This window comes from Geotrypetes seraphini, chromosome 1 (genome assembly GCF_902459505.1).
Source record: "Geotrypetes seraphini chromosome 1, aGeoSer1.1, whole genome shotgun sequence".
NCBI classification, from domain to species: Eukaryota; Metazoa; Chordata; class Amphibia; order Gymnophiona; family Dermophiidae; genus Geotrypetes; species Geotrypetes seraphini.
In genome coordinates this window covers 347,380,928-347,612,782 of record NC_047084.1, presented here as the reverse complement: position 1 = coordinate 347,612,782, position 231,855 = coordinate 347,380,928, and the positions used below count along the sequence as shown (strand labels likewise).

Genomic DNA, 231,855 nt, shown 5'->3' with positions numbered 1-231,855 from the left:
GGAATCCAGAAAAGGAATGATGGTATACAGAGGAGCCGAAGGAGGGGGCAGAAACTGGCAGCTCGGGCTGTGCGGTCGGCAAGGGCATTGCCATGAGAGACAAGGTCCGTCACGTGTCTGTAAGCATGGCAGTGCATAACAGAAACACGTGAGGGTAGTTGTACGACCTCAAGAAGGTCAAGAATGAGGGGAGCATGATGGATCAGGCGGCCGGAGGCTGTAATTAAACCTCGATATTTCCAGATGGCCCTATGGGAATGCAAGGTAAAGAAAGCATACTTGGAGTCAGTGTAGATGTTGCAAGACTAAAGAAGCAGAATATCGCAGGGCAGAAGTAAGGGCATACAGCTCAGCTTCTTGGGCAGAAGGGCCAGAGGGCAGGGGCCTGAGTCAGAAGTTTTTGAGGCATCATACAGAGGGTGGGCAATAGTAGAGAAATCAGGGATCCAGATGGGACAGTATCCTGCAATACTAAGAAAGGTGCTCAGAGCCTTGCAGTTATCAGGGACAGGGAGACTACAGACAGCCTGGACACGGGTGTAGGAAGGGACCTGGTACCCTGGGAGATTTGAAAGCCAAGGTAGGTTACACAAGGAAGGCATACTTGGAATCAGTGTAAATATGGCCACAGGAAAATTGAAAAGGCAGACCCACTATCTGAAAGACTCAGATAAATAATAATAATAACAGTTTATATACCACAATACCGTGAAGTGTCATGTGGTTTACAAAAGATTAGAGAAGGTACAAAATAATTAAACTTAAGATGTCTACTAACACATAAGAATTGTTCTCAATCCCTATTCTATATCAGGTTCCTACTCCAAAGAGCTGACTTATAAAATTAAGCTAAATGCAGTTCTGGATCCACCCACTAAGCAGGGTAGTCTGACACAAGCGCTCTCTAAAGCAGCAGTCCCTTCACTATCAGCTGACTGGCAAAAATATTTACTTCCATATAAAAGCATTCCTAAAAATTACATTCTTATTCCTAAAAGTTACATTTTTATACTAAGCTTGCATGATTTATAAAAAGAAATACAAAACAAAGATTGGAATATACAGTAAAACTTTGGATTGCAAATAACTTGGTTTGGAAGTGTTCTATAAGACAAGCAATGATTAAATTTTAACTTGCTATACCAGCAACGTCTTGCAATACACATACATACTTCACAACTGAGCCAATGGTTCCTCTCTATATGACGCTGCAGGAATGCAGTGACTGTTCCAAACGAGCAAGGGCTTGCAATACAAGTATGTATATTTTTGTACACGAGTGCCCTGGACTACAAGCAAGCTTCTGGAACAAATTATGCTCCCAAACCAAAGTTTTACTGTACTCACAAGTTTAAACATTGTTCATTTTTTTCTTTTTACAATCAACATGGGTCTCAGTAGAGACTTACTCCCCCTTCCTACAGAATTTCACAAAGGAGAGAGAGTTGCTTAAAGATCAAAGAGATCAAATAACAGATGTAGTCCTTTTCAGAATTTTTAAATTTAACTTCTAGATTTGGACAAAGAACTTCTTTTTAGCATGGAATATAAGTTCCAGAAATCATATTTTTTGTTTACATGCATTTCTGAATATACATAAAAATTTTATAACATAGCCAAAAACTTTAAATCTAAAACTACTTATCTGTTTCAGGAGAAACCGCATTTGAAGTGCTAAACACTTCATGGCCCTTATCACAAAAGGAGGAGGAGGGGTACTCCCCTCTCCTGCTTTAAACAACTGACAGTTTAAACTTCACTAATACATTTGGACAGACAGAACTCATAAAAAACCCGGGATACTGCAGGACTTGGGAATCAGATGAAGGGAAGAAATTGGCAAGGTCTGAAGCAAGGGCAGTGCTGAATAGAGTGGGGCTATTTTTAAAGCCCTGGGGTAGACGAGTCCAAGTTACTTGGGAGGTTTGTCCAGTGGAAGGGTTTTCCCATTGGAATGCAAAAATTGGCTGACTGGAAGAGGAACTGACAGCAAACGAATGCATAAAAACCTGACGGGTTATGTCCTCTTCCAGGGAGCCAGAGGGGGGCCAGCCCACACCAAATATCGGCCATTCTAACTGGCACAGACAAATAAGGGTTGATTTGTTAAGTGTAATCAGAGATAAATCCCTTTTTAAAATTAGCTAACATATCAAGGGATCCCCACAGGTAGACAGACATCCCCCATTGTGCAATGGAGGACAAAAACACTTCCCTGAATTCCTGGCCCTGCCCGTCTCTGGACTAGGGAAATGCAGTACTAACAGGTCCACACTCGCTTCGTCCTCAAGGACGACTCAGACACTCTCAAACACACAAAAAACAACAGATTTCAGTTCAGTTACTCAACCAGAAAATAACAGTTCCTAGAATCCCTTCCCCACGACTTCAGCGACAGATCACGAGGCTTACTAGGCAGGAGACGAGAGACAGGATAGGAATGATCAATCCCCACTTACCAGATGGTGGCCACTCCAGGACAGAATTAAACTGATACAGATTCTTGTACTTTAAACTGAGACTAGATAAGTCAGTTGAAGCGGTCCAACGTCCTGAGGTCTCCCAACCCCCCCAAAAGGAAGGCAGCCGGCTAAGCAGACACGTCAGCCGTAGGACCAGAAACAAGTGACCAATCGAGTAACCAGTGGTCAAGAGACCTTCAAGTCCCTGTTCAGGCGCCAAATGAAAGGTCACTTGGACACACAATGTCAGAGGTGTGAAGAAAGTACAAGAAATTTTATTCACAGCATGCCGGGACTCTAGTGCAGTTAATAGCCTGCCTACTAGAGTGTCAGAAACAGGAAATACACGGACTTTTATGCCCTTTTTGCAAACTAATATATGCAAAAACTACAATTTTCATTTGTTACTTCTATAACTTTCTACAATTATTATTGGTCCTAAGCCAGCACTTATGATAGGTTCAGGGGTACAACTTATAGTCCTATAGGAAACTAGCTCATTTCTCTGCTTATCTAAATCTTACAGGTCTAAATGCTACATGTACAGAAGGGCAGGGCACATCATGGCTCAAACTCTTATCTATTCAGCTTACAATGTGGTAAGGTAGGGACATACATTTTAGGCAGATGAAGTCAATAGATTGTAAACTTTCTTCAGCTATGTAGACCAGAGCAATATTTTAAACAACAGTTAACCATTTCATGACCCTACAATATCACTGGCTTGTTCTTAACAGTCAATAAAACCAGAACTGTAAAAAAAACAAACCAAAAACTCCTTTAAGAGGATAGGAAAAATACTAGATCTAGAATTAATCTGGAATGAATTATTTTCCCAGTTTATCCCTTAGTGCAACTCATCATTAGCAAACTTATTATTATCTAATGCAAAATTGTTGGAGACTTTAATTGTAACCATTTATAGAATTTAGAATATGGAAATGCTCCCACTTATGAAGGAGGGAGACTATAGTGATAGCTAGAGAAAGTGGAGGTTAAGCTAGTTAGGCAAGAGTGCCAGCATAAGACCACACCTATGCCCAAAAGAGCAACGTTATTGGTCACTTTTAAAACAGATAGAAAAGCAAGACATCCTTTATATTTTATAAATAAGAATGCCTTGTTTTGTGGTCAACAGATAAGCATCTTTCCAGATGTCTCTAAGCAAACACAACACAGGAGTAAACAGTTCCTACAACTCAAGACTCGAGTCTTGGGTGTGGGGGCATCTTTTTTCCTTAAATTCCCATGCAAATGCTTGGTGACGTATCAAAATGTTAGATATATTTTTGTTGAACCAGTTCATTTGGAAAATTTTCTTCAAGATAAAATTAAAGTAGACATTTTGCCTGTAACTAATACAGAGGTTGAGGTTGAACGAAAATAGAAGTTTTTTTTACCTGACTTGAAGTTTATTGAATAACTGTTTTCCTGTTACTTTTCTTAACTCTTTGGTGACTCCATCAGGCTAAGCAGCCCTCATATAATGTGGAGTTTGAAGTATTTTCCTTGAATTGTTTTTTTTTTCATGAAATTGTTATATATTGTAACAAATGAATAAAATATATATATATATATATATAAAGGCTGTATAAAGGAAGGAGGTTAGTGCAGCAGCAGTTAAGAAAACAAATAGCTGGTTAGCCATATAGACATGAACTGCTCTGAAAAACATCTGTAAATGTGTGTGTCTACTCCACACGTATACTTGTGCGTTTTATAAAGTATGCATGTACATTGCAACTCCAACTTTATTCCACCCAAGATTGTGCAAAAGTAGGTGCACATTTTCCATACATTTACATTTTATGCATGCATATAGTTGTGCAATTTTATTAAAAGAAATGTTTCTATATGAAGTCTGACAATTAAGTTTGCAAACTCATCCTATAAAAAGTGCTACATACCTCATTGCTGAATACTACTACAGTCACCTTCAAAGTGCTCCCCTTGGGAAACTATGCACCAACTCCAGCACCTAGTCCATCCTTCTAAGCAATTTTGGAACTCTTTTTCTGGAATGCCCATCAAAGTTGTCGTCGTATTACCCTTGATGTCCTGAATGTCATCAAAATGTCTTCCTTTCAATATTTCCTTTATCTTCAGGTAAAGATTAATGTCATTGGGAGCCAAATCAGGTGAGTAGGGAGGGTATCCCGATATAGTTATTTGTTTTCTGGCTAAAAACTCCCTCACAGACAGTGCCGTGTGAGCTGGTACATTGTTGTGATGAAAGCCATGAGTTGGCAAAAAGTTCAGGTAATTTTTGTCTAATTTTGTCACGCAGTTTTTTCAGCACTTCTAAATAGTAAACTTTGTTAACTATTTGTCCAATTGGTACAAATTCATAATGAACAATCCCTCTGATATCAAAAAAAGGTTAGCAACATTGTTTTGACTCTGGATTTAGACTGGCAAACATTTTTGGTTGTGGAGAATTGGCTGACTTCCATTGTAAATGCTTTGTTTCAGGGTTGATATAACTGAAGTCTACAAAATCCTGGGTGATTTAGAATGGGTAAAAGTGAACACATTTTGTACTCCAGGAGGCAGTTAATGAAATTACTTGGAAATATTTTTTTCACTCAAAGAATAGTTAAGCTCTGGAACTCATTGTCAGAGGATGTGGTATCAGCAGTTAGCATAGCTGAGTTTAAAAAAATATTTGGACAGGTTCCTTTAAGTAAAGTCCAAAGTCTGCTATTGAGATAGACATGGGGGAACATAAGAACATAAGCAGTGCCTCCGCCGGGTCAGACCATAGGTCCATCATGCCCAGCAGTCCGCTCCCGCGGCGGCCCAAACCTGTCTGAATCACCAGAAGGGGCCCCCTTGCCACCTTGGTGCACCTTTTCCATTGAAGTCCTATCTTCCCATCGAAGTCCTAACCCTCCGGTCTTGCACATGCACGACCTGGTCGGGTTTCTATACTTATTTCCTGGATATTTCTCTCAGTATCCCACGATCCCTTTATCCCTCAGGAATCCGTCCAATCCCTGTTTGAATCCCTGTACCGTACTCTGCCTGACCACTTCCTCCGGTAGCGCATTCCAAGTGTCCACGACCCTTTGGGTGAAAAAAAACTTCCTTGCATTTGTCTTGAACCTGTCTCCCTTCAGTTTCTCCGAATGCCCCCTCGTACCTGTTGTCCCCTTCAGTCTGAAGAATCTGTCCCTATCCACCCTCTCTATGCCACTGCTTGCTCTGGGATTGGAAGCATGGCATGTTGCTACTAATTTATTTTCTGCCAGATACTTGTGACCTGAAAACAGGATATTGGGCTATATGGACCATTGGTCTGACCCATTATGGCTATTCTTATGATGTAGTTCAGGAGGCAAGAACTCCTTTGTACACAGTAGATTTCTTCTGAGCTCAGCCATGTCTCTTGGCTTTGTGGAGACCTGTGACAAAATGGCTGCCATATACCCTGGGTTCCCTAGGAAATATGGAGGTCTGTCTTTCCCCGCAAAAGGTTATTTTTTAGATGTGGAGGGATTCCCTCAATCTCTCAATGCAGAGCTGGCATGATGCACTCTGGCAGCCCCATAGTGGACACAGCACTTAATGTATTCAGCTGGCACCTCCATAAACAGTCCTGACTAAAATTGATCCCAGGGATATGAACTAGTTGTAGCTGGAAACCAACCGAAGAATTGTACAGAACCAACATAGAAAAGCCAGGTTTTCAAAGGCTGGGTGTCCCTAGGAGCTCTTTCAAGAACCACCCAGCCAGAAGTTGCTTATCCTTGCAGTGCTGGTGAAGAGATAACCGCCTCAGATGATTTTTCTTTTTGCCTCATTCCTGTCTTACACACATTCCTCAGCATCTACCTTTTGACTTCTCCTCCTTTGCATTTCCTGATCCACAGCGGGAACAGAAATGGCCAGAACTTGTCACAATAACAACACCTCAAATTGTCATCGGTCTTTGGGTGCTATCGGTCTGTGTGTGAAAGCTAAATACACAGAGCAGCACCGCCGAAGTCTATGAGCGATTCACTATTGTTATTGTGGAATTTATAGCTGATACAGACCTTAAGCAAATATTGAAAACTATAGTGGGCAAGTCACTTAATCCCCCATTGCCCCAGGTACATTAGATAGAGTGTGAGCCCACCAGGACAGATAAGGAAAAATGCTTGAGTACCTGAATGTAAAACACTTAGACCAGGGATAGGGAACTCCGGTCCTCGAGAGCTGTATTCCAGTCGGGTTTTCAGGATTTCCCCAGTGAATATGCATGAGATCTATTTGCATGCACTGCTTTCAATGCATATTCATTGGGGAAATCCTGAAAACCCGACTGGAATACGGCTCTCAAGGACTGGAGTGCCCTACCCTTGACTTAGACTATAAGTGGTATATAAATGCTTAAATAAATAAATAAAATGCTGTAAAGGTGTGCAGAACTTGTCACACCACTGCGTGCATAGTGTGCTTGTCTCTTGGCACAGCAAAGTAGAGAATGACACGGTGACAAAATTCATCACCGTTCCCGTCCCCGCGGATAACCGTGGGAAACCATCTTCATGTCATTCTTTAAGGAGAGAGGGAAGAATCAGAGTATGAATGGCCACAACCACTGACCCGCAAGCTTTGCTTTGAAGAATGCTGGTGTAGAAGGACCGAGATTGAAATAGACACTAAAAAATGACATGGGATTATTTCCCGCGGTTATCCGCGGGGACGGGGACGGTGATGAATTTTGTCACCGTGTCATTCTCTAAAAGTGGTGAAAGCTCATGGCTTGAATCTCCTTTCTGCTAATCTTGTGTCACTCAGGAGACCTATATACACAGTTTTAGTGTTGTCATAACCATTAGCAACTTGGGTAGGGTTACCAGATTTCTCTGGTCATGTCCTCCTTTTAGAAGACATGTCTGGGCGTCCGGATGGCTTTTCTAAACCCACCACTTTGTCCAGCGCGCTAAATTGCCCCGCGCGCTAGACGCTAATGCCAGCATTGAGCTGGCGTTAGTTTTAGCCATGCGGCGCGGGTTTAGCGTGTGCTATAATTATGTGCGTGCTAAAAACGCTATCACAGCTTAGTAAAAGGAGCCCATAGTGTTTATATCATTTGACTGAAAACAAATGCATATCCTTATGAGTCAATATTCCAAGGACACAATTATAAACTGTACACACTGGATTAACATGCTGATCCAGAAAAGACTCTTACAGCTTTCCTGTATGAATTTGTAATTTTAAAGAAAAATAGTTTTGTTTTTTCTTTGATGACATGCAGTGTAATGGGCTCCATGGAGAGCTGTGATATAGCCAACCTATATGCTAGCCATTTTGAATTCTTGCCCTTCCTTTCTTTTTGAAGACCAGATGATTCCTTGGCACTAGTAGATAGCTGACATCTTACTGCCATGGAGAGGCTCTGTGGAAGATTTAACATCTTTTTTTGTAATTGGTCAAATAATTGTCATCCACATCTTAAAATTTTCCATTTTTGGACATAAATAAATAATGTGACTTGACCATTTATTTATTTATTCAGTTTTCTATACCATTCTCCCAGTGGAGAATTTATTCAGGTACTCAAGCATTTTTCCCTGTCTGCCCTGGTGGGCTCACAATCTATCTAGTGTACCTGGGGCAATGGGAGGATTAAATGAATTGCCCAGGGTCACAAAGAGCAGCATGGGTTTGAACCCACAACCAGTAGCGTAGTAAGGGTGAGAAGTGGCACCCCTCCCCCACCCTCTTACCCCTCCTCCCTGCTGCACACACGGCCCCTTCCCTTTCCCTGTACCTTTTTAACTTCTCTGGCATGAGCAGCATGCTCACATCGGTGTCCGCTCGCCCTTTGACATCACTTCCTAGGTGGAGGTCTTGGAAGTGATGTCAGAGAGAGCAGCGATGCTGACGTGGGCAGCAACCTCATACAGGGGAAGTACAAAGAGGTATGGGGGAAAGGAGCGGGGGGAGAGGAGGAGGGATGCATGTCCTTAGGAAGGCCGCGCCTGGGGTAGACCGCTCACCTCTTACTACGCCACTGCCCAAAACCTCGGGGTGCTGTGGTTGTAATTCAATGGAGCTTGGAGAACCTCCTTACCGCTCTACTCTTTTTTTAAAAAATTGTTTTGCATCTACCTGACTGAGAGGAGAAAATCTCCTGCTCTGGACACAAGTGTTTTTCAAACCTTTTATCAGATGTGTCGCTCTCCTCTGAACCCTCTCGAGTATCGCCATGTCTTTCTTAAGGTACGGTGACCAATATTGGACGCAGTACTCCAGATGCGGACACACCATCACCCGATACAACGTCAGGATAATTTCTTTTGTTCTGGTTGTAATACCCTTCTTGATTATACCTAGCATTCTATTCGCTCTCTTAGCGGCCGCTGCGCACTGTGCCGTCAGCTTCATTGTCGTATCCACCATTACCCCCGAAGTCCCTTTCTTGGGTACTCTCATTCAATAACATCCTTCCAATTTGTTCTTTTCATATCATTTATTATTTGTGACTTATGTGTAAAGCACAGGAGCAAACAATTTACCTTGAAGAAGCCTCCTTTGGTGAAACAGGTCCTGTCGGATGATTAGTATACACACAGCATTAGCAAAACTAACACTTGGCATGGCTTCGCTCCTCTGTAGAGTTTTATGAAGGAGCTTGTGATGGTTTTCTCGTTCAGAGCTAAGTAGTTCTCTTTACTATTGCCTTGTGATTTTTTTTTTTGCTATATGAAAGTTTATTGAAAGACTTTAAGTTGCATTGTTCAAGGGGCATTCTGCTTTCAGTATTTTGTTTCATCATTATGCCTGCCACTTGATTTACTGTATAGCCAATTTTTTTTTTTTGCCACACATAAACCAACTGCTATAGCTTTTGTCTTACCAGTTTGAAAATTTGATTTATTATTTTGAAAATCAATGCGAGAGGTGAACATCGGTTGCACAGGTTGGTGCCGGCCAATCAGTATGCTACCACGGAGCAACTCATCATCCAAACCAACCAGGGGGCTTCCAGATGTGTGTCCACAATGACTTGTGCAATGAACCCTGTTATGAATGGGGCTCTGGAGCAGACTTTTGGTTCATTGCAAAAAAACGACTGCAATTTGCACACGAATACCAACATTGGACTTGCACTGACTGGAATAGAGTTGCCTTATCTGATGAGTCACATTCTGAGCTCCATCAAATGGATGGACATTGGCATGTCAGGTGTGAAACGGTCAAGAACAAACACCCAGCAACCATTGTTGGACATACACAAGCTGGTGATGGCAACGTTATAGTATGGGAATGTTTGCTTGGTATGGTCTGGGCCCCCTGATACCTCTGGAAGGCACACTCAATCGATATCGGCATCTCTCCATTCTTGCCAACCAAATGCACCTGTACATATTGACGGTCTTCCCTATGGCTGATGGAATCTTTTAACAGGAGAATACGACATATTATACTACCAGAATTGTTCACGAGTGGTTCACAGAGCATGACCAAGGCTTCCAGTTACTTCACTGGCCTCTGAATCCCCCAGATCTTAATCCAATTGAATGCATTTGGAACCACCTCAATTAACATGTTTGATGACTGGATCCATCACCATACACCCGTCATCAACTGTCAGGCGCACTGCAGTCTGCATGGCTCCAGATATTTCTAGCACGGAATGGGATGATTCATTGTGGAATGTTTCAACACAGCCATGATGAAACGGCCACAATGAATTTTCCTCTCTACGATGAATCTTGATGAATCCTGCCCTGCTGCATCTTAGAGCTTCCCCTCTTCTCCGCCCACCAGTGCATCTCCTCCTCTTCACCCCCTCCCCCTCCACCAGTGCCTTTCCTCCTCCCCTCCCATCGATGCTTCTTCTCCTCTCTGACTCCCCTCCCACCAGCCCGCCAGTGCCTCTCTTCCTCTGTTCCCCATACCTCTTGAAAAGTTCAGCGGCGCATCTTCCACCCCCTGCTCAGATGGCCTTGGCTCCCTTCTGACATCGCTTCCTAGTCGCAGGACCAGGACATGACATCAGAGGGGAGATGAGGCCGGTGCGAGCAGGGGGTCGAAGATGATGCTCACGTTGGTGAACTTTTCAAGAGGTATGCAGGCTGGTGGGGTGCTTCTATATTGGGGGCTGGAGGCATAGCCCTCCTACAAGAGATCAGGTATGTAGGGGGTACAGGAGTGGTGTGCTCCTACCTTGGGGACTTATAGCCCCCACAGTACAGCAATCCTCACTCCTCCGGATCAAATATAGGATGGCAAAGGGCTCACAGAGCCATTTACATCAATACAAAACCCAAATATAGATGTTCGGTTTAGCTCTACACTTGGTTTTTGTATTGATGTAAATGCTCTGTGAGCCCTTTGCCATCCTATATTTGATCCGGTTGAGTGTGGATTGCTATGGTTTCCATTTTAGCCTCACCTCTTCATCTTCTATACCTCATTAGAGTTATAATAATAATTTTATTTTTATATACCGCCAAAGCCATAGTAGTTCGAGGCAGTTTACAGTAAGAAGAGCTGGACAGTCAGCGAAAAAAATAACAATGAAGTCTTTGAGTACATGAATATTTGTAGGGTGGGAGAGAGACAGAGTAAAAGTTACAATGCAGGGACTTTGAGTACATGTAAGTAGTAGTCAGTGATTCCCAACCCTGTCCTGGAGGAACACCAGGCCAATCGGGTTTTCAGGCTAGCCCTAATGAATATGCATGAGAGAGATTTGCATATGATGGAAGTGATAGGCATGCAAATTTGCTTCATGCATATTCATTAGGGCTAGCCTGAAAACCCAATTGGCCTGGTGTTCCTCCAGGACAGGGTTGGGAACCACTGGTATACAGGGATAAGGCTTTAAGAGTTCTTGGTTACAAATCGGTTAAACAGGTTGGTTTTAATTAGTTTTCTGAAGTTGAGGTAGGATGAGGAGTGCTTGATGATGTTGCCTAGCCAGCTGTTCTGTTGGCCTGCTTGGAAAGCAAGAGTTCTGTCGAGGAATCTTTTATATCGGCAGGTTTTTATTGTAGGGTGACTAAACATATATATTTTGCATGTAGTCCTGGTGGAACGATCCAATTTAAAATAGGAGACCAGGTATAGGGGGGGCCATACCAAGAATAGATTTGAAACATAGAAAGGCAAATTTGAACAACACTCTTGCTTCTAGAGGCAGCCAATGAAGTTTTTGGTAGTAAGGGGTTATGCGATCCCATTTCCGAAAATCAGTCGCACTGCCGAATTTTGTATGATTCGGAGTCTTTGAATGGTTTTCTTGAGAGACCCCAGATAAATGATGTTGTAGTAGTCGAGCAGGCTTAAAATGGAGGATTGCACCAGTAAGTGGAATGATGCTGTGTCAAAGTACTTTCTGATGGTTCTTAGTTTCCATAGTGTTGAGAAGCCTTTTTTGATCAGTAACTCTGTGTGAATATCTAGGGTGAGGTAGCGGTCCAGAGTCACTCCCAGAATTTTTATGGACTCGACAATAGGGAAGTTCTGACTATTCAGGGAAATTGAAGTATCTTTGATTTTGTCATTCGGGCTCGCCAGGAAGAATTTGTTTTTGTCAGCGTTGAGTTTCAGTTTGAACTCAGTCATCCAAGATTCAATTTGCTTTAAAGTTGATGCCAGATGATTCTTGATCTCAGGGGTCAGGTTTGTTAGGGGAAGGACTAAGGCATAGATGTAAAATTAGATTTTTAATTTTTGCAGTAGATTCGCCAATGAGGCTAGGTAGATGTTGAAAAGAGTGGGGGATAGGGGGAACCCTGTGGTACTTCACATGAGTTTATCCAGCTGGAGGATTGGTTATTATTGCTTTAGACTCGGTACGACCGTTTGGTCAAGAAACCTTGGAACCATTTTAATACATTCCCGGAGAGTCCAATTGTCTCCAAACAGTCAATTAGGATAGCATGATCGACTAAATCGAAGGCACTACTTAAGTCTAACTGAAGGATTAGTGCACTAGAACCCTGGCTGAATAAATTTAGGAGGGAATCCAGCAATGAAGCAATAACTGTTTCCGTGCTAAACCCGGAACGAAAACCTGATTGGTTGTCATGAAGTATGCTGAGTTTATCCAGGTATGTTACTAAATCTTGGTTTACCAAGCCTTCCATCAGCTTTACAAAAAAGGGAATGTTCGCAATGGGTCTGTAATTCGATGTCAACTTGATAGATTCCTTGGGATTTTTTACAATCGGTGTGATTAGTATCTGACCTAACTCCTCGGGAAATGTACCAGACAGTAATAGAGAGGAGAGCCAATTGTGTAACTTGGCTTTGAAGGTGACTGGGGCAGCTTTCATGATGTTTGGTAGGCAACTGTCTAATCTACAGTAAGAATCAGCATATTTCGAGTAGAATTTGCAGAATTGTTGCCAGGTAGAGATAGAAAAATTATTCCAGTACATATCTACCCTGGGTTCGTCAATGTGTTGGGTGAGTTGGTTGTGGAGATTGATAGGTTGAATCTTAGGTTATTGATTTTGTTGGTAAAAAATTCAGCCAGAGCATCGGCCGATGGTGGGGAGTCTGTAGTGGGGCGGGAAAAGGCCTGTATATCGTAAAGATTGTTAACTAGTTTAAATAGATTCTTAGTGTTGGTGTTGGGAAAGTCTGTTTTATTTGCATAAAAATTTGTGCGTTTTGTAGTTGTAAGTTTTTTTGTATTCTTTTAATTTTTGTCTCCAATTTGTTCTTCCTTTGCTATCTCCTGATTTCAGCTATTGTCTTTCTAGTTTTCTTAATTCTCGTTTCGCTGTTCCTAGCTCGGTGTCAAACCAGCCATCCAAGTTTTTATTTCTCGTTTCTTAATTTGATGGGGGCAGTCTTGCTTAGAATCTGCGTGCTCATATTGGTCCAAGAGTCTGAGGTGATATCGTAGTGTGACCAGAATTGCACTGGGTTTACCAAGCCTCTGGTGGATGCCATTTTCCTAATCCATTTTGCCTCCTTGGGCTTGGTTGGGGAGCATTTAGCGTTCCAGTTAAATTGGAAATTGCATAAACGGTGGTCCGACCATAGAGTATCAGTCCAAGAGGTTTGGTGCCAGAGTATTTTGGGGTAGATTAGATTTTTGGAAGAAAAGGTGACTAGATCGAGTTGATGTCCTTTCTGATGGGTTCTTTCTGGGGGTGGCACAAGGAAATCTAGGGAAGCGATAAAGGATAGTAATTATAGCCCCCCTCCCCCCCACACATGAGATCAGGTGCTGCCATGGATGATTCATCGTGGCTGATTCAGCAATGAAACATCTATGCTGACTCAGCCGCACTGAATCGTCCTAGATCCCCTGTAGCAACCATCCAGCATCTTACTGAATCACTTCCACGGTGTCTGGCTGCCATCTGTGCTTCCAGAGGTGGTTATTCTGGATATTAGCAGGTGGTCGTAATAATGTGACTCGACCGTAAATTTCTAGCATATTTATGCAGTTTGTGTTCTCCATAGATTGCAAATCAACAGCAAGCAATAACTTCTTACACTATTCCAGCTGTCATCCTGGGTATTTCAAATGCAATTTTTGTTTCTTACCATCTGTTTGATTAGATGTTAAACTTCAAAAAGCAGGGATTGTCTATATTATATATGACTGTAAAGTGCAGCATACTGCATACACCTGTTAGAGGTATACAAATAATTTACTAGCTGGGCAATTTTTATAGTTTAGTTGCCTTTTTCTTATTCAACTTTTGCAATACAAAACAGCATTTGCAAACAAAAAAGAACATTGCTTGAGCATCAAGAGAACAGATCCCTCTTCTTTCTCAACCCCACCAACACTTTCCATCCATTCATCTTACTCATAATGAACTGCTTTGATTGTTTTGGAAAGATTTTCCTGCCCATTTAAACTCCTTTGAAACCAGATTTCCTTTGAAAGTCTGCCTTTCACATTCTAAAATCTTTCTTTCTTTTTATCTGCCCAGCGCAGCTTTTATACTCAAATTTTTATTGAGCCAAAAAAATACAAAGATACAGCTTATACAGATGAAAGAATCAAAGCTCAGAGTTATCAAATATGAAAGCTGACAATCCACAGAGTCCAACTTTCACCCCCCCCTTCCAATCAGGAGTCCCCATTCTCAATAAAAGTAACAATGACAATAGACTGGAAAATTAAAAACACTAAAGCATAAAGATCAATGCAAGGAAACCACAATTAACAATTCAATAGGCGACTGCGCGCCAATAGAATCATTGCATTCCAAAAAGGCTTCCAAGTCTGCTCCAAAATCTTTTATACAGTCTATTCTTCATACATCTGACCATGTTTCCCAAGGGTCGAAAAAGCACCACTGACTCCCTGTTGAGTATTGCTTCAGGTTTAAACTTCTCTTATTCTAGCATTTAAAGTGTTCCATCTTTATGCCCCATCATACCTTTCTACATTTACTGGTCCTTATTCCCCGGCCTGTATGCTCTGATCTAAATGACCACAGGATGGTTTTGCTTGGTCCCCGTCTTGCTCAGTTGAGACTGCAAGAAACTATGCATTTTATTTTATGGCTCCTCACTTGTGGAATCTTTTATCACTTCAGATTCAAAGGGAGTTATCTTTTAAACATTTTAAAGCAACTTTGAAAACCTGGCTCTTTTGGCAGGCTTTTAACATTCCAGAACCCAGCTGAGAGGATCGATGGTTGGCAGTAACCTGGTATGCGTCATTAGCTATGGATGAATGGTTCTGTCCTCTTCTGAATTGCACTTATTTCCCACTTCTTGTATTATTTTTGTACACAGCTTTGTCCTGCTCTGTCAGTTAATGGTGATATAGCAAATAATAAATAAATAATTATTTTAGATGAATCAATCAGGTTTTCCAATTTCTTACCAACTCACACCAAACCTCTGTAATTAGGGCTGGTAATATTTGTAGAAGGAATACCCGCATAGCTGCAATTTCAATGAGCACATGCTTGCAGTTTTCTCAAAAAGGCTTGACCTTGAGACAGTCCCACCAAATCTGTTGCAATGTGCCTCTGTCATGACCACACTAGCACCCATCCACAATCTGTGGATAAATGTTGTGAATCCTTGGTGATACAGTAATTTTAGCCTATTTTCTATCAGGTTAGTTAAAACTGATGTTTTATGTGTGGTCTGGAAGGCCTTACTGCAGTCTTTAGTATCTGATGTGATCCCACATTGAACCATGGGGGCAATTCCATAACCGGGCACTCTTTTTGGGCATCCCTAGGACATGGGGTGGGAGCCTATTCTGTAATGGCTCCTAGGTGCCTAGATTCTATTAAAGAATACTAGCATGGCCTGGTATCAGCATACCTTACATTTTCATATCCACAAGTTACAGCAGCCGTAGACGTGAAACACCTGAAGGAACATAAATGCAGCAGGGACATGTGTAACTTACAGTATTCTGTAGGTAAAGCACAGTTACTTACCTGTAGCTTGTGTTATCCAGGTACAGCAGGCATATATTCTTACAACCTGCCCACCTCCTGTTCTTGACTTCTTAGCTTTGTTACTGAACTGATGGTCCCTGGCAGTGGGCGGGAAGGCACCTGTGTATGGGCAGTCTTTCAATTTTGTAAAGTGACAGTTCACGACAGTCCTTGCTGGGTTCCGTGGATGACATCATTCGCATGTGGGAATATGCTGCCTGCTTGTCCTGGGATAATGCATGTAAGTGGGAGCCCCATCCACGTGTGTACTCCCCTGCATTTACTTGCTATGACACGTGTGCCATGGTAGAATAGTGTGCAGGCATCCTACTGGCACTTTTGCAGCTCAATGTACACTTATAAAAGTGAGTGCTCTCACACAGCACTAGTCACTCCAGCCGCTCCCATGGGAGACGGCTTGTTCTTGCTCTTGGATATCCCTGTGTTTTATTGTTGGACTTGTATTTTTCTCAATGGATGCTATTTTATTTTACCCATGTATTTCGCTTCTTTCCCTTGACTCCTTAATAAAAATGATTTAAAAAAAAAAAAAAAGTGAGTGCTGGTGTTTTATACATTTACACATGTAAGGAGTGCATAAATGCATACACCTAGATCAGTGGCGTAGTAAAGGGGGGGGGCGATGGGGACGGTCCACCCCAGGCACAGTCTTGCTCGGGGCGCCGGCACCCTTCTTCCTCTCCACCCCCTTCCCATGCCACGCAATGTGCCCCTTCTGTTCCCCTCTACCTTTTTAACTTCGGCATGAGCAGCCACTAACTTACTGCCCGCATCGGCTTCGGCGCTCTCTCCGACGTCACTTCCGGGACCTGTGCCTAGGACGTGATGTCAGAGAGAGCGCCGAAGCCAACGCGGACAGTAAGTTAGTGGCTGCCCATGCCGAAGTTATCCAGGTACAGCAGGCATATATTCTTACAAGGTACGGGGAAGGGGTGCGTATGTACAGCAGGGGGGGGAGCCACCGCCCCGGGCACCGCTCACCCTTGCTATGCCACTGACCTAGATTTTAGCATTGCCTTTCACATGTCTCGGCTTATTCCAGCTCGTTAATGTGGATGTCTGATAAATTTTGGCAACTAGCCCCCTTTGTCTTGTCCCTCCTTTTATGGGATATTCTTCTGCTCTATATTACCCTGTGGTGGCTGGTTAAAAACAAAGCATTCAATATTCAAGGCAATTTAACTGGCCAGAAATGGCTCCTGGCTGGTTAAGACAATAATAAGAAAAGACAAGGGGGATGTCTGAATCAACCAAAGCAAGTCTTTATTAAGAATAATAAGTTTATGTAAAATGAGTCCCGGCTGGTTAAATCATCTGTTTAGAGCTATTCATTGATTTTCAGTGGCACTTAACCAGCTATTGAGTCCAGCAACCTCTAAGAGAAGACACATTTTAATACACTTCTCCCTCCGTATCTGCGGATTCGCTTATTTGTGATTTTTCGTCTGCTGACTCCGCCCCCCAATTACATCATGATTAAAGTTCCTACCCAGAAACAGCGCATCATCTCCTCCACCAGCCGCTCTCGCCTCTCACAACACAGAAGAAGACAGCGCAGGAAACGCAAGTGCCGAGCGCTATGAAAACGGACGCGTCCTTCACGCATGCCCCCGTCCCCTCTTGTTGAGATGCGGAGCGGAAGCAGAGCCTGCATGAAGCCCAGCCAGCCCAACCAGCGAGATCATGAGAGATAGAGAGAGCTGCTCACATACTTGGTATCTGGCACACTCCCAGGCACTATCCGCTCTAGTTATTCGCGGTTTCAGTTGCAAAAACGCTGGCTGTTACAAAAAAACAGTGAATAACATATAAAAAGTTATTTGCGGTTTTATCATATTCGCAACCATGGTCCGCACGCATCCCCCGCGAATACGGAGGGAGACGTGTACAATCATAAACAAACCAAACATATCAAAGTCGAGTAAGAGACAATGGAACAGCTTCAATAGCAGAGAGAACAGTCATCATCAGGTTTTATATACATAATGCAAAATCACCTAACAAACTATTCCACACTAACAGACTTAGGTCCAGGAGCAAAAGCAAAGCACACCAGGGCCCTGGACTCTTATGGGCCTTGGAGCAGATCATCCATCCTCCTCCTCTCCCCCCCCCCCCCCACTCCAACCAGGTAACTGTTATATCAGAGGCATAAGTTATTAAAAAAGAACATCCCCCTCCCCACCCAAAAAAGCGCAGTCTCATAGCCAAATGCAAATGGACTACCATCCCCCAAAACCACCCCCTCCCCCCAAGAAGACAAATTTTAAAAGGTACACCAGGAAATGGGATATTAAGAGACAGGGAGATGCTGATTGGCTGTGAAGAAGACAGAAAGGAGAGATGCTGGACCATGGCAGAGGGATGAAGGACAGCAGAGAAGAAAACAGAGGCAAGAGAAGGGAATACAGTGGGAATCTGGATATGAACTGTGAAAGAGAGAGGGGAAAAATTGACCCTTACCATGGGGAGGAAGAGAGGCGAACTGGAGAAAGAGGGGGAGTGAAGATTCTGACTAGTGGGGAGGAGATAGATTGGAGGAGATGGCAGATGATGACTGTGGGAAAAGGAGTGGAAAGAGAGGGGGGAAATGTTGACTATGGGGGAAAGGAGAGGGGAGTGCTATGTACAGAGAAGGAGAGTAAGAAGCTGCACTGCTGGGAAAAGGAAGAAGCTGCATTGTTGGGGGAAGGCAAGAAAGATGGGACAGGGAGATAGGTTACAAATATGGTGGGGGAAAGTTGAGCTACAAGACTGGATGTTCATGCTATTGCCAAGGTCTCTTTGTCCACTTGGCATTTCTTCTTTCTTCACATCTACCATCCATTTTTTTTCTGTGATGCTATCCACCTGGTCCCTGCCCCATCCTCCCACCATGTTGAGCATCCCCATTCTGGACATTCTTGTCCTGTCCAGCATCACCTTCTGTATCCTATCCCCCCTCACATTTCTATCATCATCCCTCTATATCTGTATCCCCCCATGTGTCCAGCATTGTCCTTCTGGGGTTTCTTTCCCCTCCCCCAATATTTCTGGCTGTGCCCCTCTTTATTCCTATCCCTCCCCATGTCCAGCATCTCTCCCACTTTCTTTCCTCCCTCCTGAGGGTACATCTCTACCTTTCTTTTCCTTTCCTCCTGCCCTCCTCTCTTGGAATTCAGCAAATGTTCCTCTCTCTCTCTCTCTCCTGCTGTTCCCCCCCACCCCCACATATAGATCCAGTATCTCTCCCTCTTCCTCCATCTCCCGGATAGGTCCTGGCATCCTTTCCTCCTCCGCTCACCCCCATGCCATGGGGTCCAGTATTTTTTCCTCTTCCTCCTCAGATCCCAACATTATTTAGCTCCCTCCCCTTCTGGTATGGCAGCTCTCTTCTTTCTGTTGACAACCCTTCCTTCCTCTCCCCTCATGGTATAGCATCTCGGTCCTGTCCTTTCTCTCCCTTCCCTATACTGTTTATTGCTTATTGTAATTGATATACCACTCTATCTACATGCAGGTCAGAACAGTTTATAATAAAAAGATACATATAAAAGGAAAGGAACTCTGATTCTAAAGGAAAGTATACAAACAGGCAAGCACATTCAAACATACCTAAAACAACAGTAGCTGGGCATGCATCTAACCTGGCAGCTGAGACCCAAAGGCTTACTGGAAGAAATAGGTTTTCGGTAAACTCTTTAATTTGTAGATAGAGTCACTATCACTCCAATCACCTCAGAGAGAAAGCTGCATAGAGAAGCCCTATGCGAAACCCTGCTGGATAGTGGCTCTTCCCAGTAGGCCAAGCGAAACAAGCTCATTGGCATTTTTGGAGATCTCACAACAAGAGAAATAGGAGCTTGTAGACAAGATCCGGAGCACAGAAAGACAAGTGAGGGGAGTTCTTAGCAATAGGAATTCCTAAGAACAACCTTTGGGGGGGTTCCATGCTGGCACCCACCTATCTCCCAGTAAGCTTAAAACCGAATTGACAGGTGACTAGAGGATCTGCGGGGACTAAGGTACTGAGAGACCCAAGTAACTGGAGGTGACAGTGGTGATCAGAAGAGACCTAAGTGACTGGAAGTGATTGTAAAAGACCAGCGAGAGAGACCAGAGTAGCCATTCAGCAGTCTCTGCCAACAGCAACAAAGTGACTACTCGACATGTTACCAAAAACAAAAACAGATGGTCTTGTTGATTTATAATGGGCTTGTTTTAGACAAGATGGTGGAAGTCACGGGATCTCAAGTGTCTAGAAGTAGTATAGGGAATTGTGAGAATGGAAAAAAATGGAGCACTTTGGTAATAGGCCTTGTGTATCGGGTATAAGATCTTAAACTGAATTTGAAATGGGATGTGGGGCCAATGAAGGTGGATAGAGGAGCAATACAGTAGAAACATAGAAACATGATGGCAGATAAAGACCAAATGGCCCATCTAGTCTGTACATCCATAGTAACCATTATCTCTTTCTTTCTCTGAAAGATCCCACGTGTCTATCCCAGGCCCTCTTGAATACAGACACAGTCTCTGTCTTCACCACCTCTTCCGGGAGACTGTTCCACACATCTACCACCCTTTTTGTAAAAAAGTATTTCCTTAGATTACTCCGGAGCTTATCACCTCTTAACTTCATCCTATGCCCTCTCACTGCAGTTTCCTTTCAAATGAAAGAGACTTGATTCATGCACATTTACATTAAGTAGGTATTTTAACATCTCTATCATATCTCCCCTTTCCCGCCTTTCCTCCAAAGTATACAAAATGTTGGGTATCATTAAGAAGGGTATCACGACCAGGACGAAGGAAGTCATCCTGCCACTGTAGCGTGCAATGGTGCGCCCGCATCTGGAATACTGTGTCCAGTACTGGTCGCCGTACCTCAAGAAGGACATGGCGGTACTTGAGGGAGTCCAGAGAAGAGCAACTAAACTGATAAAGGGTATGGAAAACCTCTCATATACTGACAGACTGAAAAAGCTAGGGCTGTTCTCCCTGGAAAAGCGGAGACTTAGAGGAGACATGATAGAAACCTTCAAGATCCTGAAGGGTATAGAAAAGGTAGACAGGGACAGATTTTTCAGATTATGGGGAACCACAAGTACAAGGGGGCACTCGGAGAGATTAAAAGGGGACAGGTTTAGAACAAATGCCAGAAAGTTCTTTTTCACCCAGAGGGTGGTGGATACATGGAACGCGCTTCCAGAGGCTGTAGTAGGCCGGAGCACGTTACAAGGCTTCAAAGAAGGTTTGGATAGGTTCCTAGAGGATAAAGGAATTGAGGGGTACAGACAGGAGTAGAGGTAGATCATAGGGATAGTCTGGGACCACTGCTCAGGCAATGGGCCTGATGGGCCGCCGCGGGAGCGGACCGCTGGGCAAGATGGACCTCTGGTCTGCCTCAGCGAAGGCAACTTCTTATGTTCTTATGTTTAAGTCTCTCCCCATACACTTCATGACGAAGACCACGCGCCATTTTAGTAGCCTTCCTCTGGACCGACTTCATCCTTTTTATATCTTTTTGAAAGTGCAGCCTCCAGAATTGTACACAATATTCTAAATGAGGTCTCACCAAAGTCTTATACAGGGGCATCAATACCTCCTTTTTCCTACTAGCCATACCTCTCCTTATGCAGCCTAGCATCTTTCTAGCTTTTGTTGTCACCTTTTCAACCTGTTAGGCCACCTTAAGATCATCACATACAATCACACCCAAGTCCCACTCTTCTGTCGTGCACATAAGTTCTTCACCCCCTAAACTGTACTGTTCCCTCGGATTTTTGCAGCCCAAATGCATGATCAAATTTTTAGAACTACAAAGGAGCCTAGCTGTTGGGTTAAAGTTTGAAGGCAACTAAGTAAATGTCTTGTAATGTCTGCATAAGCGGTATTGTAGTAGTCATGCCAAGGGAGAGCATGGATAAGTATATACAGTTTTGTAGAACCAAGGTAACTGTGGAGATAACATTTGTCAGCTCAGTACTATTCTCTTTCCTCACCTTTCTCATTGTGGTATGGCAGCTCTCTTCCTTTTTCTTGCCCCCTTCCTCCCCTCATGGTATAGTAGTGCTCTCCCTTCCCTTGTGCCTCTTCTCCCTGGTTCAGAAACTCTTTTTTACACTCTCATTCCCTCCCCTGGCCTTTAAGTATCTCACCCTGGTATCCAGCAAAAGCTCCATCTTTTGTTGAAGTTTATCCACATTAAGGCGATATAATTGGGAAGTCAACATAGTCATTACTGTCCCCAAGTACACAAACTGCCCTTGCGCCCAAATCAACGGAAACTCTGTCCCCCATAAGGCCTGAACCGCCAAAGAGGATGCCAATGCCTCTGATTTATCTAAATTTAAACGATGTACTTTAAGGGCGACACCTGGGGTGACCCCATGTGCATGGTTAAGAGAAACGTATTATAGGGTGATCTAACGTGCCTATTACACTCGTACACAGTTGTATTATAGTGGAGGTCTTTCTACACCACTGTGTCATAAATGTGGGATGAGAGGGGTCACACTTTGGGACATGCATTTTGGTTTGTCCCATTATCCAGCACTTTTGGAAGCGAATAATATTTTATATGTCAGAGATAATTGGAAGATCCTTGCGCTGTTCTCCATCCCATTTTGTTTTGGATTTGCCAGTGGCTTTTGGTCATTTGCCTAGGGGGCATAGGGCGCTGTTTAGGAAGGTGAGTCTATTGGCCAAAAAATGTATTCTTCAATATTGGACGATCCCTGACCCTCTGAAGTTTTGGCATTGGCAGAACCAGTTACATCAGTTGGCCATCTGGGAGGCAGAGATGCTGGAGGGGCTAGGAAGTGAAATATGTTGTTTATACAAATCTGGAATCCATATTTGCAGGCCTAACATCCTAAAGGCCGTAGTGCGATCTTAAGATGGGTGTCCCAATTGGGCTCTCATTTTGTAGGACTGAGATTGTAATGGTATGTCCTGATTAGGTGAGGTAGAGAGTACCATTGGGAGTGGAGGAGAAGGGGGGGGGCTTGGGGAGTAGAGGTAGAGAGTATTGAAAGGTTCAAACACATAGTCATGTATAGATTAAGTGGGGTTTGGTGGGGGTTGAAATGCATTCTCTAGGTTCATAAGAGTCAAGAGCCTGGGTGCCTTCTCTCCCTTACTCGCCATATGTAGTGTAGAAGGGGAGAGAGTTAGTTTGCTGTTATGTTTTATTTGTAAATGTCTATTATATTATTGTATTTGATGCTTCATTATTGTACTATGCACCTTGGGGTGCCCTTATGTTGTATTTGATGTTGTTTGCATCTATAAAAATGGTTTGAACCTAAGTATCTCACCCTTGATCACCAGCAGTGGCAGTAGTGCTGGAAACAGTAAGTAGAATCATAGGAGGTGGGACTGGTAGAGGGAAGGTTCCACAGGCTGGCCTATGCAGTCCATTGTCAATGCTGTTGCCAGTGATGGTGATCTAGAGTGAGAAGATTTAGGTGTGTTTATTTTTTTTGGGGGGGAGGAGGAAATAAGGAAGAAAGAATTGCTGAACCAGGGAGGAGAGGCACAAGGAAAGCGAGAGCATTGCTTTAACATGAGGGGAGAGAAGAAACAAGGTGCCAATGCTGGAGAAAAGGGCATGTGAGATGGAGGAGGCCAAATGCAATTCATATGATTTGGCATGTCTGTAGCAGGACTGTATTTATAAATAACTGAAAATGTTATAGCATTACAATACTTCATTGCTCCCTCCTGGCTACTTCTTTTTTTTAAATATTCTTTATTCATTTTTAAAACTTACAATAAGTGCAACAGCATATAACATCAATTTATATTTAAATATATCACTTAATAACCTATTAAAATTTAATTCAGAGCCCATAACCCTTCCTCCCTCATATACAATGACTTTCATCAAACATAAGACATATAATAACCTTTCCCTCTCCACATTATTTGCACTCATAAGAAAACCAAAATTCCCCCCACTCTTCTCCCCCCACCTTGGATGTGCATATTTAAGGGAAAAAATGATATTCATTCATTACAATATTTTGTTAATGGCTCCCAAATATTCTGAAATTTCCTAAAATTCCCCTGCTGCATGGCAATTACTCTTTCCATTTTAAATATATGACATAGGGAGTTCCACCAAAAGCTATAATTCAATCGATCCCAATTTTCCAATTTCTCATGATCTGTTGTATGGCAACCCCTGTCATGATGAGTAATAGCTTGTTATTGTTCGAAGATAATTGACTCGTGGCCCTCATTGATGTGTCAGATAACACAGTATCATAAGTTAATGCAACCAGATTTTCCAGCAAATTATTTATTTGCCCCCAAATTAACTTCCAAAAAGAAAGAATCAATGGACAATAGAATCGTAAACGATCTAATGTCAGTGCCAGCATCTATTAGATTTAGAGCTATCTAACTTCTGTAAACGAACTGGGGTTCAAAAAGTTACTTTTTTATGCCACCTGGCTGGCATACATTTCCGGGGAAAACACTGTGTGGTATCAAATATGTAAATGTTTGATTTTTTTCATAATGTTGCAAATTTGTACTACTGTTAATACTTTTAAAAACATTTTTATTAAATATATTAATTTTCCAAATAATGTACATACCAGTTTCTTTTTTTTTCCCCCAACAAATTAACTACTGTATGTGTAGGAATAAATTCACTTCTGGCCCTGCCTCCGCTCCTTTTTTGTCTACAAATCAAGCTCTACTTCAAACAGTGAGCTTACGAGAGGAAACTGAATGGTTAAAGCAATATCCACTCATATAGAGCTTACTGGAAAAAAATAAAAGAAACGGTCAAAGTATATTCCAACCAATGTGCAAGTTAGTAAAACAAATTATCCAAAAACCATTAATGAAAACTTAGACAATCAATGCCTGAACTTTTTATTTGATGGACCCTTAGTAACCAATGGACTTGTCTGGCAGTATTCTTACCTTGAATTAAAAGTGCATTCACATCTTTGACATTAACATTAGCTATTCGGTAGTCATAAGGTATATTCTTTATATGGATATATATTTTATAAAGTCCTTTGCAAAATATGTACAGAAATAGATACAGTGGTGCCTCACACAACGAACTTAATCCGTTCCAGGAGCAAGTTTGTTATGTGAAACGTTCGTTGTGTGAAACGCGTTTTCCCATAACAATACATGTTAAAAAAAATAATTCGTTCTGTAGCATAAAATATGCTAAGATGACATAAAAAAAGATAAATTTTTGGTTATTATTTTTATTTAGATACATCTAAAAACATAATTGTTTTTTAAAACAACACACATTTTTTAAATTTAAAGACAGACTAAGTAGAGTCTAATTTTACAGTGAGAGGGCAGAGTCTCAGCGGCAAAAACTGGGACTTAACTGTTCATTTTTTTTTTTTTTCTACCGTGTTTCCCCGATGATAAGGCAGGGCCATCAAATAAGACAGCCCCCCCTTTTTAGAAAAAAATGTAAAATAAGGCACCCCCCCCGCAAATAAGCCACCCACCGATACCTGCGCTTACCCGAATCGGGTGGTACGGTGGGTGACTCCGTGTGGTCCCTGGCACCCCCGACACGATCGGGGCAAGAGGGAGCTCAAGCCCTCTTGCCCCCCCGACTCCCCGACACGATCGGGGCAAGAGGGAGCTCAAGCCCTCTTGCCCCCCCCGACTCCCCGACACGATCGGGGCAAGAGGGAGCTCAAGCCCTCTTGCCCCCCCCCGACTCCCCGACACGATCGGGGCAAGAGGGAGCTCAAGCCCTCTTGCCCCCCTGACTCCCCGACACGATCGGGGCAAAAGGGAGCTCAAGCCCTCTTGCCCCCCCGACTCCCCGACACGATCGGGGCAAAAGGGAGCCCAAGCCCTCTTGCCCCGCCGATTCCCCAACTCCCCGACAATATCGGGCCAGGAGGGAGCCCAAGTCCTCCTGGCCACGGCGACCACCTAACCCCACCCTGCACTACATTACGGGCAGGAGGGATCCCAGGCCCTCCTGCCCTCGACGCAAACCCCCCCTCCCCCCAACGACCGCCCCCCCCAAGAACCTCCGACCGCCCCCCCAGCCGACCCGCGACCCCCCTGGCCGACCCCCACGACACCCCCAACCCCCTTCCCCGTACCTTTCTGTAGTTGGCCGGACAGACGGGAGCCAAACCCGCCTGTCCGGCAGGCAGCCATCGATGGAATGAGGCCGGATTGGCCCATCCGTCCCAAAGCTCCGCCTACTGGTGGGGCCTAAGGCGCCTGGGCCAATCAGAATAGGCCCGGGAGCCTTAGGTCCCTCCTGGGGGCAGGGCCTGAGGCACATGGTCGGGTTGGGCCCATGTGCCTCAGGCCCCGCCCCCAGGAGGGACCTAAGGCTCCCGGGCCTATTCTGATTGGCCCAGGCGCCTTAGGCCCCACCAGTAGGCGGAGTTTTGGGACGGATGGGCCAATCCGGCCTCATTCCGTCGTTGGCTGCCTGCCGGACAGGCGGGTTTGGCTCCCGTCTGTCCGGCCAACTACAGAAAGGTACGGGGAAGGGGGTTGGGGATGTCGTGGGGGTCGGCCAGGGGGGTCGCGGGTCGGCTGGGGGGGCGGTCGGAGGTTCTTGGGGGGGGGGGCGGTCGTTGGGGGGAGGGGGGGTTTGCGTCGAGGGCAGGAGGGCCTGGGATCCCTCCTGCCCGTAATGTAGTGCAGGGTGGGGTTAGGGGGTCGCCGTGGCCAGGAGGACTTGGGCTCCCTCCTGGCCCGATATTGTGTGGGGAGTTGGGGAATCGGCGGGGCAAGAGGGCTTGGGCTCCTTTTTGCCCCGATCGTGTCGGGGAGTCGGGGGGGGGGGGGCAAGAGGGAACCAGGCGGAGAGAGGGCAGTTAAGCGCAGTGCCTGCGCGGAAGGATGCAGCTCGGGCGACTTCGTTGTGTGAAACGAAGTTCGTTGTACGGATCAAGACATAAAGTTCGTTGTGCGCAGCGTTCGCTGTGCGAGGCGTCCGTTATGCGAGGCACCACTGTATATCCTAAACACTTAACCTTCCATTGCCCCAAGGTACAAAAAAAAACTTAGGCCCCTCTTTTATCAAACCATGTTAGATTTTTATTTATTGTCGGCTGCTGTGGCAAAAGCTCTAACACTCATAGAATTCCTAAGAGCATCAGAGCTTTTACCGTAGAGGCCAGTAATAAAAAACCCTAACATGGTTGGATAAAAGGGGGACTTAGATTATGAGCCCATTAGGGACAATAGAAAGTACCAGCATATAGTATATTTAAACTGATTTGGATTGTACCCACAGAAAGGCAGTATATCATGTACTTGACCCTTTATATTGTTCTTCAGTGATTTTTTTTTTATATATATATTTTTACTAGCATTTTCTATATACCAATACAGAAATCAATCAAAAACATAGTATCAGTCAGAAAAATACAGACAACTCATTCTACAAGGAGGTGCTGGAAAGTTCTCAGCCCAACTTCCTAAATTCTGAGTGTTATTTTGCCACTGTAGCTGAAAAGAGTGTTATCTTATTTTAAGTGCCAATTTGCAGAAACAAAATTCTCTGTTTTGACATTGTTTCAGATCATAGATTGAACCATATTGACATCATTCTCTTCTTGGTTGGGCTGAGAACTTTTCAGCACCCCCTTGTAAGTTTAGTCCACATTCAGGAAGAAAACATCCAGGGTTACTAACACTCCATAAAGGTAAATTAAAGGCATTTTCACAGCCGAATTTTAAAAAAGATCAAATATTAACCCTAAAGACCTGCAATACAATATTTATATAGAAACTGATGACTTAGCAGTCAGAAAATTCTGTAAATGTGATGGATCCAATAAAATATATGAATTTTCTGCATATGTGACCAAACACTTGAAGGGAAACTTATGGATAAATGACATAAATTCCGCCTCCCCCCAACACACACACTTGCCAAAATCTTGGGTTTAAGCATTTGGAAGGCTTTCCACTGTAACTGGGTTGGTCTGGACACATCAGGAAAAGAATAGGTTGACCATAAAAAGGTACATCTTCTTTTCTACCTTAATGGAAGAGACTAGCAATGAATTCTCTTGAGAGGATTCCAAAAACTTGGTAAAGTCTAACTATCTGGAGAATTCAAATTATCCAGTTCACCCTCCTAATTTTCCTGTCTTAACTCTTCTAGAGAGGAAAAATACATTAGAGATTTCTTCATCATTAATTATCAATTGCAAAAACTCCCACAGATAAATTTTTAAAAATTTCATAGGTGACAAAAGGTAAATAACTGAAAAATTCATTAATCTTATATTGAAGATTCTGGAAACATTTTCTAATGATTCTATTTGCAAATGGATCATCAAACTATCCTTAGCACAAGTAGCTAAGGCAGATTGGCAAGCTCCCAGTTAAGAACATAAGCAGTGCCTCTGTCGGGTCAGACCACAGGTCCATCCTGCCCAGCAGTCCGCTCCTGCGGCGGCCCAAAAACAGGTCAAGACCTGTCTGAATCATCAGAAGGGGCTCCCCTGCCACCTTGGTTTCCCATTTAAGTCCTGCCTTCTTATCAAAGTCCTAGCCCTCCGGTCTACACATGCACGACCAGGTTGGTTTACTCATTTCCTGGCTAACTTCCTACACCCGTGTTACATCCCAGGTCCTCCCTCAGTATCCCACGATCCCTCTATCTCTCAGGAATCCATCCAATCCCTGCTTGAATCCCTGTACCGTGCTCTGCCTGATCACCTCCTCCGGTAGCGCATTCCAAGTGTCCACGACTCTTTGGGTGAAAAAAAACTTCCTTGCATTTGTTTTGAACCTGTCTCCCTTCAGTTTCTCAGAATGCCCCCTCGTATTTGCTGTCCCCTTCAGCCTGAAGAATCTGTCCCTATCCACCCTCTCTATGCCCCTCATGATCTTGAAGGTCTCTATCATATCTCCCCTGAGTCTCCTTTTCTCCAGAGAGAAGAGCCCCAGCCTATCCAGCCTCTCAGCGTATGAGCAGTGTTCCAACCCTTTTACCATTTTCGTTGCTCTCCTTTGGACTCTCTCAAGTACCGCCATGTCCTTCTTGAGGTGCGGCGACCAATACTGAACGCAGTATTCCAGATGTGGACGTACCATCGCTCGATATAATGGCATGATGACTTCCCGTGTTCTGGTTGCTATGCCCTTCTTTATGATGCCCAGCATCCTGTTGGCTTTTTTCGAGGCTGCTGCGCACTGTGCAGATGGCTTCAGTGATGCATCCACCAGCACACCCAAGTCTCTCTCGAGTCTGCTGTCTCCCAACAATACCCCCCCTAATTTGTAGCTGAACAACGGGTTCTTTTTCCCTATATGCATGACCTTGCATTTGTCCACGTTGAAGCGCATTTGCCATTTGTTTGCCCAGTCTTCCAGCTTGTCCAGGTCCCTTTGTAGGTCCTCACACTCCTCCCTGGTCCTAACTCTGCCGCACAGTTTGGTATCGTCTGCGAATTTTATAACCTCACACTTTGCCTCCTTTTCCAGGTCATTGATGAATATGTTAAAGAGTAAAGGCCCCAGCACCGATCCCTGTGGCACACCGCTCGTGACTCCCCGCCATTCAGAATATTGACCCTTTACTCCAACCCTCTGCAGTCTACCCGACAGCCAGTGCTTGATCCATCTGTGCACATCTCCTCCCACCCCGTGGTTCCACAGTTTCTTAAGTAGCCTTTCATGTGGCACCTTGTCGAAAGCCTTTTGAAAGTCGAGGTAAATGATGTCTATGGGCTCCCCATTGTCCATCCGACTGCTTATTCCCTCAAAGAAGTACAGAAGGTTTGTTAGGCACGACCTTCCCTTACAGAATCCGTGCTGGCTTGTTCTCAGTAGGCCATTCCTCTCGATGTGCTCGCTAATGCCTTCCTTGATCATAGTTTCCACCATCTTCCCTATTATTGAAGTCAGGCTCACCGGCCTGTAGTTCCCGGGGTCACCCCTCGATCCCTTTTTGAAGATCGGTGTGACATTTGCCAATTTCCAGTCCTCTGGAAGTTGAGTATGAACTTTCTCCAACATTCTCTATAGATTCAATTCTGGAGTCCTGCTCTTTAAATGTAGTTAATGCTATCAATCCCCATGGGTGCCAGTTAACTAAAAGTCTACTGTACTTGGATATCTTGGTCACCAGAACATCTAGACCAGTGTTTCCCAACCCTGTCCTGGAGGACCACTAGCCAGTCGGGTTTTTGGGATAACTCTAATGAATATGCATGAGAGAGATTTGCATATACTAGAGGTGACAGGCATGCAAATCTGCACCATGCATATTCATTAGTGCTATCCTGAAAACCTGACTGGCTGGTGGTCCTCCAGGACAAGGTTGAGAACCACTGATCTAGACCACCAGAATGTTTCACTTTATGCCCCATTTTCAACCATAAAACTATCCATGTCAGAAATGTCTAAATCACCTTCATTTAAATATGGAAGGGGCCAGCATTGCAATGGGATGGCCACCCAGATGTACAATAACAGAGCAGTGGTGCACCTTAGAGGAAACTGCTATGAACTTAATTGAAAGGGTGCCAGATATATATCTCACCATATACACCTTATAATTTATGATAAGCCCTCCAAAACGCCCCAAAACCTACTATACCCACCTGTATACTACCCCAATAGCCCTTATGGCTGCAGGTGGCACCTATATGGCAGTACAGTAGGGTTTTGGTGACTTCTGGAGGATTCAGGCCCAAATTCTGTAACCAGCGCCCAAAGTTAGGCACTTATTTCGAAGGCACCCAACTAGATAGGCGCCTATCTAAATTGAAGAACAAGCTCAATTAAGCTTTTTAATCAGCACTGATTGAAACATAGGCGCCTATCAAGAAAGCGGGATTCTGTAAGAAGGTGCCTCTAAAAATTTAGGCGGCCTTCAAAAAAATAAGCGCTGTGCATGTTAGTCTTGGGCGTGGCTACGTGTTAGGTGCCTTCTTACAGAATCGCTGCTTTTAAGCGTGCTTAAGCGCTCGCATGGACGCCTTTTAGTTTTACTTAGACCTGGCCTATTTATTGGGCGCCTCCAAAATAGGTGCCGTTCAGCGCGATTCACTAAACAGCACCCAATTTTACTTGAATCACGGTGAATAGTGCCTAATTAGGCGCCTAACTTTTGGGCGCTTCTTATAGAATTTGCCCTTCAATGTTTCCACCATAAATATAGTGGCTAGAGTGTGTTATGAGCCTGGATCCTCCACTCTACGGTTCACTAGCTCACATGCCTAGCTACTTAAGACACCTGTGTAATAAGAACATAAGAATTGCCGCTGCTAGGTTAGACCAGTGGTCCATCATGCCCAGCAGCCCGCTCACGTGGCAGCCCTTAGGTCAAAGACCAGTCCCCTCATTAAGTCTAGTCTTACCTGCATATGTTCCGGTTCAGTAGGAACTTGTCTAACCATGTCTTGAATCCCTGGAGGGTGATTTCCCCTATAACAGCTTCCAGAAGAGCGTTCCAGATTTCTACCTCTCTGGGTGAAGAAAAACTTCCGTACGTTTGTATGGAATCTATCCCCATTTAACTTTAGAGAGTGCCCTCTCGTTCTCTCTACCTTGGAGAGGGTGAACAACCTGTCTTCATCTACTAAGTCTATTCCCTTCATTATCTTGAATGTTTCGATCATGTCCCCTCTCAGTCTCCTCTTTTCAAGGGAGAAGATGCCCAGTTTCTCTAAACTCTCACCGTACAGCAACTCCTCCAGCCCCTTAACCATTTTAGTCAATCTCCTCTGGACCCTTCCGAGTAGTACAATGTCCTTCTTCATGTACGGCGACCAATGCTGGACGCAGTATTCCAGGTGGGAGCGTACCATGGCCTGGTACAACGGCATGATAACCTTCTCCAATCTGTTTGTGATCCCTTCTTAATCATTCCTAGCATTCTGTTCGCCGTTTTTGCTGCCGCACATTGCGCAGATGGCTTCATTAACTTGTTTACCAGTACCCCCAAGTCTCTTTCCTGAGGGGTCTCTCTGAGTATTGCACTGAACATCCTGTATTCGTGTATACAATTTTTGTTACTGACATGCATCACCTTGCACTTATCCACGTTAAACCTCATTTGCCATGTCGCGGCCCATTCCTCGTTGCAGGTCTTCGCATTCCTTCTGCATCTTCACTCTGAATAACTCTGTATCGTCTGCAAATTTAAACCTCGCTCTTTGTAACAATTTCCAGGTCGTTTATAAATATGTTGAAGAGCACTGAACCCTGTGGCACTCCACTCGTGACGCTTTTCGAGTCCGAGTATTGTCCATTTACCCCCACTCTGTTTTCTATCTGCTAACCAGTTTTTAATCCATGTGAGTATTTCACCTTCGATTCCATGGCTTGCAATTTTTCAAAGCAATCGTTCATGCGGGACCTTGTTGAATGCCTTTTGGAACTCCAGATATACAATGTCAACCGGATCACTTTGTCTATCTGCCTGTTTACTCCCTCGAAGTGCTGTATTTGACTTCCTTCTACTAGATGCTGATTCTAGACACAGGTATATACTGTTTAATTTGGATGCCTGGGGGTTGGAGGGGGTCTATGACCACTGGGGAATGTGTGGGGTCATTACTTAATCCATCCAGTGGTCATATGTTCAGGATGTCTTACAAAAGATTTGATTATAGCTGAAAGATGTCCAAGTATACACCACCCAAATTGAACCCAAAATATGCCTCTAACATGCCCCTTTACTAGTTAGATGTTCTGGAGGGAAAACATTCTACAAAATATCTAATGTTTATGTTTCAAAAATCAGCACTTGGATATTTTGGTGAGAAAAACTGCCAAGTGAAAACTTAGTTTTTGAACATTTTTTAGTTTTGAAAATGCCTCTAATAGAAGTATATAAGACACTATTAGCAGTAGTGGGCTTATGGGTGCCGGCAGCAGGAGGGAGTGGGCATCCCCCCTGCCAATTACCGATAGGCTGTATTGGTAGATTGAGGGGGCTGGTGGCAAGAGGGAGTCAGCATCCCTCCTGCCAATCGCCGGTGTGTGTGTATGTGTTGGGGAGGGGCGGGGTTAGGCAGGAGAGTTGGCATCCCTCCAGCCAATTCCCTCCAATTTTGGAGACTTGACTCATGCGCATTTACACCACATAGGTATTTAAATGTATATATCATAACTCCCTTCTCCCACCTTTCCTCTCAAGTATACATACTGAGATATTTAAGTCTGTCCCCATACGCCTTATCACGAAGACAACACACCATTTTAGTAGCCATCCTCTGGACTGACTCCATCCTTTTAAATCTTTTTGAAGGTGCGGTCTCCAGAATTGCACACAATATTCTAAATGAGGTCTCACCAGTCTTATACAGGGGCATCAATACCTCTTTTTTACTACTGGTCATATCTCTTGCTATGTATCCTAGCATCCTTCTAGCTTTCGCCATAACTTTTTAAACCTGTTTGACCACCTTAAGATCATCACATACAATCACACCCAAGTCCCGCTCTTCTGTCGTGCACATAAGTTCTTCACCCCGTAAACTGTACCGTTCCCTTGTGTTTTTGCAGCCCAAATGCATGACCTTGCATTTCTTAGCAATAAATTTTAGTTGCCATTCTTCAAGCTTCGCTAGGTCTTTCTTCATGTTATTCACACCATCCGGGGTGTCTACTCTATTGCAGATTTTGGTATAATCCACAAAGAGGCAAATCTTATCCGATAGCCCTGAAGCAATATCACTTATAAAAATGTTTAAAAAAATAGGCCCAAGAACAGAACCTTGAGGCACACAACTGGTAACATCCCTTTCTCAGAGCGATCTCCATGAACCACTACCCTCTGTCGTCTTCCACTCAACCAGTTCTTGACCAGCCCGTCTCTTTGGGGCCCATCCCAAGGGCACTCAGTTTATTTATTAAACGTCTGTGTGGAACACTGTCAAAGGCTTTGCTAAATGCACCACATCTAGCACACTCCCTCTACCCAATTCTCTGGTCACCCAAAGAAATTGATCAGATTTGTCTGACAAGACCTACCTCTAATGAATCCATGTAGCCTCTGGTCCTGTAATCCACCAAATTCCATAAACTTCACCACTCTCTGCTTTAAAAGTGTTTCCATTAATTTGCTTACCACAGAAGCCAGACTTACTGGCCTGTAATTCCCTACTTCTTCCTTACTTCCACTTTTCTCCAGTCCTCTGGTACCACCCTCAGACTCTAGAGAAACATTGAAAAGGTCAGTCAGCGGAGCCTCCAGAACTTCCCTAAGTTCCTTCAGCACCCTCAGATGTACACTATCGGCCTCATCACTTTGTCTACTGGTAATTTAGCTAGCTCCTTACGAACACAACCTTTTCATAATCTATCAGGGTCTACCACTCATCCATCCCTATTCGCATTTGTCTTCTGCGGTCCTGCTCCAGGTGCTTGTCGTGAACATAGAACAGAAATATTTGTTAAGCAATTCAGCCTTTTATCAGCTTCTAGATATTCTTCCCCTTCACTTTTGTGTTTCACAATGCCACTTTTGCACTCCTATCACTGATATATCTAAAAAATGTCTTGTCTCCCCATTTTACCCTGTTAGGTATTTTTTTTCCCATTTGTATGTTTGCTTTCCCGACTACTTGACTCTCTTAACTTTTCCAGATATTTTTGCTCGTCTTCCTCTTTCTATGATCTTTTGTAGATTATGAAAAGTAACCTCTTATTCCTTACCTTTTCAATTACTTCTTTTGAGAACCAAAGCAGCTTTCTTTTCCTCTTACTTACTTGTCTCACAGAAAAGTTTGTCGCCCTTGCAATAACTCCTTTCAGTTTTGACCACTGCATTTCCACTCTATCCAGACAATTCCCTTGTTAATGGATGGATTTATTATTAGGATAAATCTCGAAGACAAAAAAGGTGATTTAGCTTCGCACAGAATTGGAGGAAATATACAGCAAGGAGATACATCGCTAGAGCCTCTGTGCAAAGCTAAATCACCTTTTTTGTCTTGAACATATGCAGTGCTGGTGCTTGTACTGACAGCACATTTTTGATTATTATTTCAGCTAAGCTATATTTCTACCTTTACTGAGATCATGGTCATGTGATTTTGATGCCGTGACACTTTTTTTTTTATTTAGACTAGGGTGTTAGCACTTATTGGAGTTTTTTAGGGCCCATGAAGCCTTTCAACTGAGGTTCCTTTTTTCTCCAATTTTTTATTGGTCCTCCTCTAATTTGATATTTTTGTGGTTTTGAATGTAGCAAGGCTGAAATAAGCGTCGAGCAGATATATTTTTTATATATTGTGATTGAAGATATTTTCCTCTCAATTGATTATAGTAATTTCAATTACCCCAGTATTGACTTGTTAAATGTTAAAATGGGGAGTGCTAGGGAAGTAAAATTCCTAGATGTCATAAATGACTGCTTTTCGGAGCAACTAGTCCGGGAACCGATATGAGGGGGTGCTATTTTATATTTGGTCCTTAGTGGAATGCAAGCCATAGTACAGAAGTTAACTGTGTTGGGTCCGCTGGGAAACAGTGATCATAACATGATCAAATTTGAGCTGATACCAGGAGTAATGTCACAAAAGAAATCTACTGTAGGAGCATTTAATTTTTGAAAGAGCGACTATGATAAAATGAGGAAAATGGTTAAAAAGAAGCTAAAAGGATCAATTGCAAAGGTTAGGACTGTAAACCAGGCGTGGATGTTATTTAAAAATACCATCTTGGAAGCCCAGACCAGATGTATTCCATGTATCAGCAAAGGTAGAAAAAAGAGGAAACTAGAGCTGGCGTGGTTAAAAGGTGAAGTGAAAGAGGCTATTAAAGCCAAAAAAAAATCTTTTAAAGAATGGAAAGGATCCGAATGAAGAAAATAAGAAGAAACACAAGCACTGGCAAGTTAGACCGGTAAGCCTGACTTCAGTAATGGGCAAAATGGTGGAAACGATTATAAAAACTAAAATTGTGGAACACGTAGTCAAACATGATTTAATGAGACGGAGTCAGCATGGGTTCAGCTGAGGAAAATCTTGCCTCACCAATCTGCTTGACTTCTTTGAAGGTGTGCATAAACATGTGGATAAAGGTGAGCCGGTTGATATAGTTTATCTAGATTTTCAGAAAGCTTTTGATAAAAGTTCCTCACGAGAGGCTCCTGAGAAATTAAAGTGTCATGGTATAGGTGGCAAAGTTCAGTTGTGGATTAGGAGGAGAGTAAACAGTGGAGTGCCGCAGGGGTCTGTACTGGGACCAACTTGTTTATAAATGATCTGGAAATTGGAATGACGAGTGAGGTGATTAAATTTGTAGATGACAGACTGCAGGCGGCCCTTAGGAAATTGGAAGACTGGGCATCCAAATAGCAGATGAAATTTAATGTGGACAAATGCAAAGTATACACATTGGGAAGAATAACCTGAATCACAGTTACTGGATGCTAGGGTCCACCTTGGAGATTAGCACCCAAGAAAAGGATCTGGGTGTCATTGTAGACAATACGATGAAATCTTCCGCCTAATGTGCGGCGGAGGCCAAAAAAGCAAACAGGATGTTAGGAATTATTTAAAAAAAGGGATGGTTAACAAGACTAAGAATGTTATAATGCCCCTGTATCACTCCATGGTGCAACCTCATCTGAAGTATTGCAATCAATTCTGGTCTCCTTATCTCAAGAAAGATATAGAGGCGCTAGAAAAGATTCAAAGAAGAACAACCAAGATGGTAAAAGGGATGGAATTCCTCTCGAATGAGGAAATTCTAAAACGGTTTGGGCTTTTCAGCTTGGAAAAGAGACTGCTGAGGGGAGATATGATTGAAGTCTACAAAATCCTGAGTGGAGAATAGGTACAAGTGGATCAATTTTTCATGCTGTCAAAAATTACAAAGACTAGGGGACACTCGAAGTTACAGGGAAATACTTTTAAAACCAATAGGAGGAAATTTTTATTCACTGAGAATAGTTAAGCTCTGGAACGCGTTGCCAGAGGATGTGGTAAGAGCGGATAGCGTAGCTGGTTTTAAGAAAGGTTTGGACAAATTCCTGGAGAAAAAGTCAATAGTCTGTTTTTGAGAAAGACATGGGGGAAGCCACTGCTTGCCATGGATAGGTACCATGGAATATTGCTACTCCTTGGGTTTTGACCAGGTACTAATGACCTGGATTTGCCACTGTGAGAACAGACTACTGGGCTTTGATGGACCATTGGTCTGACCCAGTAAGGCTATTCTTATGTTCTTTTTTAGTCTTGAAACATTGGGACGTAACAAAGCAGTCCCTCGAATCTAGGGTGGGAAAGATGAGCCTGACAGCACTGAAGCTCTGAAAGTGGAATCCAATCTTGTCGCTAGATCCACCCTGCAAAATTCTGTAAAAGTATGGACCAAGTGGCCACTCTACAAATCTCTTCCATGGACACTGCCTTGAACTCTGCCCTCGAGAAAGCAATGCTCCTAGTGGAGTGGGTCTTCAGGGAAGCAGAGGTTTCTAACTGCTCCCAATATAAGCCAACAAAATGGTCTTTCGAATCCATCTGGACATGGCTGACTCCAGTGGCTAGTGCCTTCTAACATAGAGATAATCTGACAGCCGAAACTCAGTCACTTCTAGATAGTGCAGCAACACACTGCGCACGTCTAACAATTTCATGATCCTGTTCATACTAAGGATGTACACGCAGGCAATCAGACCTCCTGGTTGACATGAAAGCCGGACTCTACCTTCAGCAAGAAGAACTGTACTGTACTTAGTATTATTTCTTTCTCCGATATTCTGAGGAAAGGTCCCTTCAGGATAGAGCCTGTAGTTCCAATTCTCGCCATTCAGATGCGATAGCTACCAAAAATACTGCTTTCATAGTTACGTCGATTATTAATGCCTTCTCTAGCTCATATAGAGTTCTGCCAAGGGCTCACAGGACAAGATTCCAATCCAGGAAAGGGTGCCGTAACTCTGACTGCTTTTTCTGGTCTTCCCAAGGAGACTATAAACAACTCTGGGAGGGGATGGAAGAACTCGAGCTTGTACCCCTCTTGAATAATGTCCAGAGCCCAACAGTCTGTGGTGACTTTTGCCCATTCCTCCCAATAAACCATTAACCTCCTTCTTATCCTGGAGGTTACAACTGCCATTTTGGTTGTCAAAACTGCTTTTTGGGGCCCCAGAAACACAGGCTTCCGAAGATTGCAGACGCTTATGTCCTCCAAATCTCTTCCTCAAGCTTTGGAAGGATCCCACTAAGTACTGACAAACGCTGAGTCACAAAAATCATCTTGAGCAGACCACCTAGGTTTGCTATTTAGTAGAGACTTGCCAAGTGGTCCAGAGCTCCTCACTCCACCATATCAGAAATGGACCTCTAATAATGACCTCTGTTTTCGGGTATGTTCTTAAATAGGTCGAGTTAGGAGCCCTTTATTTGGCCACATTTTTGTATCCACGGAAGATGTCAAGTGGGGACCCTCCTTGAATTGGACCAGTTGACATGGAATTACCCATTTGCAATCCAGTACACTAGTCATTAGATTGTCAGGCACTTTATCAAACAGCAATTGACCCTTGAAAGGCAATTTGCTCAGAGTTGTTTTAGAGGCAGAATCTCCTGCCCACTGTCTAATTCTACAGCATTGATAGCATATGTAGAGACCTTGCTGAGAACAGATCATACAGTGCATCTGCCACATTATACACTCTAACAGGAATTGAGTGTCAGTGTCATTCTCCCCTGCCGGACTCCGCCATAACTTTGAGTAGGATGCCGCTGCCTTTAATCAACACTGCAACTTTAAATTACCTCCTATGGACAAAGTCCAGCCTACGATCCTGCGTGTCCTTTAACAAGACTCTCCCTTCACTGGGGAAGGAGGAACGCTTGTTAACTTGCGCAACCAGGGAATCCACTTTAGGTGAGATGAAAAGTTGTTGGAATTCAGTTTCCATGGGATACAGCTTTGACACAGTTATTACTACCCGGAAGGTCCCTCTGGAGTACTCCTATAGTCCGTTAGCATCTTAGTAATGTCCAGGTGTGAGGGAAAGCACTGAGTTATAGAAAATTGGGGCTGTTCAATCTTTAATTCTGAGAGACTCAGTGATTATCTCTAATAGCGCCAAGGGCTTAAAAATTTATACATTGCCAGATCCTCTCCCAGATCCAGGGCCGTTATCTGGTCAACCTCTGGAATCTTCAAGTGGGAAGCCATATCACATGCTAATGAGGATCCCCACTGGTACAGTAACGGCATAGAAACCAAATTCTCTTCCTCCCAATCTTCATCAGTGATCCTGTCACTGGAGCATGGTTTTGCTACAGGGCACAGGTACTCTGAGTGGGAGAAAACCCTGGCGCTACAGTTGCCAAAATTCTGGCTGCTGAAATTCAAGTACGCTTCATAAATCATACCAATAAGTTCTGGAGCAGAACCCTGACCAGTATGCCTTGAGGGCCCCTGTGTCCTCCTGGCATTTCCCTGGCACAGCCTATCACTCCAATCTTCAGCCGTGTCTTCTTCTGTACTCTCTCCATGTTTGATTGTGCTCATATGTAATTGTAAATTGTCTTTAACCACAAATCCTAGATTAGATTAGACCAGGATTTCTGACCTGAAACTTGAACTATCTAGAAACTCAAACCATCAGAGAGATTAGGGGCTCCTGCCCCCCCTCGCCCTCATGTGGAACATGGACAGTCTTTGGTCAGCCATCCACCACAAATATGGCATGAATCCAGAGTATCCTTGCCTGAGGCATCCATCTAACCTGATTTTGAGCAAAAATGAGGTATTAGGAGGCAGATAGCTTTATTTAAAATTAAAAAAACTCAAATAAATCAGGAAATCCAAACGGCTGTGGTGGCAACAATTTTGGTGCTAAAAATGGCCTGTGGGAGCTACACAGGGGTGTGTGTGTGTCAACAACTAGTGATTTTAGGATTGGGAGAACCCTGGCTCTGTTTGTGCTGGGAGATGCATGCTTTGTTTGTGCTGGGAGCAAGCTGCATAGGCTGAAGGGGAGAACCTCTGCTTCGGGCAAGCCTAGAAACTGAACTGCTTGCTTCTTCCAGCAGGACCAAGACCTCAACCCCTCAATGAGCACACACACACTGGGGGGAGAAAACACAGTGAGCCCTAATCCTGGAGAACCATCACAGAGCTGTTTAGCCTGCGTATGGCCCACTGCAAACAGAAACTAGGGCGAGCATAGCTTCCAAGTGGACCGGTCCCCATGCTCCCAAACTATTACTGCAGGCTGGCCAAGTGGGTGTTCTGAAATGAAGGCAGCCCCTTGACTACAGACTTCTAACCTCCAGCAGCCAAAGATGTCCTGAGACCAGGAGCCTCTACAAGATCAAAAATGCCTCTGGACCAGATGACAAAAAAATCAAACAAGCAGGAGACTCCTTTCATCTTGCATGTAGAGAAAATAACTGAGGAGTACAGGACAACCCAGGGAGGCAGAGCAGAAAAGGGCAAATGAGGGTCTCTACACGGGTGAAGGTGCATAAACCTAGTGGTTCAAGACTGACGTTCTCGTTGAACTAGAAAAAGCTATTCCCATATGTAGGAACATGACTCAGACACAGAAAATGCTTTAATAAATTATATTCAAAGTGGTTAGGGTAAATCCTTTTTCTAAATTGCAACAACGGTAAAATAAAGCTACAGAGTATAGAAAAAAAAGTCTTGCTTTTACATATTCGAAGGCAGTATGTGCGAGAACATACAGTGCAAGTCAGGGCATCTGTAAACTTGAGTGCAATGCAGGAGTCTTCTGGCACACACAAGGCCTACGGCAAATTGCGGTTCAGGACAAGGGAAATCTCTCTTTAAGAATTTCTAGAACAGGCTTCGCGCTTTTCCTCTAGGAACACAATGAGGTCGACGCCGGCCCGAAGTATCAATGTAAGAGGCAAACCGGAAGAAGCAGGCAGACAATAGCTCACACACCATCCCCATCGGGAATCGCGCTCCCTCAAAGCCAAACTCCCAGCCCCCCAGCTCAGTATCTCTCCCTCGATCTCCAGGTCCGTATCCCGCAGCTTTCCACCGCCGACTTCTCTCACCCTCCTCCGAGGCAACCTTTTCCCCTTTTCCAGCGGCCCGCCCCTCCCCCCTCCACCGCAGCTTCCGGTTTCCGGCAGGGCGGAACGCGGTCGAGGGAGAGAAGTTGCGTCAGAGGGGGCGGGGCGCCGGAGGAGGAAATCGGCGGGGTCTGTGGCGGGCGACCTCAGGTATGAGTTTGAAGGTAGGCGAAGTGGAGGGGGAGCTTGAGGGAGGGGTGCCGATGATCGGGGTGGGGGGGGGAGACGTGCTGGACCTTGGGGAGCCGAAGACGGAGGGGAGAGATGGCAGACCATGGGGGAGGGAGGAGACGGGGTGCTCAGTTCCAGAATGAGTGTGGAGAGGGGTGCGAGGGTAGGCGAATGCCGTGCGATTTGGTATCTCTTGATTTCGGTCTCGCTTCTTGGGTGGCGTAACACTCGGCTAACTTTAGATTTGGCGAGATCTTGTCCTGGAGGTGTTTTGTTTACCTCTTCCTCGGGCTGATTTATATTTCTCGCATCCGTCGCTTTGTTTCTTTAGTCCTGGTACTTGGACCCCGCTGCTCAGTTTATTGATCGATAGAGGGTTTAAGAAAACTAGTGCAGTTACTTAATGTTGACTTGTGTTTTTTGACATTTAAAAAAAAAAAAAAAAAGTTTGTGTAGCTTAAAAAGGACCTTGTGCATTGAGGTGTTTTTGGATGAGCTTCCTCAGTATGCCAACTGTTGCTGGCGCCTTTCTTCAGGAAATAAAACTTGTTTGCAACCATCTGGCTCTGTGACACTGCTGTTGCAACTTTTTTTTTTTTTTTTTGTAAGACCCTCTACATTTAGGATGCTGTAAATAAATGCCACTAGTCATCTGTTTTCAAAGGATGTTACAGGGATTGCCTAGAAAAGCTCTTAAAGTTTGAGTTCTTTTGCTATTTCTCTTTTCTGATTGTGTTTATAAACTTCTGAAAATAATGATTTCTATCCTAGATGGTTTTCCTGTAGGGTTTAGGGGTGCAGGCATATGAACTCAGGGGAAGAAAGGGTGGGCTCTATGTTTTATTTATTTATTTGGTTTTATCATTATTTTTTTTCTCTCCTAAAGGCATACTTTTACCAAACTGATAAAAAGTGGCCTTAGTTTGTCGTTACATGGGTCATTCCCGTGCATTAAGGCCATTTTTACCATAGGGGTAAAATGGCCAGTTATTCTATCTTCTGTATTAATGGCCAAGTGCTAATTTTAACATTAATGTTTGAGCCCCTACCACCAATCTATTTTGTAGTAAGAGCTAATCAGTTAGTGTGTGGCAATGTAGTTGCGCTAATGATTAGCACAGAGCACACCCACTCTCCATCCCCAGACCTGCGTTGATGATAGCACATGCTGATCCTAAAATTACTGTAACATAGTAAATGACGGCAGATAAAGACCCAAATGGTCCATCTAATCTGCCCAACCATACATGCTCCATAAATTAATCATTTAATTTAAATGGTCCTTTTTCTGTGCACACTGCGGTATGATATTTCAGCTTAGTAAAAGGGCCCCAAAGTGAGATGAAAGAGAATTATTTTTCTCTCGAACAACTTATCTTATTAGAAAACATGTACAGTGATACCTTGGAATCCAAACTTAATCCGTTCCAGAACCTTGTTCGAGTTCCAAGACAATTTTTCCCATTGAAAATATTAGAAACTGGATTAATCCGTTCCTGGGTCCCATGAACTCAAATTTTAACAGGAAATACACTGGATTTTAAGGTAAAATATTAACAAATATTCCAAAGCAGCATTCAGATTCTGGGGCACAAATACAAATACAATGTGCAGGCGTTCGGATTCCAAAGCAGAGTTCGAATTCCAAGACAAAATTTACTACAAAAAAAAGTTTGGATTCCAAGTCGTTCGAGTTCTGGGCGTTTGGATTCCGAGGTACCACTGTATATATCATTGGTAAGAAATCCCCCCTCTCAACAACAACAGGTTAGGCAAGTGAAGCATGCAGAGATAGAAATATGAGTAAATAGAAAGATTACCGGTACATATCTGGATGACTTGTAGACATGCTAAGTGACTTAGAAGAACAGTTTAGAACAGTATTTTCCTGACTGCCTATCCCTAGACTGGTAGCGATCCACAAAAGTTTTGTTGGTTGGTGTGAAACAAGCTGATTATAGTGGTAGCTGTCAGTGAACCCAAGCCCTGCTAGCTGAAGACTTCCCCCTGATAGCACTGAAAATGCTGCTCTGCACCTCAAAAGTCTGTGCCATCTCTCTGTGCTGCCAACACTGACTCCTGTGCATGCTCAGTTTTGAGCGCATTCTTGTGTTGGCGGTTCAGGGAGTTGCCACAGGCTGCAAAGGTGGAGAGTAGTGTCCTTGGCACCATTGGAAACATTTTCTTCAGCTGGAGGGACCTGGAATCCCCATCATCTCAGGTACGGTATTTAAAGTTGAGTGCAAAAAGGTTGGGGAACATTAGTTTAGATTAGAATACAGATGCTTGTGAGGTGTTGAGGGGGCAACAGAAGGACAAAGAACCTTTGGTTTTAGATTGACTTCTTGCTTCCCTGCTCTCTAGTTTTCTTTAAAGGGGTTTTGCTTCTTATAGATAAGCCATTAAAGGGCCCTGACGCTGTTTAAGGTCCTAAAATAGATGGTGCTTATATTAAGGTAGGTAGTTCTTCATAGCTACAATACTGGAGACTTTTTTTATTAATTTATTTTATGTTACCTGAGTCTGATAGTTATGAAAATATTTACTTAGGATTAATAACTTTTTTTTTCCTTTGTATTTTTGCTTTTCATCTGGTTGATGAGTAGTAGTAGGTTCTGAGGAACAAAAAAAAAAAAGATTTGGTCTGTAGAGAGAGCAAGCTTATTGATACTCCATATTTGACAGCTAAATCCTTGTTGCAGAAGGAAAGACAACAGTTGTGTGTGTGTGTTTTCCTTCCTTTCCCTTGCCCTTCCCCCTTAAAAAAGTTGACAAATGGGTGGGCTTGAAATAACCAACTCCTGTTATGTCCCTGTCTCAGTCTTCCATATAAGTCAGTTTGTGGGGTTTTATTTTTGTGATAGGCAGCTTGTATAGAAAAGGTGCAGAAGTAGTGCCCTTTATTGTAATCCAGTATACATTCTGATATTTTTTACTTTGTGGCCAGCTAAATATTCTATGTTAAATCAAGACAAATATAGGGAGAGACCAGAGCAAATCAGCATGTGGAGATTAAATAAAGTCCTGTCTAAAAATAAAGAATTTTTTGTCTCCTTGGCTTATTGTGAAAAAATTTAAAGTTTTACTTAAATTTCCAGTGCATAAAACATATACAAAGCAAAAGCATTACAAAATGATATAAAACTAACCAGCCATCATTTTAACACCCACAAATACAATACAGCCTCCTAATATATATATATATTCATATAAGCCTAAAAATGAGAAAATCTCCTGGACGCACTTAAATAAAAATTCCTTAACTTCATCCCGCTCACAAAAATGAGAAAACACCATTAGAATCACACCCTAAGGGCTGCTAGATTCACTAAACCTACCGATCCTGTAATGACGATCACAAAACCAGTTTTACTGGTTTTATGATCGTTCCCCGACCCGATTCACTAAACTGCTGCCCGATCAATGTCCTACCTGATCCGATCCACCTATCAAATGAGTAAAACCCCATGCAAAATAGCCAAGCGATTGATTCACTAACAATTGCTTGGCTATATTGCATTGGGTTTTTACTATTGTCAAACCTGACTGCCCTTGAGAGGGGCCTAAGACATCTCATCGGGGACTTCCTTAGGGAGGAGCCTAAGGAAGTCCCTGATTGGGGCGAGAAGCTTTTTTTTAATTGGCAAGATATTTTGCGTGTGTAATACATGCAAAATATCTGTGCCATTAAAAAAAAAACAACCCTCCAGCAGAGCGATTGAGTCGGGAGTTTGCATGCAAAAAAGATAGTGAATCAATTGTTGTTTTAAAATTGGCCAGGAATCGGTCAACAGCGATTGAATCGCTATCTTTAGTGAATCTGGGCCTAAGAGTTAGTTAAAACCTAAGACAGAATTGTAAATGTGCTTCACATCTACTCAAGAAATTACAAACTTCAGGAAGATGTCCTGAAGCTGCCAGTTTTTCTTTCAATTTTTTGTTTTACTATACCAAAAACTATGCTGCATAAATATCCAATAGCACTGTAAATTGTTTTCATTCCAAAATCTACCCCTTTGCAGACTGCCCCATGAGTGCTATCCCCAAAATCCAAATCTTCCCTACCCCACACATACTCTTCTTATACCTACAGTACATGTATATGCAGAGGAGTTGGAAAGAATTGTTTGAGCCATGCTGTGGATGCTTTTCTCTACCTGTTTAGTAGCATGGTGGAGAAATTGTAAATCAGGCTTGTCCAAGTTCAGTCCTCAAGGGTTGCAAGCAGACTACATTTTCAGGATACCTCTAATATGCATGAAGAGGTTTGCATACAATGGATGAAGTGGGCATGCAAAATTTTCTCATGCATATTCATGAAAGATATACTGAAAACCTGGCCTGTTGCAGCCCTCAAGGACTGAACTTGGACAAGCCTGTTGTAAATTATGTCTTTAGTGTTATAGGCAAGAGCATTTTTCCCTCCACCCCATTTCTATACACAAACAAACAATAAAATAAACATTGGAATTTCAGTAGCCACATTTAATTAGGCAGTAGTCTAAAAGAGGTTACATTAAACATAAAAAAACATGATGGCAGATAAAGGGCCAAATGGCCCATCTAGTCTGACCATCCACAGTAACCATTATCTCTTTCTCTCTCTGAGAGACCCCACATGCCCATAGAAACATGATCTCTCATCAATGTTCAAAACCAAATCCCGAAGAGGTAATAAACACTTTAATATTCATGAAGGCCTCAGCCCCACCACTTCACCGCTATATGTAACTTGATAATGGGAAGAATTACGTGGTACTCATCACCGACCTACGAATATAACTTTTGTGCTTTCATTTTTTATTATTTTTAATACACTTTTATACTTAAAACTGTATTAGCCTGATTTAATAATTAAAGCCACTTATCTTTGAAGCTGACATGACTCAGAAGAGACGACCCGACATGTTTCGCACTCACGTGCTTTATCAAGGGTCTCCCTAAAAATAGAAGGAGCATGTTAAAAACTTATACAACAATACCCCTCTATCATACCTAACTCATCCATAGACTCAAATAAACTCTTACCGCAGCCTTCCCTGTCATCCAACTCAGTGTAAGTTATGTGAATAAGATGGCGGCGACATGCTGGTTCAGTATTTAAATATCTACTGCTAACAAATACCTCCCCCTGTATCCTATTGGGCCTTAGTCAACCAATCAGAGACGCCCATTCAAGTTCCCCATTCAACCCATTCGATTCCACCGTATCAAGTTGGAAAATATACCTCTGTTCTCTCTCATTTAGAATCTTATCAATATTCCCACCGTCCCTCACTATAATCTTATCAATGATACGTCAGCGTAGATCATCTGGTGCTGTACCAAGGGGGCCTGTAGGTGCCCATTCACTTATGTTCTGTGAGGCGTATCTTAACAGACCTACTTGTCCATCCTATGTATATTAAATCGCACGGACATATTATGGCATACACTACTTCTGTAGAATTACAATCAGTTTTAGTTTTGGACCTAAAAGTGACCCCTCTCCCTGGAACCTTCCAAACAGCTCCCTCTATAGTTGTAGGGCACCATTGGCATCTCCCACATTTCATATGTAGACCCCTTTCCATCCTTTGTCTCATCCCATATTTCTGGAAGTCAAATCTTTGTCCCAATGTGATCCCTCTAGAAAATGCTACCCTCGGGAATTCATGGAGGGCCTGATGCATCTGTACCACATGCCAATAGTGTTTCATAATTCCAACCATCATATTAACTGCTTGGAAAAAGGGGAGAATGCATGTTAAACTCTCACCCTCGGCTGTGGTATCGGAGTCCTCTATTAGGAGCTTTCTCTGGGCATACGTCGCTCGTAGGAAAGCCTGCTTAATAGCCTACCTGGGTTTCCCCTTTCGAGGAATCTCTCAGTTAAAGCTTTTGCCTGGATTTTAAATTCCTCCATAGAGGAACACACTTTACGGACTCTAAGGAACTGACCAATCAGTAAGTTAAACCGCAATTTATAGGGGTGAAAACTTTCAAAATGGAGAAAGGCATTCCGTGTCACTGGTTTCCTAAATAAAGATGTACATATCTCCCCGGTCACTATCGACATGGTTATGTCTAAAAAATCAATCTTAGATTGCTGGCATACCATCGTGAATTGTATGTACTCAGCCACAGAATTTAAGTATGTCAAAAACTGATCCAGCTGCTCATGCGTCCCTTGCCATAATAGGAACACATCGTCCATAAAAACGGACCCAAAATGGAATTAAAGAAAAATGAATGGCAGCATAGACAAAACAGTCTTCAAATCTAGCCATATAAAGGGTGGCATCACCATCCCCTGGATTTGTTGGAAAAAATCCCCCTGATACTGAAAGTAATTATATTGAATAACCCATGCTGCTAGTTTCATCAAAAATTCAGTGGGAATACGTTGGGGAGGAATCCTACGATCTAATACTTCCTCAATGATTTCCAACGCCTGGGTCTCTGGTATCTGGGTATAAGGGACGTCACATCAAGAGTCACCATCCAAGTATATTGCATGTCAATGTTAAGTTGTGACAATTTTCTCAAAAAATGAGATGAATCTTTAATAAACAATCTAATCTTCAGCACCTCACCTCTTAAAAAATAGTCAATAAACTTAGACAAAGGTTCTAATATTGACTGCTGCTTGTTAAACATGATGGAACAATGGATGACAAACTTTAGGCTCAAACTTAATTCAGATAAAACGACTTTTTTCATTGCTTCACCACATCCACTTGACATTAAATCACCCCTCTGTATCAATAACCTTCGTTACCCTATCCAGCCCTCCATAAAGATACTAGGTGTAACTCTGGATCAATGCCTAACCATGAAAGACCAAGTAGATTCCTTAATCAGAAAGGGATTTTTCACTCTCTAGAAACTCAGATCCCTTAAAGCTTATTTTGTTACATTGGTTTTTAGAATCCTAGTCCAATCCCTCGTACTAAGCCTGCTTGACTACTGTAACATCGCCTATTTGGCAATTTCCCAAAAAAATATGCGACGCCTACAACTGTTGCAGAATGCGGCAGTCAGACTAATCTTTGGACTAAAAAAATTTGACCACGTGACACCCTACTACCGGCAGCTACATTGGCTGCCAATGAAGGCACGCGTAAAGTTCAAATTTGCCTGTTTCTGCTTTAAAGCATTACACAGACTTGCCCCCAAATACATTACTGACCTTTTCTCCTTCTCAACCAACAGACACAAGAGAAGTTCACATTCCAACTTCGTTTCCCCCCCCCAATGAGAGGTTGCAAACTGAAAAAACACCATGAATTCCTTCTCTCACACCAAACAGCATCATGGGGTAAAGACCTAGAACAATTACTTTCGCCCTCTACTTATGAGGAATTTAGGAAACGTCTAAAAACACACCTGTTCCTAAAACATCTTGACAACTGATCCACTTATCTCTTTCCTCTCAATAGCGACCTACTGTCCTTTTGATCACTTTTCTCCTCAACAATGAATTTCCTGTCTAATTACTTCTCTTTCTTCTTCCCCTCTTGAAGTCAGTCAATTTGTACCTTTGCTTAATCTTTTGTAAACCGCATAGAACTTCACGGTATTGCGGTATATAAGCTGTTATTATTATTATTAACAATCGGGCGGCCAGGTGGATTGTCCAGTGTTTTATGAATTTTTGGAACAAAGGAAATACGTGGGGTCCTAGGATATTTCTCAAAAAGAAAACGATACTCTTTCATGGTGAGGACTCCCCTTTTATAATATATTAAGCTAATCTAATATCTCCCCTGCCAAATCCTCAGTCGGATTACGGTGAAGTCTTTTATATGCCTTATGATCACTCAACTGTCTTCTTGCTTCTTCCTCATAATGGCTCCTACTCATCACCACTGTCGCCCCTCTTTTATCCGCCTTTAATATGATGATGTTATCATTTGAAAGTAACTGTTGTAACCCCTGATGTTCCTTCTTGGTGATATTGTAACTGCATTCATTCCACCATTGGTGTTGTATCTCAAGTAGCGCTGTAGATTCTAATTCCCTAAAAGCATGGTTCAAAGGGTCCATAGGGCCAGGGGGAACCCACCTAGAGAGAGAAAGAGATAATAGTTATTGTGGATGGACAGACTAGATGGGCCATTTGGGCCCATAAACTAAAAGTACTACTATGTACAAACGAAACCCTAAGATTCAAGACTCTGCATGCAATACAACCCCAGAGAAGTAGAAACAAATGCATTTCTTCCTGAACAATGCAAAATATAGACAGCAGATATAAATTCTTAAAATTGACACAATTCAATCACTAAATTGAAAAAAAAATCATTCCCTCCTACCTTTGTTGTTTCCCTCCCTCCATGCTGTGCCTCAACTAGGTGCCTCCCTCTGGCAGGTGTCTTACCTTCTGGCTGGCTCCCGCCAGGCCGTTTTATGCAGCCTGCGGTGTGATGCAGCATTTTCATTGCTGCCTCAGGTGTTATCTACTAGCCAGCTTCCTCCTCTTCACTGCCGCATTGTGCACAAAGTCGTGGGCGGTGGCAGCTCCTCACGCGTCCTGCGCCTCATCCGGAAGCATTCCTTCTGATGTTGTGATGTCAGAGAGAAAACTTCCAGTTCAGGTGCAGGATGCACGTAGGAGCTGCCACCCGCGGCTTTGTGCACACTGCTGCAGTGAGGAGAAGGGAGCAGGCCAGAAGATAACATCAGGACCGTGGGTTGCATAAAACAGCCAGGTAAGCCAGATTTGGCCAGGCGGGCCTTGGGTTTGACACCTGTGACTTAGCGAATAGTTAAGCTCTGGAACGCGTTGCCAGAGAATGTGTTAACAGTGGGTAATGTAGATGTGTTTAAAAAAGGTTTGGACAAGTTCTTGGAGGAAAAGTCCATAGTCTGCTATTGAGACAGACATGGGGAAAGCCAATGCATGCCCTGGGATTGGTAGCTTGAAATGTTGTTGCTATTTGGGGTTTTGCCAGGTACTTGTTGTAAGGATTATTAGTGGTCCCCACAATATATGGTTGGTGGGGTCACTTGAGAGGCGCCCTTACACACGCCAGGTCCCAGGTTCAGTTCCCTCACTGAAGATTCATCAGGAAGTAGAATCAAAGAGGCACAGCCAGAGGTGATTGCATAAAGAATATATTATAGAAATAGGCTTACAGAAAAGCAATATTTATAAGCATTACAATTAAGCATTACAATTAATGAGAGAGCAACGCAGTTTCCCTGCCTTACAGAGTTCAGAGGAAAAGAGAGACATAGAAGCCTGAAGTTCCAGGGAAAGGCAGAGAGAGAGAAAAGGGGGATAGGGTGATGCTTCGTGTTCCATAGATAAAGAGAAAGATAGACAGAGAGATAGAGAAAGAGAGAGCTCAAGAGATAGATTTTTGTGTGTTGCAGAGAGGAGGCTTTTATAGCTTGGAATCTTATTCTGAATATAGAAAACTATTGAGCTTCAATAGAAGTTAAATCTCCCCCTCCTTAGTAAACTTGTGCTAGACAGCCGAAGAATAGGCTATGGCCAAATGTAATTTCCAGTATGCCTCTGACAATAGTTCTGATTAACTTTAGTTATCTGTGCACCTGGACCCATTGTCCTAAGCACCCTCTTAATCAGACATTAACACATTAACACCTTTTAGCTAATCATGATTCAATCAGGGCTACTTAAAACTGTCTTTTTGGGTTATATGAAACAGTCTACCTACACTCAGGGTCCATCTGCATTCACATGCCAAAGTCAAATTGATATAATTTCCCATAGGCCTTTGCTTAAATTAATTATGCCAACTGAAAATGCTGAATGCTAGCAATAGCTATGCTGACACTTGTGACCTGGATTAGCCATTGTGGAAACAGGATACTGGACTAGACGGACCATTGGTCTGACCTAGTATGGCTATTCTTATGTAAGCTAGATAGTACAGATTGATCCTGCATGGTCAGTGCTAACAGAAAACCATGTCTTATTCTTATACACAGTACACCCTCGTCCAGTAAGTAATCACAAACTAAAAATAGAAATATGTAGACAAAGTTAAACTGAACTATCAAGAAGCCAGATTCTACACACAATGCAACATGACAGAAACCTTGATACAAGTCTCTTCATACTGTGCAAAATATAAATATGTTAGATGCAAATTTGAAAAAAAACACCAAATCTCTGGTAAATACCAATCACAATTTTACAAATTAACAAATAGAAATAGCACAAAAATGGAAAATAAGATAAAGCCATTTTATTGGACTAACTAGTGTTTTAGCCCGTTACATTCATTACAGTAACGGGTGCTAGAATAGCCTCACCTATACCCTGACCCTGACTCTGAGCCCACCCATGCCCTGCCTCTGTCATGCCTGGACCCTACCTCCCACTGATCCCAGTCCCACCACCTCATCTTTCACCATTTCCTTTGTACCCTTTTGGCCCTCATAGATCCTCCATTGCATTTATCACCTGACAGGCTGCAGCAGCAGTTCTGATGTACCAACCTTTCCTCCCTCAGTGTCCCAAAGCAGCAGTTGTCCTACCATTTCCATCTCTCCCTTTCCCCCTTTCACACCCTCTTATCATCTCTTTCTGACCCTGTTTCACCCCTTTTGCCATCTTTCCCGTCCCCCTCTGTCCTTCCCCAAGACCATCTCTCTCTCCTGCCCCCTCCACACTTCCTGAAGTCTATCTCTCCCTATCCCCTACCATCTCTTCTGGTCCCCCTAGTAGCCCCTCTATCCTTCTCATCCATCTGTCTCTGTCTCTCCTTTCCTCACTTGAGTCCAACATCTCTCCCTTCTCCCACTCTCTCCCCCGAATACATCACCTCCTGCCTCTGCGGAGCTCTCGCAGCTCCTCCTCGTCCTTCTCCAGCCAAGCTTCAGCCATCTACACTGGCTCCGGGCTCGGCCGCCGCGGCCTACAGCTGCCGCAGCTGACATCTGCCTCGGGAGAGAGAGAGATTCTTGTGTGCACAGGGGAGGGGGCCACGACGGCTGTGAACGACGGCGGCAAAGTTACAGTGAGGGAGGGAGGGAGTAGAAGCGCGCATGCGCACTCTTGCCCATGGGGCCCTACAGCTCATGGAAAACGGAACACGCAGGTGGGAGTGCGCATGCGCGCTTAGAGTTTTATTATCTTAGATACATTTTTCAATTAGCTTTCAGAGGCCCACACCTCCTTTCTCAGGTCAGTACAGTATACTGTTGTGGTATCCTGAGGCAGGAGGTTCTGGTCTCCAAAGATTAGTCAAAAATGTATTAAAATTAGCCAAATTAAAGAGGTCACCTTTATTATCCCAGGACAAGCAGGCATGATATTCTCACATGTGGGTGACGTCATCTACGGAGCCCCGATGCGGAAGCATTTTCAAGCAAACTTGATTGAAGATTTAAATTTGCTCTGCTGCTCCACGCATGCGTGCCTTCCTGCTCCACTAGGGGGCGCATCCCCTCGTGGTCTCCAGTTCAAAATTTTCCGCTGAGCCTAGAAGTCGTGTTTTTTCAGGCTCTGCCCCAACTGCCTTCTAGCACCGCGAATTTTCTTGTTTTTCCTCGTTTAAGTCGCTGTGCGCGAAATTCTTCTTCTTCAACTTGATTCCTGCTTCGTTTTGACCGACCCGGAGGCTTCCGGGTCCCCGTGGCCGCGTGGCTACTCGAGCCGCGGCCACTTTCGATTCTATGTCCCGGCTTTAAAAAGTGCACCCGGTGCGAGCGGCTTCTTTCCATCACAGACCCGCATCGCCGGTGCATCCTTTGCCTGGGGGCCGCTCATCCAACCGACTCCTGCCCCCAGTGCGCTACTTTCCAGAATCGGGCCCTCCGTCGAAGGAAAGCCCGCATGGCGGATCTTTTCGCCCCAGACCAACCCTCTACCTCGGCCTCGAGGTCGGCCCCGGCCTTGACCTCGGCCCCGAATACCTCGGCATCGCCTCGAGACTCGACTCCGAAGTTCTCGGGACAACAGAAAGCCTCGGCTCCGGGTAAGTCCCCTCTTCCCTCTTCAGGTTCTGTACCAGCGAAGAAACCAACCTCGGGGACACCAGCGACGCATGGCGGAAGTCCAATGCTTACAGCCCCGGCGAATCCCTCCAAGCCTTCGGGCCGTGCCTCCACCACACGGGAATACTCTGATACGAGGTCGCCCCCGGTGGAGTGCACCGAGGCAGGGGACATGCCTTCGATGCTGTCCGTGCCCGTCTTCCAGGACCTACTCCGAGCAATGATCTCGTCGGAGCTGTCCGCTGCAATGGCCCATCTACAACCGGCCTCAACCTCGACCTCGACCCCGCATGTGCCAGACCAGCCTGAGCCTCGCGTCGAGCCACCTCGGGGAAAAGTGCGCAAACTTCGCCGCATATCATCCTCCTCGGACTCCTCGCCGAGGCACCCGAGGCGCTCTCCCCCCAAAGACCGCCACAGGGCAAAACGTCGTGCTAAACCGACAGAAACCTCGAACCGCCGTACCTCCAAGAAGGCCCGGGGTTCCCCCACTCTACGAGGCCGTTCCCCTACACCTCGTACGGGACCGCTCAGGGTGGCGGAGTTATCACTCTCCAACCCGCGCATCCTCCGAACTCCCCCTCGGACCGGGGCTCCGGTCCGAGGTGCCAGGCTTTTACCGAGGGAGTCCGGGTCGAGGTCACCGATTCGACATCGATCGGTACCCCGAACCCCGGCATCGTCTACGAGGGGCTCCTCGAGACGTCGGAGATCCCCGACCCTGGAACACTTCCACAGTGCTTCCCCGGTCTCGGAACGTGGATCGGAGCAGGAACCTCGATACTCGAGGGAAGCCTCCCCGTCCTTCTCCACCCGACGGATGTCTCGTTCACCGACCCCACACGGGGCCTCGGGAACATCCCGCCCATCCTTCACTCGCTTTATCCAGGACATGGGCCACGCTCTGGACTTAGACCTCCAGTCCGACTCCAGATACTCAAAAGAGTACCTAGCAGAGCTGGACATGCCATCACTGCCCAGAGAGTCCCTTCGTTTACCACCTAATCCGGTACTCCAACAGGCTTTCTTTAGGAACCTGGAGACCCCCTATATGGTCACAGCCGTCCCCTCCAAAATGGAGGCCAAGTACCGTACGGTACCCTACCCGGGGTTTGAACAACCGCAGCTCTCCCACCAGTCGCTGCTGGTAGAATCGTCCCTGAAAAAGGCTCACCCCTCCCGGGTCTCAGCCACGGTCCCCCCAGGTCGGGAAGGCCGAACCCTGGACAAGTTCGGCAGGAGACTATATCAAAATGCGATGATGGCCTCTAGGGCAGTGTTTTTCAACCTTTTTTGGGCAAAGGCACACTTGTTTCATGAAAAAAATCACGAGGCACACCACCATTAGAAAATGTTAAAAAATTTAACTCTGTGCCTATATTGACTATATATAAAGTAATTCTCTTGAATAGGAATCAAATAAACACAAAGAAAGTATTTTATAATTACTTTATTATGAAATATTAAGTAAACAGAATAATGAAAAATTATAAAATACTTTATTCAGTGCGAAACCTGGGCCTGTTTGGCTGAACACAAAGCTGATATTCTGGCTGGAATCGAAGAAAGACACACACGTAGCTCTTCGTCAACAGCCGTTCCCTTCACCGCCCCGTCACCGTCACCGCCATACCTTTCACTGCCCCGTCACCGCCACTGCCATCCCATTCACCGCCCTGTCACCGTCCCCGCTGCATCCATATAAGCCTTAGTACTGTAATATTTAGCTTATTCCTTTCTTATAAATCAAAGTTCCTGCTGCTGAACTAGAGAAAGAGATGTTCAGCTGGCAGGGCTTTGTTTATAAATTTTTATCAACACAACTAATATACTATTTTATCCTAAAGCAAAAAATAAATAAATAAATATAATTTTTTTTTCTACCTTTGTTGTCTGGTTTCTGCTTTCCACATCTTCTCATTCAATTCCTTCCATCCACTGTGTGTCTTCTCTCTACGTCTTCCATTTGCTGTTACTGTGCCTCTCCCTTCACCCCCCCCCCAATTGGTCTAGCACCCATCTTCTTCCCTCCGCTCCCCCATAGTCTGGCATCTGTCTTCTTCCCACTCTGTCTTCCACATTTCCCTTCGGGGTCTGTTCCTCTCCACCCTCCTTCAATGTCTGTCCTATTCCTTTCCACCACCACCCTTCCCTCCCTCCTTTACCATCTGTTCCTTTCTACTACCCTTCAGCTCCTCTCACGTGGCTTATCTATTTACCTTCCTCCCTCTTATTTTCATGGCACGTTACAATGTAATTTGTGCAAGCCACTGGAGCCTGCGAGCTCGGTCCCTGTCCCATCCCCACAAACCATCTCGCTTCTGTGCTCCTATTTTCTCCATTTCTAATATCTCCCCTATGTATCTGTCATTGCCCCCCCCCCTGTGTCCATATACCATCCCCATGGCATGTCCCCTTTATGTCTCTGTCCCTATGCCCCATGCACATAATTTCCCCTCTTTCTGTTACCTTCCTGTGTCCAGATTTCCCCTATCTTCCTCTTCCATACCAGTGTGTCTCTTCTTTTCAACCCCATCTAGCTTTTTTCCCTCTTTCTTCCCCCCCCCCTGCTTCTAGCATCTGGCTCACCTGCCTGTCCTTCCCTTTCTTTCCTGCTGTGGGTTTTTCTTTCCTTCTTCATCCCCTTGGCCCAGAATCCTTTTCCCTTTCACTCCCTCCTTCCAATTTGAGCCGGGAACACGAGCGATCGCACGGTCCCCGCAGCCACCACTCGCCTGCCCAATCGATCCTACTGTTTAGCCAGCTCTCTCCCTTCGCCTCACCTTAGTTTGTAGGTTTTGTTTTTCGGCGATATGCACGCTTTCCCAAAGAGCCGCGCATGCGCGGCTGCTCAGTGTTCAATCTTCTGCTCTGCTGCAACTTCCTGTTTCCGGTTGCGTCAGAGCAGAAGATCGAAACTGAACAGCAGCGGGGACCGGGGGAGTCTCATGGGAGTGCGTGCGGGACCCGGCCTGAGGCCTAATCAGTGTCTGCACCGTACGGCACACCAGGCAACATCTCGCGGCACACTAGTGTGCCACGGAACAGCGGTTGAAAAACACTGCTCTAGGGTGCAAAGCTACACTTTCACCTTCACATCCTACCTCAAACACCTCATCGGACTACTGAGAGCCTTTGAGACTGACTTACCAGCCTCTCGCCAAGGAGCATTTAGCCTGCTTGTAGAGTCCCTCTCCAATCTACGCCTCCATCTATTCCACGCGGCCTACGATGGCTTCGAACTCTCCTCCAGAGAGGCAGCCTTTGCTGTCGCCATGCGCCGATTAGCTTGGCTGCACCTGGTCGACATGGACCCCAACTTACAGGACCGGTTGGCTAACCTCCCCTGCGTATGAAAAGAGCTATTTGACGACACTATAGAGGCGGCTACAAAACGCCTCTCTGAACACGAACGCTCATTTGCCTCCCTCGTCCGGCAAAAGCCAAAACCGCCCGCGTCCAGGCCGTTCAGGGCCCCTCTGCGCCGCTACCCGCAAAAATCCACTCCCGCCTACTCCCGGCCTCCGCCAAGGCGTCCGCATGCCCACCATCGGGCCCCACCCAAATCCCAACCACCTGCAACTACCAAACCATCCCCGTCCTTTTGACAGAGTCCCAGGCTCCCTGCCCATCGGGGGCCGCCTCAGAGCTTTTTACTCTCACTGGGAACAACTCACGTCGGACGCATGGGTCCTTGGCGTGATCTCATCAGGATACTCTCTCAACTTTCGAGCCATTCCTCCGGACAGCCCCCCAGGGAAGTGCCCTCCCAACCGCACGCTGCTAACCCTACTCCTCTCAGAAGCTCGAGATCTGCTTCGCCTGCGAGCAGTGGAGGAGGTTACCCCCGACCAACGGGGGAAGGGCTTCTACTCCCGTTACTTCCTGGTACCGAAGAAAACGGGAGACCTACGCCCAATATTAGACTTAAGACGACTCAACAAATTTCTGGTATGAGAAAAATTTCGGATGCTTTCCCTACTGATCCTCTACCCCCTGATCGAAAAAGGCGATTGGCTCTGCTCCCTCGATCTGAAGGAGGCGTACACACATGTTCCAGTGCACCCCGCTCACCGAAAGTTCTTGCGTTTCCAAGTAGGGGACCTGCACCTACAATACCGAGTCCTCCCCTTCGGCCTAGCATCGTCACCCCGGGTCTTCACCAAGTGCCTCGTGGTGGTCGCAGCTGCCTTACGCTCCCAGGGTCTTCAGGTATTCCCCTACCTGGACGACTGGCTGATCAAAGCACCGTCCAGGGAAGGGGTTATCTCAGCGACCCAACAGACTATTATCTACCTACAGAGTCTGGGGTTCGAGGTAAACTTCCCAAAATCCCAACTGAGCCCCTCGCAGTCCCTGCAGTTCATCGGGGCCACGCTGGACACGGTTCGCCTCCGTTCCTTCCTCCCCCCTCCGCGTCTAGAGGCGTTAGTAAATCTGAGTCGAAGGATCTCACTGTTACCCTCGGTATCAGCTCGACAGATGATGACTCTACTAGGCCACATGGCCTCCACCGTCGACGTCACACCATTCGCCCGTCTCCACCTGAGAATCCCTCAATGGACCCTAGCGCCTCAATGGCGTCAAGATCGGGACTCGATCGATCGCCCCGTGACAGTGACTCCTTCCTTGCAACGATCGCTCCGCTGGTGGGCCGACTCTTCAAATCTTTCCAAAGGTTTGCTCTTCCTTGCCCCCCCACACAACAAGGTACTCACCACGGACTCATCGGAGTACGCTTGGGGAGCCCATCTGGATGGCCTACGCACTCAAGGGATGTGGTCAGCAGAGGACCGTCGCTGCCACATCAACATGCTAGAGCTTCAGGCCATCTATCTCGCAGCTGTAGCTTTTCAACATCTGCTCCACGACCGGGTGGTTCTCATCCGAACCGACAACCAGGTAGCAATGTACTACGTAAACAAACAAGGGGGAACAGGGTCTTGGCCCCTCTGTCGGGAAGCCCTGTGCCTCTGGAAATGGGCAATCTCCAACAACACCTTCCTTCGAGCGGTGTACATACAAGGAGAACAAAATTGTCTGGCGGACAGACTCAGCCGCCTCCTCCAGCCACACGAGTGGTCACTGCACTCTCAGACCCTACGACAGGTGTTCGAACAGTGGGGGGACTCCTCAAATAGATCTGTTCGCATCCCCCCACAATCACAAACTGCCTCTCTTCTGCTCCCGGATATACTCCCCGGACCGGCTCGAGGCCGACGCCTTCCTCCTCGACTGGGAGGGAAGGTTCCTGTACGCGTTTCCGCCGTTTCCCCTGATCCTGCGGACGCTTGTCCACCTGAAAACAGTACAAGCCACCCTGATCCTGATTGCTCCTCGCTGGCCACGCCAGCCTTGGTTTTCCCTTCTACTTCAACTCAGTGTCAGAGATCCACTGCCTCTGCCTCTGTTTCCCTCTCTACTGTCACAGGGTCAGGGTTCACTGTTACATCCCAATCTTCAATCTCTTCATCTGAATGCTTGGTTTCTTTCCCCCTGACTTCTCTCCCCGTGTCTCAATCAGTCAAGGAGATATTGGAGGCCTCTAGAAAGACCTCGACGAGAACCTGCTACTCCCAAAAATGGACCAGATTCTCAACCTGGTGCTCCTCCCACAGCCAGGACCCGGTGTCGGTCCCCGTCCCTCTGGTCCTTGACTATTTACTTCAATTATCTCATTCCGGCCTAAAGACCAACTCCATTCGAGTACACCTCAGTGCGATTGCGGCCTTTCATCAGCCCCTGGAAGGGAAAGCCCTCTCGCTCCATCCCTTAGTCTCTCGCTTCATGAAGGGTCTTCTGAATGTCCACCCTCCTCTCAAACCCCCTCCGGTGGTTTGGGACCTCAACGTGGTTCTGGCTCAACTAATGAAACCTCCATTTGAGTCCCTAGACAAATGCCATCCAAAATTCCTCACTTGGAAGGTAATTTTCCTGCTTGCGCTCACTTCCGCTCGGCGGGTTAGTGAGTTACAGGCTCTAGTAGCGGACCCACCCTTCACGGTATTCCATCACGACAAGGTGGTACTCCGCACCCATCCAAAGTTCTTGCCTAAAGTAGTGTCTGATTTTCACCTCAATCAGTCCATTGTCTTACCTGTGTTTTTTCCCAAGCCCCACTCTCACCCCGGAGAGGTGGCGCTCCATACTCTTGACTGTAAGAGAGCGTTGGCCTTCTACCTCCAACGCACTCAGCCACACCGGAAAGTCCCACAATTGTTTTTGTCCTTCGACCCAAACCGGTTAGGTCACCCAGTCTCCAAGCGCACCTTGTCCAACTGGTTGGCCGATTGCATCTCCTTCTGCTACGCTCAGGCTGGTCTCACACTGCATGGTCGAGTAACGGGACACAAGGTCCGAGCGATGGCAGCCTCCGTAGTGTTCCTCAGGTCCACACCTATTGAGGAAATCTGCAAGGCTGCCACGTGGTCTTTGGGACATTTATCACTTTGACTTTTTTTGGAGCACTAATTTTTTCGGCCAAGTTTACTGTAATTCAGCCATTCACTCAGTGCTCGACAAAAATTATTATTGGTAGCACTGAATAGAGCTCCAAAAGTTGTGCAGGGTAGCTAAGTTTCAGTTTTTTTGGAAACATAGCTCGTGAGATATTGTGTCTCAAAGTTGTCAGAATGTCACTGTCGTACTGTATGTCATTGCAGTATGGGGTCAAACAAATGGCTATATCTCCACGAATATTCCACAGGCGAAACTAAAACTTTACCAAAGTTCGTTTGATACATGTGGGACTTTGTGCATAAAGTTTTATCAAAATCCGTGATGGTCATGCAGGGAGCCCTTGATCACTTGACATGGAATAACCCTTAACCTAAAGGAAAAAAAAAATTTCTACTATTGTCATCTCTGGTTTCTACTTTCCTCATCTTCTCTTTCCTCTCTTCCTTCAATCCAGCATCTACCCTCTCTTTCCCATCCAGCATCTGCCTTTTTTCTCTGCCCCTTTCATTCAGCATCTACTCTACCCTCTTTCTTTCTTCCTTCTATCCAACGTCGGCCCTCTTTCTCTACCTCTTTCATCCAGGAAACCAGTATATCAAAACTGTGAAGATATATGAAAATTAGCCATCTTTTCCTCCTTCCACCCCTCACCAAGGTCTGATATCTCACACCTCTCATTCCCTTCCCTTCCCATCCCATCCATGGTCTGGCATCTGTCTCCTCCTCTCTCCCATACTCTGGCATCTCTTCCCCCTTCCCCCATGGTCTGAAATCCTTTGTCTCATTTCCCTTCCTTTTTCTTCTCTTCCTTTCCCTAACTCTTCTTTCATCTCTCTCCTCTGATTGAGTACAGCATTTCTCTCTTCCTCTGCGGGATCTGCTACCTCTCTCTCTCTTCTACTCCTTGCAGGCAATTCAGCTTAAAATCTTTGTCCTCCAGCAGTGTCAGTAAGTTAAACCACTGCCTTTGGTGGCCCCAGAAACTTTCCCTCTGCTTCAATTTCCTGCCCTCAAAGAGGGAAAGCTTCTGGGCTGCCAAAGGCAGTGGTTTAACTTACTGACACTGCTGGATGTTTAGCTCACTGATGCTGCCGGTGGTCGAAGATTTTAAGTTGCAGTGTGGCAGATTCATCAGATTCAGCTTTTACACTGGTTAACCCCGGGTGCCAAATTGGAGCACCCCCTTATGGATTGCCCTTTGCGAACCGCCTCCCTCTTCCCACCCTTGGTACGCTACTGGTATAGCAGAAAAGTTACTAATCTTAAGTGACATAGTAGAAATAGCAGATGCTAGTATTTTGAACTTAACAATGCTTTGCGGCCTTCTCGCTGGGCCTTCTGTGTGCTGTGTTACTGATGATGTCATCAGTACACAGAAGGCCCCAGTGAGAAGGCCTTGAAGCAGCCTGTGAGTGCTGCTAGCCCGACACTCCTCTGCTGGAAGGTATTTATGGTTGCGGTCGGTGGGAATCGATTGGGAGGAAAGGATGGAGGGTCAGTGGGGGTTCGGCGGCGGTTGCTCAAGGGTTCTGCTGCACGAGGGAGGGAAGGATGGAAGCTGGGCAAGGGTTCTGCTGCACAGGGGGATGGGAGGGATGGAGGGATAGAAAGATGCTGCAGAGGGAAGGTACAAGGGGATGGTGAGATGGGAGGAAAGATGTTGCACATGTGGGGGAAAGGAAAGAGGAAGAATTGGGGTGAAGGAGAGGATGGGAAAGATGATCATGTACATGAAAAAATAAGCCCTACCCGAAAATAAGACCTAGTGCCTTTTTTGGGCCCCAAATGAATATAAGACATTGTCTTATTTTCGGGGAAACATGGTACTTGCTACCATTTTAACTGCTACCACTAGGGTAGCAACTAGAGAATGTTTATATCATTTATCCAGACTCTCAGGGATAACTCCTAACAGACAATTTAGGGGTTCATGCCCCCACTGCTCACTAGTCTATTAATATATACAATCCCATACCTTAGTCCAAAATTTTCAAATAACAAGACAGTCCCACCAAATGTGCATGCAACAATCTAGAACAGCTGTTATAGTGGAGTGCTATGGGGTCTAGCATAATTTTATCTTTATTGAAATTTTATATTACATTCCCAAAAAAAAATTCTTAAAAAAAACATGGATTACAGAAGAAATAAATTATTTAAAAAAGAGGGGGGGGGACAAATCAGGTAATATTGTCTCTCCTACAGTCCATACTTACTCCACAATTAATGGAGAAATCCATATAGAAGAGCTCAAGTAACATCTTTCAAATGAAAGAAAAAAGGCATACTTAATATTATTTTCAGCGATATCCTAAAATGAGGAATAAAGGCTTCTGAGGAGTTTATTTCTCATAACATAAGAACATTAGAATTGCCATACTGAGATAGACTGAAGGTCCATCAAGCCCAGTATCCTGTTTCCAACAGTGGCCAACCCTGGTCCCAAGTATCTATCAAGATCCTAAGTAGTAAAACAGATTTTATGCTGCTTATTCTAGAAATAAGCAGTGGATCTTCCAAGCCATCTCAATAATGGCCTATGGACTGCTCTTAGGAAATTATCCAGACCTTTTTTTAAACCCTGCTAAGCTTACTGATTTCACCACATTCTCCGGCAACGAATTCCGGAGTTTAATTACACGTTGTGTGAAGAAATATTTTCTCTGGTTTGTTTTAAATCTACGACTTTGTAGCTTCATTGCATGCCTCCTAGTCCTAGTATTTTTGGAAAGAGTGGACAAGCGATTCACATCTATCCTTTCTACTCCACTCAATATTTTATAGACCTCTATCATATCACCTCTGAGCCGTTTCTTCTCCAAGCTGAAGAGCCCTAGCCACTTTAGCCTTTCCTCATAGGGAAGTTGCCCCATTCCTTTTATCATTTTCGTTGCCCTTCTCTGTACCTTTTCTAATTCTGCTATATTTTTTTGAGATATGGCGACCTGAATTGCACACAATATTCGAGGTGTGGCTGTACCATAAAGTTATACAAGGGCATTATAACATTTTCATCTTTTGTTTTCTATTCCTTTCCTGATAATTACTAACATTCTGCTTGCTTTCTTAGCCACTGCTGCACTGAGGGTTGAGTTTCTCTGATTCATCAGAATTGAATACCATTTATGGCACTGGTAGCTCCCCCACATCTTCCTCAGTGAAGACCGAGGCAAAGAATTAATTTAATGTCTCTGCTGTAGCCTTGTTTTTCCCTGAGAGCTCCTTTTATCCCTCGTCGTCTAGCGCAGTGATTCCCAACCCTGTCCTGGAGGAACACCAGGCCAATCGGGTTTTCAGGCTAGCCCTAATGAATATGCATGAGAGAGATTTGCATATGATGGAAGTGATAGGCATGCAAATTTGCTTCATGCATATTCATTAGGGCTAGCCTGAAAACCCAATTGGCCTGGTGTTCCTCCAGGACAGGGTTGGGAATCACTGGTCTAGCGGTCCAATTGATTCTCTTCCCAGCTTCTTGCATTTAATATACTTTAAAAAAATTTTTATGTGTTTTTGCTTCCAGCACAATCTTCTTTTCAGGGTCTCTCTTCACCTTCCTTATTAGCACCTTGCATTTGACTTGACATTCCTTGTGTTGTTTACAATTATTTTCAATCGGATCCTTCTTCCACTTTCTGAAGAATTCTCCTTTAGCTCTAAAATTTAACTTCCTTCACCTTACTCATTAACCATGCTGGCTGCCATGTTGTTTTCCTTCCTCCTTTTTTAATACATGGAATATATCTAGTCTGGGCTTCCAGGATGGTATTTTTGAATAACATCTATACCTGATGTATATTTTTGACCTTTGCAGCTGCACCTCTAAGTTTCTTTTTTACCATTCTCCTCACGTTATCATAATTTTCTTTTTTTTAAAGTTAAGTGCTGTTGGATTTCCTGTGTGAACTTATTCCAGGGATTATATCAAATCTGATCATGTTATGATCATTGTTATCAATGGCCCCAGAACCATTATCTCTCACACCAGTTCATATGTTCCACTGAGAGCTAGATGTAGAATTGCTTCACCTCTTGTTGGTTCCTGAACCAGCTGCTCCTGTAACAGAATTTATTTTGGCCCATTAAGCTTCAGCTGATTCAATAAAGCATATACACTATAACCAGAATGCATTCATAAACGCAACATTTCATTTGAATAGTTATTCTGAAGGTTTACAAAAGTAACTGATTTTTTCCTTGTTAGAGTGTGCAAGTTCTAAGGTCTAGTGCAGGTTTGTCTAACCCGGCCCACAGGCTAAAACCTGGCCCACCAAGTGCTTTTTTCTGGCCCTCAGAAGCTTGGCAGTTCTTATAGCCCTTACAATGGGATTCCTGTTTCCTTGCTGCAACTCAGCTCTGTAAACATGAGCTATGTGATGGTAGAAGTTCAGGTTGATCTTTCCATTTTAAGCTTCACAAGACCAACCTGAATCTTGAAACTGAGACCAACCTGAATTTTCAGGTTGAAGTCGGGACTGAATGTAGTTTGGTTCAAGTTTGCAGAGAGTCAAGTTGTGGGAAAGCTGTTTCTTCTGCAGCTGAAGCCAGGTGGGGGAAAAGAACTGTGTGAAGGCTAGAAGGAGGGGTTACATGAGTGAGAGAGACTGGGTGAAAGCTGGGGAGGGGGGCAATGCACTATTTGTCCAAAACATGCAGCAAAATACAACAGTGTGTGTTTTGGCCCTCCATATGTTGCAAAATATATAATGTAGTCCTCAACAGAAAAAGGTTGAACAAGCCTGGTATAGTGAGTGAAATTAATTGTACTTCTTAGGTTGAGTAAACCTGTGAGAAGTTATTATTTTCAATGGTTGAATTATGAGAGCTCCAAACCTGACAAGTCAATGAAGCTGTCTATGCAATGTGCAGCCACAGCGAAAAGGGCAGACAGAATGCTAGGAATGATTAAGAAGAGGATCACGAACAGATCGGAGAAGGTTATCATGCCGCTGTACCGGGCTATGGTACGCCCTCACCTGGAATACTGCATCCAGCACTAGTCGCCGTACATGAAGAAAGACACGGTACTACTCGAAAGGGTCCAGAGAAGAGTGACTAAAATGGTTAAGGGGTTGGGGAGTTGCCGTACAGTGAGAGATTAGGGAAGCTGGGCCTGTTCTTCCTTGAAAAGAGGAGACTGAGAGGAGACATGATTGAAACATTCAAGATAATGAAGGGAATAGACTTAGTAGATAAAGACAGGTTGTTCACCCTCTCCAAGGTAGAGAGAACAAGAGGGCACTCTCTGAAGTTAAAAAGGGATAGATTCCATACGAACGTAAGGAAGTTCTTCTTCATCCAGAGCAGGGATCTCAAAGTCACTCCTTGAGGGCCGCAATCCAATCGGGTTTTCAGGATTTCCCCAATGAATATGCATTGAAAGCAGTTCATGCACATAGATCTCATGCATATTCATTGGGGAAATCCTGAAAACCCGACTGGATTGCGGCCATCAAGGAGGGACTTTGAGACCCCTGACCCAGAGAGTGGTGGAGAACTGGAATGCTCTTCCGGAGTCTGTTATAAGGGAAAACACGCTCCGGGGATTCAAGACAAGGTTGGACAAGTTCCTGCTGAACCGGAATGAACGCTAGTAGGGCCGGTCTCGGTTAGGGCACAGGTCTTTGACCTGGGGGCCGCCGCGTGAGCGGACTGCTGGGCGTGATGGACCTTTGGTCTGACCCAGCAGCGGCAATTCTTATGTTCTTACCTGTCTCAACTGCAAAGACACCAGATTCATTTCACTAGGGAGAACCATACAAGAACAGTGTTTTACAATGGAATGTTAAATTTCAGTGAGGACAAACCAAACAACAAGCAATAGACACAGAATGCTGCTACCCCTGTTAAGCAGGGGTTGTGTAACTGCCTGTGCAGAATTTGTTGCTTGTGACAGGAAAGCATGATGTTTGTTTGCATTTAAAAGGCTTGTTTTATAGAAAGAAACATTGATTTAACAGTACCAGAGACTCAATTGCCATTTTCTTTATGTGATAGTAAAATGATTACTTAACTGTACATTAGGTAGGATGTTAAAGTAAACTACAAATTCATAGACCTATCTGTAGTTATAAATGAGTCAAAACAAAATTGTCATGAACTATCTGTAATCTTTTCTTTTATGCCTGTCCTTTTTGGGTCCCATGTTCAGGCCTCAGAGGCAGTGGGAAGTAAAATAATGAAACAATAGCCAGGGGTGAGTTGGAAAAGACATATTGTATATATAGAAATAGGCTTACAAATGTACAGAAAGGGTATTTGGTTATAGAGCTGCTTCTGTGGGTGTATTTCTAAGTAAAATGTGGCTGTGCTTCTGAAAATGCTGAACTGGGTCTAGGGAAGGAGAGGCTGTGTGTCTGTGTGAGAGCAGAGACAGTATGTATGAATGGATGTCCTGTGTGTCTGAATGGGTAGGTTTGAAGGTGTGAAAAGACTGAAGGAGAAAGAGAAGAGGAGGGAGGTAGGAGGGTGGTTTGTCCTTTATAGACTTGAATTTGAATGCTATGTGTTAGAGAATGACACGGTGACAAAATTCATCACCGTTCCCATCCCCGTGGATAACCGCGGGAAACCATCTTCATGTCATTCTTTGAGAAGAGAGGGAAGAATCAGAGTATGAATGGCCACAACCACTGACCCACAAGCTTTGCTTTGAAGAATGCTGGTGTAGAAGGATTGAGGTTGAAATAGACATTAGAAAATGACATGGATTATTTCCCGCGGGGACGGGAACGGTGATGAATTATGTCACCTTGTCATTCTCTACTATGTGTGTCTGAATGGGTGGGTCTTGTAAGAGACCCAGGGGGCCGAAGCCAGTCTTTTACAGACTTGAATTTCTAGTATTTTCCAGTATCTCTCTGTCACAATTTGATATTTGTTTGAAACAGTGACTCTCAATTGACAAAGGGCTAGATACACTAAGCAAACCGATCGTGAATCAGCCCCCCCGGACACGGATCGGATCCTTCACGGATCGAATCTAATTCGTGCCCTTAGTGAATCTAGCCCAAAGAAATGTGACCCTTGTGGATGTAACCATTTTATCTTGAGTTTCTTTGTTATACTTAAGCATTTGTCTTTATCATATCTTTTGAAAGTTTAGGGCTAGAGGATACGCCCAAGTACTAAGCAAAAGGTCTTTTGTTGGTCTTAAGTACTGGTCTTTAAGAGTCATCTAGTCTGCTTGCTGTGGCATTCCCAAGGGTCAGGTTGTTTAATATACTGTATATTATCCCAGGACAAGCAGGCAGGTATTCTCACTAGTGGGTGATGTCATCAGACAGAGCCCCGGTACGGACGTCTCACAAGCACGTGTTGCTTGTAGAAACTTAAAGTTTCTAGATGCCCGCACCGCGCATGCGCCGGTGCCTTCCTACCCGGAGATCCGGGCGTGTCTCCTCAGTTCTTTCTTTTCCGCGGAGCTGAGAAGTTCAACTTCTTCATGCGCTAGCTGAATTCAGTTAAATTTGCCTTCCTTGTCCGCGTTTTCGTTTCTTTTAATTACAGTTAACAGTTCTTTTCTTTTTCAAAAAAAAAAAAAAAAAAAAAAGGAGAAGATTATTTCCTCCGGCGGGTCGAACGGGCCGGCCACGTGGCTCAGGCCCACGGGCTTCGACCTCGCGGCAGAGATTTTCCGGCCTATGTCCCGGCCAATCACCGGTTTTAAAAAGTGCAGCAAGTGCCAACGCGCGATTTCACTCACGGACCCTCACTGGCGCTGTTTGCAGTGTTTGGGCCCTGACCACATCCCGAAATCGTGCGGGCCTTGCTCTACCCTTACGGCACGCTCATTCAAGCGGCGTTGCCTATTGTGGGAATCGATGTTCAAGATGGACGCAGCTAAGGATCCCTCAGCCTCCACTTCATCTGATACCTCCCCGGTGCGGGCGAAACCGGCATCGACCCCTCCTGCATCGAGTGCGGTGAAACCAGCATCGCTCGCCCCGACACCATCCACGAGCTCGACGTCGGTGCCTGCCCCGGTCTCCTCGGTTCAGGTACCTCTTCCTTCCACAGTGCCACCAATGGTCATCAAAGTGCCGAAAGCTACTAAGCAGAAGCACTCGACCTCGAAGGAGCGCGATGCCCGTGCAGGAGGACCCCCTTTCGGTGCGGATCCCTCCCTATCGGCTTCGCTACGGTCCGTGCTGGAAGCTCAATTCGTTGAGCTCATGCAGACCATCGGACCCGGGCTCATCGCTGCCATACAGGGTGACCTCCCGGTACCGGTCCAAAGGGGCGGTCCGCCCCCTCCCCCTCCCCCACACCGTTCGACCTCGACAACCAACGAGGACGAACGAGGGAGGGCGGCGATACCCACGCGGCAAGCCTCGCTTACCGACATGCCGCCATTAGAACCCATTACGCCTCCGCGCCAACATGGGACCAGACCTTCGATCGATACTCGAAGCCCTGGGCATAGTCAGGAAGAGTTCCTCCGTACTCCTTACCAGACTTGGGTAGCATCGCAGGAACCCGCATCGCAAACCCAGTGGCGATCCACTGCTTCCAGCCCTATCCACTTGGGGACCTCGGGAGACCATGCGATGCACAGACGATCCCGATCCCCGTCCCGCCACCGAGACGGGCACCGATCGAGACACTCATCCTGGCACTCCTCACGCTATTCGGAGGTGTCACCGCAGAAAAAACTGCAACGTAGGGGATACTCCTCATCAGAGGCGTCCCCTCCGAGGGGCCCCGAGTACGAGGAGACACCGGTGCCCGATTCTCCTTGTCACTCCCCGATGTCCACGGACCTGGAGGCCTCCTCCTCCGCCAGCCCGTCCCACAGACCGACGCTGGCGGAACAATTGTCCTTCTCATCATTCCTCCGACAAATGGCGGATGATCTGGATGTGACCCTTGACACGGGCTCCCGATACTCCAAAGAGTATCTGGACACCATGCATTTACCTAACCCCCCAACGGAGTCGCTTCGGCTCCCCTTGCATAAATTACTGGACCAGACCTTCATGCAGTGCTTCGAAACGCCGTATTCCATACCGGCGATCCCTAGCAAACTCGATGCTCGATACCGCATCGTGCACCATAAAGGGTTCGAGGGCCCCCAACTCTCCCACCAATCCCTGCTGGTCGAGTCCTCCCTAAAACGCTCTCATCCCTCCCAGGTCTACGCCTCTGTACCGCCGGGCCGAGAGGGGAGAACGATGGACAAATTTGGTAGAAAATTCTACCAAAACTCCATGATGGCGTCACGGGTGCTAAACTACAACTTCTTTTTCTCTTCCTATTTGGAGTTCTTCTTGCCGGTGCTCCGCAAGTTCACTCCGTTCATAGACAACCAAGCTCGATTCGAGTTCGAGGAAGTGGTAGCCTCCCTCTCCCAATTACGCCTCCAGCTGATGCAATCCTCCTTCGATGCATTCGAACTCTCGGCACGCGCCGCCGCAAGCGCGGTAGCGATGCGTCGCCTGGCATGGCTCCGTACCATCGATATGGATCCCAACCTTCAGGACAGACTCGCCAACGTACCATGTGCTGGAGCTGACCTGTTCGATGAGTCTATCGAAACTGTTACCAAGAAGCTGTCGGATCATGAAAAATCCTTTCAGTCCATCCTGCGGCCCAAACCCAAGCCTCAACAGTCTCGACCTCCCAGGCCACCCCTGATTTACCAGCGGCGTTACATGCCCAGACAAACGCCTGCTGCGAGGCAGCCTGCGAAGAGACAACCTCCCCAGAAGTCTCAGCAAAAACCTCAGCCACCGGCCGTACCTAAGGCCCCCCAGCCCTTTTGACGCCCCCCCCGGGAGCATAACCTCGGCCTCTCCCATAGGGGGCCGCCTCCATCTTTTCTACCATCGATGGGAGGCCATAACTACGGACCTATGGGTCCTCACCATCATAAGAGAAGGATACTCTCTTCAATTCCACCGGGTCCCCCCGGACCATCCCCCAAGAGAGTATCCTTCAAGCTCGACGCAGACCGCCCTTCTTCTTCAGGAAGTCCAAACCTTACTCCAGCTTCGGGCTGTCGAGCCGGTCCCGTCAGACCAATTGAACCGAGGGTTTTACTCCCGGTACTTCCTCGTCCCGAAGAAAACGGGCGACCTGCGACCCATTCTAGACCTTCGGGCCCTCAACAAGTTCCTGGTCAAAGAGAAGTTTCGCATGCTGACTTTGGCTTCTCTATACCCCCTCCTCGAGCAGAACGACTGGTTATGCTCCCTGGATCTCAAGGAGGCCTACACTCACATCCCCATTCACCCGGCCTCCCGAAAGTTCCTCAGATTTCGGGTGGGAAATCTGCACCTACAGTATCGAGTGCTACCATTCGGCCTATCTTCGTCCCCCAGAGTCTTCACAAAGTGCCTGGTGGTAGTGGCCGCAGCACTCCGGGACAGGGGTCTACAGGTATTCCCATACCTCGACGACTGGCTCATCAAGGCCCCGTCAGCCCCAGAGGTCACTTCGGCGGCCGTGGCTACAACCTACTTCCTCCAGAATTTGGGCTTCGAGATCAACTTCTCCAAGTCTCATCTACAACCCACCCAGTCCCTCCCCTTCATCGGAGCGGTCCTGGACACCACCCGACTCCGAGCATTCCTACCTCGGCAACGCATGGAGTCTCTTCTTCATCTCTGCCAGTCGGTGTCGACTCGCCAAACCCTACCGGCGAGACAACTGATGGTGCTCCTGGGCCATATGGCCTCCACAGTACATGTGACACCCTTTGCCAGACTCCACCTCAGGATCCCCCAGTGGACCCTGGCATCACAGTGGAATCAGACATCCGATCCACTATCCAAACGCATCTTAGTCACACCTGCTCTTCGGCAGTCTCTACTTTGGTGGATGACCTCTTCGAATCTATCCAGAGGTTTTCTGATGCACTCTCCCCCCCATCAGAAAGTTCTCACGACCGATTCGTCGAATTACGCATGGGGGGCCCATCTGGAGGGTCTCCGCACCCAAGGATTCTGGACCAATGCGGAGAGACTACACCAAATCAATCTACTGGAACTCAGAGCCATCTTCAATGCGCTCCAAGCTTTCCAACACCTACTCCACGACATGGTAATCCTCATTCGCACAGACAATCAGGCCGCCATGTATTATATCAACAAGCAAGGAGGCACGGGCTCGGCCCTCCTTTGCCAGGAAGCTCTACGAGTCTGGGACTGGGCGGTGCGCCACAACACCCTACTCAGAGCAGTATACATCCAGGGGGAGAACAACGTCTTAGCAGACAAACTAAGCCGTCTGCTACAACCGCACGAATGGACTCTCCATTCCAGCCCCCTTCACCAAATCTTCACGCAATGGGGGACGCCTCAGATAGACCTCTTTGCGGCTCCCCACAACGCCAAACTGCCTCAGTTTTGCTCCAGGATCTACACTCCTCATCGCCTCGAGGCAGATGCTTTTCTACTGAACTGGGGGAAACGATTTCTATATGCGTTCCCACCATTCCCGCTGATCCAGAAGACTCTGGTCAAGCTGAAACTCGAACGGGCCACCATGATTCTAATAGCTCCTCGGTGGCCCAGACAACCTTGGTTCTCCCTCCTACTTCAACTCAGCAGCAGGGAACCAGTACCACTTCCAGTGTTTCCTTCACTACTTACTCAACATCAAGGATCACTACTTCATCCCAACCTGCAGTCTCTCCACCTGACAGCTTGGTTCCTCTCAACGTAACCCCTCACCAATTCTCACAAGAAGTGAGGGAGGTCTTGGAAGCTTCCAGGAAGCCCGCCACTCGACAATGCTACTCCCAGAAATGGACCAGATTCTCCTCATGGTGTGTTTCTAAGTCAAAGGAACCTCAGCGAGCTTCCTTATCCTCCGTGCTGGACTATCTCCTACACCTATCTCAATCTGGGCTCAAGTCCACATCCATACGAGTCCACCTGAGCGCTATTGCGGCGTTCCACCAGCCTCTACAAGGGAAACCCCTCTCGGCCCATCCGGTGGTCGCCAGATTTATGAAAGGACTCTTCCATGTTAACCCTCCTCTCAAACCACCCCCAGTAGTTTGGGACCTCAATGTAGTCCTTTCCCACCTCATGAAGCCCCCGTTTGAACCACTCAACAGGGCCCCTCTGAAGTATCTCACCTGGAAAGTGCTTTTCCTTGTAGCCCTTACGTCCGCTCGCAGAGTCAGCGAACTCCAGGCATTGATGGCGGACCCACCATTCACAGTATTCCACCATGACAAGGTGGTCCTCCGCACTCACCCGAAATTCCTGCCTAAGGTGGTCTCCGAATTTCATCTCAACCAATCCATTGTACTTCCAGTATTCTTCCCTAAGCCTCATTCTCACCACGGAGAATCGGCCCTTCACACTCTAGACTGCAAACGTGCCTTGGCTTTCTACCTGGATCGCACCAAGCCACACAGATCCACTCCTCAACTTTTTGTCTCCTTCGATCCTAATAAGTTGGGAAGACCCGTATCAAAGCGCACCATCTCTAATTGGATGGCGGCTTGTATCTCTTTCTGCTATGCCCAGGCTGGATTATCACTTCCTTGTAAGGTCACAGCCCATAAGGTCAGAGCAATGGCAGCCTCAGTAGCATTCCTCAGATCAACACCAATCGAGGAAATTTGCAAGGCTGCCACCTGGTCCTCGGTTCACACATTCACCTCACATTATTGTCTGGATACCCTCTCCAGACGGGATGGACAGTTTGGCCAAACAGTATTGAAAAATTTATTCTCTTAAGTCGCCAACTCCCCCTCCATCCCACTGAGGTTAGCTTGGAGGTCACCCACTAGTGAGAATACCTGCCTGCTTGTCCTGGGATAAAGCAATGTTACTTACCGTAACAGTTGTTATCCAGGGACAGCAGGCAGCTATTCTCACGTCCCACCCACCTCCCCTGGGTTGGCTTCTCAGGCTAGCTACCTGAACTGAGGAGACACGCCCGGATCTCCGGGTAGGAAGGCACCGGCGCATGCGCGGTGCGGGCATCTAGAAACTTTAAGTTTCTACAAGCAACACGTGCTTGTGAGACGTCCGTACCGGGGCTCTGTCTGATGACATCACCCACTAGTGAGAATAGCTGCCTGCTGTCCCTGGATAACAACTGTTACGGTAAGTAACATTGCTTTCTCAAATATAAGCTGAGATTTTGGGTGTCTCGGCTTATATTCAGACCATTGCCTACCTGCCCCCCTCCTGTACTTATTGCAGGCCTCCACAGGACCTGCCGCAAGACCCGGTGGTCCAACAGTAGACTAGGACATGAGGGATCCCCCCCTTTTCCATTCCCAGCTGAATCCAAAACCCCCTGCCTTCCCTGCGCACCCTCGACTCCTCGGCGGCCTTGCCGTGGATGGGACAGGAGGAATCCCTTCTGCCTCCTGTGCCTGCCGAAATTGACAAACAAACCTTCCTCCCACCTCCCCCATGTACTGCTCGGGTCCCTGGTAACCAGCTGATGCATGGAGCAGGAGCAATCTTCCTGCCCTCCTACTTTGTTCGAGGCTGCTATGGGGAAGACTGGGGGGGGTGTGGGGTGTGGTTTATTTTTATTTTTTTTTTAATATTTGGCTGGGACGGAAGGGGGGATCACTCATATCCTGGCCGACCACTGGGCCCCGCAAGGTATTGGGAGGGAGGGAGATGGTACAAGGGAGTGAGTGAGGGGGGACAGGATGCAGAGCCTGGCAGGCATTGAGGGGGGCTGGGTGGAGAGCCTGGCAGGGAAGGGAGGGAGTGAGTGAGGGGGGTCTCGACTTATATTTGGATCAGATATTCGAGTATATACAGTAATATCCAAGAACCCTTTACTGTGGATATGACAGCTCACTAATGCTGATAGCCAGCATACAGTAATGTAATTCTGACATTATCCTTATAGGAGACCTATACAAAAGCAGTAAAAACTGAATGCTTAGTTAGTTTTTTGTATAAATATTCAATTTGAATCTTAATAAATGTGTATAATACATATGGACTAAGCAATCCCTAGTCATTTCTAAAACTTGGAGATTTGGGATCTCTTCTCTGGGAAAATAAAAACATCAAAATCTAGAAACTTGAATAAGAAACCAGGTTTAAATTGTGATTCAAAATAAATTGATCTTTAGGATTTTGTACTTCTGCAGATAGCACTTATATATGACAAATAATGAATTAGGTAAAAATTTAGGTAGTGTAACTTATAGAGAATTTTCAGTCTAGTAGAGAAAAGGCAATATAGATTAGTTATAAAACAGTAATGTCAGCACTGCATTTACAGGTAGTTTTTAATTTTTTGCAGATATGTTAAGGACAATTATACATTTGGCTTGGATTAATTTACATCAGAACAAACATTCATCTCATTTCTTCTTCTACCAAACAGTTTAGCGCCCTACCTGAGATGCAACTAGATTTACTCCCATTGTTGTGGACATAACAGTTCATGTGCTTTCCTGAAATATAAATGTCCCAAACATATAATTTAGCACACATGCCTAAACGGGTTTGAATATAATGAATATCTTGATTTGTCTCAGCATGGGTTTTCTATATTTCTGATGTAGTTTTGTTTATGTAATGTAATCGGGTTTTGGCTTCCCTGAGCCGCATTGGACGAAAAAAATTTTTCTGGGGCCTCACAAACATTAACACTAGCTGATGAGAAAAAAAAGGTTGAACAGGTCCCAAATTTGCAATCAATAATATAGAAGATGTACTTATCTAATAATAAACCTTCATTAAAGGGATCCTATGGAGAGGAAACCAAAAAAGCAGTAATATTTGCCCTGACTGAGTGATCCTCCATAGTGGGAGCAGCCACAGGCTTCCGCATCCCCACTCTGATGCGCACTCCTGGTTCTCCCATTCACTTCTATTACAGCTATGGTGAGCCTCATCAGAGTGGGAATGCTGAACCAGCTGTCACTGGCGCACATGGAGGATTATTCAGTCAGGGTAAATATTACTGCTTTTTCGGGCCTCCTACTTTGAGCTTAGGCTCACTCAAAATGAACATCTCCCCTGCTGTAGCTAGTAGGGATCCCCAAGCCCTCACCAGCTGACAGCCACATCCTCCCTCTCCAACTTCCCAAGTTCTGCAGCTGGCAGCAATATTGCAGATGTGCTTGCCTTCCATACACCCTGCCCCCGCCCCCCTTGGCTTTCATGCATACATGAAAGCAGTGGCAGCTTGAGGATATTGCCATTGGCTGCAAAACTTTTTTTTTTTTTTTTTCTTTATTGAATTTTCAAATTATACACAAGATATCCTTGCTTAAGAAAAACAGAGGAAAAAAATTACAGCATTAATTCAAATCTCAAGGAAAACAATTAGACTTTCTTAGACCACCATCGAATCTTTGGAGAGATCCTGAAAATTGTGAAGAGAAACAATAATAACAATTATAGTAAAGAGGAATAATAGGCTTAACAGAAAGTTCCCGTTAACAAGCAAATGTTCAATTAAACACTAATAGACAACTTCTTCATATCAAGAAATGCTCAAAAGTGTTCAGGTACAAAAAAAAACATATTTAACTCCAAGGTATTTTACTAAACATTTACAAGGATAGATTGCCTGCAAAGCTTGGAGATTTGGGTTTGCCAGACTGGAGGAAGATGTCTTCAGTGCAAGGGCTTGGGAATCCCCACTAGCTCAAGTATTTATAAATTGCACTCAGGCAGGGAGAAACTTTGGTGCCCATCCACTAATTTTGGGCTCCAGTCCTTCCCCCCAATCAGCTATATATGACTACACCACTGAAAACAAAAATAATTGTGATGCACATATCCCAAAGCTAACATATTCCAGTTAATAAATTCACTACCTTGTTGTCTGGATATTTTGTTTTTCTATCATCTTGGTCCCAGTTTCTCTTTCTGCTTTTTGTCTTTCTTCAACTAATTCTCTTTCCAGTGTCTGCTGTCCATTTTTTTCTCCTCTCGTTCCATTTCCTTCTTATGCCTGTCTCCAATATATTGATTTTTTTACCTTTCAGCTTTCTTAACTTTTTCTTTTCTTTTTTGCCTCTGTCCACTCAAATCTTGCTTTCTTTCTCACCCTTCTTCTTTTTAAATGTTCAGCTACTTCCAGTGGCGTACCTAACATGTGTGACACCCGGGGCCCATCATTTTTTGGCACCCCCCCATCTGTACGAAAAACATGATTTTTAGTAACTAGCCACACGTCACACATGAGTACCTAAGAAAAGGCAGCATCTTACATACTGCAGTGGGAAGTACAACAGCAATACACCCATTGTAAAACTAAATAAGCCAGACTAGTACAGATCAATCCTGCAGTCAATCCTAACAGAAAACCATGTCTTTTGAACACACAGAACACAGCAAACACCTTCGCCTAGTATGGAATGTCATCACAAACTAACCCCTCCCCCTTTTACAAAACTGTATTGTGGATTTTAGCCAAGGTGGTAATAGCTCTGACGCTCATAGAATTCTGAGCATCAGAGCTGCTACCACCACGGCTGGCGCTAAAAAACACTCCACAGTTTTGTAAAAGGGGAGATAAAATAGAAATACATAGACAAAGGTTAAATTGAACCAGCAAGAAGCTGGACTCTGCATACAATGCAACACCACAGAAACAGTGAAACATGTCTCCTAAAGCAATAAATAAACAAAATTTTTGTTCTACCTTTGTCTTCTCTGGTTTCTGCTTTCCTCATCTTCTTGTTACACTTCTCCCTCGTCATTCGTGGGGGATACGGGCAGAGCCAGACCGCGAATGCCGAAAAACCGCGATTATCCGGCTCTGACCCACCCCCACCTCCCTGCCGCCTTCCCGGCCTTACCGGGTGGTCTAGAGGGCTTTCGGGGCAGGAGCGATCTTCCTATGCTCCTGCCCCGTGCAGATCGCCATCAGGAAATGGCTGTAGGGAGTTTCCAACGTAGTCTCGAGACGTCATCAGTGACGCTTCACCGGCAGGAGAAAGCCGCGAAGCAGCCTGTTTAGCGCTGTGGTTGCCAACGCTACTGGAGGGAGGTTTGCTGCTCAGTCATCTCGCTGGTCACCTTAAGTAAGGAGGGAGGGAACGCGATAGGGACTGAGCCGGCTGTGCACCCCCCCTAAAGCTGCACCCGGGGTGGATCCCCCACCCTTGGTACATCACTGGCTACCTCTCAATTCTCCTTCTTCTCTCAGTCCCTAGCTCTCCCATTTCCCATCTCACTCCTTTCCCAGCTTCCTATTTCCTTCTATCTACTCCCCATTACCACATTTCTACCCCTGTACTCACTGCTTTCTCACTTATCTTGTCATCTCCCTTTTGACCTCATCCACATGGCTCACCACTTTCTGAATCCCCCTCCCTCTCTCCACTGGTCAGGCTATAACTCCTTGCCCATCATTTCTCTCTCTCTGTCCTCTGTTTCTGGCCCCATAAGCTTTCCCCCCCACGCCCAGTCTGGAACTTCTTTTAATACCCTCCCTCTCTGTACTAATTTATTTATTTTTTAAAAAAACACCAGTCCAGGAGGCCTCCTCGGCCCAGCATGTTCTCCCCCTTCTCTCCACGCCCATGCATCTCTACCTCACTCCTCTCCCACTACCATGTCCAATAATTCTCTCTCTCCTCTCTTTTCCCAACAGTTCTCTACTTTCTTCAACTCTCCATGTGCATCATCTCTTTCCCTCTCTTAGACATCCGATTCTCACTTTCTATTCCCACCCTCACCTCAGCATCTCCTTCCCTCACTCCCTCCATTCTTCCATCCTATAGCTCATGCTCCCCCCTCTTTCCCTTCATTCTGTGTCCTAAGTTCATGCCCCTCCCTCCCTCCTTCCTTCCATCATTTGTCCTAAGTTTGTGTTCCCTCCCTCTTAAGTCCCAACATGCCTTCTCCCTCCCTACCCCTCCCTTCTGTGCTGCAGGTGTTTACCCTTCAGGCTGGCTCCTTCCTCACTGCTACAGTCATTTTTCTGTTCAAAGCTGCAGACTGTGGCCCCTTTGCACCTCCCATGGCTGATCTGGAAGCCTTCTCGCTGACATTGCGATATCAGAGGGAACGCTTCCGGGTCAGCTGTAGGAGGTACATAGGATCCGCTGCCCGCAGCTTTGAGCAGAAAAACACTGCAGCAAGATAGAGGAGGGAACTGGCCAGAAAGTAAACACCCGGGGGCAGCAGAGGAAAACGCTGCATCGCCTTCGAGCTGGGCTGCATGAAACGCAGCATCGCCCTTGAACTGGGCTGCCCGAAATACCTCCTTGGGCCACATGCGGCCCATGGGCCATGGGTTGGACACCCTTGTTTTAGATGAATAGAAACAACTACATGACCCTTAAATTATCTCCATTTAATACACCCTAATGGAAAGGTGGTCATAATTTTAATCTTCACAAATACAATTTTTGAAAACATAGTACCTGCCACTAGAATTAGTATTTTTTTCCCCTAAGGTTCTAATTCACTAAACAATCCTGTATAGTTACTTAATAGGCTGGCTCTCACCAGTGGCATAGCCAGACAACCAATTTTGGGTGGGCATTGTTCCCTCCCTCCCCAGCCTATGCAGCCTCTCTCTTTCTCTTCCTTCCCATTTCCCAGCCCATACGACATTTATTTTTCTTCTTTAGGTCACTGACATTGGCTCCTACATGCTGCTGCTGCCCACTGACCTGGAAGCCTTCCCTCTGACGCTAAACACATCAGAAAGAAGGCTTACAAGTTAGCCACTGGCATCGTGTAGAAACCAGTGCCAGAAGCTTGTGGTTGCTGGGTGGGCCAAGCCCAACTAGGTCTGCCCCTGGCTCTCATAAACATGGTCTCTAGAGCAGTCATTTTCTACCCAGTCCTCCAGGACCACCTGACCAGTCTAGTTTTCAGAATATGCATGAGATAAATTTGAATGCATTCCCTCCATTGTATGCAAATTTATCTCATTCATATTAAGTGTGGATATTTTGAAAATCTGACTGGCTTGCTGTTTTCCAAGAACTAGGCAGTCAGAGGGTATCATCTGTACAGCAGTGACTTGCAGCTAGATTCACAATAGCTACTAACGATAGATTCTAGCAGCTAACGATAGGAGCTAGATTCACTAACAATAGCGATTCTCTTGCCGATTTTCCAACAGCGATTCACTATTAAGTTTGCATGCAAATGATTTGCACGGAGGTGCAAATCATTTGCATGCAAACCCACTGACTCAGTCGCTCAGTGAGCGATTGACACAATGCAGAGCCCTAACAGTAGTGACAGAGAAAGCAGCCTCTTGTCACTGCTGTCAGGTCTTCTGCATTTTTTTTAATGGAACAGATATTATGTCCCATTAAAAAAGCTTCCCCTCTCCCCCAAGCTAGCACTCCTGAACCACCGCCCCCACCTCCCACAAACTCCAAAAAGATTGCAGGAGGGATGCCCACTCCCTCCTGCCTGGAAAGACCTCCCCCTCCCCACAAAGAAAATGGCAGGAGGGATGCCTACTCCCCCATCCCCCTCCAGGCCCCCGTACCTTGATGTTGGGAGCAGGAGGTACTGAAAAGACCTCATGCTCCTGCTCCTCCATGACGACCCTCTCCAGTGCATCATGTGATGCATGGGGAGGGGCCTAAGGCTCTGATTGGCTCAGATGCCTCCTGAGGTATTTGAGCCAATCAGGGACTTCCTTAGGAAGGAGCCTAAGGAAGTCCCTGATTGGCTAAAACAAATGGTCAATCAGGGACTTCCTTAAGCTCCTTCCTAAGGAAGTCCCTGATTGGTTCAGACACCAAAGGCCTCAGACATCTCAGCCTCAGACTGCCTTTCCAAGAGGATCTTCTCACACAGGGACCGGTCCCTTTAAAAGGGGAATAGAGAATAACACCATCTCTCTTTTTTCACAAAAATAAGTCATTCCCTTGTTACGTCTTATGAGAAACAGCGGTATTAGACTAAGTGGACTCATTATGCTTTATTATCCCAAAGAAATAGCATGGCAGAATTGGCAGCAACAGGAAGAGGGTGGAGTTTGGAAGAGGTTAAGGGGTTCTTGGTTTGGTTTTCCTCTTGGTTCAGCTACTAAGCTCTAGCTTTCCGTTCTAATTCCCAGCACTACTCTGCTACTCATTCATAAAGGCTAACTTTTGGGGTCTATGACTTGTATGGCTGTGTAGGACACTATGAATGATGGGATACTGTTATAGTGATGTGACTCCCCCATATCCTTCCATATAATGTGGGCCAGAGCAGGGAGATAATGGTGCTGGGCAGAGAATGGAGGAAAAAGAAGGGGCATTGTGCCAAAGTTGATACTGCCAAATGATGTGCCAGTTTCCAAGGCACCATAGTCAATTCTAACTCGACTCCCAAAGCCAACCATTTACTCTATGACTGCTAGAGCAGTGTTCTTCAACCGCCGGTCTGCAGAAATTTCCTGCCGGTCTGTGGCCGGAACATGCCTCAGGCCTAAGGAGATCAGTGCACAAAGCTGCGGGCGGTGGCTCCTACGCGCGCGTCCTGCGCCTGAACCGGCAGCCTTCTCGCTGATGTCACAACATTGGAGGAAAAGCTTCCGGATAATGCGCGGGACGCTCAAGGAGCTGCTGCACGTGGCTTTGTGCACTGATCTCCTCAGGCCTAAGGCACGTTCCGGCCGTGGACCGGCAGTGAGGAAGAGGGAGCCGGCCGCAGGCATCATAAAACAGCCAGCTGGGAGCGCTGGTATGTTTCTTGCAGAGGGGGAGGAAAACAAGAAAGACAGCTGGCTTTCTCAAGGTGTTGTTTATAAACAAGAGATAGCAGGAAACCCAGTCTCGCCCAACTGTCGTGATGAAGGGATGGCACATGAAGGGAGGGCGACAACAAAGGTAGGGTGAATAATTTTATTTTCAATTTAGTGATTGAATTGTCAATTTTGAGAATTTTCATCTGCTGTCTATATTTTGCACTGTTCAGGAAGAAATGTATTTGTTTCTTTTTCTCTGGGGTTGTACTGCATGCAGAGTCTTGAATATTAGGGTTTCGTTTGAATATATTAGCAATTTTAGTTTGTGGTTCTATATTTACATAGGGATAATTTGTTCTGGTAGGAATGAATGTTGAGAAGCATACAGTCTGCTTTGTGTAGTTTAATTTTGTGGTTAAGCATTATGTGTTGTTAATTAGATTATATTGTGTGTATATATGAAAAATGAATGGAAAAAATAGTGTTACAATTCGTACTATTATGGGGGCGGGGTCTGACCCACAACTTAGCCCAGTGTTCTTCAACCACCGGTCCACAAAATAATTATTTTGTTTCTGCAGGTCCATAGGTGTAAAAAGGTTGAAGAACACTGTGCTAGAGGATTAGCAGGTGGGTTGGCACACAGTGGTTTGTGAATGCATGCTCAGCATATTATGGGGATTTTCAGTCTGACGGTAGGAAGCACCACATGCAAATATGGTCCTAGGGGCTGTGCAGCAACTGATTGCTAAGCTTCCAAGTTTTGTGCATGGAGGTGGTGGAGCAGCTCATAGAGTATTTCTGGATGTGGAACTGCTATTTTATTTCAGTCTGAATTTTAGATATGAATGATGTCTGGGGCTCTGGGAAGGGGGAGTAGAAAGGATGGGGATAAAAATTTTGAAATGTGCAATGAAGCTGCTTAGGAGGTATGAGGGATGGATGAACCTAGCCTGAAGGGGAGGGGCACAGGCCAAGGTGGAGTGAGAGGGAACCTAATGGGTTGAGGAATTAGTAGGGGCAAGGCAAGTCAGGTCAGGAGGAAGTAGAGAGAAGTATAGAATAATGGGCATGGAGTAGGCATGGTGAGGGGTATTAAGCATTCTATCTCCCCCCAAAAGTCAAACTGCATTGGGAAAAAAGTGAAGGAAAAACATAATAAGATGATGATGAGGAAGATATTAAAGCAGGGAAGGACTGAGAAAGAAGTGGGTATGGAGAGAGAAAAGAAAGTGTATGGTATGCACAGGTTAATAATAATAATAATAATAATAACTTTATTTTTGTATCCCGCCATACCCGGAAGAGTTCTAGGCGGTTCACATCAATTAAACAAGGTTACAAGTGGTTTACAGCAGTTGAGCGGGGTTATGAGCGGTTCAATAACAAATTGATCAAAGTTGCCAGGGGGGGGGGGGTGAGGGAAGGATGTAGAGGGGAGAGTGGGTGTTAGATAGAAGGGGCGTTGGGATCCTGGTCTTGGAAGAGGCGGGTTTTGAGTAGTTTTCTAAAGCCGAGGTAGTTGGGGGCCTTGAGGGCCATTTGGGATAACCATGGGTTTAGCTTAGTGGCTTGGAAGGCGAGGGTTTTGTCGAGGAATCTTTTAGAGTGGCAGAGTTTAAGGGAGGGGTAGGCGAATAGTTGGATTCTGCGGGAGTCCTTGATGCTGTGATTTAGGGCGAAGTGAGGGATGATGTAGCTTGGGGATAAACCAAATACTGTTTTATAGCAGAAGCAGGCGAATTTGAATAGGACTCTGGATTCTAATGGCAGCCAATGGAGTTTGTGGTAGAAAGGGGTGATGTGTTCCCATTTTTTCAGGCCGAATATGAGGCGGACAGCAGTGTTCTGGATCATTTTGAGTCTCCTGATGGTTTTTTTTGTGGAGCTTAAGTAAATGATATTGCAGTAGTCCAATATGCTGAGGATGGAGGATTGTACTAGCAGGCGGAATGAAGTTTCGTCAAAGTATTTTTTTATGGTGCGGAGTTTCCAAAGCACCGAGATACTTTTTCTGACGGTATTGTCCGTGTGTTTGTCGAGGGATAGATGTTTGTCTAGTGTGACGCCGAGTATTTTTAGGTTGTGTTCAAGGGGGAAAACGGATCCTTTTATTTGAATTGTGGTGTCTTTGATTTTATCTTTGGGGGTTGCTAGGAAGAATTTTGTTTTATCCGGGTTTAGTTTTAGTCTGTATGATAGGGAGGGAAGAGTGACTATTGAGGACTGGCTGTGAGAGGGAGAATGGAAGATTAGGTGTTTTTTAAAAAATTCTTTATTCATTTTTAAAACTTTCAATAAGTGCAACATAAAATACAATCATTTTACACTTCAACTTCACTTAATATACCATCAAAATCTAGTACGCAACAAATATCCTTTCCCCCCCCTTATATCTAACAATTGTTCTAAGCATATGAAAACATAAAGTATCCCCACCTCCCTCCCCACCCTGGATGTATATGAACGTAGGGAAAAAATAATATTCATTCTGTACAATATTTTAATGGCTCCCAAACATCCCTAAATTTCTTAAAATGCCCCTGCTGTATGGTTTTTACCCGTTCCATTTTAAAAATTTGGTATGACGAATTCCACCAAAAATTATAATTCAGCCGATCCCAATTTTTCCAGTTTTTCATAATTTGCTGTACGGCAACCCCTGAGCAATATATTATTATTATTAGAAGAGATTTGACTCTTATCTCTCATGAAAGTTCCAAATAGCACAGTGTCATATGATAATGCCACCGGAATTTCCAGTAGATTATTCACCAAATGGATTTCCTTAAACTAAGTATCAATGGACAATAGAATATTAAATGATCTAATGTCCCAACTTTGAAATGACAGTGCCAGCATCTATTAGACTTAGAGCTGTCTAATTTCTGTAAACAAATTGGGGTCCAAACTGCTCTGTGTAACAAAAAAAAACCAAGTTTGTCTCATAGATGCCGACACCGTACATCTCATCCTCCAAGCCCAAATTTGTGGCCATTGAGACGCAGTAATTTGATGCTTTATCTCAATGCTCCAAATGTCACGCAGATCAGTCTTTGGTTTCTTATTCAAAAATCCAGATATTAATTTATATCACTGAGCGACCTGGTGTCCCAGGAAGTCCATCTGAAAACATAAGACCTGATTAGTTAGATTTTTTCCATTCAGGGAACCCTTCCTGAATGGCCTACTTCAACTGCAACCATCTATAATTTTGTGATTTGTTAAGACCAAATTTGTGTTGCAATCATGAAAAGTCAAGCAGCTTACCCTCTGAAATAACATCATCCAAAGTACGTATACCTGCCTTCAAAAAAGATTAGGTTTTCATCTTTGATAATCTTCTTTCTGTTATTCCCTACAGTATTCAGTATGGTAGGTGTTCAATCCCTTTCCGCAATTTGGGAGTTGCAGAAATCCTAACACTTTTCTGATCATGTGCGCCTCCTACCTAAGAGAGAGTTAGAGCCCCCTACAGTTTAGTCCCAAAGCCAAGAAACATACCGGAACAAATCCATGACAAAAAAAGGGGGCATGAGGGAACCTGCCCAGTAATGCAAACAAATTTCTGTTGTGGGCTACTTTGCAAAACATGAAAACAAGTAATAAACAAGCAAAAGGCAACACAAAAACATTGAAGAACAATGTAGAACTAACCTGCTGTGTGCAGCGAGCACCCACATGACGCAGCCTTCGGTAATATGCATACTCACAGAAGAGCGAACATCCCACAGGACTCATCTACTGGCTAGAAGATCCTGAAGCCTGTAAGGAGAATAACCGAGGCCAAAGAAAGCAGGTGATTCAGAACAACTGAGCTTACAGGGGAGACGGTGGACTGTACTGAATCTTCTAGGGACTAACAGAGAGAAGATTATTGAAGGTGAAAACCTAATCTTCCATTCTGTTATGTCCCTTCCAGATTCTGTACGCTCGGAGATGTACCAGAGCAATGGCAGCGTCTAGGGAGGGAGAGAAGAGACTGTTCGCAACATCGAGGTCCCAAAAATGTCTTCGGAGTGAGCTGCCACATCCACCCGGAAAACCGAGTAAAGGTGTGAAGAGAGGACTAAGTAGGTGCGCTGTAAATTTCATCGGGATGAATTGTGTGAGACTCCGTTCATGAAGCAGCAACACTTCTAGTCGAGTGGGCCTTAAGGGAAAACTTTCGGCTGCTTGCTACAGGTGACATAAGTTGTGGAAATGGCCAAACGAATCCAATGAGCGATCAAGGTCTTAGACACCGACCTACCACACCAAGGCAGGGCAGTCAGGACAATGAGGGATCAGACAGCTGAAAATCATTAGTCCTCTCCCCCCAAAAATGGAGTAAGACTCTCTTGATGTCCGATTTGCATAAAATCTGATCCTTTCTCTCCAAGCCTATGGAATGAAACACAGGGAAACGAACTTCTTGGTTGACATGGAAAAGCGGAGACCACCTTCGATAGAAAGGAAGGTACAGTACGGAGAACTACTGCGTCCGTAAGTCGGAGAAAGGGTTCCCTGCATGAAAGAGCTTGAAGCTCCAAAATATGCTATGCTGAGACAATGGCGACCAGAAAGACAGTCCTGATCGTCAGATCCAGAAGAGAAGCAATCTTCAGTGGCTGGAATGGGGTTTCCACAAGGCCCTGCAGGACGATGGTAAGATTCCACTCAGGGTAAGGATAACGCATGGGAGATTGCAAGCGAAGTGCCCTTCTCAGAAACCTGGTCACATTGGGATGGGCAGGAAGGAAACTAGAATCCCTGCATATCCAGAAGCACGAAAGGCCTGCTATCTGAACTTTAAGGGAGGCCACTGCGAAACCCTTATCTAAGCCTGCTTGAAGAAAAGTCTGGACCACAGAAATGGGAGCCTGCTTAGGCTCCCCTTGGTCCTTAGCACACCACTGTTGGAAATCCTTCCAGGCCTTGGCATAAGAAGCCATAGTAGAAGGTTTCTTGGCCTTCAAAAGCATCGAGATATCACATCTGAATAACCTCATCTCACCAAGGCTGCATGCTTAAGACCAAAGCGCTTCTTCATGGACACTGGTCCCTGACTTAGAAGGTTGCGGTGAAGAGGGAGTTCGAGCTTCCTATCTCACTGAAGACAGACGAGATCCACATACCACGGACAACGAGGCCAGTCTGGAGCAACTAGAATCATGAGGCTGGGATATGTCACTATCTGGCAGATGACTTGCCCAACCAGAGGTCATGGAGGGAACACATAAAGGATCTCGTAAGATGTCCAGCCCTAAGATTCCGCACTCTGTTCTTTGACTGAAGAAGGGCCTGACCTAGTTCTCTGCTGAAGCCCTCAAGTCCATCAGGGGCTGACCTCAGTGCTGTATGATCAGATGGAATGCTTTCCGCGAGAGAGACCATTCTCCCGGGCCCAGGACTTATCGACTAGGAGTCTGCCAGTACGTTGTCAACTCCAGCCACATGCGCTGCCAAGAGAGACAGAAGATGTAACTTCGCCCAGCGAAACAGCATGCAGGCTTCCTGACCCAAAGGAGTGCTTCTTGTGACCCCTTGACGATTGACATATGCCACCGACATGACTATGTCTGAGAACACTTGCACCACCTTTCCTTCCAGAGTGGGCTGGAGAGCGAGCAACGCCAGCCAAATCGCCCGAAGTTCCAGATGATTGATCAACCAATGCCTCTGATGTGGAGTCCACTGTCCATGAAGAGAGTGGTCCCCACTATGAGCACTCCAACTCGACAGGCTAGCATCCATCATAAGAGTGATCCACTCTGAGATCCGAATGGGCTTGCCCTGGCGGAGATCCTCCCCCTGAAGCCACCAGTGCAGATTGCTGCAAGCTGGATGATGATGCAAAGACCACTGAGAGAGGAAGGACTCCTGTAGTGGGTCCATATGTGTTCTGGCCCAGGGGACTGCCTTCAAGGAGGCTGCCATGGACCTCAGCACCTGGAGATAATGCCAGGCTGTGAATGCTGGAAGGATCAGGAGATTTCCAATCTGCTGCTGAAGTTATTGCCTTTGTGGCTCAGGAAGAAATACACAACCCTGCTGGGTTGAAAGAGAAGGCCCAGATATTCCAAGGTCTGTGATGGCGTCAACTAGCTCTTCTTGAAGTTGACAATCCAACCTAAGCGCTGTAGTAGAGACACCACCATTTCCACCACACGTTTGCACTTGTGTCGAGACGGAGCACGGATCAACCAGTCGTCTAAGTAAGGATGGACCTGGACACCCTGCCTGTGGAAAAAAGTCATTACAACACCATCACCTTGGTGAAAGTGTGGGAAGCTCTCGCGAGCCCAAAGGGAAGAGCCGCAAACGGGAAATACTGTTGCAGAACATGGAAATGCAGAAACCTGCGATGCTCTGGAAAGATTGGAATATGGAGGTAAGCTTCCTTGAGATCCAAGGACACCAGAAACTCCCCTGGAAAGACAGCAGCAATGACTGCACACGGTGTCCATTTGGAATTGAGAAATCCGCAGTTAGTGATTGACCGACTAGAGATCCAGAATAAGTCTCCAGTCCTCTGAGCAATTCTTTGGCATGATGAAGTATAAGGGTTATCTGCCTAAGCCCATTTTGTGTTCTGAAAATGGGTTCTATCGCTTGGATGCCCAAGATACGCCGCAGGGTAGCATGGATCTTTGACTCCTCTGGCCAACCTGCTGGTGAATCCAGAAACAAATTCGGAGGCAGGCAAAAGAAGTCTATCTTGTGCCCCTCCCGAATGATGTCTAGTCCCCACTGATCCAAGGATAGTCGAGCCCACTCTCAGTAAAAAGGAGAGAGCCGGCCCCTGACATGAGGAAGCACTGCCTGACTTCTGGCATCAGAGTAATAGCTGCCTGGGAGTAGTAGCTGCCTGGGATCTGGATGTCTGAGGTTGGCTGGAATTGGAATTGTTGTAATGAGGGCGGTATCCCTGGGAATATCTTTGGGAGGAAGAGCCCGAGGATCCCTGACGAAATTTGCAGGAGGGCCAAAAAGTACTACAATTCCCTCCCGAAGTCCGGCAAGACTTGTTCACAGAGAGAGACTTAGGCGGTAATCAGCGACACTGGCCATGAGGTCATCCAGACCTTCCCAAAAATAAACTGACCCTTGAAAGGGAGGCTGAATAAAGTGGCTGGGAGGCAGCACCCCCAGCCCAGTGACGGATCCAAAGAGTCCAGCTTGCAGATACTGCATAAGCTGAGACTTTACGAAGAACTCAGATGAGATCATAAAGGGCGTCTGCCACATAATCTACACAGGCCAGCACTAGCTAGGAACAGGCACCCACTTCCGCAGAAGGCACACTGCAATCTCGTGCAACAAGCATGGGCTGCAAAGGAGGCTGCCGCTGCCGCCTTGATACTAGAAGAAGCCACTTCAAAAGGCTTTTTCAATATAAAGTCCACAAGCACTATTCCTCCGTCGCTAGAAAGGGCCATGTGGATTCTACTGTAGGTTGCTCAAAAAACTGCTGTAAAGCAGGAACTGGCGTATTAATCTGAGACATGGCTTTAGAGAGCCGGAAAAAGCATCTGGGGTATCCCAGTGTTCCATAACCAGATGAAGAAGCTGTGGATGAGATGGAAAAAAGGAGGACAGCACATTAGAACGGTCATGACCAAATACTGTGACGTGGAAGTTGGAGATTCCAATTTGAGCTTTTTTAGAACATCAGCAATAAAATGATGGACAGAGATATTCTTAAACAGTCTGCGGACTTGAGGTCCTCACCCAAATCTGGACTCTCAGGGCAAGCATGCTGATTCGTTCCGGCAAGGGCAGCAGCAGGATCCAAAATAGAAACAGTGTCAGGAGACAGAAGAGGCATAAAATCTGAATGTCATCTAATGCAGTTGAGCTCTGTCATAGCCAGACGAGAAGGCTCCTGAACAGGGATTTCTGCCACTGGTACAACTGGCTCAGAAGAAACTGATGTGCCCGCCGGCTGGGTCCAAAGCATACGTTTTCCAAAGGAGACGAATAGTCTAGAGAAAAGTCACACCCCAAATGATTTTTAACAAAATTGAAGGGTTTTGAGGCAGAAATAAAACTTTGAAAAAAAGATAGATAAAAATTCAAGATGGCCACTGCCAATGAATTCGTACCAAAAACGGCAAAAATAAAGAAATTCCGAAAATAGAAAATAGCAATTTGCGATTTGGGGAGGTGAGAGACCTGAATCCTACCCTTAGAAATTCTAAAAAATGAGCTTTACCGCATTCCACAAACTATCCCCGAAGCTCCCATAGGAAATAATGGAGGTATACTTACAGTCTGTATAGTGCCTGTCTGTTAACTCTGTTATACTGCAGCTGAATGGAGGAAAGGATTTTTCTGCCTCAGAAACTGCTCCAAATGACCAAACTTAAAGATCTTTGGACTGCCAGTTGGACGGATTCCAACTGTAACCTTGGCCCCCACGAAACCACTCCACATGACCAAAGACGAATGCAACCTGTGCCCTGAAACCCGGAGGGACTTTTACTCAGGATGCATACAGCTTGTGTTTAATCCCTTGACAAGGTCAGAGGGCAAGCAGATTCCCAGGGGAACGGACCACGAGTCCAAGAAGGGTGGCACACAGGGTCACCGAAGTTTCTCTGAATCAGCAGTCCGGCTCTGCGGGACTGCATCTTTTCCTTTTACAGAGGACCTCTGCAAAGGGGTTTCTGCAAAGGAGTCTCACTGCACTGAAGCCACAAAAAAAAACAAACTTTAAGCGAAAAAAATAAAAAGATGCAAAGCAGAAAACCTGCATGGATTGCTTGCAGAAATTGAAACTGTAGGGGGCTCTCTAACTCTCTAAGGTAAGAGGAGCACATGCTCAGAAAAGTGTTTTGATTTCTGCAACTCCCGGATTGCAGGAAAGGATTGAACACCTAGCGTACTGAATCTGGAAGGGACATAACAGATTATGGTTTGTATAGATGGGCCAAAGTAAACTGGAAGGTACAGCTTGAGTGCCTTGTAGGTGGGCTGGGAGTAGGATGGTAAACTGTGGTGATGAAGAGAGACTGGTGGAACTTGCAGTGTTACTCCCAGCATTTGTTTTACTCACAAGACCTCCCTTTGTGGCACCTTCCACTGTGATCTTCATTTAAAGACAGCCTGACCAGTTGTGTTGACACCCCACCATGCTTTAATTTCCTTTGCATAAAACCTTGGTATGCGAGCTTAATTCGTTCTGAAAACATGCTTGTAATCCAAAACACTCTTATATCAAAGTGAATTTCCCCATAAAAAATAATGGAAACTCCACAACCCAAAAACTTTAATACAAAATACTGTATGTACTCGTATTGCAAGACCTTGCTTGTATATCAAGTTAAAATTTAATAAAATGTTTTGCTTCTTCCAAAACACTTGCATACCAAGTTACTTGCAATCCAAGGTTTTACTGTATGTGGATATGGTAATTTGTGACAAGTTGAGCACCCCCAATCATTTTGAAAAGTTGCCTCCAATGATCCCTGATGCTGGTTCCCTAGGGGAGAGCTCAATACAGCTTCTGTAGGGAGCTCTGACTAGCTAACCACTTACTTGTAGCAGTATAGGGTTCAGTTGTCTTGCCTGATGAAAGTCAGGAGGAAGCTGTGTTCTTAGCAGCTGCTGTTTCTGAAGAATGTGGACTTGGAGCCCTTGAATTGAGTAACGTTGACTAATGAGGCCATTCATTCTGACTGGAGAGCCGATGGGGTCTATAACAGTTGGTAGGATGCAATTGGTAGTAAGACAATTGGTAGAACAAACTGCTGGTTTTATTAAAAAGTGAATTTAATAAAGTGTTTACTCAGTTTATAATTCAAGACAAATTGTAAGCAATTAAACTACATGCTTCAAAACACCTAAACACTTAATTTTCCTTAAAAGTTGATTGTAATATCTAATTTTTTTAATAAGGGAATTTAGTAACAGATTTATATAATAAAAGCTTTTAGAAAAGTTGCTGTGACAAAAGACTTTTTTAAAATCAAAAATCAAACCAATTGTAGTATCCTATCAACACCTCTACTATTGCATCCAACATTTCTCCCTCTCTTGTCCCCCGGATCTTGTGCAGCACATTTCTCCCTCTCATTTCTGTCTTCCCCATGCATTTGTACCTCACTCTTCTCCCACCTCCAACAATTTATCTCTTTCTTCCTTTCCTCTCTCTCACTCACACACCCATGCCGAACAGTTCTCCCTTTCCATTCCCTCCCTTACTTTAGCATCTCTTTCCCTCCTTCATTCCCAAGTTTGAGCCCCCCCCTCCCTCTTTAAATTCTTTATTACAAGTTCACGATCCCTTCCTTCCATGTCCCAAGTTTGTGCTCCCCCTACCACTAGTGTGTATCTCTCTGCATAGGCCTACTCTTTCTCTTCCTCCTCCTTTCCAGCTCTAAGTCGGTCAGTGTAGGCAGACTCCTTCTCTTCCTCCTCCTCCTTGCCAGCTCTAAGACGGTCAGCATAGGCTGACTCCTTCTCTTCCTCATTCTTCCTTCCAGGTGCACCACTTCACAAATCCACGGGCAGCGACTGACCCAGAAGCCTTTCATCTGATGTCGGAGTGTTCCTGTGATGTCAGAGGAAAGGCTTCCGGGTCAGCTGCTGCCCATGGTTTTGTGAAGAAGTGCACCTAGAAGGGAGAAGGAGTAGGCATATGCGGACCTTATATTCGGCAAGAAGGAGGAGGAAGAGAAGTAGTAGGCCTATGCGGACCTCCAGCCAGAGGTACACACCAAAGAGAGGGGGGGGGCCTCCCTTCCCATTTTGACAATTGGTTGATGTAGGATAATTGGGTATGAGAATTGGAAGGATGACAATTGATAGTATGACAGTTCATAGGAAAGCTACTAAATGGTGCGTAGTCTTCGTCATAAGGCGTATGGAGACAGACTTAATGATCTCAATATATATATTTTGGAGAAAAGGTGGGAAAGGGGAGTTATGATAGAGACTTTTAAATACCTACATGGCATAAATACACATGAGTCGAGTCTCTTTCATTTGAAAAGAAGCTCTGGAATGAGAGGGCAAAGGATGAAGTTAAAGAGGTGATAGGCTCAGGAGTAATCTAAGGAAATACTTTTTTACAGAAAGGGTGGTAGATGCGTGGAACAGTCTCCCAGAAGAGGTGGTGGAGACAGAGACTGTCTGAATTTAAGAGAGCCTGGGATAGGCACATGGGATCTCTTAAAGAGAGGAAGAGCTAATGGTTACTGCAGATAGGCAGACTGGATGGGCCATGTGGCCTTTATCTGCCATCATGTTTCTATGTCTTCCTATGAATTGTTGTTCTACCAATTGCCTTCCTACCAATTGTCAGGATTCCGATCCCATGGTCCAGTTCCAATGGTGTAAGATCATTGGTTGAGGCCAGGCCAGGTCAATCAAAAGGCTTGAAGCAAGTGCATTTTGCTGGCATTAGAGTATTTATAGAGTATTTCTGTTCGATCCCACTTTTTTCTCTTTTCAGCCTGTTTTTTGCATGGCCTAGAATAGACCACAATTAAGTGCTAAGAAACATTTTAATTTACATAGGTTGGTTATCCTGTAAATAAGATCCATCTGCGTTCTGGCAGTCTGGAACTATACAACCCTGCCACAGAGCTGGGTAATATTGTGCTCAAAATATCAGCTTTCTTTGGGTTTCATTTTAATTGTTTCCTCTTTCAGTTTTGTGCTAGATTTTGATTTCTTAATTTTACTAAAATTCTGCAATCTTTTTTTTAAATTAAATTCTTCCTTAAAAAAATGCACTCAATTCCTGTTTTCACTTTTCAGCTGTTTCTCTGGTATTCACAAGTGTCCTGGCTATAAGACCAGCAGAACGATGCATGGATTTATGTAAATTTAGAAGGGAGTAGTTAAAACACTTTAAACACACTGCCTATGATAGATCTTAAATCAGGATAGTAAGGTTTGACAGGCTGTCAAAGTCTGTCCTAAGACACAACTGCTGTGCTTGCATGTATGTGATTTTTATGTAGAAGGGGGAGATTGTTGTTACTGTGACCAGCTTTGCTGTCATTCTTTGTTAAATAATTTAAAGTAGATTTTGTCTTCTGCCACCAAGATCTAAATTTGGGATGGTAATGGAAAGGAAATGCTTTAATAATGGAGGTTTCATTGCGGATATACAGGAGTCCATACTTGAGCTATTAATTCCCATTTCCTGCAAACTCCAGAAGGATATCCCTTTAAGAACTTGAGAACTCCTCATCTTCTGCAGTGGTACACAGCACCCTCCTCAGTTATTTCTTCTGCAAGTGAACTCAGAAGATGTGTTTTGCTCTGCTATTTTTTTCTTTATTGTTTCGCTGTGCATGGTTCCTTCTTTCTTCCGAAGGTAGTTTCCGCCTTCCATGTTAATTGGGAGCTTTGTCTGCCCTTCTTTCAGCCTACAAGTTCGGCCACACAAGATAAACTTTTACACAAACTGGATGTATGCAAAACCTGGCCATCTACCTGGAGAGGACTAATGACTGATTATCTTCTTGTAATGACTATTCACTGGAGACGGGATGGGGTAGGCCAGTTTCCAAGGCAACCATTGCCAGATGAATCCGTATTCCTACATTTCCACCAGGAAGCAGCTGCCTGTTTCCCCAGCAGTGCATTCCACCAGAGATTTAGCGACAACCTGGGCAGAATCCCAGGCTGTTTCACCTAAGAACATAAGAATAGCATGGGTAGCCTGTTTCTCACGGTGGCCAATCCAGGTCCCTAGTACCTAGCCAAAACCCAAGGAATAGCAACATTCCATGCTACCGATCCAGGGCAAGCAGTGGCTTTCCCCATGTCTTTCTCAATAACAGACTATGGACTTTTCCTCCAGGAAATTGTCCAAACCTTTCTTAAAATCTGATGAAATCTGCAGAGCTGCTACTTGGGCTACTCTTCACATTTTTACAAAGTTCTATAGAGTGGGTGTGGCGGCTCGAGAGGATGCTGCTTTTAGGTCCTTGGTATTATGCACAGACTCATCTTTGGTACGTCAGCTCAAGTATGGACTCCTGTATATCTGCAACAAAACGACAGATTAAGTTCTTACCTTGGTAATCTGGGGTTTGTTAGGATACACAGGAGTCAATACTGCCCTTCTTGTATGGTCTTGTTTTGATGCACCTGATTTCTACCTCAGACATCGCCAGTGTCTGTCTCGGGACCTCTGCTATTATATCTAAGGTATCTGGGGTTACCTGTTATCTTTCCTTCTAGGAGGATCCCATATTCCTGCTAGTTACCCTTAGCAGGCTAGATCGGAGTTACTAAAGCAGATGTTTGTTCTCTGTTTACTTGTTAAATGTTTATTGATTGTTGTCCTATTTTCTAAGTTTCAGAGCAGAGCAGAATGTGTTTCTTGCCGGGGATGTTCCCCTTGCTTCTCCTTCTCTTTTCTAATGTTTTAGTGGAGTTCGATTTCTTTGGTACCAACTGAGGAGGGTGCTGTGCAGAAGGGGAAGAGTTCTCAAGTTCTTAAAGAGATATCCTTCAAGGGAAATGGGAATCTACAGCTTGAGTATAGACTCCTGTATATCCTAACAGAAGTCAGATTACCGAAGTAAGAACCTAATCTGTCGTTCAACTTTTTCTGAATTTCTAAAATATGAGGGGCGTTCAATAATTTAACTACCATAGTAAGAAAGAAAAGAGTTTTCAAAAATGTTTGTTTCATTTCTCAATATAGTCCCCTGATAGCTCCATATTCTTCATGCACTTTTCCTGTAATGACTTTAACCCCTTTGAAAAGAATTTTGTTTGACCTTCAAGCCAGGACGTCGTAGCTTCCTTGACGTCTTCATCACTTAAAAACCGCTGTCTACTGAGAGGTTTCTTCAAAATTCGGAACAGGAAATAATCTGAGGGAGCCAGGTCAGGACTGTTGGGTGCTTTGTTCAGCTGCTGAAACCCACATTCTCGGATGGCAGCCTGCGATTGTCATGATGTGCACCGGTGCATTGTTGTGAAGAAGCAGCATGCCTGTTGTAAGTTTTCCTCGTCTTTTCTCCTTGATTGACTCTGCAATCAATGTGTTGTCGTAACTCTCCCCGGTTATGGTTGTCATGGACTCCAGAAGCAAAAGTCCTTCATCATCCCAGAAGACAGTTGCCATGATTTTGCCTGCATATTTTCTGTCTTGGAACTTTTTTAGGATGGGGGAGGACTTGTGCTTCCATTGCATTGACTCAGTTTTGGACTCAGAATCTCTGTGATAGATCCAATCATCTCGAGTCACCAAACAATGAAAAAAATTCACTTGGTCTTCATGGAGCATCTCCAAGTTCTCCTGACAGCACTGTAGCCTTGTGGCCTTCTGACATGGTGTCAGCATTCTTGGAACCCTTGGACATGCCCAATTGTTCATGAATTATTTTCCCCTGCTGAGATGCTGATTTGTTCAGTGATTTGGGAAACCTTAATTCGTCTGTCTGACAAAATTAAACCCTTGACTTTCTTGCACATTTCTGTGGAAGTTGTTTCCACAGGCTGTCCAGGGTCATCTTCAATGGACTCTCTATGCCACTTAAACTGCTTGCTCCAAAATGTTACTTTGCAGGATGATGGGGCAGACTCGCCATAAACTGCAGTCATGCATTCATGGATCTATTTTGGCTTTTACCTTCTTTTGTGAGAAATGTTATCACTGAACAGTACTCCAAATCTAGCAGTTTCTTACTTGATTCGCATGAGTACTCTCCTGACATCCTGTCTCCTCTAATGTTAGACTCGCGCTGAGCAGCAACTGTGCATGAGTAACCCTGAGACAGGTCACAACATGCACAGACTTGTTTCAACACGCTTGTTACCTTTCTTTCATACTCAGGTAGATAAATTATTGAACACCCTCGTAAGCCTGGGCTATGTATTCTGAAGAGAGGCTGCCTGCTTAAATTGTGTGCATTTGGTTTGTTTTCCCAGTAACAGGCATAAGTGTGTACTCCCTGAAGGAAAAGGGTAGCATCTGTTTCTCAAGGGCTCCAAACTAGTAAGGTTTTTCAGGACCACACAGTCTCTATATAAACTGAATCATTAATTGATAGTCATGGAATATATATTTTTTCAACTCTTCTGGATGTTCATTGTGAATATTCTGAAAACTACGGTAGCTCAGTTTGTGTCCCTTGGACTGGCTTTGTGACACGCCTCATAATGATATGACTGATTTAATATCTTTTGCCTTCCTGCTTTAAGTTCTAGACTATGCTTAGTCAGATGCCATCATCTCTGGCACTGGCAAATCAAGTGACATTTCAAGTCAGACCAGAGTAATGACCTTGATTTCTCAGACAGAAGGGGGAAAAAAGCAAGCTTGTCTTGGCAGTGGGAATATTTCTGTATTGCAGTCACTACTAACTGTTGTCAACCTCTACCCCAAAGCCCTAAATACTACATCTGTTTTCAGGTGGGTTGTGCACTTGGTTGTAATGGTTCTGTTCCCTGTGGAAATCTTAGAGCATTCCTGCTATAGCTTGCTGATGGTTTGTAAAACCTGTCAGATGCCCTTGAAAAGGGGAAGCGGGGAGAGGAAGAATACCTGGCTAGGGTGTGAATAATAGCAAAACACGTTAACAATTCATGTTTTGGGATTTCAGGTGTCATGAATGCTGCTTTGCTGTGTCCCACCCCAGCTGGCCAAGGGTGTAGGAAAATGCTCAAGAATGGAACTCCAGGTTTCCTGCATGACAACCACAAATGCTTAATTTTAGACTTGCCCCAGCCAGGTGCGTTTGATAATGCAGTTGATGCGTGCTTACAGCTGAGATTCTAAAACAGGGGTGGAGAAGCTATGGAGTGTGGCTCAGTCTTGTCTGGAAAAACCATTGGACCCTGAAACAGCTTTTTGCAGCAGGCACACTTGCTCTCCTTCCAGTTTCAGTGGCTCCTTCCTGCCTTGGAATAAAGTGGTTGCAGAGGAAGTGGAACAAGAGCTCCAGCTGCAACGGACACTGGAGCCGTTGTAGAAAGCTACCTGAAGCAAAACTGTAGAGTTCATGTGAAAGTTAATGGCTGAGCAGTGCAAAAAAGGGCTGAGTGCTGATGTTTTAACTTGCGCAGTAAGCATGACCGCACACTGCATTAAAATGAATGGGAATACAATCATTACCAACTTTGCAGTAATACAGAGAAGAAATAGGTTTTGACTTGCACACAAGGTGATTCTTTCTTTTTTTCAACAAGTTCAGGGGCAGCATAGTTGATTGAGTGGCTAGCAGAATACCTTTAACCCCAACCCAATCCCCCTGCCCGATAGCTTTTTACATTGGTCCTTAGTGTCTAGTGGGCCTCTCCCCTCCCAATCCACCTGACTTGACCCCCCTGACCCCCAATTTCAAAAAAATTCCCTGGTGCTTAGTGCCTCATCTTCTTTTTCAGACTTAAATTCAAATCCCTGGAGTCTAGGTTGCCCTTTTACCCACTCTCAGAAGACCCTTGTCCCAAGGCATATTTTAAAAGAGGCAGGAGCGATGCACATGTGCTCGTGCTTCTAGCATTGCTATCTTAAAAATTGGCAGCACCTGACCACATGGTGCATTCTGGGATGAACCAGTCAGGCTAAGTCTACCAAATAAGGGATTTTTCCCTTATGTGACAGTTTGTGTGCAGACTGCCAAATAAGGCAAAAATTCCCTTATGTGGTAGAATTACCACGCAGTACATCCTAGGATGCATTGCACGGGGTTAGGCACTGCCATTTTTCAAGATTGTGCCGCTGGAGGTAGGAGTTGAGTATTGCTCCTGCTTGAGGGGTAAATACAGGAAGCAACTGCAGGCTGTAATGCATGGTTAATGAGGGGTAGGTGGAAAAGTTAACCAATGAATGCTGCAGCAGTAAGTTGAGCAGGGAAGTTAGCTCACCATTAAATGCAAGAGAATTATTCTTAAAGTCAGTATAAGGGAGGGCTTGGGAAAGGATTTTATTGTCGGTAGGGAGTTGGGTTGGTCAGGGAAGGGGAGTTGCCATTAGACACCAGAGATTTTGGGGAGTCATATCAGGGGGTGTATGTGTATACATATTTTGCCAGTGGCCTTTCTTTTTTGTTTTTTTAAACGTGCCCGTTCCTTTTCGTGCCTGAGCCAGTCACTTACTCACATACTGACAGGAATGCAGACACAGGGTCATTTTCCATTGAGCTGCAGATAACTGCCTTGATTTTAATGTAGCAGTAATTTGCATGCTGCATCCTATGGATTATGTTTTGTGGAAAGCTTGTGGTAGAAACCATTCAGTCAGTAGCTGTACCATACTGCTTTTTGCATCAACCCTTGTCTCTCCTCCCCTCTCACTGGAATGTAAATGTTCATGGTGGGAGCTGGCAGCAGTTAGTGGCTTCCATTGTCTGCTTTAGTCTTTGTTGACCTGCATGCCCTGCTATCGCTGGAGTCTTAAGGGGTACTTTAACAGCTGGAAAAACTGGGAATGAGAGAAACAGGAGAGGGGTAAAGGCACAGCTAGGACCAGGAGAAAAGGATGTGGGGAAATTTTAATACTGGACAGGGGCAGGGAAGGGACATTGATTCTGGAGCTGGAGGGAGGGGAAAGAAATGGGGAAACTAGTGCCGGATAGGGAGGCACAGAGGGAAGAATATCACCAAAATAAGCCTCAAACAAAATAATAAAGGAAGGAAGCAGAAAAAAAGGGGGAAAGCATCCATTACCAAAAGAAACTAAAAAAAACAAGCAAAATTTTAGGGCCTCCTGCTCATGAAATCTTTTGGAGAGGGTCCTTTCCTCTCTTCCCCCAAAGTAAACTGCTTTTGCAGTCCTTCAAGGGGCTGATAATTGACCGGTAAAAGTGGCTATTCATTTTAAGTTTCCTTCATAACTATTTTAGAGGTTTAGCTTTTTTGAGGCTTCCTAAACATTAGAGGCACAGAGAGGAATATTTTCTTCAACTGTTAACCTTGTGTTAAAGTGTCTACTTACCCTGCTGCTGTTAAGTAGGTGGGGACAGGGGCATAGTAAGGGAAGGGGGGGGTCAGGGTAGGTGGACCACCCCGGGCGCTGGCACCTCTCTTCCTCCCCCCTCCAAACTTCTTCCCAGAGCCAGCGCAGGCAGCAAGTTGGAGATGTTGCTCGCACCAGGGAAGCTAAACAGGTCTGGAGGAAAGGAAAGGGGATGCATGTGCAACAAGGGGGTAGAGGAGTGGAGGGGGCGGAGAAGAGGGGGAGGGGGCATCCCCCCCAGGTGTCTCCCATCCTCGCTACGCCAATGGGTGGGGAGGGACATATCTTGCGGTAGAGAGGACTCTGATTTGCTCCTGGACTCAGACGCATGAAGAGTAAAGATGGTGCAGGAAAATCAGTCATCTTGCAGGATTGACAGGATTCTTTTCCACAGGATGAAGATTATTTCCAATATGCAGGGCCTTCTCAAGATGCAGTTCTCTGTTTTTGCAAACGTGATCAGTGTAACTCGTCTGCAGAATCAATCTTGCCAGGAGCCTCTTTCTTGTGAGGCAGTTGAGTGACGGTTTCATAGTATGTTACCCCTCTTCCTAGGTGCTTTGGACAGAGGAAGAGAGACTTAGCTTGGGTCCAAGTGTCCTATGCTCAGAAATTAGACCCATTTTCACTTTTGAAAGCAAAATTGGAGGTATCAGAACTTTAGCATGCTAATATTTTGTTACAGGAGAGTAAGATCAACCAGGTTAAGAAATTTTGTCAGTGACCGATCAGCAGTACGAAACAAGTGTGTTAATGTGACCACTAATTACACAGTTGTAAAGGTCAATGATAACTAGAGGTCATAGGGTGTTCATCAAACCCTGTAGTAATTTTGCTTTTTGAAGAGGTTTGTGCTGGAAGGAAAAAAAACATGTTTGTGTGGAAAGTCCTCCCCCCACCCCCCACTTGCAAAATTATTAAGTAAGTGACTCCCTCCTTGACAATTACATGGAATAGTGAAAGATGGGGAGAATTTTTTTTTCCATTGAAAAGAACATGTATAAAATGTAACAGAATCAAATTTATAGCTGAGCTTGACATTGCCTTTCTCATTTCTGATTTGTGTGTATATGAATACTGTAGAAATTGTGCATGTGAACAGAGAATGCCTACTCCTGAGGAACATTTGGGCACAAATATTCAAAATTCTGTGCACAAGATGCATATTTGGAAAAAAACACTATTGTTGTAAGTTATCCTAAATTCCAGTCCAATATTTTCTTTTATTATTTTGTTCTAACAGTGGTGCTGTCAAGAACATGAGAGTTGCCATACTGCAGGGGTGTCAAAGTCCCTCCTTGAGGGCTGCAATTCAGTCAGGTTTTCAGGATTTCCCCAATGAATATGCATGAGATCGAAAGCTTACAACGAAAGCAGTGCATGCAAATAGATCTCATGCATATTCATTGGGGAAATTCTGAAAACCCGACTGGATTGCGGCCCTCGAGGAGGGACTTTGATACCCCTGCCATAATGGGACAGACTCAAGGTCCATCAAGCCCAGTATCCTGTTTCCAACAGTGACCAAACCAGGTCAAAAATACTTGACAAGATCCCAAGGAGAGAAAGCAGATTTATGCTGCTTATCCTAAGAATAAGCAGTGGATTTCCCCAAGTCATCTTAATAATAGATTATGGACTTCTCTTTTAGAGAATTATCCAAGCCTTTTTAAAACCCTGCTAAGCTGACTGCTTTCACTATATTCTTTGGCAACAAATTCCAGAGTTTTATTACCTGTTGAATGAAGAAATACTTTTTGGAAAGGATAAATAAGCGATTCACATCTACTTGTTCCACTCTACTCAGTATTTTATAGACCTCTATCATATCTCCCCTGAGCTGTTTCTTCTCCAGGCTGCCTTCTCATTTTATTCTTCACTTACCCCATTTTAAACACATCCTGCTGCCATGGGTCCAAGTCTCACAAAAAGAGCTGCAAAACCATGTGCTCTTAGATGAGTTGGTGTGGCAGTTAGCAGGTCATTGGGACCTCTTCTCCCTCTCCGCACAGCACAAGAGGCTGCATCAGTGATATTCATGCCATAGGGGTTGGGGAGGGGAAGGAATGCGGATATTGAAAGGGGATGTGCTTGGAATTAGGTTGGTAAAAACCAAAATAGGTGGGAAGAGAAAAAAGAATGGGGCCCAAAATATTAACCCTTGTCTTCTACAAGTCCAGATGGGTCCAGTTCCAATCTGCTGTAGGTGGAACAGGGCAGGACAAAGTTTTTTTTGGAGGACTGATCAATTGCATGTTGAGGACTCCACTCATAGTGTTGATACTTAATGTAAGCTTCTAATATTATTGGCTCTTTTGTCAATCGGCATATTGGCTTCTCTTCCTTTCCAGACTTCTGTCACAGGTTAGGGACAGTCTCTTCTGCTTCTCCCTCTCTCAATGACAGACACCAGCTCTGGGTGGTAGAGCACCCTCAATATTCTTTCCAGCACTGCCAGAAATCAGAGCTGAAATCTTTCTAATGTAGAGCAACAGGAGAGAAAACAAGAAGAAAAGCTGCAGAGTTGCCAGATGGCAAAAAAGTTTCCATCCAAACTCATGGCAAAAAGTAGCCCAACATGCTCAGAATAGCCCAAAAAATAGCCCAAACAATTGCTGCTGGAAAATGCTTCATACAAATGCAAATGTTTATTTATACACTGCACATATCCCAAACAGTCCATAATGGTGTACAAAAGACCAAAACCCAAGTACAAAACATTCAGAAAAAAACCCACAATAAAAACAAGCATTTAACATAAAAGTCCTTCCCAAAATTAAAAGCTCTTCAAACGTCTGGACATAACGAGTGCAAAACAGCAGCAGATTAATTTTACCAGTGTTAAGTTTAGACTTGAACGTAATAGCCCACCGCTCAATCTTCAGAAAATAGTGAAACCTGTGGCAATTCACCGTCTGATATTGACTCAGTAAGGACATAGCACCATGAATCAACAAAAGGTTTATGAATGAGTAAAAAGGTTTAAAGCGGGAAGAACAGGCATAACCGACGAAGGCCATTCTAGTTGCCCATCAACATCGCGTGTACAAGAGCACGCTGACTGGACGGATGCCTTGATTAAGAAGACCAACAGATAACGGTGTCTCAATTGGCTGCAAGTTTGGATATCGGTTATGGATCTGACTTGGGATACAGGGAAGTCTGTGCACAACGGTTTCCCAAACAGCTTACTGATCTGCACAAGCAATAGTGTGTGGAGGTTGCGACCCAGTTCCTGAGATGGGATGAAGAATTGTCACCAGTGACGAGACATGGGTGCATCACTGTGACCCAGAGAACAAAAGACACAGCATAATGGAGTAAAGGAAGTGGTGCTTGTCTGGCTTTGGGAGCAGTTGAAAAACTTCTCTGCAGGAATGCAGAAGCTAATTGAACAATACAACAAATGCATCGTCTTACATAGGGACTGAGATAAAAAGGCTGCTTTGCTGACCTCATTGGAATAACTACAAGACGGCATTGTATCTTCCAAAACAGACAATATTTGTTTATTGTTAGTAGAAAAACTATAAGTATTACAGCAGCAAAGACATATCTAAAAAAAATGTATTGTCAGTTCAGAATATGCAATGGAGAGAAGAATTTGCACTCATATGCTTAGCAGGGGGCTAGCAGTTCCCCGTAGCATAAGTAAGTGAATCTCTCTGGCTTTTTCTAGAATGTACGTGGTTTTTATACAGAGCAATTCTTCCTTTGTCCCAAGAAAGTCCATCCCCGAATTCTGGTTATGTAATTCCCTATTGGTACATAAAAATAATGTACAGCTAACTCTTCCCTATCGTCCACGCCTCTCTCTCACCTCCACCCCCCCCCCCAGTAAAAGGGGGGCCTTACAGAAACAGAGAACTGTTGCTGAACGTCCTTCTTTCAGCACGTAGACATACAGCTGCTAATTAGAGGTGTTATTGTGCATATTCGAGCTGGTGTCCTTGTAAGATGAAAAGTTGGCAAAGATGACCTTTCAGCAATCCAGCTGTCTGGTTCCCATAACTTGGTTGGGAGACAGGAAACCCATGGTTTGGTACCAAGTTCTTTCATCTCGTTACACCCACATGAGCAGAGCTCCTTGCTCATTATAAACGATGTATGGCTTTCTTGGGTGTCTGGCATATGAAGTTTATGAAGTCATATAGCAGTGATAACAGGTCAGCATAACCTTGAAGGGATGATATTCTCCCAGCAGGGAAACCAGAACATCATTGTTAGCATTGCAAACAGGCTGAAGCAAGGTACAGGCTGGGCTTGGCTATGGGAAAATATGTCTGTAGTTTCCAGCATAGTGTCCAGTATACACAAGTGAAAATCTAGGTCTGTAGAGTCCAGTTGAATCCTCCAGATGTCCAGTATATACATGTCAGGACTATGTGGGAAAATGATATGATCAGTTGCTCACAGTTACTTCTATTAAAGCCATTAAATATATTTTGCCTTTACTTTTTGATTTACCCTCATAGAATATGGGGGTTATTGTCCAAACTGAGCACTGATAAATACGTCTAGTGAAGGGGACATCAGAACACAAATCTCTATCTATAACAAAGAAGCGCTCTACTTCAGTCCACATTTAATCTGTGTTGTAACAGCTTTCGAACTGCAAAAAAACATTTCTGTCATTCATATCCAAACAAAGCAATGGAAAAAAGTTCAGCAGGGACCTGTACAAGATAATAATAATAATAATAACTTTATTCTTATATACTGCCAACAATCTTGCGACTTCTAGGCGGTTCACAACAAAGAGAAACTGTACAGACAGCGACTTACAGAGTATAGCTGAGAACATCAGATAGTAACAACAGTGATAATAATAGCAACAGTTTATATACTGCAGGACCGTGAAGTTCCGTGCGATTTACAGTGAATTAGAGACATTCCATAAATTGAATGGAGCAATCATAGTTAGAGATCAGAGGTTAACAGTTTACAAGATCAGATCTGGGTGGGATTACGAAGGGGGCTATTGTCCAGAATCATTACCTAGGTATTTCGAGAACAGGAATGTTTTTAGGTGTTTTCTAAATTCACCATAGTTGTTTGTGTGTGTAATTAGTTTTTCTAAGTCTTTGCCCCATAAGGCTGCTTGATTCGATAGAAGTTGTTGATGGTAGCTCTTATATTTGCATCCTCTAGCCGGTGGGGAAACGAATTTCAGGTGTGTTCTTCTCTCTGTTGGTTGAGAATGAGAAGAGGTCTGTTATGTATTTAGGGGCTAGGCCAGATAATACCTTGAAGCAGAGACATCCCAGCTTGAACTTCGTACGTGCCTCCATTGGCAGCCAGTGCAGGAGTCGGTAGGAAGGGGTTATGTGATCGGACTTCTGCAGCCTGAAAATCATATGCAAGGCTGGTTTTTGATATGCTGGGGCCCAGGTCAGAAATTAAGGAGGGGGCCCCTGATCCTCTCTTCTCTCTGTACTTCCCCCCCCCCCAATTTCCTCACCTCCCATTACTACCATACATAACCCACCCACCCCCATATCCCCACCACACATAAAACAACTTGAAATTACTTCTTTACATACAAACACAGAAAGACTTTTACCAAAGGATCACAAATAGAAATTGAACTGGGAACCCCAAAAAATTAAGCTCAGCAAGTATTACAACACTGGAGAAATAAAAACAGATATGCACTTCTTTCTGTACTGAACATACAGGGATCCTAGGCCCAGGTCCACCTGAAATTAGCCATTTCCCTTGCTGTGGCTGGTGGGGATCCCAAAACCCTGCCAGTCTGGAAGCAATAATCTCCAAGCTCTGTAGCTAGCGGCAGTGTCTCTGAGCTGTCACAAGCTGTAGAGCTTGAAGAGATCTGGCCGCTGAACTAGAGAAAGAGGTCTTCTTCAGCCGGCAGGGCTTTGGGAAACCCACCAACTTAGGTATTTATATTTTGCATTTGGGTAGGAGGCATGGGGCATGGCGGGAAGAAAATTTAGTGCCTGACATTTTATTGGACTAATACATTTCTCAGTTAGCTTTCAGAGGTCTAAACCTCTTTCTTCAGGTCAGTAAAGTATACTGCTTACACTAGTATCCCTGTCCTGACCTAAGGAAAGGGGGTATTGGTCTCTGAATTAGTCAAAAATGTGTTAAAATTAGTCCAGTAAAAAGGATCACCTTATTTCCTTTTTCTATTTATAAATGTTTATCAGCACAGCTACAATACAACTTTGTCCTAAAGCAAAAAAATAAATAAAATAAATAGAAAATGTGTTCTACCTTTGTTGTCTGGTTTCTGCTTTCCTCATATTCTCAGCATTCTGTTCCTTGCATCCACTGTCTGTCCTCTCTGCCTCTTCCATATGGCATCTGATCACTTTCTATGCCTTTTCCAGAAACTGTCTGCCTTTCCCTTCCATCTCTCCCTCCCTATTGGTCTGGCATCCATCTTCTTTCCTCCACTCCCCCCATGGTGTGGCATCTGTCTTCTTCCCTTCCATCTCTCCCTCCCTCCCAGCAGATTTTAGCATATCTCTCTCCTCCTTTCCTCCCCTCAGATCTGATTTCTGTCTTCTTCCCTTACCCCCATGCTCTGGCATCTCTCCGTCTCCTCTCCCTTCCCCTTCTTCTCTGGTCTTTCTTCTCAATTTATTTTCTGCCTCTGTGTAGATTAAATTCTTTCTTACTATCCAGATTTCAATTTCCCTCTTTTCATTGTGTCTACCTATAGCTTGTCACCTCTTTCCCTCACCCCTTCCAGTATCTAACTATATTCTCTTCCCCAATCCAGCATGTGCCCTTTATTCTCTCTCCCCCCACTTCTATCCAGCATCTGCCCCCTCTCACTCTCCTCCAACTTCCATCTAGTATCTACCTCCATTCCTCACCACTTCTATTCAGTGTGTACTCACCGCTATCTCTTTCTCTCCCATTCAGCATCTGCTCTCCTCTCTCACCCCCCTCCCTTGCATCCAGCATCTGTCCCCCTCATTTTCCACAAAATAAACCTAAAGCACCACTCAACCTCTTCTTCTTGTTGGGCCATCTCCCTCCTTTCCCCTCAACTTTGTGGATGCTTTTTAAAACCAAAGTTTTCTCTCTCAGAGGGGCCCTGATGCAGCAGCTGTTCTAACTAGTTGCACATGGCTGCCCCAAAGCTTCTCCTCTGATGCAACTTCCTGTTTGTGACAGATCACGTCAGAGAAGAAGCTTCCGGGCAACCACGTGCTGCTTCCGGGCACCTGTGTGTTGCATCAGGGCCCCTCTGCAAGAGAAAACTGGTTTGAAAAGCACCACAAAGGTGAGGGGAAGGGAGGGAGATGTCCCTACAAAGGGGGAAGGGAGGGAGAAGCCCCTACAAAAGGAAGAGACTTCCGGACCGCGGGGCTCCCTTTAGCTGTGGGGCCCAAGGCAGCTGCCCTGTTTGCCCTCGCTGACTATATGGAATGCTTATCTGAAATAAGGATCTTCTGTCAATGCCCTGGACAAGCAAATATTATTTAAACAGTCACAAAAGCATGGACTGCTGAATGAATCAGACACTGTTGCTCTAGTTTCCAAGGTCCCCTTCACTATCCTTATTTCTTAATACTGGTTTGGACAGTAGATGTGCGATATGCATCTGACACACAGGCAATATGATACAAACCTCCATGGCATAATTGCACAGGAGGTGAGGCTCAACTGAAAGCAAGCTCTGGATTGAGGGGATAGACTCAGGAGTAACCTGATGAAATGCTTCTCTTTGGAAAGAGTAGTGAAGATGAAGCCTGTACAGTATCTGAATTCAAGAAAGCTTGGGACAACCGCAGAGGATCTCTAAGATATGGATGGATAGGCTATATGGTCTTAATTTGCATTCACTTTTCTCTGTTTCTCTTCATTCACACCAATCTCATCCTCTCCCTTCTGACAAAATGTGATCGCTTTCCCCTTGCCACCCAAGGCTTGCCTTTCCTATGCCTCCTTATACACTTCCCACCCCAGACTCAAAGGCAGCAAGTCAAAAGGCACTTTTCAGGCTCTTCCACAGAGCAAGAAAAATTCAAGTGCAAGTTCCCACCTGCCCTAAAGATTCCAGTTTGTCTTACAGCAGGAAGTAGGAACTTGTAATATGTACAGAACTGAAGCTGTGGGAACTGGGCTGAGAGGTGCAGAGATGATAAGGAAAAAAAACACTTACTGAATTTTCATTGGTTCAGCTGGGGCACAATGGACCAATCACAAATGACCTTCAAAAAAGCTGCAAAGGAGGCAGGACTAATGGCTTAGGAGACACCATTGGTCAGACAGTCCTTAGCCAGCCAATAGGCTGCAGGACAGAAGGTTGATGTCTCCTAAGCAAGTGTTCAACTGCTGGTCGGCAAAAATTTCCTGCTGGCACGTGCCTTGGGCCCGAGGAGATCAGCGGTACCAACGTGTCTCCCTCCCTGCTGTGCAGCAGCCGATGTTTGCTTTCTTCTCCCCTCCCCACAACCCCGGAATAGCAGTGGCTCTCTTCCCAGCCTTTAGACTAACAGTGGCTTCCTCCCCTCCCCTCCCGGCAGCTTTCAGTATTCTAACTTGCCTGCAGCAGTGCCAGTAGCTTTAGCGCAGTGATTCACTTAGCCTTGGGGCTTTTGCTGAGTCGCGGCCCGCCTCTGATGATCTAACGTCCTCTTTCCTCAGAGGCGGTTGCGACCCATCAAAGGACCCAAGGCTGCCTTAGTGAATCGTTGTGCTGATGCTACTGACACTGCTGCAGGCAAGTTAAAACACAGCTGCTGCTAGTCTGCTGCTAGTCCGGGTAAGGGAAGGTGCTGTTGCCACTGGTTGGAGGTGGAAAGGGGAATTGTTGCTGGTAGGGTGAAAGGGGGAAGGAGAGCTAGAGCTGGTTGAGGGGAAGGGGGCACTGCTTCTGCTGGTCAGGGGAGTTGCCACATTGGACTGGAAGTGGAGGATAGTGAAGGGGGAGCTGCTGCTGGACAGAGGAAAAGAAAGGGAGAGCTGCTACTGGACCTGGAGGGAGGGAGAAGGAGAGATCGTGCTGGACTGTGGGGAGGGCAGTGGAGAAGGGAGCAGAGAGAGTGAATTGGTGGACATGGAACAGTGGACTCAGGGAGGGAGAGATGCTAACAGCAATGGGAGAGCAAGGAAGGCATACAAGGGTGGGGGGCCTGGGCTCTGGGCAGAAAAGAATAGAGAGATGATGCCCAGATTAAGAAGTACAGACACAGAGGGGGGAATGCTGAATGGAGAAGGGATGGTGACACAGAAGGGCAATACTGATCACAGGAGTACAAAGGGACAAGGATGCAGAGGATAGTGGGTTTTATTTCAGTCTTAGTAGTTTGCTGGTCCACAAAATAATTGTTTTATTTCTGCTGGTCCATAGGTGTAAAAAGGTTGAAGAGCACTGTCCTAAGCTACTGGTCCTGCCTCCCTGTGCAGCCTATTGGTTAGCTAGGTAATGTCTTAGCAATGAGCTGATAGCAGGGAGTAGAGGAGAGAGAGGAGAGCCAGGTTGTGAGAGAAAAAGAGATGTGAGCTTTGAAAGAGAGAACAGCTGAAGTGAATGTAAGCTGGAGGAGGGGGTACTGGCTGTGATACAAAGAGAAGAAGAAATGAAGACTGGGAGAGGAATTGTGTGGGATTCAAAGAGGGGGCTGATAAGGGAGATTGGCTAAGAAAATGATTCTCAGAAAAAATCAGGTTGCAGGGAAGAAGCACTAAGTGGTAAAGAAAGGTATGGAGGTAGCAAGAGGGGTGAGACTGGAAGAAAAAGAACAAGCAACAAAAAGACAATTTTTAGATTTTTGTGCTTACTGTTCAAATCTATCAGCCACTCTCCACAACTGAGCGAGCTCAGAAATCACTGGGTGTGAGATATAATATTACTAAGTTGTTAAAACGCATGCGGATTGTGAGAAATTGCAGTCAGACCTTAGGAAATTGGAAGACTGGGTGTCCAAATGACAGATGAAATTTAATTTGGGCAAATGCAAAGTGATGCACATTGGGACAAATAACCCAAATCACAGTTACCAGTTGCTAGGGTCCATCTTAGGGTTAGCACCCAAGAAAAGGATCTGGGTGTTATTGTAGACAATATGATGAAAATTTCCGCCCAATGTGCGGTGGTGGCCAAAAAAGCAAACAGGATGCTAGGAATTATTAAAAAAGGGATGGTTAACAAGACTAAGAATGTTATAATGCCTCTGTATCGTTCCATGGTGCGACCTCATCTGGAGTATTACGTTCAATTTTGGTCTCCTTATCTCAAGAAAGATATAGTGGTGCTAGAAAAGGTTCAAAGAAGAGTGACCAAGATGATAAAGGGGGATGGAACTCCTCTTGTATGAGGAAAGACTAAAATAGTTAGGGCTCTTCAGCTTTGAAAAAGAGACAGCTGAGGGGAGATATGATTGAAGTCTGCAAAATCCTGTGTGGAGAAGAACGGGTACAGGTGGATCGATTTTTCACTCTGTCAAAAATTACAAAGACTAGGGAACACTTGATGAAGTTACAGGGATATACTTTTAAAACCAATTGGAGGAAATTTTTTTTTTTTTTTACTCAAGAGTAGTTAAGCTCTGGAACACGTTGCCAGAGGATGTGGTAAGAGTGGATAACATAGCTGGTTTTAAGAAAGGTTTGGACAAGTTCCTGGAGGAAAAGTCCATCGTCTGTTATTGAGAAAGACATGGGGGAAGCCACTACTTGCCCTGTATCGGTAGCATGGAATATTGCTACTCCTTGGGTTTTGGCCAGGTACTAGTGACCTGGATTGGCCACTGTGAGAACGGGCTACTGGGCTTGATGGACCACTGGTCTGATCCAGTAAGGCTATTCTTATGTTCTGTGTTCTTAATGAGGTATTTCAGTAGAAGAATAAGAAAAGGGGAGGAAGTTTTAAAGCTTACTTTCTCTAGACAGCTCTGATATTGAGAGGGCTGTGGTGAGGGATTGAACTGAGGGAGAAAGGAGACAACACCGTTCCCATTCCTTAAAAATAGTCAAACTTTATTTTCCCATTATATCCCACAGGAGGTTGAAATTTTGGGGGCAGTGGACTGTTTATGCCTTTAGAAGTAGCACAGCAGCAAGAAAAGGTGGCAGGAGATCATTGACAGTGTTGGGGATGAGGAGAAGCCAGGACTTGCTGTCTCACAAACTTTGTGTGGTTCCTGGATTGGCTCCCTGACTTTCTTCTTGCTTAATTTTTGAATCCCCTCTTTACTCTTGGTAAAACTCTGCAGCCACCTCCCAGGTCTCAACTCAGCTGATGTTTGTTCCTTGGCTACTAGAGCAATATCCTTCAGGCAGCCTAGAACACAGTGACTTAGCCTGAGTGCAAATTTTTTTTCTATGCCTTGGGCTGCTAGAACATGTTCTCCCAATCAGCATGTAATCTTTCAGGTTTTGAACTATGATCCTTGCTGGGCTTCTAAGGGTGAGCATGTGGCAAAGAAACAGCAGAAAGGTGGCCATTGGTCTGGAATCTGTGAGTGCCAGGGTTACTACTGCAGTGCAAAAGGGGATGAGGAACCAGTTCCAGAAAACAGGAATGTGCCTGGAGTCACGGAGAACAGAGCAAGGAAATGATCTAAGCCTGTGGTCGATGAGAAGTCACAAATTGAAGATGAGTTAAATGTATAAAGAAAAGAAAGTCTCACTTGTAGAGGAGAGTGAGAAATGAGAATCAATAAAGGGATGGTTGGGCCAAACCCGTATGGAATGCCAACTAGCTAGGGAAAAGTGCATTGGGCCTTGCTGGGGAGTGGAGGGAAATAGAAGGCTGGGAAAAGGGGAAATGAGAAGCAGAACAGGTTAAAAAGATTTAGGGAGTAGAGTAGGCCAAAAGCAGTTAAATTCCCTGCCTCCAAATATAAAGCATCAAAATAGGCCTATTCAGGAGGAGAGATGGGAGATGAAATTGTAAGGAAAATGGGGGAATAGAGTGTGTTGCAGATGTGCTAAGGGAAAAGAGGAACTGGTTGGAGAAAAGTGCTATATATGGCTTGAATGGAGGGAAGGAAAAAGAGAGAGAGAGAGTATGATGCTGACATACTGGGAGGGGAAAGAGAGAGTGGCAATACCTTAGCTTTTGATTTGTCTACTGCCCCTGCTCTTGACATTTAGATACAGGCTGGTCATCACTACTATTTGCTACCAGATGTATTTTGTTTTTTTTTTTTTTTTTTTACCTTTGCTGGGTGAGAGGACATTTGTTGTGAGTTATGAGTTGAGCACCCCCAATCATTTTCAAAAGTTGGCTCCTATGCTCTTTTGTTTGCATAGATGGCTCTGCTCCTCCTCATACAGTATATGATCTTGTGGCACTAAATATTTGAAATATTCCATTGAGCAGCAGGTGTTTATTTGCTGGCCCTCCCATGGGCTGCAGAATAAGATTTGCACCTCCTTCATTGGCTTCAACTGCACCTGGTCTAGTTCCTTGGGCTCCCTGAGTTGAATGTGCTTTGTCAGTTTCTACATATTTGGCTTCTCCTCTCCTCCTCCTTCTCCAGGCTCTCACCGTTGTCTGTTGGTTTTGGGGTCTACCTCTTTATGCTACCCAGCTCTTATTACAAAGGCATTTTTCTGTGCAGGAAAGTAAAATTTGTGCTGTGGTCATTCTGGATGGCAGTTAATATTCCAGTGCCTGTGCAGAAGGAATCCACTCCAGCTTTTGAATCCCTCCTACTTCACCAGAGGGCTCTGCTGCCTCCTTCCGTTTTTTCCTTCTGCACACAATCCTGAAGGAGTCTTTCTGATCTGATCTGCTTATTATTTCTTTATTTTTGTTGGTGTTTTTCGGTCTTTTTGTGATCTTTTTGCTTCATTTCAGTGTTAAGAGCTTCCCTAGTCCAGGGTACAGTTCTGCTTGCATAGAGGAGAAACAGACTGAGGTCTGATCCCTTGTGGTGCCTGTTGGCAAGCCTGCAGAAGCATTTTTTTTTTAGCTTGGGGCCGTTTCCCCTTGTAACATTGCTCACCTACTACATCGCAGAGGCTTGAACGCAGGCTGTTAGGCATCCATTGGGGGCTCAGTGGGGTCTCGAGGGTGCTTGTTGTGTTTCGCCTTCCCTATTTTCATGTCTGTGGGGGTTGGAAGCTCAGTCAGACTCCGGTCAGACTGGCAGCCCAAATATTCAGCACTGGAAGGACATTCAGTTTGAGGCAGTGATTACTTCTTAGGGGGGGAGAGGTAGGGTCTGTAAATGTTCCCTGTTCCCTGATGTTTCCCCCACCTCTAAAATCGCTAGTTTTGTTCTATTTTAGCATTTTGGAGCTGTTTTTTGGCACCAAAACGCTGCAGCAGCGGCCATCTTGGATTTCCTAAATTTTTTTTTTTTCAAAGCTCCCCAGAAGCTCCAAATCACCTTGCTTTGCCTCAAAACTGGCAGGGATGGAGTCCTCCAGTTCTTATGACCCTAATTCATGCCAGGTTTGCTCTGAATGGGTGCCTGAAGAGCGCCCACGTACCCTGCAGCACGTGAAGGGTGGTGCGAGTGGTTGGCTTAGCCTTCTATTTGCTCTGTAGGGCCAAGGAATGGATGGGAAGCCCATTGGTTGGGGCTATATTTCTTTCAGAGCCCTGGAATGGCAGTCATCCTAAATGCTGGGACATTGAGGCTGCGAAGCCCAAGAGACGCAAGCTGGAGTCCTCTTCAGGAGACTCAAAGCTGCCTAGTACAATGCTTTCTCTGGAATTTGTTAATTTGATATGGAGAGCCTTTCAGGACAGCCGTAATTTCAAAGGGAACTCTGGCAGTGCTTCTGAAGGTGCATGAGGGGGCAGGGGCTCCTAGGGGGCGTCTGCCACATTGACTGTAGCAGGCCAGGATCTAGAGGACCTTTCCCATAGATACTGAAGATGAAGCATCTCTTACTATGCCCTTGCTGTCTCAGGGCGTGACCTCTCTCTCAGGAGATGTAGTGTTGCAGACAGGTGCAGCATGTGTGTTAGACCCTGTGGTGGCCCTCAATTATGGGGATGATCCCACGGTCCTCCATCTGTTCAAACCCTTGGCTCTGTTGGATCTTATTGCTGATTCTCTACGGGAGTTAAATTTGGACTCCCAGCAGGTCCCCTGAGTGGAGTGAAAGCCCAGTCTTCTACCTTTCCCTGGAATCCTGATATCAATGTATTGGTCACGGAGCATTGGGATGCTCTTGAAGGGTCCCTTAAAGTGGCCTGAACTGTGACTCGGCTGTATTCGATGGCTCCGGTGTGTCGCTAGTTGTTCGCTCAGCCCAAGGTGGATTCCTTGCTAGCGCAGGTTATCAAGTGCACGTCTCTGCCAAGCGAGGGAGGCTTAGTGTTAAAGGATATGTAGAATTGCAGAGTGATTCTCAAAAGACAGTTTGAGGCTTTAGCCTTAGGAATCAAAGAAGCCACAGAGACTTCTTTTGTGACCCATGTCTGTCATACCAGGTTGCGGAGTCTTGAGCCGGGTAAGCAACGAACCTTTAACCCAGCTATTATTAGCAGGGGTGGAATATGTGGTGGATGCTTTGTACAACATCATCAGAGTCATGAGCAAAGTTTTGGCTTATTTGATCTCAGCCTGCAGAATGTTCTGGATCAGGCAATGGGCTGGTAACTCCACCTCCAAGGCTACTCTCAGCAGACTCCCTTTCAAGAGACAAATGGTGTTCGGTAAGGGCCTGGACAATCTCATGACCAATGAAGCAGATCATCAACCAAATTCTCTGCCCAACAGCAGACCCAGAACTTCTAGAGGCTCAGAGTGCACTAATTTTTGTGGCTCCAGGAGTTTTTGGCAGTATTCAGGAGCAACAGCCTTTGAGATCCTTCCAGGGTCCAGACAGAGGTTCTCAGGGCCCAGACAAAATCAGGCCTCCAGTTCTCATCCTGGTTCAACCTCCAAAAAGATACAGTGAAGCCAGGTCCGGAGCGGTTCCCTTCACGATAGGAGCAACAGCGCAAAACAAGAAGGCGGACAGACTTTTCAGTCGCAGGTCTGAGCCCATAAATTTGGGTTTAGACACTTGTCAGCCGTGGCCGCAGAGCGAGCTGTTATACTCCGTGGCCCATGATAGGAAGGGTCTTCCACAGGATCACAAGACTTTAGAAAAACATCATTCTCATGGATTCAGATTGGTTGTCAGATCCACCGTGTTTCCCCGAAAATAAGACACTGTCTTATATTAATTTTGGGCCCAAAAAAGGCACTAGGTCTTATTTTTTTTTTCATGTACAATGATCATCTCTCCCTTCCTCTCCTCCACCCCAATTCTTTCTATTTCCTTTCTCTCCCCCACATGCGTAGCATCTTTCCTCCTCTCTTACCCATCCCTTTGTGCAGTATCTTTCTATCCCTCCTTCCCTTTGCAGCAGAACCCTTGCAACTTCTATTCCTTCCCTTGTGCAGCAGAACCCTTGCAGCTTCTATCCCTCCCTCCTTCCTATCTCTTGTGCAACAGAACTTTTGAGGCTCCTATTCCTCCCTTCCTCCCATCCCTTGTGCAGTAGATTCCTTGTGCAGCAGAACCCTTGAAGCTCCTATCCCTCCCTTCCTCCCATCCCTTGTGCAGCAGAATCCTTGAAGCTCCTATCCTTCCCTTCCTCCCATCCCCTCATGCAGCATCTTTCTATCCCTCTCATCCCCCCTGCTGCCGCGCACCCCCTCCCCCAGGACCCCGACCCTTTCATCTCTCCTTCCCATCCAAACCCTGATCGTGAGACCGAAATACCTGGTAATAAATGGCAGTGTCGGCAGCACAGGCTGCATCGCGGCTTTCTCAATCCTGGGTGTTCCTCTGCCACATTACTGATGATGTCATCGGTAACGAGGCACACAGAACGCCCGGGTATGAGAAGGCCGCAATGTAGCATGTGCTGCCAACGCTGCCATTTATTCCCAGGTATTTCAGTCTTGTGGTTGGGGTTTGGATGGAAGGGAGAGATGGAAGGGTCAGCCGGGGGCGGAGGGAGGGGGCGCAGGGGAGATGCGCTGCTGCCGGTGACTAGGGACTATTTTGGGGGGGTAGGGCTTATATTAAGACCTACCCTGAAAATCATGCTAGGGCTTATTTTCGGAAAACATGGTAGTTCGTCTTCAAACAGGTTCCAGTCTCAGGCTGCGAATGCAACTGGACTTCCTATCTCAGGGACCAATGGTCATAAAAGATCCAGATTGCTTTGCTCTTACGACATGGCTTTTGAGTGCAAGGCATTAGCATGCAAGGGATATTTGGAGGTAGTCACTGCTACTCTGTTCAGGTCTAAAAAGCTGATGACTGTATCGGCCTAAGCTAAGGCTTGGAAAACTTTCCAGCACTGTTGCATCAAAGAAAAGGAGGAGCTTTTCACAGCTCCGGTCTCTGTGATGTTAGCCTTCCTCCAAACTAGTCTTGACAAGGGACTCACAGTGGCCTCCCTTAGAGTTCAAGTAGCGGGACTCCCTTGTTTTAGGGCTCAAGACAGAAAGAACTATGCTGGCATTATGCTGGCATCTCATGTAGACATAGCCAGATTCCTAAAGGGAGCACTGCATATCAGGCCCTTGGTTAGATCTCCCTTCTTGGGACCTTAACATAGTTTTGCAGGGTCTCAGCCAGGCTCCATATGAGCCGCTGAAGGAAGCATCCTTGATGGATCTGATGCTCCAAATGGTTTTCCTAGTGGCTATTACCTTAGTGAAAAGGGTTTCGGAGTTACAGGTACTTTCTTGCAGAGAGCCTTTCCTCAAATTTACTGAAGCTGGAGTCTTTCTGTGCACTGTTCCATTCTTTTTGCTGAAGATTGTTTCGGCATTCCATGTCAATCATGAAGTCATATTTGTTATAATTTCAGAGCAGAACAGACTTGTTCTTTGTGGAGATTCCACATACACCTCCATCACAGGTGTTTTTAGAAGGGGCTATCCCCTGCTTTGGATCTAAACTGAAGGGGGCAGCAGAGCCCTCTGGTGAAGTAGGAGGGATTCAAAAGCTGGAGTGGATTCCTTCTGCACAGTTTGTGGCCACTGGTATATTACCCTTCTGTCCAGAATGGCATACCTATCTACAATAAAAGATATTAGCAATGTAAGAACCTAATCTCTTTTCCCACTCCTGCTGGTTGAGATGACTAGCTACAACCTGGTGAAAACTTCACCAGAGTATGTTTACCCTCTGTCCTTCCCCCATGTAATCCTGCTCTCACTCTTCCATCTTTATTGTGCAGCTCCAGGCTTCCGCTTCCTTTGCATACTAACCATCCTGCCCTGGACAAGTCCTCATTTTAGAGGACTGTCCAGGTGTCTGGACAGATTTTCAAAACCCGGCAGTTTGTATAGGTTTTGAAAGCCTTGAGCTCGGGGCCGCGTCTAAAGGGCCTTTGAGCATATGTGGATGTGATGTGATGACATCATGCATGTGTGTGATGTAATCTCAGACGCGGCCTGGGGATGGAAGAGACAAGGTTTGTGTGGGGGGTGGCTGGGGTGGAACAGGGGAGGGCTGGGGTGGGGGCCATGTTTCCTTTTTTTCTTGAACAAATCTGGTAACCCTAATTCTGCTGCCTCTTTTCAAGAATGTGGATGCATTTTTCAGTGGTTCAGACAGAATCAGCAGCGAAGGTTGATTTATTTTTTTTTGGTACCCTCTTGGCTTTTAAACAAAAATCAATTTAGCAGTTGCCAGTTCATGCCTCCGCAATTAATAAATGGTCAATTGTTGATGTTCTAAATACATTGGTTGTTCTTATTGCATTGAAGACAGCTTCCAGAATCTTGTCTATGCTTCAAGCTTTTCAGGTCTTTTGTCTCTCCCCTCTGTTAGTTTTTTTGTGTCATCTGCAATGATCATTATTTTCACTTCAAATCCTTTCAGTGTTGCTATAAATAGATGTTTTACAAGCAGAAACCTTGGCACCAATCCCTAAAGCATCCCTGTTCTTTACCACTGTGAACTCCCTTGACCACTACTCTTAGCAGCTCTCCACCCAGCTAATAACTGTGTCCAGCCCTTATGATTCACTTTGTTTACCAGTCTTCTGCATAATAGCATGGAAAACTTGATATCTGGACATCAGTAGAGAATGACAAATAATTTTATGTATGTTATCCCTCCTAGATTCAGGCTGGCTAGCTTACCACAGGGAATATGATGCCCAATAGATGAACCCATCCAGTATCACAGTTCAGAATGTGGGTGGTGATGCATATTATCTTTGGAGCAGTTGCACTGGAGTTAATTACCGAATACCAATTACAACAACTGGAAGATATAATTTTAGTTTGATAATCATAGACCTGCAAGTTGGACCACATACAATCATTACTAATCTTGTTAATGCTATTTCACAAGCCTGTGCAATACTGATAGGTACTCCAGTCTTCCATTCTTCAAAGACCCTAGTAATAAAGGAACTTTAGTGACAGAACCTTGGTCTATAGTTTACAAAATTCCTGAACTGTGCAACTGGCCATTTAGCAGCATACAACAGCATACACTACAAGCCCAGAAATCCAGACCCTTTAAAATTGCAATCTGGACCTCCCCAGAATCCTGTCTCTTGGAGGGAGAGAAAGAGAGATGGTGATGATGGTGCTTTTACAGTAAGGGCTCCTTTTACTAAGCTGTGGGAGCTGTGGCGAGGGACCACATCCACCTTCTTCATTCCTCCGGTACCACTCCTGACTCTAGAGACTCATTGAAAAGATCAGTCAGCAGCAGTAGCGTACCTAGGGGGGGTGGCGGGGTGGTAGCGATCCGCCCCGGGTGAACGCCCCAAGGGGGTGCACAGAAGACAGCTGAATGGGGACGACGGGGGACCGCGGGATTAAATACAACTGGAACCATGAGGCTCGTCTTGTGTTCCTACCTGCCCTGCCGCGCACACATAGCTGACCGGAAGTCTTCCCGATGTTAGCGCTGACGTCGGAGGGAGGGAGGGCTTTGCTTAAGCCCTCCCTCCGACATCAGCGCTGACATTGGGGAAGGCTTCCGGTTGGCTATGTGTGTGTGGCAGGGCAGGTAGGAACACAAGACGAGCCTCGCGGCTCTAGTTGTATTTGGCTGAGAAAGTTGCAAAGATGAGGGCTAGGAGGCAAACGCGGAACACAAAAGGGGGGAGGGAGTGCATTTTTGGACACAGAAGGCATGGGAGAAAGGAAGGGAGGGAAAGAAATGCTGAGGTGGGGGAGGGAATGTGTTTTTGCTGAGGTGGGGGAGGGAATGCGTTTTTGGACACAGAAGGCATGGGAGAGAAAGAGATGCTGAGGTGGGCGAGGGAATGCGTTTTTGCTGAGGTGGAGGGAATGCGTTTTTGGACACAGAAAGCATGGACTTGGGAGAGAGGAAGGGAGGGAAAAAGATGGTTGTGTACACGGGGAATGGAAGAAAGGAGAATTTTTGGTCATAGGGAGGGAGTGAGGTATAGACAGTGGCATACCGGGGTGGGGGTGGGGTGGTCCGCCCAGGGTTTACGCCCCTGCGGGGTGCACAGCTGGCCACCCTCCAGTGTTCTCCCTAGGCCGGCAAACTGCGGCTCTTTGAGTGCCACTGTCGCCATCGGGAACAGGCCGGCACTGAGTTCTTCCTGCTTTTCCCTATGGGGCTGACCAACTCTCGCCGTCCACATCAATTCTGATGTCGGAGAGGACTTTCTGGGCCTGCCTGTCGCTGCCTGGCTGGCCCAGAACGTCCTCTCCGATGTTAGAATTGACGTCGGGCGGTGAGAGTTGGTCAGCCCCGCGGGGAAGAGAAGCAGGGCGAACTCGGTGCCAGCCTGTTCCCGATGGTGGCAGTGGCAACCTATTCAGCAGCGGTGGCACCATTTTCCCAATGGTGGTGGCATGGGGGAGGGGAGGGCAGGGAGAAAGAAAGAAAGGTGGGGACAGGGAGTCAGAAAGAAAGAAAGGGGGCAGGGTGAAACAAAGAAAAATGGGGCACGGAGAGAGAGAGAGAGAAAGACAGACATACAGAACGAAAGAGGGCATGGAGAGAGAAAGAAGGGGGCAGGGTGAAACAAAGAAAGAAATAGGGCACGGAGAGAGAGAGAAAGACAGACATACAGAAAGAAAGGAGGTATGGAGAGAGAGAAAAAGAAAGAAGGGGGCAGGGTGAAACAGAAAAATTTGGGGAGGAAATGAGGTCTGGAGGAGAGGAAGCATACAGGAGGCTGAAAGAAGGGAAGAAATATTGGATGCACAGTCAGAAGAATAAAGTGCAACCAGAGACTGATGAAATTACTAAAGGTAGGAAAAATGATTTTATTTTCAATTTAGTGATCAAAATGTGTCCATTTTGAGAATTTATATATGCTGTCTATATTTTGCACTATGGCTCCCTTTTACTAAACCGCAATAGCGGTTTTTAGCGCAGGGAGCCTATGAGTGTTGAGAGCAGCATGGGACATTCAGCGCAGCTCCCTGCGCTAAAAACCACTGTCGCGGTTTAGTAGAAAGGGAGGGGGTATATTTGTCTATTTTTGTATAGTTGTTACTGAGGTGACATTGCATAAAGTCATCTGCCTTGACCTCTTTGAAAACCCGCGGAATATAAATAATTAACATTTTCTCTGCGTACAGTGTGCTTTGTGTTTTTAAAATTTTATTGTTGGTAGATCATTTTCACTTGGCCACAAAGGTAAGAGGGGGAGGGGAGCTGCTGAAAGATATCTAGTAATCTTTGCAGGCTTGACTGTGCAGGGAATTATTTTTGTAAAATCATGTTTTGTTATGTGACTGGCATTATTTAGATTTTAATTTCTATGAATGAATAGAATGAAAATGATATAAAATTACTTGCTTGTTTTTATGTGCATGCGCTGAAGGAAAGTGGAGAGAGAGTGGGCTGAGGACGCTGAAGGGAAATGTGGAAGAGAGTGGGGAGAAGACGCTGATTTATAAATTCGCAATTGTACAGAATATTGTTTCTTTTTATACTTTAATATAATAAGTTCAATATAAAACAATTCAAGGCTTGTGTGGATGAAATCAGGTGGTTTGCGGGGATGGGGACCGAGCTTACGGGGATTAGTCCAATAAAATAGTATTTTTTTATTTCTCATTATTTGTTTTATTTTTATTTGTTAATTTGTAAAGTGGTGATTGTTATGTATCAGTTTTTTCAAATTTACATCTACTGTCTTTATATTTTGCACTGTATTAGAGGACATGTGTTGCTGTTTTTGTGGTGTTGCATTGTATCCAGGGTCTGGTTTCTTGGCGGTTCAGTTTAACTTTAGTCTACATATTTCTATTTTTAGTTTGTGATTATTCCATATTGGGCGAGAGTGTATCTCTGTTCTGTGTGTATGAAAAGAACATAGTTTTCAGTTGGCATTGACTGCAGGATCAATTGACTGTGCGGGATCTGGCTTGTTTAGTTTTGCAATATATGTGTTGGTGTTCTATTGCTCACTGCAGTGTTTAAGATGCTGCCTTTTCCTAGGTACACTCTTGTGCGATATGTGGATTGTTACTAAAAATCATATTTTTCATATAGAGGGGGGGGTTCATAGTCAAAAGTGTGCGCTGACAACCCAGCGCAGACAACTGAGCGCAAGGTGGAAGCGCGTCGAAGAAAAACAGTATTTTAAGGGGCTCCGATGGGGGGTGTTGGTGGGGAACCCCCCCACTTTACTTAATAGAGATCATGCCGGCTTTGTGGGGGGTTTGGGGGGTTGTTACCCCCTCATTTACTGGAAACTTAACTTTTTCCCTAAAAAAGAGGGAAAAGTTAAGTTTTCAGTATAATGTGGAGGGTTACAACCCCCCAAACCCCCTCACAACGCCGGTGCGATCTCTGTTAAGTAAAGTGGAGGGTTCCCCCCCACACCCCCTGTCGGAGCCCTTTAAAATACTGTTTTTCTTCGGCGCGCTTCCCCCTTGTGCTCAGTTGTCTGCGCTGGGTTGTCGGCGCATGCTTTTGACCTGTCACCGGGGGGGGGGGGGGGGGTCAAAAAATGATGGGCCCCAGGTGTCACATAAGCTAGGTACGCCACTGGTCAGCAGAGCTACCAGAACTTCCCTAAGTTCCTTCAGCACCCTCAGATGTACACCATCCAGCCCCATTACTTTATCTACCTTTATTATAGCTAGCACCTCACAAACACAACCCTCTGAAAATCGATCAGGGTCTATTACTCCTCCATCCCTATTCACATTTGTCTTCTGTGGTCCTGCTCCCGGCGCTTTCTCTTTTCAAACTATCTCCGTTTTCTAGTATCCCCACCCCAAGTTCTACATGTGCAGCTGTCACATCTCCACACACATACAAAATCTACTTCTGCAACTACCATTCCAAAAATTCCTTCCATAAGTGTTTTACCACCTTGCAAATTGCCCTCATAACCCAAAACTTAACTGCCTCTATACAAACACCCAACTACAACCTATACATAACATACCCGTACTGATATATTCACACATGTACATAATCCCTACCCAACAAGCCATAGGCAGGGCAGGATTAATCCTTCGATGGGTCCTAGGTGCATAAGTACACTGGGCCCCTTGGTCCCGTCCTTCCCTGCCCCACATCTCCATTTATTTATTTACCTTTTTGCTTGCTTATTTGCTTAATTTCAACTTGAATTTTTTTTCTTTTATTTTAAAATTCTAAACCACAAAGATTACTATACCAGTGCCAGCAAACAACAATATCTGAAGTCATAAAAAAAACAACCTATGATGTTTAGATCTCTCATACACCCCATTAGAAGACAGACGTGTGAACCTTCATTTAATAAACCATCCACCCCCACCCGCCCTACAATATTAAACATTCCCCCACACACATAAAATCTGTAAAAAGTCATCTCGGGAGCTATACAGAATTAGAGCTATCACTGAACATTAACTAAGCACATACAGTGCTTTCAGCCCAATATGTGATTTACAAAATGGGAATGGTTATTTAAAAGTACTGTCCCAACCCCACAACCCTACCATTCCTACCCCTATCAAATTAGTGCTCATCTAATTTGATGGAATATTTCATATGTTAGTTTTGTGATCCACTGAGGACACTTGGATCACAATAGAAATGGTTTTAAACAAAATACCATTGTTACTGTACTGGCAGCCTGCCAGACAGATCCTGTTGCTACTTTAATTCCATAATTACAACATTATGTACAATATGCATGTGCTTTAGAAGAAGAACTGCTGTGTACAGGGACTCATGATCACAACTGCACAATCCATTCTCCCTTTCCCCTCATGGCAGGGAGGCAATGCTAAGGATCCTGGCTGTCTTTATGAAAATGGACAGAAAGACGATATTCGGCAGATGGGGGTGGGGGTGGGGTGGCTCTAGGTGTGTCTTCAGTCTTAACTCCCTTTAACCTGCGTAGGAACAGGAAGTCATTGCAGAAAGACTGCTTTCCAGTGCAGGCCGACACATTCAATTGCAGTGATAAGGAGGAGGAATATGGAGAGGGTGGAGGAGTCGGGAGAGCCTGGGAGGGGGGGGGGGTAAGCCAGAGTGCCAGACTGTCATAGAAGCGGCATACTGGCAACCAGTGGCAGGCCACCCTCAAGTGTTAGGTCCCTAGGCATGTGCCTATTAGGCCTACCCTTTAATTCAACTCTGGCCATAGGCAATATAGAGTTGCATTCGTCCATATGCAGATATACAGTATAATCTCGTTATAACGGACTTCAAGGAACCTGGAAAAACAATCTGTTATATCCAGAGTCCGTTATATTCAGAGTTGCATTTTTTTTTAAAACTTTATTTAGGTCAACTTGAACAACTGTCACTGCACAAGCATATCGGCAACATCAATAAAAAAACACAGCAAAACATTGGTATGGCACGAAATGATTGCAAAACCAGAACACTGAAAGATGTTCTAAAGCACTGTTCTTCAACCACCGGTCCGTGGACCGGTGCTGGTCCGCAGGAAATTTTTGCCGGTCTGCACAGGGCCGGCAAGATTGTCTCACTTCAATTTCCTGCCGGTCCACGCAGGGCCGGCAAGATCAACAGCTGAAGTCTGCGCTGGGCCGGAGAGATCTTGGGGAGCCTCCAACAGTGGCTTTCTCCCCTCTCTGCAGCTCTCCTTTACTTCCCAGCACAGCGATTCACGAAGGCAGCCTTGGGGCTTTTGCTGAGTCGCAGCTGCCTCTGATGATGCAACTTCCTCTTTCCTCAGAGGCAGCCCAACCCAACAAAGGACCCGAGGCTGCCTTCCTGAATCGCTGCGCTGGGAAGTAAGGAGAGCTGCTGGGAGGGGAGAAAGCCACTATTGGAGTCTGGGAAGCTGCTGGGCAAGGGAAAAAAGGGACAGCTGCTACTGGACCTGGAGGGAAGGAGAAGGAGAGATGCTGCTGGGAGGGGAGGAGGGATGGGAGTTTGAGAAGCTGCTGGGCAAAGGAAAAAAGGGACAGCTGCTACTGGAGAGGGAGAATGAGAGATGCTGCTGGGAGGGGAGGAGGGAAAGGAGTCTGGGAAACTGCTGGGCAAGGGAAAAAAAGGGACAGCTGCTACTGGAGAGGAAGAAGGAGAGATGCTGCTGGGAGGGGAGGAGGGAAAGGAGTCTGGGAAGCTGCTGGGCAAGGGAAAAAAGGGGACAACTGCTACTGGACCTGGAGGGAAGCTGCTGGGCAAGGGAAAAAAAAGGGACAGCTGCTACTGGAGAGGGAGAAGGAAAGATGCTGCTGGGAGGGGAGGAAGGGAAGAGAGTTACTGCTGGACAGGAGGAGGAGGGAAGGGAGAATGAAAAAAGGAAGGAAACAGCTGGCAGGGAGATTAGAGGAGGGGAAGGGGAGAGACAGGCATGAGAAAGTAAAGAGATTGATGATAGGAAGGGGTCAGCAGAAAAATAAGCAGAGAGGGACAACAATGGTAGATCTGGTGTAGGAGAGATAAAAATGAAGAGAGCAGTGAAGCTGGAATGAATCATGTAAAAAGGAGAGAGGGGGCGCAGACTGGATGGAAAGGGTAGAGGGGCATAGAAAGAAGACAGATACCATATGGAAGGGGGAGAGGACATACAGTGGAAGGGGCAGATACTGGGATTGAAGAGACAGAGAGGGCAGACGCTGGAAGGAAGAGAGTGAAAAGAAGATGAAAGCAGAAACCAGAGACGACAAAAGGTAGAAAAAAATAATTTTATTTCTATTTTGTGATTGAAATATATATCCTGCTAGAGCTGGTGTTAGACATAACTGTGAACTGCAAAGCCCAGGCATTGCTTCTTTAGCTTCCAGCTGGCTTAGCGCGCTCTCTGACCAGGGGGCAATTGCCCTAGTTGCACTCCCCTAAAACTATTCCTGTCATGTATGACTGCAGTATTCTGTTAGCATGATAGTTCTGTGTAGCATTCTGTAATAATTTGGCTTGTTCAGTTTTCTTAATAGTAGAGGGGATAAATGTGAAGGGGAGGGGAGACAGGGGTTTTGTTGATCCTTGCTCTGTATTATTTGTATTTATAAAATGACAATTGTACAGAATATTGTTTCTTTTTATACTTTAATAAAATATATTCAATATAAAATCATAACTGAGGCTTGTGTGGATGGGAACAGATGATTTGTGGGGACCGAGCTCGCGGAGATGGGGTGGAAACGGGGTTTTTAAATTTTAGTCCTAGTAGTTTGCCAGTCTACAAAATAATTTTTTTATTTCTGCCGGTCCACAGGTATAAAAAGGTTGAAAAACACTGTTCTAAAGCATTATGTTGTACTGTACTAGAAATAAAAATACTCTCATTTTCTTCTGGGTTGCATTTTGATACTATATCACTGGCATGTCATGCACCTTGTAGGCGGAGCTTGCATGTCCGTTATAGCCGAACAAAATTACAGTTAAAAACGGCTCTGGGGACCAAATTGTTTGTCCGTTATATGTGAAATTCTGTTATATGCGAGTCCACTATATGCAGTGATTTTCTTCATGTTCATAAAGGCTCATCCGCTATAAATGATATTCCGTTATAAGATTATACTGTAGTAGAATTGGAAAGAGTTACTTAAGGTATGCACCAAATGCTTTCCCCCTTTTTCTGGCTATTTCAAAAAGAGTTTGGACTGACTTGTGTGACACTGGGTTCTGTCTTACCCATAGAGACATCTATGAATTCAAATACATTTTCCCCATACTTCAAATTTTTCAGAATAATGTGTGTTTGTGAATGGGCTTATAATATACTTCTGCACACAATATATATATGAGGGTTCTTCAGAAAGTTTCTGCACTTTCATATTCTCATGGGAAATGGTTGGAGCGGGAGAAGTAGTAAGAGGGCGCATTAGGATGCTGAAAAAAATGTATCACAAGCAGGGTGATTATGTAGAAAAATTATATTTTTTTGTTTTGTGATATTTTATAAATAGTGTTTAAAAAAATAAAAGTGCAGAAACATTTTGAAGATTCCTCGTGTGTGTGTATGTGTATGTGTGAGTGTGTATATATATATATATATATATATAATTTTCTTAGCAACAGCAGCAGATGAATCCAGAGACCAATGGGATGGCACACATCTACCAGCAGGCGGAGATAGAGAAACTGATTAACAGGTGGTCCTATTGGCTGTCACTCCTCCTGTATCTTCAGTATGCTCTATCTCCCAGCAGGTGATGGTCGCTATTCAACTAGCTCCTGAATTCTGTCTGTGACTGGAAAATTATTTTCTCCTTTTGAGGTTTCTTTTCAGTGAGATGGCAATTTTATTCTCCTGTTGAGGTTTCTCTTCAGTGAGACAGGGGTGTCTGGCTGAACGGTGCCGGCTTTAGGGGTTACACCTGGGCCCCCCCCAGGTCCCTGCCTCACCCTCCCTCTATTGCTAGAGGGTCTGACTGGGTCTCGATTTTTTTCTTCGTTCCCTTCTCTGTTTAAAAAAAAAATAAATAAAAAAAGGGAGAACAGTTGCTACATTCTGCCCTGTTAGTGCTGCACAACCAGCTCTTACTGGCTTCAACCGGCCCTAACAACAAGCTTGTGAGTATGTATGTGGTTTTTACTGTTGTTTGAACTTCAGGTTCTGTTTGGGAGTCTTAGTACTGTGGGTTCGGTCAACGTACGTTTAAGGAATGGATATTTTATTGAGGCTAAGTTTTATAACTAGAAATCCGTTGAGGGAGCCGGGACTTTCCCGCCCTTTGCATGCATGTGTTTGGTTTCCTTGTTGGTTACAGCGCGGCAGTAGCGGTGCGATTTCATGCTCGCACTTGTTCTCCTCGTTGGGTTTCAGTGCAGCAGTAGTAGTCCTGTTTATTCCGAGGCTCTCTTTCATCGGTGTTTGTTGTGGCCATGTGCAGCTGATTGTGCAGGTGCCGGTTTATAGCAGCGCACATGAGATGGGACATGTTTTTCCGGCGCTGTGGGAAGCACCGCACCGTTCTTCTAGTTATTCCCCAAGTCTGATTTTCTTTCTATGCAGGCCGCGGCAGGGTAAATTTTGCGGGGCTTGAATCCGACTATGTTTCTAGGAGCGTTGATGCAGCGGCCACGTGTTGGGGAGAATCAGACGCGCGCTTGGTTCTCCAGTGATGGCGGGAGAGCTGCAGCGTTCCGGTAGTTTATTTCCAGCTGACTTTGGTCAGGGTATGCCGCAGCTTCTCTCCTTTCCGGTTCAGACAAGTTGTACATGTTTCACCAGCTTTGGGACAAGCTTGGGCAGATTTATATGTCTATGTCTGTGTTCCTGCTGTATTCACTTGAAGGAAGCTGCTAGTTTAATCGGACTCTGGGGTTAGCACTCAAGGGGATTACCAGAGAGACTCTGACCTGTGCTAGATCACCGAGTCTCGGTTTGACATAGGGCAAATCACGGCACAGTGAGATCAGCAGTAAGATAGTGCCCTGTATTTCACACGGGTATCTCATTGTCTCTCTTGGGGTCCCTGCAGATTGAGCCTTTGTCTGTTTGTAACTGTCCTTCTTATTTGGACCTCTGTGCTGCGCTGCATGTGTCTAGTAGTGGCATAGGATATATATGCCTAAAGGTAGTACAAACAGTTTCCAAGTTCGAGCTGTCTCTATGGGCATAATAACACTTCGCATCTTCCTGCGGCCAGGACTCTCTTTCTCTATTTCTGAGGGGGCCTGGACTTCAGATTTGCATGCTTATCACGCTGGTTTCTCCTGTCACCATTTTCTCATGGCACATGCTAGACGGACCCTCTGACCAGACAGGAAGGGCTGAACAGCTCCTTCTAACCAGGAGCCAGTTACCTATTCTATCAAACCCGCGGAGGACCATGCACTATGTGGCTGTTAGTCTCATCCCTGAAGCTCTCATTAGCGATGTGAGCTTTGTCTGATACCTGTTAGGATGCTGTTGTTTTCCACGGGGCGGTAGATGCAGCATCTTGATTGCGTCTAGTACGTATTCACTTTAAAGGACATTCATATTTTGCTCACGTTGCATGGAGTTAGTACTGTTTTCATGGTTCCAGTATACTCCTCTTTACATTGCGAAACTTGATTTTTCCTAGGAGAATTTCTTTCTTCTTACAGATCCTACAGTTATCCCAGGACAAGCAGGCAGCCTATTCTCACATATGAGTGATGTCATCAACGGAGTCCGGATGTGGAAGCTCGCAAGCAGACTTGCTTGAAGAAAACTCGAAGTTTCGCGAGTGCCTTCCCGCCCAGCGTAGGGCGCGTCTCCTCAGTTCTCAGTTTTCCGCGGAGCCGAGAAGTCTGTCTTTGACTCTCTGCGTTTAACTTCGTTACTTCATGCCTTCTCTGAACCGCGGTTTGTATTTTTTTCTTCACGAATCGCTGTTCTTACTTTATTTCTTTTATTTCTAGTTAAAAAAATTTTTTCAATCTTCCTTATCTTCTGTTTTGGATTATCTTTTGCACTTATCGACTTCTGGCCTCAAGTCTACATCGATCCGAGTCCATCTCAGTGCAATTGCAGCTTTCCATCAGCCTATCGAAGGGAAACCCCTCTCTGCTCATCCGGTGGTTTCCAGATTCATGAAAGGACTTTTCAATGTCAAACCTCCTCTCAAACCGCCTCCTGTGGTTTGGGACTTCAATGTTGTCCTTGCTCAACTGATGAAGCCTCCATTTGAATCAATTGACAAGGCTCATCTAAAGTATCTCACTTGGAAAGTGGTGTTTCTCATTGCCCTCACTTCTGCTCGATGAGTCAGTGAGCTGCAAGCTTTAGTTGCTGATCCACCTTTCACGGTATTTCATCATGACAAGGTGGTCCTTCGCACTCCTCCCTAAAGTGGTCTCGGAATTTCATCTCAACCAATCCATTGTTCTTCTAGTCTTCTTTCCAAAGCCTCATTCTCATCCTGGAAATAGCTCTTCATACTCTGGACTGTAAACATGCTTTGGCCTTCTATTTGGAACGCACCAAATCACACAGAACTGCTCCTCAACTTTTTGTCTCCTTTGATCCAAATAAGTTGAGACATCCTATCTCTAAGCGTACCATCTCCAACTGGATGGCTTCTTGTATCTCCTTCTGCTATGTCCAGGCTGGATTACACCTACACAGTAGAGTCACAGCCTACAAAGTTAGAGCATAAGAACATAAGAAGTTGCCTCCGCTGAAGCAGACCAGAGGTCCATCTCGCCCAGCGGTCCGCTCTCGCGGCGGCCCATCAGGCCCACTGCCTGAACAGTGGTCTCTGACTAATTTTACAAATTACCTCTAATCCTATCCCTCTAACCTTACCTCTACTCTTATCTGTACCCCTCAATCCCTTTGTCCTCCAGGTACCTGTCCAGACCCTCCTTGAAGCCCTGTAGCGTGCTTCTGCCTATCACATCCTCCGGTAGCGCGTTCCATGTATCCACCACCCTCTGGGTGAAAAAGAACTTCCTGGCATTTGTTCTAAACCTTTCCCCTCTCAATTTCTCTGAGTGCCCCCTTGTACTTGTGGTTCCCCATAATTTGAAAAATCTGTCCCTGTCCACTTTTTCTATGCCCTTCATGATCTTGAAGGTTTCTATCATGTCTCCTCTGAGTCGTCGCTTTTCCAGCGAGAAAAGCCCCAGCTTTTTCAGTCTGTCAGTGTATGAGAGGTCCCCCATACCCTTTATTAGCTTAGTTGCTCTTCTCTGGACTCTCTCAAGTACCGCCATGTCCTTCTTGAGGTACGGCGACCAGTACTGAACACAGTACTCCAGGTGTGGGCGCACCAATGCACGATACAGTGGCAGGATGACTTCCTTCGTCCTGGTCGTGATACCTTTCTTAATGATACCCAACATTCTGTTCGCTTTCCTTGAGGCTGTGGCGCACTGCACTGGTACTGGCAGCTTCAGTAGCTTTCCTCATATCTACTCCTATTGAGGAAATTTGCAAGGCTGCTATTTGGTCCTCGGTTCATACTTTCACTTCTCACTATTGCCTGGATACTTTCTCCAGACGGGGTGGACAGTTTGGCCAAACAGTATTACAAAATTTATTCTCTTAAATTGCCAAAACTCCCACCATCCCATTTTGGTTAGCTTGGAGGATGCAAAGTTGCAAGCATCCTGAAAAATGTTCACAACCCCCTGAACTGACATTATAGCGTCTTCCCCCTCATGAGAAAGCCTGAAGAGTCATTGGAAGAAGTCAAGATCCCCTTAGAATGAAGTGCAGAAGGTCAGGGAACGGCAGGATGAGAAAGCACAGTTACTTACCAGCACATAGAAAATCTAGTGGTAGGTTTCCTAGAAGCCTCCCAAATGTCTCTGACAGGTTGAGAAAACAGCAGAGGAGTCATGTTGAGAGGTACCAAGCTGTCAGGTGTAGAGACTGCAGGTTGGGATGAAGCAGAGATCCCTGACTCCTGTGTAAGCAGAGATGGAAAAACTGGTAGAAGGTATGGCTCCCTGCTGCTGAGTTGAAGTAGAAGGGAGTACCAAGGTTGTCTCGGCCACCGAGGAGCAATCAGAATCATGGTGGCATGATCGTTCTTTAACTTGACCAGAGTCTTGAGAATGAGAGGGAATGGAGGGAATGCATAGAGGAAGAGATTCGTCCATTCCAGGAGAAAAGCATCTGCCTCGAGGCGATGAGGAGAGTATATCCTGGAGCAGAACTGAGGCAGTTTGTAGTTGTGGCCCTGGGGAGCTGCAAAGAGGTCTATCTGAGGTGTTCCCCATTGTGAAAAATATGTGATGAAAAGGCGAGGAATGGGAGTGTCCATTCGTGAGATTGCAGAAGACGACTCAAGTTGTCCGCCAAGCAAATTTTTGCCCCTTGGATATAGACAGCTTTGAGGAAGGTGTTGTGGCGGATTGCCCAGTCCCATTTGTTTGTAATACCTTAAAAACCAATAATAATATTTTGTATGTAATCCAATTAATTTTTTTGAATAATGGAGTAATGCGATCAAATTTCTTTGCATTATAGATTAATCTTAAAGCTGTATTTTGAATGTTTTGTAATCTTTGTAGATCTTTTAAGTCTAACTCCCTTAAGCAAAGAGTTACAATAATCTAGTTTCTGAATTACTAGAGAATGTACTAGGATATTAGAAACATAGAAACATAGAAACATGATGGCAGATAAAGGCCAAATGGCCCATCTAGTCTGCCCATCCACAGTAACCATTATCTCTCTCTCTCTGAGGTGGTATTAAAAGTCAGTTTGTGATTAACTTTTTTTAACTCTGAGACTGATGAGGTTTCTAGGGTATAAAGAATCTGAATATCATCTGCATACACAAATAAAGTGAATCCTAGCGATTGTCCCAAAGTCAGAAGTGATGCTAAGAACAGATTAAATAAAATTGGTGATAAATAAAATAAAATTGGTGCCCTGAGGCATTCCTGTCTCAATGGAAGTTGAAGTTGATAAAGTATTATTAAATTGTACTTTAAATGTACGATTGGTTAAATAAGATTCAAACTAACTAAGTGCTATATCAGTAATCCCTAGTTATTTTAATCTATCAATGAGAAGAGCATGATCTGTCAAATCAAAGGCAGCGGGCAAATCTAAGGAGAGCATCAGTACTGTTTTAAATTGATCAAAGGCCCAATAAATAAATGACATCATAGCTAACAAAGGCGTTTTCGTGCTATTATGCTTTCTAAATGCCGTTTGATGAGGATGAAGAGCATTTTTATTTATTTTTCTATACCGTTCTCCCAAAGGAGCTCAAAACGGTTTACATTAATTTATTCAGGTACTCTAGCATTTTTCCCTGTTTGTCCCGGTGGGCTCACAATCTATCTAATGTACCTGGGGCAATGAGGGGATTAAGTGACTTGCCCAGGGTCACAAGGAGCAGCGTGGGTTTGAACCCACAACTGCAGGGTGCTGAGGCTGTAGCTTTAGCCACTGCACCACACACTCCTCTATATGAGGGACTTCTGTAGGACATCCTATTGGTACTGACTGCTCTAGCTGAATGAAAAGGAAGGAAACATTTATTTATACCTATTAATTTCTTTTCTTTCCTTGAATCCTGCTAGACTTGTCCTGGAAGGACAGTGGTACTTGGGATGTTGGTTTGCTCGCTAGTATTAGTGTTTTTGAATTGTAAAGAGTTATTCTGCAAAATGTTTTTCTAAAGGGATCTATTTGTTTCTGGACCCTGTATTGCTTAAGCTATAGCAATACTGAAAGAAGCCATCATGTGCCAGCCCTTATACTGGTGATATCATTGGTAGAATTCATATTCTTTAATTTTATCTAATGGTTGGGAGGGGACTCAACCCATTGGTATGGACTGGTTTTGCAGGTTGAAAGGAAAGGAAATTAACAGGTAAGAATACATTTCTCCTTTAATGCATTTCAAATTGTATCTTTTTAGACAGCAGCCTGCATAAGCTCTAAGAAGTAGCTGGGTGTGAAGGCATTATATATAATCCTCTTGTGTATAATCAAAATATATTTATGAAATACTAGGAGAGCTGTGATTATTTGGTATAATCAGGCATATGATAGCTCAGCAGGAAGTCTTGAGGTTTCTCTTAAAGCTTGGTATGAACTATTCATTTAATTTTGTAGAACCTCATTTAAGTGTTGGAAAAATAAGTTTAGTCTCCAGCTGTGCTGGGTTTTGTTTCTGATTTCATTAGGTTCCTTTAGAAACTAGCCTACCCAACACATATTTGGTGATAAATTGACATTTGTTGAAAACTAAGAATAGAACAAGCCATGGTATCCATCCCATGCAATTTCACCTGAGGCAGAGTCCAACAGGGCAAGTACTGTATATACTCGAATATAAATTGATCCGAATATAAGTCGAGGCCCCCATTCCCCTCCCCAAGAGGAGGAAAAATGGTTGACTCGAATATAAGATGGGAGCTTAATATTCAAGTGCCATGCCCTGCCAGGATCTGCACCCAGTGTCCTCTCCCTCAGGCCCCCCATGCCAAGCTCTGCACTTAGCCCCCTTCCCTACCACACAGTCAAGAATAAATTTTGTTTCTTCTCATTTTTATTAGGGCTACAGGAAGATTAAAAATTTTAATTGTGATTAATTGTATTATGTATTAGAAGTAGCAATTAATTGCAATTAATATGTAAGATATTTTTAAAGAAAATACAGCAAAAAAATTTCCTGAAATCAAGCATAAACCACTTATTTATCGGTAGCTTCATCTCTCTGCTACTACTTAGTCCTCCATTTCCTTTCACTCCCTCAGCTCTATCCTGGTCTCTCCTTTCTCTTGCCTCCAGGCCAGTATGCCTCCTCTTTTCTTTACCCAACTCACCCCTTATATCCAATATCTCTCTCCCTACCTCTGTGGTTGCAGTTTCCCCATCTTGTCCTGAATCCCTTCATTGGATTTCTCTTCCCACCCCACCCCTTCTCGTTCAGCATTTCTCTCCCTCCTTGTCCCCCAATGCAGCATCTCTCTCTCTTCTTGCTCACCCTCCTTTTTCTCCTTCCCCCGATGTACTGTAGCATCTCCTTGCCTTCCATTCCCCCCAGTCCAGCGCTGCTTTCCTCCTCCAAGCCCCCCATGCAACACCATTCTCTCTTGTTGTCCTGAATCCAGCACTTCTTTCCCTCTCCTTGCCCACCCCAAGTATCACCTAATACAATCTTTAGTCTTATTTTCCCTAAACATATAGGGCTCGATGCAGTTAACAGAAAAAGACATTGACTGAATTATACAAGGGTCATTTCATAAATAATGCACACTATATTTTTATAATTTACATGCTTTATTTTTTTTTCAAGTATTTCTTTACAATCCTTCCTGCTTTGCAATGACCGAGTCCCAACATCCAGGAAGCTTCATTATTCCATCCAAGACACCGTTTTTGTTCAGTTGCCAAATGGCTCGGGTACCGGTGGAAGAAAGCTCTTCTAGAGATGCAAAACGATGTTCACGCATAGGTTGTTTCAACTTTGGAAAAAGGTCGAAGTCTGGTGGACTCATGTCTGGACTGTAGGGAGCATGAGGTAACACCTCCCAGTCGTATTCACATAGCTTTTCAATGACAGCATTCCCTATGTGTGGGTGAGCGTTGTGAAGAATGAGTGGCCCAGCCAAGAGCAACTGAGGTCGGGTTTTGTGCAATTTTCAGCTGTGCCACTTCTTCCACATGGAACTTTGTCTGTGATGCCTTCATGATCATAAGCAAAAATCATCATTTGTTTGTCTTTTGATTAAGCTCATTGAAATTTTTTTGGTCTTGGGGAAGATGGAGCTCTCCACTCATCATTGAAAAACTATGCAATTACGACTGGGAGGTGTCACCTCATGCTCCCTACAGTCCAGACACTGAAAAACTGACTACAGTTTTATTAACAACTGGAATTGGAAACCCCCCCCCCCCCCATTTGCAGCTAGTTTACTGCAGGAATAGGGACAAGACCTTTCACCACCCCATGGAAGCAGTGAAAAGTCTTGCTCCTGTGGTAAAAAATTGCGCCCGTGTCAGACTTGGCATCTCCTCCTCAGCTCCTCTTGGGCCTATTTTACCTTCAGGAGCCAGCCATGCCACGATGAAGACAGAAGGAACCCAAAACCAAAGCCTGAGACCAATGTGATTTGAAGAATAAAATTACCAGACAACAAAAGGTAGAAAAAAAAAATTATTTTATATTTTGTGATTAGAATATTTCAGATTTGAAATATCTGTCCTGCTGGAGCTGGTCTTAGACATAACTTGGAACCGCAAAGCCCAGGCTGTGCTTCTTTAGCTTCCAGCTGGCTTAGGGCTCTTTCTCTCTCTGAATAGGGGGCAGTTGCCCTAGTTGCTCTCCCCTAACACTATTCCTGCCATGTGTGACTGAAGTATTCTGTTAGCTTGATTTTTGTATGTAGCATTCTGTAGTAATTTGGTTTGATCAGTTTTCATAATAGTGGAAGGATATTTGTGAAAGGGAGGGGAGACAGGGGTTTTGTTGATCCTTGCTCTGTATTATTTGTGTTTATAAAATGACAATTGTACAGAATAGTCTCTTTTTATACTTTAATAAAATAAGTTCAGTATAAAATCATAACTATTTGAGGCTTGTGTGGGTGGGATTTGATAGTTTGCAGGGCGGGGACCGGGCCCGAGCTTAAGGGACGGGGACTGAGCTCACGGGGATGGGGCAGGAACGGTGATAAATTTTTTCCCCGTGTCATTCTCTAATATACAGCATACTTGCTATTATATTGGGGACAGGACACAAACATGATGTCTTTTGGTTTGTTCTCTTAAGTTACATAATTGATTAGCTTTAAAATTATTGAAGAAAATAAAAGGAAACCCCCAGCTCTCTAAACTAGAGCACTAAGTACTTTTAAATGTGACCTAGTGATTTGAAAAATCAGTCATGAACCAAGACACCAAGTCCAGTGATCTTGAGTAAGTTTTCTTTTTTACATGAAGGCCACTGATCACAAAACGCTGTCAGTTTTCCCAGTGGTCTTGATCTGAGGTTGATGCATTATGAAAGGCAAGAGTGGAGAAAACAGTCTGAAATGCGCAGAATTGTCCAAGAACAGAGCACAGGATAATCAACTTATTTTTGTAGATTTAATGTTCACTAAGGAGGGAACTTATTTTTTCTGTCATATCAATGTCCTACATGTTTCTATTGAAATAACAAATTCTGTGAGGCTGCTTGGCTTTTTTCTTTGTTTCTTGCCAGATAATGACCTTTTACTTCTTTTTCCTTTCAGACTTATAGGGATGCCAAAAGAAAAATATGATCCTCCGGATCCTCGCAGAATTTATACTATCATGTCAGCAGAGGAAGTGGCCAATGGGAAAAAATCTCACTGGGCAGAACTAGAAATCTCCGGTGAGTGCAGGGCTGCTGCCTGATGACCCTCTCTTAATAGCAATATAACACTGTGCCAAATGTTTAGAGACCTGCCTTAAACCTGTGCATGAGTGGTTCAGAAAATGCCTGTCTCACAAAGGAAGCAGGCTTTTATAAAGGATGCACAGTATAGTTGCTATAGTTGTTCTTAGTGATGCTGTACTGAAGCACAGAGTTTCCCAACATGTGCTACATGTACCCCAAGGGGTATACAGAATCCAACAAAAAAAAAGAAAACATCCTTGCTCGCTCCCCATTTTGTGCATCCATCAGTGGTGGGACTTGAATTTGAAGCAGGTACAGAACCTATATGGGATACTTGCAAAGAAGCTTGCTTTGTGCAACATGCAGCATGCCTCTGTTAGCTTCTATGCAGTGATCTAACTCTAACTCTCCACTGTCAGAAAGCCACACCTTTTTCCTCCTCTGAACCCCCGGACCGTGCAAATTGGGTCAGGACACCCCGTTATCATAATTGCAGCCTTCCTCCTTGGACTTCCACTGCTGGAGTTCTGCTTCATGCTGGCCTGCCACAGACAGTTGCACCTTGCTCTTGCCTCTTCTGAAACCTGGGGGTGTGCGAGTTGAATCAGGAGACCCCATTTTATTGTGGCTGTAGTTTTGCTTCTTGGCCTTCCACTGCCCAAGTAGAGCTCTGTGCTGACCCACCACCACCAGAAAGCAGCTTCTTCCTCTGGCCTTCTCTGAACCTCTGGTCATGTGGTTGGATCAAAAGATCCAGTTGTATCATAGCTGCAGCCTTGCTCCAGTTCCTCAACCTATAGCATGCAACCTTAGCGCTGGCTAAGAGAAAAAGCTTGGGATGAGTAGGTACAGCAAGAGAAAAAAGGTGGAATACAGAGGGGAGATTTTGGGGTAGCAGAAGAGGAAGGGGCAGGATGGGAAAAGAAAATATGTATGAATTTGTAAAAGAGAGCAGGAGAGAGAGAAGAAAGGGTGTGGAGTGAAGGAAGTTTGGGAAACAATACAACAGAGAGGACATGATGGGGAAAAAAGAAAGGAATGTGTTGAAGGTAGGCAGGAGTCATTAGAGAGTTCACTGGAGCTACCAAACTCATCTTGTTGTTTCTTTGAGGATGGGAGTTGATATCCTGGGGCTTTTGAGTCCTTCTTTCTCTGTCTTGGTGGGGAGGCAATCCTCTAACCCTCAGACAAACAGCTAAAAGGGCTTAGTGGCCTTGATCTATTCTTCGCAAAATTCTGCACTACTGTGCAATGCAGAATTTCCACAGAATTAGTCGCACAGAATTCCCTTTTCCCGTGCAGAATCTTGATTGTGCCAGCATCTTTGGGTCATGGTATTGGCAGCAATTCCCACGCTTCCTGCTGCTAACCTGGAAGTCTCTCTGTGGCAGAGGGGAAGCTTCCTGGTTAGTGGCAGGCAGCATGTGAGAGTTGCTGCCAATACTGTGACCAAAAGAAACAAGCCTTAGAGTACAGGGGAGGAGAGAAAGAAAAGTTGTTGGCACAGGGGGAGGGAAGGGGTGAGAAGAAGGAAAGTTGGTGGCACAAGGGGAGGGGAGGGAGACATGTATGGTGAGGGGAGAGGATAAAATTGCACATAATGGAGGGGAGGAATGGAGAGATTGTGCATGAAGGGGGATAGAGAGATTTGACATAGGGCACAAGGAAGTGAGAGAGAGAAAGAGAGATGTTGGACATAGGGGTGGATGGGAGGGAGGGAGAAATAATTTCATCAACCTCACAGGAGGTGTTTGGGAAGGAGGAGGGAGATATTGGATCCTGGAGCAGAATGGAGTGACGGAGAGATGCCTGGAAATAGGAGTGAGGGAGGAGAGTGGGAGAAATGCTGGACCATGGGAGAGAGTGCAGTAGGGAGGAGATACAGATATTGGACATGTATAAAAGGGAAGAAGTGAGGTATGTGAGCACATTGAAATCTTGTTTTTTTATTGCGGGTCCTGATTTGTGGAATGCGTTGTCAAGATTTTTGAGATTTTGTGGAGATTTATTGAAGTTAAATTACTGAAAACACATTTCTTTGCTCAGGCCTTTTATTGATGTGAGAAGGGACTCTCTTCTTAATTCCTGTTCTATTTTATTGTGATTTTTATTATTGGAGACATGCTATGTCCTTTTATATTATGTATGTTTACTGTGAGCCGCTTGATATAAAGTGGATTATAAATATTTTAAATAAATAAATAAAATATGTCAGGCTATGAAGTGGGGAGGGAAGGAAGAGAGAGCAGATGTTGGGCTATAAGGGTGGAGGAAAGAAGATGCTGAGAATGGTAGAACACTGAGGGGGAGGAGAGGGTGATAAGGAAATGGTTGAGAGGATAGATATAACAGACAATAGAAATATGGGAATGGAAGTACATTGAAGATGAAAGGGAATTGAGGGCTGAGGAAGGAATGAGATGGGGAATGAGAGAGAAGATGGAAATTTGATAGCTGAAAAGTGAAAAAGAGGAGAAGGATAAGAAAGAGAGAAAAAAAGCTAAAAAGGAATGATCAATATGTTTGAGGCAGGTGTAGTGAGGAAATAGGCAGGAGGGAGCAGAAAAGACAAATGGGTAACGGCCACTTAAAGGAGAATAAGCAGATGACATGAAAGCAGAAAAAAGAAACTGGAACCAATATGATGGAAAAATAAAACATCCAGACAACAAAGGTAGAAGAAAAACATTTTATTTTAACTGTTTAAGTGGAATATGGATAATAATTAGCAAAAATATTATTTCAATTTTGACAAATAAACTTGCAGAATCCACAAGTTCCCCCGGTGGCTGCCTTCAAGAAACAGCAATGATGCCTGGAGGACGGCCAGTTTTCATATCGGAGGGCAGCTGAAAGCATTCAAGGACAAATGGGAACAGATCTCATCCGACTGTTGGATGTTGGACTTTATCAAGGAGGGGCAAAAGATCAAGTTTTATTGGCCCCCTCCAGATATGCTCCTTCGACTCCCCAGCCAGATGATCGGAGAAGTAGGTCAGAGTCCAAGCAACAGTGCAACAACTCTTAGATATTCGTGCCATAGAACCAGTTCCCGAAGAAGAATTGTCAGGCAGATATTCTTTATACTTCATAGTGCCTAAGAAAGGCACAGAAGATTGGAAACATTCTGGATATAAAGTCTGTAAATAAGACCCTGAAAGCACCCCACTTTTGCATGGAAATGGTCCGCTCCATCATAGCAGTGGTTGCTCTAGGAGGATTCCTTGCCTCTCTGGATTTGACGGAAGACATATCTTCACATTCCCATCTTTTCACTCACAGGAGATATCTGAGATTTCATGTGCTTCAGTGCCACTTCCAGTTTGTGGCACTCCCCTTTGGTTTGGCCACGGCTCCCCCGCATCTTTACCAAGGTGATGGTGGATGTAGCGGCCTACCTTCGAAGGATGGAAGCCCAGGTACATCCTTATCTGGATGATTGGCTGATCAGGGCCCCCTTGATGATGGACTGCAAGTGCGCAGTCCAGCAGGTGTTGAGCCTTTTATAGGACCTGGACTTGGATAGTCAACTTTCAGAAAAATCATCTTCAGTCGACTCAGTGTTTGGAGTATCTGGGAGTCCTCTTCAACATGGCAAAGGGCCGTAGTTTTCTTCCTAAGCCACACAAACAGAAGCTCAGCATGCAGATCCTTGCAATTTTGCCCTATTTGAGTCCCACAGCCTGGCAGTATCTGCAGATGCTGGGCTCAGTGGTGGCCTCCTTGGAAGTGGTGCCGTGGACGAGAACTCATATGAACCCTCTCCAGCACGGCCTTCTTTCCAGATGGTCCCCGCAAATCACTCCCTTTAGTTGAGGCTCTCATGGACGGCAGAGATGAAGTGCAGCCTGTCTTGGTGGCTCCAAGGGGAGAACTTGGCAAGGGGCATGCCACTCCTAATCGAAGCATGGGTGACCCTCACAACCAATGCCAACCATAGAAAGCAGTCGGAGTGTTTTTGGACAACGCCACTGTGGTGGCTTACGTAAACAGACATGGAAGCATGGCCCTCCACTTGGATGCTGTTTCAGTGGGCAGAACTTAACTTGCAAGCCCTCTCAGCGGCCCACATGGCAAGAGTAGAGAATGTCCAAGCTGACTTTCTCAGCTGGCAGACTCTGGACCCCAGAAGATTGGTTTCTGTTTTAAAAGGCATTTTCCCTCATAGTCCAGACTTGAGGCAAACTGAACATGGATCTCATGACCACAGCTTCTACAGTCACAGAGTCGAGCGGGAAAGCGCAGGGCTGGATGCCCTGGTCTAACCTTCTAGTCCATAGAGAAGCATCTGCTTCTCTATGTGTTTCCACTGTGGGACATGGCGGGTTGGATCATCCACAGAATAGCCACCCATTGGGGTCTTGTGATCTTGGTGGTGCCAGACTGGCTCCAAATATCTGGTGTGTTTACAGAGAGGCAGACCGTTGAAGTTGCCTGTTCATCTGGGGCTTCTCAGTCAAGGCCCAGTTCCGATGGAGAAACAGAATGCTTTGGTCTTACAGCATAGTTCTTATTCGCACGACCTTGTTTCAGAATGGTTATTCGGAGGTTGTAGTTAATGACTTTTCATAGGGCCAAAAAGCCGTCGATGGTTGCAGCTTATGCTAAGACCTGGAAGATCTTCCAGTTATGGTGTGCCAAGGAGCAAATAGAACCATAGAGAACTCCCGTTCTGGTGATCCTTGCCTTCCTGCAAGCTGGCCTCGAAAAAGGACTTGTAGTTTTGTCCCTCAAAGTGCAGATAGCTGGTATCTTGTGTTTTCGGGCTCAGAGCGGCCTTCAGTCTCTTGCTTTTCTCTCGGATGTCACTCTGTTTTTGAGGGGGCTATCAGTCTGAGACCCCCGATGCACAGACCGTTCCTGTTTTGGGACCTCAGTGTGGATTTGAATGTCCTGGCCAATGCTCCTTATGAGCCTCTTTTGATGGCTTCCCTGCTAGACCTTATGGTCAGGACAGGGTTTTTGGTTGCCATAATCTCAGCAAAAAGGATCTTGGAATTGCAAGCTCTCTCCTGCAGGGAACCATTTCTCCATATCATGGAGTCAGGTGTTTCGCTTCGCACAGTTCCTTCCTTTCTTCTGAAGGTGGTTTCTGCCTTCCATGTTAATCAGGAGCTTCATCTGCCCACCTTTTAGCCTATGGGATCAGCTAAACAAGATAAACTTCTGTATAAGTTGGATGTGTGCAGGAATCTGCTCCTCTACCTCGAGAGGGCTAATGACTCCAGGCTTTCTGATCATCTTTTTGTACTGACCAGTCACTCGAGATGGGGCAAGCCAGCTTCCAAGGCAATTATTGCCAGATGGATCCATGTGGCAATTTTCTCTTCCTGCATTTTCACCGGAAACAGCTGTCTCTTTCCTTGGCAGCACATTCCACCTGAGATGTAGTGACCTCTTGAGTGGAATCCGGGCTATTTTGCCTGATGAAATCTGCAGAGCTGCTACTTGGGCTACTCTTCACACTTTTACAAAGTTCTACAGTGGATATGGCGACTCGAGATGATGCTGTCTTTGGGTCCTCAGTACTGTGGGTATGCTCATCTGTCCTTCCCTAGATGTATGGCACTGCTTTGGTATGTCTGCTCAAGTATGGACTCCTATGTATCCACAACAGAGTGACAGATTAGGTTTTTTCCTTGCTAAACTGGGTTTTGTTAGGATAACACTGGAGTCCATACTATCCTCCCTGTGTGGACTTGTTTTGAACATTGCCAGTGTCCTTCTCGAGACCTCTGCTGTTATACTTAAGATTTAAAAAAAGATATGTTTCGGGTATTGGGGAGTTTCCCTTTATCTTTCCTCCTGGGAGGGTCCCATAGCTCCAGTTTATTATCCTTTGCAGGTTGGAGTGTTTCCTTGTTAAATGTTTAGTGTATATTCATGAACTTACTGATCCCAAAGGTTGGTCATAAAACTTCTTTTTTCCCTTGCATATTTGTTTCATGTTTCTCATTTGGATCCTAACCCTATTCCTTAGAAGTAACAGAAATAAAGATAAGCTTCCTGGGTAGATGAGGGGGACTAAAAAAGTGTTATTGGAGCTCTTGATTTAAAAAAAACTATGACTGATGTGTGCCTAGCCTTCTCTTCACAGCTGCAGGTGGCTTCCTAACCTGTCCCTGACTTAGCCACGTGATGTTATTATTCACCTAGAATGGACACAGAGTATGAGAAAAGAAAGAAGGAGTTAAAAGTGGGACTCCTTTCAGACTGCTAGGGTTCATTTTTTATTACAAGTTCTTATACACTATACAGAAGGGGCCCAAGACAGAGCAACATGCAGGAAAAGACAGATAGTTAGTCAGGACAGGGGACCTAAAATAATTAAGCATTTTGTTTTAAAATCAGAGAAGCCTAAACACATTTGTTTGAAAAAGATTTGTTAGGCCTGTTTTTCTTTCTTACAGTCTTGGTTCACGGCTCAGTTCTTATCTTGCTGCAAGCAACACATTCCCTTCCCCAGTTATCTCAGCGTCAGTAGCCAAGGGGATGTCAGTTCTGGGCCTGGTTCTTCCACCACTGGGTTTAAAAGAGAAATAGTTGTAGCAGAGATATTTCTGTGAAAAATTAAAAATTAAGTAGGTCAGCTATGATATTAAGCTAATATACCTCTTTTCTCACATCTCTCTTTATACATGTTTAACAAGATGTGGCAAGTTAGTTGTAGGCTTGTGCATTTAACTTTTCTATTTTTGCCTTTTTAGGTAGAGTTCGGAGTTTGAGTACATCACTTTGGTCACTGACACACTTGACCGCTCTGCACCTCAGTGATAACAACCTCTTTCGCATTCCACCTGATATTGCCAAGCTCCATAATCTGGTTTACCTGGATCTCTCATCAAATAAACTCAGAAGTTTACCAGCAGAGCTAGGAAACATGGTGTCACTCAGGTAATAATGGATATAAATAGTATTGGAGCAGGCTTTCCTTGGTTATCTAATGTATCTTCTATAGGCTGTATTGTGACTGAAATCATCTACTGCATGGAAATTGGCAAGGTCATAAGGAAAGTAAATGGAAACATCTGCATTCTCCTAGACCAGTCCAGTCCTGTCCATACCAGTAGATGGAGTTAGAAAATATAAGCCTCTCATGAGGAACTTTATCAACAGTATTCTGAAAATCTACAAACACTATATCAACTGGTTCACCTTTATCCACATGTTTATTCGGCGTAACATTGACCACCCTCCAATCTTCAGGTACTACAGGCGATTTTAGCAGTAGATTACAGATCACTAACAGCAAGTCAGCAATTTCTTGTTTAAGTTCTTTTAGTTCCCTGGGATGTACAGTATACTATCCGGTCCAGGCGATTTATCACTTTTTAACTTGGCTTAGATTCACTGAGATTTCTTTCAGTTCCTCTGCATTATCACCCTTAAAATCCATTTCCGGTTCAGGTAGATTTCTTACATCATCTTCTTCTGCATACTACACAGAGAAGCCTTATTCTAAAACCTGATGGGTATAGGCTTTTCCCAGCAGGCCAAGTGAAACAAGCTAATTTACATATTGAATCAAGTTGGAATAGATCTCACCCTGAGAGAAACATGAGTTTGCATACAACACCCAGAGCCCAGAAAGACAAGTGAAAGCTCCTGGCAACAGGAATTCCTAAAAATGGCCCCTGTAAGATATATTTCCTTCTGGGAGTGGAGGGAGCTGTTTGGGATGTAAGGTGGAAGTTTGTCAGGGTGCCATGTTGTATAAGCATTTGTACGCTAGTATTAAGCCTTTGAAGATGCAGCATTTGGCTATTGGCTATGGGTAGCCAGTGGGCTGATGCTAGTGCTTGTGATACTGGATTGTTAATATGAAGGTTCTTTAGAAGTCTAATTGCTGCGTTTTGTACATGGAGACAATGAAGATTTTTTGGTGTCAATCTGATGATGAATAGTACATTGCAGTAGTCCATGCGGTAGAGGATGAAGATATAGAGAAGTTGGGTAAAGTCTGGTTCGGAGAAGTAGTTTCTTATTTTCTGGCGCTGTCGAAAATAGTAGAATGAAGAGGAGACAACTTGAGAGATATGGATGGTAAGCGATATGTTAGAATTGAGAAGTACCCCTAAGCTGCATACTTAGTCTTTGGTGGTTATGGTAGTTGATTCCATGAGAAGAGAAAGGCAGTTGTAGGTACAGTGCTCTTTGCGAATCCAAAGGAGTTCTATTTTGGAGGCGTTTAGTTGCAATTTGTTTGTGGATATTCAGATTTTGATATCTGAGAGACAGTTATGGAGTTTCGTAATCTTGGAGTCATGGTTCTCTTCTAGTGGAAGATATAGTTGGATGTCATTAGAAAGGAGTGAATCTGGATTTGGTGTTTGTGGGCTATATCCAGGATGGGTGTAATGTAAAGATTAAACAAAAGAGGGGATAGTAAAGCCCCTTGTGGCATGTCATATTTGATTGGCTTTGATAGGGTAGTGTCTAGTAGTACGCATTGGGATCTGATGCTTAGGAAGGATGTGAACCAGAGTAATGCCGTATCTCTGATGTCAAAAACTGTGAGTCATGATGATGAGAGGATGATCAATGGTGTTGAAAGCCGTGCTGAGATCTAATAGCACCAATAGGACATTTTTTCCCTTATCCATGAGTTTCCAGCAGTCATTGATGATATCGAGAAGGACAATTTCAGTACTATTAAATTTCCAGAATCCCGCTTGGAAGATGGATTAGGCTTTCTGGTTGTTGATGAAGGCATGCAGTTGGTTGAGTACCGTTTTTTACAGGATCTTTGAAATAAATAGTAAGTTGGAGACAGGCTTAAAGTTGCTGGGCATGCCTGAATTGAGTGGTTTTTTTTTAAAGTGGTCTGATGATTGTTGATTTCCAGATTATAGGTGCTAAGCCTGTTTGTAAAGAGGTGTTGATAAGTGGAAGGAATGAGTGGCTGCTGTCTTTGACAGCGTTTTAGACCATGGTACAGTGCTGGGATTGTCCCCACTTCGAACTCATGGCGATGGCAAGAAACAAGAAGGCAGACTGTTTCTTCAGTTGACGGTTTGAGCCCGGAAGTGAAGGACTATATGCTTTAATCCAACCGTGGCTACTAGACCTTCTGGTGTATGTCACTCCTCCCTGGCTCATGATAGGCTAAGTCATTCAACGAATTTCGGCTCATCAAGGAAGAGTCATTCTGGTAGTCCCAGATTGGTCTCACAGGCCAGTGCCCGCAGACCTGCTGTGTCTTTGCACAGGCTTCATGCTCAGGTTGCAAGTGCATCCATTCCAGATTTGCTTTCTCAGGGTCCGGTATTCATGACAGATCCGGATTGCTTTGCTCTTATGTCATGGCTATTGAACGCGAAGTGTTAGAGCGCAAAGGATATTCATCCATGGTTTTTGCCATCCTTCTCAAGTCTAAGAAGGCAACTACAGTCTCTACCTATTCTAAGATGTGAAGGACTATCCAGCGTTGGTGCGTGTAAAACTATATGGAGCCATTCTCTGTTCCAGTTTCGGTAGTGTTGGTCTTTCTTCAGGAGGGCCTTGACAGTGACCTCACCATGGCTTCACTTCAAGTTGCTGTGTTTTCTTGTTCCAGACGTTGCCAGATTTCTGAAGGGTGCTTTTCAAATTCGACCACCTATCAAACTACCTTTCCCTTCGTGGGACCTCAACATGGTTCTTGTAGGCCTCACCAAGGCTCCGTTCAAGCCTTTGGAAGAAGTGAATCTGGATTTGATGTTAGACTTGGACTTGATGCTTAGGGCAGTTTTCTGGCAGTGGTGTCATCAGTGGCCATGGGGAGATCACGCTTGTCTAGAATGACACACCTATCTACTGGAAAATATATTATCAAGGTAAGGACATAATCTCTTTTTTATATTTATTTCAAAGGTTGTATAAAGGGAAAACTGCTTCCAAGACCTCTATATAGTTTGTCTTTCAGAAAGCCTCAGCTCCACCGCCAAATGTCTCTAAATAGCGGGAAGAATTACGTGGTTCTCATCACCGGCTTCCAATTTTTTCATTCCAATTAAGTTTTTTATTTTCCTTATTTTAAATTATTTTAATAAATGTATATAATCATGAAATCTTTAAACCACTTATCTTTCAGCTAGCTTGACTCAGGAAAGACGACCCGACATGTTTCGCACACCTGTGCTTTATCAAGGGTCTCCCTTAAAATAGCATGTCTGACATAGGTAGTGATTAAGGGAGCTTAGATTTAAATGAAAGCTATTCCCATTGGATTCTGTGCATTCAATACAAGCAGCAACTTGGTAATCACTTCATTCCTTTGTGAAGCACTATAAGATTGTTGTGTTTGTCAGGGTTGATGTTGCCTTTGGCCTTCTTTTCTCCCTCCTATAAGATATTGATTTTGTAAATCTTATTGGTCTGGACTGGTCTAGCAGGATGAAAAAGTCCTTGGAAGAGCTTTCCCTTGCCCTGTGATTTGTACTGCTAGTTGGGTGTGTACCACTCCAAGTACTTGTTTAAGGATTGCTGCAAAAGCCAAGACCTTAACTTTTCACCCTGTAGTTTATCACCTAAAGGTGCTGGGGATCTACTGCAAACGTTTCTTTGAACTCTGAAAATTTAAGACATGGTCGAACTAGAGGATTTTTGTATTAAAACAATTAGCCAACCAAACTTTGAAACATTTGGAAATGAAACTAATTACACTATTACATTTGACATTCATCTAATATCTATGAGCAGTCAACTAGAAATGTTTACCAGTTTAAGAATGAAAAACAGGACAGACACATTAAATGTGAATAGGGACAACTAGCATATATGGATAATGGAATAATACTCAGCAATCACAACAACACAGGTGACCAGGTGTTCAATCTGTTGTGATTGCAGTTCACCGTTGTGAAGGCAGTTTCTCCTGTTTGTATTCAAGTTTTTAATGGAATAATACCACAGCAAGTTCTTCGAAATAAGCCAAATAAATCATGGTAAGCGGTTCAGTATAAACACTGAAATGTCAGCAGTATAAATAGTGACTTCTTAAAATTTTTTTAACTTGTCTTTGAGAGCTTGATATGCAATTTTGTTTGTGCGTTAGTAATTTTTTGAGGCACTAATGTGCCCAGTACCGTATTTTCACGTATATAACGCGCGCGTTATACGCGTTTTTACCTACCGCGCATACCCCTCGCGCGTTATATGCGTGAGCGCGGTATACAAAAGTTTTAAAACATAGTTCCCACCCCGCCCGATTCACCCCCCCAGCAGGACCACTCGCACCCCCACCCCGAACGACCACTCGCACGCGCTCCCACCCGCACCCGCATCCACGATCGGAGCAAGAGGGAGCCCAAGCCCTCTTGCCCGGCCGACTCCCCGACGTCCGATACATCCCCCCCCCGGCAGGACCACTCGCACCCCCACCCCGAACGACCGCTCGCACGCGCTCCCACCCGCACCCGCATCCACGATCGGAGCAAGAGGGAGCCCAAGCCCTCTTGCCCGGCCGACTCCCCGACCTCCGATACATCCCCCCCCCCCGGCAGGACCACTCGCACCCCCACCCCGAAGGACCGCCGACTTCCCGACAATATCGGGCCAGAAGGGAGCCCAAACCCTCCTGGCCACGGCGACCCCCTAACCCCACCCCGCACTACATTACGGGCAGGAGGGATCCCAGGCCCTCCTGCCCTCGACGCAAACCCCCCTCCCCCCCAACGACCGTCCCCCCCCAAGAACCTCCGACCGCCCCCCAGCCGACCCGCGATCCCCCTGGCGACCCCCACGACCCCCCCACCCCCCTTCCCCGTACCTTTGGTAGTTGGCCGGACAGACGGGAGCCAAACCCGCCTGTCCGGCAGGCAGCCAACGAAGGAATGAGGCCGGATTGGCCCATCCATCCTAAAGCTCCGCCTACTGGTGGGGCCTAAGGCGCGTGGGCCAATCAGAATAGGCCCTGGAGCCTTAGGTCCCACCTGGGGGAGCGGCCTGAGGCACATGGGCCCAACCCGACCATGTGCCTCAGGCCGCGCCCCCAGGTGGGACCTAAGGCTCCAGGGCCTATTCTGATTGGCCCACGCGCCTTAGGCCCCACCAGTAGGCGGAGCTTTAGGATGGATGGGCCAATCCGGCCTCATTCCTTCGTTGGCTGCCTGCCGGACAGGCGGGTTTGGCTCCCGTCTGTCCGGCCAACTACCAAAGGTACGGGGAAGGGGGGTGGGGGGGTCGCCAGGGGGGTCGCGGGTCGGCTGGGGGGGCGGTCGGAGGTTCTTGGGGGGGGCGGTCGTTGGGGGGGAGGGGGGTTTGCGTCGAGGGCAGGAGGGCCTGGGATCCCTCCTGCCCGTAATGTAGTGCGGGGTGGGGTTATGGGGTCGCCGTGGCCAGGAGGGTTTGGGCTCCCTTCTGGCCCAACTACCAAAGGTACGGGGAAGGGGGGTGGGGGGGTCGTGGGGGTCGCCAGGGTGGTCGCGGGTCGGCTGGGGGGGCGGTCGTTGGGGGGAGGGGGGTTTGCGTCGAGGGCAGGAGGGCCTGGGATCCCTCCTGCCCGTAATGTAGTGCGGGGTGGGGTTAGGGGGTCGCCGTGGCCAGGAGGGTTTGGGCTCCCTCCTGGCCCGATATTGTTGGGGAATCGGCGGTCCTTCGGGGGGAGGGATGTATCGGACGTCGGGGGGGGGGGCATCAGGCTTTCAGGATGGGGACAGACCTTCAAGGGGGGACAGTGCACGGAAGTCAGGGGGGGTGAACGGAGAGTCGGGACAGCGCACGGAAAGTCAGGGCGGGCGAAAGGAGCGTCGGGCAGCATGCGCGGTATACCCGTGAGCGCGGTATACCAAAGTTTTTGTGCATATCAGCGTGATTTCTGCGCGCTATACCCGTGTGCGCGTTTTATACGGGTGCGCGTTATTTGCGTGAAAATACGGTATTTGATTTCCATTCACATATTTTATGGTATAGGAATATTAATAGACGAAATCACTAAAACACAGTATGGAATTTAAAATACCCAAATGTGTTCCTGTTACAGGGAATTGCTTTTGAATAACAATCTGTTACGGGTTTTGCCTTATGAACTGGGACGGCTCTTCCAGCTACAGAACCTAGGTTTAAAAGGTAAGTAAATGTGATTTTCCCCACACATACCCACTCCCCCTCCCCCCCAAAAAAATCTGGAAGACAGCTTGTTTATTTTATGTATGGTTTAGTGTCCTTGATAATCAAATAATGTAGAAGCTGCATGTAACATTTTTTTCTTAGCATCAGTTTAACACTGCTCGGAACCTGTAGGTGTTATCCCTTCCCACCAGTAGATGGAGGTAAAGAAAACTGAATTCAACCAGTGACATCACTAGTTATTTTGTGCGGCACTATCTGGAACAATTTAGAATACACTTCTCCCTCCGTATTCGCGGTTTCAGCACTTGCGACTTCAATTATTCGTGGTTTTTACTTTGCTGGCTCCACACCCCTAAATGACATCATTCTGGAGTGCCGAGAAAAACTTTGGCGCTTTTTTCCAGCATTTGCTTCAGCATGGTTTGGCAAACTGCAGCATGCAGAGAGAAAATTTCAGTACTTCAGCGTGCTCGGTCAAACGGCCATCGTGAATATCAACAATAAGTTCTATTTGCGATTTCACAGTATTCGCGATGGGTTTAACCACAATACTGTGAATATGATAGAAAAAAGTTATTAGTGGTTATTTTGTATTTGCGGGCCGGCTTTGCCCCTAACCCCCACAAATATTATATTACATTACTGTTTTCTATCCTGCCAATACCTTTCAGTTTTAGGTTGTTAAAAAAAAGAATTGGTCTGGGCATTCCCAGGGAGCTTACAAAGTTGATAGATAGAATATGAAGGGAGAAGTGAATTTCTCTACCTTCCATCAGGTGGTAGGTTGTGTTGTGGTGCTCTGCCCTGGCCTAGCTCCCCACTCTGCTGGCTGCAACCATACCATGTGCTTGAGCCCAACAGCCGTTCTTAGGTCACAGTCTCAGCACCATACCTGGTTGAGCTTGGAACTTGGCTCTGCAGCCTTTAGTCGCTCTCCTTAGTGCCACTGGGTGAGGGATCTCAACTGAGGGGTGCAGGTCCCCATTCCTCCACTCCTCTTTCCCATTCACCCTATTTCAGTGTGTCTCCCACAGGTTCCCTTTGCAGCTTTCAGGTGGCTAAAATTCCCCTCCCCCCCAATTGCCTTTGGCAGCCCCTTTTTTTCCTGATTTAGGGAATAAGGCTTTTTTGTTTCTCCTGTCCATTTAAGGGAATAATGAAAAAAAAGGCAGATTAACCCTGAACAGGAAAATCCCCTATCTTATGGTTGAGAGATTTCACTATAATTAAGGGAATTTCCCTTAATTTGCACCCCCCAGAGAGCTTTGGACAGCACAGGAGCTGGATCCTTGAGCCGAAGCAAGTTTGGGCAGTGTGTCAGGTCTGCACCTACCTGACATGTGGTTGAGGATGCCTTCCAGGCAGCGCTGCCCTGTCTGCACAAAGTACAATGGGCTATTTCTGACTTTGAAAATGGCCCCGGGGGGGAGGGGGGAGAGATTTCAGGAGTTGGTGTCCTTCCCTCCTACCGAGGCATTGAAACCCACAATTTCCATTTTGATGGGAACACTGGCCATTTTGTCCCTTAGGAATTTCCTCTACTGCCCTCAGCAGCAGGAACTTATCCCTTTCACATTGGGGCTCAGCGAAGGGTATGGGCTTACCTCCCCTACCCCCATTGTGTCCATTTTGAGGGCTCCCACTGGAGCCTCTGAAGTTTTTTGACTCCAGAGCTTAGCACAGTTGGTCTGGTAGCTGTTGCAGTCAGTCAGGGGGACCCGTCTCTCTGGTAGGGGGTTGGTTTGGGTTCTAAGCAGTATAGGACCTAGGGGAGAGTGCCAGAGGTGCAGAAAATTCCTTTGGAGAAGGTGGGGGAAGGACTCCGAGGAATTGACTCTCAGTCTGTGGAGGACACAGAGTCTGAGGCTTTCCTGTCTTGAGAACCTGCGGAGGAGTGGTCCCATAAGATACATCTTTTTCAGTGAGAGGAACTGTCTTGTCTTATTGAGGAGGTTACCAAGGACCTTTCTATTCTTTGGATTCTGATTGTGGACCCGTTGAGAGGGATCCGCTGCTGGATGAGCTCGCTGGACCCCCTAAACATTTTCCTTTTCACAAGGCTCTTTTCTGCATAATGATGGTGGATTGGGAAAATCCTTATGGTCCTCTTAGAGGGGCCAGGGCGCTAGATCATTTTTATAGCTTCACTCTTGAGGAGGTTAAAAGTTATTTCCTAAGGTGAACACTCTGGTCATGTTTATTACTAAGGCATAGTGTTGTTTAAAGTACTAGTATGTGTCCCGACCAGTTTGCGAGCCTTCTCCGACCTCAACCTGATTCACTAACCTTCTGCCGATCTGATCCACACATGCAAATGAGGGGACATGGCATGCAAAGTAGGAAGGCAGCGATTCATTAAACAGAAGAAGGAATACTGATTGGACTGGCTGATCCAAAAAGAAGCGACTGCTGAGGACCAGTCGCTTATGTCCTTGCCAACTGTCCTGCTCTCTGCCGCACTGAAATCCCAGCCCTGCAGCCCTGAAACCATTAAAATAAAACATCTCCCTTGTGCAAAAAACGTCCTGCTCTCTGCCGCCCTGCCTCTCTGCCAGCCCGTGGTGTTAACCTGTGGTTTTAACCAACGGGTTTAAAGCATGTTCTGTTTCTGCAAAGCGAAAGTTCTAAAACAACAGTAATTTGAGTTGTCAGGCAATCAATTTTTAACTAGCAAAGCCCTGAAGATGTCAATCAAATAACTGCTAGAACCTTCTCCCTATAGCGCTGATTGGGTGGACATAGAGAGTGGAAGGGGCTTCCCTGGGTCCCTTCTTAAACGCAGAGCGGGAGTGGGCTCGTGAAGTTGAAATGCTTCTTGCGCATGCATCTTGATTGCTGTACAGCGATCCGTGGGATCGCTAGTGGATGTGCGTCTGATCAGATCATTTGCATGGGGACTCTTTAGTGAATCGGTCGCCCGGCAAGACTCAGCCACGGATCGGAAAGGTGAGCTTAGTGAATCTAGGCCTAGGTCAAAACACTAAAGTAAAGGTAAATGCATATTTTGATACTTGAGTAAAAGCATTAAGTATAATGAGATGGATTAAGGCATCTGAGTCCACATGCATTGGTATGGGTCACCCAGTGCCTCAGGTATTGAAGGCCAACTCAACCAGGACTCAGGTGGCATCCTGGACAGAGGCCCAAGCTGTTTCACCTAAGATTTGAACGGTGGCGATGTGGTCTTCACTCCATTCTTTTGCTAAACACAACCAGTTGGATGTTCTGGCTAGGGTCATTTGGACTTTGGCAGATGATCACTCAGAGGGCCTTGTCATCCCCTGCCCATTGGGTCTGCTTTGGTACATCCCGCTGGTTCAGAACAGTGTAAACTGACACTAAGAAAGGAGAAAATATGTCTTATCTGATAATTTTCCTTTTTTTAGTCAGTGTCACTGTTCTGAAATCCCACTCTTGGAAGACCTCGGCCTGGGGTTCTGGGTATGCTCTGTCTTTTCCTATTTGAAGTAATTGAAGTTGAAAAAGATCTGATTCTAATTAGCAGCCATATGGGGTTCCTGTGACATGGCTATTCCCTGGTATATGCAGGATAGCAAGTGCTACTCTGTGGTGTTATGCTTGCTTGCTTATCGCAGTTGCAGTGGTTGATAGGGCTGGGTGATTTACCAAAAAGGAACTTTCTGCTGCTTGGGCAGAGGCATAATGGATTGTTCCAGAGAACACTACTTGATATAGCTGGTGATATCACTTGCTGAATTCTGTTTTCTCTATCTCCATCTGTTGGTGGGAAGGGATAATACATGCTGGTTCAGAACATTGACACTGACTAAAGAAAAGAAAATTAGCAAGTGAGACAACCTGCCCTGAGAATTATTTAAGGATGTGCATTTTTTTAAAAAAACTAATAGCCTCATTCATCCTGTTTTACTATCTTCAGTTCCATTCTTTCAAATGGACCAAATAGCACATGATCTTAAAAAAAAAAATTGTTTTTGTATCCATTCTAGGGCTAGAAAACAGCCTAATAATCTCTTTAGCCACACACAGCAGAGCCACTGTAAGAAGAAATAACAAAGGATCAAGAGTCACTTCACCAATCGTGTTGAAACTCAATTTCGTGTTGCTGATGTTAAGCAGGAAACTGAGGATAGAAAGCAACACCGTTTTCTGTTCATTTTTTTTCCTGTGTTTCAGAAGTCTAGGGTGGCTGTTCAGCTGCAGGTTAGGATAATTAAAAAAATAAATAAATAAAGTAAAAAACATCAGCTTTAAGGGGTGAGAGACTGATAAGCACAGATCAGGAGAGGGGCCTTGGAGTGATAATGTCAGAAAATTTTAAGGCAGCGAAACAATGTGACAGGGAGGTGGCTGTAGCCAGAAGGATGCTAGGCTGCATAGAAAAAGGCATATCCAGTAGAAGAAAGGAGGTGTTAATGCCATTGTGCAAGTCATTGGTGAGGCCCCATTTGGAGCATTGTGTTCAGTTTTAGAGGCTGTATCTCACTAAGGATATCAAATGACTTGAGGCAGTTCAGAGGAAGGTGACAAAAATGATATCGAGTTTGTACCAAAAGGCTCTTAAGAGACTTAAAGTCCTCAATTTCTTGTACAATCTTTATTTTTATTTTTCCTCTAACTCTACTTTTCACTTCTCTATTACCCTCCAGGTACTTTAGTTAGATTGTGAGCCTTCGGGACAGTAAGGGAATTTTTCAAGTACCTTTCTTATTTCTAATCTTAATGTATATTTTCTGTAAACCGCTTAGAACCTAACGGATGTAGCGGTATATAAGAAATAAATTACATTACATTACATTACAATCTATTCTTGAACTCTCTTGGGTTATGTACCCCTTTTCATGAGATCTTTGTAGGAAGCTTCATTTGCATACTTTTTCTCCTTCTCCTTCATCTCTGCACTGCCCATCAGCTCCTCATTTTGTCTTCCTGCAAGTGAGACAGTAAGGCTTGTATTTTCTGCTCGTGTTTATTTTATTCTTTTCTTTGGTGTTCTTCCCATTAATTTGCATTGCTTTTCGTGCTGCAGAGGACCCCATTTAGGGAACAGTTCTGGCTGCGAGAGACAGCAGACTCTGTGGCAAGGATTCTGCTTTGCCCCCAGCTGACTTTCCGGATCGCTCTAAAGTGATCCCGACGCATGCGCAGACCATTTGTAGATAGTCTGGCATGTGCTGGCCCTCCGTGCCCAGCAGAGAAGGAAACTTTATTTTTTTTTCCTTTGCAAGCCTGTGTGCTGGGAAGGGCAGGAGATCGGGGCAGAGAGCAGAAAGCAGGGCAGTGGGAAAGGACCTGAGTGACTGGTCCTCAGCAGTCGCTTATTTTTGGATCAGTCAGCCCAGTCGGTGTCCCTCATTTTGTTTAGTGACTCACTGCCTGCCTACATTTGAATGCCGTTCTCCCTCATTTGCATGCACGGATCGGAGGATGATCAGGACAGAGGTTAGGGAATCGGGTTGGAGGGAAATCAGGTTGCAAAGGGGTCGCTAAGTGGTCAGAATTTGATCGGTGGGCTTAGTGAATCTAGCCCTTTTTTTTTTTTTTCTCTCAAATTATTTTTATTGAGGTCAACCAGAGAAACAATTGGAATACAATAAGAACAGATGCAAACAGGAATGGCTATAACAGTGCAATGCAATCAGCAACAGCATATAACATACTAAGAACAATATAATAACCACATTGTGGACAAAGAGAAAGAGGAGGAGGAGCCCAAGACCTCCCACCTAGGGTTTATCAAAAAGGACAAGTACAATAACCAAAGAAGTTGTGGGGCCATAGGACACAGCGATCACTTCAGGCCATGAAGAAGGAAAACAACGAGAGGCAGAAAACTCCAAACCACTTCCTCATGACACACCAACCACAAGAACATCTCCCCCATTTGACCCCATAAATTTTCAATATATAGTGGAATCTAGCCCTCAGTATCACTGTTTATGTTCAAATCTGTTTTATTATTATGAATACAAAACAACAAATAACAAAGATAGCAAAGTCAAAGAAAAGAGCTTCCAACAATAGAAAAGTTATTGCGTTGTTTTGGTGAAACAAGAGTAAGAACCCATAACCACCCATACAAAATCCCCCCCCTCCTTGTCCCAAGAAGCAAACAGAAGCCAAGCAACTGAACTCCAAAATGCCAAAGGCCTGTGCTCTGGTGACCCTTGGCAGTCACAAAAGAAAAGCCCTCCCCCCCAACAAACAAGGCAACAAAACACAGGAATTAGTGTCACTGTTTAATCTCAAGGTTGTATTCCTATAGTCCCAGAAACTGTACTTAGAATTGGTTAATAGTAGCTCTTTCCTGACAGGAATATAGTCCCGATGAACATTTAGGCTTCATTCCAATCTTCCTTTCAAAGAAGGGGCCCTAAATCTTCATACGAGTATGATCTTTTTGACTATGTGACAACATAGGTTTTTGTCAAATTTTGTTGGTCAAGTTGTCTATGAATACTCCTATATGCACACTTCTAATCAATGCACTTCCCCACATAATTCCACCTCTAATCTAATCTTTTGGAGCTTCTTGCCCAGTGCTTGGAGGATTTGGAGTTTAATGCACCTGTTAGTGTAACCTTTGTCCTCTTTTGGCTTTGTGGAGCCTTCATAGCATGCCTGATGCCTTATTGTGCTGTTAAAAGATGGATGGGAAAACCCTTCAGAACAACATCATTCCCTTTGACTTGAGGAGATGTGAATGATATTTATTAATTCCAAATATCTAGTGACCAAGAAAGGGATGGAACTCCTTTCGTATGAGGAAAGGTTAAAGAGGTAAGTGTAGAGACAGCATAGAGGAAATATGATTGAAGTCTACAAAATTCTGAGTGGATTGATTTTTCACTTCATCAAAAATGACAAAGACTAGGAGAAACTCGATAAAATTGCAGGGAGATACTTCTAAAACCTATAGGAGGAAATATTTTTTTCACTCGGAGAATAGTTGAGCTCTGGAATGCATTGCCAGAGGATATGGTAAGAGTGGTTAACGTAGCAGGTTTTAAAAAAATGTTTGGATAAATTCCTGGAGGAAATGTCCATAGTCTGCTATTGAGGCAGACATGGAGGACGCCACTGTTTGCCTTGGATCGGTGGCATGGAATGCTACTATTATTTGTTCTTTTTGCCAAGTACTTGTGATCTGGATTGGCCACTATGGATACTGGGCTAGATGGACTATTGGTCTGACCCAGTAAGGCTCTTTTTGTGTTTTTATGTTTTTGGTATTTGGAATTGTGAAGGTGCTTGAGGGGATGGTGGATAAGATGACACAAACAAATTTGTAACAAAGTAGATGCATGCTACAAGGAATATATGGAGAGTTTGGGATAGGTATAACAAAAGGATTTTTCAGCAACATCAGGGAACAGTCAACTGCAGGCTTCTTTATAGCTGACAAAGCAGGCATTTACTAGAGGCTTGCAAGGTCTCTGATTAGTAAGAAGCACGTTTCCCTCTAGGCAACAGCCACAGCTTTCTCATCTGCCAGAGCTATTTTGTAAATTAGGGGAGTGCCTTCACTTGGCCTTGGCCAGCCACCAGGGAAGGTTGAATTTCTTTTTCTGGTTTCAGCTGGCGGCAGTCAGACAATTTGAAAAAAAAAAATCTTAGTGTTGGGAAAGCACTGTAATCCAAGGGTTAGCAAGCTGGATTTTAGTGCAGTAAAGGACAAAACCATTATGTGTGGGGCAGTGGCATAGTAAGGGGGAGCTGGTGCCCAGGTGCTGTCTTTGGGGGGGGGTGCCGGTGCCTCTTTAACCTCTTTAAATATTAGCCAGTGCAAGCAACATCTTCCACCTACTGCTCGCTCTGGCCTCAGCTCCCTTCTGATGTGACTTGGATTGGCCTCCTTGAAGGGCTACTGGGCTAGATGGACCATTGGTCTGACCCAGTAAGGCTATTCCTATGTTTTTATTAATTCTTCTGTCATTATATAAAAAAAAAAATCCAACCTCTCCCTCCCAAAACACTTTTTTTTGCCTGATAAATGGTTATATGACTAGCCACGAGCTCCAAGAATGTTAGTGCTAGTTGCATACCATTTGTTAACTTTGTTATAGTTGTTACAGAGCAGAACAGAAATTGACTGTCGGGGAGATTCCCATACCCCTCCTTCTTATATCTCCTTTTAAGAGTATTTTTGACAGCTTTGGGACGAACTGAAGGAACATGGCACAGCCCTCTGGGAAGGAGGCAGAGTCATAAGATGTGTGACATCCTTCTGCAGCAACTTGCGGGTTCAGGGACAAAACCTTGCTGTTCAGGACTATTAGACACATTTACAAGAAAGAAGATTATTGAGGTAACTAAGAACCTAATCTTTCTTTAGCTAGGCTCTTTTGCTATGTTTCTGGGTTTGATTCAGGTTCTGTTTCAGTTTCTCAGCCTTGACTTGGGCTGGTGGCTATGCTGCTGAGACCGTAACCATAGCCTCTCAGGGGGAATAAATCCTAACTGTGGCATTTAATGTTCAAAATTAGGAGCACCCCCTTCTTTGCCAGAGCTTGGAAGAAACCCTGATCCATGGCTTTTATCAGCCAGCTTCTTACTGGAATGGCTGGGCTATATTGGGTGCTTTTGGAAAAGTTTTAAACTATGAGAAAAAAATATCTCTGAGTCACTGAATGAAAGTTTTTGAAACTACCTTTTGCTTAAAACGGCCACTGCCACAGGAAGCATAGCCAGAATAGTCAGATCCAGTCTGCTTCATGGTTTTTAGCTGAGCAATAATCACCAATAAAAACATTATTTGTTGCTAGATAGCTGATAGTTTAATGCTTGAGGCCAATTACCCTTTAACCCAGATTTAGTAGTTAACTGCCTATATATGCTCTGCTCTCTTCAAACTGTAACTGCCTTGAGCTAAATTTTAATTTTGACTTCTAAAATAAAAGCAGAAGCCTTGAATGTTCTGAAGAGAAACCTTAACTGCATTAGACACGGGGGAAAATTGTTTTGAAATGTGGAAATTAACCAAAAATATTGGATGTTTAGAAATAGTACAAACGACATTAGATATTTGGAGCGGTGTTAAAAAAAAGAGCTGAGGGGCTGTGATAAATGTGAATGCAAAACAGGGAGATTCTCGTACACTTTTTGGAGAATGCAAAATTAAAGGTGATTTGCTTAAAATCTTTGGGCTCCTTTTACTAAGCTCCTTTTAACGCGCTACAATACCACGCGTGCTAGACGCTAACGCTAGCATTGAGCTGGCATTAGTTCTAGCCACGTAGCGCGGGGTTAGTGCGCGCTAATCTGCGTGCGCTAAAAACGCTAGCGCACCTTTGTAAAGGGAGCCCTTTGTTTCTCCATGGAGAAAACAATATTCCAAAAGAAAGGTCCATGGTCTTGTTAATGGTTAGACTTAGAGCCATTAAAAGGCTGAGAAGTTCAGGCTAAATGAAACGGAACCTTCGTTCTAGATTGATTTGCATTTCATATACAGTGGAACCTCGGTTTGCGAGTAACCCGGTTTGCGAGTGTTTTGCAAGACGAGAAAAACACTCAGCAAACTTTCGTCTCGCAAAACGAGTGTTGACTCGCTACACGAGCTCTCACTAGGGTGGCCCAGAGGTGGGTGGGTACCTGTCTGTGGGTGCTGCAGCCCTTGCAGCGTGGTGGTTTCCTTTCCCCGGGGTCCCCGTGCGGCTCTCCACCCGGACGTCCTGCGTGCTTGTACGTGGTGCGTGTGTTGTTGGAGCGGCGACGGCTTGACGGGGGAGTTCAGAGGTCCTACGCATGCGTCTGGAGGATGGCCGGCTTGAATCGGAAGCCGGGAGGCGCTGGTTAACGACAAAGGCATCACCGAAGAGGGTGGAGAGAATGCACGGGGACCCCGGGGAAAGGAAACCACCACGCTGCAAGGGCTGCAGCACCCACACACAGGTACCCACCCACCCCTGGGCCACCATAGTAAACCTTGGTTGTGGAACAAATTGTTTCAGTTTACATTGTGGCCTATGGGGACATGTGCTTTGATATACGAGTACTTTGGATTACGAGCATGCTTCTGGAACGAATTATGCTCGTAAACCAAGGTACCACTGTATGAGAAGGCAGCATAAAACCTAACCTTAGGGGCAGCAGAAAACAAGAATGGGTCCTGCCAAAATGACATGCTTTTGCTTTGAAAAGAAATAGCTCAGATTAAATATGCCTTGGGATAAGCTTTTGTTTCTGTTAATCTGCTAAGTGGAGAAAGTAGAAATATTTGACATGCAATATATGTTCAAGAATGCTACATGTGAAGCATATCTCAAATCGCATTGGCTTCCAATCCCAGCAAGAATACAATTTAAATTCTACTGTCTACTATTTAAGACTTTATACGGAGACAGTCCAAACTACCTGAATAACCGCCTCATCCACAACACCTCAACCAGACATAGGAAAACTCACACCCCATTCTCATACCCCCCCAGTTAAGGAGGTCAAATGGGAAAAACTATATGATGGCCTCCTAGCCAAACTAAACAACCAAATCGCCAATCTACTGACGGCATCCCTAGACTACAAACTTTTAGAAAAGAAATAAAGACCATACTCTTCAAGAAATCCCTGAAAAAAGAAATAACACTGCAAGTTTCAAACACCACCTCTCACTAAAGCCAACAACCCAAAACAAATAACCATACTCATTTCTTACTCTCTTTGAAAATGACCAAATTTCTTTCTTTCTTTCTTTTTTTTTTTTTTTTTTGTAAGTTCTTGTTGTAATTCTTCCTTGATAATTCTTTTGTAATCCGCCTTGAACTGCAAGGTAATGGCAGAATAGAAATCCCTAATGTAATGTAATGTTGGGAAACCTGTAAGAACTAAGAAATATGTGGTGTCTGAACTGGGGGAGGAGAGACTGCAGAAATAGTTGTTATGACAAGATGGAGTGTTACAGTTTGAGTTGATAAGATGTTTTGGTGATTATATACTGTATTTGAATCACACACTTTATGAATTCTGAACAATGCACTCAGTATGAAAAAAATAAAATGTAACATTGTAAACCAGGTGCCTGGAGGTAATTTCTTCAGATGGGTTAGTTTTGCACATACTGTAACAGAAATGAAGCTTACTTCTAAGAAAAGATATATGGAATGTGATTTCAAGGTGCCTGAATATGGATTTCTGTGGCTTTCATTTTTGTCTGCTCGCTCATAATACAGAAAATATAATATTGAGCTCAGTGGTTGTGATGGTACAGTAGTACCTTTGGGGGTTATTGTCAACAACTTTGGTTAAATCCAGATCTTAACTAGTTGCTTTCTGAATGCTAATCATTGTAAGTCAATTTTCCCATCTTTCACAAGCCCTATCATTTTTCAAAATTTTGCACTATGCCAATTGGTGGTGATATTTTGAAAATGGACTGCCCAAAGCTTTACGTGTCATATCGTCACCGGATCTATTTTCTTAGGTGTGTTCTGGTAAAAGTTTTTCAGTTTTTTAATCAACTTTTTTGTTTGGACCTTCGGGCTTATCTCAACCTGTTTTTAGGCCAGGAATGTCAAGCCTTTTTCAGGTTACCATCTACTTGATCTCCATGGACCACTGAATCCTTTGACCTAGCATCAGCAGTGTTCCTATTGATGTCCAAGGCTCCAAGCAGTTTCAAGTGCTGCACTCAGTGTAACAGGATAATTTTGGCTACTGACCCACACAATTGGTGTGTCTATTGCCTAGGTCCTGATCACTCTGGTATTTCGTGCCCGCTCTACTCTAAATTCCAGAAGAAGTTGCTAAGAGCCAGGCAGTTGCAATATGGGAAACATTTCATGTCAACTCCAGGAACATTAAGGATGTCTGCCGACTCAGATGCTGACACTCAGAGGCCACCAGCAACCTCAACACCGGTACCGATATCATCAACAACCCGGTCAATTCTCTGCCATGCCTCCATTAGCGGAAGTTCATAAAAAAGCTAAGAAGCATAACACTCTTCCTCCTCCAGACATGGCATCATCTCAGGTGCCCACACCGTCAATGCACTGAAACTAGATCGCCATCATTGCAGCTAGTGTCTCCTCTGAGACATGCTTCAACATCGAGGTCACCGATGCCTCAATACCTGACTTCTGTATTGCATTCAACATCGGTATCTTCACCATCTCTGCAAGATCAGATCAGAAAGAATTAGCTGGCATGCTTCTGCATACAGTGCAGAAAACTGTTACATTTCATCCAGCCTCAACTCAGTCCAAGCAAGCCCCCAATAAATCATTGACCATTCTCTGTTTTAAAAGTGTTTCCATTAATTTGCTTACCACAGAAGTCAGACTTACTGGCCTGTAATTCCCTACTTCTTCCGTACATCCACTTTTGTGGAGAGGGACCACATCCGCCCTTCTCAAGTCCTTGACCTCAAGGAAGTCTACACCCATATTTCTATCCTACTTGCTCACAGAAAATACCTTCACTTCTGGATGGGAACACACCATTTCCAGTAAAAGTGCTCTTTTGGCATAGCGTAATCACCCAGAGTATTCACAAAATACTTGGTGGTAGTGGCTGCAATCCTCTGATCATACATTTTCATGTGTTTCCTTATCTAGACGACTGGTTGATCAAAGCCCTCAACAAGTTCACCAGGCTATGAATTCAACTATATGCCTTCTAGAACTTCTAGGATTTGCATTCAATTATGACAAGTCTCATCTACAACCTACCCAAATTCTAGAGTTCATTGGAGCACTTCTGGACACAACTCAAGCTTGTGCCTTTTTACCACAACAAAGGCTCGAGACTCTGATTCATATCTGCCAGACTTTCCTCTCCAATGCATCACAGCACACCAAATGATGAGTCTCCTGAGTCACATGGCATCAACAGTTCGCGTAACTCTTTTTGCCCATCTACATCTTAGGGAACCTCGGTGAATTCTTTTGACACAGTGGTCTCAAGCCTGCAATCCACTATGCGAACAAATATGTTACGTCAGACCTTTCTCAGTCCCTTCAGTGGTGGTTATCACTGGTCAAACTTTCAAGAGGCCTTCTATTCCACACTCTAACACATCAAAAAATACTAACAGCAGATGCTTCCATTCTTGACTAGGGAGCTCAATTTGATGGCCTTCACACTTGGGGCAACTGGAGTTTTATGAGAAAGCTCTTCATATCAATCTCCTCATGCTTCAAGCAATTCGCAGTGCTCTATACACAATTCAAGATCACCGCCTCAATCAAGTAGTGCTCATCTGAACAAACAATCAAGTAGCCATGTACTATGTGGTGAACTAGTAAGGGGGCATAGGATCTTGCCTACTCTGCCAAGAAACAATGAAGATCTGGTCCTGGATGATTCCATGCAGCACCTTCCTGAAAGCAGTCTACCTGGCAGGGAGTCAGCATACTTTAGCAGACAATTTGAGCAGGCTTCTCCAACCACACAAGTGGTCCCTCAACTCATCTGTTCTGTGTCACATATTCAACATATTTGGAGGACTCTAGAAGTGGACCTCTTTGCTGCCCCCCTCAATCACAAAATTCCACTCTTCCATTCCAGAATCTACTCTTTCTCTCTCTCGTCTAGAGTCAGATGCTTTACTCCTTGACTGGAGGTACAGGTTTCTTTATTCTTTCCCTCCAATACCTCTACTCAGGAAGACTACTCAAATCACCAAGAACTGGCCACCATGATTCTTATAGCACCTTTGTGACCACGATAACTATGGTTCCCCTCCGTCTTCAACTCAGTGTACAGGAGCCCATGACACTTCAAAACTTTCCAACGCTGCTGACACAGAATGAAGGATCTCTTCTTCATCCCAATCTGTGTTTGTAAACTCTCATAATATGGTATCTCTCTCCCAACCAATAGATACTTTTACATTATCTGCACCAGTGTCAGCCATCATTGAGGCGTCTAGAAACCCTTCCACACAGCACTGCTATCACTTTAAATGGACACGATTCACTGTCTGGTGCAACCTCAAGTCATTGAATCAAAAAACTTGTCCTCTACCATCAGTTCTAGACTATCTTCTACAACTCTCTCTCTGGTCTGAAAACTTCTTCAGTCAGAGTCCATCTTACTGCTATTACTGCTTTTCATACTCCTCTGGACAACAAGCCATTATCAATACATCTTTTGGTATCCAGAATGGTCTTTACCATACCAAGCCATCTGTAAAACCTCCTCTAGTGTCTTGGACCTTAATGTTATCCATTCTACTCTAATATAGTCTCTATCTGAACTGCTCTCGACTTCATCCCTCAAGAATCTTTCTTGGAAAGTAGTCTCTCTCTTAGCTGTTCTGCTTGAAGAGTCAGTGAACTTCAAGCACTTACACAATACTTACACAATAGGGTGGTTGTTCATACTCATCCCAAGTTCCTCCCTAAAATCGTTTCAGAATTTCATCTCAACCTGACTATAGCCCTTCCAGTCTTCTTTCCAAGACCACATTCATACTCTGGGGAAGCTGCACTCCAAACACTGGACTGTAAACTAAACTTGCTCTAGGTTATTACTTGGATTGGACCAAGCATCACAGAACTTCTATTTAGCTGCTCCTGTCTTTCAATCCTAATAGATGGAGTTCCTGTCACCAAGGGAACCATGTTCACATGGCTGGTGGACTGTGACTCCTTTTGCTATGCGTGGGTTGGACTGATGCTCGAATGCCATGTGACTGTACATAAAGTTTGAGCAATGGCCATTTCAGTAGTTCATCTACATTCCACTCCCATTGAGGACATCCTTAAAGCAGCCACCTGGTCCTCAATTCATACATTCACATCCCACTATTGTTTGAAAAATCATTCCAGACGGTTTAGTCAGTTCGGACAAGCAGTTCTACTGAATTTATTTTCCATTTAGATACCAACTACCCAACCATCCCTTTTGGTTTTACCAGGCTCATGATAGAATCAAACATATCCTCTCAGAGGCATGATCCTGGCAGCTAGGGAGTCTCACATGTGAGTATATAAGAACATAAGAATTGCCATCTCCGGATCAGACCTTAGGTCCATCTAGTCCAGCGATCCGCACACACGGAGGCCCCGGCAGGTGTACCATGGTATAGTTTTAGTCCCCATATCACTCTATGCTTCTCATAAGGAGATGTACATCTAGCTTACCCTTAAATCCTAGAACGGTGGATTCCACAATTACCTCTTCTGGGAGAGCATTCTAGGTGTCCACCACTCGCTGCATGAAACAGAACCTCCTGATATTTGTCCTGGACCTGTCCCCCCTCAGCTTCAGTCCGTGCCCTCTAGTCCGTGTCACATTGGACATTGTAAATAACTGTTTTTCCTGCTCTATTTTGTCGATTCCTTTCAGTATTTTGAAAGTCTCGATCAGATCCCCTTGCAGTCTCCTCTTCTCAAGGGACAATAACCCCAGTCTTTTAAGTCGTTCCTCGTAATCCGTGTTCTCCAAACCTTTCACGAGCTTTGTTGCTCATCTCTGCACCCTCTCCAGCAGTTTTATATCCTTCTTTAGGTATGGAGACCAATGTTGGACGCAGTATTCCAAGTGTGGTTTGACCATCGCTCTATAAAGCGGCATTATTACTTTCTCCGATCTACTCGTGATTCCCTTCTTTATCATGCCTAACATTCTATTTGCTTTCTTTGCCGCCGCCACACATTGTGCCGACGGTTTCAGGGTCCTATCAATTTGTACACCCAGGTCCTTTTCCTGTTCAGTTTTTCCCAGAGTTGCACCTGACATACTATACTTGTGTTCCTTATTCTTTCTGCCTAAGTGCATCACTTTGCATTTTTCCACATTAAACTTCATCTGCCATTTATCTGCCCATTTCTCCAATCGACTCAAGTCACTCTGGAGTTCCTCACTATTCTTCTGCGATTTGATTGCCCGGCATAGCTTTGTGTCATCTGCAAACTTGATGATCTCACTGGATGTTCCATCCTCTAGGTCATTGATGAAAATATTAAATAAGATTGGCCCAAGTACCGAGCCCTGGGGTAAACCGCTAGTCACCTTCTCCCAGTCTGAGAATTTCCCATTTATGCCCACTCTCTGCCTTCTGTTCTCCAGCCATTTGCCTATCCATCTTAGTATATCTCCCTCTATTCCATGGCCTTGCAGTTTCCTGAGAAGTCTTACATGTGGAACCTTGTCGAATGCTTTCTGAAAATCCAAGTATATAATATCCACCGGTTCTCCATTATCAATTTGTCTGTTCACTGTCTCAAAAAATTGAAGTAAGTTCGTCAAACATGACTTCGCTTTCCTGAATCTATGTTGGCTGGCTCTCATCAGGTCGTGTTTTTCTAAGTGCCGGATTATGCTATCCTTGATCAGCGCCTCAACCTTCTTCCCAGGGAATGAAGTGAGACTCGCAGATCTATAGTTGCCTGGAACTCCTTTTGATCCTTTTTTTAAATATTGGCGTGACGTTCGCTATCTTCCAGTCGTCCGGTATCTGTCCTGTTTTGATTGACAGGTTGGCAAGTTTTTGCAATAGTTTTCCGATTTCCACTTTCAGCTCTTTCAAGACTCTCGGATAAATTCCGTCTGGTCCAGGAGATTTGTCACTTTTGAGTTTATCGATCTGGCGGTAAATCTGGTCCAAGTCCACTTCCACTGTGGTGAGGCTGTCCTCTGTTACTCCTTTGAACACTTTCACTGCTTCTGGAATTGTTGTGGTGTCCTTTGTAAAGACAGACGCAAAGAAGGAATTTAGTCTGTCTGCAATCTGTTTGTCTTCCATGATGTACCCTTTCCTTCCCTGGTCGTCCAGCGGTCCCACCGCCTCTTTTGCGGGTTTCCTCCCTTTTACGTACCTAAAGAAGAGCTTGAAATTTTTGGCCTAATGCGCTATTTTCTCCTCTTAGTCCTTTTTGGCATCCCTCACCGCCCTGTGACATTTCTTCTGATCATTTTTGTGTTTGTTCCAAGCATCGGTTGTTTTTGTGCAGTTCCATGTTTTAAAGGAGTCCTTCTTTTCTTTTATGGCTTCCTTCACCTCTTTAGTGAGCCATGTGGGCTTTCTTTTGCCATTAGTTTTCTTTGCTTTGGACATCTGAGGAATGTAGAGGCTTTGTGCTTCCGCGATAGTATTTTTCAGTAAGGACCATGCTTGTTCTACCGTTTTGACTTTGCCCATCTTTTTCTTGATCCGTTGTTTCACCATGGCTCTCATGCTATCGTATCTTCCCCTTTTAAAGTTTAAAGTCGTGGTTGAGGTTTTGGTACCTTTCCCCTTCCCGACATCGAATTTGAAGTTGATCATGTTGTGATCGCTTGTCCTCAGCGGGACCGTGATTTCTACTTCCTTTGCCGATCCCATAATGCCATTTAGGACCAAGTCCAAGGTGACGTTTCCTCTTGTCGACTCTCCCACCAATTGTTCCAGGAAGCAGTCTCCTAGCTCTTCCAGAAACTTTGCTTCCTTGCCACAGTTAGAGGTTCCCAGGTCTCAGTCTATCCTCGGGAAATTTCTGCCTGCGTGTCCTGGGTTAAAGCATAGTTACTTACCTGTAACAGGTTTTATCCTAGGGCAGCAGGCAGATATTCGTACAACCTTCCTACCTCCCTACTTAGCTTCTTAGCTTTGTTACTGAACTGATGGTCCTGCAAGCCAACATTGGACAGGAAGGCACTTGCACATGAATGGTATGGGCAGCCTCGAGACTTTTAAAGTGACAGTACACTTTTGCGCTGTCTGTACCGGGCTTCATGGATGATGTCACCCACATGAAAATATCTGCCTGCTGTCCTCGGAAGAACACCCTTTACAGGTAAGTAATTGTGCTTTATTGGTGCGTAAACAAATGCACTAAAAATGAGATCATCCCAAATAGTAACATAGTAAATGACAGCAGATAAAGACCCGACTGGTCCATCCAGTCTGCCCATTAGTTACATGCATTATAAATTCATGATTAAATTAAATTGTATTTTTTTTTTAAATATTTCTGGGCCATAGACCATAAAGTCTACCCGGTACTGTCCTTGGGTTCCAACTACTGGAGTGACCATCGGAAACTAACTCCAGTCCATTCAACCATCTTGTCATTTGCGGATACATACTGTAAAGTCTGCCCAGCAATGTTTTCATATTCCAAGGTACTAGAGTTCCAATCAGTGTCCTCCTAACCCATCCTATTCCAAATTGCCATATATGGAACATGCAGGTCTGCCCAGTATCGGCCTTAGTTCTTAGATATGAAAGTAAATTTCATTTTAGTTTAACATGGAAAGGTGGGCATCTAAATTTACTGGGGATGCAATATAGGTTTCAAATTTTTAAAGCTTTAAATTGTCATACCTATTTGTAGATAAGCTTTTTTTTTTTTTTTTTTTTTAATTTATTTATAAAATTTACACATTTATTATCAAGCATATCATCTTGTACAGAAAGTGAGATCAAGAAAACATAATAATATTATTTACTCTCAAACCTGAAAGCAATTCAAAATAATAAAGAAAATATACATCCTACCTTAATCACACACTAGTCCTCAAATTAGGATCCAAGATTAACGATAAGAGTAGAAATTAAATTAAAGTAAAACATTTTAACAAGAAAAATCACTTAAACTACTACTGAGAAGTAAGCTAATTATTATCACAATGATACAGATGGTTCTACAAACTCAAGACGTTTCGCAGAAAGGAAAGCAGTCAAGTGAGCTGGATCTACAAATACATATTTCAAGGAACGGTATCTTATGACACATTTACAAGGATACCTAAGAAAAAATAAACCCCCTATTTGAGTCACTCCTGGTTTTAACATTAAGAATTCCCTTCTTCTCTTCTGAGTCTACATCAGGAAATATCTGGATATGAAAACCCAAAAAGTCCTTGGCCCTATTTTTAAAGAAAAGTTTAAGAATCCAATCCTTGTCTGGGGCCAAAGCCACAGTCAATAAGAGAGTGGCTGGAATAGCCAATTCTCTATCCGATTGCTCTAACAAAGTGGAAACGTCCAAGGGTTCTTTCTGTGGTATTCCTTCATCTTCTTTCTTTTGAGGATCCTGATTTCTTATAGGTAAATAGTAAATCTTTGTAAGAGGTGGTAAGGCATTTTCAGGTATTTTAAGAATTTCCAGAAAGTATCGCTTTATCATATCTCGTGGAGAAATTGATAATACTTTAGGAAAATTAATTAAATGCAAATTATTAATCCGAATATTGTTATCTAAAGCTTCCAATTTTCTCTTCATAATCGTATTATCTTTAACAAATAAATCTTGGTTACTCTTAATTGTTTTTAAATTCTTCTTTTCTTCTTGGATATCTAATTTCAATGATACAGTCTCTTCCTTTAAAGTTTTTATCTCTTCTTTCTGGATTTGTATTTCTTTGTCCAAATTTTTTACCTGTAAGTTAAGGGCATTTCCAAAATTGGACACTAAGTCCCAGAGAGAGTCTAGAGCAGGGGTGTCCAATGTCGGTCCTCGAGGGCCGCAGTCCAGTCGGGTTTTCAGGATTTCCTCAATGAATATGCATGAGAGCTATTTGCATGCACTGCTTTCAATGCATATTCATTGGGGAAATCCTGAAAACCCGACTGGACTGCAGCCCTCGAGGACCGACATTGGACACCCCTGGTCTAGAGTGACTTCAGAAGGTCTAACAGGAGAAACAAAAATTGCTTGTGTCATTAATAAATGTTCACTCGGCTGTTTTACCTCTCCAGAGCCTTGATCCCCTTTAGCTGGAGTTGTTCCTACCGCCGGTTTTTCTAAAAGGAGTAATTCACTTTCAGCTGTCTTCAATTGCAAGCCCTCCGACATGCTGGCCTCTCGAGAGGATAACACTTCCTCCTCCGGCATGCTCTCCTCTCGTGGTGAGCTTGCTCCCAGCGGCAACGGCTGCAAGGGCGGTTACCTTACGTCGGGGCTCAGAGAGACTTCTAGCCCAAGGGAATTCGCCGCGGCACTACTCTCTGCCGGCGCTCCCAGCGGGCGATTCCCCGACGAAACCTGCTCACTCAAAAGACGCCTAAAAATGGCATCCACTGCAGGCAGAGGGGTCTCTGAGCGTCGGGAGGCACCACCAACGCTTCTTCCCCTTCTCTTAGGCATTTTTTCCGAAGGTAAGCGAGACACTCTTAAGCGTCCACTCAGCAGCAGCAAGCGGCAGCCATCTTCAAGCTTTATATTTTTATATTCATTGAAAAAGTTTTTCATATTCATCTTTCTGTATATATTACTGTTATGACTGTGACTATTTGGGCAGTGGCCCAAGTTTTATCAAGAGAGATGGAAATAGTTTCCATTTTTATGTACTGCGACAATTAATACTCATTTTATATGTGTGCATGTGTTTATTTTTAAATCTTTTTAAAAATTTCTGTATATTTTATGTTGGTTGAGCATAGATATGTTCTAGTTACAGTTATTGTCAGTGTATACCCTTAATGAAGCTTGTTTTAGTTGAAACTTGGCCACAATAGGTGTTTTATCTTCTCAACAAACCTATTTTTTTGAACTATTTGGTTCTATTTCTTTGCCTCCATTGTTGGATTTATAGCACTAGCCTCTTTATATTTTATTCCATTAATAAACCATAGCTCTGCAAAAATTACTGTTGAGGTATATTGTTTGTGGGTAGTAATTCTTAAATATTTATATCTTTTTATGCAAAGGCAATCCTTTATCGCAAGATATTTTTGGCCTGTACCAAGAGCCAGATGGAACACGAAAGCTACTGAACTACATGCTTGACAATCTAGCAGGTAAATAAATCCATGTGTGTTAAAATATTTGATTTAAAATACACACAGTAAAGAGTTCTTATAGCTATGTTGGTCATTGAAGAAAAGTGGTAGTCTCATGCACTGAATCAGTAGAAACGAGTAGTATGTATTCATTACCATGCATGCAAGTTCCTCAGATGAAGAACCTTTTGTGATCTCAAAGGCTTATCTTTGTTTATGCAACAAAAAATGTGACCTACAAAGATTCTAGAACATCATGAAGAAAATGGGCACAGTATATAGCTTAGTTGATCTGTTCATTGGAGATGTTAGGGGTGATCTGAAAGCACCTAATGCAAACTTCAGTCATTAGGGACCTGCTCTTATTATATACACAATCATGAAATAAAAACTAAAATTAACAACATCTGCTGACATTTTGAAATTATGGATTGCTGTTGCAGAGTGGGGTTGAAAAGAGAGCAAGAAGTGGGTATGGATATATTGGCAGATTGGGCCCAGAGGGAGATGACAGATGTGGCAGCTTGTAGGTGAATATGGGAGCGAAGTAGAAGCTGGTAGTACTGTCTGTCTGAGACAGAGGTGCTGATTCATGTATTAGTAACCACAGAATGGAAATCTCCCTTATAGACCTCCTGCAGTTGACTTGCTGGTACATCATGCAGAGCTTTCTACTACTGAAACAAATTTGAATGATGTGACACAGTCATTTGTTGGAGAATGTATTCTGGAGCATCAAATGTTGTGTAGTTACTAGTTAAGAACATAAGAAGTTGCCTCCGCTGAGGCAGACCAGAGGTCCATCTTGCCCAGCAGTCCGCTCCCGCGGCGGCCCATCAGGCCTAATTGCCTGAACAGTGTCCCTGACTAATTTTGTAACTGCCTCTAATCCTCTAATCCTATCCCTATAACCTACCTCTACCTATCCATCAATTCTGCATGTTTCAGAAGATTTGCTTGAATGAGCAGTGTAGCACCTTCTGAAGTTTTGTGGGGTAGGAATTGGGGACAAGTGGGGTAATTTGCCCAGGTTGTAGCTCTAAAGGGACAAAGCTGAATGATAGTAACGAAACAGAGTTAAAGGCTGCTTAGCACCGGCTGTGCCCACACTTTAGTTTTGGCCCTGGCCCAGGTGGAACTACAGACTACAGTGAAGAGAGAAATTGGCATGGAATGATGGGGAAGAGGGAAAGACTGATGAAATGAGGCAGAAGAAAGGCAACACAGGCTGGTATGAATGGAAAAGGAAAAAGACTGAGAGCAGGGTCAGGCTGGATGAGGGGGAGTAAGGTGAGGTAGGTAAACCGGGTGAAAGTGATTTAAAAGAAAAGAGACCAGCTGACGTGGATAGAGAAAGAAGTGGTAGAGAGACTGAAGATACGTGCAAAGTTTGGGGAAGGGATGCAACAAGCTGAGCTTGGGGAGGAAATAAAGGTTGGAAGGAGTTGTGGGAAGGTGATGGGGAAGAGGTAAAAAGCTTAAAAAGTAGTTGTGGAGTTCCAAAGAGGCATGCAGATAGAGGAGAGAGAAGGGACAAGACATTTTGAAATAGGAACTGAGTGGTAAAAAAAACCAAGAAATGGAACAAACAAATATAACTCAAACCAAAGGCTAAAAGTAGAATGACAAGTGAGGTGATCAAATTTGCAGATGACACAAAACTATTCATAGTTGTCAAAACATATGAGAACTGAAAAAAGTGCAAGCAGATCTTAGGCATTGGAAGACTAGGCATCCAAATGAGAGATGAAATTTAATTTAGACAAATGCAAAGTGATGCTCATCAGGAAAAATAACCCAAATCATAGTTACCTGATGCTAGAATACATGTTAGGAGTCAGCACCCAAGAGAAAGAGCTGGGTATCATTCTAGACTCTATGCTGATATCTTTTTGCCCAATTTGTGGTGGCTATGGCAAAAAAAGGAAATAGGATACTAGGAATTATTAGGAAAGGGATGGTAAATAAGACCGAGAATATTATAATGCCTTTGTATTGCTCCATGGTGTGTCCTCACCTTGAGTATTGCGCACAGTTTTGGTTTCTGTGTCTCAAAAAAGATATAGTGGAATTAGACAAGGTTCAAAAAAGAGCACCCAAAATGATAAAGGAGATAGATAGATCTGTCATATGAGGAAAGACTAAAGAGGTTGGGGTCTTCAGCTGGGGAAAGAGACGGTTAAGGGGGGATAAGTCTGAGGAGGAGAGTATGGTGTAGTGGTTAGAGCTATAGCCTCAAAACCCTGAGGTTGTGGGTTCAAACCCTGTGCTGCTCCCTGTGACCCTGGGCAAACCACTTTATCTTCCATTCCCCCAGATACATTTGATAGATTGAGAGCCCACTGAGACAGATAGAGAAAATGCTTGAAGTACCTGTATGTAAACTGCTTTGAGTATGTTTGTATAACTACAAAAAGGCAGTATACAAGTCTCATTCCCTTTCCCCCATAAGATTGAGGTCTACAAAATCCTGAGTGGTGTAGAACTGGTAAGGGTGAATCAATTTTTAACTCTTAATGTGGGAAAGGGATTAAGATTTTTCACTCTTTCCCAAAGTACAAAAACCAGGGGAAATTACATGGGAATACTTTTAAAACAAATAGGAGGAAATAGTTTTTATTCAAAAAATAGTTAAGCTCTGGAACTCTTTGTCAGAGGAGGTGGTTACAGCAGTTAACCTAGCTAGGTTTAAGAAAGATTTGGACAAGTTCCTGGAGGAAAGGTCCATAGTCTGCTATTGAGACAGACATGGATTGGCCACTGTTGGAAACAGGAGACTGGGCTAGATAGACCATTAGTCTGACCCAGTATGGCTCTTCTTGTGTTCTTAAGTGCTGGAAAATTGATTATTTTGGTTTAGCTTTAAAGCAATGCTGACCAAGAGAATTTGGGGAGGATTTTGCCAAAGAGGCAAAATTAAACCATGAAAAGGAGGGGAGGGTGTGTGTCAAGATGATGGCATGATGTCGATGTGTGATGTGAAGGTTCTCCGTTTGGCTTACCCTTGACTCTTCTAAGCATTTTTTAATTTCAGCATTTCCAGCAATGCCTCATACAAAGAGCAAGGAGGTGATTAAGGCTGTTCCCTTGTCGGCCCAATCATTCTCCATGGCACAGCAAAGGATTTAGCTATCGGTGCTCTGGGGAAGTTAGCCTTATGTTGCAGCATAGAGAAGGAACACATGCTGCTTTGGGGTACAATTTCACTCCCCATCTGGATTCCAGTTCACCATTGTGTCCAGTGGCTGCCATAGTGGCAAGGAAAACCTATTAACTCCAGCAATGGTGGCACAGGCTCTAGGCATGGGCCTTGAGCCAACAGGCTTCCCTGGTAAAATTGAGACACTTCGAGCGGATAGGAATACCGTGGCTTCTGCGGCAGTTTAATTATTATCACCACAGATGCTTCCATGATAGGCTGGGGAGCTCACTTCAATGGCCTACACACCCAAGGTGTCTGGTCTTCTCACAAGAAAGCAGTCCACATCAATCTTTTGAGAGCTTTGTGCAGTCCAAAATGCCCTTTACATCTTTCAAGATTGTTTACAGAATCTAGTAGTCTTCATTCGCACCAGCAATCAAGTTGCACGTTCTACTTGAACAAACAAGGAGGCACAGGGTTTCACCCTCTCTGCCAGGAAGTGATACAAATATGGTCCTGGGCAGTTGCTCACAACATCCTGCTCAACGCAGTTTATCTGGCAGGGAAACAGAATATCTTAGCAAACAAACTGAGCAGACTCTTTCAACCTCATGAATTTTCTCTCCACACATCTATCTTGTGTCATATCTTTTCAAACTGGGGAACCCCCAAAGTGGATCTCTTTGCTTCCTCCCCACAACAACAAATTTCTACCCTTTTGCTCCAGACTCTACACTCCCAGTCGTCTAGACTCAGATGCCTTTTTCCTAGATTGGAGGGACCTCTATGCATACCCTCCAATATCTCTTGCCAGGAAAACTCTATTTAAACTTCACCAAGATCAAGCTACCATGATTCTTATTGTGCTCCGTTGGCCACTTTAACCATGGTTTCCTCTCCTCTTACAGCTCAGTGTTTGGGAACCCATCACACTACAGTTGTTTCCAGCATTACATAAAATGAAAGGTCTCTCCTCCATCCCAATCTGTGTTCGTTAGCACTCACAGCAAGTAGATCTTATCTGCACCAGTGTCAGCTGCTATTGAAGCTTCTAGAGAACTTTCCACACAACAATTCTATCATTTCAAATGGACTCACTTAACTGTCTGGTGTAATCTCTACTCCCTAGATCCAATCATTTGTCCTCTGCCATCCATTTTGGATTACCTTCACCTTTCCAGTTGTGGACTCAAGACTTCTACAGTACATTTCTTCTCAGTGCTATCTGTGCCTTTCATTCCCCATTGGATAAGAAACTATTATTTGTGCATCCTTTGGTTTCTAGATTTATGAAGGGCCTTTGCTATACTAAGCCTCCACTCAAGCCTCCTGCCATTGCCTGGGACCTCAGTGTCATTCTCTCCATATTGATGGTCTTCTTTTGCTTTTATTACATACAAATAGATCTCAAAGATATTCATTGTGGAAATCCTGTAAACCAGGCTGGGTTAAGGACTTCAAGGACTGTTTTTGAGGACCCCTGTCTTAAGATATTGAGGAAGAAAGTTGTGTGACCTTAGCCTTTGTAAGATACTATGCACTCACTTGATCTTCAACCCAAATAATATATCAAAATAAGTTACTTTGGATTCCCTTTACTAAGATGTGCTAACAATTAGCATGCACTAAATTCAAGAAGCCCATAGGAATAAAATAGTCTTCTTAATATTTAGCACACTCTAATCATTAACACACCTTAGTAAAAGGAGCCCTTTGCTATTTGCCACTAATATTGCCTTAAAAGCCATCTCCTTTATCTTAATTTCAGGTTTTGGCATTTGTAAGCCACATTTTATGGGTTCTTTGTTGAAATTCATAGATTTTAATTTTAGTGATATATATTTAGAAATAAAATGAACATATATCTTCTTTTTTAGTTCATCCAGAGCAGCTTCCTCAGAGGCCATGGATTACACTGAAAGAGAGAGACCAAATTCTGCCGTCAGGTAACTGCTGTGTATTCCATTTTGTTTGTTAAAGTTTTGACCTTTTTTGAAATATGTCACTTTGGGGGGGGGGGGAAGCTTGCCAAGTTCAGCTTTCAAGGGCCATAAAAGGGGCCAGATTTTCTGAACATCTCTAATGAATATGCATATGAGTGGTGCATGTTGACCAATTCAATTGTGTGCAAATCTCTCATACACATTTGTTTATTAAATTTGATTTAAATTACTCATGGTATAGTACAATAAAAAGGTAAATTATAATATCTTGACAATCTGGCCTGTTTGCAGCCCTTGAGGACTGAACGTTGACAAGCCTGTAAAAGGGACACGAAATAGATTGCTGGGAAGGGAAAGAGGTTATTAAACCTCTGGATCTCCGTCCACTAATGGTGGTCAAGCTGTCAAGATAGAATCTCAGGGCACTAAATATTACAAATACTACAAGTTAAAAAAAAAAAAAAGTTTTAAAATGTTAGAAAGTCAGGTTCTTAGGTGGCATGCATTAAATATTAATGCTCTCATGCTAGGGACCAAGGAAATATAGTAGAAAGATATAGAAACATAGAGTATGATGGCAGAAAAGGGCCGTCGGCCCAACATGTCTGCCCACTCAAAAGAACCCTCTCCTTAAAAGAACCCTCCCTCTAAGCAATTCCCTTAAGTGAGCCCAGATGTTTATCCCATCGTTTCTTGAAGTCGAGCATGTTGCTGGCCTCAACTACCTGACGTGGAAGGCCATTCCAACGATCAACCACCCTTTCGGTGAAGAAGTACTTCCTGATGTCACCATGAAATCTCCCACCCTTGAGTTTGAGCAGATGCCTCTTGTTGTCGTAGGAAAAAGGATATCTTCCTCCACCTCATATCTTCCTCCACCTCTGTACGGCCTGTAAGATATTTGAACGTCTCTATCATGTCTCCCCTCTCTCTGTGTTTCTCAAGAGAATATAACTGCAGCCTGCTTAGACGTTCTTCATATGGGAGATCCTTGAGTCCTGAGACCATCTTAGTGGCCATTCACTGAGCCGATTCCATTCTCTTCACATCCTTTTGATAATGTGGCCTCCAAAACTGAACACAGTACTCCATTTGTGGTCTCACCATGGACCTGTGCAACGGCATTATGACTTCAGGCTCTCGGCTGACAAAACTTCTTCGGATGCAACCCAGAATTTTCTAGCCTTGGCTGAAGCCTTCTCCACTTGAGTGGCAGTCTTCATATCTTTTATTTATTTATTTTTTTAAAATCTTTATTCATTTTCAAATCAAACAATAAGTGCATAAAACTGTATCATAAAAATAGTTTCAATATAGCACTGTAATTATCTAACATATGAACTATAATAATGTAAAATTCCCACCCTCCCCCCTTCATCCCATGCTCAATTAAGGTAGAATATGCAATATTATACAACAATATTATAACTTCTCATATTTAATTACATCCAAAATCCACCCTCCCCCTTTGAGTGTGCTACATAAAATTGGTTCATAGACAAAACCGCCGAAGACAAAGGTGCGCGCCGACAACTGAGCGCAAGACGGAATCGTGCGCCGAAGAAAAAGAGTGTTTTTAGGGGCTCCGACAGGGGGTTTTGTTGGGGAACCCCCCACACTTTACTTAATACAGATCTTGGGGGGTTGTAACCGCCCTCATTATACTGGAAACTTAACTGTTTCCCTGTTTTTTAGGGAAAAAGTGAAGTTTTCAGTAAAATGTGGGGGTTACAACCAGTGTTCCCGCTAAGCTGCGCTGGCGTGCGCTGGCGCACAAAATATTACATCGCAGCGCACAAGTTTCTCGTCACAGCGCACGGCGTACGGCAGATGGCAGGGCGGCGAGAGGAGAATCGGGCGAGTTGGCTCATAACTTGCTGGCGCCCGATATTTGTAGCTCACAGCGAAAAAAGTTTGCTCACAACACCCGCCCGCTTAGAGGGAGCACTGGTTACAACCCCTCAAGCCCCCCACAACGCCCCACAACGCGGCGCAATCTGTATAAAGTAAAGTGGGGGGGTTCCCCCCCACCCCCCGTTGGAGCCCTTTAAAACAGTCATTTTCTTTGGCGCACGCCTCCGCATTGCGCTCAGTTGTCTGCGCGCGCCTTTGTACCGGTGCGCTTTTGACCTGACACCCATAAAGCTAAGAAAGAAAAGAAAAGGAACAGAAGGAAACAATGTCTATTCATCACAATATTTTTCCAATGGCCCCCATATCTTTGTAAAGTTATTATATGTCCCTTTTTGTACTGCTATTACTCTTTCTGTCTTAAATATATGGCACAACGAATTCCACCAGAATGTATAGTTAAGATTCTTATGATTTTTCCAATTATTGGTAATATGTTGAATGGCTACCCCTGTCATAACTAATAAAAGTTTGTTGTTATGTGACGAAATTTGACTCTTTTTTCTCATAGCCATTCCAAATAAAACAGTATCATATGTGAGCGCAACATGATTTTCCAATAAAGAATTTATTTGAGCCCAAATTGAATCCCAAAATGACTTAATGAAGGGACAATAATAAAGTAGATGGTCTAATGTCCCTGGTACCAGATTACAATGCCAGCATTTATTAGACTTGGAACTATCCAACTTTTGTAATCTAACAGGGGTCCAAAACACTCTATGCAACAAAAAGAACCAAGTTTGTCTCATAGATGCTGACACTGTACATCTCATCCTCCAAGACCAAATTCGTGGCCATTGAGATGCAGAAATCTGATGCTTAATCTCAATGCTCTAAATGTCTCTTAGACCACACTTTGGTTTTTTATTCAAGTATCCAGATAATAATTTATACCACAGTCTTCATATCTTTGCTAATGATTACACCCAGGTCCCGTTCCGCGACAGTTTTTGTTAAGGTTTCACCATTCAGGGTGTATGTTCTGCTGGGGTTACCGTTACCAAGGTGCATAACCTTACACTTTTTGGCATTGAAACTCAGTTGCCAAGTATTAGACCATTGTTCCAGTAAAAGTAGGTCCCGCCTCATAGTGTCGGGCACGGTTGCGCTGTCAACCACGTTGCATAGCTTAGTGCCATCGGGGAATAATGTAATTTTACCTCAAAGTCCGTGAGGCAGGTCTCGTACAAAGATATTAAACAGTATCGTACCCAAGTCCGAGCCCTGTGGCACTCCACTGGTCACTTCCGACGTTTCTGAGGGGGTACCATTTACCACCACCCTCTATAGAAATAGTCTTACTAATATAAGACACCACTGATCTGATTAAGAATACTTCCTTGATACCTTGATTGCACATAATGTGGCCAATGAGTATAGAAATTGTACCAGTTTTCATGTATGCCGTGTTAAGTAAAAAAAATTTTTTTTTTAAATACCCCTTGCCAGCATTTCTCTTTGTGGAAGTGCATTCTATATCTTAAGCTCCAAAAAAGGAAGTTATTTGGGATGATGCAGCTACAGTGAAGATCACTACTGAGCAAACTTGATAGTTCATTGGTTCCGCTGTATAAAGGACTTTGATTGTTTTCCCAGGTCAGTTTTTCTAAGAGGAACATAAGAAGTTGCCCCTGCTGAGTCAGACCAGAGGTCCATCTTGCTCAGCGGTCCGCTCCCGCGGCGGCCCATTAGGCCTAGTGCCTGAACAGTGGTCCCTGATTAATTTTGTAACTTACCTCTAATCCCATCCCTATAATCTACCTCTACTCTTATCTGCTGCCCATATTGGTCATTCTGGAGGCAGGGAGCACAACCCTAGGGAATGGAGAAAAAGTTGTGCTCATTGCACAGTGGCAACACTTACAGCCAGTTTTACAAAGCCACGCAGCAACAGCCCCAAAGCCCTTTAAATCTCTATGACTGAAGATTCCTTAAAGGGCTCTGCTGCATAGCTTACATATAAGGCCTGTCACCAAAGTGACCAGATTAGATCTAAAATTGAGAGGGGGAACTTCTAGGACGTTATAATAAGTGATTTTGGTGCCAGCTCTTTAGTCCTGGTTCTGATTGCCAGAAGCCCAGAGGAGGAGGATGAAACAGCCTCCTTCTCTCCCCCATCCAAAAAAGCCCTAGAAATAAATCTGAGACTAAAAATGTACTTAACTTACCTTGTCATGAGAGTGAGGTTCATTCATGTCACAGTATACCAAAAATACAGATTTTAGAATGCTGAATTCTTATATACCACCTAAATGCTGTACAGCAGGGGTGCCCAACGCGTCGATCGCGATCGACCAGTAGCTCAGGAAGGCAACTCGAGTCGATCGCACTCGTGTTGCCGTCCTGATCTACGGGCCGATCAGCCTTCCTCTCCAGTGTTCTCCCTAGGGCCTTTTAGCTGGGCGGGCCGCCCAGCTGTCATCTGCTGCTGCTGAACATTAAACCCCCCCCCCCCCAAAAAAAAAAAAAACCGGCTTGGAGATTTCAGCCCCTAGCGAACTTATGCTCCGGGCTCTAACGTGTGCGTACAGGCTTCTCTTCTCTTCCCTCCGAAACCGGAAGTTATGTCCGGGGAGGGGGGGGGGGAGAAGGGAAGCCTGCACGCACATGTTGAGAGCCCTGAAGCAAGCGTTTGCTACGGGCTAATAAGGGAGACAGGTTAGTGAAGCATTTGTTCTTGTTCCTGCCGGGTCCTGCCTACTTTCTGTTTCCGCGAAGGCAGGACCCGGCAGCATTTCCCCCAATAGGTTGATCACGATCTTGGGCTGATCAGCCTTCCTCTTCCCGACGGCAGAATTGACATCGGGGAGAGGAATGCTGGTTGGCCGAAGCAGGGAGAGCTTGAGGCCTGTTATTGGTGGCGTTTGGGTTCTGATCCCCAATGGCAATGGCAGTGGCAGTGGCTTGGGGGAGGGTAGGGAGAAAAAGAAAAAGGGCAGGCAGGGAGACAGAAGGAAAGAAGAGAAACAGAAAAAAAAGAAAGGGAGGCAGAGAGAAAGAAAGGGCAGGGAAGAGGAAGGAAAAGTTGGGGGAAGGAATGAGGTCTGCAGGAGAGGAAGCATACAGGCTAAAAGAAGGGAAGAAAGATTGGATGCACAGTCAGAAGAAGAAAGTGCAACCAGAGACTCATGAAATCATCAGACAAGGTAGGAAAAATGATTTTATTTTAAATTTAGTGATCAAAATGTGTCTGAATTTATATCTGCTGTCTATATTTTACACTAAGGTCCCCTTTTACTAAACCGCAATAGAGGTTTTTAGCGCAGGGAGCCTATGAGTGTCGAGAGCAGCGCTGGGCATTCAGCGCAGCTCCCTGCGCTAAAAACTGCTATCGTGGTTTAGTAAAAAGGGAGGGGGTATATTTGTCTATTTTTGTATGGTTGTTACTGAGGTGATAGTGCTTAGAGTCATCTGCTTTGACCTCTTTGAAAAACCCTGAAATAGGAATGATAATTAACATTTTCTATGTGTACAGTGTGCTTTGTGTTTTTTTTTAATTTTATTGTTGGTAGATCATTTTGACTTGGTCATTTAAAAAGTAGCTCGCAAGCCCAAAAAGTGTGGGCACCCCTGCTCTACAGAATCAAAGTGATGTATGTTAAACTAAAATCTACATATATAAAAACATCTGGGTGGGGAGAGAACCTCACCCTCCTTGCATACACTTCTCAGGTCTAAGTATGTAACTCTGTCAGCAATAATGCTTTCCCCCACCAGCCACAATCCTACTTGAACAGCCATGCTTTTTAAACATTTTATAGAACTGCTCATTATTGCACAACTGTGGAGTCGCTACTGAAAATACCCTGGTTAGTTTGTAGCTGTCTCAGTAATAGCACCACAAAAAAAGGCCCCTCTGATTTGATTGCAGCTGCCAGGAAAGGTACATATTGATTCAGTTTCCTGTCCAAATAAACAGGTCCCTCACTTTGCAAAGCTGAAAAAGCAAAATAGAGCAGTTTAAACCTAATCCTTCCCTGAATCTGCAACCAGCGAAGGCAGCTAAGCAAAGGAAGGACTAAAATCCACATGAATTGATTTTAAGGTCAGCCTGGTTTAACCACACACAATCTGTAACAGTCTAGAGTTGGAAGCATCGACATCTGCACCATCAACCTAAACATGTCCGATTTGCTAAAAAAATGGATGCCTTCATAAGGTCCTCAATTTCCCAACTGTGGGCTAGATTCACAAAGCAAACCGATCGTGTACCAATCAGTTTGCGACCCCTTAGCAACCCTGGCTCTATTCACTTACCTGTCTTCTAACCATCCTCCGATCCGTGCATGCAAATGAGGGTAACGTCATGCAAAGTAGGCAGGGATGTGATTCACTAAACAAAACCCTGCAATACCGACTGGGCTGGCCGATCAAATAAAAGCGACTTCTGAGGACCAGTCGCTGAAGCCCTTTGCGACTGCCCTGCCTTCTGCAGCCCTGCTCTCTGCCCTGTCAGTCCCGATCTCCTGCTGCCCCGAATGCCTCCTGCAGCCACGAACGTGCCTGCCTGCCTGCCCCAACTCTCCCACCCTTCCCCGCACTGCAAGCCCGTGGTTTTAACCCGTAGGCTTAAGCGGATTAAAACCATGGGCTCCCAAAAGTTCCTGGATCGCCTATTTTAAAAAATCTATGCCAGCCCTGAGGAGGTTTCCTGGCTGCGCTCAAATAGAAGAAGAAAAACCCCCCCAAAAAACCCAACTCCGACGCCTCAGAGGTCCCGCACATGCTCAGACCATCTACAGATGGTCTGTGCATGCGTGGGGATCGCTATAACGCGATCCGTGCCTGCAGATGGGGGCTTTCCTCCGATCGCCCTCATCTGCATGTTGGAGTTTGCTGAATTCGTCGGACCTGCTCGGATCGGGCCCAGATTGGGCCCGATCAGGCAGGTTAGTGAATCCTGGCCTATGGCACATACAGTACTTGCTATCTGCCTCTGATCTGTAAACCTGCAGTCTAAATACCATCCTGAATTTCTTATCTCTTTCATCAACCCACTTGAGAAACTAATCTGAGACAAGTGTAAGAGTGTGTGTGTCTTTTATTTAAGTTTAATTTTTTGCTTTGTTTTGCTACCCTGACTTAACACAGTAACAGATAAAGACAGATAACACTGAGTGGAGGCTGTTTTTTTGTGTTGCTTTGAGTAATGTACAGTATTTAGCCTGCACTTATCAGTTTTCTCCCTCATTTCGTCCCACCAGCCTCATTCACAGTCATGTGTTACAATGTGTTGTGTGATAAATATGCCACCCGGCAGCTATATGGCTACTGCCCCTCCTGGGCATTAAACTGGGAATACAGGAAAAAGGGAATCATGGAAGAAATCGTCAACTGGGATGCGGATATCATTAGCCTTCAGGTGAGGGTTCCTGTGCTTCATTTTCTTTGAGCTTTGGCATGGGATTGAGTAAGAGAATCTCTATACCCTTTCTCACATAGGTAGTTTTTCAAAATGTGCTATTCACATGTGGAATGAGCCTTCAGGACAGTTTGCAGTCAAATGAAAGGAACATTTTTAGCTTTTTACCCATGCACAGTATGTTTGTGTTATGGTTTCTTTAGTAGGAGAAACAGGGGCACCCAGGATATCCTAACACTCATGCACAAAATGCTTACTAATGTTATGGTCGGCTTCTTAACTAGTGAGCCATTGTACCTATCCATGTAGTGGTTCTTTTCTCCAGATTGGTAAATTGGCTTTTGCCCTTTATCCTGGAAGATCTACCTGTTCTGTGTGGCGAGATAAAAGTATGCTGTCCGTGAAACCAGTACAAGTTCAGCTCCTGACAAGATAAAGATCAAGATCTTTCAACTATCGAATATTAATGTCTTATTTTTTTCCCTTCACTTTTTGGGCCTTTTGACAATAACAGTGGGGTAGTCAAGGGCGATGTGTATTTCACATTTTCTGCATACTGTAGAGTACACAAAGGTTAAAGTCCTCATTGTATAGTTTTGTTTCAACACTCAACTTTATAGAGACCTTTGTGTAGGTAGAATGTGTGACAGCCAGAGGTCAATATGCACTGACATTGTAATCCACAATATTTTAACAAAACTAGATTGCTTTTCGGTGTGTATGTATGTGTGTCTGGTATAGCATGGGATTAGCATGGGGAAACAGTCCCCCCACCACCAAATGTTATAGGTGCTAATGTTGATTTGGTTCTTACTGTTCCCACTGCTAGCTTGACCTTCTTATTCTCCTTCCTTCTGCCATCCCTCACCAAAGCAAGCAGGCAAACTGATGGTACCACAGTACCCAAAAGCTCACAATCTATCTAATGTACTTGGGGCAGTGGAGAATTAAATGTCTTGCCCAGGGTCACAAGGAGCAGTGCAGGGTTTGAACCCACATCCTCAGGATGCCAAGGCTGTAGCTCTAACCACTCTCCAGATCAAGGGTTAAGGGTAGAAAAATAACCTTTTTCTCTACTCACCAAAAAAGCCATGAAGCAAATAATACACTCAAACCACAACTTTACAACCCACAGAAAAAAATGCAGGTATAAAGCATTTAACATTATTTAAATTAGAGAAAGGAAAAAAACCTCAGAACCCCATCAGAACCAAACCCTGAGCTCTCTGGCTGGAAAGGGTAATTTAGGCTCAAAAAACTCCTTCCACTTATCATGGTTGAATAAGCAGTCTCTAATGACCATCAAAGGTATTTTCTTTAAATTCATAAATTTTATAAAGTTATATCGGACAAAAAATGTTCAAAAATATTTTATATGAACACTTATCTTCATATCAGAACATGCATCAACTCTGCAGAACCTTTTGAGCATGTTAAGTTGATGCCAATTTCAGTGCGTTCTTACCTACCCTGATGCAGCAGTTAGTGAAACACTGGTCACTGTTGGTGGGACTGAGTTGACGTGTATTCCACAGTGAAGATAGGCGTTCATATAAAAGGGTTTTTCTTTAGCAACTCTCTAGACCGGTATAGGTATCTTACAAGCGGGTATATATCTCATCGTGACCAGTAGGTGGAGACTGAAACAAAACTGTGGAATAGTACATAATAGGTGCCTTTCCCTATTCCTATCAGTCTTCTTTCAGTCTCAGCAGGTGTGAGGAGCTGTACCCATCTTCCTTGGTAGGGCTGTTGGAATTTGTTTAGGGATCCTGGCCCCCGTTTCTGTGCCGGATTGAGCTTGGGTGGGCCCTGTTTGGGGGTCCGTCTGACCTCGGGGGTGTCAAACTCGACGGGTCTCATGCTGGTTCCCTTCTCCCACTTTCCTCTACCTCCCCAGCATTTTTTTTGAGATGCCTCAGCAGTAAGCCTTGTGCCCTAATTCAAGCAAGGCATATTGCTTTGAGAGCCAGAATGTTCTGTGGAAAAAAAAATCCAGTGGTAGTGTCGGTTTGAAGGGTTGCTTTCCCTTTAAATTTGCTGTATTTTACTGTATTTTTCAACTAACCGGCACTTTTTCTTCTAGCTATGTCGCGTATGGAGCAATTGAGGGATTCCCTCTTAGCTGTTTCTTTAACAGCTGATGCCAGCTTGTCTCCTTTAGCAGCTGAGACTGTTCACGCTTCCCAGCCGCTACAAGCTCTGGAGGGGTTGTTTTTGGCGGGAACTTTGCCATTTTTACAGGCAGGCCCCTCCATTTTGTCTGCAACCTCAGGTGGCCTTCCCCCTGTATTGGAAACACAGGGGCAGGTTTCTGCTGGGTCCCCTGCTGTGGCAGGGAGTCCCCTGGGGTTTTTTCTTCTGATTTTATTTTTGCTTTGTGCAGAGCCTATTTTCAGGCGGCTGGGGTCCCTTGTGCGCCCAGGGGGTGTCGGGGGAGGGGGGTGTCCCTCCGCACCCCCTGTGGCTTTGCCTCCCTCTACATCTTTGGCATCCCCTCTTCCTCTTCCCTCATCCAAGTGCCTGAGGGTGGCTTGTGATGAAGGTTTGTGGTCTGAGGAGTGTGTCGGCCTGGCTGAGGACCTGGACCCTTTTGAGGAATTCCAGGATCCTCTCAAGGGGACAGCCACTGGCAGCGGGGCAGCAGGTTTCCTGATTTACGGCAAAGAGGTGTCCATGGTGCGCCTTTTTTAGAGGGATGTGCTGCCAGACCTGATTCAGTAGGTCTCCTTGGTGCTGCATTTCGAAGAGGTGCCACCGGAGACCCCACGTGTGGGGGACCCTCTTAGGGGGATCCGTGCTGCTTCCCACTCTTTTCCTAAGTATCAGATTATTCGGGATATCGTCCTGGCGCAGTGGAATATGCCGGAGGCACCATTTCGGTTAGCGTGCGCCATGACTCGTTTGTATCCCATCCCAGAGGGGAATAAGGATACCTTAAAGTTGCCAGTGGTGGACGCGGTGGTCTCAGCGCTTGCTAAGCAGCATACCGTGCCTGTTGAGGGCGGTTCTGCCTTACAGGACTCTGAGGAGCGTAAGTTAGAGCCCATTTTTAAACAGAATTTTGATGTCTCGACCTTAGGGGTCCAGGAAGCTATTTGTGGGGGGCTGGTGGCTTACGCCATTTTTTGGTGGCCCAAGTGTGTCCTGGATCATGAATCTAATTACTAGTCCTTGGTGGATCAGGAGGTGGCAAAGATTGGAATGACTGCCTCGTTTCTATACCGGGCTGGAGAGGCTAAAAGAAAGTAAATTAGCAGGTAAGAACCTAATTTCTCCATTAAATGTTTTTATCAGATTATAATGTTTTGAAATTTATGAATTTAAAGGAGATAACTGTGATGGTAATTAGAGACTGTTTGTTCTACCATGGTAAGAGGAGGTTTTCCTATAAAGTAATTACGTTTTCCAGTTGGAAAACTGAAAGTTTGCTCCTGAAGGGGTTCCAAGGCTTCTTTCCTTCTTCAAAGGCTTCTTTCCTTCTTCTAATTTAAATATTAAATGTTTTTTACCTGAATAGCTTTCTCAGCATCCATTACATAAACTTTCCTTTTCTTTAAGTGAAGTGAAGTATAATTTCAGGTAAGTTATTTTATGTTTAAATGTGTTTATTAATTTTCAACGTGCATGGAAACAAAAAACAGCCATAGCAAAAACATAACAGGATACTTACATATGTGCACTTATACCAAATCATCCCTCCCAAACCCTCTTTCCCCCCCTCAACAGAAACCCAAACATAAAAAAAAATCCCTGAGTACAAGAGGTCAACAGACAAACCAATTACAAATTCAAGAGTCTACTCCGGGCCATAGGAGTAAGGGTCAGCCAAAATCGCTCCCAAATCACAGTAAATCATTGGCCCGGTCCAGTGTCAAGATCAGTAAAATGTCTACGTTCCAAAGAAGCATGTATGATCATCAATGATTTCCATTGCCTATAAGTTGGGGCATCACTGGTCAGCCACTGTGTCAGTATAGCCTTCTTTCCAAGCAACATTGCTGGAGCCAAGAAAGCTGAAAGGCCTTTAGGTTTAGGAGAAACAACATCATAAAATCCAAATAATGCTCTGGGAGTCGGGGACCACCGCCGGCCCCAAAGAGAGATAATATAAGACCCCAAGCAGTGTCAGAAATGAAGAATACAAGGGCAGAACCAAAACATATGTCCCAATGATGCATTTGCTTGAGGACATTTAGGACATTGAGGACTCTGAGTAATGCCCATCTGGTAAGCTCTTATGGGCGATATGTAAAGGCGAAGAATAAACTTTAACTGCAGTTCCCAGTGTTGAATGTTGGAGGATACCTTTCTCAAGTTTCTTACAACCTGCTGTATCTGATGAGAAGTAATAATACATTGTAAATCCTCAGCCCAGGTTACCGCTAAAATATCAAAGTTGGGGCCAGGTTGACTGTCACGAATGCCCACATGATGGAAGCGAAGAGGGATCAATTGTGCAGATAAACTAAACATTTCAGAAAGAGTCTCATGACAAATGTCCGTCAAGTGATGAGCAGGCAAAGATCGAATATAATGACGGACTTGAAAATATGCAAAAATGTCAACATCAGAAAGTCCAAATGTACGCTGTAATGAAGCAAAAGAAGCAAATCTCTCCTCTTCTGTATACATCTGAAAAATATAACATAACCCCAAAGAGGCCCATCTCTGAAAGGATATAGAGTGTATACCTGGCAAAAAGTCTCCATTCCCTTGAAGCGTGAGAAAGGGAGAAATCTTTGGGGACATGTTCAAACATCAGCATACCCAACGCCAGGTCTGTCTCGCAGGGGCAAATATAGGATATTGTGCCACCACCAGACGGAAGGCCAGGGCCACCACATGTAATAAATAACTAATATGGTAAGGAACTAACAATGACAATTCTATGGCAGTGGCAGAAAAATAAGAGGAACCTCAAAACCAATCATTAATATGTATCATTTGACAGGTCATTGCATACCACTGAATATTCAATAATCCATACCCCCCCCCCCCCCGTTCTCTGGGGAGGCAAAGCCTATGAAAAGTCATACGCGGCCTCTTGCCACCCAAGACAAACCGCTATAGCCCTCTAGTAAGTTGGACCCGAGTGGTACGAGACAATAAAAGGGGAAGTACTTGAATCGGTATAGCCATTTCGGAAACAGCACCATATTGTACAAGGCCACTCGGCCCGCCAATGATGAGGGGAAAGCCTGCTCAGGTAAGTTATTTTAAAACTTTTTTCACAAGACCAAATTGTAAGTGGGCCCAAGGCTTTCTCGAGACAAACATTCCCTCCCACTCTCATTTCAATAGAGGCTTCTAACCAGTGCATATGAGGAAGTTAAGAGGAGATAGGCTCCAGAGTAATCTAAGGAAATACTTCTTTACAGAAAGGGTGGTAGATGCATGGAACAGTCTCCCAGAAGAGGTAGTGGAGACAGAGACTGCATCTGAATTCAAAAGGGCCTGGGACAGGCACGTGGGATCTCTCGGAGAAAGAAAGAGACAATGGTTACTGCGGATGGGCAGACCAGATGGGCTATTTGGCCTTTATCTGCCATCATGTTTCTATTTTCTAGGCGGTAAGGGCTCAAATGCTAATCCTGTTTAATCATTTAAAGTGCAGCAACGTAGGTGTTTGGATTAACACAGAAATGCCCACTCTCTTTCCTAAACACAGTCCCTCCCAGAATTTTTAAAAAAAAGTTTTTTAGCATGTGGTTTTGCTCACTCACATTCAGAATTCATCGACATCTCGCGCTAAACCCTTTTAAGCTGTGATGGCACGTGCTAGAGAAAGGACATAGTAGAACTACAGGACATGAGGTTCCACTGAGGTAGACTTAGAAGTAACATCAGAAAATACTTATTTATGGAGATGGCTATAGATATGTGAAATATTCTGGAAGGGGTGGAATTCAAAAACGTGCAATAAATGCAAAGAAACCCTGTATAAAATGAAGAGGGAATCAAAGGAAGACTTAAATGACTTCACATGTAAGCAAGGCATAGAAGGGTGTAACGTGCAAAGGGTGCAACCATACACAAAGGCAGGTAACTTATGAACATACAATTCTAACCACCTTATAGGGCTAACTAGGTGAACCATACAGGTCTTTATCTGCCATTATCCAATTTTCCTGGTTATTTTTTCCTTCTTTAGCCTTTACCTCCTGGCTACACAGCAAGTCCCTTTTTGCACCCTTGGGTGTGATGTTCAATCTTGCGCAACTATCCATTCCTTCATTTTTACCTTTCTCTCCTCTTACAGGTTAGTCATTGCTCTGATTCCTAATTCTCTCTGCTTTAATAGGCATTATTAATGTATTCACTAACTGTGATTATTTTATTCCTGATCCTTGACTGTTCATTTTTGATTTGTGGTGTTAATTTTTCTTGGATACTGTAATTATGTAAAGGTGAACTCTAAATATGTTAATTTTATAATTTTAAATCTGATATACTGCTCCAGCTAAGTAAGTTGATTGTGGTGCTGAGCAGTGACATTTTTGCAACAGTCCCAGGATCAGTTATAATTTTTCTTCCTGTCATGCTCAAGAATTCAAAAGAAGGGTTGAAGGATTCAAGTTTCAAGTTTAATAGATTCTTTGATTTGTTTGCATAATCCAATTTCAATGCGATTTACATCAGTTAAAAATTAAATAAAATAATAAAATCCACATATATGACAAACACTACTAATTAACAATAGAACATTAGGAAGGGAGGTTGCTCTTTTTCTGTGGTACAGCCAAAGCGGTTTACATTTATTATATGCAAGTACTTTCTCTGTTTCTAATGGGCAATAGAGAGTTAAGTGACTTGCCCAGAGTCACAAGGAGCTGCAGTGGGAATTGAACCCAGTTCCCCAGGTTCTTAGTCCTTTACCCAAAACATTAGGTTTCTCCTCTACTTAGTATCAGTGTCTGCAACAAGAGAAAGAGAGAAAAAAAAAAATCTTAATAGAAAGGTAGGTCAGTAGATGGCCAAGAAGTTATAAGGAAAGATTTGTGTGGTAGTAGACCTGGTATAAATTTAGCCCCCTTGTCTTCTAACAGTTTCATTTTAATGTCACAGCTGCAGAATCTTCCTGGGTGGTGCTGTGATCTGTTTTATAGCTGTTTGACATTATGTAAATCCATATGAGATGTTTCTATTTTCATTGATCAAAATCTTCAGCTCTTTTTGTGTCATTTTATGTTTACTGCTTTATGTGCTGATTTTTTTTCTTCCTTCTTCCACAGGAAGTAGAAACTGAGCAATACTTTACCCTCTTTTCCCCTGCATTGAAGGAACGGGGCTATGATGGGTTTTTCTCACCAAAGTCACGTGCCAAAATCATGTCTGAACAGGAGAAAAAACACGTGGATGGCTGTGCAATATTTTTCAAGACTGAAAAGTAAGTGGTAAACAGGTTTTAATTCAGTTTTAAAAAAAAATAGAAATGATGGGATTTTCTACTCCAGATTTACCAGTGAATTTTTTGCACTGAGATAAATTACATGCATTATCCCAGAACAAGCAGGCAGCATATTCTCACATGTGGATGCCGTCATCTACGGAGCCCGGTATGGACAGTGAAAAGTGCACCGGCACTTTAAGCTTAGACTGCGTCCCTTACCCAAAGCAACAGAGGCAGCAATGAAAACAGACTGCTTGCAGCCAGCCCCAGCATGGCCTAACGCGTCACTTCCAATGCAGCAGAGGAAAGGCCCTGCCAGGGGTGAAGGGATAATTGCGTGCCAGACACCAGCGCGCCGACAAGCCAGCGCTGACAATTCGGTGCAAGAAAGAAGCGCACCGCTGGAAAACTTCGTTTTAAAGAGCTCAGACGGGCTGTATGTGGAGGAAACCCCCCCCCCCACTGTACTGCATCGTGTTCGTGCTGCCATTGAGGGGGGTTGTGGGGGGTGCAACCCCCACATTATAGAGAAAATGGAACTTTTCCTGAAAAAATCAGAAAAAGTTCCATTTTCTCTATAATGCCGGTTTCAACCCCCTAACCCCTCCAACATCAGCGCAAACACTATGCAGTAAAGTGGGGGGGGGGGGGAGGTGGTGTGTGTTCCCTCTAAGCTGAGCAGGTGTCCTCCAGCTGCATTGCTACCACTAGGGGGTGGAATATTTTCAGTCGCTAAGGACAGGTATGTTCCCTGGAGTCCTGCAGAACTTGCCTGTCCCTCACAATTGAAAAATGTGACAGTAAAACAGCACCCTCTATTGGTGAGACTGTGGGTGGAGGACTCCTGCTCAGCTTAGAGGGAACCCCCATTCACACCCCGCTTCAGAGCTCTTTAAAATTCAGGTTTTTTTGTGGCGCGCTTCTTTCTTGCGCCGAATTGTCAGTGCTGGATTGTCGGCGCGCTGGTGTCTCGCGCGCAACAGACTATGAACTCTGCCAGGTGCTGGCTGCAAGCAGCCTGTTTACAGTGCTGCCCAGCTGCCACTGCTGCTTCGGGTAAGTGAGGGTGGTCCAGGAGGCCAGACCTTGGCGGAGAGAGGAATGACAGACCGGAGGGGAGGGTGGATGTTTTAGGATTACAAGGTAACGTTCTCTCGTGGTTTAAAGGCTCCCCACTTTCATCTACTTTATTTAATGTGTATCTCTCCTCTTTGGGTCTTCATTTGAATGAATTGGGTTCAAGACTGTTTAGTTATGCTGATGACATCACGATTATTATTTCTTGTAATACATCTTTGTCCCATATCACTCAGATGATTGAATCTATATTGAAAGTGATGGATTCATGGATGCAGGAATTTAAGCTTAAATTAAATCATGATAAGACCAAGTTCTTTGTTGCATCTCCACATAAGATTTTACATGAACCATCAATTACAATAGACTGAATACCGTATACAGTTAATCCGATGATTAAAATACTGGGAGCTGTTATTGATCAACATCTGACCATGAAAAAGCAAATAGATGCTGTGGTACAAAAGGGTTATTATACATTATGGAAGTTGCGTAACATAAAACCATATTTTGAGTTTTCTGCTTTCAAACTTCTAGTTCAATCATTGTTGTTGAGTCTTCTTGACTGTTGTAATATAGTCTATTTAACATGCACCAAGAAAGAAATGGCTAGACTTAGATTAAATCAGAATAAGGCAGTGAAATTGATTTATGGTTTGAGGAAATATGTCCATGTGACGCCCTTCTATCGCGAGTTGCACTGGCTTCTGGTGGAGGCTCACGTCTTCTTTAAGTTGGGTTGTCTTTGTTATAAAGTCGTGTATGGTATTGCTCCAATTTATATAACTGACAGATTCCTTATAGCTTTTTATAAACATAGAAGAGGATCACATGCTTTGTTTCTTTTTTCATCTGTTCAGGGTTGTGAAAGCAAGAAATCTTTGGATCATACATTAGCATTCCAGGCTGCTTCCTACGATAAGAAATTTTGACCTTTGTTGAGTAGCGCTTGTTCTTACAAACATTTTAGAACTCAATTGAAAACTTACCTTTTTTCAAAGTACCTGGTGAATTAATTAATATGTTTCTTATGTATGGGGATAATGGTGGACAGGTCAATGAAGCCGACGGCACAGAGCGCAGCGGCTGCTAAGAGAGCGAATAGAATGCTAGGTATAATCAAGAAGGGTATTACAACCAGGACAAAAGAAGTTATCCTGCCGCTATATCGGGCGATGGTGCGCCCACACCTGGAATACTGCGTCCAGTTTTGGTCGCCATACCTTAAGAAGGATATGGCGTTACTCGAGAGAGTTCAGAGAAGAGCGACACATCTGATAAAAGGGATGGAAAACCTTTCATACGCTGAGAGATTGGAGAAACTGGGTCTCTTTTCCCTGAAGAAGAGGAGACTTAGAGGGGATATGATAGAGACTTATAAGATCATGAGGGGCATAGAGAGAGTAGAGAGGGACAGATTCTTCAAACTTTCAAAAAATAAAAGAACAAGAGGGCATTCGGAAAAGTTGAAAGGGGACAGATTCAATACAAATGCCAGGAAGTTCTTCTTTACCCAACGTGTGGTGGACACTTGGAATGCGCTTCCAGAGGACGTTATAGGGCAGAATACAGTACTGGGATTTATCCCAGGACAAGCAGGCAGCATATTCTTAACGCATGGGTGATGTCACCGACGGAGCCCCGGTACGGACCTTTTTAACTAGCAAGTTCTAGTTGGCCGCACCGCGCATGCGCGAGTGCCTTCCCGCCCGACGGAGGAGAGCGTGGTCCCCAGTTTCTTCGTTTCCGCGGAGCGAAGAAGACGCATGTGTTTCAACGGCCGTTGAAATTTCAGATTTTGCCTTCCCGCTCGCGAAATTCTTCCTTTTTTGTTCTTTTCCCTTCGGGTTTCTTTTTCGTTATTTTTTTGTAAAAAAAAAAAAACAACAACTTTATTTTCTTTTATTTTTCAGGCCGGCCCCAGCGGGGCCTGTTGCCACCATACAGGCCTCCGGTTTTGATTTTGCGGAGGCCGTGTTTCCCTTCATGCCCCCTCAGCCGGGCTTTAAGAAGTGCCAGCGGTGTGCACGCCCGATCTCTCTCACTGACCCGCACAATTGGTGCCTACAGTGCCTGGGTCCAGAGCATCGGGCTGACACCTGCACCCGCTGTGCTACTCTTAAAAAACGTACTTTAAAAAATAGACAGATCCAACAGAATATCCTGTTCGGTACCGGGTCTGCCATGGAATCGGCCACGCCGTCATCGGCACCACAAAAGTCGGCACCGACTACTTCGACGATGACTGATCCATCCTCGGGGTCGCTGGCACCAGGTAAGCCGGCTAAGAAGCCTTCCACTTCCCTTGAGCGCCCTCCTGCCACACCGGCGACGCCGGTCCTCCCGGCATCACGCTGACCCCGCAAACGCTCCGCCCCGATCTCGGTGAGTGCCTCGTCATCGGCTCCTCATCGCCGGGGCATGGAGCGGCACCTATGGTACCGAAAAAAAAAAAAAAAGCGGTACCGGTGCCTCCTCTGGACGACCGCATTGCGGCCATACTCTATAGTCAATTGCAGGAACAACTTCAACAGCAACTCCAGCACTTGTTGCCCGCAATATTGGCCCCGCTCCTTCCGGTACTGGACCGGCCCGAGCCTCGCACCATACCACCGGTGTCGACACCATCGGTACCATTGAACACCTCCATGCCGGTACTCGCGGCTGAACCACTTCCTCCTCCGGTGCAACCCCGCTCTGATGCAGACCCTCCCCGACATCGAGACCGACAACAGTCCCCCTGTGACCAGTACCGGCACCGGTCTTCTTCCCCCGGTACCGTCTCGATGCGCTCTGGCAAATCTCTCTCTAAGACTCGCCACACTGAGCCGTCCGCACCACCGTCCCGTCCCGTGCACACCGACGTCAGGGACCCGGACTTATGGGAAGAATCCCCACCTGGTACCGATGATGAGGCTTCATCAACAGACGAGGAACCCTCGATGGTCGATACCAGTTCCAAACCTGAACAGTCCTCGTTCACAAAATTTCTAAGGGAAATGTCGGCAGCTCTATCTATCCCTTTAGAGTCCGACTCTAAGAAATCCCAGGCTTTCCTTGACGCCTTGGACTTCGAACAACCTCCCAAGGAATTTTTAAAGTTACCCGTACACGACATCTTACGGGAAACTTTTTAAAGAATTGGGAAAACCCCCTCATGGTACCGGGTGCCCCTCGAAAACTGGATAGTTTGTACAGGGTCATTCCTATCCCGGGGTTCAATAAACCTCAACTGCCCCATGAATCCCTTCTTGTGGAGTCCACCTTAAAGAAAGCCCAGGGTTCAAGTGTCTATGCCTCCACACCTCCTGGCAGAGAAGGCAGAACGATGGATAAATTTGGCAAGCGCCTTTATCAAAATTCCATGCTTGCCAACAGAGCTAATAATTACACCTTCCACTTCTCCTTCTATCTGAAGCATTTGGTGCAACAACTCTCCTCCATCCAAAAGTACATCCTTGAGCGTAAGATCCCGATTTTTCAACAGCAAATTTCCAGCTTACTCCAACTCCGGAAATTTATGGTGAGATCCATTTATGACTCTTTTGAACTGACCTTTCGAGCCTCTGCCATGGCTGTCGCCATGAGGCGCTTGGCCTGGCTGCGGGTTTCTGACCTTGATATCAATCACCAGGACCTCCTAGCCAACGCACCTTGTCTTGGTGATGAACTCTTTGGGGAGTCCCTGGACTCAACTACCCAGAAACTCTCGGCACACGAGACCAGGTGGGATACCCTGATCAAACCCAAAAAGAAGACTCCACCTGCTCGCCCCTACAAACAGCAGTCTTCCTACCAACGCAGGTTTTCGGCCAGACCCCTCAACCCGCCTCAGCATCAACAGCCTCGCCGACCACGTCAGCAGCACCAATCTCAAGCACGTTCACAGTCTCACCAACCGGCCAAGCCTCTCCCGCAGTCAAAACCATCTCAGCCCTTTTGACTCTTTTCTCCAGAGCATAGCCAGTCTCCAATCCTCGGTGCCTCTTCCTCAACCTATCGGAGGCCGCCTCACAATTTTTCTCAACCGTTGGGAGGTCATCACATCAGACCAGTGGGTACTCAACATCATCCGCCACGGCTACTCCCTCAACTTCCAGACTCTTCCACCAGACAATCCTCCCGTAGAGTCTGCTTCTCATTCCTCCCAAACTCCACTCCTCCTGAGGGAGATCCAATCCCTCCTTCTTCTCAATGCCATCGAAGAAGTTCCCCCAGACCAAAGGGGTCAGGGATTCTACTCCCGCTACTTCCTGGTACCCAAGAAGACGGGAGACCTCCGTCCCATCCTCGATCTCAGGGACCTCAACAAGTGTCTGGTCAAGGAAAAGTTCAGGATGCTCTCCCTGGCCACGCTTTACCCTCTTCTCTCTCAACACGACTGGCTATGTTCCCTAGACCTCAAAGAGGCCTACACTCACATTCCAATCCATCTGACTTCACGTCGCTACCTCCGATTTCAGGTACAGCACCGCCACTATCAGTACAAAGTGCTACCCTTTGGCCTCGCATCATCGCCCAGGGTGTTCACCAAGTGCCTTATTGTGGTGGCGGCCTTCCTCAGGTCTCACAACCTCCAGGTATTCCCCTACTTGGACGATTGGTTGGTGAAAGCACCTACGTCTCCGCTTGTGCTACAAGCCACTCAACACACCATCTCTTTCCTCCATCTCCTGGGATTCGAGATCAACTACCCCAAGTCGCATCTGCTTCCCACACAGCGACTTCAGTTCATTGGAGCAGTTCTCGACACCACTCTGATGAGGGCGTTTCTTCCCTCCGACCGCCAACGGACCCTGCTCCATCTCTGCCGTCAGGTGCTCCTTTGTCGCTCTATTCCAGCTCGGCATATGATGATCCTCCTGGGCCACATGGCCTCGACGGTCCATGTGCTTCCTCTGGCACGACTCCACCTCCGGACACCTCAATGGACTCTGGCCAACCAATGGTCACAGACCACGGATCCTCTTTCTCATCCCATCTCTGTGACATTGTCTCTTCAGCAATCTCTTCAATGGTGGTTGAACTCCTCAAATCTTTCCAGGGGTCTCCTCTTTCATCTGCCCCCTCACTCCAGGATCATCACCACGGATGCCTCCCCCTATGCGTGGGGAGCTCACCTGGGAGATCTGCGCACCCAGAGTCTCTGGACTCCTCAAGAGCGTCTACATCACATCAATTTCCTGGAACTGAGAGCCATGTTCTATGCTCTCAAGGCCTTCCAGCACCTTCTCTACCCTCAGGTTCTTCTCCTGTGCACAGACAACCAAGTCGCCATGTACTACATAAACAAGCAAGGCGGCACCGGATCTCCCCTCCTCTGTCAGGAGGCCATCCGCATCTGGACCTGGGCCACGGCCCGCAGTCTCTTCCTCAAGGCCGTCTATATCCAGGGCGAACAGAACTCCCTGGCCGACAATCTCAGCCGCATCCTTCAACCTCACAAGTGGACCTTGGATCCTCCCACACTCCACTCCATCTTCACTCTCTGGGGCACTCCTCAGGTGGACCTCTTTGCAGCTCCTCACAACCATCAGCTGCCCCAGTTCTGCTCCAGACTCTACTCTCCTCATCGTCTAGCCCCAGATGCATTCCTGCTCGACTGGACGGATCGGTTCCTCTATGCCTTTCCTCCACTGCCTCTGATGTTGCGGATGTTATTCAAACTCCGCAGGGACAGAGCCACCATGATTCTCATCGCTCCTCGGTGACCTCGCCAACACTGGTTCTCCCTCCTGCTCCAGCTCAGCTCCAGGGAGCCCATTCCTCTTCCTGTGTTTCCTACTCTACTTACACAGCAGCATCAGTCTCTACTATATCCCAACCTGTCCTCGCTCCACCTGACAGCTTGGTTTCTCTCGGGCTGACCTCTCCAGAGAATCTGTCTCAGCCTGTCCGTCGCATTTTGGATGCCTCCAGGAAACCGGCCACCCTCCAATGTTACCATCAGAAGTGGACCAGGTTCTCCTCTTGGTGTCTACTGCATCATCACGATCCCACCTCATTAGCGGTGGAAACTGTACTGGACTATTTGCTCTCTCTGTCCGACGCTGGCCTCAAGTCTACCTCAATCAGAGTCCACCTCAGTGCCATCACTGCGTTTCATGAGCCTATCCTCGGAAAACCTCTCACGGCTCATCCACTGGTTTCCCGGTTCATGAGAGGCCTCTTCAATGTCAAACTACCTCTGAAGCCTCCTCCTGTCGTCTGGGACCTGAATGTGGTTTTATCAGCCCTCATGAAACCCCCTTTTGAGCCTCTTGCCACAACTTCGCTCAAACTTCTAACATGGAAGGTGCTTTTCCTCATTGCCATCACCTCTGCCAGGAGGGTTAGTGAGATGCACGCACTGGTCGCCAATCCACCGTTCACTGTTTTTCACCATGACAAGGTGGTTCTGCGTACCCATCCTAAATTCCTTCCCAAGGTGGTCTCGGCTTTTCACCTCAACCAGTCCATTGTGTTGCCTGTCTTTTTCCCTAAACCCCATTCTCATCCTGGGGAACAGGCGTTGCACACGCTGGATTGTAAGCTTGCCCTTGCATACTACCTTGACCGTACCAGGGCTCACCGCTCGTCCCCTCAGCTCTTTCTGACCTTCGATCCTAACCGTCCAGGTCGTAATGTCTCTAAACGGACGCTTTCCAACTGGCTTGCTGCCTGTATTGCGTTCTGTTATGCTCGGGCCGGTCTCTCACTGGAAGGTGCTGTCACGGCCCACAGGGTCAGAGCTATGGCCGCTTCTGTGGCTTTCCTCCGTTCCACGCCCATCGAGGAAAACTGCAAGGCTGCCACTTGGTCCTCAGTTCACACGTTCACTACTCACTACTGTCTGGATGCCTTCTCCAGACGGGATGGACACTTCGGCCAATCTGTGTTACAAAATTTATTTTCCTAATGGCCAACCATCCCTCCTCCCTCTCTGTTAGCTTGGAGGTCACCCATGCGTTAAGAATATGCTGCCTGCTTGTCCTGGGATAAAGCACAGTTACTTACCGTAACAGGTGTTATCCAGGGACAGCAGGCAGATATTCTTACGTCCCACCCTCCTCCCCGGGTTGGCTTCTTAGCTGGCTTATCTTAACTGGGGACCACGCTCTCCTCCGTCGGGCGGGAAGGCACTCGCGCATGCGCGATGCGGCCAACTAGAACTTTCTAGTTAAAAAGGTCCGTACCGGGGCTCCGTCGGTGACGTCACCCACCCATGCGTTAAGAATATCTGCCTGCTGTCCCTGGATAACACCTGTTACGGTAAGTAACTGTGCTTTAAGAGAGGATTGGACATTTTCCTGCTGGAAAAGGGAATAGAAGGGTATAAATAGAGGATTACTGCTCAGGTCCTGGACCTGTTGGGCCGCTGCGTGAGCGGACTGCTGGGCAAGATGGACCTCAGGTCTGACCCAGCAGAGGCATTGCTTATGTTCTTATGTTATTTTAATTTTAATCTTTTGTTAACCACGTTGGACTTACGGTTACACGGTTTATAAGTACGATGTTATATTATGTTATGTAAATGTGTGTGGGGGAGGAGAGTCCAGCAGGGGAGGGGAGATGGATGAATGCTGGGCTCATAAGTAAGGGGAGAGAAAGTGACCCAGACTAGAAAGGAGGGTAGGAAGGGAGGAACAGATGCTGGACCTAAGTGGGGGTGGGGGATGATAGAGAGGAAGAGAGTGAGGTGAGAAGGGAGACAAATTTTTTTTTTCAGTAACTCTCAAGCAACCAGAAACTATAGTATCTGGCATCCACAAATCTCCATGGGTGCCAAATAACTGAGAGTTTACTGTTCTGAGGTGTGCTGTTAATGTAGGTCCTCAATTTCTTCTTTTTTAAGGATTAGGATAAAGGTCATGTATTCGATATAGCACTTTTGGTATATGCTTTCACTCATATAGTTCTATAGATGTTTCATGACTATCCCAAAGTCATGCATATCTTGCATCTTTGTGGTCTCCTTCACCTTCATCTTGGTGTACACTTTCCGTTTTAATTTTTACTCTGTAAAGGCATAATCAGAATCGGGCATCCATATATGCTATTAACTCTGCCCATGCAAAAAATAAAAATATTTGCTAGTGGATTTAGCAGGAATTGCACATGCATATGCATTTAGGCCTGGATTCTCTAAAGGGCATCAATATTGGCGGCTACCGATTGCATGTCAATCACGTAATGATGCTCTTTAGAGAATTGCACCTGGGCTTATTCTATGTTTCAGAGATTGCAAGAAACTCAAACCATTAAACAGTAACACATGTCTACCAAATCAAGGTCACTGCTTAAATCAAATTGCTCCATGCCCTCTACTAAATAAAGCGAATAGATGGTCCAGTATTGAAGCTAAAACTGTCTCGGTACTATAGAGTAGTCAGAACCCCGACTGAGAATTATGCAATAGAGCATATCGTTCTAAATATTCCATTAGTTGGTAGTGAACTATACCTTTCATTATTTTAACAAACAAAGGTATAGACGCAATGGGTCTGTAATAGAGACCCGAGTTGTTGGAAGTTTCTGGTCTTTATAATTGGGGTAATGATAATATGCCCTTTTTGTTTAGAAAACTCCCCTTGCCCCAGCATATTGATTAGCTTCCTAAAAAGCTCTTTCTGGAATTTTATTGAAAAACCCATAGTACACCGGGGGGGGGGGGGGGAGGGGCACAGTTTGAGCAAGCGATAGGAGATGCATATATTTTGCATAAGGTTTTTTTAAAATGCCAATTCAAGATTGGAAAAAGTACTCCAATTTAAATCAGGCTTTTTATATTCTGTTGAATATAAAAAGTTAGAATGATTTCTGGCAAATTTTGACTAGAACCTCTTAAAGTACATACAAGTTAGAGCAAAAATATTGTGTCAAGTCTTCTGCAGATGTGTGATGACGAAGAAAACCAAGAAAGTCTTGAAATCCAAGTGAGGACAGGGTATCAAGTGGTGGGCTCCAATGTCAAAAGCAGCGGATAGATCGAGAAGGATGAAGATAGAACAGAGGCATTTGGATCTAGCCAGGAACTGGTCATTGGAGATTTTAGCAAGGGCAGCTTCCTTAGAGTGAAGGGGACGAAAGCTTAATTGGAGTAGGTCAAAAATAGCTAGGGATAACAGAAAGTCAAGGCAACAGTGGTGAACAGCATATTAAAGTAGCTTGAATAAGAAGGGGAAGAGGAAGATGGGGGAGATAGTTGGAAGGGCAGGTAGGGTACAGTGAAGGTTTCTGAGGAGTGGTGTAATTACGATATGTTTTAAGTCATCAGGGACAGTTGCAATGGAAAGTGATAAGGATGTGACAGAAGGAAGGAATGACAGTAGAAGAGAGAGTGCAGATTAAATGGGTGGAAATCAGATCAGAGGAGCAGATAGTGAGTTTGGAGAAGGACTAGAAGTGTGATGGTTTCCTGGGAAGAAAACAGGGCTGTACCACCTGAAGAGATCTGTAGAGCAGCTACTTAGTCTACTCTCCATACCTTTACAAGATTCTACAGTGGATGTGGTAGTTTGGGAGGACGCCACTTATGGGTTGTGGGCAGGCTCATCTGTCCTTAGGTGTCTGCCAACTGATTTGATATGTTACTTCTAGTACCAACGCCTATGTTTATGTAACAGAATGGAAGATTGGGTTCTTACCTGGATAATCTTAATTCTGTTAAAACACAATAAGAGTCTGTTTTCAGTGCAGCTGCTTTTTGCATCAGATAAATCTATGGTTCAGAACTGGAGGTTTTTTTCCTGTCAGGTGAAAGTACATGTAATTATATATGACAAACAAAGCAATAAGTGCCTGAGCTCCTTATGCGTTTGTTTGTTGCACACAGCAAGTTGGTTTGTTGATATGCCTATGTTATTAATTCATACTAACTATTCTTTTTTTATGAGTTACAGAGCAGAACAGAAATATATAATTATTTCAGGAAAGCTCCTTGTGTCCCTTCTGTTTTTTTCTGTTATAGTAGATATCGATTGCTTTGGTACAAACTGAAGAGGGCACTTCCACTGGTGAAGGAGGAGGAGCTGAAAGATGTGATTGATATCCTACTTCAATTATTCGCAACCAGAGGATATTCACCTCAAAAACAGACTCCTATGTGCTTTAACAAAAAGAAGATTATCCAAGTAAAAATCTAATCTTTTTGTAGGTGAGGTATCTATGTGAGACATTTGAGTTCATGAAAATGTGAGATCTTCCCTTTTCTAATTTTCATTACAAAGAGCAATTAAAATCTGCCGCAAGGACTTGTAAATAGAGGCTCTGAATGTGTGCTGAGTTCATTTTACTTTTATCATTGTATACCAACAAAGAAAAGACAAGGTGGATATCTAAATCAACCAATATTAGTCTTTATTAGTTTTGCTGCGTTCAACTTGCTACAGCTTGGCGATTCTGCTTCAGCTTTTATTTGGACAGTGCATTATCAATGAGTGTCCCCTGAATAAGGTGTTATTTTGCTATACCGAAACAGGGATCCTTGTTGGGACTATTTTAATGTTTGTTTATCTCAATAAAGACTAATATTGGTTGATTTAGACATCCACCTTGTCTTTTCTTTGTTGGTGTATCTTTATCCTAAGACAAGAGGTTCTTCTTTTTTGCCTGCTTTTTATCATTGTGTTATGATAGATTTGCTTGTACTGCCTTTATTTACCATGCACTGCTACTGCCTTGGTGGTTCCCAAATCTGTCTTAAAGACCCCACAGAAAATCAAGTTTTCAGAATTCCCAAATTGAATGTGCATGTGGGAGATCTACAAATATTGAGGTTTTGGTGTATGCATATTTATTGTGGTTCTCAGGACTGACACTGTGGGGTCACTAGGACATATATAGGAACCTGTCTTATCGCATTCCTTATTTACATTTGCTGTGCAGGTTACAATTTGTTACCCCTCTTTCTTATTCTTTCTGTTGTAGATTTGCTTTGGTACAGAAGCATACCGTGGAATTCAACCAGGTGGCAATGGCGAACTCAGAAGGATCAGAAGCCATGTTAAATAGAGTGATGACCAAGGATAACATTGGTGTTGCTGTATTGTTAGAGGCCCACAAGGAATTATTTGGAGGAGGTCTGTGCTGTCAGTGTTCAATGTGTCAATTTATTTAAAAAAAACTATGTATATCCTCAAAACAAATGTTCTTTGCATTCTTCATCCTGCCTCACAATAGGGAAGAGGTTCTGTCTGAATTAGATTGCTTAGTCAGGTTTTGGAGACTAAAGGATTTTATTCAAGGACAAGCAGGCAGCATATTCTCACATGTGGGTGACGTCATCCGCTGAGCTCAGTACGGACAGTGAAAAGTGCACTGGCACTTTAAGAATTCAAAAGCTTTAAGACTGCCCAGTACCATGCATGCGCAAGTGTCTTCCCGCCTGACGAGGGTTTGCATTACCTCAGTTCTTCATTTTCCGCAGAGCGAAGAAGTTCGTTTTTTCAACTTTAATTTCATTTTATTTTAGTTCGTTGGTTTGTTTCTTTAATCTTCATGATTTTAAAAAAAGACTTATTTTTCTTTTGCTTTTCTTCCTTCTTTTCTTTCTGAGGGCAGGGAGACTATTGTGATCTGTGAGTTTTCTTTTGTTAAATAAAATTGAGTTTAATTTAGCCGATCAAGTTTTTCCATCCATGTCGAAGCCATTGATGGGATTCAAGAAGTGCTATTGGTGTCAGTGGCATATTTCGATCACTGACCCGCATAACTGGTGTATCCTGTTTTGGGACCTGAACACTGGGTGGAATCCTGTATTCGTTGTTCCACTGTTCAAAAACATTCACTTGAGGCGACTTCAGCAGGAGAAACTGTTCAGTCTCAGTATGCTGGATAAATCCTCATCATCAGTACCACCAGTTCCTGCGTCGTCTTTGGCATCGACATTCGTCCAGGATGCCTGCTAAGAATCCTTCTACTTCCCAACTAGCGTCGCGGGCCTCATCAGCATCGAGTCCTTCGATGCAGGCCAAGCCTCAGCATCAACGCTCTCAATCTGTGCAAATGGTGTCTTACTGGGGCGTGCTTCCTCTTCAATGTCTCCTACCCTGACACCCTGCAGTACCATTGATGTCCGCTCAGTCTCAGGTATCGGTACATGATTTCCGATCCCAAGTCGATGACTTTCTGTGCAGAGAGTTTGATAATATGTTCATAGAAACATAGAAAGATGACAGCAGAAAAGGGCTATAGCCCATCAAGTCTGCCCACTCTACTGACCCCCCCCCATTAAGTCTGAGTGCTAATGTCCTAGTTCCTTATCTCGACCCTTGTAAGGATCCCACGTGGATGTCCCATTTATTCTTAAAGTCAAGCACGCTGGTGGCCTTGATCACCTGCACTGGAAGCTTGTTCCAGTGATCTACTACTCTTTCTGTGTCACCATTAAATTTCCCTCCTCTGAGTTTGAGCGGGTGTCCCCTTGTGACCGAGGGTCCTTTGAGAAAGAAGATGTCGTCTTCCCCCTCGACACGTCCTGTGATGTATTTAAATGTCTCAATCATGTCCCCCCTTTCCCTGCGTTCCTCTAGAGTGTAGAGCTGCAATTTGTTTAGTCTTTCTTCATACGAGAGACCCTTGAGCCCAGAGATCATCCTAGTGGCCATCCGCTAAACCGACTCAACTCTAAGCACGTCTTTACGGTAATGTGGCCTCCAGAATTGCACACAGTATTCCAGATGAGGTCTCACCATGGTTCTGTACAGTGGCATTATGACTTCAGGTTTGAGGCTGACGAAGCTTCTATTGATACATCCCAATAGAAGCTTCGTCAGCCGCAAACCTGAAGTCATAATGCCATGCTAGTGTCAACACCAACCTCATCGGTACCGACCCTGCCTGAGCATAATTTTCATAGGGCAAAGGGTATTGCTTCAGAGTCTGCTTACAAATGTTGCTCTGCTTTGCATGACATTCTTCAAGTTATCGTCTATGTTCTGTGGCACATTGGTCTACATCCAGAGGACATCGACGTTCTCGATCCAAGCGCCGATGTTCAGCTTCATCGGCGCATCAATCATCAACATATATCAACATATATCGTCATATAGAGATTCTACATCGAGACACCATTCATCTCATTGGGATTTGGCATCGAGAATCTTCCTCAGAACATCGAGCTTCTTCATCAAGCCATCAACATTCCTTGTTGGGGCATCAATATTCATTGTCTAAACATCGACATTCTCAGTCTAAATATGCTTCTTCAAAGCGCTCATTGAAGTACTGACAATCCCTGTAATCAGTATAATAGAATCGGTACCGCCATCATAAAAAATTCACGAACCTAGGTCAAGACTCGGATTTAATGTCAGATCAGAGTGGTCGGGGGGGGGGAGAGATTTTCCAGCTCCAGAATCATATGGTATACCTTCAGAACTATCTCTCCCTCCACCTAGGAGAAGATCTCCTCCTGAGAGTCTTTCTTTCATCAGGTACATGAGGCAGTTGAGTAAAGAGCTCCCTTATGGAACTCAGGGCTGAGTTACTGGAGGCATTAGACTATGATGAGCCTCCTAAAAACTTTTGAAATTGCCTATTCATCCTCTGTTAAAGGAGTCTCTTAAATAATTGGGAGACTCCACTGACAGTGACTATTGCACCCAGAAAGTTAGGCTCCCCTCTACAGAATTATGTATTGCCCAAGGTTTGATTGACCACAACTTGAACATAAATCGTTGCTGGTAGAGTCTACCCTAAAGAAAACATCTAGTACCAGAGTTTATGCCACTGTTCCTACAGGTTGTGAGTGCAAAACCATGGACAAATTTGGAAAGCGTTATATCAGAATTAAATTCTATCCAATAGAGCAGTGATGGCTAACCTTTTTGAGCCCGAGTGCCCAAACTGCCGCACAAAACCAAAGAATTTCCTCAAAGTGCCAGCACGTCAATTAAACCTTAATAACAAGATTTTAGTATCTAAAAACTCTTTATAAAGTTGCCTGAACTATGTAACATCATTTTTAAAGGTTGGAATCTTTGTATTGTCAGAGAATCAATTTGATTCACAATCCTTTGGTTTTCATTTCAATTTATTAGCAATTTATAATGTTTTAATGATTTCATTCATGGGCCGAATACACACATACTTTTCTCTGTCGCCGCACTCTTTGACCAAAAGATTTGTAAGCCTGCAACCACGTCAAGTTAGACTCTTTCAGCAGCTCCCCTCCCTCCCCCTTACCTTTGTGGCCAAGTCAAAATGATCTACCAACAATAAAATTTTAAAAACACAAAGCACGCTGTACGCAGAGAAAATGTTAATTATCATTTATATTCCGCGGGTTTTCAAAGAGGTCAAGGCAGATAAACTTTATGCAATGTCACCTCAGTAACAACTATACAAAAATAGACAAATATTCCCCCTCCCTTTTTACTAAACCGCGATAGCGGTTTTTAGCGCAGGGACCTGCGCTGAATGCCCCATGCTGCTCTTGAAGCTCATAGGCTCCCTGCGCTAAAAAACGCTATTGCGGTTTAGTAAAAGGGGGCCATAGTGCAAAATATAGACAGCATATATAAATTCTCAAAACGGACACATTTTGATCACTAAATTGAAAATAAAATCATTTTCCTACCTTTGGTAATTTCATCAGTCTCTGGTTCCACTTTATTCTTCTGACTGTGCATCCAATATTTCTTCTCTTTTTTCAGCCTCCTGTATGCTTTCTCTCCTCCAGACCTCATTCCCTCCCCAAACTTTTTCTTTGTTTCACCCTGCCCCCTTCTTTCTTTTTCTCTCTCTCCATACCCCCTTTCATTCTGTATGTCTGTCTTTCTCTCTCTCTCCGTGCCCCATTTTTCTTTGTTTCACCCAGCCCTCTTTCTTTTTTTTTTTTTTTGGCTCCCTGTCCCCCCCTTTCTTTCTTTCTCCTTGCCCTCCCCTATGCCACCACCATTGGGAAAATGCTGCCACCGCCACTGGGGAATAGGCTGCCACTGCCGCTATTGGGAACAGGCCGGTGCCGAGTTCGCCCTGCTTCTCTTCCCCACGGGGCCGACCAACTCTCGCCACTCGACGTCAATTCTAACATCGGAGAGGACGTTCTGGGCCAGCCAGGCAGCGATTGGCTGGCCCAGAACGTTCTCTCTGACAACAGAATTGACGCGGGTGGCGATAGTTGGTCGGCCCCACAGGGAAAAGCAGGGAGAACTTGGCACCGGCCTGTTCCCAATGGCGGCGGTGGCACTCAAGTGGCTAAAGAGACGCAGTTTGCTAGCCTAGGGAGAACACTGGAGGGTGGCCAGCTGTGCACCCCCTTGGGGCGTAAAACCGGGGCAGACCGCCCCCACCCCCACCTTGGTATGCCACTGTCTGTACCTCACTCCCTCCCTATGACCAAAAATTCTCCTTTCTTCTATTCCCCGTGTACACAACCATCTCTTTCCCTCCCCCACCTCAGCATCTCTTTCCCTCCCTTCCTCTCTCCCAAGTTCATGCCTTGTGTCCAAAAACCCATTCCCTCCCCCACCTCAGCATCTATTTCCCTCCCTTCCTCTCTCCCAAGTCCATGCCTTGTGTCCAAAAACCCATTCCCTCCCCCACCTCAGCATCTCTTTCCCTCCCTTCCTCTCTCCCAAGTTCATGCCTTGTGTCCAAAAACCCATTCCCTCCCCCACCTCAGCATCTATTTCCCTCCCTTCCTCTCTCCCAAGTCCATGCCTTCTGTGTCCAAAAACCCATTCCCTCCCCCACCTCAGCATCTCTTTCCCTCCCTTCCTCTCTCCCAAGTCCATGCCTTCTGTGTGCAAAAACCCATTCCCTCCCCCACCTCAGCATCTCTTTCCCTCCTTTCCTCTCTCCCAAGTTCATGCTTTCTGTGTCCAAAAACCCATTCCAGCCCCACCTCAGCATCTCTTTCCCTCCCTTCCTCTCTCCCAAGTTCATGCCTTCTGTATCCAAAAACCCATTCCCTCCCCCACCTCAGCATCTCTTTCCCTCCCTTCCTTTCTCCCAAGTTCATGCCTTGTGTCCAAAACACACTCCCTCCCCCTTTTGTGTTCCCCGTTTGTCTCCCAGCCCATCTTAGCAACTTTCTCAGCAAAATGTAGCTCGAGCCACGTAGGCTTGTCTTCTATTTCCTGCCTGTCCCGCCGCGCACACATAGCCGATCGGAAATCTTCCCCGACTTCAGCGCTGATGTCGGAGGCGGGCTTTGCTTAAGCCCTCCCTCCGACGTCAGCGCTGACGTCGGGGAAGATTTCCGATCGGCTATGTGTGCGCGGCGGGACAGGCAGGAAATAGAAGACAAGCCTACGCGGCTCGAGTTATATTTAACCCCGCGGGTCCCCCATCGTCCCCGTTCAGCTCTCTCTCCTGTGCACCCCCTGGTAGTACTGCCCTGATGGCGGCCCTGCGCGTGCCAGCTGCAAGGCCTTCGCATGCCACAGTTGGCACGCGTGCCATAGGTTCGCCATCGCTGCAATAGAGTATTGAATTATAATTTTTTCATGTCCTTTTATCTCAAGCAGTTAGTAAAGAAAATAACAGTTTTTGAACAGTACATTCAACCTGCTCACCATTCTGAGTTCAAGCATATTTCTCAGGCTTTAACTCAATCAAGGAAATATATAGCTCACACTTCATTTGATATGTTTGAGCTTATACCAAGAGCTTCATCTTTGGCCATAGCTATGAGGTGTCTAGCAAGGTTGAGGGTATCTGATTGGGATCTCAATCTTCAGGATCAATTGGCAAATATACCATGTGTTGGAGAAAAGCCTGTTGGTGAAAAGGTGGAGTCTGCTACACAGAAGCTGACTCAACATGAACAGAGTTGGAACACTCTTAATAAAACCAAGAGAACTCAATATAACAAACCTGTTAAAAAGTCGTCTTCCTCTTAAAAGAGACAATATACTTCTTTGTCATCAAAACCACTGCCTCAGAAGAGACAGCAAAAATCTCAAAAACAGCAACTATCCCCTATATCTCAGTAGCCAGCTCAGTCTTTTTGACCTGCTTCTACAGAGCATAGTCAAATTAATACCTTTAAAGCCGCTTCCTCTTCCCATCGGAGGTCGTCTTCCATCATTTTACACACATTAGACTCTCATTACCTCCGATTCGTGGGTCCTAAGAGTCATAAAAGAAGGGTACTCTGTTCATTTAGAATCCATTCCGCCAAACTATACTCCAAGAAAGTCCTCTCTTACATCTCGGCAGATGTCCCTTCTTCAGGAAATAGACGCTTTACTTCAGCTAAATACCATAGAGGAGGTTCCTATTGCCCAGAAAAATCAAGGGTTCTACTCCAGGTATTTTCTAATTCCAAAGAAGACGGGGGAAGTATTCATCCCATTCTTGACCTCTAAAATCTCAACAAATATCTCTTCAGGGAAAAGTTTCACATATTATCCCTTGCAACATTATATCCCCTTCTAGATCAACATGAATGGCTGTGCTCGCTAGACCTCAAAGAGGCTTATACGCACATCTCCATTCACCCAAATCACAGGAAGTTTCTTTGATTCAGAATAGCTCATCAATATTATCAATACAAGGTTCTTCCTTTTGGTCTAGCATCACCTCCAAGAGCTTTCACAAAATGTTTGGTAATGGTAGCAGCAACACTTCATTCCTATAGTCTCCAAGAGTTTTCTTACCTGGACAATTGGCCAATCAAAGCATCTTCTCCTCAGGCAGTTTGCTTGGCAACAAAAAAGACCATAGAATTTCTTCAACAAAGTAAATTTTCCAAAGTCTCAGCTACAATCCTCACAACATGTCCAATTCATAGGAGCCATTCTGGATATGAATCAGCTGAGAGCTTATCTTCCTCAATAGAGACAAGACAATATAATTCACCTTTGCAATCAAGCCACCACTCTGCAAACACTGCCAGCCAGCCAGCCAGATGATGTGACTCATAGGCCACAAGGCATCCACAGTTCGTTACCCCATTCACCTGCTTATATCTCAAAGTGCCTTGATGGTCTCTGACATCCCAGTGATCTCAAAGCCTCGACTCTTTATCCAAGAAGATCAAAGTCACTCCTTCACTTCAAAGGTCTCTCCAGTGGTGGATAAATCCAATCAAACTTTCCAAGGGTCTTCTGTTACAGGTTCACCCACATCAAAAAGTTCTCACAACATGTATTCTTGGGGGGCTCACCTGGACAGTCTCAAAATGCAAGGTTTTTGGAACTTGCAAGAAAAATCATTCAAAAGGCTCTCATCACTTTTCAAAATACTCTGTCCAAACATGTTGTATTAGTCTGAACAGACAACCAAATTGTGATGTATTACATCAAGAAACAGAGCGGTATGGGCTCTCTTCTCCTTTGTCAAGAAGTCCAGCACATTTGGAATTGGGCAATTCCTCGCAACATGTTTCTGAAGGCTATATATGTCCAAGGGAACCAAAATATTCTGGCTGACTAAGCTCAGCAGATTCCTTCAGCCACACGAGTGGACTCTCAACTCCAGAGTACTCCATATCTTCCAGTCATGGAGAACTCCTCAGATAGATCTGTTTACGTCTCCCCTCAATCAAAAATTACCTCAATTTTGCTCCTGACAATACTCTTCACAACGTTTAGAGGTAGATACATTTCTACTGGATTGGTCGTGCAAATTCCTTTATGTATTTCCACCAACTCCTCTCATTCTGAAGACCTTAGTCAAGCTCAAGAGAGAATTAATCACCATGATCCTGATAGCCCCTCAGTGGCCCAGACAACCTTGGTTCTCCCTTCTACTTCAGCTGACTGTCAAGGATCCTATTCCACTTCAGATCTTTCCATCTCTACTCACTGAAAGTCACAGATCCATGTTACATCCCAATCTACAGTCTCTATACTTGACATCTCAGTTCCTTTCGGTGTAACTTCCACTGATCTCCATCTATCTGATTTTGTTCAAGCTATTATTTCTGCATCCAAAAAGCCATCTATGCAGCAATGCTATCAACAGAAGTGGACACGTTTTACTTCCTGGTGCTCTCTTCATCAATAAGAGCCTTCATCCTCTTCACTTTCTTCAATTCTTGATTTTCTTCTCCATGTGGTTTCAAAACCAGTTTGATCAGAGTCCATCTCAGTGCTATTAGTGCTTTCCATGCTCCTGTCAACGATAAACCTCTGGCCACTCATCCTCTCGTTTCCAGGTTTATGAAAATACTTTTCAATTTCAAACCTCTGCTTAAACCGCCTCCAGTTGTCTGGAATCTTAATTTAGGTTTTCCAAGTTAATGAAACTAGCATCATCTCATCTTCCTTACTTGGAAAATGGTCTTCTTGATTGCTGTCATTTCTGCTCATCGAGTCAGTGAATTTCAAACATTGGTTTCTGACCCACCATATACAGTATTTCACCATGACAAGGTGGTTCTTCGCACTCATCCAAAATTCTTTCCAAAAGTTGTCACAGAATTTCATCTGAATCAATCCATTGTGCTTCCAGTATTCTTTCCAAAGCCTCATTCTCATCCTAGAGAAGCAGCTCTTCATACATTGGACTGTAAGCATGCCTTGGCGTACTGCCTGCAAAAGACTAAGCCACACAGGACTTCACCTCAACTGTTCTCTCCTTTGATCCTAACAAAGTGGGCCGACCTGTCACCAAGAGAACTATTTCCACATGGCCAGCGGCTTGTATTTCCTTCTGGTATGCTCAGGCTGGGTTGCAACTCGAGGGATGTGTTATGGCGCACAAAGTTCAAGTGATGGCAGCCTCGTGGCTTTCTTACAATCCACTCCCATTGATGAAATTTGCCAAAGCAACCACTTGGTCCTCAATTCACACATTCACATCCCACTACTGTCTAGAATTCTATTCAAGACAAGATGGTAATTTTGGCCAAGCAGTATTACAGAATTTATTTTCTACCTAATGGCTAACTCTTCCTCCATCTCACAATATTCAGCTAGAGAGTCTCACATGTGAGAATATGCTGCCTGCTTGTCCTAGGATAAAACAAGTCACTGTAACAGGTGTTATCCGGAGACAATAGGCAGATATTCTCACATCCCTTCCACCTCCCCTGGTTGGCTTCTTAGCTTGCTTAGGGAACTGAGGTACTGCAAGCCCTTGTCGGGCGAGAAGGCACTCGCTCATGCATGGTAGCGGGTAGTCTTAAAGCTTTTGAATTCTTAAAGTGCCGGTGCACTTTTCACTGTCTGTACTGGGCCCCGGGGATGACATCACCCACATGTGAGTATATCTGCCTGCTGTCTCCAGATAACACTTGTTACGGTAAGTAACTGTGTTTTCCAGATGCTCCCTAGTGCCCTCTCCCCCAATCATCACTAGAAGCCCAGATACTATTACCTCTTTCTTGGGGTAGGTGAGTGTGTTATGTTGTCTTGGCTTTGGCCTTGACATGCAGAGGTTATAAGCATTAATACATGCTTTCTCTGTTATGACATGCTCTGCATGATTAAGCAACACAGTCTTGTTGCAGAACTGGTTATATTGCCTAGAAATCTTAAAAATAGAAAGAACGTTTTGAGATGTGATCATATTTATAGGATAAAGGGTTTTTTTGCATTCCCTTCTGTCCTCTGTATTGCGGGTCTTTGGTATTGTTGATTTGAAAGTAAAAGGTTAGATCTGATAGATTTCTATGATTTAAAATTCTGTAACTTAGATATCCTAGCATGCTATAATACTTATTTATTTCTTGAAACTTAGGTATGAAGACCCTTCAGACTGTTGACAAACAACTTCTGCTGGTAGCAAATGCCCACATGCATTGGGATCCTGAATATTCGGATGTAAAACTCATCCAGACCATGATGTTTGTATCAGAATTGAAAAGCATCATTGGTAAATGTACTGGCAGACCTGGGAGCCCTACAATGGACCCTAATTCTATCCCCCTGGTGCTGTGTGCAGATCTCAACTCACTGCCAGATTCAGGTAGGGAAAAACATTTCCTCCAGCATGATTAAAGTCCTGACAGTTTTAGCATGAACATCTGAAGCAACAGACTCCTCTTGCAGGGTTCTGAGACACCCTTCCTCCCTTTAGTAATCTACTCATAATCTTTATTTTTCTCATCCGCCTCATCCAAACTACCTCAACCAGGCATAGGAAAACTCACACCCCATTCACACACCCTCCAATCAAAGAAGTTAAACAGAAAAAACTATATAATGGCCTCCTAGCCACTCAAGCAGCAAAACTAGACAACCAAATCTCCATTCTACTGATAACAACCCCAGTCTACAAGATGTTCAGAAAAGAAATAAAGACTATACTCTTCAAGAAATCCCTGAAAAAATCTTAACACCACGAGTACCTTCCTTCCCCCATCTTCTTCCTGACCCCCAAATCAACCTGACCCACTTTTTACCCTCTCTAGAAATGACCAGAGATCTCCTTTTGTAACCCTCCATCTATTACTCTTTTGTAATCCGCCTTGAACCGCAAGGTAATGGCGGAATAGAAATCTCTAATGTAATGTAATGTAATGTAATTATATTCTTATCACAGGTCTTTGGAACGACCTCGCCACCCCGCTGCGGAACCTGAGCTCCCTTCAGTTATTCCGCAAACAACTGAAAACCTGGCTTTTCAGCAAATTGTAGCTCTATCCTTTCCCCCTTTCTCTCCCCCCTTCTACACATAAGTTCATGTAATCCTTTTTCTTCTTCTCTACCCACTATTTTAAGTTCTTGTAAACCGTGTCGAGCTCCATTCTCATGGAGATGATGCGGTATATAAACTTAAGGTTTAGATTAGATTAGATTAGATTATCCTGGAGAACTGCAATCTCCTGGCCTACTTCATGAAGGTTTCTTCCACTTACAACCAACCAAAATAGACTCTTAAATATTGAAAGTAATTTCAAAGCATTTTCCCTTTTGTTAATGCTTGTTTACCTGGCTAGTATTCAGTATCCTGTCGACTAGACTGCTAGCTATACTAAGCAGGAACTTTTCTAGGTGTCTACACCTTGTAGTATGATATAAATATTTAATGTGAAATCTGTTTTTTATTAAGCAACAAACCATAACAAATGCAAACAGCAGACAAAAATTGTTTTTTGTTTTTTTTTTCCAATGAAAGAAGACATAGCTCCCCTCCCCCCAAGAGGACTGGACTGTTATGTCCTCTCAGGTTACAAAGAGCCCCAAACCCCCAGCCCCCTCCCAAAGCAGACCCCCCCGAACCCCAACCCCCCCAGCCCCCCTCCCCCAGATCAGACAGGCGGACTGGAATACAACCGCAGTCTATTCAAGCTACGACTATGCACCCGGGGAGACAAACTGTCCAAATAGGGAGTCCAAATATGAACAAAGTCTCTGCTCCTTCGCCGAGAGGAAGAAGCCAGATTGGTCTCCCAGCCTAGAAGGTCATGTAATTTATTCCTCCAGTACCAGAAGGAGGGAGGAACATCCGCCAACCAGAAATTCAGTATACACTTTTTCCCCAAAATATAACATTTGCTCAAAAACAATTTCTCAGCAGAGGTATACACAGAAAACAAAGAAAATTGAGCGAACAACATATGATAGGCAGAGACAGGAACAGAAACCCGTAATAGACCCTGAAGAAAGGAAGCCAAGGCCCCCCCAAAAACTCTGAATACTCTCACAACCCCAAAGACCATGAAAGTAAGAGTTCACCTCCATGTGACAGGTGAGACAGTAGGGGATATCGACACAGCCCATATGGTAGGCCGGCTGGGAGGCATACACTCTCAACAAGGTCCTGAAGTGGCACTCTCGAAGCTCTGCACTATGCACCAAAGCAGGGATACAGCGAAGAGCCCGAAGCAAAAAACCCACCCCGAGCTCCCGCCCCAAATCCCTCTGCCAAGCCATCAGCACAAAGGAAAAATCCCGCGGTGGTCCTGGAGCCCCAAGCTGTTTATGATATAAGGAGACCGAGATCCGAGAGGCAGGGTCCTCCCCCCCCCTCCGAAAAGGCGCGAAAACTAATCCCAAAATCCAAAGAAAGAGAACTCTGAGGAAGGGACTGTACATAATGCCGCAATTGACAATGAGCAAAGAGAAGACCCGAAGAAGGCAGACCACCACGCAGCAACTCTGCGCAGGAGAGGAGCGTGCCGTCATCCTGCAGCAGATGAAACAGAAACTCAAATCCGCGAGCGCGCCAGCGCCCAAAGACAGAGGGAAACAACCCCGGGAGAAAAGAACGATTACCGGTCAGAGGCAGCAACACACTTACATGAGGATCCTGCCGCCAAAAAGGCAGCAGCCGTCGCCACACTTCCCAAAGGGGGCGAAACAAAATACTACGGCGACAGGAAACCGGCAGCACCGCCAACCGAGCATGCAATAGAGAAAGAAGGTGAGAAGGATAAAAATAATCACGCTCCATGGAGACATCAGTATAAAGATCAGTACCCAAGACCCAGTCCCGGACGTGGCGTAAAAGACACGCCTGATTATAAAGAGCAATATCCGGCACCCCAAAACCACCCCGGCCCCAGGAGCCCACCAGCAACTGCCACCGCAACTTAGGTTTCCGACGCCCCCCAAAAGAACTTCGACAACAATGAGGAGAGGGCCCGGATATCCTTACGCAAGAAATACAAAGGCAAAGTCTGCAAGACATAAAGCCACTTAGGGAACAAAACCATCTGAAAAAGCTGCACCCTCCCCAGCAAGGAAAGAGGCAGATTACGCCAAGTGGCCAACACGGAACTGGTAGTGGAGAGCAAATGAGTGACATTCAACCGGTAAAGCTCTCGAACATCCATGGACAATTGGATGCCCAAATAGCAAAAGGAGGAATCCGCCCACTGCAATGGAAAGGTCCCCCGCCAAGACCGCCGAAGATGATACAAATATTTAAATCCAACCCTTCCTCTTGGAGAACACTACGAAAACACTTATCCATGCCCTCATCACCTCTCGCTTAGATTACTGCAATTCGCTACACTCAGGCCTTTCACTTAGCCACCTTGCTCCCCTCCAATCCGTCCAGAATTTGGCTGCACAACTCATATTCCGGGAGAGCTGCTATACTCACGTTACCCCTCTCCTAAAGACACTTCATTGGCTTCCCATCCATTTCCGAATACAATTCAAACTCCTCTTACTGACCTACAAATGTACTCACTCAGCTGCCCCTCATTATCTCTCTTTGCTTATCTCTCCCTGTGTCCCCCCCCCCTCATGAGCTCTACTCAGTTGGTAAGTTCCTCCTATCTGTGCCCTTCTCTTCAACTGCCAACTCCAGACTCAGTCCCTTCTACCTTGCTGCACTGTATGCTTGGAACAAGCTGCCCAAATTCCTATGACAGGCTTAGTCTCTGGCAGTGTTTAAGGCCCAGTTAAAAGCTCACCTCTTTGAGAATGCTTTCATTTCCTAAGTCCTCTCATCTTGGGTTCTGAATCCCCAACCCTATGTGTCATGTCTGTCTGTCCAAGTTAGATTATAAGCTCTACTGAGCAGAGACCTATAAATGTCAAATTGCACAGCGCTGCGTATGCCTTTCAGCGCTATATAAGTGATCAGTAGTAGTAGTAGTAGTAGTAGTAGTAACGGTGGTAATACTAAAAGGAAATCTTAGTGTGGTTCAAATCCCACTGCAGCTGTTTGTGATCTTGGGCAAGTCATTTATCCCTCCTTGCTTCAGGTACAAACTCAAATTATGAGTTTCAAGTTTATTAGGTTTTTATATACAGTGGTGCCTCGCATAACGGACGCCTCGCACAGCGAACGCTGTGCACAACGAACTTCAGGTCTTGCTTCCCACAACGAACTTCGTTTCACACAACGAAGTCGCCCGAGCTGCATCCTTCCGCGCAGGCACTGCGCTTAACTGCCCTCTCTCCGCCTGGCTCCCATATTTTAAACCCCCCTGCCGCCGCTGCTGCATATTTTTAAGCCTCTGCCGCCACCGCATATTTTTAAACCTCCCCCCGCCGCCACATATTTTTTTTAAAAAGCCACCACTGCTGCAACTTTAATCTCACCCGCTCACTTGTAACTGGTGGTCTAGCAAATTTCCCAGCCAGAAGCGCAGAGATCAAGAGCAAGCCTTCTGTGCTACTGCCTGGGCCTGCGCTGATCTCTGAATGGCTGCAGTCAGCTCTTGCGGGACTCACAAGAACTAACTGCAGCCATTCGGAGATCGGCATGGGCCCACACAGGCGTGCAGAGGAATTGCTCCTGATCTCTGCGCTTCTGGCCTGTACGCCACTGGCTGGGAAAGATGGGAGGAATTAAAAAAGGTACCGAGGGGGGATGATTAAAAAGGTACTGGGGAGTATGTGGGGGGTGATTATAATACACAGCAAGGATCAACAAAACCCCTGTCTCCCCTCCCCTTCACATATATCCCCTCTACTATCAAGAAAATTGAATAAGCCAAATTATTATAGAATGCTACACAGAAATATCATGCTAACAGAATACCACAGTCACACATAGCAGGAATAGGGTTAGGGTAGTGCAACTAGGGCAACTGTCCCCCCTGGTCAAAGAGAGCCGTAAGCCTCTGCCTGGACTTTGCAGTCCCCAGTTGTGTCTAACACCAGCTCTAACAAGATAAATTTATCTTTTTTTATGTCATCTTAGCATATTTTATGCTACAGAACAAATTATTTTTTTTAACATGTATTGTTATGGGAAAACGCGTTTCACATAACGAACTTTTCGCATAACAAACTTGCTCCTGGAACCAATTAAGTTCGTTGTGTGAGGCACCACTGTACTGCCTATCAAGGATATCTAAGCGGTTTTAAAATCAAGCATTTTCCCTATCTGTCCCAGTAGGCTCACAATCTATTTAACGTACCTGGGGCTTTGGAGGACTGAGTGACTTGCCCAGAGTCACAAGGAACAGCGTGGGGTTTGAACCCACAACCCCAGGGTGCTGAGGCTGTAGCTCCAACCACTGCGCCACACAAGCAGCCTCCAAACATAGAAACATAGAAAAGTGACGGCAGAAAAGGGCCAAGGCCCATCAAGTCTGCCCACTCTATTGACCCACCCACCATCCTAACTACCCTGTGAGAGATCACACTCTGATGTTCCATTCCCTCTTAGAGATCCAACATGAGCATCCCATCTGTTCTTAAAATCTGGCACGCTACTGGCCTCGATAACCTGTGCTAGAAGCTCCCAAAGATCCCGAATGGAGTCAACTGGTTAGAACATCAACCTTCTGCATGCACTTCAGAAAGCTCCTAAAAATGCTCCTTTTCCCCAAACAGGACAACCCACCTTAAATTTTCAATGAAAAGACTCCTGACACTGACTCTCTATTTCATGTTGTTGCACTAAGACTATAAATATTCCTATCTATTTATTTATCTCCCTCCTTATAAAACTCTGCTTAACTTCCCTCTATGCAATCTATACAATTTTCAGTTCTCTCTCCATTGCTGTAGCTCGCTGATTCTCCTCCGCCATTTTTCCTGTAAACTGCCTCGAGCCAAAAGGCTTTCGCGTTATGTAAATAAAGATTTGTATTATGTGATTAGTTTGCTTTGTATGTGTTTGCATTGCATAGAGCCACAATATTTATCCAGTCTCCAAAATTGTTTTACGTGAAGGAGGTAATTTTATGCCAGTGATCACCCCTTTTGCTATCAACCATATGTTAAAGGTGATAGTGGGGTTCTGAGGCTTTTTCCTCCTCATTTTTATATTTCGGTGGCTTCAATGGTTAATACCTGCATTTGGTTATTTCAAGTAGTATTGTTTACTGTGGAATACTGACATTAGTTACCAGGCATTGCTGAACATTAAGCAATGCATAATAAATCATTAGGCAAATAAACCTATTTTCTGCTGTAAGTAGCACAGTATGTATTTTAACTTCTTTCCATGTGCATTTGTTCACAATTCAGATTTAGATGGAAAATTAACATAAATTCTGTATTGCATTATATGTATTAAATTAAAAATCATTGCATTACCTCTAACTGTTCACCAAAAGGCTTATAATTTGGCACAGTTAACAGTGGCCAGACATAGAACAAAAATAGACTTAGAACAAAAATAGTCCCATGAATTTGTGTTTTTTTTAACCACCCTAGTTGCAGAGGGGCAGGAAAATTCCACGAACCATGCTTACATGCTTTCCAAGCTCTTTTTTTTATTGAGTCATTAATGATCCTATCTTTTTTGTTGTTGTTGTTGTTCAAAGGTGTTGTGGAATACCTAAGCAATGGAGGAGTGACGGAGAACCACAAAGATTTCAAGGAGCTACGCTATAATGAGTGTCTTGTGAACTTTAGCTGCAATGGAAAAAGTGGGTCAGATGGACGAATAACACATGGCTTCCAGCTGAAGAGCGCCTATGAAAACAACGTGATGCCTTACACCAACTACACTTTTGATTTCAAAGTAGGTGACAAGTTGGATGGAGGTACTTTCCCCTTCTATAAGACTGCCAGTGCTGATTTCTGCCTGTGGTATACCAGAACATACCTGTTTCCACTGCAAAAGGAACATGAATCATGACCAGTGGATTATTCGCTTCTACCTGTGAGTTTTTGTAGAAGTAGTCATCCACAGCTTTTTAGCTCCGCCTCCTTGTGTCAGTGGACAGTAGTGCTGCCTGATTCAGGAAAAAAAATTTAGATTCGATTCAGCCTATTGAATTGGTTTTTCGATTCGATTCGATTTTCCTGCCCAATTGGGTGTTTTTGTTTTTTTTCATACATCCTGGTGGGTTTATTTTACAGCCTCTTCACCCCCTTTGCCGTCTCCTAACCACACTGGTGCTGTGGTGTAAACAAAATAAACAAACAAAAAAGACTTTTCCTCTATCTGTTAAATCCTAGCTCACGTTTGCGGTCTAAAACCAGCTCTGGCAGGATACACATTTCAAATCTGACATATTGTAATCACAAAACAGAAAATAAAATTAGTTTTTCTACTTTTTTGTTGTCTGGAAATTATTCAAATTTTGTTGGTCTCAGGTTCTGGTTGACTTCTGATAACTTGCTTGCCAGGGTCTCCTTCTTTATTCTTTCTCCCTGCTAACCATCCATCTTCCATCTCTGTCCTCCCCTTCCGTTTCTCTTCCCTCCCCAGGAGGTCTGGCATCTTTCCTTTTATTCATCTCCCTCCACAGGTCCACCTTTTCTTAACTACCCTTTCATCCAGCATCTCTCCTTCCTTCCCCACCACCCCAGGATCTACCATCTCTCCCTTTCTTTTCCCAACTACCCTCCTATCCAGTATCTCTTTCCCCCCTCCACACCATCCCTTGCATCCAACTTCTCTCCTTTTCTTTTCCTTCCTTCCCTAAATCCATTGTCCATCATCTCTCTCCCTCTTCTCTATTTTCAGACCCATTTCTTCTTCCCCAAAGTCCGGCATATGCACATCTCTTTGAACCCCCCTTCCCTCCCTCCGTGTACTTCTATACCAGGGCCACCCTCCCCTGAAGGTCTTTCCCCCCCTTAAAGATCTGTCCCCCCTGAAGGCCTGCACCCTACCCCTAAAGGCCTGTGCCACCATCCCTGAAGGCCTGTTTCCCCCTTGAAGGCTTGTTCCCCCCTTTAAAGGTCTGCATCCCAACCCTGAAGGCCTGCCTGTCCCCCCTGAAGACCTGTCCCCCCTTGAAGACATGTCCCCCCTTTGAAGGCCTGTCTCCCCACTTAAAGGCTTGTCCCCCCCTTGAAGGCCTATCCCCCCCTTGAAGGCCTATCCCACCCCTGAAGGCCTTCCTGTCCCCCCTGAAGGCCTGTCCCCCCTTTGAAGGCCTGCCTCCCCCCCTTGAAGATCTATCCCCTTTTGAAGGCCTATCCCACCCCTGAAGGCCTGCCTGTCCCCCCTAAAGGCCTGTCCCCCCCCCCTTGAAGACCTGACCCCCCTTTGAAGGCCTGCCTACCTGTCCCCCCTGAAGACTTGCCTGCCTGTCCCACCCCGAAGGACTCACTCCCCCCCGGGAGACCTGCGTGTTCCCCCTGGCCTCCCACTGGGGTCCAGCTTCCCCCCTGGCCTCCCCGCACTGTTTACCTTCCAGGAACAGCCTGCAAACAAGATCACGGTGCTAGCGATCTTAGTACCGCTTCAGAGCTGTTTCCTCCGTCACGGTCCCGCCCCTCCTCTGACGTCAGAGGAGGGGCAGGACCGCGACGGAGGAAACAGCTCCAAAGCGGTACTAAGATCGCTAGCACTGCTATCTTGTTTGCAGGCTGTTCCTGAAAAGTAAACAGTGCGGGGAGACCAGGGGGGGAAGCGGAAGGCCAGGGGGGTGGAAGCTGGACGCCGGGGGGGGAATCCGACAGCAGCACTTCCTGCCGCTCCTGCTTTAGGGGACGAGGGGGGAGGGTCAGGCAAATCGGGAAGCCAATTTTTTTTTTGTTTTGAACCGATCTGAATCGATTCTCCAGAAGTGAATCAGTAAACTGATTTGAATCGTGAATCGGGCAGCACTAGTGGACAGCCCCATCTCCTCAGTTTTTCCTTCTGAAAGTGAGTTGAGAAGTTGTGTTTTCTTCTGCTCTGCAACTGATTTATTATTCTCAGGTTTTAATCTGAAGTGCGAGGCTTCACAATGCCCCAGAGATTCCCAGGATTCTCTGCCTGGGAGAAGACACAGCCTGTAGTTCAGAGGGCTGTAGCTGGGAGAGGGGGCGGGGGAGGGGGGCAACCCTTTCTCAAGGAACCTACCTAGCCAGCTTGCACTAACACTTAGGATAGCTCAGGATGCGTTCCCCTGGGAACTTGGCTCGCCCCTGTTTTATAAGGTGGTTGGGTGTAAGCTGAGTGGCCCTGTGTTGAACTAGAGGACTGTAGCGGGTACCAGCTGCTTCCCCAAAGACACACGAGGAGCTAGTGGGGTTGAGAGTTTCAGGCTTTCAGAACCATTCTAAAAGGCAGCCTGAAGAGGCACGCAAGTTTCCAACATGAAAGTTTTTATCCTAACTCGACACATACTAGGGATCTAATACCAATATGCATAATATACAATTTACAGGTTGAATTTGCCATAGTTACAGTTCAAGATGTTTCAATACAAGTTTTATCCTAACGTGACATATATCGAGGATCTAGTATCAATATACATTTCTTTTGATCCATCGGTCGTGGCGGGAGAGTTAGGATAAGAGGTATGTTTTATTGCTTTCCTAAAGTTGAGGAGTCCTTCAAGGAATCTGATCTGCAGGGGCAGTTGATTCCAGTGGCTCGGTATGAAGTGGGAGTAAGAACGTCATTTGGCAGTTTGCAGTTGAAGGGCACAACCAGGGGGCGTTTTGAGTCGTATTTCATCTTGGGAGCGGAGGGACCTGTTCGGCATGTATTGAGGAAGCTTGGTCGTCATGTTGTGCAAGGATTTGAACGCTAGCATCAGGCTCTTGAAGACACAGCGTTTGGCTATGGGCAGCCAGTGAGCCGACGAGAAAGCTTGGGAGACAGGGTTGCAGGCATGAAGGTTTTTTAGTTGTCTGATTGCCACATTTTGTACACATTGGAGACATTGTGCATTCTTTGCTGTGAGACCGTTGAATAAGGCGTTGCAATTGTCCATGCGGGAGAGGACTAGGCATAGAGTAGTTGAGTGAAGTCAGATTCAGAGAAGTAGTTCCTTATTTTCCGGAACTGTCGCAGGTAGTAAAATGAGGAATGTACCACCTGCATAAAGGAACATGAGTCTTGATTCCCCCCCTGACAGATATCAATTTAGTCTGTTCCCTGTCTTGGACATGTATGTGTGTGTCAAAAAGCTTACCTTGGAGCAGCCAAGAGAATATGTAGAGATGATTGTTTTTTGACTGTCCAGCAAATACAATATGTGATGCAATAATAATAATAACTTTATTTTTCTATACTGCCATAGTTAAGTGACTTCTAGGCAGTTCACATTGAAAGAAGGCTGGACAGTCAGCGAATAACAAGAAGCCTAAAATAGAAAAGATACATATTAATTGGGGCTCCATGGGTAAAGAATACATGAAAATTGGAGCTTCCTGAGAGATTGAAATAGCGTTTACAGAGAGGAGTATCATAGCAAGAGAGGGTGATCTGTTTTAGTCAATGAATTTGTTGAATAGGGCGGTTTTAATAGATTTTCGGAATGCATTGTAAGTCAGTTTGGGTTCATTTATGCAGTTTATCAGATAGACTTGCTGTCTATTTGCTTGGAACATGAATGTTCTCTATCCAGGAAGGATTTGTATCTGCAGCCTGTGATCTTTGGGTATGCAAAGATATTTTTGTTTCTGGTCATTCGTGTGGGGTTGTACAGAATGAAGTGAGTTTGCAGGTAGGAAGGTGCTAGTCCCCAGACTTTGAAACAGATACACGCAAATTTGAATAGTATTCGCGCTTCTGTTGGTAGCCAGTGCAGTTTTTTATAGTAGGGGCTAATGTGGTCTTTTTTTCTCTGTCCGAAGATTAAGCGAACAACGGTGTTTTGTACTAATCTCAATTTTTTTACTGTTTTTTGTGGGATACCCAGGTAGATGACATTGCAGTAATTAAGGATGGATAGGATCAGCGATTGCACCAGCAACCTGAAGGATGTTGGGTCAAAGTATTTTTTAATGGTCCTTAACTTCCATAGTGTGTAAAAACATTTTTTCACCAGTAAGTTTGTGTGGTCAGCCATGGTTAGGTGTGTATCTAGAGTGATACCCAGTATTTTTATGGTATTGGATATTCGTGGTTGTTTATTTTTAACGATGTTCTCGTAATTTTGTCATTGGGGCTTGCCAAAAAGACTTTTGTTTTCTCTGTGTTTAGTTTAAGTTTGAAGGTGGTGGTCCATTTTTCAATTTCTGTCATTGTGTTTGAGAGGTTGTCTATAATTTCATTTGTGATGTCAGTTAAAGGGATTAAAATGGATATGTCATCTGCGTATATGTAGTGCTTTAAATTTAGTTTTTGTAGAAGGTGACCTAAGGATGCGATGTAGATGTTGAACAGTGTGGACGATAGGGGGGAGCCTTGGGGCACGCCCAACGGGTTTTTCCATGGGTTGGAGTAATGTCCATTGCTGGTTACTCAGTAGGATCTGTTTGTTAGGAATTCTTGGAACCATTTCTTTACCTTTCCTGAAATTCCCATTGCATCAAGGCACAGTAGCATGATCTCATGGTCTACCAGGTCGAATGCACTGCTGAGGTCTAGTTGTAGGATCAGTGCGCTTTTACCTTTGCTGAAAAGATTATAAAGGTGGTTTACATTACATTACATTACATTAGTGACTTCTATTCCACTCGTACCTTGCAGTTCTAGGCGGATTACAAAGAAGAATTTCCAGGAAAATTACAGTTTAGGAATTTACTAGTTTGAATAATTCTTTACTGTTTATTTTTGTAGTACCTATTTTTTGTGCATAGTGCTTTGTGCGTTTTTCTTTGATCAGATTTTTGTATATTTTCATTTTTTGTTTCCAGTTTGTCTTGTCTGTGTCTGTTTCTTTCTTTGTTTTTGCCAGATTCTCTCCAATTTTCTTAGTTCCTGTTTGGTGGTTAGTAGTTCTGACTCAAACCATTCATTTGGTGGTCTATCTTTAACTCACTATGGCAAAGTCTGTGGGAGAGCTTATTAATGTGAGAGAGCTATATAAATGTGAGTGCTAGTTGCGTTCAAGTAGGTGGCTTGTTTGGGTCCACCTTGCTTGTATTGAGTTTCAGGGGGCTAATTAATTGTCTTTGTTGCAGAGCAGAAAAGACTTGACTTGGTCGGGGAGTTTCCCGTGCCCTTCTTTTTAAAGGGTGATTAACTGCTTTGATATGAACTGAGGAGATGAGACTGCTCACTAACACAAGAAGGTAGACCTGGAAAGCTGTAGATGATTACTTCTGCAAAAACTCGTGGGTAGAGGTGAATAACCTACTGGTCAATACTCATGTTTCTTTATACTGGAAAGAAGATTATCAAGGTAAGAACCTAATCATCCCTTATAGCAGATACTCTGTACCAATGGACTTAAACCAAGCAAATTTGTAAAATCCACAGGTCAGTAGTCCTCAGCCAAAAATTAGCATGGGGAAATGCCCAAAAATGGACTTCACTTGCAATCATAAAGTTGTTGGAGGACTGGAGGGTGGAAGTGTAGGATGACGATATTGGTACAGAAAATATGTGTTGTCATGCAGTTAAAAAAACAAGATTATGAGATGCTCCTCTTTATGCACCACTCTGCACTTTTTTGCGCCTATGATGGCATACTATCCAGTGATGACAGTTTTGGAGAGGCAAAAGTTATTCACCATTTGTACCTATGAAATCTGTGGTAAGATTAGAACTGTATTTTATATTATAATCCACAGGTTCAAAATCCATTCTCAAGAGTTGTTTTTGCAAGTTTGAGATAAATGTTCAATTTTAAAATGGAATAAAAGAAAACCCCTCAAGATATAAGTGGAGATTATCCTGCAGTGTGCTGTAGACAGCCCTACCTTTCTTTATCATTCAATGTACAGTGAGATTCGCAGTCCTGGTCATTCGCGGTATTTTCTGCCCGCAAATGCCCGGGCAGGAGACGGCAACCGGAGAGGCAGGAGAGGGTAGTCGGGAGTGCCAGCGAGTGAAGGAAATCACTCGCGATATGCTCCGTCCGCCTCTTCCTGTACTAAAGTCAGGCCTCACCAATCAGGAGCTGCTTTGACACGCAGCTCCTGATTGGTGAGGTTCAACTTTAGTACAGGAAGAGGCGGTCGGAGCATTCCGCGAGTGATTTCCTTCACTCGCCAGCGCTCCAGCTGCCCTTTCCTGCTTCTCTGGCTGCCCTCTCCTATCTCCCCCGCTAAAAACAATATTCGTGGTTTTTCAGCATTCGCAGGGGTTCCTGGAACGGAAGCCCCGCAAATATCGGGGGAGTACTGTAATTACATTAAAACCGAGTCTGTTGCAGTTGTGTTCATTTGCTAATCAGGGATTTATTTTTTCTTTGGGGAACAGGAATTGCTACAGTGAGTACTAATATACTTTTTATGGCTTTTATGGTTTTTTATGAGGGTTTTTAAACAATTCATAATTGTACATTTAGGCCCTCTTTTACAAAGGTGCATTAAGCTTTTTAGCGCAGATTTAGCGTGTGCTAAATCAATGCATGCGCTAACCGCTAATGCGTTCATAGGATAACATGCACGCATTAGCATTTTAGCATGCTAAAAAGCTTAGTGCACCTTTGTAAAAGAGGGGTTTAGTCCTAATTTAGCTTTAAAACCCCCCCCCCCATTCTTTGTCCATTTACTTTGCGCCAAAAGAAGTATGAGAAGACCGCAACATGTATACTCTGGAGGAGAAGGAAAGACAGGGGGGGGGGGGGGTTGATATGATAGACATTTAAATATTTGAAAGGTATTAATATAGGATCAAATATTTTCCAGAGAAGAGAAATTGGTAAAACTAGAGGACATACATTGAGATTGAGGGGTGGTAGACTTAAGAATAATGTTAGGAAATTATTTTTCACGGAGATGGTGGTGGATGCCTGGAATGCCCTCTTGAGGGAGGTGCTGGAGAGGAAAACAGTGATGGAATTTTTAAAAAGCGTGAGATGAACGCAGAGGATCTCTAATTAGAATATGAATGGGCAAATTTTCATGGTCTGAATCCCGCAAAGAAGATGGTTTGTATAAGTTGGAGTGAGCTTCAATTGCAACTCCAGTAGTTGGAACCTAAGGACAGTATTGGGTGGACTTCTAAGGTCTATGGCCCAGAAATAACAAAGAAAAAAGACATTTTAATTGAATCATGAAATTGTAATGCATGTAATTACAGGGCAGACTGGATAGACCGTTCAGGTTTGTATCTGCTATCATTTACTATGTAACTATGTTACCTGTGCTAACTTGCACAATACACAATAAAACAGGGGTGTCCAACCTGCGGCCCCTGAAGTATTTTGTGCGGCCCCAGTCGAGGATGATGCAGTGTTTTCCTCTGCTGCCCTCAGGTGTTTACCGTTTTGACGGCTCCCTCCTCTATCTTGCTGAAGCGTTTGTGCATTTGTGCGGCCCCAGAAACATTTTTTTTGGCCAATGTGGCCCAGGGAAGTCAAAAGGTTGGACACCCCTGCTCTAAAATATTGATACCTGTCATGTAACAGATGACAGTTTCCTGTAGAGCTAAATCTGAATCAAGTCATACTTCCCATTTAGTTTGTATAATACTTTGTAAATTCTGTATTTGACATTAGGCCTTCTGCTGTAGTAAATTGAAGACAGAGTAATTATAGGTTTTGTTCTCTGCTCCTTTCTTAACAAGTGTGCTTTGTTTCTCTTTCTCTCCTATTTCTAGGGTGTGATTGACTACATTTTCTATTCCAAGACTCACATGAACGTGCTTGGCGTCCTGGGGCCTTTAGATCCACAGTGGGTGGTGGAGAACAACATCACTGGGTGCCCTCACCCCCATGTTCCTTCTGACCACTTCTCACTCTTAGCGCAGCTAGAACTCCACCCTCTGCTCTTGCCTCTTGTCAATGGCGTGCACATGCCCAGCAGGAGGTAGTGGAGCCCCCTGCCCTCCGGGGCCGAGAACTCATTCTTATGGACCTGTATACTTGTAAAATCAAAGTATGTAGGAGTGAAGTATGGCCAGCTGTATGCTGCTTCTTCAAGGCTCCTTCCATTATGTGTTTGCTGTGAGAATTTGCACTTTTTGGTGCATAGTGGTATCTTTTGGCACTAGGGCTGGAACCAAAGTAATATTCACTATCCATATTTTTAATTTTGGCCTACCTTTTTTTTTTAAACTTGTGTGCTCTTTTTTTTGTTGTTTTTGTTGTTGTTTCAGAGTTATTTTTGTTTGGAAGATTGCATTTAGAATGGTAGCTCTGAATGTTATCACATCTAATGCTGTCTTCCGACTGATATCCAAACTGGGCCAACCTAATCTTTTTTACATGGAGGGTAGAGCTGTGCTCGCCTCTGCTCAGCACTTGCTTTGGAGAAAGGTAGGTGAGAGCAGGAAGGAAGTGACAATTTTATACATTACCACTGTATCCTTCCAGAGACCATAAAGGAAATTACAAATTCCAGCGTTTGGTAGTCTTTTAAACAAAAGCAACAAAACAATCCTTTCTTTTGCACTAGGCACAAATCCTGCTGGGCAGATATTGGTAATCTCCCTGGATGATTAAAAAATAAAATTCATTCATTCTTTCTTTTTTTTGTTTGCTTATAGTTCATCTTGCATCATTCCCCCTTCCCCCAGTGTAGGAAAGCCTTCTTCCGAGGTCAGCTGAATATGCACATTCAGACCGTGGCAGGGGCAGCAGTGTTTAGTTGAAGAATAGGATAGATCTTATTGACTAGGGCTGCACCCTCTGGATAAGGCTCAGGGGAAGTATTTCACAGCTAAATTTCAGGAGACAGCAAGGGTAGAAAAGCATGAAGCTTATACTTTGTAGCAATCAAGAACACCAGCACTATGTGCCTGTTAAATGATCCTACTAGGCTCAGCCATGCACCTAATACATACATCATTTCTAAGTTATGATGGCTGCATCAGTTGATCAGGCATGTTTGGTTAGCTCATAATGTGTCTCAGGATACAGTAGTATCCTGGTAGCTATCTGTGATGTGGCTGTGGTCATGCGGTTTTAAAGCATGTTTTTCTGTTTACTCTGCAGTCCTCCCAACCAAACAGGTGCTTCTCACTGCCTTAACAATAGAAGCACTGGATATTTGCAATTAATGTGGAATAGAATGACATTACCTATTTAAGTGGCAGACTTTTCTCTAATTTGGAGAGCACAATGCTGAAACTAAAAATTATTAGTGTTCATATTTAAGGGGGCAGGGGATTGCTGTAAGATGGACTTCAGTGGTTTTAAGAGGTTGGGTTTTTGTGTGTGTATGTGTATCTCTTGCCAGTCCTCCAGTGCCTAGTAAATGCATACAAAATGATTTAGAATGCTAAAACTCAATTTGGTTCATTCTGCTGCCTGTGTCTGAAAACCTTTGCACTGAAAAAATAAGCAGGCAGACAGAAAAGGAAAAAAAAAGATGATAGAAATCTCCTGATTCTGTATCCAAGATACAAGTACAAGCGGCTCTCAGGGTGTGCTTTGTTTTCCCATAGGCTATATGAATAGAGATGGCTTTCTTACCTCTGGTCCCTAGTTGCCAAAGGGCCGATATAAGCTGCTGGTTCATTCTCTGTTTATATTGTTCAGATGTACCAAATATCCCATTTTTTTCTGCCCTGATTGAAAAGTTCAAAAATATATTGTGTTTTGGATCAAGAAGCAATTCACCACTGTGGAAAAATTTGGGTTGGACTGTGGTGTGTTTAAAAAAAAAATTGTATATAAAAGGTCATGTCTACCTTTTTTAAGTTTTTCTTTATTCTGCTTTTTTGCTGCTATAAGATTTTAGATTTTAAGCTTTAATGCACTTTATTGTTCATGGGCTCAATGTGATCAGTTTTAAAAAAACAAAAAAAACCCCAAAATCTTGAGATCTTTGTCATTATACAAATGAAATTTTAATTCAAATTTAATTGACCTTGCTCAAAAATGCCATTGCATGCTACCAAGCAGATAGGATGCTTAGATTGTGGGAGAAGGGGGAAAAGGGTAGAGTTATTTAAGAAGTATAAATTAATTTTGATGTGTACAGTGGCAGGCTGTTTTATAAGGCAGGCAAGATAACATGGACCGTGCTATTTGGTCCCAACTTGTAAACTCTGGCTCCCTAGATATTATTCCTTGGGTACATTTTAGTTTGTGGAAGGAGGGAGAAGGGGTTGAGATTGGCTTTAAAGTCATGAATGAGTAATGAAGACACAGGAAGAATAAAATGTTTGGAATGATTTTGGAAGATAGAATTTCCCTCTCATAATTGCCCATTGGAAAGGTTGTTTTGCTGGTTCACCTTCAAATGAGTTGGATTTTATATATAAATAACTGTCAAACACCAACTGCATTTCTGAGGTAGATGTCCCTGTGATGTACCTTGAGTGGCTAACGCTTCACAAGCTCCACTGAACAGAAGTAACTTGAGTATAGTACTATAAAGTAGAATAGCATGCAAAAATTTAAAAATTGTGGACATTGACCTTGGGTAAGGATAATGAGCAGTTATTACCTTTTCTCTCCAGCCCCACATTTTTCCATTGTGGGAATCTTGCCCCAGAGGTGTGTTTATGCACTCAACAAATGGCTTTGTGTGTTCCTTTTCCTTCCTTCTCTCACTCGCATCTGTTCCAAATGAGCAACTATAAGCAGCGGTTCCTACCATACTTCACTCCCAAGTATTTTTCTCTGTGAGATCTGTTTGTATAAAATGGAATTTAAAGTATGTCTCTCATGATTGTATATGAACCACACAGAGGAGCCTGTTAATGAAAAACAAAAAAATCTTTTTATAATTAATGTTGGAAGATTCAATTGCCTAACCTTCCTGCCTCCAAACTGGTAGGGGGTGGAGTGGAATATTATGAACACTTTCCTGTTTTCTGTAGGAGGGGGAAAGATATTTTTTTTCTGATTAGTGAGTGCACTCTGGTACAGGAAGGTGTTCAGTTGGGCTTTCTCCGCTTCTTCAATGTGCGCTTAGGAGTGCCCATTTTCCTTTGTATATTTTAACATTTTGTATTGTTTTTAAGCTCAAATTGCATCTTCAGCTTTTTTGGTTGGTTTGTTTTTTAAAGGAGGACTGCTCCTCCCTCAGTTACACCATGCACTGTGGGGCCAAGATATGGTAACCTAGAATTTCTAAAGGGTGCTCTTTGCCTTCTTGTCTCCTCCAACATTAGTGCACGGAGGAATAAACGCTTTGAGCTTCCCACTCAATAGGGAAGACATGCACCCTCCTTCTAAGCATTAATATAAAGCAGGGGTGTCCAACCTGCGGCCCCGTGAAGTATTTTGTGCGGCCCCGGTCGAGGGCGATGCAGTGTTTTCCTCTGCTGCCCCTGGGTGTTTACTGTCTTGCCGGCTCCCTTCTCTATCTTGCTGCAGCGTTTGCACGGCCCCAGAAACATTTTTTTTCGGCCAATGCGGCCCAGGGAAGCCAAAAGGATGGACACCCCTGATACAAAGCATACACTTTCTTTGTGGTACATCGGGCAGGTGTTTCTTCCGGTCAGCCTCTTTGAAAGAGTGCTCTGAGACAGTAGACAAAAGGGTTAATTAATCAGCACATTCTGCCTGGTATTTTTGAATGCTGGTAACTGACACCGTATTTTTTTAGGGGAGAGGCAGAACTTGTGTAGGGGAAACAGAAGAAAAACCCACAAAGGGGTCCTTTTACTAAGGGCTTTTTTTACTAAGGTGCGCTAGGGCTTTTAAAACGTGGAATAGCACGCGCTATATTGCCGCGCACGCTAGACCTTAACGCCAACATTGAGCTGACGTTAGTTCTAGAAGCGTAGCGCGCGGTAATTTCCTATGTGCACTAAAAGCACTAGCGCACCTTAGTGAAAGGAACCCTGAAGTGCGCTAGCTGCTAAAGCGTCCATGGACCATTAACGGATGCGTTAGCGTTTAGCGCGCGCTAAAACGGCTAGCACGCCTTAGTAAAAGGACCCCAAAGTGTTTGAGACCATTGTCAAGTGCACTTAGTACAAAATATTTTTCTGCCTTTTTCGGTGCGTCACTTTGGCCCCCGTTGAAATTAAATGGAGTACTTTTGGAGGGACATCTGTCTCTCTCATCCCTGAAATGTGAGCATCCTTTGAGGGAGAGGTAAACGTGCCAGTTATTTGCCCAACTTGCTACTGGTGCACGTTAGGTTTAGCACTTCATGAGCACTTGAAGCATCATCTATACGGGGGACTGGAAGAGGCTTAGACCTCATAGCGTTCCTTGACTTAGTTCAGTTGTTTTCGTTTTAATTACATGAAGTGCCTGGTCGTCAGCAGCACTGCCTGAGCAAGCAGAGAAAATAAAATGTTCCCAGATATTTTTATGGGGGAGCAGCCATTTTTTTTTTTTGTGAAACAAAATCCGATGTAAATCTGTAAAGATTTGTGAACTATGTACAAAGAGAAGAAGTTTTTTTGTACTCTGTAGCTGAATGTTTTGTTAATCCCTTGGATATAAGGAGTGTGACCATTGGAGTATTGCACGCTACGTCGGGTGTGACACAATGGTGTGCTGAGACCAGCTTTTCCTGCTCTTAACTTTGATGTAGTGCCCCTTTCCCTTCTTTTGTGGAATCCAGTTGAATACATTTTATTAACAATTTTTCCAAAATATACAGAAAAACAAAGCATTTTCTAGTTGGCTTCACCCCCAGCCTTTCCCTCACATTTATGTACACCCCTGGCTCCAAAGAGCACAGAATACCTGGAAAGTAAACAAAGGCTCATATCACTTGACTATGGTGGGTTGGGTGAAAGGTCGTGGGGAGAAGATTATGAAGACGTGTAAAACTTTAGCCAAGAATGAACTTCATGTCCGTAAGCCACCTTAATAAACAAAAATGAATTTTGTTCACAAGATGCTGAAAGCATAATAGACGGTAAGAGTAGCAGTACAGTCTATGCGACTGGTTTTTATTTACTTTAACGGTGTAGGGGATCCATGTTTCTATAATTTTTCACAAGTTGTCTGCATGCCCTTTTTCCAGGTGTAGGTCTTTGGAGGATGGGAAAGAGCACACGCTTATATGATGATGTAACCACAAGATCATCCTTTGTTCACCTGCGTCTAAGGTGGCTGTTCCACCCAAAGTTTTGCTTTCACTCTTCAGATGTACGATTGCATGCTACGCACAATATTAAAATTTTCTTTTAAGTTACTACGATTATTCAAGAATTGCAATCATGAGCTTGGTTCTATTGGGAAAAAAAAAGACTTTTTTTGCAGTTGTAAAAAATGGTTGTAAAATACTGAATTTTGTGTCCCAGCATTGCAGTAATTCATTAATGGGGGCTGAGAATGTATCAACACTGAAGAATTCATAAAATTTTTAAGAGTAGTTTTCCTTTCCCAGTTAGCAGACCACAAAATATAATGTAAAAGTGTTGCATTTTTGCACTAGTGGTTTCCTTTTTTTTTTAACTTGAAATGTTTATTTTTATTAAATATTAAGGGCCTGCTTTATCAAAGCTGCGCGGTAATGGCCCCGAAGCCCATAGAGATTTAAAGGGCTTCGGGGCTGTTGCTGCGCGGCTTTGTAAAACAGGCCCTAAATATACTTCATCCATAGCAAACATCAAATCATTAAAACACAAGATATAAAATAACCCCCCCCCCCCCAAAGACCAGGAATATTTCTGTCTTTTTCATAATCATATCATATTCACTAGTGGTTTCCTAATGGAAGTTTGTTTGAATTTCCGAAGGTGAAACCAAAAACACACTTAATTTTCTAGAAAAATAAATGAAAACTTAAGTACCAGAAAAAGCAGGTTGGATTTTATTTTTAATTCTTCCTTTAAAGAATGCTGAGGAAATGGTTGGTGGCAAAATGGATAAATGACCATGGACGGGAGTGAACGTGGGCAGGATTGTCATGATGAGAGCATGTCAGATCTTCTGGTTTTGGATCATTTTATTTGTTAAAAAAAACGTAGCAAGTGATATGACCCTTCGTGCAGGACCTGGTGTGTAGCTTTGTAAAACCCCATCAATCTTCATGGCAAGATGTAGCAATTCCTGGACCCTGTTTGGTTAGGTTTCATTTTGTAGAGCCCTTTGATTTCGATGCCTCCTTGGTGTACACGTGCATGCTGGAGGAGAAGGGGTTCTTCTCAATCTAACCAAAGAGTTATTGTGGTTGTCTTTGGTCAGAGTTTTTGTGTTCTCATTTGCAGTCCTATGTGTTTATTAACCCAGGCAGTCTGTGTTGTATGTACCATGATTCCTGAACTCATGCAGTATAATGTGAGCAGTCTCTTTTGAATGCTAAGCTCAGGTTTTTCTTTTCCCTTAGCCCGCTGTAGGATATCATGGCAATTAGTTTTTCCTTTTGCAACACCCTAAAACATTTTTACTTCACTTTTCTTTGTAAAACTTTATTTTTAGCTAAACCATCTAGATACATCAATATTGTGACTCCGTACAATCCAGCTGAGTGCAACATTTGATATGTAATGATTACAAATAGCCGTATTCTATATGATCTCAAATAATCTCAGTACTGATCCTTATTTTTACACATTTTTTTTTCTCATTCTTCCTGAGGACTTCTAATATTTTCTGGATACCAAATGAATCTGCTTTCTCAATAAGGGCTCCGTTTCCATAACAGTGCTATTTTAAATCTCACTCAAGAAATCGTCAGTAAAGCCAGCTCCTTAATACCATCCAATAATGAGACGATCACAGATATTAATAGACCTGATTCAAGTGTCAGTGGCATTCTTTTTTGAAATTCTAGTTTTATTCAGCCTTATATATAAGTGGGTGACCTGCCATCCACATTTTTTTTCCAACACAGAGCGTTATCTCCAGGATCTAATTTTGAAAGAAAACTGAGACTTGCAATAATATGAGCCTTTCAACTCTTTTAAGTTATAAGCACTTCCCAGCATTCATAGCCAGCCATCATTAGTCAAGCTGAATCCCAGATTTGGGTTGCAGCCATCAGTTGGAGGGGGTTTGACAATACACCTCAACAGCTGTTTGTAATCTGTTCAACAGCTGGAAACTGACTCTGGCCATGGTCCTGTGAACTTGGTGTTTTCACTCAGTCTTCTTACTGAGGGGAGGGGGCTTTTAGCATGGATCTTCACTATTTAAATTCTATCCTGGGCATATGCCTGGATTCCACAAGCATCCTTAACAAATCTCAAAGGCTCCAGAAGAAGTATCTTCCATTGTTGCCTCTCAGTACCCACTGTATGGTCAATTGAGACGGTCAAAGCAGTAGCAGTCATCTTCTCTTTCCCCATACACTGAATTGCTTCTTTTTTGGTGTGTTTGAGCCTTGCTGTGTCAGACGATGTCAGGTCAAAAGCGCGCCGGGACAAAGGCGCGCGCAGACAATTGAGCGCAGCGTGGAGGTGTGCACCGCACAAAATTACTGTTTTTACGGCTCTGACGGGGGGGGGGGAACCCCCCTCCCCCCCCCACTTTACTTAATAGAGATCGCGCCGCGTTGTGGGGGGTTGTAACCCCCCACATTTTACTGAAAACTTCACTTTTTCCCTGTTTTTAGGGAAAAAGTTAAGTTTACAGTAAAATGTGGAGGGTTACAACCCCCCACAACGCCGGCGCGATCTCTATTAAGTAAACTGGGGGGCTCCCCAACAAAACCCCCCGTCGGAGCCCCTAAAAACTAATTTTCTTCGGCGCGCGCCTCCGTCTTGCGCTCAGTTGTCGGCGCACGCCTTTGTCTTTCGCCGACTTGTCTATGAACCGTGTCAGACAGTAGACTTCAACAGACATGTCATGTTTTCAGTACCATTGACCCCCTTATAAAGCTTTCATTCTCCTTTCCTTGTATGCCAAATTGTTTTAGTAACATAGTAAATAATGGCAGATAAAGACCTGAATGGTCCATCCAGTCTGCCCATTAGTTT

The 231,855-nt window shown here is 44.5% G+C and overlaps 1 protein-coding gene across 6 annotated transcripts; it reads left to right on the top strand.

Annotated features, from left to right (window-relative positions):
• The first annotated feature begins 40,932 nt into the window (after nt 1-40,932).
• Nucleotides 40,933-229,127, top strand: CNOT6L (CCR4-NOT transcription complex subunit 6 like). 6 transcript variants are annotated; one of them, XM_033963321.1, is made up of 13 exons: nt 40,946-41,010; nt 95,610-95,738; nt 133,919-134,040; nt 140,754-140,940; nt 147,008-147,093; nt 167,651-167,740; nt 172,742-172,810; nt 179,926-180,083; nt 187,319-187,473; nt 199,462-199,613; nt 209,170-209,397; nt 215,612-215,811; nt 223,675-229,127. In XM_033963321.1, exons 2-13 carry the CDS (start codon nt 95,710-95,712, stop codon nt 223,885-223,887), a joined length of 1,689 nt encoding a protein of 562 aa, XP_033819212.1. In that variant the 5' UTR covers nt 40,946-41,010; nt 95,610-95,709; the 3' UTR covers nt 223,888-229,127. The 6 variants fall into 6 exon arrangements, with proteins under 6 accessions (XP_033819241.1, XP_033819212.1, XP_033819231.1 ...); XM_033963330.1 differs by having other exon boundaries at nt 40,970-41,024; XM_033963350.1 differs by lacking the exon at nt 95,610-95,738 and having other exon boundaries at nt 40,933-41,010.
• Nucleotides 229,128-231,855: the final 2,728 nt, after the last annotated feature.

Bases quoted from the DNA above. Each gene is read 5' to 3' on its own strand.
- CNOT6L (XM_033963321.1), top strand. From the start codon at position 95,710: ATGCTTAATTTTAGACTTGCCCCAGCCAG. The intron at 187,474-199,461 runs GTAAGTGGTAAA...TTTCTGTTGTAG, and splicing joins ATATTTTTCAAGACTGAAAA to ATTTGCTTTGGTACAGAAGC. The intron at 209,398-215,611 runs GTAGGGAAAAAC...TGTTGTTCAAAG, and splicing joins CAACTCACTGCCAGATTCAG to GTGTTGTGGAATACCTAAGC.